The following is a 288358-nucleotide window of genomic DNA, read 5'->3' on the forward strand; positions in this document are numbered from 1 at the left end:
CAAGATCGGGTATCTGCTTAAAGAGTTTATTCTACCTCTACCCATTAGTCACTGCGCTTCATGCAGTAATTACTGAGTGAAATTTTAGGATAGGTAGAGGAGGTTCGATTGGTGAATGACTAGTCCCTTCAGACTCTAAAAATCTATGATTCTGTTAAATTAAATGCTCTGGTATCAAAATCTTGATTGCTTCAAAATAATATATTTACTTAGGCGAATCTGTCACAGGAGGCACAACGTGAATATAATTACTTCTTCTAGGAGTGTCCAGCTGCGAGGCAAACAAAATTACTGCAGTAGATCAAAAGTCTTTCCCACAAAAAAGATAATACAAACAATAAACCCAGAACATAACAAAAGAGAGGTAATGAAGATAGTTTTACCAAAGATGGTCAATAAATATACTTTAAAAAAGACCTCATTCGCTGAAGTGAGCATTTTATTCTGCAGAGATGGAACAGCCAAAGATTAAGCTTTATTCTGCGCAAGCTTGAATCACTCATTTGATTTTAAAAGTCATTTAATCTTTTAAAAAGTATTAAATATGTTCAAGTTTAACATGGAGAAATCATAATATTTCAGTGTTCTGCTCTCCCCTGGTTACACTCAATTGAAAGGCTGTAACCAAATATTAAAGAAAAACCCATCACTTTCCTGAAGTCAAATCAAATTGTGTTTTGTGGCAGCAGCACATAATCAAATTGCCATTTATTTCACCGCAGAGCCTTTTCTGAATTGATTGGCCAATTAAGCTATCACTTGCTTTTTTGGCAAAAATAACTGCCTTTGAATCATCTGGTTTACCCCTAAGTTCACAAGACTGTGCAGGACGCTGCAAATCCCAGTCTAGCCTGGATAGAAGAGTAAAATGCTCCTTGCCTTAATGGGAAAGCAGAAGCCTTTGAAGTAGCTGAGTATAGCTTGAAAGACAGCATCCATTGCTTGCTAAGTCTTTTCAGACCTTTGATTACTAAGAGACAATGCATTCAAGACGCGAGTCACCTATACGCTCCAAGTGCGCTTTCCCTAAACTTTCCCCTTAACTCTTGCGGCAGGGCTGGCAGCAGCAGACTGCATCCCTCCAGGCAGCACAGGCAGCAACGTTGCTTCGTATAGCGCATCCCTGGTCTCTCACTGACAAATCGGTGTCCTCCTCCACACACCCCAGGGACTTGTTTCTGGGGGTCGGACCTTGCCCATGAAGTCCCTGAGCCTGGGGTGGTTTCTGAGCACTGGGTGTCTTCACAGGGTGTGCTTTCGAACAAGAGTGGTGGCATTTCATAGTCACTGCTAAGCCATGCAGTTGGGATGTTCATGGCTTTCTAACTTTCTGCACAGCCTGGACTTCCTAGTTTTTAAAGCCCAGAATACTCCATGTCCCTTCTTGGTGTTTCCCATCAGCTGAGATTGTCTGAAGGTCTAAGAGCAGCCCACGTGTAAAACCAGACGCAGGGATGTAGACAGCTTTCCAGCGCGAAACGGCACTAATAGTCAGTACTTCATATTCACCCTGCCTTGCAAGGTACCTCAGTGCAGTCAAGGCTCAGATGAACTAGACTGAGGTGGAGCTCTGCAGGTATTTCTGGGGCTACATTTTGGACAAGCAGGCTTGATCTTACTTCTTTGACAAGCAGGTAGTATCTCCTTTCTTTAGATATACAGTTTAGCTGAATTTTATCTCTGCTCCTTCTAAAGATGTAGTTTAACAAACAGGAGCCAGCAGCCACATTGAAATTCTGTAAGGTCATTCTCTGGGGGCGGGGGGAATGCTTTAATTATCCATGTAGATGTTTCTCTTTTTTTTGCATGTTATCATAACAGCAGCATTTTTGGAAGGCTGCTGATTTCTCTTGTTCTCCAGTGTTTTGGCAACTGGCCTTTAACAGCCAGAGTTGCACCCCAAAAAGTCACTGAGATGATGGTGCAGAAGGCAAAGCATTACCTAGCAATACAAAATGTTTTTATCCATGTATTTTTCTTGGAAAGTGCTTTGTCCTTTGAAAAGCCCCAAAAACCCAAAACCAACAAAACCAACCACAACAGCCAAGCCATCTGCTGTAAAAAGCCTTGAGGAGAGCAAAGGAGTTGGTTTTCACCTTCTTATGTTATAATGAAAACTAGAAAGTTCTTGGTTATCAGAGGAAAATGCTGAATTTTGTCCTTTGGCCAAAGCATTATCTTGCAACAAGGCTGTAGCAAAAGTGGACGTTGTTGCTTGCAGTGACAGGAATTCAGAGAAATTGCACCTTGGAGGATGGTAAATGAGTGGCATTAATTCTCATTGGAATACAGTTTTATAGCTCTTATCAACCACTGAACTGAACTAAGAGCTTTGGCCCTGGTTCATCTTCTAGGCATGTTATTGAGACAGCTGACTAGGAAAACAGATCTGTTGTGCTCCCCAAAAATCGGAGGAGAAACAGGCCCTTACAATACGCTCTTGGCAATTCAGCCAAAGACATAGTTGTGCTGTGACGGTATAGCACTTCACTGAATGTGGAGATATTTTCTGGCAAGAAGGACTCCTAATTCAGGCTTTTCAGATTGGTGCCTAACACTAGCTAGGAGTTATCTCAACCTTATATCCTGAACCGTGCACATTTTGTATCTAGCTTTGTTAGGGAACTGCTATGTCTCCTGCGACTGGCTCATTTAACTCTTGTCTTAGCTTCTAAAGCCATAAAACGTGGTTTTATGTTTCTGTAAGCTCACAAAATACCAGAGAGAAAAGAGTTACAGGTAGATATGCCATCACAAATGGGGATGAATTATGATTTAATTTTAAAGTAATGATTGCATTTGTTATTTTGCAAAGTCTGTTTCTGTTTAAATCACACTGTTGCTTCTTTTCTTACACCAAGCTCACTTAAAATAGAAATATTTTGTTGCCATAGCAATGTTGCTCCCTTTGTAATTCTGTTATTTCAGGTTCATTGCAAACTACACTGCATAGTCGGAATTCAGAGATGGAAAAACATCTCAGATCATCTTCTCCATCCTTTGGGCAGCATACAGTTGGTGTCTAAGGCATGTAACAAAGTTGATAGTTTTTTCAGGGTGTTATCTAGTCATTGGAAGTAATCCAAATTGCAGTGAATTTAATAAAGAGTTAAATAATACAATTAAGTATTTTTGTCATTACCCAAGATGATTTTCAACTTTCCAGTTTTCCCTTTCAGCACAGATAAACAGCCCACCCTAAAGAACTCCTTCTCCACTTTAGTGTATTTATAGATAATCAGTACATTAAAAATGAAGGGTATAACTCTCCATCAGCTTACAGGATTTCTGTGACTGTTTGCAGGGAGTGTTTTCTCCTGTCACCTCTGGCTCTATTTACTTGACTCATGCCACTGGAAGACCTTACTGAAGATCTGGCCAAAACTTTTCCCATCTGGTTATTGCCTGAGATTGAATGTATTTTTAATGTTCAGTAGCATGCAGCTAGTGTATAAATAACGGCCAAAACAGGCTTATACCTCCATTACACAGAACAAAAAGATGGAAAATCAAACGAACTAGTAGATAACCAACAATACGTGAGAGTAGCACTCACTGTAGTTATTCTGCTCGCAATCATGTACCATTTTGCAATGAATAGTATGAGTTGTTTCTAATCAAATGCATTTTCTCCACTTGTGTATTCCTACCCAAAGGCACTTCTTTAATATAATATCATTTACAGTGCAGTGAGAAACCTGAAACATAGCATCACTGTCATCACAGGAGCTGAAATGCACTAAGAGCTTTCTCCTCGGGGGAACAGGAGAGTGCCGCACACTGCAAACAGACTGACTTGTTTTTCAGTCCTCAGGAGCTCAACTACTCCCCTTTTTGTTTCCAGTCTCTGCTTAAAAGCCACCTTCCGAAACACGCTGTCACACACACCAGCAAGGCTATTTCTACCAGAACTGGATGTCTGTGTCTGAATTGTAAATCACAAACAGAAACACAGTCTGGGGGCCTTGCAACATTTACCTCAGACACTATTTTTCTCCCTTGGCTTCAGAAAAAGAGAAATCTCTAATTATAACCTTATAAACCACCTGGACTTTAAATATGTCAGGGAGCTAGGCTAGTGTAACACTGAGCAGAAATTAGCTTTGTCAAGAGTGGGGTGCTTGCTTCATCTCAGGATTAGATTACTAGGCTGTTTTTATTACTGAGCACTTAAATCTCCCTGTTCTTTCTGTCACACCATGCTTTGAGCTACTCTATTTAAAATAACAGTTTACTGTAGCTGTTGAATACAATAATTCATGTTAATCGAAACAGCGTTCTCCCCACCACTGTTGTCCTGATATTTAACACAAAATTATGGGGAGGAAAGGAATTGCAGATGCCTTACACACTGGGCTCAGGGCTGCTGAGCTCAGGGAGAAGGATGTGGTTCCCGGGACTTAACTCTCCACACCAAGCCCACAAAAAAACACTGGAGAATTTGCTGGAGAATTCACCTTGTGCAGCCAAATCATGGCGCTTCTGCTTGTTTAGTGCTGGATATAAAACTCCCATGTTAAAATATTGCTTCTTCTCCTTAAAGATAAGTCACCTTTGAATAACTAAAGTCCGCAAAATGAGTGCAGTAGCTGTGCTCTGGAACAACATCGTTATTATCATGCTCAAATGACAGCCTCCAGCTCCGTAACAACACAGGGATCAAAGGACTGCTTGCTGGCAAAAGCATCATATACTGTAACTTCAGGAAGGGCTTGGCAGTCAATGACTGAAACAACTTCATATCCCCTGTGAATTTGGCATGGAAGAGGAGCTGAGCCCCATACTTCAGTGTGGGTGTTTTGTGGGACCTTCAGATCTCCCACTCTTCATTAGATGGCTACCTCACAGGGTTCACCTCGACCTGCCATTTCCTCTCTGTCACCACCAGGTTTATCATGGAAATACACCCATTTCTCCTAAAGAATAAGTCTAAAACTTCTGCTTTATGTGAGGGAGCTATTAAAAGACGATGAATTCTGAGTGTGAGTAAACCAGTCAGTTTTGAGAATCCCGCAAATATAAATCACATGCTTGAACTGCACCTTCCCTTCTTGCATACATGGTGTCTAACTGCAAATTACAGGTCCTAGCAGAAGCACACTTCCCAAGGGAAACAAAGTCTTTGCAAACCAAATATTCCCATGGATCACTCATAAATATTTAAATCTTGCCTGAAGAGTGATTTTCAGAGAAAAATATATTGTGCAGATTACTACCATCCTCTCGGTGAAAACATCAAATCACAAAGATCAGTGGTGTATGCGTGAAGTACTCCCACTCTGTGTTAATTGAGGTAGATTTCTTTTACAATACGAATTCATTTTTCCTCATGCTGGCACATGATGAATGATACCACCAGGCCAAATTCTGCCCTCAGAAATGTGCATGCAATGCCTACAGAAATCACACATAACCATGTCACAAACATGTAGGAATATAATTTGATTTACTGGCCGGAAACTTTGATTGCTCAAAGCTTTTCTGAACTGGGGGAGCAATTAGTTTATCAGAACAAGGAATGAGTGACAATGACTTTACAAGTAATCAAACAATGCAAAAATGTTGGTGTTCAAGAATGGTGTGTATATGAAGGGGAATAGGAGCAGATATAAACTTGTACTTGATGACACCTGGAAAAACAAAAGTGAAATGTTGATAAAAGATTCCCTAGTGAAATAGGTTCCTACACAAACGTTTTAGAAGGAGAAAAATAAATTTTGCTAATGCAAAAAGAATTCTGTAGGTCTCCTTTTTCAATCTCGCTGAAGTCCAGAAGAACGAGGACACACTGCTGCCCTTACGTTGTTTGGTACAGCCCTTATGAAAAAGGAGAAAAAACCTCAATCCAAAGGAGCACTAATCTGGTGTGGAAAAAAATAAAAAGTAGGCATTTTAAAATTTCATTTCCGAGCAGGCTGACAACATCCTTTACAAAACTGACCTGCAAGCAGGTATTGAACTTCCAAACACTGCTAAGACAGATGGGTGGCAGATGGGTTCTGTTGCTGGTGTGGGTATCTTTGACAAAGCCTGCTGAGCCACATGTGCTTGCAAAGGCAGCTCAAGGTGCTCTCAGGTCCTTGGGGCACACAGCAACACCTGGGAGCATCTGATCCCTCGCTGTCCATGGGAAAGGGATTTATCCTGTGTTGCTCCCAGAACCATTCAAACAAGAGTGCCTTGACGTAGCTTGGAGGAGACTCAAAACTTGCGCTCATCTGCGCTACCTGTGTTAATGTGTGTGGGATTCTTGGCTTGATGGCTAACTGTCCCTCCCTGCCAATGAGGTACATGATGCAAATATTTTGAGGGGCTCAGCTAAAGCAAAAAGGCCCACGCCTTCCTTTCTCAGTTTGTTCCTCCAAATCTCTGCCATATAGATGGCGGTCCTGCAGTACTGTCCATAGGTATTGTCCAGCTGTTCTAGAGACTGTACTACCATACAAAGAAGAGATTTCTATCCCTCCACACACATCTATCCCAGGCCTGATTTAAGTCATAAAACACTAGATAGCAGATGGATGTAACAAGCAGATGGGAGGAGCAGAAGGCGCTGTCAAGCCAACACAGATGAGCACAATAAGCAGTGGTTACTCCACAGTGGCTGTTTGCTTAGCCCTTGTCATGTGTTTTATAAGGGTCATGATGAAGAAGGGTTTTAAGGAGGGACCTGCCAGCAGGTAGCATGGAGCGGGGTGGTCTCTACAGGGAGCTTGCTCAACGCAGGAAGGGCCTGGGGGAAGGTGCAAGATGGTCCCTGCTGATGGTTATGCTAGCGCTCTGCTCCCTGGTTGCATAGTGTGAGTGGCAGTCAAATGTATTTTTAAATTGGTTTTGAGCAACCAGAGAACTTTAGGTGTAAAAGCCTTTATAAAGAGTGATTTTCTTTGATTCTTTTTTTCCCCCTGCAGAAAACACCTAGGTAAATAATGAACACACACACACACAAATGTGCACAGGTGTCCCCCTCAAACAACAGAGAAGAGATTACATGCACAGTTAAAGCACAGAAGCTGAGATACACCTCAGTGAACGGACACAGGTTTGCTCCCTTGTAAATACATAGTTAAGAGGTCACAGGTATGGGCAACTCTCAGAAAACAGGGATCTCCAAAAGGTCAGATCATCTTCAAGCCTGTTGCACCTTGAACCGCATAACTAACCCTTTCAAGATTCTTCAGCATTACTAGAAAGTTGCCCTTGGTGTTTTACTGCACAAGGCAAACTCATTTCCCTTCTAGTGGAAGATGTCTGAGATTTTAAGTGCTTGCTTAGGGGTTGTGCAAAAAAAGCCTGAGGTCTAATGATTTAACATTAAGCAGTAGTTTCAAGATGAATGCTGGAAACTGGAGAAATCCCTCTTAGGTATTTATGTGGTTTAAAGACTAAGTGAACTGCATATTTCCGTTTAGTAAATCTGTGGTCAACTTGATCACTTTAATATGGCAGCTGAGGTGGCAGGAGGAGGAAGTGAAGAGATTTATTGAAAAACCATCAACTTAAATATGTATCAGACCACAGAAAGTTTCCAAAGTCCCCAAAGGCCATTTTTGGGTTTTTTCTGGCCTTTTTTTTTTTTTTTTTAACATGTCTGGCTTAAATGGTAAATAATAAGTGATAATAACAACCATCTGGTTCCCATAGAATAGAAAGTGACTGACAGAGCAGCTGCCATTCTGCTTTCTCTCACTCCCCTTGTCAGAGCTTCAAAGTGTCTGTTTAATGTGGTATATTAACAGCACTATTATGACTATAAATATTAAACCCCAAATCCTCTGCTGAGCAAAGATTTGATATCTGGGGATGCGATTTTCCAATGGAGCTGCCATCAGAGCCATGCAGAATGTTCCCCTGTCAGAAATACATGATGTGACATGTGGGGCACGTTCTACCACTTCTGTCATGCATTTCCCAAAGCCTTAGCTGGTCACAGCTGGGGCTGTCAGTGTTTTCAGTCCTCTCCGCACAGCATCCCTGCATGACACATTGCCAGAAACCTTGATGTAAGTCAAAAACTGGTCCACTGTTTGCAGGAAAGTCTTCTGAAAGGTGGAAAAACCAGTAGTGGTCCATATTGCTTTTACTGGCATTGCATTTGGGGATTGCTTTCCCACTAAAATGCCATCGACTTCTTGGAGGTCCAGCATTTGGGTGCAGTTTCCACTGGCTTTCCTGGAAATTACACACTGAAAACCTATGCATTGCTGAAAATACAGTGGTTCCTGAAAATTTTGTTACAGGCGTTTTCCTGCATGGCTGATGTTAATACGAGCTTTACCGCTAGCTGATATCAGGTTTTAAAGTAGCAGCCTTAATTTCCTAAGTAGCAAATTCATGTGATTTTCCCCATACTCTGTTCTTAAAAGTGTGGTGTTTTGTTTTTTTTTTTTCCTCAGAGCTTTCTGACTGCTCCAAGAAAATCATCATTACACTTGTGATCACCGTGCAGCCCTTCAAGATGCTGGATTCTCTGGAAGGAGAGAGACCCAAGAGAAGAGTCACAGAAGACCTGTGCAATCCCTAAAGCTGTCCGCACTGGCACCAGGAGTAGGCGCAGGAGGTGAGTAAGCAGTTGCACAGTATTTAAAAATGCCTTGTGAAAGTGCAAGGAGCAAGAGCGCAGCTTTGTTTCTGAATTCACTGCATAAATGTAACTCACAGGAGGAACCAAAGACCAGAAAGGGCTGCAGTGTGGAGGATTAGGATCTCCCTCAAGACTTCCACTGAGAGGAGAGCCAAGAGCCTTCCTTACTTAACAATAATAACTTACTTATACTTACCTCCCCAGAGTGTTGTGAGGCTTAATTAGTTAATGTTTGCAAAGTGCTTTGCAGATGCGAAGAGCAATATACATACTAAGTATTATTAACTGGCAGAAGACCTCCACGTGAGAAGTCCCTACAGTCTATTAGAACTAAATTATTCAGTGAGTTCCCTAAAATTATGGGGCAGGATACAGAGAAGTCTCCCTTAGAAACACTATGAGCCCGCTTTCACAGCCTCCCTGTGTTTCACATCCCAAGGACGCAGATCAAAAATTGCCTCTGTTCCCCTGGCACCGTACCCCAAGACGAGCCAGGAGGACAAGGTCTATGAGAGCCCGACTGGACTGAAGGGACCTGAACAGAGGGTTGTCTGCTCTCCACCAGGCTAAAGATAGGTTTTCAGTTTGTGACACGGTTACGGCTTGAATTGCACCCCAACACCTTTAATGAGCTGCTTCCCCTGAGTGAGGAGAATACATGGGAGACCTGCTTTCAAGCCAGCCTGGAGCCTGATTTTCCCAGGGAGCCCGGAGTTTGCCACCCCGTGGCTGGACGACTGCAATTGCCAAAATGGAGCAATGAGCTGTTGTGTCACTTACAGAATGATTGCTATGCTTTTATATTAATACATAAGCTGAATACTATGCACATGACTGACAAGCTGGAAATCTTCAGCTGACAATCAAACACAAATAAAACAAGAAAAATGTCTCAGATACAGTTCTTCAGAGACTGACGAGACTAGAAGTCATATGATGTATTGCTGTTTAGGTTTCCATTTAATTGGTAGCACAATGAGAATTGCTTGTAAAATTCTTGGTTACAAATGTGTGGGTTTTAATTTTTTTTATTCCTGCTTTTTCCTCCTTTTTTTTTTCCTCTGCATACTTGCTTTCCAGATGGATTGTCCAGTTGGCTATGTGCAATATTATCTCACGCCCTTACACTAGAAGGAAAGTAGATTTTCTGGCACCTGAAAAGTACAGTGATATAAAAATAAGGCATCCAAATAGTTGAGATTACTTTTCCCATCTTGAAGTCATCATGAACGAGGTGCATGAAACTCAATACTTGTGTCCCTGAGGTTATACTCAGATGTACCCAAATTTTGCTGGTTTCTGCTTGTGCGGCAGACACTCTGGCTGTCCCAAGTGGACTTTAGACTCTCTCCCTCTGCCTCTCGGTGACTGTGGACGGTCGTTTGCTTCCCACCATGGTGAGTATCCCCTCAAGGCTACAGCTAGGAGAGAGGTGCCTTTGTAGTGCGTGGCGAAGAGGACAGGCTAGGAAATGGAGCAAGACTCTATCATTTTGCCTCAACCAAGGGAGGAAGAGATATACATATACAAGCAGCCTTTATCCTGCTTCTCTCTAGGCATGGAAAACACTAGTACGTAGCCAACCTGTTGTGGCAAGACCCCTGAACACTGCAGGTAGAGAAGCATGTGTGAAGTACTTCAGCCTAACACTGCACTATTGATGAAACACACTACTGAGTATTGAGCATCTAACTCTAATGAATGCCTGCAAACTATAAATAAACTATAAATAAACTTTGGCTTTCCCAAAACTGTGCTTGCTAATTCACGATTTCTAATATCATATACATACAGAAAATACACTGTATTTATACCATACTTCTATGGACTTCATATTAAAAATCTGCTTGGATTGTTTGAATAATTGACCAGCGACTGAAGAAACTATGCAATAATTGTATGCTGGAATAAAAATTTGAAGGAATTTCAGCCATGAGTGTATTGCAAAGTAGATATGCAATGCTTCAAGCTTTTATTTGTCACAGTTGATAAAAAAAGTGAGCTACAAGTTCCAACAGCACAATATTTTTTTCCTGCCCAGAAAGTCTAGGAGAGGGTTGTTCTCTCCTTCACACAGAATCTGCATTATCAATGCAGGCAAGGCTGCTTAATACAGACACAGAAAACTGTGTGTGTGAGATATCTTACTAGGTGGATTTTCTGCTTCAAATAGCTGTACGCATTTTCTTTGAAAACCTGTTTGTTTTAATAGGTCACCAAAAGCTAAACAGCTGCCATATTTCCCATCAAACACAAAGCTGTTTCTTTGTGGTTTTCTCCAATCCATTTCACTATAGATCAACTGATGAAGGCTCATCTTATAACCAAAATAAACACAACCAACATGTACACATGTTCCATAATACCCTAAGATCATCTGTTATTAACAAGCCTTGTGGTAACAAATCCTTTTATGATGCATTTATTCAAGGTTCAGCCTTCCCAAAGAGTGGGGAATACTTAATTTGTTTTCTGTGCTGTACTTTGTGTAACTAAATAATTAATCACATTGATATTCTATCAATACATCTTTCTTTAATGGTTAAACATGTGTTAATAATTCAAAAATCTATGGGTGACCTCTTTGCACTCCTGTGATTTTCAAAAACCCCAGTGCTCTTTGAAGGCACTCTATCATTATCATGTATGGCGCAAGTTAAAAGCCTTTTGTTCTTTCTTTTCTTTTTTGTCTCCTCTTCCACTGGTATGTACTTTTCCAGGAGGGATCCTATGGGCCAGCTGCAACCTGGGGTTAGTTTTAAGTGGAACAGCAAAGTTCAAGGCTTTTGAACCGCTGATTCAGTTGCAATACTTAAACACGGAGCAACCATACTGAGCAGGCAGAGGAGTACTACACTGCATAAACCCCTTTATACTTGTCTGGCAAAGCTTTTCAATTGTGATTAAATTCATCAGCAGAGTCTGAAAACCTCAAAATTGGAAGTTTGCCCAATTCATGGGTTATGCAATTACGACTTATTAGAGTCCAGCAGTTTAATGATGCTGCCAAACCCCAAAAGAAGCTGACTGCTCTAAAATACTGCCGGCTAAAAATGTAGTTACACAGCCTCTTCTACAAGACTTGCGCGCACTGCCTACAACAACAGCAACAATGTTTGCAGCAAACTGGTGACGCTTGTAAATGGAGCTCAGAAACTGCAACTATAGAAGTCTTCTCTTGTATCCTGCAAGGATAGTGGTGGACTTGGCAGTGCTAGGTTAACAGTTGGACCTGATGATCTTAAAGGTCTTTTCCAACCAAAATGATTCTCAGGACAGTGAGGAGAGCACTCAGCAAGCTCACTACCCTGGACTTCAGGAGAGCAGACTTTGGCCTCTTCAGAGATCTGCTTGGTAGAATACCATGGGACAAAGCCCTGGAAGGAAGAGGGGCCCAAGACAGCTGGCTAATATTCAAGGGTCACCTCCTCCAAGCTCAGGAGCAATGCATCCCAACAAAGAGGAAGTCAAGCAAAAACACCAAGAGGCCCCCATAGATGAACAAGGAGCTCCTGGGCAAAGTCAAACACAAAAAGGGAGCCTACAGAGGATGGAAGCAAGGGCAGGTAGCCTGGGAAGAATACAGAGAAACTGTCTGAGCAGCCAGGGAGCAGGTTAGGAAAGCCAAAGCCCTGATAGAAATTAGTCTGGCCAGGGATGTCAAGGACAACAAGAAAAGCTTCTATAGGTATGTTAGTGATAAAAGGAGGACGAGGGAAAATGTGGGTCCCCTCCGGAATGAAACGGGTGACCTGGTTACCCAGGATATTGAGAAGGCTGAGGTACTCAACGACTTCTTTGCCTCAGTCTTCACTGGCAAATGCTTGAGCCACACTGCCCAGGTCACAGAAGGCAGGGACTGGGAGAATGCAGAACCGCCCGCTGTAGGAGAAGATCAGGTTCAAGAATATCGAAGGACCCTGAAGGTGCACAAGTCCATGGGACCTGATGAGTTGCATCCGCGGGTCTTGAGGGAACTGGCGGATGAAGTGGCCAGGCCACTCGCCATCATATTTGAGAAGTCCTGGCAGTCCGGCAAAGTTCCCGCCAACTGGAAGAGGGGGAACATAACCCCCATTTTTAAGAAGGGTAAAAAGGAAGACCCAGGGAACTACAGGCTGGTCAGTCTCACCTCCGTGCCTGGCAAGATCATGGAGCAGACCCTCCTGGAGACTATGCTCAGGCACATGGAAAATAAGGAGGTGACTGGTGACAGCCAACACGGCTTCACTAAGGCCAAATCGTGCCTGACAAACTGGGTGGCCTTCTATGATGGGGTTATAGCGTCAGTGGATAAGGGAAGGGCAACTGACGTCATCTACCTGGACTTGTGCAAGGCATTTGACACTGTCCTGCATGACATCCTTTTCTCTAAATTGGAGAGACATGAATTCGATGGATGGACCACTCGGTGGATAACGAGTTGTTGTGATCAATGGCTCAATGTCCAAGTGGAGAACAGTGACGAGTGGCGTTCCTCAGGGGTTGGTACTGGGACCAGCACTGTTCAACATCTTTGTCGGCGACACGGACAACGGGATCGAGTGCACCCTCAGCAAGTTTGCCAACAGCACCAAGCTGTGTGGTGTGGTCAACACACTGGAGGGAAGGGATGCCATCCAGAGGGTCCTTGACAGGTGGGAGAGGTGGGCCCATGAGAACTGCATGAAGTTCAACAAGGCCAAGTGCAAGGTCCTGCACGTGGGTCGGTGCAATCCTAAGCACGACTATAGGCTGGGTGAGGAATGGATTGAAAGCAGCCCCGAGAAGAAGGACTTGGGGGTATTGACTGATGAGAAGCTCAACATTAGCTGGCAGTGTGCGCTTGCAGCCCAGAAAGCCAACCGTGTCCTGGGCCACATCAAAAGAAGTGTGACCAGCAGGTCAAGGGAGGTGATCCTGCCCCTCTACTCCCCTCTCATGAGACCCCACCTAGAATACTGCGTCCAGCTCTGGGGTCCCCAGTACAAGAAAGACATGGGAGCTGTTGAAGTGAGTCCAGAGGAGGGCCACAAAGCTGATCAGAGGGCTGGAGCACCTCTCCTATGAGGACGGGCTGAGAGAGTTGGGGTTGTTCAGCCTGGAGAAGAGAAGGCTCCGGGGAGATCTAATTGCGGCCTTCCAGTGCCTGAAGGGGCCTACAGGAAAGATGGAGAGGGACTGTTTATCAGGGAGTGTAGTGACAGGACAAGGGGTAATGGGTTTAAGCTGAAGGAGGGTTGATTTAGATTAGATGTTAGAAAGAAATCCTTTACTGTGAGGGTGGTGAGGCACTGGAACAGGTTGCCCAGAGAAGCTGTGGATGCCCCCTCCCTGGAAGTGTTCAAGGCCAGGCTGGATGAGGCTTTGGGCAACCTGGTCTAGTGGAGGGTGTCCCTGCCCGCAGCAGGGGGGTTGGAACTAGATGATCTTTGAGGTCCCTTCCAACCCAAACCATTCTATGATTCTATGATTCTATGAATTAATGGGTAAACCTTTCCCTAGTTTCACTGGGGGAGCGGGTACTTTAGTTTCAAGTTTTCTACATTTTACAGGTAAAGAATAGGGCTAACTTCCCAAAACTTATAGTGGAAGCTTATAGCAGAGACCATAAACCGCAATGATTAATCTTGCATTCATGCCTACTGCTTTAACATGAAAACACACTTCCTTGTTAAAGTTAAGATGACATATGATGAGAATTATTCATTACCCAGTGAATCCTCACGCATGCTATTGCAGTGTTTTCTCCCAAAAGGTATGTCACAAATCTTGTTGACTTGATGCTGCTGATTCACACATTTTGGAAAAAGAAGCAGGTTTCTTACGGAAACAAGGTTTGGGGACTAATTCTGGGAATTCTGGGAGTGTGCTCTTGGCCAGCAAAGCTCATGATCAGTGTTCCAATCTTTTTCTTCCTTGTCAACTCCTCCATAAAATAAAAGCAAAGACTGGCTTAGCTTGGACACAGGCTGTGGAGTGGCAGCTGGAACTGACTTAGTTCTTCTGTGTGTAAGGAATTATAGTAAAGAAATAAACATTTACGGAACTCAGTGGAAAGTATATTTTTAAATAAGACCTCTCAAAATCGGTCCTATCAGACATGTCATAAGAACGCAGGTTTTTTTCTCTGGTATCACCTCTTAATGAACACAAGAGGGGTGGAATAATCTATGAGGTGACATAAGTACCTGTTCTTAATTCCTTATGTCTTTACCTCTGACTGGAGAAAGAAGAATGCAGCTGTTTGTACAGGGCTTATACCAACTTATACCATCTGTTGTACTACGTGGCATCTATATGCTGGTATACACCGCCATACCTCCTATTTCTGGAAAGCACCAAGAAATTAAGGTAGTTCTTCCAAGTCCACTTCAGGAAAAGACACGTGTTCAGGAAAGCTATAAAGGCAGCATTTTACCCTTGTGCTTCAGTGACCTTGTCTTACAACCAAGTGCTTTCCTCGATGATGGCTCGGCTTTAAGCCATGCTTAAACACCAAGGGCCCTGTTGCTGGGTCGACCTACAGAGAAAAAGGACTCCCCACATGAGGTACCTCTGAAGGGGCTCTGGTGAGTACCAATGTGTTTTACTTCTCAGGACTGACTCTGTGCAAACTGAGAAAAGGCTTTGAAGTAGCAGCTCAGTGTCAGTCTGAGAAGATTTGCTTGACAGAGAGCCAGACTCACCACAACAGAAATTCAGGATGAACAAATGCACACACACAAACCCTGCACGCTTTCCTCCCCTTTCCTCAAAGTGGGACACACCTGCTAGCTCACGACGATGACCATGCATTCAGCTGTCAGTCAGCTTGTCACTTGTCAGCAGAAATCATCCCAGGAATTACAGGCCTTTGTTTTTCTAAAATAACCGCAGTCTATGTCAGAGAGAGAGGGAGACCTTTTCTGACAGCATACTGTAGGCAAGGGTTTGTATAACATACACCATGCCGTGCAGTCAGATGACTTGTCGAAACCCTTCTGGTTTTCAGTACCAAGGGAAAATCATATATCTCTGAATCTGCACATGCTGGAGGAATCTATTCCAAAACAAAGCATAATTCAAAGTTCACAGTTTTGAATGTTTATTATTTTATCTGTGCCTGCTTTTAATATTTATATCTATCTCCATGGAAAAAAAAAAAAAAACCACCCTTTTTTATAAAGTTAAGTTCTAACATTGTGGGAAACGTTACACAAGGAAACAAAGCCACATACAACAGCATTGGATGTCAATGTGAAAACAAAACCAGGCCACTTCCGTGCAAAACTCTGGCCCAACTGCACAACCCCTGCCAAAGTGTTGTTAAAGAAGACTCATGTCTAGAAGGACAGCAGGAGCCTTTCTTTAGGGATAGGGGAGAATGCTCACAATCCCTTATTGAACTTCACATAACACTGATCAAGAATGACATCTCTTCAACTGAATTTTTAATTTCTTTTTTGCTTTGTAAAGCTATGTGGCAGAGGTGGCCGAAGATTTGGAGTTATACCCCTGTGGACAGAATAAACTCTGGCCCTTTGTGTTGCATGTTACAGTCAACCCACTCCTTAAATAGCCTTCAAACATAGGCATCAAAATCAAGTAATTTACCATCATCTTAAGATACACAAATACACACCCAGGTGGCTATCCCTGACAGCTGCCAATTTGTGACTAACCTAAAACCTGACCTCGCAAAGTCACTAGGAGCTGTATGCCTCAGCTAACAGAGATCTCAGCCCTTTACCTAGCCACTAATCATAAAAATAACCATATTTTTCTCCTTTTTATTTACTCTTTTTAGTTTTTAATATTCTGCATATTTAGGAACATGTTTTTATTCCCCTGATCACTACTCCTGTGCAGACACTGCTGTCACTCTGCCTCACTGAACCATCTGAGGCACTGAAATGTGAATTAGCCAGCTGGAAACTGCACAAGGTAGTGAAAGAGCCAAAATTTTAACTGACCATTTCCAGACCCCACACCTTTATCTCTTTAGATGCCCCAAGCTCTTTTCTTTGTGCAGTAAAAATCTTGTTGGAAGGACCTGGCCGGATGAATAAAAAGACGGAATGAATCAACTGAATTAAAATATGAATAATCTGAACCTCAACCTAAGGTTTTCTCTGGATATTTTTTTGCTCTCTGAGTGATCTCTGACTTGTCTAGGATCAAAAATACCATCACATCATGACGAACACAGAAAACACTCTTTTCTTTCCCAGCCAGAAGCCAGAGCTGCTGGCAGCATGCTTTCTCCAAAGGTTGTGATGACTTTCTACCTCATCTCAGCACAGAACGTTTTGGGTCCTCACACTGTCCCTTCCCCTCCTGTCATACCCGCAGTGACAGGAGCCCGCCGAAGCATTTCTGGTGCTTGTTCCCAGACCTGGCGGTGCCTGCACTACCTGGCCACTGGGGCTGGCTCACCCGCACAGGGTGCCTCTCTCTCCAATCTGTAGGATGCATGGCAAGTAGCTACTCACAGCTTGGCAGCCCTGCGTAGATGAACAGGGCTTTTGATAAATAAGGAAACACCAGACTGAGAAGCTCTGCTCCTTGAAGCGCTGAGGAAACTCTCTGACTCATTATCAAACAGCCTACAGTGCCGGGCTCTGCTGTGGAAGACATCAGTTAGCCCTTGCTTTATCCTCTGACAATATGATAAATATTTGACAGTCATAAGCCGCCTAATGCCAGGCAAGTTTCCAGGGAGAAGGCCTGATCGAATTGGCAGCATGCACACCTCACGTCCTTGGAGTTATGTGGAGGCAGGGCCAGTCCCTGCCTGTGTCACCTGGGCCTGTTTGGGAAATGAATTTGGCAGCTTTGGTCCAGCTCATGGCCAATCAGCGGTTACAACAGGAAAAAAAAATCAGTGCTGGAGTTGGCACTGATCTGAAATTGCTGTGTGATATATTCATCCCACATGCAAAAGGTCAGCCTTCCTCATTGATTTCCAGAACTTCAGCAGACTTTGGATGCTTTTCCATTTTCAATTTTCTCTGCACACAACTGGAGGAGGAACAGTGGTGACTCTACCGTGTGATGCAAAAAATATATAATGTAGAAAAATGCCCTGTCCTGGCAAGTAATAAAGAATTAAAGTCAGTGGGAAGACTTTTTTTTTTTTTATGAACCCTGACAATGGCTAATACTTTCCTCTGAAACATTTTCCCAGTGAGAATAGGGTCACACAGACATTTTGTATTGTGGGGAACAGTGCTGATATTTTCTCATGTTACTCGTGTTCTGATGTTAGAGACATCTTTAAGAAAAAATTTGGGTTGAACTAACATATGGAAGTGAAACCTTGTGTTTCATATTGGTATTTCAGCATTTCAGTATGATAAAATATGAAAATGCCATTACTTCAAAGCAAGTCTTTTCAGTGCGATTTCCATACTGGCTTTTCCAAAAACCATATATTCCAAAACTTCCTGCTCCACGAAAGAGGACAGGAAACTGTCTAAACAAATGCATTTGGGCATGTTTATTAAAATAACTGTTAAAATAGCACAGTCTCCTGTGGCAGGAAAATCCCTCCTCCAAAGAGCTACAGCATATTACATTTGCATAACAATGTCCTTAATAACACTCATCAGGGATTTTAGCTCTTGCCCTGCCCATGTTCCAGGAAATTCTGTCTTCCTACTGCAAAGAAAAAGTAATTTTTTCCATGAAGACTCGCTTTCCTGGTCAAGATTCAAATAATCAAAGTGACTTATCAAAGAAAGATCTGCTTATTTTAGAGCTGTGTATGATACAACTGAGGCTGTGGTGTCTCTTTACAAGTCTGATTTGTGCTTTATTTCCTTGCTCTATCTGAAAAGTATTCAGCTGAAGCACAGCATAAAATTATTTAAGCAGCTCTTCCAAGTAAGTATATTTGCAAATTGTGTGTGGTCTTGTTTTTAACAACACAAAGACGGTGGACCTGTTAACACTTGTTTAAGAATTTGCAGGTGTTAGATCCTCCTAGCAGAGCTGATTTTTATCCATAGTACAAAATCTATCACACTGCGTTTTCCTCTTGCATCAGAAAAGGGAATCTACTCCAGGTATTTCTAAGAAACTTTGGGTAGCTCACAACAAGTCCTTGCCCTCCAGAATCATACTCTTCCTTGGCAGGATCACTCCAGCATCACAAAATGGACTAGACCTTCAGCCAGCATCACCCATCATAGGTTTGAGTGGGATAGTAGGAATTTATCGCTATTGAGGATGTTGTTCAGTTTGAAAAACTAGATGTCTGATAGAAGGGCTCCTTGGGGACACCTCACTTACCTGACCAGCAGAGATGTCTTGGCTTTACGAGTCCCAGCTTACCTTTTTTAAACTGCACATGAAAGGGGCCACGGCAGCACTGTAACAATTTTCAAAGTAGGTCTAGCCCAAACTGAGTCTCATTAGGTTTGGAAAGGTTTCTGTAAGCTCATCATTGGCTCTGCTGTTAATAAGTGTTAAGAAGTTCTTGTGGCACCGAAATGCTGCCACTTATCTTGAGGCTGCAATTATGCACTACTACACAACTGAGAAGAAAGCAAAAACCCTGGAACAGACCAAACTGCTTTATTTTGAAAACAACAGCCATTTTGCAGTGATAGTTGTGCTTTTTCTTTCTGTTACTTAGCTTTGTTGCTTTTAGTGTCAACCTGGGATTTGCAGAGCAACAATTCTCTTGTTTTGGTTTAAACTCAGGATTCCTGCAGAGCACAATGCAACAAAAAATGCAGTCTTACATGCTGGGGGACAGTCTTTGGTTTTCCAGACATTCTAATACAACATAGCCACTTAACTTCTCAGACTAAGATATATTGACAGGTATACTTGCACATGTTATATGTATCTCATAATAAGGTCTGATCTATGTTCATTGCACAGAGACTCATCTGAAGAACAACTAATGGGCTTGTATATTTCTACCAGTAGTTTGGCATTTTTTTTCATTTATGCCACCTTCTGCTCAAAAGGACTTTGAATAGGAAATCCACAGTAAAAGTTAGCATGTGGGCGAAGAACAGTTTTGCCTTTTTGTGCTTCCCATCAGAGTTCTGGAAAGGGAGGTCTTTTTTACGGCCTTCCCTACTTACCCAGCGCATCTCAGGTTCACTGAGGCTTTTCTGCTACAGTGCTTGCTGTCCAGTACTTGCTGAATGTCACAGAATAGCTTTCATGGGCTGTTTTGTGGAAAGAAACAGGTGAGAATGAGAAATCTCTGTCAGGGAGTCCTTGCACGGGGATGCTGAGCTCTTCCCGTGTCCCTGCTGAACTGCATAGCCCAGCTAATGCTTATATAAACCACCCAAAATCATGGAGATAGACTGATTTCCACCAGCTGATGATCACCAGGCTTTTGATACATTTTGGCACGGCCACAGCCTCAGTCCATTTTTTGTGCAAATGGAGGCACTTCAGAGAGAATCTCTGAAATATCAATGGAAGAGAAAGATTGGGTTACATAGAAACACACTCCAATTTGTATGATGCAAGATCTGCCCCAAAGACATTAACAGGAAATTCTTATGTCATCTGTGAGAAGTTCTTGCAAACAAATGGTTTTGTCATTAGAAATGGACCTTTTTCCTCCCCCTTCCCCTCCCTTCCCCCCTGCTTTCAGCAAATTCTCTGGAATATGCAGGTTTTGGATGGCCAGACTTCTCTGCAGATTCAGATGGGATTTGTGGAGAACTTTCATCTGAAATAAAAATGACACAATAATTCATGAGTGCTTAAGGTACCTCTTCAAGAAAACATCAGAAAGATGCATTCTCAGATGTGTTTTCAGGCCATGTAACAAAACACAAAGGAGCTGTTCCACCTTCACCTGCCAGGACAGTCATCAGAGCCCTGAAGCAGGTGAAACTCCCAGGGGAGCCCAGGCTTGCGCCCCTTTCCCACCTGCGCCCTCCTACAGCTCTTGCTTCCAGCATGGCTCTGCTCACTTTTGACCACTGATGTTTTTCCCTTTTGCATGGACATAATCTCTCAGCCAGGGAGGAAGCAAATATATGGAGGAATTGTACAAGGACCCCTGTACACCCTGCAGGCTGGACCCTGCACATCATAGCCCCCTTCTGACTTAGATGTAGCATTAATTTGAGTAAGTATTGCTAGGGCAATCCCACAACTTCAGTACTTCCATGAACCATCAAGCAATGGCTCATTTCATTAGCTCACTAAACCAGCAGACTGGAAGATACCTCAAGCAGCCTCTTCCTTCATCTTCTGCCCACATGCCCATTAGTGTCATGATCCCACAGAACTGCCTGTGCCAAAGCCACATCAGACAGAAATTGTACTCTGACATTCTTTTAACATCTCAGTGATGGATACTCCATAAGCAGGGCATCTACTCCTTTCCTATCCTTATTTTTAGGCATTTTTTTTCTGCTAATTTCTTCTTGTTATGGAGGGTTTTTTCTCTCTTTACTGTAACCTTTTACCTATCTGAACACTATTATCTTTCACTACTTTTTGGATTAACAGTTTTCAGTACAGTCTTTCCATGATTCATAACTATAACATGCTTACGGACAAGACACTGTCCTTGGAAATGTGGTTTTAACACCTAGGTCACACACATACTGGGGTGTGCTAGCCACATGGCTTTGGGCAGTTGTTGAAGAGAAAGTACAGGAGCCTTCGTGTGATATGTAGAAGTCCTGTTATGAAATGTATGGTATGGTTTCACTTTTGTGGAAATATTCATTTAGAAAAATGCACATTTTAAATTCAAGTACATAACACCTGTACCCCATTCCATTTCAACCCCTGCTGAGAAAGCTAGCCTCTTGTTTCCTGGGATGAACATGAAATGTGCTATGTTGGGTCAATCAGATTTTACGGTCAAGCTCAAACAAAAATTTTTGTACTGTTGTTCTAGGAGAAAAAAAAAATCTGCAATCAGTCTGACTGACTGCAGGTTTGGAACATTATTGTTCAGTATCTCAATCAGAAAATATTTTATAGCACTACTTATCATATTCAGACACATTAGCACCTCTGTAGATTTTAAAAAGTCCAGGAAGAAGCTAATTTCAGCTATGAAAGCTAAAATCACTTTAGTCCTCACTTTACAAATTTCTAAAATATTCTTCAGGAGAAAACTTAACTAAACTTAATTTTCCAGGGGATGATTCAAGATGATGGGCCACTTCCTTATTTTAATCTGATTCATGGCATACTATTTTTACATTTAGAAGAAAGCCACCTTGAATGAGTCCTGAAAAGATTCAGATATATAAACAAAGAGTTTTTAAACACAAGCAGCACTGAAACACTGTCTTTCCCTCCATGAAGATTTGTCCCCATTATGCCAAGTGCTAAAGACTGTCTCACTAGGCAATCTTACACTTTGAGCTTGTTTCCTAAACAGTGTTTTGATTTTCTAGTAGTGTAGCTGGCATCAGAGAAAGGCATGCACCGTATTTTTCCAGTGTTTATTATTTTCTCTTCATACAGGAGCTTTCTTTTTCCTGGTTACACTTTTCCCATTGCAAGTTTGGTTGGGGTCCAGGGGATTGTGGTCAGGTTCTGCAGGGATTTTTCTCCCAGTTCTCTCTCTCCATGCATATTTCATGTGCCCATTACTTTAGGTGCCATAAACACAAATTAAAACCAGCATCATTTCTGTCAGAAAGGACCATATTTCTCTAGTCATTCATTATTTATGTTGCTTCCTTAAGTGGTGTTGTTCTTGCTTGTTTGTCTCTAATAGAGGATACACGTTATTTCACAGCCTTTTTTCACTACTGAGGTTGGGCTGATCAGGAGGTCCACTGAACTGTAAAAGCAGTGAGGCTCATCTCTGCTGATAGATAAACCCATGAACAATGTCTGCTGCTGAACAACAAACCCCAGTCCGCCACATAAACCACATTAACCTCACCTTTCATGGTGTGTCATGGGAAGGAAGATGATTTCTGTGCTTTGGGCCCATTTGAGCACCAAATATTTAACCTCTGCACCTAGAATGGACTATGGACTCGCACAGTGCGTAATCAGCTTCCATGTATGAGTAGGTAGAGAACTGTCCTGTGTCACTGAGTCTGGTCTTCTGAACCTCATCTTCTCAGAAACAAGTCAAGCTGCATTTAAAAAGCCATTTGATTTCCCTTTCCCACTGCTTTTACAAGGAAGGCTCCAGATTCTCTGTACTCCAATTTTTACAAGACTTCGTATTTCCATCCTGTACTTACACATGGTCAGTTTTGACTTTTTTTTTTCCCCCAACATTATTATCCTTCAGTTACATAGTTCTTTCCACCACAGTGCACTACCAACCAATGTACCTTGAAGGAGCAGCTGCACAGTCTCACACATTTTATTTTATTAAGCTAAAAATGTATCTATGCGGCTGCAGCAGAGACAACTCCACTAATCTTGACCACTGGTCATATGAGGCCTGCAAAAAATCATGAGAATAAAGTGTCTTGCATTTTCCTGGACAAATGTTGGGAATTTGTTTTCTACTATCAAAGCCTCTGTTTTTCACATTTTCAAGCTGTTTCATACCACCAGGAAAGCCACACATTCCCTTTAAAAGAAGAAAAGAGATGATCTTCTCTGCATGTCCTATGAATGCAGCTTTGAGAAAGCATCTAATGCTATGAAATTCATAATAAGGTTGTGAGACTTGACCACACCACATTCACTCTACTTTTCTCAGTAGGTGTATGCTACCACATGCTGCAAGGCCATCAGTGAGTTCATCCTAAAGAGGTGCTAAAGGACTGTCATTACCAGCAGAATCAGTGAGGACACTATCTAAATGCAAGATTCTGGTCATACAAGGAACAGGGCATTTGAAGGCCATTTCCACTTTGTTTCTCCACAGCTATGATGCTATGGATGTCTTGTTGAAGGAGAGGCAACAGCTCAGGTCTAGTGCATTCAGTCCTGGTAATTTTGGTGAGTCCCAAAGGGACCACAGCTTCATTTGAGAGCAGCCTGCGGCTTCTGGTGCTGTCAGTGAGAGCTAACCTTGCAATGAACCTGACCTCCAGCACCTCCTGTCCTCTTTGAAGAGCTGAAGGACAGTCAATATATGCCTTGGCAATGGGTGTTTCCTGGAGGCTGGTGTGTTTCCTGGCCTTCAGACACATCACAGGTAAGGCTGGGGAAGGGAAGGCATGGGAGGGAAGGAAGGGAAAGGGAAGGGAAAAGGAAGGGAGGGAGGGAGGGAGGGAGGGAGGGAGGGAGGGAGGGAGGGAGGGAGGAAGGAAGGAAGGAAGGAAGGAAGGAAGGAAGGAAGGAAGGAAGGAAGGAAGGAAGGAAGGAAGGAAGGAAGGAAGGAAGGAAGTGGGGCCAGTCGGTGAAGGCCAGTGCTGTGCCAGGCAGAAATTAAATATCAAGTATTCCTAAGACATCCCATCCATTTCCCTCCCACCATCTATCCTTACTCTCACTGGACTCTGAATATAACAAAGGCTCCCCCTGTCCTGAATTACAAATATTTTCACCCACTTCCACCACCTCCTTTCCTCTCTTTCCTTTTAGTGAGTCCTTCAGAGCACAATCAAAGCTCTAAAACAGCAGAGATCTATCAGAGCAGAGGAACAGTATTTAAAATGAATTAAGAAAACAGTGTTAGGCAGATTATGAGCCCTCTGTTGTGCAGAGCCATCGCTCGAGCTCCGTGTCTTCTGCAGGCAGCAGCAGCAGCCTGGGCAGCCAGGGATGCCAGCAGCACGGGAGAGCACTGCCACCAAGTGCAAACCCAGCTCCTCCGCATCCCCCATGCAGGGAAAATTATTTTTAAAAGCCCATATTCCCACCCTCTCTTCAGTCCCTCACCTTAATGAAATTGTCACAAGTCCCACAGGTGGTCACATTGGCTTTTTTTAACTTTTCAGCCTATAATTACTCCATCACTTCATCATTTTTATTCTGTGAATGAATATTTCAGCCTGTTCTTTCACCTTCTTTTTAACCACCAGCTTTTTAAGTAATTCTGTGTAGATAAAAGCTGCTTAACAGCTGGTTAAATTAACTGTGTAATGGCAGGACATGCAGCAATCTGTGAAGTGCAGAAATAAGAAATCTCTGGGTGGCACTGAGGAGAGAAGATAGAATATGGCTTCAAGACTTAGAAAACAAAATTAGGTCCTGCTTACATGGGGATACTGAGGAAAGGTAAGTTGAGCTAATTCAAGGTGCGAATTTAAATTGGATCAGGTAAACCACATTACATTCCAAAGCATATTAAAAGAAACAGAATTAAGGCGTATTTCAAATCAAAATAAAAATGTCACCACAGTGAGGTAATGCAATTGAACCAATACATTTAAAAGTGAATTTGATTAACTTTCCTGCAGGTTCTGTCCCTGCACAGACTAGCCCTGGATCACAATGCAGGTGCAAACAGAAGTGGTTGGAAAACAGTAATATTCCCTCCTGTGGTGCCCTCTGGCACTGGCTCGCTGAAATTAATTTTGTTTTGCTCTGCTCCTGTATCACAGAAATCAGCCTGACCTCTGCTTCAGTTACCTGAATGCTAGACAAATACGTACAATCTGTCTGTGGTTTACTCGCTTGCAGAATGGGGATGCTACTGTTCTTTACAAAGGGTACATAATTAAGAAAATGTTATGGATTACTATTGTCTGTTCAGCACTAAAAGATGTATGACGAAAACCAGAAAAAACATGCTCTGTTGTCTAAGGACAGGTAATTTAGTTCTTTTACTTTTCTTTCCTCATTACACTGTTAATAACAACATAAATGTTTGCCCTTAGCATTTAAATATTTGTACTGTCAATGAAATCAAGGCATCCAAGCAAAATTCCCTATAAATATAAACCAATGGAGAATCTGAGCTCCAGATACCTGTTTTCAGAATCAGGCAATATTTAAGAACTACAGCATAACTCTGCTCCACCACAGTCTCCAAAAGCAGCCTGTGCCTGGTTCAGTCCTCTGGATGCCAGCAAAACTGTGCAGAATTGCCATGAACAATACACTTAGCAAGGCTAATAAGCAGTTCCTTCCTGGCTCCGTTTCACATCATGTTTAAAGGTAAGGGAAATAAAACAAATGAAACGTTAAAGGCTGATAGTAGATAGTACATTGCAGTTTATTCCCAGCTTCATAACAGCAGAGTGGACTCTACAGCAATAAGCTATCATCTGTTTCGTGGGGGTTGGCTGTACAGAGTCATACGGCTACTTACTTTTAATAAATACATTCCCACTAGTGCTCTTCATAATTTACGTATTATACCTCAATGAAAACAAAAGTTTTGAAAATATTTTCTCTGCTTCTTCCTTCTATTCTCCCTCCCCACCATAGCAAAAATTAAATGCAGTGGGGGGGGCAGAAATCACTGAGAACCCAGACAGAGAGCAAGCTGGCACATCCCTTGCTTAACTGAGAGAAGTGGCCCGGCCAAGCGGTTACACACCAAAATGGGCAAAGCAGGAAATTTCTTATAGGCTTCCTCTGACACAGCCGCATGTGACTCTGCCACGCGCGATCTCTGCAGAGCACCTGCGCCTCGCTCAGTGCGGGTAAGCCACGGCACCGCCTCGTCGTGAAGGCGCTGTCAGCATTAATCACAGCCAAGATGCGTCTTGTGTGTTTCACGTGAAGAGCCCGGGTCAGGCAGGGACGATGCTGCTGGGGCTGAGTAGGCACCATGGAGAAAGTGGGTTTGGGTCTTTTAGGTTCCCTGCCCTAAAGGACAAACAGCCTGGATAGTTTTCAGAGAAAATAGGATGGGATGAGTACCCGAGGCACGTGCTTTCAGCTCAAGTCATCAAGAGGGTTTTCAAATTCAGGCAGATTCTCCAAGGTAGGAGCTGCAAAGAAAGGCAGGAAGAGATGAACAGTGTCTGACCTTAAACCACTTTCTCAGCAAATCTTGGCTGAGTTTTAACACTAAGCCTATTGGTGCTGGGAAGCAAGAGAAGCCTGGCCAGGCAGACAAACTGAGGACACGGTTCTCCCAAGCAGACAGTGAAGCACAACAGCCCTGCAAAGGGGTAAAAGGACTTATCCCAAAAGAGAGGTCAAAGGCTGGACAGCACTTCTTGCCCTGCTCCAAAGAGTGAGAGAAGAGGACAATACTTCCAGATTTTGGCTTTTGGGAAGGAAAGGAAAATACAGCAAAGAACATTGTGCAGCTGTAGGGAAATACCAAACACCCTTTTTAGTACAAAATTAATTCTGTCAAGGGCAAGATCCTGATTAAATCTGATTTTTTTTTAACATATTCCTAACCTGAAAAATAATTCAGTGGCAAAGAAAAGATAAAGACAGCTTACACAGGACGTTTACATTTGGCAGGATAAGACCTTGTAAAAGTGCAGTAGGGATTAATTGCACTTTGGCGGAGATGGACTAGATGACCTACCATAACGGCTCTGGAGGTAGCTAACAGCCAGAATAAGTCATCTTGAAAATGCAGCAGGGAAGTTTAGTGTTGCAAAGATTCACAGCAGAAATGGCCGTGTTCTTCTGCATGATAATAAGAAAAAGCACAAAGGGGTGAATTAAGGACACAGGGCTAGGTTTGTGCTTTAATTTCCCGATTTTTGTCAGGTTATGCTATAACTTAAACATTCCTAACAGCATGGCAATTTTGTTGACTGTGAAATTTGTATCTGTTTTATTTTTGTTTTTTCTTTTCTCCTAAGCAGGAGGAGGAAACATCTTATGACAGATTATTAAAGCCTAAATGGCTGATGCAGCTTGGCGATAGGCATTTTTGCAGGGAAGAAAGTATGGAATTAAGTACGTTTGGTGTGTGCACTACATGGTTATACCACAATTATTTATTCAGGTAATCATAACTTTTAAGCAAAAAACCAATCTTTATACAGGCATGATTTATTTACCCTAGAGACTGGAAAAGCTCTCAGGGAAATTTATATATTTAGACATCTCCAAAAAGTGACTTATTTACCCAGTTCAATACATTAAATCTGGAGATTAGATGATTCACCTGACAGACATGAAGGCCTTCCCTGGAACTGTTTCATTCTGATAAGCAAATGTGCATTTCATGCCTGCTTACCAGGGAAAAATTACTATATTTGCACAATATCTTGTAATGACTCTAAAGAGGTGTTTAAACATCGCTAGCATTTTCAACCCCCTACACAAAAAGCAAACAAACACAAAGACAGTCAATATTGTCTTTATACAGTACTGTATTCAGCTATGCCATGGCTTTGATTCAGGGATGGTGAACATTTACATCTCAGAGACATCTGCTGTCTTCAGACAGGCAGTCATTTTGTCTTCAGTTTGGAGCAGGCAGCGGAGAGTCTACAAAGAAAACATGCTTCTTAAAAATGTAATTGAGTCCTTTCTTGTTTAGGGCATTCTGACTGAAAGCACATGGCTGCTATTCACGTAAAGGAAAGCAACCTTTCTACTAAAGACAGAGTTGTTTATATAGGAAGAATGCTATTCCAGGCTGCCTTTTCAAGGTGGCTTGAAAAAATTATGTGAAGTGCGATAACTAGGAGGAAGGGAAAAATCAATGTCTTTGTTTAGCATGGGAAGCTAGATTGCCCCTACAGCTAAAGCTTATATTTTTCCCAGACGGTTATATTTCCCCAATGACAAACTCAGAATTGATTTTTTTCCCAGACCTCTAGAACTTAGATGGGAAAGAAAGAAAGAAAAGAAAAAAGAAGTGATGAAAATTCAGACAAACCTGGGTCTCTTTTTTCTCTTCATGTGCCAAAGGGAGGGTAGCATGCCATGTAGCCCATCAAAGTTCCACCCTGTAGACCTAATGTCACCCACCAAACACAGACGTGCTTTCAAGGTTGGCACTGAACACTTTTTCCAGGAGAATGGCATAGCATGCCATCTTCTGAGGGGCTGAACCAGATGGATGTACCCTGGAGCAGGAGGAGTCTGATAAGAACAGTTGCTCAGTGGAAAACCTCTCATAGCCCTTATATAATTAATATCTGCTCTGGCCAGCAGCAAGGTGAACGCCAATGGTTTGGGCACCTCCAGTGGGAAGGTCAAGAGTTTGAGGGCTTCTGAGTGGAAGAGTGTGGAGCCTGATTTCAGAGAAATATGAAATACTTTGGTAAGTAGCAACAGGGTGACAATTTGCATAAGAGACTGATGATAATATTGGTGCTGTCACTTTCTGGAAATGGCAAGCCATTTTTAGAATTCTAAGTGGCAACTATTCAATTTTTATTGAGCACATTATGGGATATTCAGAGGCTGGAAACAGAAAGCAGCAGGAGAATCAGAGGAGAACAAAGAGAGGGGACTGAAACAAAAAAAAAGCCAAAGTAAAGATGCAAAGGATACATTGTGATCAAATTTACCACTCAACAAGGCTTCTCCTATGGGACCCTAAAGGGGGAATTTCAAAGAAACAATTTCACACATTGGGAAAACAGCAGCAGTGGTATGGGAAAAGCCAGATTTTCAGACCGAGTTGAAACACCATGGAAATGGGATAACAGAAAATGCTATAGTTCCCTTGGCTTTGTGACTACGTTGGGGAGAAGCTTTACTCCACAATAGGAGCTCTGAATTACTCTGCTCACACAGACTCACGTGTCCTTCTGTTCCAGTGCACCTCCTCTCCAGCAAGCTCTTCCCCTTCTTCCTCTGCCTCCATCTCAGTCCAATTTACAACCAATTTGCAAGTGTGGATGTCCTCTTTCAAATTTCTCAGTGCTGACGGTTGGAGTCTTAAGTTCCAGTTTTGCCACCATCATTACCACGGATGCCCAACACTAAATGTGGAGGAGCAAGAAAGTCCCTATGCTGAATTATGTTTTCCAGTCATGTAGTCATAGTATTTTGCTCTTATAAAACATAACACTTTTCATTCAAAGACCTCTGAGTTTCTAATTGATTACTTTATTAAGTCACAAAATGTTCCTGTGATTTAGGAAAGTATTGAAATGGGTGAGTAAACTAGTACAGATGAGTAAAGTCATTAGTCAAGATGACTAACAGAGATGAGAAATGTTCTAATAGAGGGTAGTTGCAGTAGAAGAAAATAAGCTCAAAATGGGTTAGCAGAGTGATTTTTAGAGAATGTTTCTGAACACCTACACTCTTTCATAGCCAGCAGAAGCTGTGACTGCTCAGGAATGTCTAAAAATCAGACTACATCTGACTTACTTAGGGATACTGACAAAGAAAAACAAGACATTTTTGAAACAAAAGTGTGTATGGGGCATAGGAACACAGGGCTGAATGGATGCCCTGGGCTACAGAGTCCACTCACTCACCTACATGGACAACCACAGAAATGACGTTCAGTCTAGGAGTCCCTACAGACCATATGCTACTTACCACCCATCTCCAATGTCAGTTGTCATTTTAGACACTACTAGCCCAGAAGTCTCTCCTGGGTGGATCTCACCGTCACCTGGCTCCAGTGGATAGTACTGAGCTAGCCTTCCTGTGTGGACAGCTTTAATGAGACTGTGTAGGCAGGGTGCATTTTGATCAAGACAACCATGGTTCTATTCAGTCATCCCATGCTCGGTTTCCCTGCACTCTGTGGCCCACCAGCACCTTCTCCAAAAGTAAGAGGAGAGAGGAGCAGAGAGAGACAGTATCTTTTATTTCCCCTGTCAAAGAGTGAGGGTACCAAAGGGCTGATGGATGTGGAGTAATGCTTAGGTAAGATTGACAACTATTTCCTCCTGCTTCATACACATAACCAGCACCCACCTGTTTTCCTCCCACCCAGAGATATTTTTGAAAGCTTCTTCTAGCAAATTTCTGCACCAAAATTAAACCCATCTAGCAGTCAGCCTTACTGCCGTGTTCCCACGTCAGCTGTGTGTCATGACAACAGATGATAGAAATGCTGCTATTCGGGCTTCGGGGTGCGTGCTTCTTTTCTTTTTTTTCTTTTTTTTTTTTTTTTTTCTTTTTTTCTTTTTTTTTTTTTTTTTTACATTTTAATAGCTTTAAAAAGAGCTCTGAACAAAAGTGCTTGCTCCATGATGCAGCACTGAGCTAAGGCACGCAGGGCAGGTATACCTGCCCACACTCCAGTGGGCAAAAATAGGTAGAGTGGGTGAGGTTTCCTGTGGCGCTGTGGGGGCTGAGGGAGAAACACTTGGAGGAGAAGAAGAGATGGCAAGAGAAGGGAAAATGGAGACAAAGGAGAGGCAGAAGAGAAGTGCTCCCCCTTCCCTGCGCCCCAGGGCCCTGCACCCCTCCCCTGTGGGGCTTCAGCAGCAGGGCAGACCATACCCCACAGGTGGGTGTCCCTGTCCTGCCCCGTGTCCTAAAGCTGGTCAGACCCCCCCACCTTGGGGTGCTCCCTGGCAGATGCCAGCCTGAGCCGCTGGAGGGGCCCTGCTGTGCCCTGCCTGCCTCCTCTTGACCCATGGTGCTCACCCAGGAGAGCAGAGGCTGCCCTGAGATCCCAGTGGAAACTGGGAGGCTGCAGCCTTCAGCACCTACCGGCTGATCAGGGATGGATCCCGTGCTCTGGAGGAAAGCACTCCACGTCCATAACCCCTTGCTTGAGTTAATGCATGGTGCAAGCGCCACAAGCCACCTAGGGATGGCGAGCGTTAGTTTAGGACCAATAAGCCATAGCCAGGCTTTCACTGCACAGTTGTCCATCCTCGTAAATCCTACCTGTGATCCAACAGATCAGGAGACCCAAGGGTAGGTTGAGCTTCTGTTTTGACACCATTGTGATTTTATAAGAAAGGGCCATCACGTGCAGAAGTAAAACTGTGAAAAATAGGACAGGTGATGTAAATTAGTAGATTCATGGTGCTAAATGTTTCATTTGCCCCACTCTAGGTAAGCAGAAGTATTGACTGGCTTTCTTTGGAACAAAACTTGTCCTGAAAGTTCAATGTCAGCTGTGTAAGGAAGCCTGAGACAGGCAACTTTAAACACAGTCTGTGTTAGCGTTCCTCTCAGCCTTTCTGAATGAAACAGGAGGGTAGATACCTATGTAACACCCCTACGGTAAAAAACCTTGAAAATTTCTAGCCCTCAAAGGTTACAACCTAAATAACTAAGACAGGTAAAGCACATTGTGAGTTAAAAAACAGCACTGAGAAGCAAAGCGGCTTGTCCAAGGTCTCAGAAAAGCAGTGGCAGGGGCTGAGATGGGGAGCAGATCTGCAAACCAATTTGACTGTGCGAAATGCTTTCCCACTTAATTGGCTAATGAGAAAGTTTTCCTCTTGTAACACTATGTACTTATTTTCTACCAATCAAATTGCCGAAGACAGATTTAATTTGGAATTAATTTTAAAGTATTTTTAAACCTTGTCTCATACCATGCTTCTGTGAAATGTAGAAGGCAACCATAAAAAAACTCCAACAAAACCCATAAACTACTTTATAACCCGATGGACAAAAATTAAAAGACAAAATAATTACAAAAAAAAAAAAAAGTAAAAAGATCAGAAGCAGAAAGCAGAATGACAGATCCCAGAAGAAATCCTTTTTCAAGGATCACAATAATAAGCACAAGCACCTGATCTCACTCACCCATTGTAAGTCCCTTTGCATGCATCCTGGACAAGTGGTCTCAATATGTTTTGCTATTGGTTTCAAGATAGGGAAGTCTGGATTTCCAGACAGGGAAATCTTGTTCTGGAGACGTCAGCTGAGTTACTCCATGGGAGTAGAGCACTACTGAATGAAAGCCTCCTCCCATGAAACAGCATTATTCCCAGAAGATATAACTTCTCCCAGGACAGACCTGCAGATACTGCTCTCTACTCAAGAGCTGAATTAAAAAGTTTGCATGTGTGCCTTTTTTTTTTTTTTTTTTTTTTTTTTTTTAAATGCATCACTAGGTCCTCAAGGAAGAAAGAGAAATAGATCTAGTGAAAGTAGGGTCCCAGTTACTTTGGGATCAGGCTATGCAAGGGCATTCAGAAGCTCAGAGAGGAGGGCATCTCCAGCTGAAATTGCTGCAGTTCACAGCTCACACCTCAGTAATCGTGACAGTTGTTTCTGTTTCACAGCATCATAAAAGACCACAAGCAACCCCTGAGCCAAGCAAGAATTTAAATATGTCTTTGAGGCCTTTCCCATTTAGAAAATCGCTTGTGTCTATGCTTGATACTAAGGGCTGTTTCTGAATATAAATGCTTCCCTGAATCAGGACTACGCAAGTATCAGAAGCTTAGATCAAGGAGCTGATCTGTCCAAATGAGACATTAAAGGCATGATGAAATGCTGCAGATCTTCCCTTTAATGAAACTTAGTTTATGAAATCCTTTAATAAAGCTGCAGTGAGTATATTTACATTCCCAACAGAGAAAAGCTCTCTCTTGAAACAGGAAAAAATTACCACAATTAATAATATCCTGATATTCTTCATAATGCCAGTAGATTGCATGTTTTTGTTGAGCTGTTCATCATTTTGAATTTCCATGGATGTCTTTATTCCACATCTACACCCTCTGGGGCACTTTAAGGACTAAAATTCATTGCTGTATATTAAAAATAGCAAATGAACCTCATGATTTCTTTTGTATCTCCCCAGTTTATTCAGCATACAAAAGACAAAATCAATGGCATCCTGCCTGAGGAATAGAGTTATTTTTATTTTTGTATTTTTTTTATACTGCTGCAGATTTTTGGCTTTACTCTGGAAACTGTGGTGTGCTGCACCAATATATTTTCACTCTACGAATTTTCAGATCATCTGCATTTTGCTGTGCTAATCCCGGATGTTTAATATCAAGCAAAATAGTATTTATATCCTATTCATCTCTTTCTCCAGCATCTCCTGTGTATCTGTGTGTTCCTTTTCCATTGCCAAGAGTCTGAGTTGAAATATTCAGAAATTATTTTCTTCTCAGGGGCGCAGATCCAAGTGAGCACTTACACCTAAGCTTACATGTTATTGTAGGTAAACTTGGTCTTGAGAGGCTGAAGGGCTTCTTAAGCTGAGAGGGACAGAGGGTAAAGGAGAGAGGGGGTGTGCCTATGGGCTCAACCCTTTGTAGAGAGCCGAGACCCACAGACCTGTACCGGCTGTCACTAGAATCAGTCTGCTTTCTGTTTTAGAAAAGAAGTGTGATATTTCCTTTCCTTTCCTTCCATCTTTCAGCACTTCCACAGTTGCCCATGGTTTTCAAATAGTTGTAAGTGGCAGAAAATTATTCAGGAAACAGTATCTTTAACACCTAAGGATGTGTGTCTTCTAGGCGACCCATATGTGCCCAGATTTCTTGTATCTTGTTTCACCTCTTTTTTGGGGTTGCGGTTTTTTTGTTGTTGTTGTGGGGTTTGGTTTTTTTGTTTGTTTGCTTGTGCTTGTTGGTTGGTGGGGGTTTTTTAGTACGTTATTCTGTTTTGCATTTCCTGGGGTTTTTCCATCCACTTTGTCTATTATTTTTCTTCAGATGAATGCAAAAGCAAGTTCAGTGTTTCAGTCATGCTAGGTGTCTATTAATTTAATCATCTCCATCCCAATTTATTAACAGCTGGACTTTCTACCAAGTACTGCTATTTCCCCAGCATACTGATAAAACCCTTTCTGTTTGTCTTCATGTATCTGATGGAGGCAATTTACTTTGCTTTAACTGTCCTCTTTTCTCTGAAATCATCCACTGCCTAATTACTCTATCTACATGGGTTCCTTCATTTCCCAACCACTGTTCAGGAGGTTGGGTTACTTGATTTTGTTATTCTTGATCCTGAAACATAAGACTTTCCATTTTATGACAAAATTCTTTTGAGTATAACTTTTTGGACATGTTTTATTATCTACGTTAGTTCTAAGGCACAACAGAAAATCCAGAGAATATATTTTTTCCTTCTTTCACCTCTTTGGTACCATTTCTTCTGAGACTTTTCCCTGAAACGTGAACAGGCTTTTCCAGTAAAGCAAAGCAGATGTGTTGCAACTGTTTCCACAGCTAGAAGTACCTGACAAGCTATACATATTACATGTGTCCTGTACTGCAAGGATTGTATGAATACCTTTACTTATAACCAGTCTCAATTAAATTAATAGGAATATGTACCCCAGTAAAATAATCTTCTTCCTGTTTAGGAGAAAATAAACTTTTCTTTGCTTTTCCATATATATTTCTCCCTTTAGCAACCTGATTACAAGGAAACCATATACGTACAGTGCATCTTGTGATGGAGTTTGCAAGGATTTGCATTTTATTTCTTTGATTTCTGCCTCCTGAGCTATGTCTCAGGTAGCTAAGACAGGTTTTTAAACTCTAACTAAATGCTTATGAATTTGTAAAGAAGTGGAGGCCTAATATGAACTTATCCTGAATTTATCTCAAGTGCACTTCAGATGTAGTACTTGATTAGTTCCCACCCCATGTACCTGAAGAGCAGTCATCCTTGAAAGACAACCTCTTGACTTTTTCTTCCTTTAGAAAGCACAGACATTTTCAGCTCACTTCTGCTCCCTTTTTCCTGCCACTGAAGCAATGTTTGTTCCCTCTATAAAATGGAGCTAAACAAGGCTATTATATGAGTCATCAGAAAAGAGCAACAGCAGTAGATGGTCGCCGATGGTGATCAGCCTGAATTGCTTACTGCCCCCCTGCCGATCCCTTGCAGACTTTGGCATCTGGAGGACAACTGGGACTTATCTGGGGAGCAGCCTTGGTGCCCATGAGGCAATACACAAAACCAGGTTTATCTGAAAGCTAAGTTTGCATTCCCAAAACATCACAAGTCGAACATCGTAGACTATTGCCTTAGCTGATTGCAAAACGTTGAATGCTAGTAACAGAAAGTGGAGGTATTCCCTTCTAAGCACAGTGCAGAATACATCCCTACCTAGTCATGAATACACCTGTACTGCTAGATATTAAAAGAGATGTCACGCTGCCACATGATAATGCATTTTATTGTCCTTAAATTGATAGTTCAATCAACCTGTCATCAAATAGCGTAAGTATCCTTCCTGCTTCCATCTCACAGTGAAAGAAAAGAAAGAGCAGATACATGTGGCATTAATTCTCATACCCCATGACATTTTTTTGGTATGAAGAAATAACATTATCACAGCAGAGGTACGTAAAGAGGACAGCAAAAGAAAATTCAGTCTGTTTGAGATTTCACTGTGCAGAAAATCTCTTTTTGTTTGTCTGCAACACTTCCATAGTGCCATCTAAGTTAGAACTTCACATTATTGTGGGCATCTGGCAATAGTTGGGAGTAAACTGATTTTGAGGCACATGTCATCAATATGTATATAAAAATAAGAAAGCCTGAACAATTCCAAACAATACGAGGAAATCAGTGAAATCTAAAACGATTGGGAAATGTGTTCCCCTTATTTAATCAAATAGCAATATAAAAGAAATTAAGTAGACCTCAGCAGTTTACACTAGAGAAAACTTATGTTCACCAGTGTGTTCTGTAGTTTCTTTTCGCCAGTGATGAAGTTTTGCTCGTTCGGTACTTTAAAACAGGGGAAAGAGGGAAGCGCAACATTGCCCAGATCACAATATTTAAGCCCTAAGAAGCCATAAAAAGGTACTTCACGCCTTCTGCTAACAGCCACGACACAGACAGACGGTGGCGACCGATATTCCCCTCCAGCGGGTTTATAAAGGAGGAGCGGCGCAGCGGGGGTCGGCGGGAGCCCGGCACGTCCGGGGCGCCCCGGGGCCGCCGCCCCGCCAACAGACGGCCGAGGAGCACCCTCTAACGGGGAGCTGGGAGAGGCGCCCGGGCGGCAGCTTCCCGGCAAGGAGCTCGGTCTCGGTGCAGCGCTGTGAAGCCTGCTTTGCTGCTGCGGCTGCGGAACTCCGCTCTGTCCCTCGCCCCGCCGAGCGGGAAAGGCATGGCGGTCCGCCCGCAGGAGACCCCATGGCTGCCCCTGAGCCCTGCCTGTGCAGCGTGGTGCTTAGTTATCCTCCCCTTCAGGGAGGGTGGGAAAGTGCCTGTGAACTGGAAGATTTTGCAGCGTGCTCTGATCTCCCTGGGATTTTGGCTGGGTCTCATCTCTTCAAGGAGCTCCGGTCACAGATGAGCACACTCAGCCAAGAACATTTTGTCTCCGCGTCTCGCATGCTTCCTTCTTTTCTTCGTTGCCATGCCATCTCGGGGGGCAATGCTGTCTCGGTGCATCGCAAGGGGCTGGTGTCTTCTCCGGCAGTCGGTCCTGATATACGCGGAGTGTGAGGGGACAAAGGCCCATGGTGCAGGGATGCTCGGTGGGATGCAGGCAGCAAGGGTGGAGGCAGCTCCAGATGACACGGTGGCCAAGCTCAGTGCAGATGGCCTGCCAGTGGCCTCAAGCCTTACAAAGAGCAGCTTTGTGAAGCAACAGACATTCCTGGCAATTCCCCCAGCTGTTTGAGGCAAAAGCTCCAGTGCAAAAATATCAAGCATAAGGTAAAGGGACCAGCTAGAGGTTTTAGCTGAAATTTGGACCTGTTCCAGTCCAAGCAATAAATTCTGGGTGAATAAAGAGGGATCCAGCTAGAGTCACCCCCTGGTGCAGTTCCACACCCCTCATCAATGTAGACACCTACAGATGCTATTTGCATCTCATGGGTTGGGGTTTTGCCTCTGTGCCCAGAGTTCAAGGAAGGCCTCACCCACTGCACACAGGGTGGCACTGCTTGGCAGCTTCTCTTAGCCAGCAGAGGTGAGCTGTCATCCGTGGCCGTGACAGGTCATCATCCTTTGCTGGAAGGCCTAAGCCCACAGTTGTACTTCGGCCATGCACCAAGTCCCAAATCATGCACCTCAGTCCCAAATCATAGAATCATAGAATGTTTTGGGTTGGAAGGGACCTTAAAGATCATCTAGTTCCAACCCCCTGCTGCCGGCAGGGACACCCCCCCACTAGACCATGTTGCCCAAAGCCCCATCCAGCCTGGTCTTAAACACTTCCAGGGATGGGGCATCCACAACCTCTCTGGGCAACCTGTTCCAGTGCCTCACCACTCTAACAGTAAAGAATTTCTTTCTAACATCTAATCTAAGTCAACCCTCCTTCAGCTTAAACCCATTACCCCTTGTCCTGTCACTACACTCCCTCATAAACAGTCCCTCTCCAGCTTTCCTGTAGGCCCCTTCAGGTACTGGAAGGCCACAGTTAGATCTCCCTGGAGCCTTCTCTTCTCCAGGCTGAACAACACCAACTTTCTCAGCCTGTCCTCATAGGAGAGGTGCTCCAGCCCTCTGATCAGCTTCACGGCCCTCCTCTGGACTCGCTCCAACAGCTCCATGTCTCTCCTGTACTGGGCCCCCCAGAGCTGGACGCAGTACTCCAGGTGGGGTCTCACGAGAGGGGAGTAGAGGGGCAGGATCACCTCCCTCGACCTGCTTGGGATGCTGCGCATCTCCTGGAGGCGCTGCAGGCAACAAAAGCATCTGCAGTGGGCTCCCCCGCACTGAAAGGAGAGATAAGAGGGAGGTAAGGGGAGAGCGGGCTTATATCTCACAACACCAGCCAGACTCAGTGCTGTTATCTGCAGGGGGGAGGGGAAAGGCAGAGGTTGGTGCCGTGCTCACACTCTCCTGCTCATCCTCAACCCGCACCTCACACTATGGCACGGGTCAGGCTCCTATGGGCACTAGTGGTCTGGGAAAAGCAGCTTTCGCCCCATTTTGTGGGCTCAAATGGAAGAGCCTGCAGAACAAAGGCTATTATTAATTCCCATCTGCTGAAAGGAGGCTGCAGCTGTTTTGAGAGGTTTTCCTGCAAGCTATGCAGATCTGCTCAGAATTTTAATGGTTGTTTACCAACCAAAATGTGCCATTGAAAGAGCAAGACGTTTCCAAGCAAACAAGGTGTGAACGTCATTTCAGCCTGGAAATAAACTTCTTTCTTGTGAATGTTTTTCTGGGCGAGCAAAGACGTTTTTGTGTTTGATTGTCTCAGTGTTCGGCTGTTCTTTTTTAACTCATCCTCTCCCACAAGAAGAGAAGCATACAGAAGAGGAGATTCCTTGAGATATGTAATGCATGTTTACACAGGCAAAAAGCCTTTTTAGGTGGAAAAAACCCAGTTGTTTCTGTGTGGTCTCTAAATGACCAAAAGAAAAGGGTAGCCCAACAAAACACTGGTCTGCAGTTAAAGTAGAACACACGTAAAACTGGTATCTGACCAAAGAGCCTAGCAAGCTGCAAAGAAACACACAGCATACAAAAGATCAAAGAAGGGAAAAATGAAGAGGCTTTGTTATATTCTGGGCAATGACAAGACATACAGCAGGCTTTTTATCTTATATTTTCTGCAGTGGCCATAAACTTCAAGAGCATTGTTATTGCTAAGAAATTAACATGTCTTTAGCCAAACTCTCTAGTGCACGTTATTTATGTCAGAAATTAAGTCTCTGCAACTGTGCCTGTGCTTTATAGCTGTGTATAACTATAAGCCCTGCTTCTGTGATATTAATACATGCAGTTTCTCTGCAACATGTATATCGTACATAACTGAAATGAGCACTGGAGAAATGCCTCAGATGGACACGAATAAACAAAGATTTTTCACTTCAATGCATTTGCAATCCAAGCTTTTTTTCTTTATCCCAGTGGACTTTGAACTGTCTGACCTGCAGAGGGTATTTACAGCTGAAATGACAGTCCCTGAATGCAGTCTAGCATTCCTGGTATCACTGCTGCAGTTGGGGGATGGTTAAGATCCACTAGCATCTACCATTTAGCCAAAAAGTTATGAGCATCCTGCATTTAGAGAGGACTATGCCTGAGAAACTGAAAAGACAAGAGAGTTAAGTGACGTAGTAAATAGTGGCCAGGAAATGACCAGGAAATGAATATAACATTGATGCAGTGCTAAGGAGAGGGTTGGACAGCCTGCTACTATTCCATTGGGTCATGCAACTGAAAATATTAGTGAGAAAATTAAACTATTCATCTTTCACTAAGACAGAAAGGGAAAGTGATCTGGACTGTCTGACCTTCTAATCTGAGTTAAGTCAACACATAAACAATAAAAATGGACTAATATTTCAAGGAATTTCTTTTTAACGACTGTAGAGGTTCAAGTTACCATGAGATATTTTCCTGTAATATAATAGAATCCCACTAAATAGTCGTTATTTGACTTCTGGTCATGGAGACACCAAAGCTCTCTGTGTATTGTGTATTTCTATTACAGGAGCCCAGAAGGTAGATTAGGCTACTGAGATGGCTTTCACCCATATAGATGTGAATTTATTCTCTCTTAATAAGCGGTAACCTCCAGCTTTTTATAATGGTGGTGCAAAGTGAATTTCTATTTTGTGCTAGCTAATTCATGGCAACTAGATTCTAAGACAGCATGTGACTGCAAACAGCTGTGGACTGTTAAATATTAGGGATGATTAAGTACATATTTTTTTTAGAAATATCTCACTTGCCCATTCCTTACAAATACTTTTTCTGGTCTGCAGTTCAGCCTACAGCATAGCACAAACAATGACTGAAACAAGTGTTAAAAAAAAAAAAAGGATGGGAAACCAGGGGAGTGATAAACACAATGAAGTTAATGTCATAGTCTAAAATGGCCAGAGGTATCAACTGAGTAAGCCAAGGGGAGAAATCACCTCTCACTGCACAGTGTTTTCCTTATTAAGAGAGTTGATGCTGTCCCATCTTTTAGAGGTCTTAAAGAGGATTTAGCTATATAATCTGGCCACCCTCAATCTTCTTTATGTACAGTATATTCTGCAAGCCCATGTCATTGTATAGGTCACTGTAAACATGCAGAAGTCCTGCAGAAGCCAAAAATATAGATTACCACTTGCTGTTCTTATTTGGACGCTTATTCACACACACAGAGACTCATGCAGATGCTCACGGGAGTAGACCTGTTGTGTGACTGACCACATGAGTTGTGGTTTATTACGTGTTCCCAAAGGCCCTTATGGGCCAGATTGCATCTCCTGTGCTGTCCCTGCAGTCGGACGGCGGTGGGCTGTTAGCCAGGGGAGGGACGACCCTGCATCATGAGAGCTGAACAGAGTGGGATTCCCAGGCAGCAGCTTGCCACAGTAGGGAAATCCATCCTAATTTAATTAATACAAAGGAACTATTTGGGGTTGTTTGAACAAACCAGAATATTACAAAGCCATTTGGGCTGACCCTATGTGAAACATCAACATGCCGTATCTCAGACAAACTGCAGCTTCCTGATGCAATGCTGTTTTATAGAAACCGCACTTTCTATTGTAAAAACATTTAAAAAATCCTAACCGGCTTCTTTGGCTAAGAACTCATCAGTTTCTTGCTCATGACTTTATATTTCAAATGCTATAAATATCAACTTTGTCTTGGAAGATAACATCACTTTAAAATTCTAATTAAAGCAAACAAGAGATGAGAGTGCTCAGCGTAGGCCTTTTAATTTTAGATTAGCCAAGTCATCAATTTAAAACAGGAAAAAACCAAATAAATATGACAAAGTAGAAATGAAAAATTCTCTTTTAGAAATAGTCTGCCATTTATTCAAAACAGACCAAGCAGAACACCTGGCTCCTTAATATAGAACAGTAGTTGGGGCAGCTCCATTAGGGGAAATTGATTTCAGCAGAGATGGTCTTGGGAAAAAAAAGTAATTTCCAAAAAAAGTCATATGGAACCACTTGTTATTCCCTCCTCTTCCTTTTCAAATCTGCTTCAGGGAAAAATCTTTCAGGAGCAAGAGCTTAAACATAGCTTCCTTGTGTCAGCTCCCAACAGAATTTTTCATGCTCTACTTCTGATTAAAGGATCTGTTCTCATCAGGTTTACACAAACACCGCATTTCATGGTTTCCAGATTCTAGCTCTAATTCCTTTGGCTACTATTGCTCTCCTTGTTATTCTTCACCTCCTGTAAAAGAAATTACTACCTCACATGAATCACTTATTTAATGTCCAAATTCAGTTAAAAGAATTACACCAGGAGGAGTGAAAAATTACGATCTTGAAGTAATTGAAAACGGAATTGTTACTAAAGGTTAGAATGCTGCTTTATACATAGCTACTTCTGTATATGAAAAGGTTTGTAGATGTTTTTTTTAACCATTGAGCCTACTTCTGTAAAGAGCCAGTGAGGAGTCTTTTCCCATCATTAATATTCACAGCATACAGGTGAATTCAGTTTCAATTTCAGTGGTTGGTAAAGGAGTCTAGCATCTTGCGAGGTCAAATGTTTTCTTGGTCACATAAGCAGGGATGAATTTGGGTAGGAAAGCAAAACTTAAAGTAGGATGGTAAAACTTCTGCTTTGATAGAACCAGCTCAGGAAAACAGAATCAAGTGGATTGTTGTCATGCTGCTTCAAGAAATCCCAGTTTGTGTCTTAGAATTGCTTGGGCTTTGTGAAGCAAGCTTCAGTAAATCATTATATTTCTCTGTAAATACAAGAGAAATGAAACTACACTTCATTCACCCTTTTTCTGCCTTGCCTTCTTATCTGTCTTGCCTCTATATATCATATGCTTCTTAGGAAGGACAGATAGAATTTGTTTTCTCTGAAGGTTTCACAGAATCATAGAATGGTTTGAAGGGACCTCTGGAGGTCATCTGGTCCAACCACCCTGCTCAAGCAGGGCCACCTAGAGCAGGTTGCCCAGGACCATATCCAGACGGCTTTTGAAGATCTCCAAGGATGGAGATTCCATCACCTCTCCAGGCAACCTGTGCCAGTGCGCAGTCAAAGTATATACAAACTTTATAAATGTTTTAAGAACTTCTTATGCAAGCTCATACAAAATTTATACATTGCCTAGCACAAAGAGCCCTCTCCTCATCTGATAAGTGGAAGCTACCTAAAATAAAGAACAAGAAGGGCACAAGGGTTTGTAAACCTGGGTGTACTTGGGATCCAGGAGCAAGTAACAAAAACACTTCAGTACAAAATTATGCATGTAATCATGTTCTTATACATGAGGAGTTAAAAACTGTTTTATCTGCTTAATGCTGTTTGAAGCACCTCAGTTGCTCCTGAAACAGCACGAAAATGGTCAGCAATAGGACGGAGAGTTTAGTGCCTGCCTAATGAAGAAGTGCTTGAGAATCACTATTCTAGCACTGTGCGAGGAAACACGTACATTACTAGTATGAGCTGGTGTATACGATGTTGTACTGCTGTATAACATACAGATTGTGTGTTGCCTCAGAGACATCCATGTTAGCTCTAAGTTTGGCTGAAAATCAGGGTGTTTTTCGGCCAAGCAGAGGTCAGCAGGAAGACAGCTGTTCTGTTGGAAGACTGGGCTTTGCTCCTAGCAGCAGTAGAAAAGTCACTTTTTCTTTCCAAGCTTTTTTCCTTCACACATTTGCCTATTTGGATTACAGGTAAACTGGGGCTGAGTTTGCCTCACAGTCCAGGTGGTAGCTTTTAGCAATAGGTTTGGCTGCAGTCTCTCCTTTCTAATTCAAATAGTTTTTTTAAATGATTCACAAAGCACAAAGCTCTTCCAAAAGAATGAGACTTTGGTTTTGACTCAACAAAAACAATCAACCAGGCAAACAAACATCCTTAACTGGCTGATTTGGGATAGAGGGAAGAAAAACTGGCATAATCTTAAAGATTGCATTCATTTAGCTAATCTGGGATTAGCTTGTCATGGACGTCCCACCCCCGTCAGTAATTATGTGTCTGTGTATGTATATGTTTGTGTGTCTGTATACTACGGAACAGCTACACAGAACAAAAGAATGTGATATTAAATGCCAATCATTCAGCCAGTTTACATTCTGCTACCATGCCCATTATTTGGCCCAATGCCCATGAACAGTATCATTAGCAGCATTATTGCAAATAGCAGGAAACTTTTGCTAGGCAGTGGCTTTTTGCTAAGGGTAGCAGAACTCCTGAAAACTAGCTTTGAAGGAACATTCATGTGATTTTTTTTTTAATTTCAATTTCACAACTTGATCATAATGTGCTGAATATGAAACACATGCAATAGACCACATAAAATCACACCCTGTAAACATTTGGGAGGTGCAAAACACTTAACAGAGCTATAGTGTCCTGGCTCAGTGACTCAGAAAGCTACCGTGTCCCTACAGAGATTTCTTGGTGTCATCATCATTTGCCCACCCAGGCAATACAGATGTCTCATACTTTTGTGGTCTCTCTCCAATGCACATCCAAATTAACTCTACATTACTGAGCAAGTTCATTCTCTCCGCTCAGCCCTGTAACCTCCACTCACTTTTCTAATGGCTTCCTGCTGACTAATCCTCCCTAAGAGGGATAACATGAGAACAACGAACACCCCTTTTTCATTTGCTGGACAGGTAAAAATCACAAAATGCTAGTGGGTTTGAATGCTTCTACTTGGCCTAAATTGAAAATTATTCTGAACCTAGTCACCCCTTTCATACACACAATGTAGAGTCACTGAACTATGCTCTTATACAAAATCCAGTCAGCTTTGTATCATTCATATAATCTTTATTGATTTTCACAAAGAGGACAAGGCTAAAATAATTTTCCTGCTACCGCATTTCACAACAGAAGTATATCCACCTTTTAGTCAGTGACTATGAAATCTGAATGCTTTGCACTGTCAAATGGTGAAGATAGTTTAGTGCACTTTTTTTTTTTTTTTAATTATGGGAAATCAGCTGGAGAAACACTTTGGCCAAGGTAAAGTTCTCAGTTCCAGAATTCTTCCCATGAAAGAAGCATTCTGACCCACAATGTGTCCTTCTGACACCATTTACTAAAAAACCCCTCTAATTGTGTCCAAACTACTTCCAAGACAGTGTCATTGCAGTATTTACTGCACCATATCAGCCTCCACTAAACATGAAATACTTATGAAACTTCGACCTTTTGTTAGACCAATGTAAATCCACAGGAGAATAAAATAAGTGAAGCTGCTGTTTTCTTACATCATCAGAGGTTTAGATTATCCAGATCATGCTACCCATTGCTAGCACATACATTTCGTGAGTGTTTTTAATTGTATTGTTACATAAGTAAAACAAATGCCCTGACACAAGATGGATGACCATCAAAAAAGCTGATGACAGGTATCAATCCAGTTATATGGATTCAAGTTAAAGTGGAGTAACTTGTATTGACACTTACAGGACAAGTGCATAGGCAGGGCAAAACCACAAAGTTGCAGTTTATAGAGTTTTCAGACAAGCTGTTTGTATCAGTATTACTACGATAACTTTCTCTAACCAGAGCAGTATTTCCTATGAAATATTTTATAATTAGGATAAGAAATACCTTACTTCAGGTTTGATTTATTAAGTCAAGTCCATTATACTGCTCAAAACATGCAGCTTTCCATATAAATTTAGGGTGATTCCCCCCTCCCCCCCCCCAGCCTTTTTAATCAGTGCTAGGGAAGGAGATAATCTCTGAATGATAATCCCTTCATTCATGGCACATCAGCACTGAATTTTAACCCAAACAGGTGAGCTGTATTCTATTTTTAGATACAGACATTGGTCTGCAAATGAACTCAAGTGGTGTGTGCTTGCATCCAAGGGCAGGTTTTGGCTTTTAGACAAAAATTTTTCTTCTCATTTTCAGTCCAAATCAGATAAAGCTAGTTTTCTGTGACTTCATTTCAGTGGTTTGAAGGGAGAAAGAATTCTGTCACCTTTGTGCTAAAATTAGACATTTTCTTTGTATCATAGGTAGAGAGTGCATTCTCTATCATTAAGCAATCAATAATTAACAAGTAAAGATTAAAGTCGTCTTCTTGTAAACCTATAAACACATCCTTACCTTTGTTTGGGTAATTGTAATTAGAGTGACCTTGTCCTTATGCTTTGGCGAGCCCAGGGCCAAAGTTAAAACATCAGGAAGAAGCTTTTCAGAATCATGGGCAACAGCTTTAACTTCATGTATTTTTAGTAAGGAGACTAATTAGCCATCCAGACATGAACAAAGCATATGAACTTCTTCTGGAAAGTTGGGCAATCATGATTAAAAACATTGCTATGGTTGGAACTACTGAAACGACGGCTTTCAAAGGTTCAGTTTTGCTAAATCACAACCATCTTTCACTGAGACAATCAGTGGCGCTTATTATACTCATTAAGTCCTTTCTTAGAATCAGAAATTCAGACTTTGGCCTCATGTGGCTTTGGCACTACCAGATGTTCACATAAAATCCCCGGGACTCATTTGCTCATTTTTGTTTGTTTAGGGCTCTTCCTCCTTCCTCTCATCTCACATTTCAACATGGTGTAGCTATACTTTTTTTCTCCTCAAACTTTCAGAAACAATTCAGCCTCAGGCGAAGCCCACGCACACAGCTTCAGGCTGGTAGGAGAAGGAGAAAGTTGGGAGTGAGTCACGCCAGAGACATGTGGATTACTGACTGAAGGGCTCTGGCTGAGGTTATGCATCAAGCTTCCCAAGTGCTTTTCCTCCGTAGATCTCACAGAAGTTCACAGATGCTAAAAACGATTAGTCATGCTGAAGGACTTGACACACGTTAAATGCACGTTAAATGTCTTTCCCAAGACCTTATAGTAAGCTGCAGCTTTACATAGAGTTGAAGCCAGGCCATATGATTTCCAGTGCCAGGCATTTTTCCCCAGCATGCCATTGCCCTTCAATACACTGCTGATGGTTGTTTTTGAGCAGTGTAAATATTATGTAGCATGCAAGGAGCGTGGCATCCGAGACTCCTGAAGTCAGGCTCTGAAATCTATTTAATGCTATGCTTAAATAAATAACTATACTTGTGAATACTCTACAGTAGGAAAATGCTGCCATGGACGTCAGTGGAACAGCCTTTCCATTCCCTTCTAGGTGAAACAAAATTCGCCAAAACCACTTTCTCTAACTGGAATTATTTTCCTTTCTCCACTCTTCTGTTCCTTCATGGCATCAGTTTCATGCTTTTTATGCTTTCCATCAACTCCTTTACTACCATGTAAGCCCCTACAACCTCAGCGGTGGTATTTCCCATTTCTAAAGCCACCTGTCCAAAATGCCTTCTTCCTAGCTCCAGCCATCTCTCTGCTTTCTCTCCAGCTGCCCTGTGCTTCAAATACCTGCTTTAAACTGTGCTCCTCTTAGGCTAAACAAGAAGGATGTGACCAATATGCTCTTAAAACGCCTTTTCTAGACTTATACCTGTCTTGGAGCAAGAAATAAAGCAGTTATCAACAGTGGGGTAGAGACTACAGACTGAACGGCTGTTCTCCTCTTCAAACTTGGAGTTACTCCTCTTTTCTTCTTTTCCTTTCTGCTGGTTTTCATTTAGTAAAATTACAAGGAAGAATTCATACTGCCTATGGGTGACATCTACAAAGTCTCTGTTTCTACCTTACTGTGAATAACTCTGCTAACCAAACAGTTAACTTCCCACGGAGCTGCAGACATGAGGAAAGGGGAGAGGAGAGCAGCTCTGAGTCACTTCTGCAGGTACTTACCAGCTGGGTCAGATATCCTCTGACTTGATCGTTTACGCTGCCCCTAAGGATTACGTTCAGCAAAGGTCTGTGACAGCACACTGCCAAAAGTACTCTTTGGTGTATAATAACAGAGACACGGTGAGGATGAGATAGTACAGAGCCGCTTACAGATGTTCTTCCTATTGGCAGCTCCTTCCACATGAGCAGTTTACCCAGGCATTGCATCCTGCAGATTATCATTTTCATGACCCTGCTCCCCTGGAAAAAAAAAAAAAGAAAAAAGTATTTTCTCATGTTATTCTTTTTTACTCAGTACCGGATCCAGGCTCTCCCCTGTGCTAAAGGAAAGGTTATAATAACAAGAGCTCACAGTGCTTTTAGTCTTCATTAAAGCATAAAAGGAGATGTGTCAGCTGCAGGGCAGACATGCAAGATGCAAACACAACGTGTGACTGTTTGGTGTTTATATATACTTATGCAGGCTTTCCTGAAGGGCTTGGAAGTCTCTCTCGTATACAAACAAAGACAGTTTATTAGTTACAAATATTAACCTCAAAAAATTAGTTTTCTGTATGGCTTTTCACACTTATCTAAAGTAGATATTGCTTTCCATAGCAACATCTTCTGAAATGAAAAAGAAAGTGAAGAGACTTCACTCCTTCCTGTTTTCAGCAATATTTGTAGTATCTTGGCTGTTCTGTAAACATCATTTATTCACTGGCATGTAAAAAAAAAAAGAGGAAAAGACATCCTTTTGTTAAAATGGGATAAGATCAGCTCTCAGCCACTAAGGTATCAATCTCTAGCATCTGTTCTCCAAGATGAGAGTATCACATTTACGTACATATCACTGTCATGGTTTAACCCCAGCCGGCAACTAAGCCCCACACAGCCGCTCGCTCACTCTGCTTCCCGGTGGGATGGGGGAGAGAATCAGAATGATAAAAGTGAGAAAGCTCATAAGTTGAGATAAGAACAGTTTAATAATTGAAATAAAATATAATAATAATAACTATTATTATTAATAATAGTAATTAAAAATAAAATAAATAAATAAAAATATAAATAAAACCCAAGAAAGATACATAATGCAAATGAAAAACAATTGCTTATCCCCAACTGACCAGTGCCCAGCCAGTCCCCAAGTGGTAGCCCCCCAGCCCACTTTCCCCCTAGTTTATATACAGAGCATGATATCATATGGTACGGAGTATTCCTTTTGTCAGTTTGGTTCAGCTGTCGCGGCTGTGCCCCCTCCCAGCTTCTTGTGCACCCACAGCCTACTTGCTGGCAAGGCAGTGTGAGAAGCTGCAAAGTCCTTGACTTATTGTAAACACTGCTTAGCAATAACTAAAACATCAGTGTGCTATCAATATCATTATCATCCTAAATCCAAAATACAGCACTATACTACTGGGAAGAAAATCAGCTGAACTAGGACAATCACCAATTAAAATCAGACTAATATTTAGATAAATATTTTGTCTAAAAATTACACAGAGATGTAATGCAGATAACACTGTTTTACTACTCCAGTAATTTTTACAGGTGGAAAAGCTGAAATACAAGGGTATCCTTTCACTGTTTCTCACAGAAGTGAGAGGAAGTGCCTCAATGAGCTGGAAGTCTCCTGGTTTTCCATCCTTATGAGACTTTGCAAGCTCTATTTTGCCTCTTTCTTAGATCTTTTGATCCACTCTTTTGTGCTCATCCTTGAGGAAAAGGACAAAGAGTAGAAGGTAAGGTTGATGGTAAGGTTTGGCTTAATTAATCCTCAATGCAAAAAGATGTCTCAGTAGTAGGAGAAACTTCAGAAGGGAGAATCACAGGAAAAATGGAAATATTAACTTGGAAATTAGAGATCTCGTGGATCTTTATGCAGTGCAACAAAATTTAAAAAAAAATCTGTAATATAGCAGTAACTATTCTGTGCTGCACAAGTCATATTTTACCTTGAGAAGTGTTCAGCAGAGGGCTTTTTTTCTCCTTGGTCAGCTGAAGACAGTCATGTTATTAGGAAAGAGTGTCAGGAAACGAATATAAATGTTATTGTGAGAGGAAACCTGTTTCAACTCCCATGATTACAGTTTAACACAGCTGCACCCCAAGAGAACAATAGCGAGATTTATTTCTTTTATAAGTCTCAATTTTATAAAGAATAAAAAAGTCCTGTTAAAGAGCTCAAGAACTGTCTGGGAGGATGTGAACACAAAAGAGAATGAAGAAGAGAGAGCACAAGAGAGCCGGGATGCATATGTACTTACGAAAGGGGAAATAAGCATGTTTCCATCTAATATTTAACTCATTTATTCTGGGTACTTAAATAAAATGAATCATAAAACCTGCAATATTCTAAGCAAAAAACTGAGTAAAAAGTAAGGCTTATTTTCCATGCTCGCTATAGGCACCTACGAGCTCTGTGCAAAGTACAAAAACTGAGCACCCAGGCAGATGGTCCACCCAAGTTTGCTGGGCACCTCACGGTCCCTTTCCAAAACCAGGTCCCAAGGAGTGATTCTTTTTATCTGCCAATGGCCTGCCACAGCTGCCTTACATCTTATTTTTAACTTGTGTTTTGCTCTTGACATAGGATCAGCAACTTTGAGCCTCTTATCTGCTGATGTGGTGCCGGCTGCACGCACACGGGGCAGGTACACGTGCCTCGGTGCCTCACCTCACCCCAGAGGCACAGGCGTACGCTCACATCAGCGGCCAAGGATGCAGGAGCGAGTCTCAAGCACACTGGGATGTGTTTTGCATCTTGCCAGTCAGTACCTGGGAAAGGGTCAGCAATTCTCTTTGTTCCACCTTTTGTGTAAAGCCTTCTGTATAAAGCCCTTCTGAATCGGTGGACTTTCTTTTTCTGCAGGTGTCTCCCCAAAATGGGCCTCCTTCCTATCCGCAGCTGCTGGTGCTACCAGGCTGGTTGTGAAGGGCCGCTGTTTTCTACCAGTGACCCAGCTCTCAGACCCCTGCCACTCGTCGGCGTGCTGCCTTTGCAGCCAACCCAGAAAGGTTCCCGTGCCTGGGGAGGAGATTAGCCAACGGGAAATGACATTCAAGGCAGTGACCATGTCAAGTCTGCGAGAAACCTCCTACCCACAGTTCACTGTTTTGCAGCTGAGACAAGCAGGTCTGCTTCTCAGCTGAGAAAACAGAACAGCCATTCATGTGCATTGTGAAAAATGAAAGTTGAGGAAACAGAAACAATAAAAAGCAAAGCCCAACCATCAGAAACAACTACTAAGCAGACAGTACAGCCCACCAAGAGAGGTCCTCCCTGCATTCATTTCACTAATACATAACTAAATATTGTATATTTAAGCTGCTCCCATTGCTCTGCAAAGTTATTGTTTCAGGTGGGGGGGGAGAGAAATTATGTTATTTTATGAGACATACATAAAAAGAACTGCTCAGCTACCTTCTCAAATACTGCTCTAGAAATCAACATATATTCCAAGTCCTTTTATTTGGTAAATATTTTTTTTCCCAGAGAGTATGGCATTTCTTCATCTCCTGCCCTAAACTACCAGTATCACAGTTTTCTCTGACAATGGTTTCTGCCTGTTAGTTCAGAAACATCAGCATTCAAAAGTGGGTTAAGTTATACATTTTGGTTATAACAGAGTGCTCAGTCAGGAAATACAAATTTTATTTCAAGTTCTGCTGTGGATATAAATCTCTCTGGCAAATCCTTTGACCCTTCCATGTTTCAGTTTCCTGAACAGAGAATCAGCTATTTTTAAATTGCTGTGAGAAGCCAAGATGTACTTTTCTGTGTACAAAACCAAAGCGCTGGTTTTCGAAATGCAATCAGTTGTCACCCTCTGTTATTGAAGACTACATACTATGATTTGAAAGACATAAATGTCTGTATGCTACTGTTTAGATGTAAAATCAGAAGTGTCATAACTTAATGTTAATTTTTCTGAGGCGTCTGAAAAGAACTTCATGTTTCAAAAGGAAGGTAGAGCATTTGAAAACACATTGTAGCCATACTGTATCTCCTAACAATTCCCCCCATTTCTTCTTCTATTCCTACATGTACATCAAAAATAGAATAGAGAAAGAACATAAAAAAAAAGTGGCAAGTGATATGAAGGAAATCGGTACACAACTAAAATCAAGAAAGCTTCCCACTAATTTAAACAGATTCAGTATAAGACTTTTTAGGTTTAATGAGAACCATTTTGTTCTACAAGCTGAAAGAAAAAATCACTGTTAAACATTTCAGAACCAGCTTTACTTTCTCAAGCAAAGGAGTGAGTGATTATGGATTTATTACAAAGATGTAATCTATTTTTCATAGCAATTTTGGAAAAAGAATTATCTGACTTATTCTTTGCATCATTGTCATCTGTTCCTTTTAGATAGGCAGGTTGTATTCCAATTTATGTCATTACTCACAGACACCCAGCAACGTGTAAAAGTCAATATTTCCAAATGGAGAAAAACACATCTTGTAATTTAACTTTTTCATCACTGTTTGTCTGCCACCAATTTTCAGAGAATGAGAAAAAAAAAAGAGATGATCACAGTGTTGGGTTTGTTTCTATTAACTATCTGTTCTCAGATAGTCAGCCCTCTGATGCTTTAATGTATGCAGTAGTAAGGCACTTCTCCCAAAAAGCTGGAAATTCTTGCAAATCTTTGGTAAAATATTTGGTCTCTGAACTTGCCACTAACAATAGTATCATAAAAAGACTACGGAATGAACTTGTCTCTGCCATATTTCAAAGGGATAGCATTGAAATTAAATTAGGAATGGGTTTGCCTCCAGAACTTAGACCAGTGCGTTCCTAATGGATCCTGTAACGAACCCAATATCCAGATTTTCTTGTTTGGAGCAGATGTTTTCCATTCGTTTGCATACAGGGGCACCAATAAAGATGACACAATTTCTTAGACCATGCACATGAACAACACTTAACATGAGCTAAGGATGCATCACTAACTCTGGCTACTCACATCTGTTTTAAAAGATCAGTGCAAGGATCACCCACTTACACAGCAAAAAGGGTGGGTTCTGCTGTCTCCATAAGAACATCCTTTCCTCTTCCTGGACCAAGACTGTCCCTCAGACTTTAAGGTGAAGGGAGGAAGGAGACAGAGGTTTCCTCCACCATGGTTGCACCACATGGAGCCAAGCAGAGTCCCCATCAATGCAGCAGCCCTCATGAAGCCATTAGCAAGGAAATGAGCCATCGGTTTCACCCAAATAGCATTGCAGAGAGGGTGCCAGGAGAGATACCTCTAGCTGCTTCTCAGTCAGTGAAATGGCAGATCTAGGTGCAAAAAATCTGGAGTATTTTCTGCGAGGGAATATTCTTCCTTCTGGGAATGACCCTTATTTATCTACCAGACTCTCATAGCTTTTACGGAGTGAGAAAACACCCACCATTTATTCTGTGGGATTTGCAAAAATGAAATGAAACTCAGAGGGTAAAAAACCAAAAATGTCAAAAGCTTTTTTTAAAAAAAAATAATAAAACCAGAGTGGAAAGCCAGAAATCAGTACAGAATTATCTCTTACCAGTGGAAACTGTCAGAACTTTGCCATTTCTAGATCACCTTTCTTCCCTCATCTTCAGTATTTCCAATTCAGATGTCTACATCTTTCTGGCAGAAATCACCTCCAAAAGGAGGGGAAGGAAGGAGTGGAGAAGGAAATTTCTCATACCTTACACATGCTGCAGTCAGAAACCAACTTTCCCTTCCCAGTTATTCCCAGTTTGTCTCACTCCCCATAGCTTTCAACTGCCACCATAGTTTTAAAATATTTGTGCTGATTTAAAAATTTAGAACTTGATCTATTTCTGCTGCTGCTACCAGCTCCAAGGGCAGGATTGCTGGTAGTAACAACCACTACTTGACTGCCAGCAGCCAGGCTTTGGAGGCTGGGAACCTCTGGAGGGACTGGTAACCACCAGATAGGAAGGATTACTCCAGTCCTCCTCAGTCAGAGGGAAAAATAGACCTGCTGCCATATGAACCATCATCCTCCTACCTGCTGGAAGAATTACTCTGAGAAGTGCTAGTTATAAACTTTTCTTCAACAGAAAAGATGCCTGATATCACAGTATTTGGTATCTTTACTATATTAAGCATGCATATTTAGTCGTTCCATTAACTAGTTATTTACAAAATTGTTGTTAGTCACCTCTTGCCCAGAATGTAGAGTATCAAAGAAATTAGGACAAAGACCCTCAGTTTGCCATGGTGCGATTTGGGAAGTGAGGCATGCAGAGGTCAAGTATCTTGCTAGCAGAGAGAGTCCAAGTGCTGTACAGGGAGAAGGTGTAGAAAGGAAAGGAGCAAGAAGTGGAAGATGGGCAATGATACAGCTGTTGAGGAAGGAGGGAAATCATGACCCTTCCTAAGCAAAAATGTCCCACAGGGCCAAACCAAAGATGCTCTGTAATATTCCCCCAGTAATACTGTGATCTGCATATTGGGTTGGCTCACTGTGGGGATGGGCGTGGTTCAAGAAACACAGCACCTAAAATGCATAATTTCTGCTGATCTCACACAAAGAACACCATGGTCAGGAGACTTAAAGTCCGATTTTGTTTAGGGGGAACCACTTATAAACTATTGCCAGCTGACTTGGAGCTGTGCTGCTCCACACCTCACAAGTGACTCAGAGTCATGATAGCTTGAACAAATAAATAAATAACAGTTGAGGAGAGAAATCAAAGGCACAATGGAGTAATGAAAGCCACACTTCTTATTGTTTTTCATACAAATCATCAGATGCCGAATCCATCAGCCTAAAAAAGGGACAAACCCCCTTTGGTTCTCCAGGATTTGGATTAACTTTTGTGTGGTTTGCTAATTACACTTCTTTTAGTTTTTCTTTGCTTTTTTAATCATTTGTTATAAGCAGAAAGCAAAGAAAACATCTTGATTTTGCAAGATATTTTCCTTTGAAGGCAAAGGAACTAGTGGCACTTTGCAGTAGATGCTCATATTGACCTTTGTGGTCATTTTAAGTGAGATATGTAGACATCTATAATCTTATCTATATAATTTCTTCTCTGAGTTCCCCAGGAATGTGATTTAATAGTATACAAGGACAGCATTATTGCTGAACCTGCAGTGACCACAACAAACAGAATTAAATTTATTGAACTGCTTTTGTTATAAACCTTTGCTTTCAGTTGTACTGGACTTGCAACAGTTTGTACCTTTCAGACAGAAATTTTCCAGGCTTGCCTTTTGGATTAGTACTACATACTTAGAAAGTTTGTTGGAGAAAGTGAATAAAACAAAATCCTCCCACATACTTTGGAGCAAAAGCGAAGTAGAAAACCATGCATTTGCCTTGATCGCATGCAACAGTCATGGATTCATTTTATACCAGTCCTGAGAAAGTGAAAAAAAAAGAAAGAAGCAGAAAACAAAAGAAGTCTAAAAGGAAAAAAGTCAACACTTAGCACGGAGGAAGTTAAATAACTGGTAGCATGCATTTGAACAACGAGTGAACATTAGTTTAGTTTTATGGAAAATCAAACACTCAACTTCCTCTGGAGCACCTTATTTCAGGCATGAGATGTGCCTTCACTTCCTCTACCCTGCCTCAGGGGAGCAAGGCAGAGCAGATCCCAGCTCCTTCAGCTCCCCACACCACCCCAGGGGCACTTCACCTTGCCCTCCCAGGGGACAGCCACCATGGCACCTTCCTGGAGGGCTCTTGGCTTTGCTCAAGTCCCACTTTGCTTTCCTTTCCTACAGCCAGCCCTGTTTTCCTCATTTTGCTAGTACTGCCTCACAGTAGATGCATCTTCAAGGGTAGCCCTGTTGGTAGTAGCACCTTGGGAAATGGGGCACCAACATGCCAGTTTTTATGAGGGTCCCCTCATCCAACAAGTGGATCTCCTGACCTGCTTGCAGCTCTCCTGGCTGAAGGTGCTGGGGTATTGCAGCTTGTCTGGTGGGTTTTGTTACTGTGGCCCTTCCCACTGGCATTTGGCTTGAGACTACCAATTTGCTTTCCAGCAAGGGATTACAAACAAGCCAACGGGTTCTATCAGCTCTTCATAATTGCTGAAAATGGCCAGCTGTCCAAACCAATGAACTACATAAAAAGGGGTTTTAGTCCATTAACAATTCCCTGAACTACCCAGACAGCTTCTTTTGGTATGCCTGAGCTAATGGAAAGGTGGCATGACTCACACAACAGTGGGATATTGTTGATTTGTAACGAAGGATGTTGTAATTCTGTCCTACACAGATGCATGCAGCTCGTTCGCATAGGAAAAACAGTAGCTGGTTTACTGCATTGCCAAACAAAACTTTTCTGGGTCTACAGAGCTACTCAGTATTACCCTGGAGAAGGCTAGAAGTGAGGCAATCAGCATGAATTAACTAACAATTAAGTAAAATAATGAGTAAAATAAAAGCTGGACCACACGTGCGAATCAAACTTCCTTGAGCTGAGAAATATGTGGCATCCCACAAGTTACCACTTCTTATTTGCAGATCCTGCTGTTCAGAGGTGATCAGAAATTTACCAACAGTGGTTTTCCCCATGAGAAGTTACCAATTGCTTAAAACGGCAACATTTTACAGAAATATTCAGTTCTGAAACCAGTTCTCATAAAGAAAAGAAGGGGAAAGAATTTCCATTAACATTCTTTTGGACAGCTCCAGAATGGAGTAATTTGGTTTTTCATTTTGAAAAGAATTTTTGTATTAGCCTCACTTTAAAAATTTATTTGCAGAGTGTTGACATCTTGCTTTGATCACCACGAAGGACTTCTTTTCATGCAAGTTATTTTCAAAACTTTCTGTTAAACTTGTAAAATTTGCCGCCAAACAGAAAGTCTGGTTCCTCTACAGTCGCTGTCACCAAGTCTATTTTCTGTTGTACAAGGAATGTGTCTTATGAAGAACTGAACTGAATTTCAATCCATGGCTGGGAAACACAAAGATTAAGTAACATAAATATTCTACAAACATTGTATCATGTGATAACGTGATTACTTTCACATTAGACGCAAACTCCTGTGATTTTATTTTTTCTCCTTTATTAATAAAGTCCTGCAAAGATGTTATTTGTGGCTATATCTCACTGCATCAAATTCGTATGTTATTTTATGCCTGTATGTTATTTTATGCCTGTGAGTCATGTCAGCAAGTTAAAATGATGCTGCTTCTGTGAATTTTCTTCAAGAACAGAATAATAGGAGCCTGCAGGGAAACTGGCTGTCCATAAAAACCTCAAAGAAATGTACTGGCAAGCACATCTTAAAATACTTCTCAGCAACATTTGAAAACAGAGTATGTGCACAGAAGGATGTTTTCTATTCATTGATTTGGTAAAATGGACTACAACATCTTAGAAGAAGATGGTGAGGAAAGTCACACAGCTGCAGTGCAAGGGGTGTCAGCTTCTGTTTGCAGTTATGGCTTGATTTTCTTTCTGGTTTCTCTTGCATATACAGTGGTCAGTCTTAAAACTGGCCAGGTTTTCTTTGATAAATAAATACATGCTCCACTGCTTCCTTCTATTTACTTCAAATAGCCAGTGATGAATGCACTATAGTAACTAAAAAGAGAAGAAAAAGAGGGACATCTGACAGAAAAAGGAGGTTATATGATACGTGCTACGTGTGGTTTCATGCTGGTGAATGTGTCAGGTAGATTGCTATCCAGCCGTATTTGGGATCTCAGACCTCCAAATTTGTTTTAGTGGCCAGACCCTCTTTTTATTGTCTCTCCTCACACTTGCACACATGGCCAACCTCACCCATCCAAAAATGAGGTTGCAGGCATGTCTGAAGCCTTTCCTGGTTGCCAAGATCTACAGTCCTGAGACAGAGCAGCAATAACCACCACTAATAATCCTTTGGTTTGTGGGACATTCTCAGTACAGAATCATAACCAGAGTGGAAGATCAATGAACCGCAGCATATAACTGCCAGGCTGTGCTGTCCATTGCCTGGTTATCAAAAAGCCCATCAGAAAGAGAAAGTAACCCATGAGGGACCTACTGAGACCTCAGGTGGACAAGCATATGCCATGGACAGGTCAAGGTGGTGCTCATAGGAAAATTTAAAGGCTACAGTCCCTTGAATTTACCTTTGTGAACACAGGGAGCTCCTGCTGGTCTCTGCAGAGGTAGCTTATCATCCCATACATGCAAGCAATAGGAAATTTTGGCATTTTTTTCCCAAGTATTTGAGGGAATGTTTGGCTTCCATTTACTATAAAACTATCAAAATAATTCTAGGGAGAATTTTTTACTCACACTAGGCTACATCTATTGCCACACAAATTTTAACACTCCCTAACAAACTCAACCTTGCAGTTTTTTTCAGTTGGGTTTACATAGCTAAGAAGAGTGAATCACTGGGTTCTGTTCATGATCTGGCAGGGAAACATCAGAAAGGGATAGCAATTTACCTAAATGTCAGATGGTAATCAAAACTGTAATTGCATTGTCAGTTTTGCACTGAATGGATCACATACTTCACTGGATTGCACATCTGTACTGAGATCTTGCAAATGGCAGGTATGACTGCTGCCCACCCCGAGCTCTGGCTCTCCCCTTGCTGAGGGGGGTTGCACCCCGCACTCCCCATGGAGGCACCACCGGCAACAGTCACTTTTCCACCCGGGTTTTGGTGCTTGGTTCCTGCAGGTTGCTTGACCTGGGTGGACGTAGCACTCACGCTCCAGCTGAGATGTGAGGCTAAATGGGGACCAGTGTCCCCCGACTGGTGTCTGCAGGGTGGTGGGGTGACACAGCACTGAACAGCCCCCGGGGCCTCTGCCTGCTGTGAGTGATCAGAGCAGGATTTGGGAAGAGGATGTAGCCCAGGCTTTTTCCTTGTCAAGTCTCTGTTCTGGGAACTCATGGACAGGACTATTGCCAGTGCCTTTATGGGTCAGGAAAGAAGATGCCCGCCAATGTCAGTCCTTGTAAGAAACTCCTATAAAGATGTTTTACTTGTTACAAGCAACACAGAAGAAAACAAAATGCAGTAATGATGCCCTTTTTAAGGACCGTCTCATGAGCTAAGTGAAGAAATTCTTTCTGGTGTATATTATCCATTGAAGAGAGTTAAATTCCCTTTCAATATACTATAATATATTTAAAATTATTTAGGTGTTCTCTGGAAATTTTTCTTGTAGTAAGGAACCCCAAAAATAACTATCTTGTGCTCTGTAACTCAAGGGTGTTGAATACAGAATAGAACCCACCTATACCCAAAATGGCTTCTGTTCATTCACTGGGAAGATATATATATATCGGCAAATATACCTCTATATATAAAAAAATAGATTTTAGATGTTACCAGCCAGATGGTTATTTATGCAGAATACAAGATGTTCTACCGACATGACACCATCAGCAGTGCATCCTGACAGGGGAGAAAGTTAACCACATACGGGGCTGCATTAGTAAGACTGGCAACAAGTTGAGGGAAGCGATTGTTACCCTCTGCTCTACGTCGGGGACGCTGTATCTGAAGTATGGTGATCAACTTTGGCTCTTCCACTGCAAGACAGAGTTTGGCAAACTGAAGAAAATGCAATGGAAGGCACTCACATCATACATGGTGTATAAGGAGAGGTAGTGGGTGCTGGGCTTGTTTAACCCTGAGAAGAAAAGATTAAGGTGGATCTGCCTGCAGGTTATGGAGACAGAGCAGAGCAAATTGGCAAGAGGACAAGAGGCAATGGACCCAAGTTACAGCGTGAGAAATTCTGATTTGACATAAGAATGAGTTTTCACAGTGAGGTTAAGTGCTGCAACCACATATCCAGAACAGCAGTGGAGTCTTTCTCTTTGAGGAGTTTTCAAAGCAGAGGAGGCCCTGAGCAAACTGATGCAGTTTTGGATTTGACCCTGCTTTGAGGAGGAAGTTGGATTAGAAACATCCAGAAGCCCTTTCCAGTCTGAATTATTCTCTGATTCTGTGATGCATCGAATGGCCTTTTACTAAAACATTATCATCCATTAATAGCACTTAAGTAGAAAAGTTATCAAACATTCTAGCTTATGCAAACAGGTAATGTGAAATGTCTGCAGAGGGAGAAGTTCTAGAGGACTAAAGCACTCTGAATCTGCTCATTACCTCAAGTGCATCATCAAAGCTCTAGGCAGTATGCTGTAGGGCAAGCTGAAACAGTTATTGTAGTGAAACGAGTCTCTGTATATTTGGAAGCTATCACAAAGGGCTTAGGTGGCATAAAAATTCTGTTTCCTCTATCCAAAAATCTGTTATGCAACAGCTGCATTAAAAGTAATTTAAAAGGTGCCCTGTGATTTTTGTGCCTCTGGCATAATTTCTGTAGTTTCAGCCTGACTATTTGCTTTTTGTGTTTTGCTTTCTAAACCAATTTCTGAAGCCAGAAAATACATACGTGTTTGGTGGACTGCTTAGATCTCACAGAGGAAAGGTGGTAAAATTCGCAAAAGCAATTCAGGTTGAATTCTGCCATCATTTAGTAGTTGGCTGGGACTAACTTGATCTTTCCCACAAAACTGAGGGAAACTGGTGAAACAAATAAACAAACAAACCCCAAAACAGAGGAAAATAAAAGGGGAGACCCCCCCCAAAAAAGTCCCTATCCCAGCTGCCCAGGACGCATTTTCCCAATACTTGTCCCCCTCCACATGCCCAGCTTGCCGTGCATAGGACCTGACTGTGGGCAGGCTGCATTTGCCCTCTGTGCCGTGCCCTGGACACCGCGGCCCCAGGGCCACCGAGGGATGCCATCTGTCTGGAGAGCCGGGCCAGTGGGAGCACGGCCCCGGGCTCAGCACGGCCGCCCCGGCGTGCTGCACGGCTTCTGTTGGGGCATTCCCAGGGTGAGAGGACAGAGAACACAGCTTTGCACTGTGGAAACCAGCTCAGAGCGTGACTGACATCCCTCAACAAGGGGAATCTGCTTTCTTCTTCCTCTTCTTTTTTTTTTCTTTTTTTTCTTTTTTCTTTTTTCTTTTCTTCTTTCCTTTTTTTTTCTTTTTCTTTTCTTTTTTTGTATAACGAAAGTACTAAAGCAAATGTCTTAAAGGAGGGAGCTTGGTCAAGGGAACGTCTACCCTATGAAAAACAGGCTGAACACTTTACAAATTCCATTATTTCAATTCTCACCTTCAATACTGGGTAGTTTGTGTTATTATCCATTATGTCTCAGAAGACCATATAAATAAAGCAAGAGCTATTTCTTACAACAGAATTCAAAAAGTTCTGGCCAGGACCTAAATTCAGGGCAAACAACTTATTCTGCTTCCACTCAACACCTTTAGCAGGATGTTGTATTCTCTGCAAAACTGGGAGAAGTTGAGGACAGCAATTGTTGTGGGTTTTTTGTTAAAAAGCCACAAATTATCCCAGTCTTCGTTTTTAGACATGCTGAATCACCAAAAAGCTGTGTTTCATATTTGTATATCTTCTGTATTTCTCTGTTTTTTTAAAGGAATTTCTGTAGGGAAAAAATAAATAGAATATAAGAACTTCATTTTGCATGTTCACATTACAAACATCCCAAACTTAATTCTTTCTGTGGTCTATTTCTAAGCTAATGAGGTCCCGAATGACTTTTTTTTTTTAAATATTTGTGACATTCAAGAGAGATACTTGATCTTTCATAACCTCAGTTATCATGCCAAACAACAAAAACAAACTTCAAGTTTGCAATCCTCCTTCTGCTTTCTGGAACTTTGTATCTTCCAAGGTCTATGGAAAGAAAGACTGATAATCCCTTTTTGCTTTGACATAAAGAGCAAACAATAGTATAAATAACAGTCCATATAAAGACCTTTAAAATAAAAGCAATTTATGTTCAGAGCAAGGAGAGGATTTAACATTGGAGGTAAGTTTGCTTTTGGCAAGATACTATTTTTTATTCTGCTTTAAACATAATTATTTTGCATACTTTCCTTTGAAAATAAGCACACGATTAAAACAGATGTTACAATTCTTGCATGGGGATATTTTAGGGAACTTTGAGCTTTTTTATTATGTAAATAAACTAATAATATTTTACAGTTATGCTGTCAAAATGTCTGTGTGCTCTACATATGTTAATACAAAGATGAAAAAGTTCTTGTCATATTTTTTGTTCTTTTTTCAACATGTATAACTTGATGGAATCATTTGAAGACAGTGAAATTGAAACAGCATTTACTGGTTGCTGGAGTGCAGTGAGAGACCTAACTGTATGGTCCATATAAAATTGCATTAATGTAGTAATAAAGTTGCATTCTAGAACTCCAGAGTTGCATGTACAGACTCTGTTCAGCCCTCATTTTCCTATAAATTACAATTCAATCTTTAGGTATAACCTTTTTTTTTTCCCCTTGCATCTGTGCCTCATTCACTGCATGAAAGAGACTCTGTACCCTTAATAAGCGACTATTCAATATGCTGTTTCATCCCTATTGTTCAGTGCAGGATCTCCTGCCTTATTAACTCCACACTATTCAAAGTATTCTGAAACCAAAATCCTCAAGGTCTTTGCAAGAATCTTAGAAACAGATTTTTTTGAAACACAGTGATGCTCATCACTGTATTTCTATTTACTGAAATCAAAATATATAAGTAAAAGAGTGAGAGTTTTCCTGCATGTTTTTAGTTGGGACCTGGAGTGTTGAGTATTTAAGATGCAAAATAACTACAAATGCTCAGTGCCCTGTGAGAAAGGTGGAGCATTACATGCCACTTTGTATATTCAGAACCAGCTCCTACCAGTTTCAGCAAGTGTTTTGGTGGTCTCAAGTCAGGCGTTCAGAAACTGACACTCACCAGCCACTAAGAAGCCAGGAGCAGGGACCTGTCTAACTCTACGAGGCAGAGGCAGCAGTGGACACCAAAACTGGACCTTCAGGCTGGCATTAGCAAGTGAAGCTTTTTTGGTGATAGATCTGTGCTTGTTGACTCCCATGGTCTACAGAGAGGAGTCCTTCCTACATTGGACTCACTTATGACATACTAACTCTTTTCCACATCACTAGCCCATAGTTTTCATAGGCATTTGTTGTGGTTTTGCCCCAGCCGGCAGCTGAGCCCCATGCAGCCGCTCACTCACTCCCCCCCACGGCAGGATGGGGGAGAGAATCGGAAGAGTGAAAGTGAGAAAATCCTGGGTTGAGATGAAGGCAGTTTAATGGGTAAAGCAAAAGCCGCGCACACAAGCAAAGCAAGACAAGGAATTCATTCCCCACTTCCCATGGGCAGGCAGGTGTTCAGCCATCCCCAGGACAGCAGGGCTCCATCACGCATAACGGTGACTTGGGAACACAAACACCATCACTCTGAACATCCCCTCACTCTTCCTTCCTCTTCCCCCAGTTTTATATGCTGAGCATGACATCATATGGTATGGGATATCCCTTTGGTCAGTTGGGGTCAGCTGTCCCGGCTGTGTCCCCTCCCAACTCCTTGTGCACCCCCAGCCTCCTCGCTGGTGGGGTGGTGTGAGGAGCAGAAAAGGCCTTGGCTCTGTGTAAGCTCTGCTCAGCAGTAACAGAAACATCTCTATATTATCAACACTGTTTTCAGCACAAATCTGGTAAATTCTTCAGCTGTGGGAAGAAGGAAGAGGGGCGATGTTCAGAGTACCTGAGGCAGGAGCTGCTTGATGACCCTTTAAGCAGCATTAATGAAAATAAGGTGTAACGGTGCCTCTTGTCCTGAAAATCTATAAAGTCCCTGCTAATTTGCAAGAAAATCATATTAATTATGTTTAAAACTAGTTTCAAAATCAGCTCTTGTGAAATTTGACTGCATAGTCTCATGCCACTATCCCAAAAGTTACAAAAAAATGGAATAATGTGATCTTTCACGTTTCCCAAAAGCTGGAAACTCCCAGAACTTTCAGGCATTTCAACAGAAAGGAGGAAATGGCAGAAGGATGGATTTCTGGTGTTAGCTGTCATTTCTTTCCATGAGAGCATTACCGCCAGCTTGGAGGTCGGGCTATTCAGCTGTCAGACTGTCCCGCTCTTCTGTTGGTTTACCTGCTTAGATTCCTACCTGTTAACTCTGAATTCACAATGATAGTTTGATGGCATCATTAGTACACCTATTTAAGTTTTAACAGGCATCCTGGATTTTCACTGGCTTGTCACTGTAGCCATTTCCACCTAGAAATACAAGACGTGGATGGTGGCCATCTGTGGTCTCAGACACAGCAAACGGAATATTCAATAGGACAGAAAAACCATAGCACAAGACTTTCACAGGGATAAAACTGTCACAGCACTTCATTTAAGTGAAGATATTAAACAATATTGAAAAACAGCAACATCTGCATAGGCTGGACAAGTATTGTCAGTTAATGAAGGGGAAAAAAACCCTGCTGCTTTTGCTGCAGGGTTTTAAACAATCTCTGGCTGCTAGGGGTAATTTTGCTCTGGCTAGATCAGCCCAGAAACGGCTCCTCGTATCTTTCCTAGAGTTGGCAACGCTGGCTGATGGCAGAGATGAGGTTACAAACCAGTTCCCTGGTTCAGTAGCACAGGTCCTATCTATTTTTCAGTCTGTGAGGAAAGAAAATTGTTAACCTGGAAATTGTGCCAGTATATAGAAACATACTGGACATTTTTTCTATAATATAGGTACCTCTAGTATCACCTCGTCCCCAGGTTAATCACTGACTATTCAGTAAGTAAGACACAACAGCATAAATTAAAACAAACCAGAGGAAGAAGGTACAGGAAGACATTATTGTAATGATTCCTGGTATCACTTCATGGTCAGTACCTATTGAAGGACATCTCCTTCACCACTTCATTAGGCCAAGGCGTGCCTCATCATTAGACAGCAGTCACCAGGGAAACACAGTACAAATATGACCTTCAGTTGCCACTCACAGGGCTGCCTGGACAGGCTGCTGCCCACAAACAAGGAGAGACGTTTTCTTTTCTCCTCCAACACTTCCATGGCTACGGTGTGCAATTTTCTGCTGTTTATTTCGTTGTGAGATACTCACTGGCAGTCAGATGTGTATGGTGAAAAGAATGAAATTTAAGATGCATAAACAGGAACTCTGTGTAAAAACAAGATACAGCTTCTCCTCAGAAAAGACTTGCAGGTTTGAAACATGCTGCACGGCTGAATGCCATATGGACTGCTTTTTCACTAGTTTACAAGCTTTCTCAAGAGATTATTCTAATAACTGGCATCATGTGGGGATGCGAATCTTTTACATATGTAACACTATCGGGCAATGCATTCTAAGTGTACTACCAGCCATCATAGCTTTTATTATAGCAATCAATATTTTATATCCTTACATGATGTAATATAACTGCCCTTCCCAATTTACAAACCTTCAGCTGGAAAATGGTATGTTTCTTCCACAGTATTGACCTACATTATGAATGAAGCTTTAAAGGACACCACTGAAAAGAAGAAAGAATGCACCTGGGTTTGTGCTATACATGGCTGTAGCCTTATCATAGCAGGTGGTATTTTGTAGGAAACTATGCCACTTCTTCTGTCAGTATACCAGAAAAAAATTCTTTTCTAAAAAGACAATACTGAAATTTAATTAGCTGAAAATTGAGAACCTGAACTTTTGAAATTCAGTGGTTTTGTGATTTCAAAAGCAATAGTGAATTTGTTGTACCTAAACTTTGTCATGTTCCCCTCTCCCTTTTTTCTGAGGCACTGAAAATAAGTACATTTAAGATATTAGGAACCTCTTTTCCATCTCCTTAATTTGCAATACTGTAACCTCTTCTCTTCCTCCTTTGGTGCACTTTAAATCCTTAGCACTTAGACACATATAGAGCCTTTCAGCCAGGAATGAAAAAATGCCTTTCCAAATTTCCTGAGAGTTACTCAGCCTCCAGCAGACACATTTGGCTTAAGTGTCTCTTCCTGCAAACCCCAGAGCTCAGTCAACTCATAAGGCTTCCTGCACGTAAGGCTGAGGTCTCAGATGCATTCTTTCCACCCTCAAATTTGACAAATACTTCTAAAGTTTTGTTGAAGTAGTCCATTTATATTATTCCATTCACATGAGCACCTGCTAAGGGTGAATGTAAATCCTTGTGATGTAAATCACTAAATTTAAAAGGGATAATTTTGCAGGGGGATTCTGGTTTTAATGTGATGATTTTAAGTTATAAGGGAATGCTTATGTCCCATTTTTTTAGAAAAAAATTGTTTTCTCAAATTGAGATATTAATGATACAGCTGGTAATAATTAAAGATCTGTATGAATATGGAAGGGAGAATGGCAGAAATAGAGCACAGAAGCCATAACCTAGAAATATGCAATTACTCGGAATCCCTGGCCCTCCTGCTCACAGAACCATATGCCCAAGGATCCTGCTTCTGCAGATGGGTGGCTCTGTTCCTGAAGGGCCAAAATTTTGTATGATTCACCCAAGTGGGTCGATCAGTGATTGTAAGACACGGTAAGACCCTTCTTTTAGGTCCGTTTGTTCACACATCTTATTCTGGGTGCAAAGAGATGATGTAAGCAAGACACGCACAACATAAAAGCATAAAACAATTACTCACTGGCTGGCATGCACAAGAGTCAGCTGGGATTTAGTGAGCTGCTAGGCAAAGTGCTAGTGTGCTGACCACCCCAACAAGGCTCTGAGGGCCAGAGAGGCATTGGTCCCACAGGCAGGGTGGGCTCCCATGGGACATTCAGCCCCATAGAGAGGTGCCTGCCACCCACACACTGGCAGCTCAGCCCAGTGACTCCACCTAGCTGCCCTCTGGTTTTCCCCTATGATTTCTAGGCTGTTGTTTTCTTTCTTGAATCCTTGACCCATCAGTGATCCCATCTCAACAACCCTGCTCCCACCTCCAGCATTAACTTTAGTACCCCTGTGTGGATGCTGTCACAGCTGTGCCAGTCACCTGGCCCCACGTCAAGCAGCAGTGCTCCATCAGGGCCCCCAGCACCTGGCCAGCCCTTGCCGTGGTGTAGGGTGAAGCTTACAGCAGGGATTGCAGAAGTTTCATAGGTGGCCAAGGAATTCCTTGGGCCCCGTTTGCCTCTGCTGTCCACAGACTAGAAACAAAGGAGGTATTTTCTGTGACCATCTTCTTCCATTTTCTTTCGCTGCCAGTAGATGCTTTGCTCATAGCCACCTTGCCCTGGTGGGCAAGTCACACATGATGCTCTTAAGCACTAGCCTCTATGAATGACCCTTAAGATCGGCAAGTTGTACTTTAACCTTCTCTCCCTCTCCCCATACCACAAAGCACTGCTCAAATGCAGAGGAAAATCTGCCCACAAATCTCTAAGGTCTGTGAGGCAGATGCAGCTAGGCGAATGATGTTCAGGTGAAGACTTCTTCCTCTGCTGTGAATGACAGCATTTTCTCAACACAGGAAGCTGTGTGAGAGGGAACGCCAAGTAACGGCTTCCTTACAGAATTTTCTGACCAGGTGCCACCCCTGCTTGAGTACGTCAGATTTGATCTACTTGCTTATTAAAATTTGGGTCCAGGTGCTTAGCATAAAGGGATTTGATTGTTGATGTCTTCCTGAATTCACTCATTCCACTGGCACAGATATGAAAAAATATTCTTTTGAAATATAGTCTACCTCTGTTCTAGACATTCAGTCTTTGGACAGAAGGAACAAGTACCTGACATACTGAGTAATGAGCTACTGTATTTAAACAGATGATTTAGGGCTCCTTGTTTCATTCTGGAACACACTCAAGGTGTACATTTGATAACAGCAAGAGTTTTCAAGCAATTCTGACTGATGTGATTCACAACAGAAAGCTTTTGTCAACAGTGAGATCAAACCCAAAGGAAGAGGGAAATGTCACTGGTTAATCACTTAAGCTAAAGGACTGACTTGACCAAACTGGATGCTTTAGAAGAATAAAGTAACCTAGAGCAGATGTGGATTAAATTGAACTCGTGTTCAATGTACACAAGTACAAGATCTGTGTAAATTGAACTTGCCCCTTTTGTGATTATGCATGAGCTGCAACAGCAGGATGACTGACTGTTGCAAAGAATCTGCAATTTTGCAACAGTCTTCACAGGACACAAAAACCCAGGCATATGTTATTTTGGAATACTGTCTGACCCAGTTTAGGACTTTCCATTTGGCAGTGTATTGTACTAAATGAAATTAAGTGGGATGCTGGATCAAAGCCAAGTATCAAGGCAGACCGTAGGTTGAGGGTTTGTGCAAGACGCCTCATTCCAGTTTGTCTTCATAAAATGTACAACTGAGCCATTTTAATCTGTGGGTCAGCTGGACTGCTTGTATCATTCATAAGATTTATGTAAATATGGTACAATTAAGCAAATATTATACAAAATATTAAACATCATCTGTCTTCCTTACTCTGTGCTTCATGTTTTATTAATGCTGAAATATTTTCATGTCCATTTTCTTTTGGGAACAAAGTGAGCATGAATGCAATGCTGCCATCTGAGAGTGGTTTACGTTGCCTTAATAATTAGCCAGAGAAGACAACAGTTCTGATTTAACCCTGAAAGGCTGTGAGGCTTGCTAAGGAGAGTGGTCTGCAACCAATCAAGTGGTGAAAGACCACCCCAGTGCAAAGCAATGCAACTCCAAAAGCCAGTAGCCTCCTAGAGCTCTTTTAAGTGCTAGGGTTAAACGTAAGAAGACCGTAAGCTGTAAATAAAACATGGGCTGGGTGACCTGGGTTTTGGCTTCAGCCTGCATCGCCTTTCCCAGCTGCCTGGAAGGCAAATAACCTTTCATTTTCAAGTTAAAGAAGCAAGACTGTTGTTCTGTAAAAGCTAACCCCCTGTCTCAGCCATTCCTGGGGCATGGACCTATGTGTTCTGGGGCAAACCTCATCATGTCTTCAACAGCTTTTCTAATAACGTTAGGACTTACCTTAAGTTGAGACACCTTATGGAGGTTAAGCTGTATGAAGACTTCTACAATAGTATTACATCATTTTTAGACTCCAGTTGCTTTTTCAGGGGAGAAACCCAAAAGAATTAAGTGCGTTATAGAGTTATTCTGTACCTACACAACAAGTGAATGTAGACCTTTTCCTTTTGAAGTGAGTAGGACAAAAGATAGGTAAGGGTTGTCTGGGGTTTGGAAAAATGTTCTTAGTCTGTACTAAATTGTGGAAATCCTTTTGCACATTTATTATCTTACCTTTGTAAATCCTTTGGAGGGACAGTGCAAAGAAGAGTCCTATCTCTGGTCATTATAAGTCAACCTCCCCACTCCATCTTAAAAGTGGCATTTCCAATATGGAAGTACTTTTGTGGAATTTTGTTACTCAGGTTCTTTTATTATTTAGCATTCAGCGCAGTGAAAATTTGCAGTAGTGCCGTGTGGTGCTGCTAGTTTAAGTATGTATTCTTCCAGTCTAACATGCATGCTAAATAACCCCACTCCAAGAAACAAGGGCACACTCTAAGTGCAAACATGTCATGGTAAGAATGCTACAAAAGCAGCAAAAAGCAGCAGCTGGTTGGCATTTGGTAACCACATAATTTGGATCAACAAATTCTATGGTGTGCTGTTTCGTTTCTTGCTAAAACTAATTTTCGGTGATGATCCTTTCTGAACTGCTTCAAAAGCTGCACTAACAATATTATGTTTTAAAAAAAAAATTTTAAAATCACTTTTTTTCTAATAACAGAATAATTAAGGGGGTGTGTTTCATAGTTATGAAGTATTTTACAAAGACTGAACAAATTGTCTATATGATACTATTTAAAAATAGCCAAGCCATCCATAATTTAAGATAATGTATTCTTACTAGGTGTCAAAGCTGTTTAGCATTTCCTATGTTGAAGCCCTTCTTTCAAAGTAATCTACAGATAGTTTACTTAAGCAAACAAGATGCAAGGTCACTCTCAAATGCTTTACATCCTGATGACCTTAGAAACATTAAGAACAAAGAAAGATATCCTTAGACTAATTTAAGAGTCACTGTGACTCTTCTACACCCTACAACAGTTTGGACAACAGAGCTTGTGCAGGAAGTTGTTCAACTTAAACCAACACGACAGATGTCATTAAGTAAACTGCGTATGTATTTGCCAAAGTGACATTGATTCCAAGTGCTCTTTTCAGACAGCTCCATACAACTAGAGCATCTGCTTCTATCTTAAGCTTTCCCTCAAAAAGATGTCTCAAATGTTAAAATTGCTACCACAAAACATAAAAATGTTAGTCCTCAACTGCAGTCTGAGTTGAATTGTAAAGGGATGACTTACTGAGGAATAAACCTGTGCCCTTCCTAGGTCGGATGAAAAGTCTGTTAGCTACGTGTGAGGGAAGACTCTCACCAAAAGACTTTTCTCTGCATGTGCTCTGCAATGGCCTTCATTGCAGTTTATCCAAAGTCTTCATAAGTCTTACATGCATTGATCAATATGAAGTTTTTTAAGAGTTATAATTCTGTCTGTTAATATGCAAATGGTACTCTAAGCCTGCAGCACACTGACTTTAACTTGTCAGAGAACAAAAATACCCCGTTTTTGAAATGCTAAGCACACCCCAATACTTGCAGGTTGGTACACTGCTGCAAATGCTATGATGAGAAATCCTTTAAACATTTCTAACCAATAACAGGGAAGCAAAGTGATTGTAATTAATTATTATGTATTTTTATTAGTATTGTTATTTGGGGCATGCATAATAACACTGCAACAATTATATCACAGCATTACAATAGAAACTATCTGAAACCTTCAATGTTTGCATTCTGTGAACAGTGTTTACTGCTACTGCAGTCTTATTTGAGATTGAAACCAGTTCTCCCTTGTAAGTCAGGCTGACAAAGCAATCCACCTCCACAACGACCAGGCAAGATTTTGGCACAAACTGCAGTCTTTGCTGTAAGTTACATTACACCAGGGGATGTCACCAGTGAAGACACAATACTAAAATTTGTGCAGCAACTTGATTTATACCTGGAAAGGGAATAAAGTAATTCATCATCCAGCAATTATTTAGAAGGAAGACAGTAAATAACACAGATATAATTATTGTTTATAACCTTATTTGTTGTTATTACTGGAAAAAGATATAAGAATATCTTCTTTTCCTATACAGAATCAGTCATGCGTATAGTAAAGAGCATCTTTTAAAACCAGAAACACACTGGAATGCTAATGTGTAAAATAAAGACAGTCAATTGTCTGGGACAGGCAGTGCTACAGACAACTGATTTGTGACAGTTCAAGCAGCTGCCATTCTTTGCTATCCATTCTACCCATTTATTCAGGGTGAATGCCCTAGTTACCGAATGAAACGTGCTCAAGCCTCAGCTATTCCATTTTCAGCTCAATACCAGATTTCCCACCAAAACAGATAAAAGGGGATACCAGCTTGTGTCTGCCAACACCGCTGCAACAATGGCAACATGTGGTAGAGAAGGGACACACAGCGTGAAGCAGCAACCACTGAGGCAGTTCTTCCCATGACCTGGCATCCCTGTGAGCACGAATGGAGACTCTGCCTCTCAGAAGGCACGTTAAGTTGTTCCACAAAATGTATAAGAGGTAACGGCCTTTGCATTTTCGATAGTGCGCAAGATAAGGACAAAGTTTCACTCTTGCATTGGAAGAACTTCAGACCCACAACTGCCAGACTAGCATCTCATCAAATGCATACATCTAATCTAATGCAGGAGAGCATTAAAATCTACTGTGTAAACGCAAAATTATTGTTTTAGGAAAGTGCCTGTTATCCTGAGCCATTATAGAAGTCATTCATAACTCCTTTGCACAGACTAAAAGCTGTAGAAGACATGAGAACACATATGCATATTCACATAGGATGAAAAGATGATTTTGTACTACTAAGCCGTAATTCTTTCTAAATGGATGGAGTACCTTTCTAGCCTTGCCTGTAGGATGAAAATAGAGTTCCAGGATTAATATAGGTTCATATGAGAACTATGGAGAAATGCACAATGGGGCTGACTAACATGTGGCATCCTGCACCCCTGAAATTCAGGTCAAAATTATTTATGTAAGGTACTGAAGTACAAGTCCTTAAGGATGAATATTTATGTAGATAACTAATATAAAACTGACACAGCAATACAAACATTCCGCACTGCTCTCACTGGGCTGACTTAAAAACAGTTCAAATTCTGTGGCAAGGTTAATCCTTCTGTTTGGCTGATTCCCAAATTCCTCTACAGTTTCAATGCAGAGGGCTTCACTTCACAAGGTATTAAATAAACTTTCTTATTTACAATATGTAGTTCACATAACACAAGGAATGATAATTTTCACTAGAGAGAGAAATCTGTAAAGGGACAAGAACATGAATGTTTCCATGAGACTCTTACGTCTCAAAACTGCATAATTGTTAATATAGATTTAAGCTTTTAAACAAAAATACAGTAGCATATCACAAGGGATCAAAACTTCCCCAGTTTCAGAATCAGGATGGTATGGACAGGCATCGCCAAACAATGCTGCATTTCAAACAGCAGATCCTGGTGATAATCCATCTTCTGACTGAGAATCATTGATACAGTTAATTCTCTTCAAATTTTTTTTTTAATCCTTCTACCACCCTTCCCCTCCAAAATACAGTTTTATTTGCAACAGTAAACATACACAAAGCTCTCATAAGTTAAAAACCTGCTGTAACTTCAATGTGTTATTCTTCATGCTCTTAAGGCCCTTGCACATGCAGCAGAAAATTAATGCCACAATTGGGTCACATCAAGTAAAAATAATTTTGGAAAAATATTTTTCATTGCAAAACATGTCAGTTCTGTAAACAATGGGGTACAACTTCATTTCTCTATTAGATCTTATTCTAAGCAGAGGCAAGAGGCAATAAGAATTAGTAGATGACAGGAGAAAATGAAGAAGTGTGAATCTCATGCCTGACACTTTGACTTTAAACATGAAGAATACAGAATCACAGAATAATTATTCAGGCTGGAAAAGACCTCAGGAAGTTACAGTTCAATCTCCTTCACAGAGAGGGTTAACATTGGATTGAGACCAGGTGAAAGATGTTTAAACCAAAACACACCTTCCCTATTGAAGCATTTAAATTGGGTATATAGTTAATGTGCCCCCAGTGAAGTGAGCTCTTTTTAACTATGTACATATTGAATAAGAAAAATTGAGCAACTGGGTAGGTGAGCATACATACGGTGTACAGATCTAACCACTTCTTGTAGTCATGTACACTTAAAAAACCCCACCACCTCTTCATATTAAACCATGCCTATTTTATGGAAAAGAGTTTTATACAAGTGTGTAGTTCTTGTAAGCACAGGCTGCATTGGTCACTGTGCAAAATTCCCTAACTGTGAACAGACATTGTATCTTGTCACCTAGTATTGTGGCAAAACCATATAATCCTCAGAAGCAAGAAACAAGTGCAACAATTCATACATCACTTTTTAATTTTTAATTTAGTAATTATTGAACGGTTCCAGAGCAGGCACTACGTTACTTCAAACACAATCAAGTATCTTTGAAATAATGTTGAAAAATAACCTCTTCACCTCAGTATACACACACGCATACACACACACATACACAAATTAATTTAGAAAATCTGTACATATATATTTTTCAAGAAGCAGCTCAAAGAATCGTACCACAGAGAATTAGTTCCTGTACTCTGACACACCACAAATTATAATCCATTTTTCTGAAGGACACAAAACGCCATGCAGTGCTATTTAGTAGAAAATGAACTGGTAAATAAATTTATCTACTTAGTGCTAAAAGAAAACACAGAACTCCTTAAATAATACAAATGCCAATTTATCAGGAATCAGAAATATTTATTGTCCTTGAGCTAGGCATCCCCTGGTTATTTGTGTTTCCTTAAGCCTATCCCCTTTGTAGATAAGAATGTGGAAGTATTTGACTATGAAAATCCAGGATACTTAATTTCCTACTGCTAGACGAACAGGTGCTTCAAGGAAAGAGTATCCTTGTTAAATCTGAGTCTGAAAGTCCATCTTCTTGATTAGTTGCCTCATAGTCACCCGCATTATCAGCTAATTCAATGTCTTGATCATCATTACTCTCTGCGCTGTAATCAACTTCTTCAAGGAAGCGAGGTTCATCTTCATCCAAAACGTATGTAGTGGGGCTATAATGCAAAAGAAGTTGCACGAATCACGTTAAAAGTTTTACTTGGAACAATACATTCAGATCATGCCCTGTCCCTATCCTGACATAAAATAATCCAAAAATTACCTCAGGAAAAGGGCAGTTTACCTGAAATAGAATAGATTTTTTTAAATGCACATAGAACAACTGGGAGCCAAAACTGTGTTTGTAAGACCCTGAACTAATTAGTCAGTCATACACAACTCATTATCCAAACGTGCCATGACAAATTAGCTACACAGTACAGACCTAGGCTAATGGCCTGTAAGAACTTAATGTAATTATAGCAGTATCTGAAGTTTTTGCAGAAGGATACAACCTCATAAAGAAATAGCAGTTGCTATAAGGTATAAACAAACTAAAAACCGGATGAGTCCAAAAATTCAATTTGGAAACAAATTATTTTGGGATTTTATTAAAACACGCATTTTACTGAAAAGCATCATGGCAATTACACTGTACGTATCAGAGATGACAAAACAAGGAGTCACGTTTACGCCTGTAACTAAGATTAAGTTCCCATATGAATTGCTTGACTCATATCAGGTCCTCACACGCTTGCACACAGTTAAAATTTGTCTATTAAACCTTGCAGCTCAGAGGCAGTGGATTTAAGGAACTCAGCCACTGCCCACAGAATGGTCTATGCCCTTAACTAATGGCCTCCAACAATAAGAGGACTAACACCTTCAGTGTTAACTGGAGAAAGGTTAAAATAGGTTAAAATATAACTTTCTGATCTTCTCACCTCCCGGGGGGGGGGGGGGAGGGGCAAAAAAAAAAAAAAAAAGTGTTTTCCAGACTCCAGACCCAGTTTTACTAACCACCCATGGGACATAAAAAACACTAAGTACTCCTAAATATTTCATAAGTAATTTTATATTCATATGAAGTCCTAAGAAGGTTTTGTAATGCATTTTACTTAATAATCAAATCATACATGACTGATAGAAAACAGTGAGAATGTTCTTATTCAGAAAGATCACAGGGTACTTGCAAAAATGTTTGCATATTAATTTTGATGAATTTTGTCTTAAGGCACCCAACAGCCTAGCTTGGCTGTGGCTTTATAATTAAAAGGATTAATCACTACTTCTTTCTAGAAGTCTTTCAGGAGCTTAAGTGGGCCACCTGAAATATGCAATGCAATCTCTATTCAATATAAATGAAATCCACAGTATTCATCCTCTACCTGTAGCCTCAATGACACACTACATTGATGTTTTGTGCTGTTCACAGTTAATTCAAATATTTAGACAAGAACAAATAAGAAGAATTATTAGTCCTAGCTTAAAAAACAAAGAGGACAGAAGACCTAAAATAGTAAGAAAATAAATTATCAAAAATTCAATTCAGTCATGGTCTCTGGATTTATGCTTAAAACAATCTGTATCATGGTTCACTAAACAAGCTCATACTTATTAAGCCATGCAAAAAGGAATCCTCCACAAATCTAAACACTCTGAAAGATTATTTAAGCTGTAACTAGGGCAACAACCCACTATGTTGGTTAATGCACTGGGTGTTTAAAATAAAATTGCTTCCATTTAGGAAAGACAAAGAGCAAGGAAAATAACCAGTATCTTTGCTAAGATGCCTCTTTCATTTTGCATGTGGGGAACCCAACACAGCATAAGATACATGCTTCGCATGAAGAACCTGTGGTAGAACCAGCAAAGGAATACAATTTTTCTGTGCTTTTGTCCTAAGATGCTTTCTGCCCTAGGAAGCCACTACCTATCAACACTTCTGAGGAAAAAAAAAAAGTTGGGGGTGGGAGGGAAGTTTAAATGTTGCATTTATTTAAAAAACAAACTGAAAGGAACTTGACCAAATGTATCACATTCCAACAAGTGCACAGCTTTTTTTTTTTTTTTTGCAACTTCTGCTTCTAATCACTTAACACAGATATTTATTTGTTAGCTTTTGTATGCAAGAAATCCACACTGGAACTGCAGGATAGACTATGTAATTCAATTCACAGGAAATGGAGCCATTAAATCTGAACACTGGCCCAATATTAACTAATAATTCTGAATACCAAAACAGAAAACTACAGTGAGCTATGTCAATGACAAATATTTTATTAATCACTGACGATGAGATGTTAATGCATTACAGTAGGCATTTATAAAAATTTGTGTTAGTGAGGTTAATATAGAATAGTAAAGCTCTTAAAAAATTCCATACACTCTTTTTAATAAGTGTCATTATTTAAAAATTAAACTCACATAGTTGATCTAGTTAAAAATGCAACCAACAAACCCTATTTTAAGAAAAAACACAGAACTGGAAACACAAGCAAACCGAATAGTTCGCCTCTTCAAAGTGGCTTGTCAGTTCAAAGAATATGTCCCATTTTATATTGTGTTGAAAAACACACAGGTATATGTATTCAATACATTTTTTTATACTTGTAAAAATTTATTTATTCACATATGTGTGAGCATTTAGGCATGCCCCTAACTTCTAGAAATTCAGCCTCTGTGCACAGTCTTAAAGTCACTGTGTCTGATGTAACACATTTTAGACATTTGCCGTGGCATGTGTACATTCATAATTCTTATCTGAAACTGAGGGATGCTTTTTGTTGACATTTCCCATTTAATAAAATAAAAATCAGCATTATAAATTACTTTATTCAAGAAAAGTACCATTTGAATAGATGAACAGATCTTATTTTCAAAGCTACATAAACCTTTAATGTAGAAACTGGCTCTAAAATCTGCCTCACAATAATTTTAGCTTTCTATTACCGTCCAGGACAACGCACCACAACTTCTTAATCATTTTTTAGTGTAAATAAAAATTATATTTAAGATTATTTTTTCACTTTCCCTTTCTTGAGTCTTCGTTATTCACAAAATGGTATCCGAGTACTTTCTACGTTCAAAGGGGAAATCTGTGTCATATACCACTCATATACATTTGCTTTCCCATGGCAAGTTTTCTTCTGATGTAGCCAATGTTAACCCTGGATATTTAAGCGCCTAGCAATCTTTATTCTAAAGGTTACCATGAATCTGCAAAGTGTAATTATTACCCCACTGTTTTACTGAGGCTGGGTCACAAGAAATGTAGAAATCAAAACACCTGAAAAAAAATCTTGCTCTTTAATCAAATTCTTTATTTGCCTCCCTGCCGCTCCCCACCCTTGGTATATCTTATGACAATGTATTTTTAGCTGCCGTCATGCTGATTCTATGGGTTTTAATTTCCTAACTTTTCCCTTGGGCTGTTTCTAATTAACTTGCTCAATAATCCTTCTTCCTCTACCCCTACACCTCCTGCTTTTCCTTTTAAAAGGAAACCATTATTTTTCCTAGGTTACCAGAGGTTGTTTATCACACAGCTACAGTTCTCTAATGTAAGGGATGTCATAATCTGTGTATCTTCTTTGAAGTCACAGCAGTTAAAAGAGAATATTATATGAAAACCTGAAGTTTTGCAGATTTTACTTAAACAACATTTTATAGGTAAAAGATGAACTCCTAAATACCTGATTAATATACCTGATACAATACTATGGTCTTAATGTTTATGAGAAACTTTAAGAATATGCCTTTCATTTAAAAAAGAGTATTTTCTATATCACTTGCCATTGAATACACTGAATTTAGGAATGAATACAACTTTTTTCTAAAACATATTTTAATTATTATTTAATGACAATATCTTACTATGTTGTTTCTTATTTACATTAATGCTCCAAACATATTAAAAAAATAAACTTATTCACTAACATGGTATATTTTTTCAAAGTAAAATTTTATTTATCCCTCAAAAGATATATTTGGATTTTTCATTATCCATATGACTCAATTACTGAGGAATTAACCCACAAGCTAGATGCAAGCATTACCAATTTCAACTCCATGGAGATCAGCAGTTTTCTGAGACTACAGGAGAAGTGTATACATTTTAAAACTTTGCAAGAAAAAAAAAAAGAAATATTCCCTGCCAAACTACAGAGAGTTGCACCTACTTGGGGGGGTTGGGAAAGGAAGGAGAGAAAAATCTGAAGAACTAATGATTCCTTTTAAAACTGGATTGCCAGGGGAAGGAAAATTTTAGAGGAGTAAGAGAGTCAGGAAGTATCACAAAGGCATCATTTCTCCACACTTCTCATTTCCCTTTAGGGTCTATAGTCTCTTCTAGGGATCTGCAAAGCTGCCGCAGTAGGCAATGTCACACATGCAGCTACATGTGCTGTCCCGTTCAGGAGATCTTCACCTGTGTTTTTCCCAAATAGTAAGGATATTTCCTCAATGGAATTTCCAGGGCTAAAGAGGAGAACATGTCCAATTCTTTGCTAAGCCGTAAGAAGCTGGGTGTCCAAATCCCATTTGATTTTAAATATCCCCACTTTTAGAGTTACAAAATTTCACTCCACAGCTTAAAAAGTAATCTCAACACTTTGTGCTGTCACCTTGAAATACATTTTGTAAAACTCAAAACTGGATTAAATTAGTTGGATTCAACAATCATTGACTGTAACCCATACTAGTATTTGGATCATACTACCAGAAGTGGAAGAAAAGCTTGAAAAATGGTATGAAGAACATATAACCTGTTCATCATACTACTTTATTTTTTTTCTATTTTTTTTTCCGGATTACTAGTTTCCTTATTTAGCCCTAGAGAAGACAAACAGTACTCTGATGCTACAGTCTACACAGATAAAAAGCAATTGCTTTCACTTAGGCCAGAGGAGGGTCTTGGTGCATGGGCACTGCCACCAGGCCCACCAGTGAAATTCTGGGCTCGTCTTTGATAGTTTTTCCTTCCAACATTCTGAAAGGGTGTGGCAGATGTACCCAAAGCCCACGGGAAAACCTTCCCGCCACAGTTTGAATTATGCCCACAGGGCAACGGCCATTTCAGTTGATGGGAGACAAAGCTGAGGTCTTCAGCCAGTAGGAGGCCTACATGACCATATATGACCACAGGACAGATTCTAATTGGGTATAAACGGAGTCCCACGAGAGCACCATTTTGAGTCTGTGTCCATCAGAGCAGCGGGTCTGCGGTCAGAGGCTCTCCCTGTGGGTTGGGACGTCACCTGTGGTTCATCTTCTGTACAGACTGAGAGACCTCATCTTAAATGGGTGAGTGATTTCGCATATTTGGGTCATCAACCATAAACCTTAGGAGCTCTTAAGTCAGTAGTGTAGTACTAATATCGCGACTGACATTCTGAACCTGTGTATTGTTTATGTCTGTTGGAGCCAGAGCGGTTTCAGTTAAAACAAAACTTATGTTTTCCCCTTCCATCTTGTAGAATAAATCTTTTTGTTTGTTTGTTAACTGGACTGGCCTAGTTTGTGAGGTTCTGTGACAAAGGGACAGACAGGACAAAAGTTGCAGCATAAGATGCCTTCTTTGCAATTAAGTTGTACTCCTAAGGTACAGGAAGAAAGACTAAGAAAAGCTCAAATACTGCAGGAGAGTAGGAAGCAAAAAACTTTTACTCCCAGGTGCAGGAAATTAGAAGTATGCAAATGTCTGAGCAAAGTTTAAGAGTTATTAAGGGGGAGGGAAATAAAGTAGGTAAAACCCAGTTTCCTTCTGGCAGCCCAGAGAGCTCCTTGGCAAGGAGATCTTGGACGCATTCTACTGTATGTACCCCTCACTCCTTGCCCCAGCAGACTGATGTCCCTTCTCAAGTGTAAGATTAAGTGCAGGAAATGGATTTTGCATCAGCTTTGTTCTTTCCCACAGCTCCTTTTGGCATCTACTTTTTCTACCATTTTCTAGACAAGCTGGGTCCCAGAAACTCAGACTGCTTCTCTGCTATAATTAAATCAAATTAACAAACAAAAATACACCATGTTCTAGAACACACCAATGAGCCTCAAAACAATCAATGAAATGACTAGAATTTCCAAAAAGAGGTCAAGTTATTGCGCAAAAAATAATTCCAGTAAATCCTAACAGTTATAACTGCAGTCATGTGTTTCTGTTTCATTGCATACAGACCCTATCAAACCTGTCAGCATTCCAACTATAATTCTTACTACAAGATCACTATTACATTTAGTCTAATCTTTTCCATTTGGAATTGGAAGGGAGGACGGCGGGAACATTGTCAAATGGGTTTGAAATAATTAAAGAAAAATAAAGTGTTTAATTCATCACTTAAAATGTTAAAGTGCACTGCCAGAGGGAAATAAATCTACTTATTGCTTTATTTTTCTTAAGTCAAGTATGTTTCAGACATGGTTCAAAATGAACTCATGGAAACTGAGCCTATGTGTAATGAAATACTGGAGACATATTTTTAAAATATTGACATTTACTTGGTCATTTTAAGTACAACTGGTAAAACCAAAAAGAATTTGAGAAACCCTCAAAATCATTTGCAAAAAATAAAAACAGTGCTTCTGTGTGGTTAGACTTTAATGTTTAAACTTGCCTGCTTATCCTGTACAGCATTAAAATTGTGTTTTTGTAAAAAGTAATACCAGTAACATCCAAAATATAAAGGCAATAACTACAATCTTATTCATTTCTCTACTCTAACGTCACAAGGACATTACAGCCGTGTAAAAACTACTCTCTTTTATACTTCATGAGTTTTCACCTGCATTTTCTGTAGGTCAGGTAACTTCTGATTCATCTCTAATGGTAAGTAATGAGCCGTGAACCATGTAAGTACGAGGAAAGTATAAGCAGTACTTTTATTATAACAGAATATTGGGAATGGAAGTCTGGGCATATACAGCATGGAATTCTGTGACTATCTTCTGACCCATGACTGTCTCTGAACAGGAATGGAAATTTAGCTTTATAAATTTTCTCAAGAGAGGCTCATTGTATATTTCCAGCACACAAGTGAACAGATACCTAATAAACAGATACTGCAGCTGATAAATACTTTTAATATCTTGTCTAGAACCACATAGAAACACTAAAACTTCAGCACTTTGGATACAAGGATTGAATCAAAGGACAAATGGACAACATATTTCACAGATTTGGTATACAGGTTTCAAGAGGTGTTAATAAAAACTGCTTTTTAAAGCACTAATAGGAAAAAAAAAATTAAAATTATTTCCCATTAATTACAAAGAGAGGGACTTCTGCTGCACAGAAAAGTAGTCAGATCCTTACAGGGGGATGGAGAAAGAAAACCCTACTGAGCAAACTTTTCCTCTGAACAGCAGTGAGGACTCATATAGGTAGGGAGTCCAACTACCCTGTGCTTCAGCTGTAAGAGTAGCTAGAAATACCAGCCACCAGCTTCTCTACATTTCATTATCATCGTCATGGGAAGTGGGAAAAGGAGAGCTCAAGAGGTTGATGAGCCTTACTAGAGGTTATCACTAGGGGCTGGTACTCATCATATCCATGGAAATTAGTTGTAACCTTCTAGCAGAATGTTCTGGAGTGCCTCTCACACCCCCAGGATGACAAGAAAAATTATGATTATGGAATGTGAATGAACTGCAACATCTTCAGGCACTATCCAATTGTCTTTTTCACTGTACAAGGGAAACACAGCATAGCCTTGAAAATTCATTCAGTGATTACACAAAAATACTGCTTAAATAGAACCTACCTCCACCCCTCCCCACAAAAAACCCAACAACTATGAAAGACCAGGGGAAAATCCATGCTGAACCACACTTTTCTTCAGCTGTTAAAATTGGAATATTTCTCACCTTTTTCTTTTTTTTGAGGAGGAAAGATCTCAACACCTAATATGCCCCTGTCTAGAGTACTTCCTGAGACAGTACAAAGTGGATTTCAATAGAGTTCATTAAAAAAGATTATTATATTAAAATTTATTTTAAATAAGATCCAGAATAGAGGAACATGGAACATTATCCCTTAAAAGAGCTTACCTTTACCTACAACCTGTTTTGCAGTATGTGTTTCAGTTCTGAATATAAGCCAGTCCCTAAAAACAAATAACATGAGACTTCCCCTCTAATTATCATCATCGATAAACAGTACATGTTTTTGAATATTCTGCTGAGACATGCAGCGAGTGCTACCAAAGATAGGAAACTTGGACCCCAAAGATATCTGGCCCAAGTGTTGTATGGGCATATTTGTTGGGAAGCAGAATAAAACTGCACTGTTCTAGACAGATTTTTCCAAGTAACTGAGGCAAAAAGTCTGGCCTAAGGTATACAGCAGTACTTGGCTTCTGAGCCTCCAGAAACAAAACCTGGACCATCTCTTAATTCCACCTGTGGCACTATTAATCCCTTTAGCAAAGAATGAAAGAAGATAATGCGTAAACATAAATTATTATAAGGCATCTTTATTGCTAATAGTGGAGGTACTGTGAACAAATTATAGTTTCTTGCTTATGCAAAAAATGATGCACATAAATGGCTTCTATGGCACACAGCACAGCTATCAAAATAAAAAGTAGTCAACATAGTTATCCAGATAGCAAATTCCTATTATCATGCATAGAGATGGGTCATTCCTGTCTCGGAAGGATACTAGAATTATAATTTATTTTTTTTTAAAATCTAGTCATGTTGTTCAATATTTACTAGAAGAACGTTTTGCCAAACTAGGTATTATGTAATTAAATGTTTTTCAATGTTTTAATTAGAGATGATTGCTTAGGTTACTCTGGTTAAACAAATCTGATGATGCATCAGCAGGTACAGACAAATTAGTGGCTGTACATAAGGCTGCTGTGGTTACATATAAAGTTTAAGAAAATTCATACTTGAAAAAAGGGACAGTGCAATATTAGGTCAGTATTTCAGCAGTGACACAGTACAGTTTGCACTTTGCTCTGAAAAACACTCTGCTGTCTGATTTGACTCCCACTTTTTAAATAAAAAGCATTTCCACTGAATTCAGTGAAATAAAACTGTATAAATAATTATGAATATCAAATCCCTTTTAAGATGGGGTCAGAACACTGGAGAGTCAGGTACAAATGCACAACATATTTCAGTCTTAATGCCACATTTTAGTGATAAGTTATTGGAATTTACATATTTATCTTTTCCATTACAGATTCTCACACAGATTTACAGTATTGCTAAATGAACACTGAGAGCAAGGTACCTATTTTCTCATTTCATGGTACATATTTTTCTATTTTAGTGTTATTAGATTTACATTTAATAGATTTCAATTTAATAAACTTAAGAAGCAAAGCCATTAGACATTTGAAAAATCTCAACAGTTGTTAACAGACTTCTCCAATAAAGTAAAATATTCCTTATGTCAATGTTCCTTATCTGATAAACATTGTAACTCTAACATGCACAGAATCTGATTTTTTTTTCCACTGCCTACATTTCTTTAGTGCAGAAGCATTTGGTTATTACCTTTTACAATCTGTAGCTATGTAAGACCCAAAGGTCACAATTAGGGGAAAATATATTTTTTAAAATTTTTTCTATATGCAAGTTTAGTTCCAAAACACTGAATGAAGTTATTCACTGATCTCTCCAACTTAAAATTTTGTCTTGCAGTACAATTACTTTTGTGATTTTCATGACCTGGTCTTTTCGGATGGAGACTGAACCTTCCTGTTTTTTGAAGTTCCAGTTACCTTCCTTGCACAACAAGATTATAAACATTTCCATGTACAGTCTCAATAATATTAACATTATTATCAGCTTCATGTTATTTTTCATCTATGCTCACATGTGCCAAGCCAACTACATTGCATTTTCATAATACCAAGTCTTTTACTAGTGCTTTCAGAAAATCCAGTATAAAACAGTCCCCGTGCCCCTCACTCCCACCAACAAAATATAAATCAAGTCAGGGGCAGTGTTCCCCATGGTCATTACTTTAAATGCAATTAATTTTGGTACATAATAGTTTTTTTCTAGAACTAGGTGGATTAATGAATTATTTTAGCTGGAGAAGAAAGTTCAAACTATGTGTGTTTATTCATATCCCTCTCCAGAATTTGCTTTATTTCATAACATCAAAGCAACCCACCTTCCCATTTGTTCCTTTTCTCATCTAGCATTACTCAAGTTTGCTATCAAACATAAAGCAATAATAACCTTTTACTCACTGGAGGCACTTTCATACCCATCATAAACAATGTGTTTTAAAAGTCCAGAATGGAAGAACCATTAAGTCTGAAGGATTATGTTTATGTCTGTACACACTTTCAAAGAAGCTGATCAACTTGTGTACAGGCTAACTACGGAAATCCTATTCCACAATGAGGCCCATAACCATTACCTTTACTGTAAAGTTTTAGTTTCAGAAATATTACAAAGCAGTAATCCTATTTTTAGTTTAAGGTATCATCTTGCACCAACATTTAATCCTGACAACAGCTTTCTACTTTACCACAATTGTATCTAATTGTCTACAGTCTGTGGATCAGTTAGCCAGAGTGGTAAAGCATAATCAACTGCTGCTCCTTCCACTACCCTGGAAAGAAGGTCAAGATCTATAGTTATCTTTTTTATTCACTTCCTTCAAATATCTTTAGAACTGGACTTTTTTTGTGCATGTGTTCATGCAAAGCAGTATGTTAGAAGGCTGGCTGGTACATGATTCCCCACCCTTTTTTATCCCATCCTGATACTAAGGTGCTTCTGATGTGTCTTTACCTCTCCGGCAGATGCTATGGGGAGTGACTCGTGTATGACATTCCTCAGTTGAACAGGTGCTGTTTTAAAGTCACTCCATCATGAGTAACATTAACAAACTGAGAAATCCAGCACATAATTTTTTGTCCAAAGCACAGCCACAAACTACCTGTGAACTGGGATGCTAACTTTCTTTAGAGAGACAATATAAAATACAGAATTCTGTATCTGAGGCAGCTATTTATATTAAGTTATATGGAAATCTGGGGCTGTTTTTCAATACCACCCTGATAATTAATTACTCGCAACCACATCTTGATTCAAAATGCTGTGACTGAGGTTTAATATTTCAAAGAGATATGTTTATACTGAAGCTTAGTTCTAAAGAATTGACAATGATATAACACGGATGGGAAAAATATTATAGTCTTGTTAACATCTAATAGTAGCTGCAAATGAAAAGTAAAACTTTTAAAAACTGGAAAGTATGATAAATAGGTGTAACATGGCAGTATTAAATTTTGAAATTCAACATGCTGCACCATTGTACACAAGGAACTCAAGAAAGAAACATGTGCCCTTGCTGAAGTACTACCATTTAGAGGCCACCCACAACAGCTGTCAAGTTAAACTGCCTTACAGCCAGCCTGTATTTATGGAAGAATTCATATTTACAAAATTAATAAAGCGTATATGGCAGAAATGCCAAGGGATGAGGAGCTTGGCTGTGAAAGTTCTGAGGGAGAGAAATGCAACTAGGTTGTGATTTTAGAACCTTGTGTTCTAATTACCTAAATTAGCACTCAAATTTGAAGTTGCCCACAACACCAGCACTCAGTATCTTTTGAGGGCAGACTCAAAGACACTTCCCTGTTTTCACAGAATGACAGAATGACTGAGGTTGGCAGGGACCTCTGGAGATCATCTTGTCCGATGCCCCTGCTCAAGCAGGGCCACGTACAGCAGGTTGCCGAGGACCACATAGGGTTTTTGAGTATCTCCAAGGATAAAGACTCCATATCCTCCATGGGAAACTTGTTTGAGCACCCTCACAACAAATATACATATAACTACTGCGTGTATATATATAATGCTTAAATGGAATTTCCTCTACAGTTTGTGTTCATTGCCTCTTAGCCTGTCACTAGACACCACTGGAAAGAGCCTAGCTCTATCTTCTTTACAACCTCCCTTCAGGTATTTGTATACCTTGATAAGATGCCACTTGAGCCTTCTCTTCTCTAGACTAACAGTCCCTGCTCTCCCAGCCTTTCCTCCTATGGGAGATGCTTCAGTCTCTTCATCATTTTAGGGGCCCCTCACTGGCCTCTCTCCAGTATGTCTGTGTCTCTCTTGTATTGGGGAACCCAGAGCTGGACACAGTACTCCAGGTGTGGCCTCAGCAGTGCTGAGCAGAGGGGAAAAATCATGTTCCTTGACCTGCTGGCTACGCTCCTCCTAATGAAGCTCAGGATATAATTAACCTTCTTTGCAGCCAGGACACATTGCTGGCTCATATTCAACTTGGTGTCCACTATGACCCCCGTGGCCTTTTCTGCAAAGCTGCTTTCCAGATGGTCCATCCCCAGCATGTATTGGTGCCTGGATTTGTTCCTCCCCAGGGACAGGACTTTGCACTTCTTGCTGAACTTCATGAGATTCCTGTCAGCCCATTTCTACAGCCTGTCAAGGTCCATTTGGATCAGCCACTCCTAGTTTGGTGTCATCTGGTAACTTGCTGAGGGTATGCTCTGCCCCATCGTCCAGGTCATTAATGCAGATGATAAACAGGAGTGGAGCCAGTATTGTGCTCTGGGGTACACCACTAGTCACTGGCCTCCAGCTAGTCTTTGTGCTTCTGATCATCATCTTCTGGGCTCAGTTGCTCAGCCAGTTTTCAATCCACCTCACTGTGCCCATCCAGCCTTTACTTCCATCAACTTCTCTATAAGGATCCTAGGGTAAACAGTGCTAAAAATGTTACTGAAGTCAAGGCAGACAATATCCATTTCATTCCCCACATCTACCAAGCCAATCATTTCATTGTAGAAGGTTACTATGTTGGTCAAGCATGACTCCCCTTAGTGAATTTGACTGCTCACAATCTCCTACTCCTTAATGGGGCTGGAAATGCTTTCCAGGATTAGTTGTTTCATCACCTTCCCAGGGATCAAGGTGAGGCTGACCAGCCTGTAGTTCCCTGGGTCCTCCGCCTTGGTCTTCTTGAAAATAGGCATGACATCTGCTTTCCTCCAATCTTCAGGCACCTGTCCCAGTCACCACGATCATTCAAAGATTATTGAGATGGCCTCACAGTGACATCAGCCAGCTCTTAGCATTTGTGGGTGCATCTCATAAGGACCTGTAAGTCCAATTTGCTTAAGCATTCTCCTACCTGTTCCTCTTCTACTAGGGGTAAGCCTTCCTTGCCCCAGACTTTCCTCTGTCTCTGGGTCCTCAGATTACTGAAAGCTGGCCTTGCTAATAAAGACTAAGGTGAAGAAGGCATTCAGTACCTTAGCCTTTTCCATGTCCTGTGTCAACAGGGCTCTTGCCCCATTCAGCAGTGGAGCCATATTTTCCCTAGTCTTCCTTTTACTACTTATGTACTTACAGAAGACCTTCTTGTTGCCTTTGACATCCCATGCCAGATTCAACTCTAGGTGGACTTTATCTTTCCTAACTATGTCTCTGCATACTCTGACAGTGCCTCTATATTCTTCCCAGGTTACCTGTCTCTGCTTCCACCTTCTATGCATTTTCTTTACACATCTGAGTTTTGCCAGGAGCTCCTCATTCATCCATGAATGCCAGGCTTCCTGGCATTTTTGTACAAATTCCTCCTCATGGGGATGGACTGCTCTTGAGCTTGGAGGATGTGGTCCTTGAATAGCCACGAGCTTTCTTGGGTCCCTCTTCCCTCCAGGGTCTTATTCCATAGCACTCTTCCAAGCAGATCTGTGAAGAGACCAAAGTGTGCTCTCCTCAAGTCCAGGGTTGTGATTTTACCTTTTACTTGTTCCCCCTTCTTGGGAACCTGAACTCCATCATCTCGTGGTAACTGCAGCCAAGGCTGCCTTCAATGTTCACATCCCAAACAGCACATCCTTGTTTGTGAATACAAGATCCAGCAGAGCACCTCTCCTTGTTGGTTCTTGTATCACTTGGGTCCAGCAGTTATCATCAGTGCTCTCCAGTGAGCTCCTGGATTGTTTATGCCCTGCTGTGTTGTTCCTCCAGCAGATACTGGGGTGGTTGAAGTCCCCCATGAGGACCAGGGCTTGAAAACATGAGGCTGCTTCTAGCTGTCTGCAGAAGGTCTGATCCATTTGTTCTTCCAGGTCATGCAGCCTAGTGCAGACACCTGCTACCACATCACGCAGAGTGATCTGCTCTTTAATCCTCACCCATGAGCTCTCAGTTGGCTCGTCATTCATCCCCAGGCAGACCTCCATGCATTCTAGCTGCTCTCTCACATAAAGGGCAACTCCCCCTCTTTGTCTTCCCAGCCTGTCTTTACTTAGAGAACCTGTATCCCTCCACTGCAGCACTCCCATTGTGTGAGGCATCCCGTCATGTCTCCATGATCCCAACAAGATCATAGCCCTACAAGTGCACACAGATCTTTAACTCGCCATATTTATTCCCCATTCTGCACGCATTACTGCGCATGCACTTCAAAGAGGCACCCCAGCATGCTTATTTCCCAGAAGGGTCCGGGGCTTTTTCCGTATGGTCCCTCATAGGCACTTCCTTGCTTACATGCAGATGCTTGAGAGAATGCTGTAAAGCAATGCTTTAAAGAGAGTCAAAGCGACTCTTAATTATTTAGTATTTATGAATATGTTATTTATTTTAAGTACGATACTTAGCAAAGAAGTTTTGCACAGCCCCTTTACGTACCTTTGTGTGTTAAGGCTAATTCAGCTGTTCCCACTGTCTCTACTATTCTTAATCTCCTCTGGAGACTCTGCAACTTCCCCAGATGACTATTCCGTAACTTCACTTTTGCTTGCCATATAGAATTTTTACCTAAAATCTAGACTAGCTTTTCCTTGTAATTTAAGGCTATTACTCCTGGTCCTGCCCGCCCTAGAGAGAACAGACTCTGCCTCTGTCTTCTTGTATTTGAAGGCAGCTGTCATGTTCTTTCCTTCTCCTCCACCTCCTAGTCTTCCTTTTCATTTTGATAAAGGCCTTGTGATGAAAATTGTAATCAAAACAAAGAATTTTGTTTGCTGTAGTAAAAACAGCTTCCTCTACCACAAAGTTGGAATTCCATCTGGTGATTTCTCTCAAGAGCTTTACAGTATAAAACATTGCCCCTTGCTCCCCAGCTTTATGTCAAGGAATATATCCAACGTGCACTATATAACTTTTTTCAAGCATCTACACACTTCCTTAGCAGTTAACATTTTTCATTTCTTGAGTTTTGGTCTCTTTTGTCAACACTTACATCTCACCCCAAAGAACTGAAATCTGTATGAGACAGTAAGCTCCTCATATATTTTAAAAGAATCCTAAACAGATTACCTTCAGATGATACATATCCAGAATCCTTGGCAACATATATAAAACAATACAATTTTTTTCTCCATAGCCTGATCCGGGTCTGTGAGACAAAACAAAACTGGAATCTGTGTTTTCCTAATCCAAAAGCTTAGGACAAAAGAACTGCTTTCCACAGTTACCTGATGATCAACTATCTCAGTCCCCAGCATAACAGCAGTGGAAGCAGATTTTCTGTGCTAATCTCTCTGTAGTATCGCTCATTAAACTACTACGCTACACAAATGCACAAGCTAGAGACTTTTCAGAGCAAAACAGGTAATGACATTAATTCATTCTAATGGCTAAATTTTCAACTAAGGCAAGGAATAAAAGAAAAAGAGTTTAAGACCATTCACAGTTTATCCTCCCTGCCTCTTTCTTTTAATTGAGGCTGTCATGGTTTAGCCCCAGCTGGGGTAAAATCACGACAGAAACACAGTATAGACATAGCAGAATATGGTTTTACACTTGCAAAACCAAAGCCACTGGTATTTTATTTACACTTTCAAACTACATCTTACAAGGCTGATGGTAATTCATACATCAAATGAAAACTTAGAGTGATACACTGAAAAGTAATGTTACAAGTGGTGAGTACTGCTTTCTGCTATTACCATTGTTACGGTATGAATGTTATATTAGTACAGTAAACACCACCAAGGCATTCTTAGTGATTGAAATCCTGTGTTTTGCCTGCACTGGAGACACCATGCTAATGCCATTCCATCAGTTGTAGAAAACTTTCTGCTTTTTTCACCATCTGTCATGTGACTCTCTCCCAGTGAGCATACCTACACTTCAGTGAGGCTTGCACACTGGTGGGGGTGAGTTACTCCAAAGCTGCCTTCTGATTGTATCTCCTCCAGGATCACTAAGCCTTACCCAAGCACAAAAACTGATCTAACAGTAAAAATCCAGCCATTACAAGCATGCCAATGCTGTATTAGTGAGCAAATGATATTGGGGGATCCAGCCATCACTGGAGTGATAGATGTCTACACATCACAGCTACTCTTCATACACTTTTAACCATTTTCTTAAGACACTCTCCTATTGTTCTTATCACCTTTTAGCTTATACTTCACTTTTCATTACATTCCGTAAATGCTAAGCATGAACACAAGCTCCAGTCTTTGCCAGTACTCCACATTCTGATAACACGTGTTTAAATGCTGGAACTAAACATCACCTCCCCCATCCATAGGGTACCACAGATGCCCTCCCAATATCTCTGCTAGTTTTGCATGGTCTAAGACAAATTGCTCATTTGTCTAGCATCCAATGAAAGTCTTAGTCTCAAGCACCTTCTTGTTTCAGTTGCACAAAACCAATAACAACTTTCATTTTTTCCCCAAATTTCCACAGTATTGTTTTAGCTAAGTTGGAGATACAGCCAAGACCACTACAAAAATATTTTTGGCTCTAAGTATGCCATATTATAGTGTGTAAATCTTACTCTTTTCTAATTTAATTCTTTTTTGAAGTCTGGAATTCTGCTTTAATTAATCTCTAACCAGAATTTCAGAAAGAGATGCTTAGACATTTGAAATAATTTGCTGTGCATCCCCAATTACCATGTATATGTGGATACTTCAATGATGAATTACATGAATGGAAATATGCAATAGTATGCATACTTCTGCAAGCCTATCTAGAGCTTTAAGAACTGGCAACTTAATAAGCTAGCTACTGAGCAGATATAATACATTTCTTTTGTGACCCAAACCTTATTTCACATGTTTTAAATTATTTAAATGTTGTTATATATCTCTACCAGAGGGGGAAAAAAGCCCAACAAAACTAGTTTGGAAGAAAACGGTTCTTAAAGTGCTTTAACTCATGTACTTGAAGTCTGTCTAAATATATTTTTAATTTTGTGGACAATATTAGAGAAGAAAATGCTCTCAGAGAGACAATTGAGACCTAAGACTTACTGAGTTTTACTGCATATAACTCCCCAATGACATTAAAATTGCTGGCATTTATCCCAGCAACAAATGTGACATATAGTCTAACTCTGTATTTATTGTTTTCTTTAAAAGTTCAAAGCAATTTAATTAACACAATAGGTCTCCAATATATTCAGATTATTGTTACACTAACAGGTCACAACACATCAACGTTATTTTTATATGAGTGGAAGAACATCTTTGAGAGAATCTTTACCTCTCTTGAGAAACTGCAATTTTTCCTGGAGAAAAAAAAAAAAAAAGTAAATATAGTAAATGTGTACTACCTTGTCACTTTGCAGCTTGACTCAATCAGGTCATTTTCAATATCCAACAGACTAGAAGGCAGATTGCATTCCAGCGGTGAGGCCACTCTTTTTAAACGCAGTAAGCCAACACAGAACTTTGCTCCCATCTCCTCCAGTTCTCTTGTTCCTATCTGCAATCCCTAATTTAAAAATAAGATTTAAAAATACAAAATAGGTGCATGCAGATAGACCCATACATGCTGCAGCATTACTATTTAAAACAAATTTCATTATTTTATTTAATACATTCTCTTGTTCTAAAGACAGAACAAATAAGAACTGTAAAGTAAACACTTAGAAGAGTATCAGAGAAAACTCAGATAATAACTACATGATTCCTCTAAGGCTGAACAGACATTTCCAGACACATCCACATTTCTTTGGAGCTTCCTAGTCTATACTTCTAGCACATCAGTATTAACAGCACTTTTCCCAGTGGCATTGGAAGAGAGACAGAGATCGTGTCCAAGTTGATAAGTATAAATTATTTTAAAAACCAGCACAAAAATTCTAAAAAGGAATTTCAAATACTAATATTTCAAATACAAGATTCTTCAACAGAAGTTCCATTAGAATGAAAAAAATGAGTGAATTCATATTGTAGCTGTGATCAAATTCATTACTATGTTCTGACATATAAATAAGGCTATTTCAGGCAACAAAGTTACGGCTTGACACAAACATCTCTTCCCCTCCTCTAATTTAGAGACTACATGTGTTAATTCTGAAACCATTTATTCACATATTTAGTAATTAAAACCAACAAACAAAGTCTCAAAAGCTACAGCTGTTTTCTAACTCGAGTGATGTACCAAGGCATCTTCCTCTACAAAGAGTATTTAGGAGGTAGCACTTACATAATATTCTCCAAGTTTACATATGTGATAAAGCCTCCCATCACATAATTATACACTTTTAATTTAGCCAGTGGTGCACTATGTATGGACAGAACCTCTGACCTCAACAACTTTATGAAAAGAGAATGATATTCCAGAGCGACCCTCAACAAGTATGGAATCTGCTAGTACTGACTGTATCTAAACCAACAAATTCAATTTCACAACCCAACTCAATCTCTCTCTCTCCCTTTGCAACTTCTGTATCTCAGGAGAATTTGAAAGAATTTTAGTTTGGATCTTCTAAGCCTCTTAAGGTAAAGGGTAGTTAAACAGGAGCTTTGACAAAACAAGCAGGGAAGCAGAGGAACCAGATGATAAGCTAAGCCATCAAGTAGGAAAACACATGAAGCAAAAAGAACAGAGTAGGAATTTTTTCTACTAAAAGCAAAACGACACACACACAAGCTTTGTATATGTTGCCACACTGATGCTGTATTTTAAAATGCAAGGTTTAAAAGAAAGTGTTATGTTGCTCCAGAAATGGTACCGTCCACACATTCTTCTTGTACTTCTGTTTTGAACATACGCACACTTCATAAATGGAAAGTTTGATTTTATTTTTCTTGTGAGTTTTTTTCCTTGATAGTCTTCATAAATAAGGTTCTTTTTAGTAACAAGAAAGTTAAAGCTATATCCAATATTCTAAATCCAGCCAAATGGTACAGAAACCTGTTAGCAGTGAACAAGAGATGGATATTTGATTATTATTGTTAATAGTAATACTACTTACCTTTGTTATCATGCTTTTGTGCTGTAGGTTTCAAAGCACTTATTAATAAAGGAAGAATTATCCTCACTTTACTGATGGACAAATGGAGGCAGAGAGGGTTGAAGCGATTTGTACAGTGTCTCACAGCATGTCACTGACCCCGCTGGGAACAGAAATCAGTTCTCCTCACTCTCAGTGCAGTACCTTATCCACAGAGGCCAATTTTTTGTTTTTGTTTTGTATTTGTTTGCACGTCAGTAATATTCGAAGACCCCAATCATAGCTGGGGCTCCACTATGCTAATCACAGGAAGACACAGTCCCTGCCCCAAAGAAATTAAAATAACATTAAGGACAAGAGGCAACAAGTATGCAGAAGAGGAAGGAGAAGGGTAACAGTAATCTCACTGTTACAGATTACTAATGTGCACAACTTGATGGTTCAGAAATTTTTTCATTCATTGTCTACATCTGTTGCTGAAGAAGTTATCGTTAGTTGGCAGATTCCTTATAGACAACATGACAGGAGTGGCTCTAAATCAAAAAAAGGACAAGGGTACAGCATGAAAGAAAGTGCAAGGGCAATTGTTAGAAAGATAAACAGCATGTGCATGTTCCGTGGCTGCTATTTTCAGCACAGCAGAAAGAGGATAGAACTAAAGAGAGACCTAAATGGATAAGATTGGAGGTGGATAACTGAAATGCCTGGACGATAAAGTTTGAACTTACTATACTGAAGGGTCTACATACTTGCAGTAAAAGCCCATGCCAAAGTGTAGATTTGCTTCTTTAAATCATGATGGAGAACACAATACCACACAGCTGCCAAATACCAGATTTCTTAATCCACTGTTATTCTTCCATCAGCCAAATCTCTTTAATTACCATGAAACAAGAGACCTAAAGTCTGTTTCAGGAAATAATAATAAATAGTTGCCCTAACTAAGGGAACAGAGGTGAAGTTCATTTTCATTGAAGCCTTGATTACACTCATCTTCTTGATCTTCTAAAAATTTTCAGCTCTTGTTCTAGTACCTTTAACTGTGGGCCACTGAAGTTCCTTAAGTGTTACAAGCATTGCTTTTAAGCATAAGCCACCAAGAAGTAGCTGCTTTTTTTTTTTTTAAAACATGGACCAAATTCCATTCCTTTTTCTTTACATTTTATACAACTGTCTTTCTTCTAGACAGTAACACTTCAGATGGCTGAAGTCTTCCTCACTAAGCATGTCACAAAAATACCTACACATGAATAATCTCAGTGATGAACTTTGCCATCTGAAAGCAAAGATGCAAAATGAAGGCACTACAGACTGCAGCCTCAAGTTGAGAAGAATATTTCTGTAATATGTACTTAATAAATTGAAAACAGCCATACTAAGATTTGGAGAAGTCAGTTGGACAGTAAAACTTCACTTTCTTGTTCTGCTTTCTTATTCAACAGACTGTCCTGGTTTTCACTGGGAGAAAGTTAATTTTCTTCCTAGTAGTAGGTATAGCACTGTGGTTCGGATTTAGTATGAGAATAATGTTGATAACACACTGATGTTTTGGTTGTTGCTAGGTAGTTGTAGTATCTACGCTAACTCAAGGACTTTTCAGCTTCTTATGCCCTGACAGCGAGAAGGCTGGAGATGCAGCACAAGAAGCTGGGAGGGCACAGCCAGGACAGATGACCCAAACTGGCCAAAGGGATATTCCATACCATATGATGTCATACTCAGCATATAAATGGGGAGGAGTTGGCCAGGGGACAGTGATTGCTGCTTGGGGTCTTGATTGGGCATTAGTCAGTGGGTGGTGAGCAACTGTTTTTCATTTGCATCACTTGTTTTTCTTGGGTATTATTTATCTTTTTCTATTATTTTCCTTTTCATTACGATTTACTATTATTATTTTATTTCAATTATTAAACTGTTCGTATCTCAACCCATGAGTTTTCTCACTTTCACTCTTCCAATTCTCTCTGCCGTCCTGTTAGGAGTTGCAGGGGAGAGATTGAGCAGTTAAGTGGTGCTTAGTTGCTGGCTGGGACTAAATCACAATGCAGAGGTTACAAAGATGTGATCATTTTTGTTAACTCAAAGTGTAGAAACTGAAGGATCACAGTAGCTGACAAAATTTGTTGACTGAATCCTTAATCTCCTAAAGTCTTCTTTTTATCTGCATCATAAAATTTCCAGGTAACAAAATCTTTTTGATTGCTTAATTTTTAAGTTAATACTCCCAAATTTATTTATCTCCAATCAGGAAGGGAATTGATTTCAGTTTTCAGGTGGTTTGAATTATTGAAGAAATTCTCCTTTTGTCTGGCATCTTAATTATCCTCCATAGTAGATCTTAGAGCATCTTTTCAGTATCTTGAATCGCAGATGACTGAGCGATAGTTGCAGCACTAATTCTCAAAGCACTACAAAGACCCCACGCAAGCAGTTGAAACAAGACTGTTTCCAGAGATAACTGTCACCAGGGATCCTAAATTCAGGTAAGAATTGCTAACTTCTGTTCAACAGCTTTCTGGCTGGAAATATTTTACTCTGACAATGGTGATTGTTGACTAAAAAATAATAAAAAGAAAACCTGATGTTCTGATATTATCCAGCTTTGGCAAAGACTCAGCATTTCTTCCATGAAGAACAGAATTGTTGAGTAATCCCCTTTGTGCTTTGAACAAAATTCAGTGATGATGCCAAACCAGAAGATGACTGCAGAAGTGCTTCAGACCTTTACATAATACACAGTCCCTCAGATCTGAACTGTGATGTCCTTTGAGGTAGGAAGTAGGAGGGGAGGGAATTTCTACAATTTGACTCTTCACTGTGTTTTGAAATAACATATTGTGAAAGACGTCATCTAATTTATACCACAAGTTTATTCACAGAGTTGCTGGCCCCACTCCTTCCCTCCCTCCACACACACACACACAAAAACCAAACAAACAAAAAAAAGACCAAGCCTTTTCATCTCTTTGACCTTCTCACTGGAGAAGTGTTGCTCTTCTCTTGTTCTGTTTAGTCACCTTGGCATTCTAGATACATTTTCTTAGTAAGTCTGAGCATTACCATGGTGAAGAAAAAAATGAAGATCTTCCTGTATATTCAGAGGATGACTAAGACCTCAGAAACTGTTTTACTCCAAATAAAATGAATGACAGAAGAGCAATTTGATCTCATCAGCTAGTTTATATTACATAGAAGAACGCTATTCCCTTTTGATTAAATTATTTTTCCACAGAGTTTAGCCACTGGTAAGTTTGTCCACAAAGCATCTTCAATTCACCTTTCTTAAGAACTTTCTGTAGCAACACTGCTAAAGCCGTGAAGGTTCATGTTTGTAAGAACATTCTGGAACTTTCAAAACAAGCAAGTTGGATGAGTTATTTTTTAAAGCTCCATAATGATGTCATCTGAGGAATAATGGAATATTCTGACAACAGCAGGAATGCTTCTGTTAATTGACAAAATGAACTTGTTCATTTAGTAGTTACGGTCCTACTGAAATTCCTGCCAAAATATCTTTGTTCTGCCTAGGGAGATAAGCATGGGTGTTGGTACATACATTAATACATTAAATATACTCTGTTCCAAGTTTTTTTTTGGTTTTGCTCCCCACCCTTGATCCCACCCTTCTGATCCTCTTTTTGTCAAGCACCGTATTTCAGTCTTGTGGTGATTTTCTTGATTAGCATTCCTAAACTCTATTTTCAAGCAGAGGAAACTGTGATTTCTTCCATGAATGTTCATTTTAAAATCTTGCTTCACTTTGTAGCTAAATTTAATCCAGTGACAGAAGTTGAAGATCAGATGTTAGGGTGGTGGTTCTCCCCTTTTTTCCCTATGAATATGAGAAACTATGAACAGGGCTACCTTTTCTTTTCAAATATCCAGCCCTGTTAACAATTTTGAAGGAGACAAATTGAAAATATGTTTTAAGACAAGAAGCCAAACAACTATGATGAGTAAGTAACAATAATATGTGTAATTTATAGTTCTGGTAACATGATATGAAAGTGTTTTGATTTATAAGCCTGTTTCTGCAGTTACACAGGAAAATTCTGTAAGGGACACTACTAAATATCTGCTGAAGAACCATGAACTGCCACGATGAAGTCAGAAATTGCCATGTGTAAAGGAAATTTTTATTCTAGTATTGGCATAATCTACTGGAAAGAACAGTTCTGATTTTTTAACTACATGCATACATACGTGTTACAAGCAATAATTAATATTACTTTTGTTAACACAGCCAATAAGCATAACATACTCTGTGTGCATGGGGGGGGTTAAGTGACAGATGAAGACTTCTATGCAGCCTATAGTAGTGCAAATTATGCAATTTCACTCTAAGATTAGTGTAAACAGAAATCTTAGAGTTTTAGAAGTTTAAAGCAAGCAAGCAAGTGGGGTTATAGAACAAGATACCAATGCAAATGGAAGAAATTACAAAGCAAGAACAGTTTAACTGTTATATTTTCTTACCTTATATTTGCCCTGGTCACATCCACATAATGTGCTTTCCATTGTGTAGCTCCTTTGTACTCCTATCTCTCTCCAGACAACAACTCGCGCTGTTGATTCCTTGGACTTTTCCACTACAAAGCTGCAGCTGCCCATGCAGAATGCTGGGGCAGTTTGACTCAGGATCTTGGGGAGTGCCTGCAGGACAGCAATTTGAAAAATACAGTGATTCTTTTATTTCACTTATGGAAGCAGAGGGGAGGGGAATATTCAATCACAAACTGTTACCAGAAAATTTTCTTGCAATTTGATTTAAAGGAATAAATATGTAAACATTTCTCCACCTTGAGTTTTCAAAACCCAGCGTGTTCAAGTGACAACAGGTTTGCCATTTCCTACTTATTAAAATCCTCTTTTTCAGATTCAATCACTAAAATCGTTAAACGTGTGGCTAAGAATCAGGATACAGAAGAATGCTTCAGGTGATCACCACTTCCTCCTAATTCAACGAGCTAACTTTGCTCATACCGTATATAATTAATTAATTTAATTCAGTTTCAGAATGTTTCAACAATCCAATTTGCAGCCCTAACACAGGCAGTAGTTTATTAATACATAAAATTCATTCATATTCAGCAAAGTTCTTCAAACTTCAAGAACATGAATCAAAGTTCAATATAACTGTTCACATGAGAGCTTCAGAAAAAGGCAAGAAACAGTTATGCAAATGTATGTATTTGAATAATGCTAAATGACTACATTCTTTCCATGTTTTTTTTGTACCAGTTATGTCAAAACACACAGCTACTTTGGTAGTACATATACCATTATTAGCTTAACCTTGCCTAAACATTTCAGTTCAAGGCCTTTTCCAAGCCAAAAGGCTTTTTCCCACAACTCTTATTGACTGTTGTCTTTTGTGTGGTATGGCAATATAGGCTGAAGTGACAAACGCCCATGTACACATGCTGGGCAGCAGACATGAATGGCATCGGACTCAGCATCCAGGAAATCACAGAAGAAAATCAAGGAGCGATAGATGTTTTGAAAAAAATAAGAGAGGTTTGATAAATTCTGAAAGCATCTGTACTCATTTACATGCATGGATGCATAACAAGCATTTTAATGTGCATTCACACGCTTTTCAAGCTTAACTCTGCATCTCCTCAAAAAACCAAGGGGTTTGGACACATCAGGTTGCACAGATTTGCAGTAGCCACAAGGCGGCAGGGGAGTTACACAGAAGAAACAGGTACGACGTAATTCTTTAAATCTTTTCGATTTAAAAAAATAAAGCACTCTACTAACATTAAATCCTTAGCTGCATTAGTGTACAATGTTTAAAGCTCTCAAAATATTTTTAAGTATACTCATGAAATAAGAAGAGATCATTTTAAATAAGTTTGCCTATGCTATAGTCATTATATGCACAGAATAATATTGGGAAGTTATTGGAAAAGTATATTCCAAATTCATGCCAAGTAAAAAAGGTACAGGTGTCAAACTTACCCTGTAACCAGGGTCTTCCATCACGTCACAAGAGGCAGCATTAACGTTCGTGTGCCACATTGTCTCTTTGATGCTGCAGCCATACATAAATACATTCTTTTTACGAGAGTGACCATGATAATCACAGTAGACCTACAATAGATCATTTGAGAAAATAAAGCTGAGCCATATGGAATTAACATTTTATAAAAATCATAGAAAGAACAGATAGAATTTTTTGTTTCTACTGTTGAAAGTTCCAAAGAATTAGGAAACACAACTCCTTATATAATTAACTTGTGCATTAAGACAAAAAACATAGGATTCATCTAAGAAAGATTAACCTACCATAGCAAAGGAAACAGGTTTAGATCTAAAGGTTTGTGGAAGACCAGTTCTCCAAGTCAAATAAGTATGACACAGTTTACAGGACCATATTAAAATGTTTACTTTACAGACTAGCTACATAGACAAGGTTAAAAAGATTCAGAATTGCTTACACACGCATACTCACCAAAGGTAAACGTTTTATAGCAGCCAGATATTGCAGTAACCCTTTAGCATGGTAAATAGTGGGATGCAGATCTGGATTTGGATTTTGCCACTGTCTGTTTAAATCTTCTCCACTTAAAGAGCAACGGTGGCTATTGTGGGGGGGTGGAAAAACGCATGATGTAGTCTGTATTATGATACTTTTAAATAAGCCTCCCCCCACCTCAAGTTTTCCTTGTCACCACTGCTTCTTTGGAAGGAGTCTGGTAAGAAACAAACTTCAGTTTTCTAATATGCCAAATTACAGAAGTGTTCGGGGCTTTTTAAGTTATGTTAGAGAAAATCTAAAAATAAATTAGAAGTAGTTTCTTATATGAAGTCAACTGTAATCTTGCTAATTTGCTGTTGAAACTGAAGGCTTGTGTTTCTATTCAAATGCTAGTTCAAAATCAGTAATTTTGAATATATGGTACCTACAGTTTTGGTGTCTTGACTTCTGTAATATAAAAATTAATGTCAACCAGAAATCTAAGACTTGAAACATGAAGTTGTTAGGAGACAACTAGCTGTGAGAAAAAGAAAGAAAAAACAAAAAACAAAACAACAACCAAAAAACCTCAGTGAACAAATAAAGAAAATCTCTGTATTCAGTCAGCTATCAGCAAGAACTTTTAAACTTGCAGAAATTCTCGTTCATGCAGTCATCTTCAGTACATTTGTCCTTACATTGTGTCTGCTGGGACAGATTTCTTAATTGTCTTTTAATACAACTTTCACTTGTATTCTGAATGATTTAATTCCAGGTGTTCTGTTATATGTATATATAAAGACAGGGTTCTACTCAAATCCATAACTGGTTTGATTTTTATTATTTTGTTCACAAAATCTTTTAAAATACTACCCATAACTAGGGTAAGAAGGAACTGTAGATTCACCATACCAAAATTTCCATTTCATATGAATTCCCTGTAACCAAGTAAATATAGATTATTGAATGCTTATTCATAGCAGTATCAAAAGGTTCTGAAATATCCCTTAAATTTCTTAAGAAAAGTGGTAGTGAAAGAATTACCATTAATAACTTTAATTAATCAGGATACTCTCTTACTCTTTTTTCTTGCACACCTATTAACTTTCCCCCTTTTAATAACACTTGACAACAGCCATTTCCATAACATCCTTCTAAAAACTATAATTAAAAAAGGAGAAAAATTACATAAAAAGCTTTCTCAGATACAAGGACTGTTCTTTTTCATGAGAACCATGAACTTGTTTAGCCTTTCCTAAAAGCAGCTCTGCTCTCATACAACTCTTTACACCTATGCAAGACTAGTTCAGAGAGACAATTAAAGTGCAATGTCAAATCACATAGGAATTATTATCATCCACAAACAACTGAAAATACTTTTTATAGAACTGAAATTCATGGAATGATGCGTCTGCCTTTAAAAAGCCAAAAAGTGGAAATGTCCTAGCAATTTTGTAAGTGTGGGATTTTTTCACATTAAGTATTGCATTTTTATGCTTCCAGGATTAGTTTAGATTTTTTTTTTTTAAATAATAGCTGCAAAGACTTAGTAGTGCAGGTTACACATTTGTGAGTAAACTTATGCTTACTTTCCATTGATGACACCATCTGGATTGAGCATGGGAATAATTTTGAAAATATAAGATTCTCGTAAACATTGGGCACTTGGATTATTGCTCATAAGGTATTCCAGCGTTCCCTTCATAACCCAGCTTGCATTAGTCTCTCCAGGATGTACACGAGCAGATAGGAAAATATAAGGACGATTCCCTAGAAGAAGTATGCATAGAAGTTGCAAAATATGATACCAGCTAAGTAAATAGTTTGTTAATTGAAAAAGAGACGATAGCTAGCTTCATTTATTACAATGCAAAATGTAGTATTTGGGAGTGTTATTATCAGTTTTATTGATAGAGCTTGCCAGAATATTCTTACAAGGACTGCTAATTACAGAACTCTCACAAAGGAGCTTTAAATTCAATCAATTGTGTAGTCACAACTAATGTGAGTTGGCAATTATGATATAAGGACTTTGATGGCTTTTTTTTTCCAATAGCCAAGAAAAATATTGGGGTGGAGGAATAAACCAGGAATGGTATCATAACTAAACCTCATTTAAAATTGCAGTAGCTTAGATACTGGCTTTATAAAAGATTTTTTGACAAGTAAATAACCTAAGCATTTGGATAAAAAAAGTTACTCATAAGTCAGGTATTCTTTTCCAAGAAGTATTATATATATAGTCTTATATATCCAGATATAAATATCCTAATTTGATACCACAAATAAATATTACTAAATACTAAGCAAATCCTGAATATTGATACCTATTAATTTTATTGATTTCATTAACTTTATTTTACATTGCTGTTTTTACAATGCACAACAGTTAATGCTAATTTTTTTTCATGAAGAACTAGTTTTACATTATTTTCAGTTGATGAGAAAGAAAAATCATACTTACTGAACTGACAGATATGTTCATAGTAATTGGACTCTGGCATGGCTGTAATAGTGATTAAGGGACAACTGTTGCCAGCCAGGGTCTCACAGAGAACATCTTGTCGAAAATATATCTGTTGAGGGTTGTGCATAGATTCCAGCTTCTGAAGATGCATCTTCATCCCAAAAATAATGAAAAAATACTTCAAATCTTTTGCAGTCATGTACCACAGTGTATTCCACAGGTACCATTTAATCAATCTTTTTGTTGTTCTAAACAATGTTCAAATTTCCATCATAATTTTGACCATGAAATATCATTCTCTACATCTCTGAATATTTCTCTTTATAGAGTCTGTCTTTCCAGCTGCTTCAAGGAAGACGAAGGCACAGAGAATACATTTTCTACCAGATGATACTGTAAGGGTATGCGGAAGGTAAGAACCTCTACTTCATTAAGGTTATTTGATCAGGGACCTTTTCAGTACCAAAGGGGATAATAAGTAGAAGAAGAAGCAATAAACAGGAACAGAGAGAAACAATCCTGGTAGAGGAGACATAACAAAAACAATAGCAATGACCAAAAAGTCTCCAGTCTCTAACAGATGGGCCATTAAGAATCTACAAGCACAGTTTTGGGGAGAGGGCCACCTGAGGGACAAGGGGGAAACCAGGAACATGAGGATTTTGGATATTCAAGGGGGACCTGTGAGACTATACAAAACTTATGCACCTGATCCCTACAGTTGCCTTTGGCTATCTCTCTGGGCAGCCTCACTTTCTATCCCATACCTACAAGTGCTGTGTGGACTAGGTGAAACTAGCAAGACAGATGCGCGTAGATTTGGGGTCAGCAACTGGAGTGAGCAGGTAGTTGGAGAGGCTACACCTCTTGGGAGCATCTCTTGGGCACCAGAGACTTTGTGTCCAAAGCACCAGCTACTGCCGGGATTGAAGTGAGTGGACTTGGTGCCAGCAGCTGCAACTGTTGGCAGTTTATGCACCCTTCAGTCTGTGGTGTCAGCAATGGAAGCAAGAGGGGGTCTCAGTGCCAGCTACTGGAGTGGGTAAGGGTCTTGGAGTCCAGCCACCTGGGGCAAGAACAGTGTGTGTCCCAAAAAACAGCTAGTGGTGTGATAAGGGTGAGTGAAGCAAGGGAGTGTATCTCAGTGCCAGCACCTAGAGTAGGAACATGGGTTACGAGCCCATGTGCCTGGTACCAGCTGCTGGGAGCGGGGGGCAAGCATATGCATCTGCCCCGAAGCTACTGTGTGTGGCAGGGTGTGTATGCAATTTGATAGCAAACTTCAAGGTGGACTGCCCAGGGAGTATGTGGCCCTCAGTTGAGACAGAGGCATCAGGTAGGCAGAGAGTCCTCCATCTGGAGGGAACCACAAGTGCAGAGTGCCTGCGAGATGAGTGTGCAAGTGCATGCATCTGTTTGCTAGTGAGTGTCAGGCTGGATTAGCCTGCAAGTTGGAAGTCTGCACAGCAGTTAAGAGAGACCAGGATCTAGGCAGAGGCATGGCACAGATGAGCCACACCAGTCATCCACAAACTTGGGTGTTCTTGTGATTCTAGAGAGTGCGTGGGTGTGTACTTTTAATAGCGAACAGCAATCCTTACCAGCTGGAGAGGAGGCAAGGGAGTTGGGTGTCTGTAGTTATCTTTTAGGCAAGTCCTGGTATTGTTACACACCGGTGCTGTTGAAGGCAGCACCTTGTCTCTGCCAGTCTGTGTAGCCAGCCGTGCTGGGGGGACTGCAGGTGGAATTTGTGCAAGTGTGTGTGCCTGAGTCTCTCTCTGTGTCTTGGAGATACACACTCGGACTGGCTAATGGTTGAACCTACAAGCAAACAGGAAAGCAACAGGCACGTCCATCAGCCTGGGTCAGAGACCCCTGGGTCCCTTGGCTGGGCTCCAGCAGCCAGGCAGGAGGAAGAGCCAGGCCCCAGAGCTGTTGGAGGCAGCAGCTGCTTGTAACATCTTTTCACAGGTACATCTTCCAAGAGCAAGCATGGCTTAGCAAAAAGCTTCATTTGATGCTGTTACACACTGGTCAGTGAATCCCCAAGTCTGCTTTTATTGCTATGACAAAAACAACCAACAGATATTCTAGCCAAGAGTTTCGCTTAGTACTAAAAGCTTCACAACACTTCTTTAAGCCAATTCATTATCCTAAACCAGTCTCTAATTATCTTAAATATAGTAACTTGAATAGGTCAGTTACGAAGAGGTATACGTAAGAGCAGGATATGAGTCATTTGACTCAAACACAAATATTTCATCCAATTAGCACCATTTCCAGTCAATTATGAATTATGATTCCCTTTTAGCCTGCAAATAAGTATCAATTTTATTTTTCCAGGGACTGTTCTTTAGAACAGCCTATACTCTTCACCAATCTAAACACTAATATTTTATGAAAATGGTTCATTTTAAGGAGCATTTGAACTTTATAAAAAGAAATTCATTCATGAATGCTTATGTTTCACATCATCCAAAAGTAGAAATATTTTCTATGTAACAAATCATTATCTTCTCACCTTTAAAGTTGAGTATGTATATGGATAATGGTAAGCAAAGTAGCAGACATCATCTTTATGTTGGAAAGTCACTGTGAACGTAATTGTGTAGTAAGATTTTCCTTTCTGACCTCCAGCAGCAATTGAACTTCTTGAAAAGTGATTCCTAAGAGCAAAATGAAAGTAATAAACACATTAGAATTTCTTTTTTTCATATCATCGGTTATTCCTGTACATGCATTCTAAGAGCCAGGAAGATTTTTAATTATTGTATTTCTATTCTGTGTCCATCCAGGTTAAATACACTGGCTCCCACCATTTGTAAAGATACTTTATGATAGCAGTGATACACGCTCATTTGTATTGGGAAAAGGTAAGTAAAGAAAAACAAATAACAAAATAAACAAAAACAAAACAAACAAAAAAAAGAAGCAAACAACTATCTACCAAGAAGGGTAATGCATGGATATGCTGTACCATCTCTTCCTGTGTTCTGGGACTGCTCTACAGTGATTGCACCATAGAATACAGGAGATGAATCACAAGCATCACGTGATCAGTGTTACTGGAAGTCAGCATTAAGTTTCAAGTAAGCACATATATACAATTCCCTTAGAAGCTTCTCTGGAATTGCATGCAATTTCTGATAAAAATATAAAAGATGAACAGCTTAAGTAGTAGCAGTGTGCTAATGAGACCTTATATATTTCAGTAACTTCTGTTACTCTTCATAACTCAGGAACAGATCTCTGTTCCCAACAGAACTACTAAAATAGCATTATCAAACTCAGAAGCAAACATTTCTCCTCAAAAATTGTACCTTATACTAATCTTCAGTGTAAGATTTACTGTACATTTGATTGGTGTACTTACTTATAGTAACAAATGTCTGTCCCAACACGAGTCCAACATGGTCGAGAATTTAATGCTTCTTGAACAGAATACATCAGGGGCTGCATACCTTAAAGAAAAAGAGCATCTCACTTTAATGCTTAGCATTAAACATAAAGATCTTAACAGTAATGGACCACATTAACACTTAGATGCGACTCTTCGAACCACCTATACTCATTTACTCGCTATCACAGAGTGTATTTTCATGAATGCCTGGGTACTGTACACTCATTCAACCAGGTGACAAAAGATTCTCCCCCATTCCCCTCATCACAACCTAATTTTCAAAAAATAACAAAGAAAAAAAAAAATCAGACCTATGAAAGACCAAAATGAAATGTTTAAATGAAAGCTGTGATTAGCATTAATGGTAAATCTTGAGTCCCACTCCATCGAACTCATCATTACAAAAAAAGCTTCAGGGAGAATACAAAAAAAATTATATCATCCATTCAGCTGGATAGCTGGAAAATAACTGATGTTTCAGGACATTATTCTTTTTAAACAGTAACTCCTTAAAGTTTATATTTTTTGGAGAGTATACTTAAATTGAATACTTAATATGAATTAAGAGTAGAAAAAATTGCATAGTAATTAAACATTATTTACTAGTTATATATTTAGCCAAATACATTGACTGATTCAGTCAGTGTACTTAAAAAAACGAAAGTAAATAACAGGTAAGTATATGCAACATATGAATGAAGATCTAAGGTAACTCACAAAAGAGTAGTAAATAATTTAAAAGCATCTTATTACTGGTCAAACTACCTGGTATTCTTTGATTTTATCATTGTGAATTGTACCATTGTGACAAAGAAGAATACGATGTTTCTCTGTCCCAAGAGTTTGAGGTTGGGGGGAGGGAAAGGGGAGCTTCTCCTCCTCTTCCTTAAAACACAAATTTCAGAAAATCCAGCAGAAAAAAAACCCCTCACAAAACAAATGGTTTTAAGCTGGATGACACACCCCTCCCCACCCACCCTCCCAGACAAGTGGAAGAAAGGCATATTCAAGTAAGCCTGTACTTTTGGATGAGGTACAAGCAGCAAACGCTACTTGCTGGAGACTGCGAGGCTCACCTATGAAACCCAGCATTTCAAAGGAGACTTACTTTTCCTTCTGAAATAATACGGCCTCTCTTCCCATCAATAAGACAAAACTGTTTGAGAATCTCTCTGCTTACTTTCACATCTGAAAACACACCTCTACTCCGAAAGGGATTAATGACAGCTGTCATTCTTCTTTCACCTGTGTGGATTAACATGCTTTGGTGTTGTCTCACCCACAATGGTCTCAGGACAAATTTTAGCTGCAGCCACCAGTACATTTCTTCTGCTTTGGCCTCACTTACAACAAAACTTCATTTTAAAAACTGACTGCCAGCGGTTTAAGATACTTTTTTTCTTTTTAACTGAAACTTGTCAGAACATTTTCTAGTAATAGTATTAAAAAAGAATCTGACCTGACAACATGAATATACTACTGATACCAGGGTGGAAGGAAGGCAACAGCTGAGCTGTCTAGTACAGATATTTTTCTACATATTTCTTCTCAACATATGGGAAATGTATCTTACCGTAGTTAAACTGACTGTTTGACTTTTCACAGTTGATGATGTTAAACCGGTAACCAATGCCAGTTTTCATTCCACTCACTTCAAAGTAAAACCACTGATGATAATGATTGCTATTTATATCCGAGTTCAGAATTAGATCATACTCATTTCTAAAGATTAACAAAAACAAATCAATTTTTTTAAGAGGCAGAAATCAGAAATAAAAGGTCTTATGCATGGAAAGAAAAGTTGAAATATCTTACTTTCTGATCTGAATAACTTTGCGCAGGTTTCCAGATTCAAATTTGGAATTAAACTTCAAAACATCTGCTTCCTCTGGTACTGAACAACTATGAGTAGAAAAAGAGGGACCAAAATGAACAAAACAAACTTAATTAAAACAAACTCATTAAATTTATTTTAGCCCTCACTCAGTAATTCAGAAATTATTTTGAACCTTACTCTAAATACAGCCTGGATAGCAGAAACAGGGTTACATCAGATGAAACTTTCATTGAAGTCTGTCATAACAATACTGCTTTAAATATTACAAAATATCACAGAGAAAGTAGAACAGGCTTTGACTATTTGCTGAATATTTTTTTCAGAAGGGTAAAAACTTACCTCAAATTATCAAGGTCATACACAACTCTGTCTATAATGTCATTTTGATGAATCAGTCTTTCAATATCTTGAGAGATTTTTGTCCTAAAATAAAAAGCAGAGTTCTCATTTAAACTGTTGCATACTGTTTCCAATTAGAAAAGAGAATTTCCCTCATACAACAATGAAAATTAACAAAGTTGACATGAGGACAGTGAGACAGATTTTTCAGAGAGACCTCAGCCTCGCCCCCACTTATGTGCACAAACTGTAAGTGTACTTAAGTTTAAACACCTGCATTCACAGCTGACTGCGTCCTATATTTGTACGTGAGGGAATTGAGTTTTCATGCACACTGGGTTTTATCTTATGGACAAAAATGCACCATTTTATACTTTATAGTAGAAGCAGGAATTACTCAAACATTATTTATGTTAATGCTTTAATTCAGGACAGCACTTGATAACATTAGTAAATTACATGAATCCTACCATAACTAAAAATTAAGAGAGTTTTAGAGAGCAGGTCGTGCAGTGAGCGTGTTAGTGCACTAGCTTTTCACCTCTGGAGATCTAGGTGCATTTATCGACTAGGTAATAAATAAGAATGAATTTGGTGATGTCAGCCAAATGTCAGGTGTATGTTTATCCAGATCATAAAACATTGCACAACTGGCAGTATCTAGGTCCTGGTTTGGAAAAGTAAGAATGTGTTGCAGTTCAAGAATGAAATATAGTGGCAGAGCTGTGTGGAAAAGCTTGCACAGCACCTGCAATAAGAAGAAAAGGAGGCAGATTAACAATGAAGAATACAGGAATAGAGTGGTAAAGTATGTTCAGGCTGGAAATTCTCCATTTAATTAAAATAAATATTGTTAACAAATGAGAAAAAGAAGGTAAGTGCTCAAGTCTAGCGCCTCTTATCAAATTAAAACTAACTGGAAAAGGAAACAAGTCACAAATCCAATATACTGACAAAATTATAATAAGGCTGACTCACCACAATCTATCTGAACAGGTTCAGCTCAGGGCAGAACTACAGATTTTTGATCTTGCACTTGATCTTACACAAATCCTTAGATCTTAGCATGCCTCAGCTCTAAAGGGTCATAATACTTCCTGTCACCACAGTAGTTTTTCCAAGACAAAATCCATTAATGACTATCAGGCATTCAAATACCATGGTGATAACCAGTGTAGATAAAAGGAAAGAAGAAATGGTATTCAAGATGCACACAAAAAGGAAAAGTAGTAGCGGACATTTTCAGGTTCCGAAAAATCAAGAGAAAAGAGAAGCTATTTTAAGATAATTAAAGGAAAAAAAATAAAACCAACATTGTTGATGTGGAGCTCCATGCTTATAGGTCAGTCCTTTGTGGATCCTGATTTACCTGATGATTACTTCTAAGTGTCAGATGACTAGAAAATACTAAAGTGTACAGCAAAAAAAAAACCTAAAATTTTAAGGAATGGAAAAAAGTAGGAATCTAAACTCAAATTTATAGGATACTGAATTATGTAATAAGTTTCTTCCCTAAGAGGTAGAATAATATAAAACACTTCAGTTATTCTTAAGGACATTTTTCCAAACAATAATAATTTTGCGAGACATTTGGTGAAAACTATGTGTTACTCCCCACCTCAGCTCCCCAAGTTTTCTTAAATTACAAGGATGCATTAAGGAAACTGTTTGTTTTGTAAAGACGACTTAGCTGGTGAGCAGTAAGTAACTGCTTACATTAAGAACATAAATCCCACTGAATGCCAAGAGTTTGCACACAGCTTTGTAGAAGACTTAAAAGCTTCTCCATGTCCCCTACCAAACTTGGTTTTACCACCTTGCTATAAACTATAAATTCCTAAAATGATTAAGCCATTTTTAAACAGGTTCCCTTCTCAGAAATTTGTTACATTGCCGTAACAAAACTCAGTTGTTTGTACAAAACTGAATTCTTAGAACAGAGTACCTTAAAAAGGTGATGCAGGATTTTTGATTCTTAGCAATGTTACCGATATTTCATTCTTGTTTCACACAAGACCTAAAAAAGTTACTTTCAATATAGAAAACACAACAAAAATAAAACATTTTGAAGTTAAAATGTACTCTAGAATTACCCTCAAGGTTTAGAAATCATCTTTATGTGTAACCCCACAAGTAGTTTTGTTGGTTGTAAGTCAGAGTTAATACAGTGCTTTATATCTAAGAAGAATGAGAATTGGAATGACAAATTTCATCTGAGATCAATCAGTTTTAGTCAGGAAATTTCAGAATTATTAAGTACTACAAAAACATACATAAAGATTTGCAAGATTTTCTCAAAATGCAGTTCTTATGTGATTTCTGACTTAAGACTATCTCCCTTCTAAATCAGCTGAATTTATCTAAAAAGTAAGCTTACAGGGAAGATTATTCTTCAACACTGAATGGTGCTTTCTAGTAATGGTTCTACATCATGATGGTAATTACATGATTAGTGTTTCAACTCTTGGTCATTTCAGTAGAAAGATCGCTTGCTTACCACACATGTGAAACAGCTGAAGGATTTTAATTATACAACCTTAAGACACTTCTTAATCGTCTTAACTAAACGTAAATATGAAGAATCTTATGAAAGGTCTCATACCTACTATTACATGTTCTGCTAACATGCTCATTCGTCTTTATAGTAACTTACTATGCAGATGAGCCAGCTCTTCATATCACCTCTGCAATTTATTCTTAAAAGTCACATCACCCTTCATCACCTTTTAACATCTCTCAATGAGGAAATACATGGGTGAGTTGATGTGTTGGGTTTTTTGTTGTTATATTTTTTTATTCTGTGTTTGTGTTATTCTGCGGGACCTAACAAACTACATCCTCAGCATTTGTTACATGTAAATTCTGTTATACTACAAACACTAAAACCAAACACTTAAATGTATTTTTTAATTTTTCCCGGCTACATTTTCCTGAAAGATAGCTTTGTTAGCACAGCAGAAAACAGATTAAGTATCTTCAAACTCTTCACTGTTCTGTCTTTGCTAAGACCTGAACGGAGCATTTAAGTGGGGTAGGTTTTTTTGTTTGTTGGGTTTTTTTGTGGATTGTTTTGGGTTTTGGTTTTGGTGTGTGTTGGAGTTTTTTGTTTGGTTTTTTGGTTTTGGTTCTTTTTGGGGGGTTTTTTGGTTGTTTTTTGGTTGTTTTTTTTTTTACGAACTATAAAATTTAGATGGAAGATGGTGGAAAGGCAGAAAGAGAGACTATAAATTAAACTTAATATTTAGAAACCGAATTACAGAATTAGAATTAGCAATTACAGTATCAGATTGTGTTCTTGTTTATGGCTCTGTATTGACCAAACTGTTCGCTTTTCAACGTTTTCAAAACGCTTTTCACTAAAAATAGTTTTAGATGCCAAAGTAAACATTGTATATGTGCCTGTCAATCTTCTCCTAAAGATTGTTTCTTAGGGGAACAAAAACAATACCAAAAAAAGGACTATGGTAACTCACCTCTGCACCCCATATGGCCTTTCAAGAATAGGCTCCTTAAATGGGGGTGGAATATGGCCAAAATAATCTGGATAGGCCACTTCTGAATATTCAGGAATAGATTTCGTGGTTTTTACCATTTCAATATAAAGATCACAGTCATGAACCGGTGATACATCAGAAACCTCAAGTACAACTTGCTCCCCTGATGAACTAGATCCGGAATCCTCCTCCGAATCCACTCCAGTGCAGCAGAGTTTTCCCAGCTGCACAGATGATCCTTCAAAGAGGCTACTTCCACAGGGTGAAGTATGTTCGCAAGGTTTACTACAAGCAAGTGTGGTAAGACTAGTTTTGCTTTCCTTCTTTATTACACACCCTGTACCATAATACTGATCATTTTTTGCACTGTTCTGCAGACTGATTCTGTCCAAGCCTTTCACAATTTCTTGGGTTAGACACTGGCATGATGGAAGCAGGTTTCTTTCATCACTTTGCTGATGTAAACTACTGTCTTTGATGCTATCGTTCTTTGGTAGTTCCAGAAAGGCTGGCCTTCTATTGTATTCCTCTGTCAATAAAGGATGGCCCTCCTTCAAAGCAACTCCTTTTGTTGACTGGTTTGCTTCAGCAGAGTGCTCCTCTCCTGCTGTAGGAACAACAATAGGTCCACCCATATTTGTATCAGGTACAAAAGGCTTTGGTTCCTTGGAAACTAAATCACATTCCTTAAAAAATAAAAGAGAAAAAATAATAAAAATATTTATTAAAAAGTAAGTAAACAATTTGTAAAGTTTCATTAGAAACCTTTCTCTTTCACTGCTCCTGAGGTATGTTTTGCAATAACCCAACATAAGTATAATTTGAAAGACGACAGTTATTATGTTTTAAACTTACACAAACATAGCAATTAAATTTCAGCTTTTACAAGAAGATAGTGTCAAAGCAATAAACAAGTAGTTCACCAATAACAAACTATAAAGTCAATGTGATTCCCCAGATATTTTAAACAACTGTTTTAAAGAGGTGCACAGCATTTAAGGAAACACCTAATACAGTGACTCTTTGTCAGAAATCTCGCTTCCTTTCTTAATATTTTACTTTTGTGCTGTGTGCAATAATCAGACATCAGTAAAGTGGTTTCCTTTATATCTGCGCACAGTCCCCTTCTCAGTCAGATGACAGTAACCTGTAACATTTAACTAAATAACTCACTATATAGCACCCTTCAATGTAGCTGTAGAACTGCAGACTCTCTTTTTTTTGGCTAGAGGAACTATCCACCCAAAAAAAGAATGTCAAAATGTATTCCAGAGTGAATCCATTGTGACGAGGAATGCACTGGGAATCATACACTTTACCTGAAAGTTTTCTGAAAGTTCTGGGAAAAATTGCTCATACATTTTCAGTTCTTCTACGGGTCTTCCCAATTCCTGTCTAGGTTTCAGTTTATTAATATCGGTCTCAATATCATCATTCTGAAAGAGCACCAGAACAAATTAATCATGCATCCAGAATTAATGAACTTCTAAAATAATTACATTCATCTTTATTCCTTCTGACACTGCCATGCTTTAAAAGCTGAATATCACTTTTTAAGATGAAGGTTTAAGCAGCTCAGTTTTATTAGTATGCCGAAGCCTCCATTGCAACAGAAATATTACAAACATCTCTATTCTCATCTAATAAGATCTGTGCATAATTATGTGACATATCTGTAACAGACATCAGATCTGTGCATAATTATTGCAACCTAGAGTGTGGAGATTTCATCTGACTGCAGTAACAAAGGAATAACTGCTTCTAAGAAAGATACTCCCATCATCAGGGCCCATGAGAGCCTTGAATAAAATTTTTCATTCCAGTCTGTGGACAGATAATTCAATTAACTCCTGAATATATGTAACATAAAAATATAGAACAAGGCAGTTCTTACCAAATGTCCTTTCATGTCCTGACTGGCAGCTGGAGAGCAGAACAAGACCTTCCCAAAGTGACACAACAGTGAGAGCTCTGATCTCTGCCTCTACAGTTGGCAGAACTTGTTACCTTGCTGAAACACTGACCTAGTCAATCCCAGTCCAGAATGATGGAAAAAGTTAGAGCAGCTCCTGCATACTGAGCAGTGTAGGTGGGAAGAGAGGGCCGAGAGAAATGCAAGTTGGGAACAGAACACTGCTGAAAGTTTGCAGTTCTGTTCCACTGTAATCCAGACACATCAAGTGTAAAGCAAAGAGGTTCAGCCTGGAGAAAAGAAGGCTCTGGGGAGATCTAATTGTGGCCTACCAGTACCTGAAGGGGCCTACAGGAAAGCTGGAGAGGGACTGGTTATCAGGGAGTGTAGTGACAGGACAAGGGGTAATGGGTTTAAGCTGAAGGAGGGTTGATTCAGATTGGATGTTAGAAAGAAATCCTTTACTGTGAGGGTGGTGAGGCACTGGAACAGGTTGCCCAGAGAAGCTGTGGATGCCCCATCCCTGGAAGTGTTTAAGACCAGGCTGGATGGGGCTTGGGGCAACGTGGTCTAGTGGAGGGTGTCCCTGCCCATGGCAGGGGGAGTGGAACTAGATGAGCTTTGAGGTCCCTTCCAACCCAAACCATTCTATGGTTCCTTAAGTTTCAGTAGCTTTTTTAATTTTAGAAATTGCCGTGAATACCTCCTCAAAGTCCTTTTAGCACTTAAAACATATGGCTGTACACGTGATTCAAGCAACTTCAAAAAATAAAAAACTGTTGTGCCTGATATTTGCCTATTAGTTTTGTCTCATACCAACCTTAAAATGTTGGTCCTTGTCATCATCATTTTCAGTTTCAATTTCTGACTCTGTTTCAGCATCATCGTTATCATCACTTTCATCTACTACATCATCCACTATAATACAAAAAAAGTTTTGTAAGGCAGATTATACATTTAATCCAATAAATATGCTAAAAAATATTATGTTCTGGGGTTATTTGCTTTTTTACTTAACACTTGGAAAAAATTGTGAAAACCAATTAGTAAGCATTAATTATTATTACCAGATTTACAAAACAAAATGCTTGTTAGACAATACTGCAGACTCAATTTATTACATTTCCATCCAGTTTTAAGTAAACAGAAAGATCTCTGGTTTAAACCAAAGCAAAACAAAATCAAAACACACACATCCCGCCCCAAAAAAGCCCAGCAAGACAGCAGATGGCCACAGAAATACTTTATAATGTGGATGTGCCAAGAACATCTCAGCACAGCTTGAGGTCAGCACAAAATGAGATGGCTCTGACACCTTTTCCAAAAGTAAGTAATAATGACCATGTCCAAAAAAAAAAACCAAACCCCAAATCAACAAACATTGACCTCAATGTTTGAGGTCTCAGCAGCTTTTAGTCATGTCAGCTAGTATTGACCCAGTATCAAGGAAGAGTGGGACAAAGCACCCTCTTCATCTTTTTTGTCTTGCTTAAATGGGGCCTAACAATTAAAAAAACCAAAACCAACAAAAAACATAAAACAAAAAAACCCAAACAAACCACAAAACCAAAAAAAACCACCGCACAACAAAACCAGCCAGAAACATATCATTGGCAAGTCAACCTGTAAGGAAAATATTCAAGGAGAGTGGTCACTGCAACTGCTTAGCATGAACAGGTTGAGAACTAAATTTTACCCACAAAACATACAGCAAAATAGTATTTTTTAGACACATGGAACTATTTGGACACTAATGACTAGTTTCTACTTGAGTTAGAGACCCAGCACATTGAAGGACCTAGGACTTCCTCATTTTTAACAAAGAAAAAAAAAGGGAAGCAAACTAACTGTTCACAAATGACTAATGAGAATTGGGCTAACTCCCTGATATGCGGAAGAAGACATTAACTGGTTATTCTGGCAGATGTTCTGCTTACTAATGACTAATTTGATCTTTTTCTAGAAATCTCATGCAGTTTGACTGCTGAGGCTTTTTTGTTATGTTTTCTGAAAAAAGTGTTCTCCATGCAGGAAATTGCTGATTGTGAGTAAAAGGCTCACTGAGAGGTTTACAAATTATACTGATTTTCTAGTGTATTCAGAATAATTACATGTATTGCTTTTACAATGCTGACTACACAAGATTATACTTTCAAAAGTACCCACCCCAACATTTCACGTATCTTTTAATACAGAAGTTTTTCCTTAAAAAGAAAATTCTATGTACCCTATTTCCTTAGGTTTTTCACTTCTTTTTTTAATAGCTAACAAACTTATTTTAGAAAAAACAAACAACAAAGAACCAACTATCAGTAGTAATCCACTTCAACAGAATAGGAAGTTTCTAAATACATGTTATGGAGTACCAAAATTACTGTATTAAGTAGAGGTTTAATTTCTGTGGATTTTGGAACACACTTCTCAATGTATTTCCTACTTCGAAGGCAAAACATTAACAAGCTCTAAACTCATGCAGTTTGAGTCTGACCCATACGAACCCCAATTGGATAGCTGTCGTCTTTCACATTTTGTTTCAGGAATAAGATATTAAAAGGTCTGACATTGCCTTTTCATTTTGGAGTAACTGTCTGAAACCCACTTCATCAGTTACTTATAGAGGTCCCAAGCTGTTTCACCATATTTCAACATGAATTAAACTTTAATTACCCCAAAATAATGAAAGGTGTTCACAATGGGATGAATCTATTTCCTACAAAGCACCATACAAATGCTTTACAGACAAGTGTTGCCTAAGAGACTGCAACAGTCCAGGAAAGCAGCTCTACTTTTCTCATCATGCAAATGAAGGAATAACCACAATAATATAAAAAGCAATGTTTCAAATGGCATGTTAGTCTAAATTCACTAAATCCAGTTTATCAGAGTAACAGAAAGAAATCAAGGAACATACATTCCTGTAAAATAGAAGGTATACATTACATTTCACATAGGAGATGTATATGATGAGTTAAAAAGAGACCCCATTTAAGTCTGCAGACTACTATGTACAGCCTATACTTCATACTTCAGAGTTTGCTGAATGTCTCATTTTAGTTCCTGTTTATATCTCAAACATGCATGTAGACAAAATTTTCATCATTTAAAACTTAACATCAGAAATTGGTTCTCCACACTAACAGTCACAGACCCTTTGCTAGCTGAGAAGTGTCTCAGAGTCCCAAGTTTTAGTGGAGAATGCAAATAACTGCAATTGATTCCACCTTATATAAAGAAAATTTTAGACATATTCAAAGACAAAATATTACAACATTACCATACCATCAGGAGGCAAATTGTACAGCTGAGCCACAGGACCACTGGAAGGAATAACCGGGAGTTGGAAATGGAAAGCACTTTTAATAGTTGGTAAAGGAAGACGATTTTTTGGAAAACATTTTCTCATTATTAGGCTGGATGTGTTGACAAGTGGATCAAGAGTTCTTACTGCAAGGCACTCCTATTAAAAGGAAAATAACAAAGGCAAGATAAAAGTATCTTTCAAACTAATAGTCAAACTACATTTGTTTTACAGATTTCTAGAATTCACTAATAGCAAAGTATTTTATTTACAATAAATTTTGCTAATGTCTCCTTTGAAGGCCAGAAGAACTTCTACCAACTTAAATTCACCTTTCTTAAAAACCCAAACTTGAAAATTAAAACTTCCCCTGCCTCTTTTAAATTAAGTTCAACAGCCCTTCCAGGCATTATTTGGTCTATTTGACTATTATTTTGTCACAGCCAAATAATACTAAATATGAATTTAATTCTGTACTCTTTCATTCTGCTTTAGTCAAGTACAGAAAATAATACTTATCCCCATAATCAGGAATGGCAATTAATATCATAAAAGAAGTATGACAAATTTGAGGTCGGGATGTGTTTTTAAAGCCTAAGAGGCAAAAGCAACAACAACAAAAAAACCTGCAATAAACTTACTTGTGAAGTGTTGTAAAGAATTTTCATCCCATTGGCATCAATGAATGCTTTTCTTCCCAATTTGATGTTTGTAACGCTTTTAATGCACTGTAAAACTCCTTTACGTATCAGCATGTATCTGTGTCGACTATCATGACGGTGCCAATCAATATAAATCGTTAAAAGCACCTGCACATATCCTCTGTCTACTGCTCTCCTGGCATTTGTTTCTTCATAAAAAAGTTAGGAAAGAAAATGAAAAATTGACCAATGACTTCAATATTATTTTCAAATCAATGTTAAAATTATTCTTTTTACCCAAGTAGCTGGATTGTTTCATTTAAAGTAGTATTTTAGCAACTCTTAACAGAGTTTTACATCAATCTAAACTGAGGCCAGTAGTCTACACTTCATTCTTTAGAACAACATTGCATGTGATTTTCATGGTTTACCAGAAGAACAGTGCGCATTACACTTAAAGGCAACTGTAAGATACTGTCAGCTAGCAAATTAAAAAAAAAGTGTTTATATAAAGCATGTCTATCTCTATCCAGGTACACTGTGTAGATACAAGATTTGAAACAAATGTCTTACCGCTTGTAATCCATACAGTTCTGCAGCAACTATCATTCAAATTTGATAAACTTAAAATACCTCTACCCTAAATACTGGATAATCAGTATGACAACTGGACTCTACACACTGGAGATGAGTGTTTTTATGAAAACATTTACTTATATAAAGTGCAGGAAGTTACAATGTCAAACCCCTCAGGATTGAATAAGTCATCTCAAAATAAACGCACAAGACCTTCTGTTTTAAAGACACACCTTTTCAACATTTAATTTCTTTCCCCAACATTAAAGTTTAACTGCCAATTTACCAAACACAACACTGACAGTAATTCAGAAATATTTTTTTCCCTAAATTTCCCAAGGAGAAATTCCAAAATTAGTAAATACACAAATGTGTAAGACCAAGGTATCACACTGATCAAACATGAGAAAACTCAGCACCCTGTAATATCGGTACAGAAGTTTCCTGTCACCGGTCTGAAATGGTTGTCTGCAAATCTAATCGCCTCAGTTCTTACTCAGCTCCACTAAAACTACTAGGAATGCTATAGCTTTTGTACAACTGTTTGGAGAGAATGAGTTTTTAATTCCTTGTCAGTTACAACCCTGGTGCAAAATCTGCAGAGATGACACTTGTCAGGATCCACTGCTGCCAGCAGAGACAGCCAATGTCTGGGAACAGACCACTGTTTCGTTACACTTGGTTCCACTTCAGAAGCATCACTGACAGGCTTGTCATTAGGACCCAAGACCTAATTACTCAGAAAGGTACCTGAAGGAACCCTGTATTTTCCCCTGCCATCCAACAGGTATTTTCAGATGTATGTATAAAGAAGATGCGTAGAAGTTAAGCTATAGATAGCCATTACTGAAGTGCTGAGGTCAGTGACTGTAAAAGCCTATTTCTGCACCTTGGATCCAGATCAGTTCTGCAAAAACAGAGCAGCCATTCTGCTTCATAACTGAAGAGACAATAACTATTTATTACACATATATGTATATACCATGCAAATATTAAAGCACCAGAGACAGCAGATAAAACTGTAGCCTTATTTCTAAATTTCCTAGCCTTGATTTTGTTTTGACCACAGACCTAGTTTTACTGTGTATATAAATATATATACACACACAAATATATATATATCTCAACTAGACAAACAGTTTCTTGTAGTCAAACACTTACTTGATTTTAGCAATGCAGCAAGTGTGTCTAAAGCAACCCTGTCAACATAACAAGAAAAGTCAAAACAACAACCAACCAATAAGCTTAATCTACAACGCTGTAAAGCTATACAAAATATTTACTGCTAACAGATTTATTTAGCATCTATCCTCATGTTTTCCTGGTTGCACAGTATCACAGATTTTGCTTTTAAAATCTGATTTTACTAAAATATCATGCATCTCTGCTATATCTGAAGTCTGATGGTGAAATTTAAAAATATCAATGCTATGGCTATGCAAACTTTCAGCCTTTGCAAAAAAACACTGTAAGTGACAACATAATGTTTATGAACCATACTCAATGGATGAGATACTTCTGAAACTCATGTTTTTAAGTTAGCAGCAGAACAAGTACTTCCACAAAGCAAAGGACACTATTAGAGAAAAGTGTAGGTCAAAACTGGCAGTGTATGAATATATTGAGCAGTAATACTCATCAATCTGTACAATACAAGATTGTCGGTGTAAGATTTTTCTTATACACAAAAATCTTGTCTCAATTAACTGAAGATGTACAACTAGAAAATGTATATACTTATTGTTACCCTCCTTGTAAAGATAGACTTCACACATCTGATCTTAGACCATAAACAAGGATATCATGATTACTCACATCATGGAATAGTAAGTTCATATGTCTAATTTTAGCCGGGGCTTAAAGAGGCAGAGCATTTTTTTAAAACATACTCCAGTGACCACAAATACTAGATTTAGATAACATAACACTATTTTTTTTTCTTTGTACTGAAGATACAATATGAACAACATGAGATTATTATTTTGTTGATCAGATGAAAAATTCCATTTTCCACAGGTATGTACTGCAAAATGGTGGTAGTGTATAAAGAAAGGGCTATCTCCAGTTAGATCAACGTATCTATTTTTACCCTAAATTCAATTAAAAAAAAATACACAGGTGTGAAAAAATATCCAAAGTCACCACTTTAAGCTACACAGTAGATTTTTTAAAAAAAACCACCACAATAGTCCACTACACAGATATTGCTGATGCTTCCTACTCTATGTTTTATGTTTTTGCTCTGAGAGTCTACAATTGCTTTGAAGTAAAATAGAAAGAAAACTATTACAAAATAAAACAGATAGTGTCACTCTAAAAAACATAAGGAGATGTGGGAGCCAATTCGACAAACTGAAAAATGATGGGATTGTCTTGATCAGTTTGTCCTGATTTGGAGATAACCATTGTACAGTTTCCATGCAGGAATATTAGAGACAAAAACCCCCACATTCATATTCTTTTACCAGTACTGTAACTAGACATTCAAATATTTTGTGTTACTCTACTGGGTAAAATTAAACTGCCAGATCTGTAGTTGGTTCTCCTTCCCACCTCCCTTCACGTTAACTTTCAAATATGTGTTACATTTGATTTATCTAAAATTATTTTTCATTTACAACTAAGTTTTGAAATGTATCTAAGGTTTTTCCATGTACAACATTAAAGAGACATTACTTACTTCATAAGGCTAGTGTTCTTTTTACTAAAAGGGCCAATGATCTTAAACATCAGTTCTACTACTCCATTCTTTCCCAAGGACACTGCATTTACAGCTGGAAGAGTTAAAAACAAACAATCCATTTTAAGAGAATGCAGTAAGAAAGGCAAAAGAAAAAAATCAATACATTCAAACTAAAATCCATGCGAGTTAATTTTGAAGTACAAAACCTGTTAAGACATGTTTGTGCTTTAAGACGTACAAGGACAAGCAGACACTACTCTGCACATAATTAGTGTGATAATCCAATCCTAATAAAAGTTGGAAAACAAGAAAAAATTTGTTATTACTTTACAAATAAAATCATGTACTACTTCCAATGCATGCTTCTGCTTTCTTTGTAATTAGGATACCTCATAAAAAGAATTTTCTTCCAAAAAATCTCACAGTTTATCAAGGCAGCAGGGTTTCTAAAATTTCAAGTCTAACAAGTTCTATGACTTGCTATTATCCTTCAGTACCAGGATAGACAGGTATGGCCACCAGGATGTGAAAGCCAAGCGTTCACTGTAAAATTCAGAAATGCTGATTGGTATAAGCTTTCCTGAACTACATGTTACGTAGACATGTTCTCCAAAAAAAAAAAAAATTTGAAATGGAGCAAATTAAAAGAAATGATGCTCAGACTCGTGTTCAAGAAAGGCACAGAAATTCAACTCCTGACTGAGTTTAGCAATATGCAGTACTAACAAAGTAGGAAGAGAGCAACTAAGAACTGACTTCAATATAACAAATGCTGTTATTAGTGTAGAATTTAGTACTTGAACCCAACTTGCAATTTCATCATTAGCAGCAACATTACGCCAGTAGAATCTAATAAAAGTTATGACTATTCCGGTAGCAACTGTACATAAACTTTAAATAGTATTACCCATTGGAATGTAATAAACAACTACTTTTTGTGTTTATAAAGAGTGGCAAATACAGAAAGATAGAATTGATCTAAGCAGAATCCAAACTAGCGACTCAGTTCAATTTCCCATTTTCAGGATGAAGCAAGTTTTCAGCTAAGCTATGTAACTTTCTGTATTAAACTCTTCCATTAGAAGCATTTTACATCATTATCAGACAGCTCAACAGAAATAAAGTTTCCACATTTTAAAAGTATTGGGACTTTATGAATTATAGGTGCTCATGTGAATGTGCTGTAAAGATAATCTTGTAAATCACCAAATCACTTCTCTTGGAGGAATGTGGTTAAGTTTTCGATCTCTCACATTTATTTAAGAGGTTTAACAGCCATTTTGAGCTCAACGGAAAAACTTAAGAACATCTAACCGACAGCAGAGATACAGCAAGAACCACACTATTTTCATCAACTTCCTACTGCCTGCTCAAACAATGAATTAGGGTCTTGTGGAAGAATATTAGTCCAACAGTAAGGCACTTCAACACAAGGAACAAGAGAAAGGTTAAATAAAGAAATAAAACATTTCCTATGTGAACCAAGTTTTAAATTAGCAATCATGAATGAAATAATATAATAAAAAGTAAAAAAAACCTAAAATCCAAACATGAGCATGTATAATAAGGAGAATAATTATTTAATTTGAAGTGCTTTTGCAAGCACAATGTTAGCATTTCTGATTTAGATCTTAAAGCATCAGCACTTATGCAAATTAGATGACTCAAAATTCCACTCAACTATATCTATACATACACACACACTGAATGAAAAACAAAGATACGCAAGTACAAACATGCTTTACAGCTTTTATTAGAATGTAAGCAATCCAATGATAAAAAAGCAAGTTCTCAGATAATTATTTTAAGCTTCTAACATTAAACAAACATTTAGATACGATGTTTTAACCACATATAGATAAACAAAAATGTTATCACATAGGAAAGAAAAGAATTATCTGCAATACTTACAGTTGGTTGAGTAAACTCTTAATACTTGAAGACACGGCAGTATTAGTCTGTGGTTCTGCAAATTCTGCTTCACTAAATTCAATGATATGTTTAGGGCACCATTAATTCTTGCTTTCACGCCAATCTTTTTGTCTGACATCAAACAAATAGAAGATCAATCACTCTAATTTTGAAATTATTATCAAAAAATAAAAGTTAAATGAACTGTGAATTCCTTCTACTGATGCCAACTCCGCCTGTGTACTTTTCACCATTCTTTCCTCCCCTCTATTTTATTCTTCCTTTTTTTCTCCTCTACCAATTCTGAGTATGTGGATGCTTGTACAATAATAGAAAGAAAATTTTTCTTAAGTTTCAATTATAAAACTGTAAAGGATTAAGCCATACTACTTAAGTATATCATTATCACCTTTTGGACCAATTTTTGCAAGAAGAGTGTGAAGAAGCACCATTAATTCTTCATTTGGTGGACAGTCTTTGCTGGCAGTCAAAAGCAGCTGCAATAAAATCTGTGTCCCTCCTTTAGCGACTAAGACACTTGCTCTCCGACCGCCACCTAGAAATTAAAACTCAACTGGTATCTCCAAATCCAAAGAACAATTAAATATTTAAGCTACAATTATCATAAAGAAAGTCCTTAGAACAGCAATATTTTCTTCATATATGACTGCACTATGCAAGAACATGCTGGACTTAGACTTATAGCAACATAAATTATTTGTGTATGATTATTTGAAAGGTGACTTCAGTCTTTATGTTCTTTTTATTCTGCATGTAAATCAGCTTTAACAAACATCAGGGGAAGAAAAAAAAAAAACCCACACACTACACCACAAAAACCCAACAACAACAACAGTCTGCAGAGGAACACAGGAATACAATCACAAATTGCTCCTTAATTAAAACTTACCAACTGAGACTACCTCAATGAGAATATTCAATATATTTAGAATAGTTTGAGGATCTTTTGTATTCTGCAATAAAAATAGAGAGAACTTTTAGAATTTTCTGCTTCATGTAGCAGCCTAATACAGTGGTTTAGATACTTAAAGCTCAGAGAAATTGCCACCACTAAATCAAACAGAATTGAAGATGCAATCACCCAGCTAACCATCCCACTATGTAGCCTAAATTAATCACAAAACCAATTAAAATCTAGTTTGTAGTATGGCCTATTAATTAGAACTGATAGTTGACAAATAATTTCTTAGAATATTTAAAAACAAGAGAGAGAAAGACCATAGTTAGTCATTACAGTCTCACACAAGTTTTGCAGACTAGCTAGTGTAACAACATATACAATAATAGGAAGCCACATGATAAAATGAAAACTTGCTATGTACCCATAATCACACAGATTAAAAGGTTTTACCTCTAAGGTCGACAGGATAACTTCTATTCCAGTGGAGCCCTTAGAAGTCATCTCCTTCCTGGTTTTTTCTGCCAATGACAAAAAGACCATTTTTCTTTTAATATACGAGCTTGCAGGGGAAAAAAAAAGTGATCGTACATAGATTTATCAGAAAATCTACACTGCAAATTAGAAAACCTATTAAAAACTGTATATGGGTATATAAAAGTAAGTAAAAGACTTCAGTGATTTTAAAACTCATTTTTGCTTTCACTCGTTCAACAATCTTGTCATGCCCTAGGAAAAAAAAACTGCAAAGAAAAAAAATCTTTAAGAAAGCTCTCTTCCAGATACTTCTACTTCTCACATATACACACACACACACATATAAACATACACACTGTGAATTATTACTTAAATTATAGCTGTTTGACAATACAAAACGCACTCAGTGTAACCAATACTATATCAGGTAGTATTAAACTTGGCCTTAAACAGGTGCTTTCAACAATCAGTGACAAAAATGGATGGATAATCAACTTTACCAAACAGAAACAAAGTTTAAAGAAAAGTCCACCGAGGAAGAAATACAAGAAGGCAGGCTCAAAAGGACAACTTCTAAATCCACTGAACTTAGATATTTACCTTGACTCTGCACCAGATGAAGGATCTTTGAGGTAACATATCTGGCATTGTCTGCTTCTCCTAATACAGAGTCCAAATTTATCTTCTCCAGCTGTGACAGCAGAGACATAGTCCGAGAACTGGTAGAAACACTACAAGAAAAATTTTTTTACATTCATTTTTCCATCTAGATCAGGAAAAACGCCCACTAGCAACAGAAATACCACGTCAGAGTAAGGGGAGTGGCTAGTTCACCTTCATATTTTATCTCAATTGCAAAGTAGTCTTAATTCTCCTTAATTCTGGCAAATTTACAGATTTTGCAAAGCCTGCATTGCAGCAGACTAATTATATATAACAGCAACTCCAAGAGCAACTGTGAACAGAAAATTGGTTGCAGCAAATAAAATCCAGATATAGGTACAAATGTTATTTATCTTTGTCAATTAGAGTAACTTATATTTAATACAGTTTATGTTAAGTGCCAGGATACTGTATCAAACCTGCCATTCAAGGAAAAACTGACTACAAACAGTACCAAAGACTGTTCGTCTTACAGGCTTGTGCTTCAGAAGTGAAAGAAAAGATTATCATTCATGAAGCAGGCAAACTAACATGCCCCAGCTGAAGAAAAAGAACACCATTTTGAAGAAAAAACTTTGGAAGGTATCATCATCAGAGTTTGTGTTCATTTTGAACACAAGGGTATTTTGGGCTTGACATCATAAAATTGCCTTGAAAATGTATTTTAATATAAGAAACAACTTCAAACCACCCATTCATATAGATAAATAGATTACAGAGAAAGAACAAATGTAAATATTTATAGTATTCAAAATACTCAGTCTAGAAATTGTTTTACTTGCTCTCCAGTTTTAGATCATAACAATTATTCAAAACAGTTTTGAGATTCACATTCCCACATGAAAGTAATTTTTGGCAAATGTTTAACATTTGAATTACAGTCATGTAATTAACTGCAGGAAATTATGATTTCCAAGGATTAATTATCTTGACTTTTCACTTTAGTAACATTGGAGTCCTGCAATAAGCAACAATAATTCATTTTACACACATACTGGTCTACCTGCAATAAAACTAAAGTATATAACTTTAGTTATATAAATACTGTCAGTTTTGTTTATTACAACAAGGAATTATTACTCCTTGATTTGTGCTTTACATCTGTAAAAAGGTTTCACACTTACAGTTAAGTCTGCTAAAAATAATTAGTTTATATGTGGACAAAAATGTTAAAAATCAAGGGAAAAAGGTAGCTGACAGCAAAGGTTGTACTGTCATGAAAGCAAATGGATATAACAGCTGCTGCGGAAACCACTTCCACCACTTAGATTTTTCCACACTGACATCTAAATGAGATGCATAACCAAAAAACAATTTTAGATTACAGATGATTCTTACAAGCTGTTAACATCAATAATAAGATATGGTTATACTAATTATAAAGCTAAAATCAAAATAATTTTACATTATGAAGTAAGTATATCACCTTCTCAGTTATTCGCTAGACTTTAAAAGTATTTTTTTGATCTGAAATCTGGTTTGGTTGCTGAAATATTATTTTCCTTGTATAAGTAAAGCATAATCCCTCCAATCCTTTCTCATCATCCAAAACCAGGCTGAAGAGTGTAAAGCCATTATTATTTGCATAAGCTTTGTTCTGTTTAATTCTACTCTTCCATTTATCCATTGAACTTGAAATACTCCAAAATAAACCCAAGATTTTAATGAAATCCACTAGCTCTGTTGATCTGGTATACAAACTGACAAACTTCCAAAGGATGCTGTTATCTTCACCAGCTCCACAATCAAAAGAAAAATTCAGCCAACCCACATATAAGCCAACGTGTAAGAGAACTGCTTGCTTTGATTTGTGTGTGTGTGTGTCTATGTGTGTGTGTATACATATAATTTCCATTGTGGCATATCATTGGTCTTACAATGAAATAAATGTAGTCTGAAAGCTGGAAACAGCTGAAAGCAAAGATAATCCTTAGAAACAAGCAAAAAAAGAAAATCTAAGTTTTTGTAAAGACAAAACTCATTTATGGATATTAAAATTTCAGAGCAAACCTGATTTTTGACCACTGTGGCCTACAAAAATCAAGCAACACTGGCACATGGAAGTAATATACTGTGTACAGAAAGTTAGCATCTAACTTAATTTCTCCATACTTACTAAAAGCTTTAAAAGATTTAGAAAGGTAAGCCATTCTCACTACTGGGTGGTATAACAATTTAAGTCCTAAGATTCAGCGGTATAATCTCCTCCTGGGGCCAGAGCTTCTATCAAGAGCAATGAGCACTCACTGTAGCAGTTAAAGAGGTATCTTTAGAATTGGTTTAGACTATTCATCTTGCAAGAAGTCTTCTAACAGAAATACAGCCAAATAAACTTCATGTCTTCAGCATACCCAATAAAGTGTTCTTAAAAATAACACCAGCCCAGAATCTATGCTGAAATATAAAGTCCTGATTTCTTCTTAGCTATGACTAAGTTTTCTTCTTAAAACAAGAATTGTACTCTTATTTATTAACAGTCTACACTAACATACATAGTGGTTATAATACCGCAACAGCTTGCTATGTCTGCACAGTAAATCAAAAAGGCTGTAGGACAAGAATTACGACAGCCAGTCTAACTTACTCTGCTCCTGTACGTAATACTGCTGTGACAACCCATTTGACCTACGAACAAAATGCATGCCCAATTTGCAATGGGACTCTTTCTGATATTTGTAATGCAAATACATACATTTTGACCAACAAACCATACAGGATCCGATCTAGAAGATAGTTCTCCAAAACAGAAAGGCATCATAGAATTCAGTACTTTTAATCCAACAGCTAGGTAAACCAAGGAAATAGTCAGAATGGCACAATAAAAACTGTATCCTGTCAGAGCTACATTTCCTCTTAAGCTGCTGACATTGCAGAACCTCACATGAATACTCTGAACACTGAATACTCTGAACACTGTGGCCAGCCTTTCATACAAGACTTGTTTTCCCACAACGTGAAGAAATCCTTGTTGTTACTACAAGAGACATTTTTCACCCCACCCTTTCTAAAGCTCTCTCACAAGAGCACTCTGCAGTCACTGAGCGTTAGTTACATACAGTCTCTACTATCTTCAGTTACAAAAATCATGACTAAGGAGCACCAGAAGAAACTTCATAAGGTCATCTAAACTACTCTCTTCAGAGTTGGATGAAGATCACAGCTGGTCTTCCTGACAGACATATACCCAATCAGTCCTTAAAAGCCCATGAAAATGGTGATTCAATAACCAAAGGCAACTTTGTATCCCTTCATTTCAAAGTTTTTCACCCTGCAGTTCAATCTTACTATTTCTGCCTCTCCGCACTACAAATGTGACTGTCCCCTGTCCATCCCAGCGGTGTAACTCTCTAAGCATGGTACCTTGTATACATTTCCATCAAATATTCTTAACCATTTTCTGCATTTCACAAGAGTATTTTTAAATCATTTGGTCCTCTACTATTTTTGCAGAGATTTCCAGCTTCAAGTTGTCCGTAATTTTAACAAGAACTCTTTCTTCTTTTTCAGATCATTAGTCGAAGCTCAAAATATTTTCAGCCATTAACTGTAACCAGAACCAGAAAGAGAAGGAAAGAGCACACCCAGAAAGAAACTGTGCTCCATTTCCTTCTGACAGCCATTAACTACCACTGCTCTGGTATCCACTCAGTGCTCCACTCCAGAGCACCTGGATGGAGCACTTGCCTTAGCTTCCCAATGGCAATCACATGCAATGGTTATTTTAGTAAAGCTTTGACCATGTGTCATATTTTAATGCCACCTTACTGCTCATGGGACCTGTTACTCTCTGACACATGAAAAGTCAGATGTATTTTCAAGAACAACTCAAATCACCTTTGGCTGTTCACAGCCTCACCCATTTGGTTAGCTCTTCAAGGATCCTTCCGTGCCAAGAGAAGATGGCTGATCTATAGCTACTGCTCCCTGACTCCCACAGACACAACCACTAGGTTTGCCATCTGTTCTTCACTATTTAACCTAAATCTCATGAGTTCTGAAGACAATCAATAATTATTATTCTGGGATGGATTTATGCTTTATTTAAGCATCCTGAGGTGAAGTTTACCAGGCTTACTTGATCCCATAGACTGCATATCTCCATAGGCAGGAAACCTTTCTCCATCCCACGCTCAAACACTGCAGCTCAAAACGCCCCTTACATCACCATCTAACTTGCAGAAAGGAAGCATGAACAAGCTTGCCATCATCTCAACTGTTGCCAAAGCGTACAGCTTGACTCTAGCCAACCAGAAAGCTTTGCGGATTTCCTCCTCCTCTGGTTAGGAAAGCTATGAGTAGATATAGAGGAAGGAACTGCCCAGACAGTGAGGAACAGAGGACTTCAGGGGTTCACGTTTGAAAGAGAAGTCCCTCAACAAGAAAATATCTCCTCAAAGAAAGTTCCCTCACTGCAGGGACATTTCTTCCAGTCCCACGAACTCCCAAAAGGTTTAAGCATCCTTAATCTGATTATGAAGAAGTGCTAGATTCACGAATCTCCATTACTCACTGTCGCTACATAAATGCGAAAAAAAACATCATCACACCGTTCTAAGTGTCTGCACACAATGAGAAAGATAGCTCTAACGACTGTCATGGCAGCTTATAAAAATTCAGTTATCTTAGAATGGTTTTCAGCTATTCATCTTGCAAGAAGCCTTCCAAAAGGTAATAGTGAAATGAAGGAAGTCATCAGAAACCTTCAGTTTCCTAATTGTACCTTCTTCTTCTGAAACTGGTGTTTGCAGTCAGCCAGCGCACTGACGTATCCAGGGAGCATCTTCCTCCCCAAAGCAAACAGGTCTTCTGTGGTTCAGCATATTACAGTGAGCCTTTAAATAACTATATTAAAGTTGGCAGGCTTCTCATGAGTTTGTTTTCATTTTATTCCAATGCAAACCATTTCCAAATATCTTTTTTTCTCCACCACCTCCACAGTTATCAAATAATCTGTAGAGAGCTGATACTTTGGATTAGTTCACAGCTGTCTCTGTTCAACAAATTGACCATAATTTATTCATAACATAGGGAACAACTGTTTTGAATTGCAGGGATGGAAACTTTCATTTTAACTCAATAACTAAAGAAGAATAAATGGCACTTAAGTAGCCACTTTGCAAAAATCTAATATTCTTTGTGATAGTATACTTTATGTATTATAATAAGTAGTATTTCGAAGAATACTCACTGCTGACGGAGAGTTTGACTTTGCTTATCATAATGCCTACGGAAAATACTGTAAGTAGAAAACATAATAGTTTCTTTACTATTTCTTTTGATCCATCTCTCACACAAACAGGAACAACCAGGCTCTGATATCAAGCTGTTCCACTGTTAGAGTCAGCAAAAGCAAAGATGATTTTACATGCAAGCATTTAAATTCAAATTTTAAATTCATCCAAGATATAAAATTAATCCACAGCAGAGCATGCCCTTCATGCAAACTCATCCACTTATTTAGAAAATAATCGGTATTTCAGAAAACTAAGACTGTAGCCAAAATTCCCTATTTTACTGCCTTAGAATTTTTTTAAAATCTGATTAGGTGGTTTAACCTGTGCTAGCTTAAGAAAAGACTAAGACTGAAAGCCTTTCAATAGTTCCCTGATGCTTACTAGACAGGATGCCTTCCACAGATAATCTCATAACTTTTTCAAATATTTGCTAAAACAAATTAACATGAAAATAACAAATACAACTCTTCAACTCTTGGACTCTTCTGTAATCTTACTCTTGTTTGTCCTAGCTGTGTGCTGGATTGCAAGATTGTTGGAGAATGATAGACATCTTATGACAAATTCATGGTTTCTTATACAGTATTAGAAACTTATCCTTTAATTCCTTCAGTAGAAACCATTTTATTTTTTGCCAATATTTACATGAAATGATTAAATTGTTAATTGTTTCAATGAAATTTGTGTATTTTATATTTTAACATGTCTAACTACCTGAAAATTTTAAATTTAAAAAGTTATTTATTAAATGTGAAGCTACTTTATGCTAATCAGTATTGACTCCCTCAGTGTTTCAGGACATCAACTTACACATTTTCACTAATGTGTATTTTATTTATCTTATTATTAAGATAAAGATTTGTTTTTCACAAATCTCAAATAGCTTTATGTTAAGAAGTCTCTATATTTTTAAATTTACCTTTTTTCAGATGATGTTTTTACTTTGTTCATATCGAAAACCTGATTCTTCAAATCACCATCTCCGATAACCTGGAAGATATTAAACAACTATAAATTATCAACATCTTTTGTTCTTTAATGATGAAATGCTACCACCATATTGGATGTGTCTACACTAGAAATGTTAGACAGGTTAATTTGTATTGATTGCATTTCTCCACACTGTCACAAGCTCTTCTCTCTTCAATCTACTTCATCCAGATTTTAAAATAAACCACTGCAATATAAGTATGGAGTATGGTTCTGTATTCAGAATTCAGTCCTACCAAGCTCAGAGCGCCTGATTATAATAAACCAGAAATTTATATGTTACTTAACAGACATTATTTTCATGCCCATGACAGAATTTTAACAGACAAAGCTTTTGCTGAAGTCAGTAAACATGCTTCTTTAAACTTACTTGACAATGTTGTGAGATACCACAACATTATTATTTCTGACTGCCAATTCATGTATCTATAGGATAACTAGGACTAGAGGCACAGCGAGAAACATGGAGTGTTTGGTGTTCTTATTTAAGCAAGACCTGAATACATTTCTTGGACAGAAACCATTTCGTGCTAAGGACTCAATTTTCCTATCCTTTTAAGGACATAGTGTCCTCAGGGTACACTGCTTCCTCACACAGTGCCTCCAAGCAATTAAGGTTGCAGCCTACAGGACCATTAACGCAACCTCAGTACTTCCATTTGATATCTAACATGAATGACACATACATCCACTGTGAAAAAAAAATCCAGTGTCCTCAAAGGGCACAGTGGTTAGTTTTAAGGTAGAAGACAGAGCAAAGGGAAAAAAGGGATGTTCAAAGACATGGGTGGTGGGAATGAAGAAGATAAAGCGCTGCTTCTCTTGGGAAATGCAGGCAAGAAATTCAGTTCAAGCGCACACACACATAGCTCCCCCAAAAAGAAATTTGTAAGACTTCTCAAAAATCCTTCAGCCTCATGTAATAATAATGTTTTTATTACTGGTAAATTCCACTCTGCAATTGCTAAAAGCCTAATGCAAGCTTATTTCCAGACTTACCTGAAAGCAAAATCCTTTCCCAGCAGCCAGGAAGCAAATGCTCAACTTCTCACAACAATTCCAGCTTGACTCAAGTTAATAGGTTTCCTAGATTTGTCCAAGTACCCTTCAAGTGTAAGCTATCTTGACTTCCTTTAAAGAAAATGAACAGTTACAAGAAAATAGCTGTGTCGACCACAATGCAGACAATTTCACAAATTCTAAGGTCTGTATTATTCGAACCAGGTTCCGGGTCTTACTGGGGGGGAAATATTAGATTCTTGAATTCAAGTAGCCAAGTGCTGTTTTGCTTGCAGCGTTGACCCGCTGTCAGACAGATGATGAACAGTCTGCCAGTGCTAATAGTGTCTACATATTATAGTGTACAGAACTGCTGTACAAGTGGAGCCAGTTACAGAGCCGAACGATCTTGAACTGCAAGGTCTTAATTTGTTTTGCTCTAAATTCAGAACAAAGTATTTCAGTAAGCACTAATGTGCAAATGCTCCAAGTCAAGGGGAAAAGACAAACAGGTAAGAAAAAACACAAGAACCTCTGCAAAAAAACCCCACAAACCCCAAACCACAATACAACAGTGAGAAGGAGCAGGGACAAAAAGAAAAGAGATAGAAATGCATATATCAGTAATCCAGAGAGTTGTGGAGGAATATTTATGTATACTAAAGTAACAAAATCTAACATTTTACTAGGTGATGCAAAAAAGCCACTTCCAAACTATTTAAAAACTTCTAGTATTGTGTTTATTTTGAATAAAGGATTGATAGAAAGGTAAAGGCAGCAGGTGCATGAGTCTCTATTTAAACATACTTTTTAAACACATTTAATGCCACTTGCCTGCCAGTGGTAGCAGAGCAGAGGGCAAATGAGCATCAGTTCCTCTGCATTTAAAACACCAGCAATTAAAAAAAGAAAGTCTCAAGTTGGAGGGAAACAGAGAAGAGTAGGAAATGTTTACTACTTAAACTCAAGTTGATATATGCTGGATTCTGTGCAATCTCCCTCTGCCTTTTCACATCGTCTATGGAACATTATCCCCTTCATCCTCCCACTTGCACAAGGGAAACAGGCAGCTTCTTCATAGGAAATTTCTCCAGACAGACAAAGTTCCAAATCAGAAAGCTGCACTCACTGTGATAATGCTACTAAGATAAATGGAATGGACTGCAAGAAGTTCTATATAATTTTCACCTTTTCCTTTTTCCCCAGAAAAACAAAGATATGCCTTATGTGACATATTTTTGCCTCCCTCTTACGTTAATTTTTTGTCACTGAGCCACTGACTCACCTTCTCCATGGATCCACCTTTTCAGCCCTATGAAACTTTGCCCCTCACAGGTAAAGCTCATGCAAAAGGGCAGAGGATATGCCCTGATATTTACCTTTCATGTACATTTTGGCATGTACTTAAATGTAACAGAATAACATGGAACCCAGACTCCTACTTCTTGGCTAAATACTCTAACAACAAAGCTACTGCACAAAATGACAAGCACTATCACAAAGCTATTTTCTTTTGCTCAAAACAATGGCTGAAGAAACAAACTAGCACCATTTCATTCAGACCTCACATTCAGGTGTGTCTACCAGGCATTACTGGGAGTGCCTGTTAGACTACAGAGGACTCGTAAGGACACCATCTTCCTGAATACTGACTTGATTTATATGCACTACAAGAACACCAACATGCTCAGCCTCTCCAAGCCAGCAATAATTCTGGCCAGATCTTGTAACAAGATTCAGAGGAAATTTTACTGACACAAGCTAGGTAGTGACTTGCATGGGGTTGAAAAGGGGAATTAACAATTCTGGTACTGTGCTCTTAATGCTCGATACTAATACCAAGCTGCTAGCACAGGTGACCTGACCTCAAGGCTTCTGTAAGAAAACATTAAAGGGATTATGACCAGGGTCACACAGTCCAGATGTTTCTATCTTCTTCTGTAAACAGCCTCAGCTCCAGTTCTTCTCACGTGGATGAAGAAACTTCTAGATTTGGGCTTTTCTTTGCCAACTGCCAGGTCTGATGTTTCCCCCCTTTACTGCAAGCCCTGAAGACCACGCATCAAGTACTCATGATGTTTCCTGTCCAAACTCTTCATTAGGGACACCAAACAAAGCCATCTTTTGCCTTGATCTCACCTATGTGCATCTGATGCACAGTCCAAACTGGCTCCAGAAAGGACCGTCTCATTCCCATTTTAGGCATTCATTTACTTTTGTGATCCTAAATCCACTTCTTTGGGGGAAGAGAAATGTAAAATGCCATCTGTTTCAAAAAATAAGCAAATAAATAAAAATTCCCCTCACTGAAATCAGGCCAGTGCCTGTCCCACTTCCCTTGTCTTTTCTCTTTAGAGGAATCCCTTTTCATTTTCACACAAATGTCAGGAACTTCATGCCACGGTACAAAGCCACCTAATAATCAAATTTACTCTCCATCATCTATCTAATAATGGAAAGAGAGAATTAACAAAAAGCAAATGCTACTAACCAAATACTTTGTACACACTGTCACATAGCTCTTCTTGCATCTTCTTTAAGATTCTGGTATTTACACTGATGCATGTATTTCAGGGGAAAGTGGGTATACCTCTTATTGCAAGTCATGCAGGTGGATTTCTACATGCTCTCAACAGCCATCTTTAAATAAAACTTAAGAAATCAAATTAAACTCAGTAAAGTAATGCATGGCTCAACTGCACTAGAACGTGCAGTTAAGTGTATTCACTGTAAATTGTTTTCCATTTTATCTCCCACTAATCACTAATGGACAGTAAAGAAGGCAGAAACAAAATGAAACTCCAATCCTTACTCTAACTTATAATAAGAAAAAATTCAGTTACCATTACAAAATGTAAGCGCTGAGCACTTTCATTGTCATTTTGATAACATCACATCTGAAAGAAATTGTCATATGTTAAACACACAGTAACCTCACATCTGAGGCTCAAAACCTTTATTTTAACCAACAGCAGCTCTGGGTTTTTTGGGTTTTTTTTGTTTTTTTCTTTTTTTCTTTTTCACTGAAATTGGAAGGTTTTTTATATATACATTTAAAATAGATATCTATATATATTTAAAATATATATTTATATATGTTTCCAAACAACTGTCATGGAAGACAAATCTACCAGTACCCGGCAAGCTCATGGTAAGCAAAGGGAGCAGTACTAGTCAGGGCAAAATGACTCTGTCACAAAAACAGACGTGCTCAGAAGCAACACATACAGAGCATGTCGTATAAAGCCTACCTCTCGAGACCACGGAGGCTAAAAAGCCCCCAGTTTTCATGCTAAAATTCTGTTATTAGAACTCTCTCTTAGGGAAAACAAAGATAATCCCTCTACAACTGAAGCTGGAAGACATTGTGAGTTTACATGAACAGAATTCACATGCTTCAATCGACCAAAATACTTTAACATGGAACATACCTATCTTGAAAGGATAAGTGCAACTAAAAAAAAATCTGAAGTATCTTTGTATTTTATTTTCTTAATCCCGCTCCCACAAAACAAACCAAAACCACACACAAGAAAAACAAAACAACAAAAAAACAGAAAATAAACTCCTTAAAAAAGCCAGAGACCTCTGAAATTTACCCTGGTTAATACTAGGACTTTCCTGTGAAGTACTTTATAACTACACTGCAAAGACAACAGTGCTTTTCATCAAATGAAACTAGAAAAATCAAACTCAAGTATGTATAGGCACAGTTTGCTATTAAATCTGTTCTACTTGCACTATATTCTATTTTCTGTGTTTTCATGTTCCAGAATTTTCTTAACTAATATACTTTATATAGAAAGAAAGGCCTATTTCTCGAGTCTGCTCACTATATAGTAAAATAAGATATTTTATAATCATAAGTTGCAAAAACCACATATCAAATCATATTCCTGAAGAGACAAAACATAGCTTCAGTTTTATTGTGTATATCTAGCATAATAAGTTTGTAAAACCTATAAGATTGTTCATCTATGTATATTTCCATGTTTTGTTTTGTATTCAAAGCTAGGCACATCCCAAAGTATTTTCAAAGCCAGAGCTCAGACTTCACTTATGCTCATCATGGAGTTATTGATTTGAAAGGTAAAAAGAACTAATCATGAACAAGTGCACAGCAAACAAGTCATTTCTTTGCTGTGTACTTATTTATCAGATAGTGGAAGCAAGTATCTGAGCAAAATCTTTGCAAATGCTACACTATTAAAAAAAACCCACAGAGTATGCAAAAAAGGAAGGAATACAAAAGTTCAGAAGACAGAATTGTGTCAAAAAGCAATGAATTAAAAAATTAAATAGAGAAGCCCTAGCTATGAACTGATAAAACATGTAATGAGTTAAAATTTCATAAATACTAGGTATGTAAAAAGCTAAATCAAAACCTTCCACTAGATCAGGTGATTGCATTCTGGGGTACGCTTCCAAAAGACACTTCTACCCCCCACAGAAGTACCATGGGAGACCCGCAGGGTCACCCCCAGCCTCAGTGCAGATTAAACAATAAGCAAACCGGCCTTTGATAGTACATCATTTCACATACCCCAAAGTCTCAGCAGCTGTTCATAGGTCAAAATATTATTTTTCAAGACACTGAAAAAGTCTGTTTAAACACAACCGTATAAAAAGACTACTGCATTCTTTGTGCTCTAGGCAGTCTTAATTCCAAAATAATACTTGTGGTTTACTCTTTTAAACATAGAAGTAAATTGTTTGCAGGAACAGACTATTTACCTAAGTAAATTTACACTTGTAGGAATAGGGCCTGTGTTCAAAATTTAGGATGAGCAGCAACATGTGACAGCAAGAGTCACGGTCTCAGCACCAAAAAGCAAACTACCCAGAATGCCTGTAGACAGCAGGTCAACATCGTGATAACCAGCATTCTCAATACGGCAAAACCCCACAAATATCCCTGCACAGTATGGAAAACTGCAGTATGTTACCTGAGATTACACAAGAAACGTTCACCAGGGTAGCACTGTGCTCTTCCTTTGGCAGCAGTAAGAACTGGCCACTGCTATCAATACAGCAGTGCTGCCCTCACTGTCTCGTCCTCTTGTACCATAAGGAGGACTGTCCTTTTGCAAAGCGCTTAGAAATTATACATTAAATAATCCCTCTGGCCAGTTAATAATTTACACATTTACACATGACATATTGTTTCCCAATTCAGTACCCCAAGTGACAACTTCCACAAGTATTTTTTGAAAAACTCTTCTTTTGACAGAAAACACTTCTATTTTAAAGCCATACAAACTAGCAAAGTTATTGGATGTGAAAAATGTCATTAATAAAAACATGAGACCTAATGTTAGATTAAAACTCTCACAGACTATTTTGAGATGCCAGTTATTTGAACAAACTGCTTCGTATCCTGAAAGCTCAATCCACACCACAATACATAAAAATTTTGGTTATCTATAATCGAACTTTAACCTCTAGTGATTGAAAACCTGGGGAAATCCTTCAAGATTCACAACTAAGTTTCAAGCTGGCAAATCCTACATTCTACTCAATCACAATCTAGTAAAGAGGACCCATATACATAAAGAGTTGTAACTAACGTGGCTGAACTAAATTCCTGAACGTTTTTCTACAAGCCCTGGGAAACAAAAACATAGATTTCCCACCCCATCCCCAACTTTACTTTGTGGAAATCTCATAGGAATTAAAGTCCTAGTCAATAGCCCAGAGACGGACAATTTTCAGGACCAACTGTTTGTTAAATTAAATTAAACTGTAAATTAGGACTGAATGACTTCGAGTACACACTGAACAGTTCTCTTCCTCATACTTTAATATGCAGCAGTACAAAAAGCTTTCAGTGTCATCAAAAAATGATGATGTACCTAAAGGTACATTAAAAGTATTTCTTCCATGAGAAAGATTTTTGTTCCAGATAGTGGAAAAACCAGAGATACTTTTCTTCCAGATGGAACTGTAAGACTTCATGTGGAAATGGTAGAAAAAAATCCTTTATCTAATGACTAAAGCTAATCAACTCCTCTAAATAGAAAAATAATCTTACATTTTTGGTGGAAAAGAGTCTAAATTTCAAATTCAAAATAAAATGAAAATGTTAATGACCTTTACTAGTCAAAGAAAAAACAGTTCTGAAAATCAGCTACTGCCTTTTCCTCTACCCTTTGCTATAAATATTTATAGTAGGAAACAAGTCAGGTGATTAGTTTACCCATTGCTGCATTACAGCAAAGTGCTGACTTTTTGACATGACTAGTATATAATCAGACTTTCAAAATTATATACATAAAGCTTCACAGAAGACTGAAGCATCAAAGCCCCGTAGAGCAGCTTGCCAAGTATGTCATGCAGCCGATTAGCACCAGTCCACTTAGCTGTAAAAACAAACTCTGATACATGCAGCCAAAAAAACCCAACCTGTAAATATCTAACAGTCATTCGCTTTAAAAACAAAAAAAAAGGCAAGGAAAACCAAGTATTTATCAGGAAAAGAGCAAAATAAGAAAACTATTTCATTTCTTGCCTGGAAAGAAGCTCCTAGAAAGTTATCGGCACAGCAAGCATAAGGTTACTCCTCAAGACACGACAAACTTGCCATCACCAGACTCACAGAATATCACATTCAAAGCCTGCGTGATTTAAGTTGACAGAAATATTGCGAAAGTCAGCTACTTCTTGCCCAGCTAGCATAACTCTTTCATCAAGTAGAAGGTGAATGGCATAGGGAGGGAGAGGGGGGCAATAAAAATAGCCAGGAGGGAAAGGACAATCATAGCAGAAACTAAGCATTTCCCTACACCAAAAATTGAACAAGAACTGTCCAGTTAACTTTCCCCAGCTCTTGGAAACGCTTCATTGATATCATGCTAAATGTCAAGAGGTTGCTTCCCAGCACCTAACCCAGTGACTGCTCCTTTGGCTTATACTTTCTCAATGGCTAAGGTCAGTCTATAAAATAAATCGACCCAAACATCTAAACTTGTACTTCACCAGCTGAGTTAAAGCAAACCCTCAAGCCTGGTTTTAATCCAGAAGAAAGAAAAAATAATAATAAAAAAAATCTGTGGCTCCATGTTGCAGATTTATCATCTCAAATATACTTCCAGCCCCTCAACCTCATTATTACACAAAGACACAATCACCTCACAATCCATGAAACTCTCAACAACCATTCTCACTTTCAAAAACCTTGATTTGTAGCATTCAGCTTATGAATTATATGTAAAGCAATTTAAACTGTATTGCCTACCTCCAGTATGCAAAACCCTGGACATGCTGCTTCTCACATACTGTCAGGATTTTTAAAGATGTAGTGAAAATTTGTATGTGGCTTTTAATGTATTAAGCTTTTAGGATGACAGTTTCAGGACTTTCATCTCTGCAGCTGTTGCAAAATAAAGGAAGGATGTTTGGGTGCTCCTCTCCTCCCCCGGCTACTTCCAGTCTTTTATGCTTAACTGTTACAAAACTGTATTTCCAAATGTAAACCATGCTGAATCGTCCATGTATCCAGGACGCACACTGAACAGTTCATAATCTTCTTGATGCTTAGCACAGGATATTGCACAGTTAAGCTGTGGACTGTGGCAGGGCTTCAAAACATACCCAGAGATACACTGCCATTACAAATCCCTTCTAAGCACTCCCCCCAGCAGCTGCCTTGTTCAGCACTCTCACACTCACTCCAAGAAACCTGCTTCCCCTCTAAGTTGTTTAAGGAGTTTAAATACCTCAGTTACTGCAATTATACTCCAAGGCCAGGGTGACTTGAGCAGCATTCAGTTCTTTAGCAATCCAGACATTAGCAATTCGTATTAGAGGAGCAATCTCCTAAGGGCAAGCTGCTCGCAGATACTGGAATTCAAGGAGAAGTTTCAACTAACATATCGAGAGCCAAAAAGCAGGTGGTTCCCACATATGTCCAGCAGAGTATTGCTATGAATTTTAAAGCCTGCAAAGTCTCTAATCATCAGATACATTGCTGACAAGTCGTTGAGTGACAAGCTGAATGTCTTCCCTAGACTAAAACCCAACATGAGGTGAAATAGCAAGTTCCTTCTTTAAGCCAAGAGGACTTCAGAGAGCCTTCTCCTGAGTTTCTCTGCTCTAATTGTAGCTTCTCACACACAATTTCAGGGAATTTGCTCCCAGCGGCAATAAATTAACCAATATAAATCAGCTAATTGTGTGTGTTACCATCTGCTACCAAGACAACAAGTTTTCACATTCAAAACCTTCCATTTGGAAGACAATTTGTGAATTTCTTGAATATGAAAACTTACATATGAGCACTGCTATCTTCAAAACCTGAACCGAAAGCTAAACTTGAGATCAGGTATCACTTCACACAAACACAGATCAAATATCACTTCATATACTAAGACTGCTCCTTGGTTTGGGATCCTTTCCTCCCTTTTTGAAAAAAATAAAAAGAGAAACTTATATTTATGAAGCTTTAAAAAAAAGTACTTCCCTTAATTTATGCTGGCATAAAAAAAAAAGCACGGTAACAAAATGAGACATCAGAAACTAACAATAAAAATTCGTTCTGCTGAAATAGGGGCATGTGATAAAATTATCTTGGCATTATATAGAAAAGTCTCCAGAAAAGATTATCTTGCCACTCCCCAGTACGAAAAATAAAAAGATATTCCAATAAAGACTTGCACTCACAATGCACATCATGAGGTATAATTTCCAGAAAAACTCTTAGGTCACAAGTATGATTTCACTGAAGGATTAACCAGAAGGTGGGGCTATCCCATCAGCACCATCCTGTCACCCATCATTACATGCAGCAGCAGCAAAATACACACTGAAAGCTACCGGGAAAAACAGGGAAGCCTTTTTATGAAATATAATCTATAAAGGTAGTTCACACACGTATTTCTCTAAAAGAGCATCATTAGTGGGAATACACACGTTGGAGAGCTAACCACCTCATGATGGAAAAAATAAACCCACAAAACCCAATATTCATATCACAAGGCTATACAGAAGTTTCATAGTGTTTTCATACCATACGGGTACAAAGAAGAATCTCATCTCTGCCTGTTAGATACTACGGAAAGCTTACAGCTGTAACAGTACACTATAAAAGTTGATCCAGATCAGGATTCCTAAACATCTGACACAGCTCAGTGTCTGAAAACAATCTAGCTGAAGAAAAACACCTCCCCACACCCCAATACGCACCGTATTTCTCAGATTTTGTAAAGCATTTGAACCGACACCTAGAGTAATACTTGCCATGCCAGATTTCCACAACTGCAAGAAGAGGCAGGGGAAAAAAAGAATTTAAAAAACAGTAATAAACTCCTACCCAAGGAGCGTTAAGTTAACCAGACGTTCAGCAGGCTATGCCGCATGGCACATGAAGCAAGTTACTCCAGCCGCCGCGTTTTCCACGCTATAACCACGCTAGGTTATGCCGCCCGGCGGGGCCGGGGGCCGCAGACCACGGTGTTGCAAGGCCAGCAGGACACGGGTCACCCGCAGCCTTTCCGCTCGGCGGAGCGTAAAAGTTTTGCCGTACCGCCGCCTCGCACAGCGGGAAGCGTGTCTACCCTGCACAGCGCGGACGAACACACGCACCCTGCGGTCACCGGCCGGCTCGGCGCCGTCAAGCCACCGGCTCCACCCTCTGCCGCTGACAGACCCGACCCCCCGGCCGGGCCTCGAAAGCAGGCACCGCTCCTACCGCAGGCCCCGTCACCATCCCCGCAGGTGGGAACCCGCAGGGCAGGGCGTGGCTCCCGGAGACAGCGGCCGTGGCCGTGCGGCCCCACGCGCAGCCGCTACTCCCCGACAAGGACGGGCCCACCGCCCGGCGTGCGGAGCCGACACAGCGGACCCCCGGTGGCCCGGCCGGGCCCCGCCCCGGCCCACCTCGCCTCAGTACCGGCCCCTCCCCCCGGGCGCCTCGCCCCGCCCGGCCCTGCCCCCGCTGCGGCCCGTCCCGCGCTGCCTAGGGCGGCAGCCGCCCGCCGGGCTTCACCTTTGCAGCAGCCGCCGTCCCGAGGGCCGGGGTTGCCCCGCAGCCTCCGTGGGGGACGGGCGAGGCGGCAGGAGGGGTGCCCCTCACCCCGTGGCGCTCAGGCGGGGGCGCCGTGCCGCGCCGGGGCGGCGGCTTCGCGCTGCGCCCCCGCCGTCTTCATGCGAGCGGCGACAGCGGCGGCAGGAACCTGCCCGCACCGCAGCGCGTCACTGCCCCCCCGCCCCGCCGCGCCCCGGCCTCGCGCAGGCGCCCCGCGCAGCCGCCGCCGCCGGGGGGAGCTTGGTGCCCGGCCTGTGCGGCACCGCCGCCGGAGGCAGAGTAGTGGAGCTGGCGGCTGCTTGCGGCGGCGGAGAAGGCTGCCGGGGGAAGCCGGGAGGGTCTTCAGCTGGCCGCGGGCTGCCTTCTCCCGCCCGCTTCAGATGCGGTGCTGCCGCAGGCCTTCCCCGCGGCCAGGGAGGCGCCTCGCCAGTGACCAGGGCCGGGTGGCGAAGGAGGGTGCGGGCTGCCTCGGGCAGCGGCTGCACGAACCGGGAGGCGTGTGGGAATCATACGGTGCAGGACCAGCATGACAAGTGGCGTCAGTCTGCCTCGCCGGTAGCGTCACATTTCATACCGGCCGCTGGCACCTGAGCGCTTCCCCCCGGCCAGCGGGGCTTTCACCCCTGCTTTTCGTGGCAGGTAAGTACTCACAACTGCAGCGAAGCCAGAGAGCCCTACTGCCTAGGGCACTGAGGAAGCACTGAAGCAAGTAAGAAAATTCAGATTAGTGACTTGTAAAAGCCAAAGGCTTCGTTTGCCCCACCCTTTTCCCTCCAAATCTTTTAAAAAGGGAAATAATACTTCATACATTTTATGGCAAATTAACCTCTACGTGCCCAGTTTGAGCCACTCAGTATCACTAATGACTTCTGAAAGTGAGCAATTTAATCTCCCTCCCTGAGACTTTTCAATCTGTAACAACCAAGCAGTAACTTTTTCATGAAGTTCCTCAAATGAAGAATGGAAACTGCTAAGAATTCCAAGGTCTGCTCTTTATACTGATGATTTACAAAACTTACAAAGGAGAAGCAGCCCCTTAATGAAAGCTGGCAAATTGAAGTCCAGTTCAAATCTCATTTCTACCAATGACAAAGCACAATCCCTAACACAAATACACAAGGATTATTTCCCAACAATATTGTGTAACCCTGCAATTGCCCATCCTAATTCTTACTCAAAGCAGATTTCACTGCCTTCGTATTCATCTTGCCTTTCAAAATACATACACCTGGCTACAGCACTTGCAACTACTCTCTCACACACCGTATTTTATTCCACTCACAAAGACGGGAACAAAGATACCCAAGTTTTCTAGTGTCTAGGAAGCAGCTGTGTGGTTGGGTGACAGCTGGTAACTCTTCCTTAGGGCTGATTCACCTGAAGAAATGTTTACACTTACTGCTTGTTACTCTTTCAACACAGGTGGTGTTACAGTGTTAGAAAGGTTAAGTTCTGCTTATCATCCATGCAACGGTCCACAGATGATCTGCGCAGAGAACATACACATCTGTACCTTCCAAAGACAGAACAAGGCTGCTTTACTGGCAAGTCACCAGCAACTGCACAAGTCAGGAGTACAGGACTACTGTTGCATAGCTGTGACAGATGGGAGATACCGGTTCTCCTACCTGGGTCTGGTTAAATACAGTGTGTCTAGCTAATTAGCATGAGCTAATTTCTATCCATTAAATCAGGAAAGTTAGCTAGAACTCTGGTGGAGTTAATTCAAGTTTAAAGTGGTAGAACACATTATTTTAGTCTATTATGATATAATTTATGAATAAATGCTTGATTACACTTTAAGTCCCCTTCCCACCATATTAACATGCATGGACAGGAGAGTTTAAGACATACAAACAGTCATCCTTGATTTTATTATCCACTTGGTCTTTCTCCAGCTAATTATTCAACATTAATTATGCTTCCTAGAACCTATGGGTGACAATCAAAACATACACGTTTGGAAGGAGATTCCTCCCTCTCCTATCCTATAGGTTTCTCCAGTCATCTAGCCTGAATAAGAAGAATGCAGAGAATCAGAATGCAGAAAATCAGAATGCAGGAATTTACCAGCACACTGGCAACAGGTAGAAACAGTCTCACCTGTTCCAAACAGCAGTCACACTAGATGACAATTAAGAGAGAATGCTTTAAAATCTGTGAAGTTCTATTCATGGAATTATTTTAAATGCATAAGTTTGTCTAAAGCAAAGCAGAAGATGTGGAATAAACTCAAGTATGACTCAGGCAAAGCTAAAAATAGTGTCAGGCAGGCTCTGGCAAGTAAAGAGCAAATAAGGGGGGTGTAGATAAAAATCTCTCAAATTTTTTAAAGCTGAAGTCAAAGTCAGTTTAAATTAGTTAAGAATATTTTTAAACAGCTTTGTATGTGATCTGGCACATGACAAAAATAAGTCAGTTAAAAATATGAGAATTCTCTACTGAAGAAAGAGGACACAGCCATAGGTCAAATTAATTTAAGACTGGGAAAAGTGTAATTTCATTTAAGAAAAAAAACCCCAAGTGATAGTAACATGCCTAATACAAATTCTTGTGTGGGTTACTGATACCCATTAACTTTTCTCATGGTTAATGTAAACATAGAATGCAGAAAAGTGTTTGGTTGGTTGGGTTTGGGTTTTTTTGGGAGGGACTGCATTTATCTTAATTATTTCACCCAAAATATTGTTCTGTGCAGAACTATTTACTAGCAAAAGATCTGTTTATGGGAAGTTGAAGGTCATTGATTGAATGAACCTAGATTATTATTGGGTTTTTAGCAGATAAAGTGATTCCAAGTTTTGGATTTATTTCTACAGAGAACAAGTTTACCTTTAGAAAACTTGACTCTGCTGTACAAATGCAGTAGCAGGCCACTGCTGTTCTTATTTACATAGAAACTCTTACTGACTCTGATGCAGTTTACTTATATGAGACTGCAGGAATCTGCCCTAGCTTGTTTTGTTTTCAAACACATTACTGTGTGCAAAAGTGAATAATTTATCCACTGAATCTTTTGTAAAGATATACTTAAAAATCATGTTGAACAGTATATAATTCTAAATATTTACCTGATGCTATGAAGTTAATGTAATGGTCCATTATTCTTTTGATTTTACAAAATTATACATTTCAAGTAAAATATCTTAACAAGCACACAAGACTACTGCAAACAATTAACATTTTATTTAGCCAGAGAAAATCATAGATCTGTAGTGTTTTGGAAATAAGGTGATGGAAAATTATATTGCCATTAAATCAAAGCTAGATGGGGAGCCAGGCACTCTTCTCTGAAAATAGCAGTAACTAAATACTGCCTTGTAGAGCAGAATGGCTTCCACACAAAATTAGGTCTCTGATTTTGGTATTTGTAGGGAATTCAGTCATAGGCATATACTTAACAGGACAATCCAAGCACTTAGAAAAAAATAACAAAGATATGTCAATCTATACACAACGTAGAAAGGACACATCAGAGGTGTCCAGCATCATAAGCTACAAAGGCAGCTTATGTTTACACAAATCACATTTCATTCATGTAGTATTTTTGACAAGGCAATACGAGCAATTAATTGAGCAACAGATTGCTGACATGTATGCAGAGGCACGTTTTCAGGCTCCCCACTCCCAACTGTGTATTTACAGTCTTAAATCAACATTAACTACTATGTAAGCAGTACAGTATAACTTCCAGGATCAGACCATACAGCTAAAATAATCACTAATAATTTTAAAATTTAATGGTTATCCTCTCTGGGAGCAGGAAAAGCAAGGAGAATAAGAAAAAGCACTTCAAAATGCTTTTAATGGGTAGAAATGTGTAAGTATTATTAGATCCTATCCTCTTCCATTGTAATTATCATCTGCCTATTCATTGTTTCCTATTAAATCTTAACCTATACTAGTTATATCTGCCTTGCCTGTTTCTATATGCTTATGTACTGAACATATCCAGTGAGTTCTACATAATGAACATGTCTAGCAGCTCTCCTTAACTCTGAAACAATCACTCCCTTCATATGAAGGGAAATATGAATGATATTCATATTTCCCAATATGAAAGCCAACACTTGTCTCTACATAAACACTGGAGAATTTGGTTTTGGCTTGTTATCTCTAGATATGTCATTCCTCCCTAACCAGTAGAACACTTGGTACTTTTCCAACATAGCCTCTGTTCTTTTTCACCTTTGAGAAGATCTTTTGTGCCCTGTTACATGTGTATTTCAATGCATACAAAAACATTTCAGTTCAACTTCACATCTGTGGTTCACTCAGCTACTCTTGCTTTTATAATACTACAAATTAAATAACCCATCAATATTCTTTGAGCAAAGTAATTCAGAATGTATAGATTTGTACCCTCATGCATATTTTCGCATAAATGTTCTGGGATTAAGGGTGAGAGGGAGTTGGTGTTGTTTTTTGGGGCAGGAAGGGGACAAATTTCTAAAGAGATGCACCATCTTTCAAAGGCTCATACCAAGCCAGCCACTTTTTCCATATGCCTGCTCACAATCATATTTAATTTATATATGCAGGATACTGAGAAAAAAACCCAAACAAACCAAGGGTGAATCTTGTTTCTGTCAAACAAGACCCTCCATACTCACAGTTAAAGAATTTATGCACATAATTTAATTTGTACACTGAGGGCAATATGTTGCTACTTCTTCATATCCTAACTACTATCATAGGTATTTTTAGTTATATCAATGCACCAGATTTTGATAGCTTATATTAGGACAAAGCTGTCAGCTAAGTACTATGAAGCTGCAAACAGTTTTTCAGCTTGTTTTGTTTTTAAACAGGCCCTTCATCTGGAATAGCCTGTGGTAAATTTCTTCACATACGGGCACATTAAAGAACAGCAAGAATTAAAATAGACTTTGGCCCAGCTGAAGGTCACCCTCAGTAAAGTATTTGCATACTTTCACATATCTCCATTTTCCTTTTCTCCCTGCACCTTTCCAATTCTCCAATTACCTCCATTAACAAGGGCATCCAAAGCAATTTTAAGTTCCTGAAAAGTCATCCGTACTTTAAGCAATGCAAAAAGTAAAGAATAATGATTGAAAATTACTATGAGAGATACCTACTTCTTGGGGGAAAGCTAACTGAGAGTAACTTGCAGCAGGTGACCTCTATTCCCACGATGGTCTTAAGACACTTCTTGAAGGAGAGGAGGGTTCTCTGTGTTGTTCAGAAAATGATAAAGAAATCATGTGGATTTGTACAAACATGTATGTATATGTAACTACACACTCAAGAGTCTTGATCCTTACAGCAAACAAAGGAGACTTATCTCTTAAATCTGCTTTGATTTATTTAGCACATTTTAACAATAGTATCCAAAGAATACATTATAATCAGACAAAACATTGTTCAATAATGGTTTTCAATTTGATTTAATTGACCTTTGTGCACACAGTACTTTGAAGACTGCAGATACCTTTTTGCTTATGCCAGGTGAAATTCCTTTTTAAAGGATTTTTTTTTTTTTTTGGTAAGCTGAACAGTAGAGGACAAGTTTGCTCATTTCTCCTCTTAAGTATCCTTAAGAAATTCATAATGCTTTAGTATGAGTTTCTGCAGTGTAAAAATAGACACTCTGTATTAGAAATTCATACAAAATACATCAGTACCTTCAAAATTAATGTAACATCATTTTGGAGAGACAAAAATAGCAGACAGTCAACTGACTACACCCTAAACTGGTACATGGTTAGCTGAAGTTTTCTTAAACAAAAGCAGCCTATTTAAGTATACGATGACGTGTTTTTACTGTATTACAGGAACAAAGGTACTCCATAATTAACACTGAAGCAAGTTCCTCATAATTCTTACATTTAATCTACTCCCACTTCACCAAGAAGGAAGTACACAACATGTTCTAGACACAATCCCCAACAATTACTGGGAGGTTGCTTTGCTTTTCTGTTTTGCTTAACATTAAGGACTACCTTGTGGATCCTACATGTATGTGCTTAACTAAGAAAAGGAGGGATACTCTTGTATTAAACAACAAGGCATTTTAAATACTAGTAACTTTTGTAATCTATGCCCCAAAAAATAATTGTGTGTGTAACCTAAAAATAAGTAAAAACTGATTTTATTTCTCTGGATGTTCCATGTGAGCATCACATGTACCAGAAGCTAGATCAGTCCTTCACAGTGCTCTACCAAGGTACTTCATTGTATCATATCAGGTTAAAGTGCTTTGATGTTCTGAAACAAAGCATCTCAGCTTATGAGTTACTGCAGCAAACATGTACTAACTTTTTAACTGCTATGGTCATTTCACAGAGACATAACCAACCTGCTGTTCATTTTTGGTGCCTCGTATTTTTGCCAAAAGAAGTCATAATTGCTTACAGTTAGTTATGAAGTCTCCATTGGTCTACTGAGAACTGGACTGAGATCCTCAGGATTACTTCACAAAAGCCAGCTCATAATTGCTACCATTCAGCCTGTGCAAAAACACAAACAGGTATTTGCTAATGGAAGCATCTGTGACAAACTCCAAACACACTACCTTTTCAGAAACTAATTTTCATTAAATATTGGAGGGGTGTTAATTTCATAGTTAAATGATATTACAGATTATTATACGGGCTACAGATCACCTCTCTTGAAATTAAAAATTGAATTCCCCAGAAAATCAACATTTTTTTCTACAGACCAGTGCACCAGTCCAGGTATCACTGTTTTCTGTATTAAAGAAGATACCTCCAGCTTTCATTTACAGATATTTTAACCACCATCAGGTTCAATAACAATAATCTGGTCTTTGCCACCATAACCTTAAGATTGTTACAAGTTGCTATCACCCCGGAAATTAAGTGTAAGTATAGTGCAGCTGTGAACCACCAGACATTTCGATAGCTGTTGGAACTAAAGACGATTCTTCCAGATAAAGTAGGTGCTGTCGTTGGTTTAACAGGAGCTCACACTGCATTTTCTCCTCTTGGTTTCCTCCAAATAAAAATGCTCTGTACCTTCAGCGGGTTGAATAAAAAGGGTGAGGGGTGAAGTTAGTGTTTTCATTTTAAAACTCTAACGACTTCCTCATAACTTTGGAGGCAAAATCTACTTAAGATAGCCTCTATTCAGTTAGTAAAGCACCTCAGCCACTGGCTTTTATGTTAGTGATCTTTGCCAGAAACACTGGAAGCATTCAGTCTGTGCATTTTGAAAAGAATTAATAAATACCAAATCCACCGTAAACGGCTCTAAAAACGTAGTTCCCTTAGACATCTCATGTCACCTGGTTTCCCCTCAACGGAATAGATAATAAACACACCTGAGTGAACTCCGCAGAGAAACACACTTATGTGATCTCTAGCAGGTGTGTTTCATTATTAAAACGGAGAGGGCAAAAGGACAGGGAGAAAACAGCTGACATAGGGGGGAAAACCCCAAAAAAATCGCCTGAAGTCTACTCTTAAGTCGGCAAATTCAGCAAATCGCCAGCACGACGCGCACGACTGCGCCACGCTGCCCGCTGAGCCCCCCACCCCCTTCACCAAACTCCGATTCGCACCAGGTGCCATCGGCCGGCGGGCAGCAGAAAACGCCAGAGACTGGATTGAGAGTGTGCACCACAGATGCCTGCAGAGGCGGACCCGGGCTACCGGTACCAGCGGGCCGCCGACATGGTTCAGCAGAGATCTAGAGACGGTGACGCTCTGCCCTCGCTAAGCAGCGGGGTCCCGCCCGCCCACGGCCTCCACATGCCGCCAGGCCTCAGGCCCCCTCTCAGTTTTCTTCCTCCCAGCCCGAGCCAGGCGTACTCAGGCTCCTGCTCTGCGGAGACGGGCTCCCGCCGCTCTCCGCGGGGCTCCCCCGCGCCTCTCCCAAACGGGGGTCTCAGGGCACCCTCACCAGCACCGAGCTCCGCGGAGCCTTCGCTGCCGGCCTCGGCTCAGCCCGCGCCTCCCTCAGGCTGCGACGCGCACGCAACGAGCGCCACCCCCACCTGCTTTTCTAGCGCCGGTCCCCACTTCTCCCCCCCCGCCCCGCCGCGCATCGCTAGCGGCGGCACGCACATGCGCATCTGCGGAGGGGGAGGCCCCTGGAAGAGCCCTACTGCACGTGTGCGCCTGCGCAGGGACCTTGGGGCCGGGTTCGCGGGCTTGCGGCGGTAGGGCTGCGTGCGTGCGTGCGTGCGTGCGTGCGTGCTGCGCGGCGGTAGCGGCGGCCCAGGAGGATTCGGAGCACTGAAGGGAGCGGACCGGCGGCGCGGGACGCCACGGGTGAGGTCCCCTGCCCCGCCTGGGAAGGGGGGGTGGCGTGCCGTGCCGTGCCGCGCCGCCGCCGCCGGGGGCAGCGCGACCGCCTCCCGCCCCCCCTCGCTGGGGCTCTAGCCAGAGCCAGCCCCGCAAGAGGGAGGGAGGGAGTCCTCGGCGGCGGGTGGTCGCGATGCCCCACGGCGAGGCCGGCGTGCGGGCGCCGCGCTGACCCTTCCTCCGCGGCGGGGCGGAGGAGCCGCTCGGCCTGTCAGCGGGCGGTCGCTTGCCAGCCCTGTGCCTTAGCAAGGCCCGGTGGGCTGCGGGGCAGGAGGGGCAGGGGCAGCGCCGGGTTTGGGGACGGGTGACCTGCGGGAAGAGGAGAGCCCGGGAGGGCCTGGCTGTGCTGGCGTTGTCTGAAATTCAGGCGTAATTTCCATTTTTAATTAGCTTCCCACGTATTTCCTCATCCCAGCCCGCTGAGCCTGGCAGTCCCTGCGGTCGCATGAGAACTAGTGACATAGTGACGGGGGGGCCGACGGGAAGCCGAGCGTTGCTTGGGCGAAAGGACTCCTGGGCTAGTTTTCAAAATCCGTTTGATCCCCCACCCTTTTGGTTTTTGTTAATTGCCGATGCCTGGGAGGTCTCCTGTCACGGGGGCCTTTGTTTAAAGCTTCCGTGGCGGCTTTGATTAAGCTGTTCAGAGCTCGCCGGGCTCGTAAGTGTCTCTTGCAAGATCTCCGACTAGATATTAGCATTGCTGATACCTCAAAAGCAGACAGACTGACAAAACATAAAATTCTTCAGAGCAGCCCTGTATATCATGAGATTGTGAAAGCACGAAAATAGTTTGAAATAACTAGTCGATGAAGTTTAAAAATTCTATTCCAGTCTGAAGTTGCATAACATTGCTGTGGTAATCTTGATATTACTTCCTGCTGAAGAAGTCAGAGGAAATATGCCCATTTTCACAAATTTGGATACACTTTGTACGAATAACAAACTTGCTCGTAGTCAATTTTACGGTTCTGTCTTTTTAATTCCTTTCATAGCAGTGGGAAGACGTGTATTTCTAATAGTGTAAAACAACAACAAAAAATTGTGGTATCTATATCTGTTGTAAGAGAGGATTGCTTGACATTGTTTCCCATTTTATTTTCAGTTTGACAGTACACGCTTCATTATGGCGCTGTACTGCTAAAGTTTTGGTGTCCTTAGTTTTTCAGGTTTCATAGTCTACAATCTAGTTGTAGAGGAGTGGTGGATAAAATACCATTTTTAAAAATAATGTTCATTAATAAGTTTTTTGGGCTGTTTTTATGTAACAGCAACTGTTTAAATGAAATCGGGTTAGTTAGTCTCCCTTTCTCACCTAATTCTCGAAAAGAAAAGAAAAATTACTCCCGTGAAGCACTTCCTCTAACTTGTGCATAACGTGTAGTGTCTCTGATATGGATTTAAAGGTGCGGTATCATGGTTATGAAAGCTTCGGTAGAAGATGATGATTCAGGATGGGAACTTGGTATGCCTGACAAGATGGAAAAGAGTAATACAAGCTGGATAGATATAACCCAGGATTTTGAAGAAGCTTGTAGAGGTGAGTTGTACTGCTTGTGTTCTGAGAAAACTTGGAATCCTTTGGAGGACTAAGCACAGTTCTTTGAGGTGTTTATAAGCAATAGTTTGACCCAGTTTGAAGCTCCCGATGAATGGATTACATTGATTCTGTGTTTCCCTGTGTTTAACTTAACTGTGAGGTTGGAAATACCAGAAGAACCTCACCTTGCTTACTCTTCCAGATTACATAAATATCTTTAAGTTATGTTTTTTCATCTTACACATTTTTACACCTGCTTTTTTTCTTTGCAAAGGTATCTTTGTATCTCTTCTGCCAAATGGAAATCTCATTCATCCATGCAGAATCAACACTCTGTTTTTTCCTCTACATTTTTGGATCTGTAGGTTCCAATGTTTTATTATTTAGTTTGTCAGTGCATCATTTGTCATCTTTGAAATAAGGTTGAGCTTCTGAGAAGATGCAGTGCGTCCCAGTCACAGGGAAGCAGTTGCTTCCATTTAAACAGTGCCTTTATTATTGTAAGATATTGGTGCTAGTTTACCATGACAGTGACTTTATTTTTTCAACTGATTTTATAATGACATTAGGGAAAAATAAATATAAACCTGCAACTTACCACACACAATATTTCATAACGATAAAGACAATTTCCTTACGCTGTCCTTATGCTTGTATATTAGGAATATACTGTTTGTGTGTCCATCAAATACATCTTCATGAAAAGTAATGAGGAAAGGCAAGCCTTTCAGTAAACTCTCCTGGAAAAAATTAGACACCTGCATAAAGGAGCACAGAAAATTTCTGTGTTCCAGGCTATTCAGATGCTACTATTTGGTAATACTAAAACACCTTTAACTGTTGGAATAACAGAGAGGGATAAGGAAAGACTGTGAACAACTGGGGTTTTTTTAGCCTTCAGTCTTGAAAGTGCTTTGTAAGTATAAGGAAACGAAGGTGGAGTAGAAATGTCTGGTCTGCTTCCTGCACCTTCTTCTGTCTTAGCATAAGACAGTTTGGTGAGTGACAAGACTATCCTGGAACAGTTGCGCTAGAAGGGTGATTGTAATTATTTATCCTGTTCTGTTCCTTTGTAGAACTGAAGTTAGGAGAACTGCTTCATGACAAGCTGTAAGTATGCCTGTGGGATAGTTCTGGTTTTTAGACAGGATTAGTTGAAATATGTTAATCATTACTAATAAGCAAGTCATGCAGTATCAACTAAGCTTTTTTAAACTTTCAATAAAAAAGTTGAAGTATTCAGAATATCGTTCATCCTCAGCAGTATGTATATAATGCACTTGTATGAATGCTGAACGTTTCTCATGCTGCCACTATAACATCATATTTTCAGTTAATCAGTGTAGTTTAGAAGTCTATAACACATTTTATGGTCAGTGGTATTGAAACTACTGAACCTACTTAACTACTTTATGTGGACATGCTTTTATAAAAAAGTGCCAGGAAGACTCTAAGCTTTTAAATTTAGTTGCCTCAAATGTCGCCAACAAGTTTAGGATAAACAATGCACATGCTTTAACATAACTCCTAAATGACACGCTAAGATGGAAACAGAGAGCTCTACAGATTAAGGAAAAATATATTTCCAAAATAACCCATGTGCTAAAATCTTAGTGAATTTATTAAAGAATGATGTGAGATTAAAATATTTTAAAGATAAAACTAAATGTTCAGCCACACGAGGCTGTTCACTTGCATAAAGAAAAAATTGCCTATTTGAGACTAATAGCTCAGAAAACAGAAGCACACTATTAAATGCAAACCTGCGTAAAAACGTATGCAAGGATGTCACCAAGCAGTTACTCAGTAGAATGAAAGCATGTTTTTGAGGCATAATTTTATACATAGAAGCATTTCAGAGCAAATATGCTTTTTCAGAATTAGAATGTGCCACATGCAATAACCTTTTTTATATAATAAAGGCTTGTGCAGCAGTTCTCATGAATACCATATGTACCAAAGGTGATGCACTATATCCCTTCTTCTGTAGGCCAGTGTTCATTTGATGTGGTTCTCCTGCAAGCTTTTATGCTCTGACTACAAGTGATCCATTGTCACATGCTGCAGTTTTTTGTATCAGTTTTCTTAACATGCCCATTTTAAGCAAAATTGCTATATTCAATGTATACTGTTGTCAGTCTGCATCATGTATGTTGTCATAGTTTGTGAGGGACATATCTTATTTGGGTTTTTGGATGTAGCATAATAAAGAACAGCTTGTTCAGTTATTATCAGTTTATCATGTTATGTGATCTTCAAAAAGATGCTATGTCATTGTGAGGTGTATAGAAAGAAGTGTGGATAGAGTTAGTAATAGATATTTGGCTCAGGAGTGTTCTTCAGCTTTAAGAAAAGGCTAAGAGTTTTCTTTTAGGTGTCTGTTTTCTTACATACTTGTTCAGAGATTCTCAAATTCCTGAAAACCACAATCTCTAAAGATCGGTAGTGATGTTCACATACCTTATTTTACTGTCTTTAATCAGAATACAGTGTACTCAGGTTGTCATCATATGTTCTTTTACATTGGTTTGTGAAGACAGTTTTGTATAAAATAATTACATTCAGAACATTTTTTTTATTGGTGTTCTTAGTTTTGGTCTTTTTGAAGCCATGTCTGCCATTGAAATGATGGATCCCAAGATGGATGCTGGTATGATTGGAAACCAAGTTAATAGAAAGGTTCTTAACTTTGAGCAAGCTATTAAGGTTCGTGTGACTCTCCTGTTTCTGCCTGCACTGTGTGTAAAAGTATGATATAGGTTTATCAAACTGCACTTAAGCACAATTCAACATAAATAATGTTTTCAATCTTTACTTAAAATTGATTATTTCTTTTTTATTTTCGATAGTTAAGTAAGAAATAGCTTGTGATCTTTACCTTTTTTGTTACATACATTATCACAAAGATGCTAACTCTTCCAGTGAAAAGTACAGTGAAATTGTTGAGTATTGATACCTCAAATAAATAAATTTCAGAAATGGTTTTGCAAGTTACCCTGCGCTTCCCCAAAATGTGTCTTTTGTATGAAGATGTATTGGTTAGTCCCTCTTTAAGCTGAATGGAAACCAGCTTCCTTACAAAAGCTGGAAATTAACACTTTGTAAGACTATCAGTTCATTAGTATTGAACAGAAGCTGGCTAATTTGACCCAATTGACAGTAATGATTAACTTTTGATGCATGGTGAAGATAAATTGGTGGAACGAGGTTGAAAGGCTTTCTGTTAATTTGGAAAAAATAATACACTCACAGAGGAAAAATATTTTTTACTATGGACCTTGTTTTGAATGGACTAAGAGAGCTTTGTGTAAAATACTGGCCATCTAAGTCATGTAGAATGTATGCAGAATTGCATACATCGGACAAAAAAGATGAAAGAAGTAGGGTTGCTGCCTTCTTGGTCCTGACCTTGAAGGCAGTAAAACTCTACAAGTATCTGCAGTGTAAAAAACAGTCTTCAAAGAATGTGTCCTGCATATTATTCCTTGTTCAATCTTTATTATGATTATACATATTGTTTTGTGATTTAAGTATTGACAGTTAACTGGTTTTAAACTTACTGGCTACTCATAGACCAGAAGTTTTATTTTAGCTTTGTCTTTGAATAGCTTTATGTTTGGTCAGTGTTCAACGCAATGATGGGAAAGCAAAGTTTTTCAGAATTTGAGGCATGTTATGAAGGTGATGAATAAAGCCAGTGGTAACAAATATTCTGAAGTCTTAACCACGTTGTAATTTCTTTTTTGGCTGTACAAATAATAAGTTGTATTTTGCCTATAGACTTCCATAGTCTTTAGGTTTTTTTCTTTCTTTGTTTTCTAAGGATGGCACCATTAAAATCAAGGATCTCACTTCACCTGAGCTGGTAGGAATAATGGATACATGTTTTTGTTGTTTGGTAAGTGTTTCTCTGCTCTTAACATTTGATGGTTTTGCTTTCAAAATATAATCCTTTAATCCAGCTTAAAAAAAAGAAAAAATAGTAGAACTGAAGAAAAAAAGATTCACCAGGCAGAAAATAAATACTTGGTATTTTAATTTCCATTTATATATTTGCATTGGGTATTACAAGAGGCATCATTTTGATTCTTGGATTTTTTATTATAAGAAATCACTGTGGAAGAGAACTGGTAGCATTTTGAATAATGTAAAAAGGTTGTATAATTTGTGTTTTTTAAATGTATGGTATCTGACTGCCTGCTGTATATTGGCGTTTGCATTGGAAAATAAGTGTGTAGTAATTTACAGCACTCTGCTCATTTCTGTACAACCAATATTGACCGAGCTTACAGAGGCATTTTGAAGAAAGAAAATACCTAGATCCATTTAGAAAGTAAATAAGTGAACTATGAGTTATTTGTTAATTGTGGGGTTTTTCTATATAAATGCCTTAATTTCCCCAGTAAATAATACAAATTATTTTCAGTTACTCTTTAAAATAACATTGCTAAAGTTACTTCAGTTTTTAAAACAACATTTCAAAATAGTTTAGTCCAAAAAGACATGTAAAGGTCACTGTATATTTGATATGATGTAACATAATTCGTCTTCTGCCTTCCCCCTGCCAAATACTGACTTTTGTTTGAAAAGGGTCAGTGGTCCTATTTAAAATCTGATCCTACTGTGTTTTATGCTATTTCAAGATAGAAATAATTGTTTAAATTACTGAAGCTTTCCCTGTAGCTTAAAGGAGCATGAAAGTAGTAGAGGGGGTTGTGAAAAGAAGCTGTAAATTGTAGAAGAGAACATGCAGAATATTGCTGAGTTGTTTCATAGCCACTTCCATTTTTCATTTGGTATTTAGAGGAAGCTTATAAATCTGATGGTCTCTTAACTTAATGTCATGTCTAAGTCACAGAGATTAGACCTGAACTTTGTGGAAAAGGTTTATCCAACACCAGAATTTGGTGGTGTTACAGGGTTTAGTAATTTACTGCCTGCCACAGCCAGCAGATGGACAAAGGTTAAAGGTTGAGAGACCTTCTCTTGCTCTTTTTTGCTACATGGAAGGTTGCCTTAATGACTCACTGAAGCTTAGTAAGATGGAAAAAGAATGGAGATATAAAAATGAGGCCTTGGCTGTCATGAGTAAAACATTTAATCTTCTTTTCCCTAGATAACATGGTTAGAAGGACATTCCTTGGCACAGACAGTATTCACTTGCCTTTATATTCATAATCCAGACTTCATAGAAGATCCTGCTATGAAAGCTTTTGCTCTAGGGATCCTAAAAATTTGTGATATTGCCAGAGAAAAGGTCAACAAAGCAGCTGTTTTTGAGGAGGTATGTGTTTCAGTATCTCCTGTGGTTAAATATGTAACATTGTACATAGGCTCCATCATGCAAATAAAACAGTATATTAGATAAATTTGTTACTGTTTGATTCGAGGATACTGTATGAGCAGCAGTTAATCCTCCTAAAAGTATTAGGCTTGATCTCCTTAAAATGCAGTTTTCTTCCATGAAGGTGTTGCATGCTCTTTTCTGTATTTTGCTTGCATATTGGAATCATGTAAATATTTTACTCAAGAAGGAATGCAAGTCTTGTGGCCAACCGTTTGAAATCAGTTTTACTTGTGGTTTTCCTCCTGTTTGATTTTTTATTTTTCGACTTCAGATTACCATGATTGTCTTTTTTTGTCTGAAATGTCCATTTAGCAATGGAATCAGAGTCTGTTCTTCTGTGCTTAGAGCAATTTTTGTTTCCTCTGAGCTTGGACCAGTCACTTCTTACTGACTGTATCTAAAATAGATTAAATAGTACTTTGCTTCCATAGTTCTTGTAACAGAAGTTCTTGAAAGGCATACTGGTATTAAGGATTTATGCAGAAAATAATTACCCCAAGCTGGATTTCGGCAAGAAAGTCACCCAAACCATGGGTTTATTCAGTTGTGCAGAATAAAACTGGACTTTTATACTTGGAATAGTTAAACAAAAATACCACTAACAAAAAAACCCCACAAAAATAACACAACAGGAAAACATCCCAAAAAACCCAAAACAAACAAAAAGAAACCCCAACTTGAAAAAGTAACTACTACTGTTTATATTTCACTACATATTACTTCTTTGATTTTTGTTTTTTAGGAAGATTTTCAGTCAATGACTTATGGATTTAAAATGGCCAACAGTGTGACAGATCTTAGAGTTACAGGTACAGTTCGTTCTTTCTGTGTATCTGTCCATCAGTCTCTGCCTCTTTTTGTCATGTTGGTTACTCTCAACCAAACCTAATGAATTGATAGGAGTCTCAGATGTTAAGTTTTTTTATTAGTTTTGTGAAAATTGTTGGCTTGGTAAAAAGAGAGATCAAATTGTTTTTCCTTGAAGAAAGCTTTCAGCTGTTTATTTGTTAGATGCCTGAGAAACAGAGCAACTGCTCTTAGATGTGCTAAGTGGCTGGGCATGAGCTCATCAGGTCTGAGATACATACAAACCCTTGGAAAGTGCACTGCTTGAATTTTGCTTCTCTGCCTCGCAATTTGTTGTGATCTAAACATACTGCGTTTGAGGAAAAAAGCAGCCTAATAGTTCTAAAGCTATGAATACTTCTGTTATTAGGCACATACATAAGTATGTATGTTAGCCTTTTGATGCACTATTTTTGATACATACTTGAGCTTTTCATTGACTTATTTCAAGAAAATTTGTAAACACTTTATATTTGGATCAGTCAGTCTGTACTCTGATTTATCTATTGTTGCAAGACATGCCCACCATCCCTCACAAGATTACTTTTTGTCTAGTCTTTGGCTAATGGGTATGTAAAGCACTTCAAAACTTGATGTCCCCTCAAAACATTTTTCCCCTGAGTGATATAGGTGTACCTAGGAATGCTTCTCAGCTTTTAACTGTACTGTGACTTTTCCAGGTATGCTAAAGGATGTAGAAGATGACATGCAAAGACGAGTGAAGGTATTTTTCTCATGTTTGTCTTGTCAATTATACTTCAAGTGTACTTAACATAGGTCATTAGGTCATTAAATGGTGTGGGTTTTTTTTAGAACTCCCATAACGGTTTGTGTAAGGTGCTGGTAGTTTGCCTTCTGGCTAAAGACAGCGAGGTCTTCAGACTTTTCTAAACTCTTCACTAGCAATAGGTGGAATCATGATGTAGAAGATAACACTGAGCTGGGCACAGAAAGTATGTATTTAACTTCTGGCTCTTACTCAGATGTACTATGTGATGTTAAAGAGGTCACTTTACCACAGTTTACAATATAAATTGTTCATACAATTTCCTTCCATATTTACCAAGTGGACTGAGATAGGTCTTATTATTATAGGAGAGTCTTGGATCATACGAGTATCTAGATTGTATATTAAGAGGTTTTGAACTTGAGAACTGATTTTTAGGGTTATTTAACAGATGGATGTTCTGGAGGGAATAAAGGGATTTTATCAGTATCTTCCATTTGCAATTTTTAATAAATTATTTGAAATTCCTTTACCTACTAGAGCACTCGAAGTCGACAAGGAGAAGAGAGAGATCCAGAAGTTGAACTTGAAGTAATGAATTTTTTACTTTTTCTTCTGAATTTCATGGATTAGCACAGCATTACTTTAATCAGTAGTTACCAGCTTGTGAGAAATGTACGTCACCAATGTTGCTACTACTTTCATATCTGAGCTGCTCTAAACATGGCCCTGAGCAGGTAGGCTTTTATGCTCTGAAGGGCTAGAGTTCTGAATTGATCCCATCGGCAGAATAGTGATGCTGCTGCAATGGTGCCATTTATGCACCTACCACTCAAGAAAAAGCCATTAGCAAAGTAGGTGGCCTTACCTATCCTGTACCTTCTTCCCTCAGTGCCTTCACAGCAGCTTTCACTGCTGCTGACAGCATCACGGTCAAGGGAGAAGGTACGAAGAAAAGGTGAAAGCAGTGTAGCTCCTTCCAGGAAGAAGTGATAATCGATGTAGTTGATGTGGTTGATTTAGAAGAGTGTGAGTTTCCCTTTCCAGTAATGTTTATTTCTTCAGAAATTTCTTTTAACATAGATGTACAGCAAAAAGGAGAGAAATTCAGTTTAATAATTGCTGATTGTTCACTTAAGCTGAGATTTGAATGGCATTTTCATAGGAGATAATCATACAGCCAGTGGTTGTGCTTTACCCAAAGTATCTTGGTATTTTTTGTGTTAGTGCTTTTCTGACAGCAGTACAGATTTCTTCTATAAATTATATAACTTTTCAGAATCATACTAGATACATATTTTTAAGACTAGAGAGATAATAAATCTGTAGAGGCTTTTTTTAATGTTTCAGTATTTAATGCATTTTGCTTAGTAATTTGCAGTATTTTTTATTACAGCATCAACAGTGTTTAGCTGTGTTCAGCAGAGTCAAGTTTACCCGGGTGCTACTTACTGTTCTAATAGCATTTACCAAAAAAGAGGTATGTTCATTTGGTGTTTCTGTGTTCACATTGTGGTCCTGTGAAATACTGACTTTTTCATTCTCTAAAGTCAAACAGTTATTCTGTAAGTTCTTTGGTTTTTAGTTGATGTTGCTACAGGTAAGGGGTTGGATAAGGCCTTACAGTGGCAGCCATTCAGTTTTTGCTCATTTTTAAAGAAAACACAGGGAAGGCTAGTAGCTGACATTATTATGGCCTTGCAGAGAGACAGAATATTCATTCTAGAACACTTAAAGAAAATACTTGGGGGGTTTGGATTACTCTTTTCACACATATGAGCTAAACTTTTCTTTCTCGAGTTCAGTCCCCTTCTGTGGAGTTACCTGACAGTCGACAGTGTTTTGTCCATCTCTAGAGAATCATTAGCTTTTTCTTCTATGTGGTATTGAATTTGTATCTAGACTTCTTTGCTCTGAGAAGAGGAATACAACAGCTTTCCATACAATTTGCCTGCTTTTTTGAATCTAAGATTTCCTTATTGTTGAGGGGGGAAGGAACTGCATGTTTTTAAGGCAAAGGGGTAGAATCACATGTCACATAAGACATCTTTGTTTGAAGAGCTTTTTCTTTATATGAGGATCAATACCTGTCTATTGCTTATTGTTATTTCCATTTTCATAAAGAAATAAACAAATTGCTTGCTTAAGTGGCATGGAGTCCATCCCACATATTTTGTTGTTGGAGCAGCTGCATACTGTGCACTTGAAAAGACCTTGATTAAAGTGAAAGTCAGGTGCAAGTATCATTGATAGATGTCATTGTTGAGGAAAAAGTGACTGAGTGGTTGAAAGCAGTTGCATTCTGAGTATAACCATTCATTATATGAGAAATCAAACTGTGGCATAGAAGTGATCTACACTGATATACAACCAAATTCTGTGTTAACTGCTATGAGTTAATGATCTGTGCAAAATCAGATTATCTTAGTGTTGCTAAAGTCTGATTACTTAAAGTATAAGCTGTTTGCATCATGGACATCAATTTGACTTAGATCTACTGAGCAGCTTATTCTTTTAGTAGATTTGTGGATGCTATAATATGTGAACATATGTTATGCAGAGCTACAGATCTTGTTCAGCTTCTGTTAGATCTTCAGGAGGTTTTAAACATTTTTTTTCTAAAAGAAGTCAAGTTTCAATTTGACTTGAGATTTCAAATATTTGAAGTTCTGTCAGGGACTGTTATTCCAGTGTTTTTAAAACAAGATTTTAGATTTTACGGAGAGCTATTTGAAATGCTACCCAGTTTGCTGAGTGTCATGAGAAAATTCAGCTTGTCAGCAAATCATGAATCAAGATTTCTAATGGACATCTGCTATCTTCTAACGTTATGCAGTGATTTCGTTTCAGTTGATAGGTTGTGTTTTGTCTATATTCTCAGAAATTCTGCATTTTCTAATAATAGGAGATTTTTTTTTCCTCTTTGCCGTTTGGGGTTCTGCTTCACTTGACAGAAGAGTTTTGTTCTTCAAAATCAAATGTAGAGGACTTGCATGTAGTGTGTACTAGACTTTCAGTTGTAATTATGTTAAGGCTTATCTTATACTGCAAAAAATACAATACTAAATGTATGTATAGATATGTAAAACATAAAGCTTTATTGCACAGAAAGCTATTGTTTTGTTGTTTGGGTTTTTTTGGTTTTTTCAGACTGGTCATGTTCAAACATTAGAATCCTAATGTTCTTTTTATCTGATACTAGCATTAATTGTCAAAATATGTTGGTTCATAATGTGAATAACTGTTATCTGCCTTTCAGACGAGTGCAGTTGCAGAAGCTCAGAAACTAATGACTCAGGCAGCTGACTTGCTTTCTGCTATCCACAATTCATTGCATCATGGTATCCAGGCACAGAATGATACCACTAAAGGAGGTATTTTTTTCTCTCTTAAATATGCTGCCTTGATAAACTTTAATATCTATGTGTATTTAAAAAAACCCCACTATTTACTTTGAACTAATAATACTCATTATTCAAACTGTTACAGATTTGCAGTGTTTGATCTTAATTCTACTTCATTAAATGATGGTTCTCCTGAAAGCAATACTGTCAGTTCAAAGCCAGAGATAATACGAACTTTAAGTGCATTGCGCTTTGAACCATTGTATATGCGACTTTAAAACAGGGAACACCACCTCACTGTCTATACAAGTTTATGCTGAGGTGTTGGGGGTTGGGGTTTTTAAAATTGTAATCATTCTCTCAGTTGAGTAGTTAGTGTGTCTGGAAGTAATTGTCAGTTAAAAAGTTGATTTGGGCTAATTGAATAATTTGTATTATACTTTCAAGTTTGAAGTCAGTTCTGAAAACATGGCTTATATGCAGCTTTTCTCTCCTCTCTCTCTCTCTCTCTCACTCTCTCTCACTCTCTCTCTCTCTCTTTTTCTCTCTCCTCCCCACTCCTTCATCAGATCATCCTATTATGATGGGCTTTGAGCCCCTTGTTAATCAGAGATTGCTGCCACCAACTTTCCCTCGATATGCAAAAATAATTAAAAGGGAAGAAATGGTCAATTATTTTTCCAAACTAATAGACCGAATAAAAACTGTATGTGAAGTAGTCAACTTAACTAATTTGCACTGTATACTGGTAAGCATGAATATTTATTATTTATAGCCAAACATAAGATCTTAAAATGTAACTTGCAAAAAATCATTCTGTATATACATGCTGTTGCTAACTGGAGGAAAAAAATGAGCTGTATGTTTAAATCTTTTGGTGTTTCCTATTGTTGCATACAATTTCAAAATTTGCTGTTAAGCACCTGCTTATGTTCTTTCCTGAATAAGTGATGTTATTCTCAGTTACTGCCTACATTTATTAGAAGAAATGCTTCAAACACTTTTTATCATACACGCATTCACTGACTGAGAAAAGAGCCACAGTTACATCAGATCAAGCAAAAATCTTTTGTCTTCCTATTGCCTGTTTAATTAATTAAAGCAGTGTTTGCATGAAGCATCTGGTACCAGTTAAACATTGCAGTTTTGTTACATACCTGGTTCAGTTATGTTGTGACCTTAACAGTTTCACAGTATCTTTTTTATATACTATCATCCTTCTAATTGTTGCATTTGAAGAAGAAAATTCAGAAACCTTTTGTTCCCTTAAATAACAAGTAATTACAGAAAAAAAATAGATTTTAGCTTCATAATATGTTCTCGTTTAAATTATTCATGCTTACTTTCTTACAATTTGTATAAGCTATGCTATGTGTATGTCTGAGTGTGTATACAAAATATAGGTGTATTTACACAATGGTGTATATAGATGTGTATATATAAAAATGCAAATGTATGTGTGTGTATAAAAACATAAATATGTGTGTATATATGTAAAAATTGGTATATTAACCTGAATTATCTTTTTTTTCCTAAATGTAAATTAGGATTTTTTCTGTGAGTTTAGTGAGCAATCACCATGTGTTCTTTCAAGATCCCTGCTACAGGCAAGTCCTAATCTGTGTCTTTGAATAAAATGCTTCTGCATTCATTATAAGTATGGATTCATCTTCTTGTTTCAAATATTTAAATTCTTTGCATATCACTTTTTAATATACAAGTGATAAATTTTCTGGAGATACTTGAATATTAAGTATATGGAGGCTCATGTTCTGATATAATTTCTTAAAACATTTTTAAATACTGTTGTTGAGATCATGGTAGTGCATGCTAATTAAAACATAAAGTGTTAAAATTTCTTCTCTGCCATAAAACTGGGCCTGTACACACATTTTTATGCTGTTCTCCATGTGCTATCTCAGTTTGGGGCTGGTATTTGTATTCATCCACCTTGTTTGGACTGAATTTCATGTATAGACTGCCTTTATTGCTACAACAGTAAAACTGATGGCTAAGGCAGAACAGGCTACTAATTTTCTTCTCACTGCTTCACTTACCTTGAAAATATATTACACATTCCTTAACTAAGAATAAAATATACTTCCTTATAGGAGATTTTGATTTAAATAAGGTGTCCTTGGATGTTAGAACTTCTTTCCACTTGACCCTAATTAAATCACGTATAGAGCCGAGGGAACATAACTCTTGGCAAGTGAAATGTTTTCATAGTGCACGTGTTCCGACTTTCCACTACATGTGTTTGTGCAATCCCTGTGGGTGCCTGACAGCAGAGCTGAAGAACCATGTAAGAAAGGGAGACAGCTCTCGTGGAGGAAGGTGGAATGAGCATTCAGGCATGACCAATGAAAGCAGTAGTATCTATCGGAGTAGAAAAAAGTCTGCATTAGTCTGAAGATTCACCTTTATCTGCCTCCAGGGAAACCGCATAAAGTGTTTTGTGTTAATCTTCAGAAACATCTGTCTGATTAATCATCTTTAAAGTCGAGGAAATAAAGTCGTTCTCTTGTGCAAGTAATAGAGCTGTATTTTGTGTCATGGGAACACCCCAGAAGTGACAGATCTCAATATGCCTCTACTTCTGAGTCTGTAATCTTGTACCTAGCTGAACCACTTTAATTCTTAAAGCAATCTTACAAGTTTCTGATGTAATATACACACTGTAAGAGCTTTCTATTAGTAATTTCTAAAGCATTAATTTTAACTTAAAACATGTTTCTAAAAACACATTTTCACTTTCAGACAACTTTTCTGGTAGATAACAAGAAGGTGTTTGGCACTCACCTCATGCAAGACATGGTAAAAGATGCTTTAAGGTCTTTTGTCAGTCCTCCAGTACTTTCTCCAAAGTAAGTGGATCTTGAGCTACTTGCACATGTTTCGATGTCTGATGAAAAAATATTTCTGCTTACAAGAATAAGGATAGACATGTAAAGAACATATACATTTTGTACTTCTTAGTGCTTTTGTATGAAGGAGTCAGTTGTTGCTGCACTCATGTTTCTTTCTAAATTTTGTGCTACATAGACTTGTGACATTTATAAACATGTGTATGTATGTGGACATTTCCCTTTTAGGTGTTGTCTTTATAATAATCACCAGGCAAAGGACTACATTGATTCCTTTGTGACACATTGTGTTCGGGTAAGTGTTCATTGCAGTTACAGCATGTTTGTGAGTATATTAGCACTTTAAAGATTTGCTTACATTTGAAAATGAGACCAAGTGTTTTTAGACAACTGGCATTAAGGCAAAATTGCAGAAATTGGCCATCTTAAAAATGGTAACACTTTTTAAAAAGCCAGTATAATTATTGGTGTTTGTTTCCTGTATTATGCTTCCAGATTTTTCACTAATATTTCACTTCATTAGAAATCTGCACCCACTCCCCCTTTACAGGGTAGTTTCATGTCGTAAAACAGATACAGCACTAGTAAAAATTATTTTTACATTCTCTCTAGTTTAAGAATTATAAAAATTGTTTTAAAAGTCAGTTATTGAATGTGGCACAATGCTAAGAAAAACATAGAATGCAGTCATTTTGGTTGGAAATAATCCTTCAGATCATCAAGTCCAACCATTAACCTAGCACTGCCAAATCCACCACTAGACCATGTCCCTAAGCACCACATCTACACATCTTTTAAATACCTCCAGGGATGGTGACTCAACCACTTCCCTGGGCAGCCTGTTCCAATGCTTAATAACCATTTTGTTGAAGAATTTTTTTCCTGATACTCAATCTAAACCTCCCCTGGTGCAGCTTGAGGCCATTTCCTCTTGTCCTATCACTTCTTACTTGGGAGAAGAGACCAACACCCACCTGGCTACAACCTCCTTTCAGGTAGCTGTAGAGAGCAATAAAGTCTCCCCTCAGCCTCCTTTTCTCCAGGCTAAACAACCCCAGTTCCCTCAGCCGCTCCTTATAAGACTGTGCTATTAGACCCTTCACCAGCTTCGTTGTCCTGCTTTGGGTACGCTCTGGCACCTCAATGTCTTTCTTGTAGTGAGGGGCCCAAAACTGAACACAGGGCTTGAGGTGCAGCCTCACCTGCACTGAGTACAGGGGGACAATCACTTCCCTCGTCCTGCTGGCCACACTGTTTCTGATACAAGCCAGGATGCTGTTGGCTTTCTTGGCCACCTGGGCACATAGATTTAGGCAGAAAAAATACCTCTCTTACCCCAAGCATTCTGTTCTGATCAGATTGCTAAAGGATGCTCACTCAATCTCATGTTGACTTGGGTACAGAGAAATGGGCTCTTGCAGCGCTCCAGAGAGCTTGCTTGCCTGCAAGCTGGCACTCTGTAGGGAACCTTAAGGAAACTACCTTCTAATATAGATGTATAAAACAGATGCCTAAGTAGACATCATTGTACTACTGTAGTTTCAAACTTGTGTTCAAAATTTAAAACTACAGTTTGTTTCTTTCAGCCATTCTGTAGTCTGATTCAAATCCATGGACACAATAGAGCTCGTCAGAGAGATAAACTGGGTCACATCCTTGAGGAATTTGCCACCCTCCAGGATGAGGTAATGTCCTAGACGGCAGGCCAGCAAACTTTTCTTTCCAGGTATATTCCTACCAGAGGAGCCTATGGTATTAGATTCTAGGCGAATGAAGCAACTCCTCTGTCCTAAAATCTTTAGGACAAGGTTTCTTAAAATGCAGCCCAGGAAGTCTGTAGGATGCATCTAAAGACTTTGTTAGATCTATTAAACAAAAAGGTATTACATTTTTTAAGATTAACTTTGTCCAATAAGTAGACTTCAGGGAAACCTGCTGTGATTTCTGTAATTTAATGGTAATTCCACTGCTTGTAGTCTGTCCTCCTTGGAACTGTCAGTCTGCAAGATGTAGCCAGGGAGAGATGGATGAGCCATATTTACAAGAAAGCTTTGAAAATTCGGTTTTATAGCTATGTGAGATGTAAATTGCAAAATTTTGTAACGATTTTTTAATATATATGTAAATTAAATAATAACTCTTAAAAATACATGCTCCAACTGATTTTGAACATTTTTCAAGACTGGGGAGTGAAAGGTGACAGGGAAAGGTACCTTTTCACTTGCTGGAAATGTGTTTCTTCAGCAGTGAGAGGCGTGTAGTAATAAAATATTTTCCAAGATGTGCGTGCTAAGGAGAATAGTCAAGGAATTTGGCAGGGGACAGGGAGAGATTTTGTGTCCTCTAGCTTCTGTCAAGATGGTTTGGTTGAGAGTTCATCACAGTACTGCAGCTGAGAGACACTGTTTTTTCACTGTATAACAGATTATATGGATTGATTTGTTCAGGATAATACTCCAACCGTGGGAGACTTCATGTCTTCCATACAATTACTTTTTAAGACTGAATTGGTCTTAGCAATATTTTAGTTTCTGTGATGGGCCACAGTGTGTTTCTTGCATATTAAGCGTATAAATTTAATTTATCAATGCAGGTAGGTTTAAAAAAAAAAAAAAGCAATGATTGCCAGTATAGCAAAATGAGTAACAGCTTGTAATGGGTTCTGAGCTTCAGTGGCTGCTAAAAATCTATTTATAAAAACTTCTTAAAATTTTAAATTAAAAAAACCCATAATGTTATTTTTGTGTCACTGTATAGAATATTTTTTTCTCTGTGCAGCAGAATTTACTTGTGTGAATAACTTTTCAGTTTTCTGACAGTTCTAGAGTATAGAGGTGGCAATATCTGTAAAAATATATTTCTGTCTTTTAATCTGGCGCATGGCTTTACTGACTCAATTTGTATTCAGATTTTGTTAAGATTTTATTTCTGGCAGAACTTGGATGCTGTTTCAGTCAAATGTTCTTCCTCCCCTGTCTGTTACTTTGCTCTCTTTTTCAATAGGCAGAGAAAGTAGATGCAGCACTTCATAGTATGTTACTGAAGCAGGAACCACAGAGGCAACATTTGGCCTGCTTGGGCACCTGGGTCCTATATCATAACCTTCGCATTATGATACAGTATCTTCTGAGTGGCTTTGAGTTGGAACTTTACAGTATGCATGAATATTACTACATATATTGGTAAGTGGATGCTTGGAGCTGTTGGAGGAGGGATGCTCCCACAGAGCTATAATTGCAAATATTTAAAGGAGGGACTTAATTACAATTTTTTAATCTCAAGCTTGATCAACACAGTGTTTACCTATTCGTAAGATTACAAGTGGAGAACAAAAATTCTGTTGGTCTTTTTTTAGACTTAGTAGTGTGTTGGGTTTTTTTTTTCCCCTGAAGTAGTAATTTGCTTTCTATTTAACTTTTGAAAACAGTGTCTTCTAATGACAATGAATGGAAAATATGTTGATTTTGGCAGACAAGAGAGTGCAGGAGGAAAACGATTTCCTTTATTCTTTTCTGCCTTTGTAGTACCAATACCAATAGCTGATCCCTAGTATTTTTAAAAAGATCTCCAGAGTTTTAGGTTGTGACTGTAATCTGAAAGGTGATTAGGTAAAAATAACATCTTATTCTGTGAGCATATTTGAAGAGATACCTGCCTCCAGTGAAAATGTTTGCACTATATGGAGTCAAAATACTTTTCATTTTTCCACTTCCATTCACATTAATGTTTTTCATAGTTGATGCCTTGGTCCAAAAGATGAATGATTTTACATGGCTCATTTTTGATTCAGCATTATAAATTTGATGTTGAACTTTCCTATGTTAAAGTGCTTCTGTACTTCGGTATGTTGTTTTTTCTGTGAAGCTACCAATAAACTCTTAGTAGGTAAGCTGTAAGCCTTCTTTCTGAGAGATTAGACAAATTCAAATGACTGGAACTTTAGTCCATCTCATTATGTTTCTGTGCTGTTTCATTAGTGGATTAAGCATTAAATGAGAAAATTAATACTCCAGATAGTTACCAGAAGATGGCAATGTTCTTTAAATAATACCTCAATAAGTAGTACCAAGTTTTCTGTAAGATGGTGGCTTTTTACCTGCCCATATTTCTCCACACCATGTTAATAAAATCATTCTTAATTGGAACTGTCACGTCAACTGCTTTATCTCCTTACTGTAAGTGAGGAACAAAAAAGAGAGGAAATTTCTGAGGGGAAATGTGCAAATGCAACTCATAATTATTTCTCAGTAATTTTTATTCTGAATTATGACTTCTCGTGAAGTATCATTTCTTCTTCATGTGCTCCAGATCTGTAATTTCTACTCTCTTTTTTTCCCTATTCCTTTTGATTTGAAGTCAGTCAAGAGATTTATTGGACCCGCTCCCACTTCCTAAGAAATCACTCTTACAGAATTCTTAAAGATTTCTCTTAAAAGAATTGTATGTGAATCTCGTGTTCCTGTGGGCTGGCCCTTTTATTTAATAATTCGTGACTTTTTAATACTTGAAACAAATCAGTAATAACCTTGTTTCTCAAAACAGTAATTCTTAACAAAAGTAGAAGAGATATCAACATAGTATCTTTTTTTAAAAGCACTTTGTTTACTGAGGGAAAGAAGAATTCTAGAAAAAAGTGATCTTAAATAGGTTTTGAAATAATAAGCAGCTTAGACTTCACTTAGTAAATGTGTAAGAAACTTGCATACCTTGAGCTGTCTGTGGCTCAGAGACTGAGCCAGAGTCTTGTTTAAAAAAAACCACCACAGAACACAGACTAATGTGTTGATTTCAGCCATACAAAACAAAGAGTTTTAACTGCCCTAAAAGTTGTCCTTTACTATTAGTTCTTTGAGTAAACGACTCTGCATTCAGTGAGGATGTGTGCGTTATGAATATGTTTATCACTGTAGTATGTAACAGCTACATACTGTTTTTACTCTAGGTATCTGTCAGAGTTCCTCTATGCCTGGTTGATGTCAACACTGAGCCGCGCTGACAGCTCTCAAATGGCGGAGGAGAGAATAGTGGAGGAACAACAGAAAGGCCGTAGTAGTAAGAAAACAAAGAAAAAGAAAAAAGGTACCTAAGTGTAGAGTGTAACTTGGACTTTTTTTTTTTCCCCTTCATGCAGCCATGTAGAATTAAAATTCAAAATTTATACAGCCAACACTGATGTAGGCTGGAACAATGTTCCAAAGTTTATGAAGACTGAATGTAAAACTTTTTAACTAAAAAAGTCAGTTGCTGTGCCTCAGAATTTCCCATTATTTATTTATTTACTTACTTTTAAATAGGTCTTTCAGAAAAACCCAAACTCATTTATATTCACAGCTTCACCAGTTGTGTCATTTGTAGGATCTTATGAGATGTAATTAACAAGTCCAAAGCAATTACCTTTGAAAAATACTACATTTCTACATTTATAATTCCTGCAGAATTATGTTTTAGCTTTTGTGTGTTTATCCTTGTCTTCTTTTCAAGGAGAACAAACAGATATGAATAGCTCAAGGTCATATCAGATAAATTCCCTTGTCTCTCTAGAAATTCAGAAAGTTATTACTGTATTTTATACTTTTTAAAAAGGTGCCAAGTGTGGTGCAATTTGGCATTAGTTAAACACTGGAAGCTAAAGGGGAGCTTAAAGGAATATTATCAGGATAAAAATCTTTCTTATTAGGATAGAAATGCTTTAACCTTTTGGTCTTAAAACTTTTCAAAAAATCCATTAACTAAGCAAACAGGCCTCACAACTACAAGCTTTAGATTCTAGACTATTGTTTAATATTGTATAGAGACATGCTAATACCATTGACTGGACCAGTTTATTTAATTGACAGCAGTATGATGTTCATGTGATTGTTAAGTATGTCTTGAGATATGTTGTGTAATCAGGAGCCAGGTGAGCAGAAATGCATGCCCATGCTTTTTATAGGATCATAGAATGGTTTGGGTTGGAAGGGACCCCAAAGATCATCTAGTTCCAACCCCCCTGCCATGGGCAGGGACACCCTCCACTAGACCACGTTGCCCAAAGCCTCATCCAACCTGGTCTTCAACACTTCCAGGGGTGGGGCCTCCATGACCTCTCTGGGCAACCTATTCCAGTGCCTCACCACCCTCACAGTAAAGAATTTCTTTCTAACATCTAACTTAAATCAACCCTCCTTTAGCTTAAACCCATTACCCCTTGTCCTGTCACTACGCTCCCTGATAAACAGTGCCTCTCCATCTTTCCTGTAGACACCCTTCATGTACCAGAGTAACTGATGCTTCAGTTTTCTTTCATTATTTTAAAATATAATTGAGAATTTTTTATCTGTTTTGATCTGAAATGAGTATGTGTAATTACACTGAATAAAAAAAATATTTTTATGTGAAACTTGCAGTTCGCCCTCTCAGCAGAGAGATCACCATGAGTCAAGCATACCAAAATATGTGTGCTGGGATGTACAAGGTAATTTATTTGTGCTTGCTGAACAATGGGTTCAATTTTTTGTAATAGTAATCAAACATACATTGCATGCCTTCTTTGTTTTTAATGGGACTGGAAATTAAATTTATAGTGTGATATGGTAAATTCTCTACTATTTTTCTGTCCTTCCAGTTACAGCTAAATCATAACTTTCATCTTGCTCACAGCAAAATACGACATAAAGCTAACACTTTTCACTATATTTATCTTTTCCTTTTTTAGACAATGATCGCATTTGACATGGATGGCAAAGTAAGAAAACCGAAGTTTGAACTGGATAGTGAACAAGTTCGATACGAGCACAGGTTTGCTCCATTCAACAGTGTTATCACACCACCCCCAGTGCACTACTTGCAGTTTAAGGTGAGTAATCTTAAAACATGATGCTGGTCATGCCTTTATAAAAGTCATTTGCTCACCTGCTTTAGACGTTGTCATTGTAAAAAGAGAAATTAATACCTCAAAGTTCATACTGAAGCATAAGTCAAAACGGCAAGGAGTTCTAGCTTTAGCTGTGTGCAAGGAAAATATATTGCTTTGAATTCTTACTAAAATTAGACTCTTAGATGTTTAAAAATTGGTCTGATGTAGTGGTTTATGAGATGCTTGTGTCAGTTTGCATGAAAATAAAATCTCTTTAAAGTCTATTGACAGAGGTTTTGGGCTGTGGTTTATATAGCAGCATGTTTTTATAACTGAAGCAAGCAAACAGGAAAATGGAACAAGTAATTTTGAGTGTGAAATCACAGAAGCGTTGGTTGGAAGGGACCAGTTGAGGTTTGTCTTGTCCAGTCTCCTCCTTGAAGTAGCGTTATAGATCACATCAATGGTGTCTTTGTCTAGCCAAGTCTGACAAAATCAAAGGATGGAGATTTTCCAACCTCTCTGGTTAACCTGATCCAGTTACCTTTTCTAGACCATTTAGTCTTTGGATAACCTGACTGAGGGCTGCACTATCCACCTTTTTTCCTAATGCCTAGTGTGAATTACCCAACACACAATTTATGGCCTCTCCACCCATTACATAGTCTGCCATTAACAAGGAGCATTTGTCTGCTGACAACTTTGTAACTGCGTCTCAAGTAGTTTTCAAGTAGTTGTAGGCTGCTATTAAGATTACCCATTAGCATCCTTTTTGTCTAACTGAAAAAGTCCAGGTGCATTGACCTCTGCTTATGGTTTGTGTGCTCTAGGCCCCCAGCCATGTCCCTGTCTCAGCATCTTTCTTGAACTGAGTGGATCCAACACTGGATCCAATAATTCAGATGTTACAGCACAAATATTGAGTATAGGATGATAACCTTCCTTGATCTGCTGGCCATACTCCTGCTTGTATAATCCCATATGAGGCTTGTCTGATTTGTAGTAAGAGCACCTTGGCTTGTATTCAGCTTGGTGTTCACAGTCACCCTGCTGCACATCAAACTGGTTATTAGCCTCTTGTGATTTGTGGGGCTATTCTGCCTCAGGTGCTGAAATTTGGACATTTCTTGTTGAACTTAAAAGTCTGGCCACCAGAAATCTAAGTTTCTAAAGGTCTGTCTGAACTGAAACTGTACTATTTTGTATGCCAGTCACTCTCCCTAATTTAGTGTTATGAACAGTGGTAGTGGAAGTTAAGACTATCATGGATTCTTCCTTGTCATTGAAGTTATTTTATCTCTAATTAAAAAAAAAAAGTGGAGTATCAAAGTTATATAAAATGAAGTTCCAGTATCTCACTTGCTATAAACTTAAGTAAACAATATCATATCCTTTTTTTTTCCCTCCGATGTTTTCCTGTTGTGTAGCAGGGTGTGAAATTACACTATTCAAGCAAATGAATGGCAAGTTGTTCAGAAGAGGGATTGTTTTATAAAGAGTGTGAGAAGTTCTTTGCATTTTGGCACTGTAAAATAATCGTTAAGCACCATATTGCTGCTTGGTATTTGCCATTTGAAATAAATGTTTTCAACTTCAGTATTTACGCTTAAAATATTACTTATTTTTGGGCAAACTGGTCTAGGGGAGGGTGTCCCTGCCCATGGCAGGGGGGTTGGAACTAGATGATCTTTAAGGTCCCTTCTAACTCAAACCATTCTGTGATTCCGTAACTTTTTCTTTAATATAGTAACTTGTTTTCATTTAAGGTAATGAAAATACAGTTTGTTGGCAACTGATTTTAATATATATTTATGTATTTCTGTAACATGCTAGGAAATGTCTGATTTAAATAAGTACAGCCCACCTCCTCAGTCATCAGATCTCTACATGGCAGCTAGCAAACACTTCCAGCAAGCTAAAATGATTCTTGAGAATATTCCTAATCCAGACAATGAGGTAAGACTGCAATACTGGAAAAAGAAGTATTTGCTCATAAGAGTAAGTGTTTTGTTTTCAGCTGGATCTGTTGAGCATACTTTGTCAAAATGCTGAGCAAAGCTTAGTGCTTTGATTAAGGAGCGGACAGAGGAGGGTGGCAGCATCTTAACACAGTGGTTTGTTTCAGTACATAAGATAACGTAATCAGGGTTGTGCTCACAGTTTCAAAACTTCCCCCTGCTGAGATAGCAACTTAGTTCCTTCTTGCGTGTTGCTTTCTGGCCCCGTTCTAAAAGCATATCAGTTTTAACAAGAAGGTGGCACATGCCTGCCTCACTTACCTGGAACCTGGTAATTCATGTGTACTCCTGAGAGGTGGGGAAAAAAGGGTTTGAATGTCATCCGGCTGAAAAGAGGATTGAGTCTGGCACTTGTTTCCTGGAGCAGTTTTCTCAGCACTGGGCTGTAAACATGGGTAGGAGTTTCTCCCTCTTTGTCCATAGCCTAAAAACTAAGTGTCTGTGCCTGTATTTTGGAGCAAGGAGGGTGCTTATTCTGTTGCATCTGAGCAGGTTAAGGACAGTTATGCGATCAGGTTTTCCTGAGGATTTAGGAATCCCTGCCTGTTCTCTGGATCCTGGTGGTAGTCACACATGAGCTATCTGATTGAGGTTAACCAAAATACTTAGAGGTAGTTTGAGTGTGCTCAGACCATGTCCATGCAAAGAGCCACCTTTGTGCCTTCTCATCGTGTCACAGTGTTGGGCACAGATAGCTAGAATCTGTCTAAGCCTTTATTTGGATAAGCGCCTCAGAACTTGCCATAGTTTAACAATTTTTGAACATAAGCATGGAGAGCAGTGGTTTCCATGGTCTGTTGAATAAAAAAGTGACTACTAAAATAAATGCCCCCTTCATTAAATTTCATTAATGCAGCTGTTACGCTTCAAAGCAAATCCAAAATGCCCTGATCTCTATTAAACTGATACTGTAAGAGGACTGCTGTATTGTTAGAGTATGTAAGCATTTGGGTATTATCTTTTTAAATAATTTTGAGGTCATATGCTTTCACTTGAAAACTTCTTGCTGTTTTGTGTTTAGGTCAATCGAATTCTAAAAGTTGCTAAACCCAATATCGTGGTCATGAAGCTGCTAGCAGGAGGCCACAAAAAAGACTCTAAGGTAAGAAAATGCCAGCCAAATTGAATGTGAAATGTAGTATTACACACAATGCTACCACAGATCTCTTAGAGCTGAATGAGCAAATTCAGGCCATAGTTACTCTAACTCTTAAAAGAACGGGGAAAGTAACTTAATCCATTTTTCCCTTGGAAATAGTTGTAGTTATTTAAATATGGAAAACTCTCGTTTCTAAATGTTATGGAAAAAAATTGGGAGGTGCATGTGGGATGACTTGTATGAGTACGAGTTTTCTTCAAGAGCAGGAAGAAGTAATTGGTAGCAGCTTGCGTGAACACAGTGGGAGAGTGCTGCCTGTCAGGGCTAGCAGGTGCCCCGTGGGTCAGAGGGAGGAGAGGGCCTTCAGTCTTCCTGCTGAAAGCCAGGCACAGAAGAATGAAGGAGCATGCTGGACAGGCACACCATCACCGTACAGCTTTGTGCCCATCACGGCTGGAGAACACTGGCATTATCCAGAACTGGGTTGGAATATTTTTCAGATATTAAAAAACTAGGTGATTTTTTTCTTCAATCTTTTGCTGGTTAAGTTTTTCTTCTAGCTGCAGGGTATCCATCATTAAATTCAGTAGTACTGCAGTGTAATGTTTTAAATCTTGTCTTTCTAGGTTCCTCCAGAATTTGACTTCTCCCCTCATAAATATTTTCCAGTTGTGAAGCTTGTTTGAAAGACAAGAGATTATTGTTAGGATACCTGAAGCATAATCAGCTGTAAGATGAAATATCTAGTACTGTACCCAGACTGAGAGGGATCTCCAGGATAAGAGTACTGTTACATGGAATATCTATAGTCTGCCTACTTTACATGATCTGAATGGCAACTGCTGTTTTAAAGTGGTTTGTGTGAAGTTTTATGGGTGAAGCTGTTTTTAAAAATCAACTGTATTGAAGAATGTTGTACCTTTTATTACAGATTTAATCACAAATCATTTTTATGAATGAGCTCTGACAGAAAATGGTGGTTTAGGGATTTAGTAATTGAATAAAAATAACAAGAGTAGAGCCCCGTGTCTGATAGGCATAGCTGAGCTACCAAAATTCTGCTTTGAACAAAGCCACTTGGAGAGATTGTGAGCTTCCATTTTTTTGCCTAAATTGCATCAAATTTGCTGACTGGGCAAAAAAAACCCCACCAGTCTTTCTACTTGCAAAGTCCTGCAAACTAAAACAATTCATAGGAATTAAGAGCAGATGAAAACTAGTCATTTAGCTCCTACTGCACTGAATTCAATTATTCTTATTTTACTGAAGTCAGTTATCTAGGAAGTATTTTGTCTGAAATGTAGAAGTCCTTGAACCTTGAAGACAGTGAGAAATGGTGTAAGTAATTTCTAGTTGCAGTTTCTTCCTTTGTCTTTATTTTTCGTGCTGCTGGAGAATGTGTGTAGCTGGCACTCAGTAGTCACACAGGAACACAAGACAAGAGGAATGTATTTTAACTGCTCTGCAACTTTATGTCAATCCTATTGTTACTTTGTCATTGCAAAGGAGGGATTGCCAATTTGTTGCATTGCTCAGTCAGCTCTTGCCTGACCTTCATTCTCTTGTTTGGACTGCAATGCTGCTGCTGGATCCTACTGCCTTCTAGTCGATATAGGTAGAAATCTCAAACATGAGCCCCAAACATACCCTTTCCTTACTGGAAGTTCTTCCTCCTGTGCTTCCAGATGTGAAATAGTAGAAGTAAGCTGTAGTGCTTAAGGGTAGTTAAAAAATAAAGTGTAAAAAGCTGACCTGCTCTTTGGTAAACCATACTGCTAAGTCTTACCTAGGCCATAAAAGCAAATCTTCCAAGTTTGACTGTGTTGGACAGGACAATTCTTCATTTTGGTGCAAAATCGAGTCCTCCATAGTGATAAGCTTGTAACTTCCTCTTCACCATGCAAGACTCTTGTGTTTCTCCTAACACACAGTTGTACTGTGGAGTAATACCACTTCAGCTTCATCACCTAAGCAGCAGCACTGCTGAGCTAGAAAACGGTGAAACAAGTCTGAAGTGGTATACCCATTTGTCTGCCAGCAATTTGCAGCTTCTTGAAATATGCAGGAATACTGCCCTGAAGGCATGCTTTTCCCAATTTCTCTAAGGAGGCTGCGTACCATTTTACATGTTTGCTTATCATCACAATTAATATACTTGAATACTTCTGTATCACTGCCAAAAGAATGAAAATCCTGGAAAATGTAGTTGCAAAGATGGCAAACTGGTTCTAGTGCAGGGCACTGAGAATTCATCTGGCATGTGCTGCCTTCTTGTAAACAATCACAAAAATATTTCCTCTCTTTAAAAATCTTGAACTACATCACAGCAGCTCAAGGACAGCCTTTGGTATTTGTCCAAAGGAAGCAGCAAGTAAAAGAGAAACCAAGTTCCTTATCATTTATAAAACTAAGAAAATAGGAATGATCATCTTTTGCATTTTCATTAACATTAAAAGTACATGAACTGTACAGAATAAAGTGAGTACACAGTACAGAAGCTTATTTTTATTTTAAAATGCTTATCTAAAATGGATCAGGCTTAGATTTTAAAAAAACATCAAGGACAAGTGTTTAAATTAACCCCAAGATGATTACAGCAAAGCAGCTTTCCCTCTCTCACACAACTAAAAATTTTAGTGATACACAACACTATACACACCACAGTTACAAATGAATCTCGTTCAACTAAAGTAATTTAATTTTAAAATTCTATATAGAGGCCCCTTGTCTACTAGAAATCTACCACCCTAGTTACATTCCTGTAGTACTTGAAGCCATTGAGAATAAGACTGTATTCCTTTATGCTTTTGAACATTGCTCTTACGCAGGTTTTCAGACACACACCCCCACCCCCCTCAGAGATGTAACAAGTGCACTTTGTACAAAGGGGGTCTGGTTTATGGAGAGGACATCTGGCTGGCTAGCGAGAAGCCCAGTCAGGTTTGTGTACTGTACAGAAATATAGCCAAAACACTTTAAAAAGAATTCTCTGGCAATATATTAATTACCTTAAGGATCTTGTTTGGGATTTTACCAGTATCAAGTTAAAGCCATTCATTCAACTTGAAGACAGTGTTTCACTGTACATTTTATACTGTTAGAATATATGCTGTTTAACAATCATGATTAAATTCCTGATTAACTTTGTATCAGCTATATAATTGTTTACAGATTAAGTCCTAGAAAAAAAATGCCCCTTTTACTCAGAATACGGGTAAACATTTTGATGTTAGAACATGCCATTATTTAAAAAAAAATGCTTAATAGCTCAAGTTTCCCAGTACTTGTCAGTTAGAAGAGATGCTTATACCTTTTCTGTCCTGCTTACGAGCATTTGTTTTCCCTGCTGTATTGTCTGTAGTAGCCCAGACCAGTTAAGTCTGACTTAAATGGTGAAAAAAGCAGAGTAACCAAAAACCCAGTAATGGAGGTTAGTGCTTTTTTTTAGAAGAATTCAAGTTCAGTGAACTGTTTACCTATTTAGGTTTAATATCCACCATTTGACTTGACACCTGCCATTCAATTGATGACAACTCATACCCTTTTCATACGCAAAAGAACCAACCTTTCCCTTGCATGTTTAGACATCTTAAGGTACAGGACTTGTAAACTAGTACACTGAGGAATAACAGCCTGCAAAAGTAGTTACAAAATTAAGTGCATTAAGAGAAAGCCAAGACAAATTTGTATTTTCTGAAATGGAACTGCTGCCTGCAGTTAAGGGTGCCTTAGTGGTAGTAGAGGGTATTTCTAGATTATCACAAGTAAACTAGTTTCTTGTTTACATTCAACAAGTTACAGCAAGGTCAAAGACTACAGGAGAGTAACAACATGATATGTTGTGCATAACATAGGACTTCACAACAACTACAGGTTCACCTGTGAGTGACATTGAGCTGTCTGGTAAATGCATAGTCTGGTTTACCTCCTTGAGAAGTCCAGCAGAGAAGATGAGTCACTTTGAACAGCTGAAATTGCTGTTCTACAAAGGCGAGCAGTTGCCTTTCTACTTTTTTAGCAGAAGATCGTGGCTGGGTGGAGTAAAGGGTGGTTGTAGCACACCATTATAGATGGCTTCTGTCATGAAAAGTTCAGGAGTTTGAATTTTTACACTCTGACCTTGTGCAAGTTAGTGGTAACTGAACCATGCTGTAGTACTGGTCTTGTGAACAGGAGTCCAACAAAGCTTTCAGAAGAATCATCCTGCTAATCTCTTAAAAAGAGGACAGTACCTACACAATCCTCTTTTTTTTTTTTTTTTTTTTTTAACCTAAAAGCCAGGAAGACAACCAGGACAGTGTTTCAGCCTGGTTACAGATAGTGTAAGCTAGCAATTTCATTTAGGAAGCCCAGGAAAATATATCATACTGCATAGTATCTGAGGTCTACAATCATGCTTTCTGACTCTATATATTGCAGTAAAAAGGTGCCAGAATAGGCACAAAGGTAGACTGCAGCATGGGCCATTTTTTCCCATGTTTAGTCAAGTTACCTCCTCTTAAAACTTGGCTGGGGATTTCTCTACTGTATTGCTCAGGGGAGAAGTCCATCCTTGGCAGAGGACTCTTTCTCATCTACCACCCATCTACACGTATTGTTACTGTAGTATGACTGTACAAGTTAGCTGACTTCAAAGTTATGACACTTATTGCTAGCTGGTTTCAATTTTATAACCACTAGGAAGGAAATGGTCATTGCAGAGGTCAGGCTGCTTTAAAACAAGCTTCCAGAAATTTAAGACTTTTTTTTTCCACCACTGAAACAGTACTAAAAACTTCACAAGAAAATGCTACTTCATTTGGGCCCTTATTGAAGCCTTGAGAAGATAATCAAAACATTCTCAGATCACTTTGCTCTCATCATTGCTACGTTTATATGAAGAGGTGACTAAGTTGCATCATGAACCTCCTTTGCTCACAACCTCTGTCGTTCTTCGCCTTGCTCAGATAAGTGGTTCTTCGTATCTTCAGGGTTTTGAACTAATTATGAAAAAAGAAAAAGGTACGTAAATCTCTTTAAGAGACAGAAGTGATAGTTCATCTAGAAAACAGTCTAGAACACAGCAGGAGAAATTTTAAAGGACTCTTAAGTACTGTATAGTACAGTAAAGCTACGAATACTGTCCCTCCCCACTGCTTGTTCAACAGCAGCTTCAGTGATGCTAAACAGAAAACAGGTCATGCTGTCAACATGACGGAAAGCCCAAAGAACAAGCAAAGCAGCTAGCTATATCTGCTACAGATATACCATTCAAAATATCTTAAAGTTTTTAGCATCTGGTACTTAGGTTAAAACTTTTTTTTTTTTTTTTTACCATTTTCAATCCCTGCAAGTGCTGCTTGCTTGTCCGTTTCTGATTCAGCTTCATTTTCATCTAAATTGTAATCAACATCCTTGTCCTTGTTCGGTGCTTCATGTTCCTGTTTGTCTGGGGAAATTTTAAAATTAATTACTTTTATGCTATACCATAAGGTCATCTGCACAACAAACAGTTACTGTAACAATCTTCCACAGAATTTACTTTGCTGCTGAATGAATTGCTGTTTACAGTAGGCTTTCATACTATTTTCCCTTTTGAACTCTTAATTTTCAGAGCAGCTTTTGTAAGTCTTGTCTAAAGAACTAGATAAAAGAATCTTTTGGGATTGGGAAAGTGTAATAGAATTCAGTCAGCATGCAGATGGACAGAAAGGAAAAGCATTAAACAATTTCAGAATACATTAACGGACAGCCTAAGGAAGAGCAAAACCTGAAGCCAATGCTGAAAACTTGACTTTCAGCAGAACATTGATACTTGGTATCTCTCTACTCATCAGTGCTGTGGATGGTTAACATCCTTTTCAAATGCATCATATTCTTACAAGGCCTTAATACCAAAAAGTTTCGCGGCTAATTTCCCCAAATGCTTTGTACAGGCGGGCTGCTATGGTGGTGCAGAAGAATCCAGCCTGGTAGCTCCATGTTGCTGAAAGAGAACCCAGAGTGTAGAAGACTGCTGGGACTGACTGGCCTTTTACATCTCACACTAACCCTTATAAAACCTTATGCTAAGTGCAGCCAGCTGCCACCACTGCTGCAGAAGTCATGCCACGCTTTTATTTCTTTACTGTTCTTAACAGTATGTGATGTGCTACCAACCAGGGTTTCCGGGGGGCAAGTCATCCTGCTTCGCATCGTAATTTAGGAGCTGCTCCCTCTCAATTTCCTCACTGGCAGCCTGTTCTGCTGCCAGCTGTGACGCATCTTGCTCCACTACATGTTTTTCATCTTCAGATGGCTTCAGCTCCTTCTCTGACTGAGGCAGCATTTCCTTATGACCTGCAGTCGCCTTGACTGAATCCTGTGGGTTTTTCAGTTCACTAGAAAGCTTCTCCTCTTCTGCCTTGGGCTCCTGTTTTCTGATGTCAGCTAGGCTGTTTATTCTTTCTGTAAACAATAGAAGTGATTCTGAGTAAAAAACCTCATGCCTTTCAGTGGTGGCACAAGTTAAAAACCTTTAATAAGTATCGCTTTATCTTTCTCGTTCAATTCTTGGTTTTCCTCTGAAAGAGTATCTTTCAACCACATCAGTTCCAAAGAGACAGACAAGGAAGATAACTCATGTTTTTCCTACTGGGAACGGCTAAAGGATGAGACTTGTAGAGACTACTGTGGCATTGTTTACTGTCAGATTCACACTTCTACCTACTTAAAATGTGCAGTTAATAAATTGAGCAGGTGAAACAGAGCAGTTTACATAATTGCAGTGTGCTATATAAGCATCAGGATTGTGTGTGTTACATTTCATTACTAACAAACTGATTTGGAGTTGAAAAGTAGCTCAGGACAAAGCAGTCACGTGGGCAGATCTGCAAGAAAATCAAAGCTGTTCTTATTTTTAAGTATGAAGAGGAAGTGCAGGATGGCTATTACTTTTAGCAGACATTACTGTATCTTTTTTCTGTGTATCTGTATTTTTAACTAAAAAGATCACGATAAAATTTGCCTGAATAAACTATATATAGATATTGTCTTCAATTGCTAGCTTTCTAAAATGAGAGTTGCATACTCCCAAGACTGTAATTTAAGATAGCATGTGAGAATAATTAAATAGGAAATTGAATTTATATCACACACAGTACTATGTGAGACTGACACACTAGGATACCTCCAATCACGTTAATAGTTTCTCAGAGTTTAGTGCCAAAAGCAACCATTAGGTTAACTAATCTGATCTCCTGCGTATCATTTCCCTTGCGTTTTGCTCAGTGAGAACACGTGGGATGTATGGGTGTGTGTTTAAAACCTAACTTTCAGCTATTCTGTCGGGTGGGGTCGCAGGCTAGGTGTGTCTTATTAAAAAAGCAAATTTTAAACATGCTTGAAAATCATTGCTTCCAAAAGCAAGATGTTTTCTCCATATTAAACGAGGAATAGGAATCCAGAACTGTAAATACTTGTATTTTCCTTTATATGCAATATGTCAATTACAACAAAACTGAACCAGTAGAAATGCTAATAATAAAAATGTTTGAATAAATATTATACCTCTCCAGCTGGAAAATTCATTATAGTTCAGTCTACTGGTGTCACTTTTTCCATCTTAATCTTGTGTACAAAAATGTTTTTTAAATGTTCAATTAAATTACAAATGTTCATAACCATTTGCTAGTAAAACAGTGATTTACAGCTCACCTTTATCTTGCAGCGAGTCTGTCTTTTTTACTGTAGGTACTGCTTTAGGTACATCTTCATTGTGTTTCTGCTGTTCCAAGTCAGCTTGCTTGAACTCTGTTTGCTTCAAGGCTGGCAGCTGAATATTAACCCATAAAGTGAATGTATACAGATAAGCATTGGTCTATATAACTACTTCTGGATTTGGAAATGGAAATGGAAGTTAGGTAAGAATTTGGGGGGGGGAAATCTTAACACACTCAGAAATATTTGGACTGAAATTTTTATTGATGATGGAAGTACCATACCATCTTGAATATGCAGTGATGTTTCTATATAACATCATGACACATTGGGAGAATTTAACACACGTTCTTTAATCTAATTGCAACTAACCGTGACATTATTGTTCTTGGTTAGTGTTTCTTATAAACACTTATTCTCTGAGAGTCACAGAACTGTGACACCACACGTTTCTCCACTGTTGCCCAGCTACCGTGGCAGGGTCAGCAGAGCAAAAAAACAGATGGCATTAACTAGTTAGTCATTCGTAGGGAGGGACAGGTAAACTGAGTTTCAGCATAACAAGACTTCAGTTAAGCAAGTACAGAACTAGTTTAAAACTATGCTGAATGCAGGATTAAGAGAAAAAAATGTCAATCAACCAACTAGACAACAGTATCTGTTTAACATGATGGGGCTTACTTAAGAATGTATTAAATACTGGTACTAGACTGCTCTCAGCATCTGACCCATCTGACTTAACAACAAAGACGTACACCACCTTGACGATCTTAAAATTTAGCAATTAAAATCCTATTTACAACTTTTACTCATATTAGCATTTAATTGGCTGAGATCTTTGTCAATTCTGTTCACACAAATGCTGAACGTGAAATGTGCCTGGGGCCTGTGCTGTACCTGGGGCTTCATCGCAAAAAAAGAGACTAATGAAACTGTTCTATGGGGATTTTTTGGGGGGTTTGGTTTTGTTTAAAAAAAAAAAAAAATGAGAAGACACAGAGAAAGAACAAGCATATAGACATTTACAGACATAAACCTTTTTATACCTGGTACTATACAAATGAATAGGAAACATTATGGTATTGGAAGTCATACTGTCAACAGGAAGTTTTCTGTTACGGTTACTTGTAAGACTGTAGCTACCCCTTGCCCCTTGTTCTAAGTCGGTCAATAAAACACTAGCTTGTCAAGTGTTCACACAGTCATTTCGAAAAACGTCTACAGAAAGAAGTGGTAGAGGGTTTGTAGGATACGATCACTTGGCTGTTTTGAAAATGTTCAAGCTCAGTCAAAGCCAGGCAGAACTAAAGAGCTTGTTGGGTCAACAACACAAAGTCACACATTAACAACAAATAATCTAGCGTTAACTCTTATGAAAGCTTCAGAAGCAAGTATTACCACAGAATGTTTTGTTATTGCTGTAAGGACATTCAGAAAAACTGCATCTTCCTCCAGTCATTACAACAAAAATGCTGTATTTAAAAATGCTTCTTTTTTATAAATTATTCAGCCTCTCAAGGTCACTCTCTACAGTAGAAATCATCAGAAACTGAACATAACACCATTTTTCACTTTATGCTGGGCATGAATTCTTCTGTAAAAATACTGAGCCTGCACTTAATAGCAAGAAATTACCTCTTAATTAAATGTGCAAAAGCCCTTAACTTATGTTAAATTTCTAGCTCGGTAATTCTTAATGATGGTGTCGAATAAATTAAGAAATTGTATGTTGAAAATTTTTTAAGTTTAAGTAGTTGGATAAAAAGATAGTAATTGGAACATGTATATTTCTCAACCGAGAAGTATACAGCATTCCTTAAAATACAGAGCTGTAAGAAAAGGTGTATATTCATTAACCAACCAACCAACACTCCGTTTTCTTTCTCTGTTTTATTTTAACTCTGACCTTTCTGTTACATAAGCATGTACATCTTATGAACAGGAATTATTCCAGCTAAAAACACAGGCTAAAAACATACATAGATTTCCTCAGGGTTACCTTGCACTAAGGATAAATAACTCAGCTTTTGTACAAGCAGGAAGTTGCAATTCTTGGGCAAACAAACAACTGAGGTTACAAGCTGACATATGAAACACTGTCACAGATACTAGGGAACACAAGCAGACAAAATTTATTTAGGCTGTAGCTGTATTAGTGGTTACATCATCTGGGACCATCCCATCTATAGATTAAACGGAGAACAGATAATATCTGCCCTGCCTAACCTACTGCCTACTGTGAGTAAAGACTACCTCCAGCTATGGGACTTGTTGCAGGAGACTAGAATTGTCCTGCAGAGGGGCTTCAGCCAAACTCCTCAAGTTCCTTCAGGGATGATTTCCCCTCCAAACTGGAAATGGTAAAAAAAAAAACCAAACCCAAACCTCACAACAAACAAACAAAAAAAAGCATCTTCAACAAGTAATGTAAATGAAAATCTGCTGCAAAGCAACACTAGAAATTAAATTGACCACCTCTCTAGTATGGTCTTCCCCACATCAACTTCTAAACAGTATTTGATATCTTGACATTAAGTAAGATACATTTGTTTGACAAACGAATGTATCATTGCCAAATGTTGGGCTTTCTACTTATCACTATTTACTATTATTACTTTTTATTTACTTGACACTGTTGATAAAAATTATTGACAAACAAGAGCATTCCCTTTTTTTTCCTTTTTTTTTTTAAAGGGATAACTGGGTAGCGTTTCCTGTCTCAAATGCTTCATTCATCTTGCAGCTCTCATACAAGGCACGTTCTCAGGATAAAAGGTCACAAACTTCGGCAGTTGTCTCTCCCACTGTTTATATAAAGGACTGGACACAGACTGGAATCATTACCTGAACACCTAAGGGGCTCTGGGCAGATGTTTCAGCCATTTTCTACCACCTATTTCCAGCTATTTGCAAAACCCAGCTTCAGCACTTGTTGCTTTACCCTTTCCACTTCCGTAGGCATCAAGTTGTTTCTTCTAGTAGCCTTTTCCTAGCCGCAGTGGAAAGGGCACATACCACCAAACGCTCACTGCCTTTGCCGTGACAGTTGGCCACCCCGGTATGGGGGAAAGGCCCCAGTGCAACCCCTTGTGAAAAATGTAACTTCTGTCACTGGTGCTCACAGGCCTGAAGAAAGGGCTACTTCAGTACGTAGAAGTAAACTAATTGCTCGCTTGCCCAGAAGCTTCACTGCATGTTTCCAGGGCCACCTGTATCAAGCTTAACCAAGTCCTATCCCTGACCAAATCCTGCTTCACTGAAGAAGCATCAGTAATTCACATGCCAAGACAACAGGATGCATCTTCCTTTTCTCAGGATTTCCTCCTGCCCTCTGTACCCCAGGAAGAGAGAGTCAGCTGGCACGCAGCCACCCTATGCAGCAAGCCTGCCCTAGCCTAGTGAGCCTTCCCACGTCACACACAGCAACACCTGCCTTTTGTGGTTCTTTGACTCAGAATATCCAACAGCAAACAGCTAAACCACTTGATCTTCCCTTCATTCACACTGTAAAAGGCTGAAATTAGGGTTTCTGTGAAAATTCATAGCTGATGGATCTCAGTGATCTTTGGACTACAATATCATATACAAGGCTTGCTGCTACTCTGAAGTGATTCACAATTTATCCTCAAGCACACACCTTGAACACACAAAGCGACTAAGTCCTTTAACAAAGTCAAAACGAGTTGTGAACCAAAGCTCAGCAGTGTAAATATTCTTTAATGGGCTCTGCACCACCCCCAACACCACCTCTCAAATTCTGCCCACCTCAGAATCACAGTGATTTGGAGTCTCCTGCAGGACGTCTGCCTCGTTCTGTCCTTGTAATCACTCAATTTCCCACAGATGAGAAGCATTCGACAAATGTGAAGAAAAGCAGTGCGAAACTTAATGAGATAGGCTAATGACAGAGACAGCAGAAAGGTAGAAAACCCTTTAAGAATTTCAAATAAAAAGATGTTCATGAAATTAGCCAAACCATACCTGGCTACTTTTTTTTGAATCTTCTGAGAAGTCTTTGTTTTCTTTGATTTGTGCTACATCACTACCCTTTTTTGTAAGCTCATCTATCCTTTCTTCACACTGTTCTTTTAATTCTTTCATCTGGTTGATGCACTGTGACCTGGAGAAAACATGAACAAGTAGCAGTTGTTAACTTTCACCTACAGTCTTCTAAAATGTTCTTTTGTCATATGATTTATTCCCCTTTTTTTCCTTTCATTTTATTATTTTCTTAGTTCTATTACCTGTGCTTACATTTGAGAAGTCAGTAGGAAAAAATGAGGTGTTAACCTAAGTCCTAAGGACCAACTCATGGTGCAGGCAGTCCAAGTTCTACTGGAGGACATTAATTTAAAATGCTTTTGTTACACCAGCTCACCAAGCTACATGATTTTTCTTGTGTTTTGCTAACCAGTCAATTTCAGTTAAGTCAAAATCTATTTTGATCCCTGAAGTATTTTAGTATGATAACAGAAACGCGTATTTGGATTTTAGCTAGAAAAGGAAACAGCAAAGTACTAGCTGAAGTAAGAAACAGATGTAAGCTACTGCTAGCAAACTGAATACTCCTTCTCAGCGTTTCACCAAAGTGCAGTGCTGCAACATGTAACAAAACTTGTGTTACAGAAATTTAGTTTATCAGTAGCTATTTTAAGTTCCAAAAGCAGCATTACCTAAAGATGCAAGTGTTGTATACCTTCTACCTACATTTAATAGTTACACAATGCCATTAGTGCCTTAACCTTTGTGGGTCTTCTGTTTGCAGTTCTGCAGCCTGCCCTTCTCTTGCTGCTCCATAACCTCTAGGTAAGCCCTAGGCTGTTGCGGCACTGTTTCTCCTGAACTGCCAGGGCAGTGTTTTCCCGTTCTGTGGCTGTGCTGAGGATCCTGTGCAAACCCCAGGAAGGCTGTCAAGCTGGGTTTCTCATGGGAAGTGACTGCCATCAGGGAGAGATCACCCCTTCTCCCCCGCTATCTTCATAACCTGTTTTGTAACTTTTGGCTTACGTTAGAGGAAGAACAAGACCTAGTGAATAACAAGGCAGATAAGCGTTACCCTGTAACACACATGCAAAAGGCTTAGAAACCAGTCATCATACAAACCCAGGCATGCTTTGATCCCACTATGAACAGGAACAAGCAATACTGGGTTTGTATGGATGCCAATGAGAAGTGCATCATGCTAGGTGAAAACGTGGTGAAAAATCATCGTCAGCACCCACTGCACTGGAGAGCGTGCCCAAGGAAGAGGCTTAGCTGGGGACCACACTGCTTCTCTTCCCTGCTGGCCTCAGCAGCAAAGGAGTTTGTTGGGGTTTTTTAACCCTTTTTCCTTTCTCTCCTTTGTTTTTTTTCACTCTAAGTTCACCGCATATCATCGGCTACAGAGCCTGCAAACACATCTTTCTGCATGCAAAACCTCTCTCAGCATCCTGTGGACAACAACATGGTCAACGTACTGCAAGTTTTACTTCCCCCTCACTTAAGACAGAAGCGGGATGAATTTCTGAACCTGGCTCTGGCAGAGTGTTCATACCCCTGGTGTAACAGCAGCTGATTCAGAAGGCATGTTCCAGTTTCTCAGGCTGCAAATAAGCTGCTACCTAATCCAGAGGAATTCTCAGGGTACGTGCCCTCTACAACAGCAAGTCACTTGTTTTTATTGCATTTTAATCCTTCTCCACCCGCCTTTTTTAAAAGCAAAAAATCTGTTCTGTAGTTCACAGCCAGAAAGGAAAAGGAGTGGTAGACAGATACGCTACAAACTGGCAAATTAATTACCTTTATTACCATTTCTGCTTGACTAGGCATTATTCTAATGTCTGATTTTGCTAAAGCTATCATGCCTGTCTCTACACCTACCCTGACCCAAGCAAACCCATCTTCACCACTGTAACTTGCTTGGCTCTTTGCCTTGAGCCAGCCTTGACCCTGGAGCTGTACCCTCCAGATCCACCCTTCTGTTAAACGAAGGGGGATTCTTTACAGCACACTCCCACAAGCAGGCATGCTCTGTCGGTGATTTTCTCAACAACGGAACTGTGCCTGAAAACATTTCACCAGACATGGGCAATAAGCCTCAGTTTTCAGAAACCACACTCGCTACATTTGCTTTGCATCACTTCCCTGCACATATATATCAATCCAGTGCTTCAAGGATGTACCTCATGTGGAGCATGACTGTGCAGCACATACCTACACCTACAGATCCATTTATTCTCACTGATCTCAGTCTTACAAGGCAGGTGCTGGCAAAGAGATACTCTAACTAGCAAAGAACTATCAATAGAGGTCCAGGAGTCCCAGCTCTGTCATTTAACCAAACAGCAAAGAGATGGTGCTTAACAACCACAGCACGCAACAAACTCAGAGGGAAAAAATACCTTAACAGACACGTAAGTGCAATGTGGCTTACTAAAAGGTTGGTACAAACTTAAGCCTCCAAGCTCCTTCTACTTTACTGTTAGAAGTCTTAAATTGTTAGAACTCCACTAATACAATCCATCTGGGTCATCATTATTAAATGAGTAATAATGCTCTAAAAAAAGAGTACACAATAAACTGGTAATCAGTAAGTACCCCAAAAGCACTAACAGTAACTCTTAATTCTTAAGCAGGGAAGTGCGGGGAAAAAAAACCAAAAGGTATTTCAAGTTTGGCCTGCAGAATTCAACTTCTTTGATTGCCATGTTGAGCTTTTAGTCATAATTCCTACAAAATGTGGCTAAACAGTGGCTGCTGGAAAAATACACATCACTAGAGCAATTATATTCTTGATAGAAAATCATTATGAGAATATGCAAACAGTAAACTGTTTGTTTTCTATATCTACACACCAGAGGGAAGATACAGTAAGATATGAAGACAGGTAAAGAGAACAAGAACACTACTGAACAGGAAGAACCCAAGAGAAATTCCTAGAACTACCAGAAATGTATATTTAGTGTAAGAATACTGATAAGCGCTTGTGTTCAGTTATCCATGCTTTATAATTCAGTGGGAAATCTCAACAAAAAACATGACCAGGTATGAACTGTAATGCAGAACACATGGCTTTGACCATAACTGACCTGAAATTTTCTGAGACCTCTGGCAGCTCAAAGACATACAGCTTCTCATTGCGTATTCCCATATCACAGTTTTTAAAACTTCTTCAGAGTTTAGCCTCTTTGTGTTTCAATTTTCCCCCAAACTGTTAAATGAGCATATTGCTACCTTTCTCCGCCTGTGACGGAAGGAATATCAAGCACTGTGGGAGAAGTTTGTGGCTACTGAGATGCCGAGTGTTGTAAGGTCTAAGGTCTTGTCCAAGATCAACCTTGAGCAATTTTAAAAGATGTGTCAGGTGTTACTTTCTCCTTAAAACTGTACATTTACTAACAGTGCTATAGCTATCACAAGAATACTCTGGGTTATAAGCAAGTCACCTACAACCCCAGAAGCCATCTTCTGGAAAGAATATACTTACAGGTCATATGAGAACTTCCTCTGAAGGTTAGTCTGGTTCTTCTGAAACCAGTAAACATCCATCTGTAGCTTTCCATATTCTGTCTGTAACTCTTTCAAGTGTTCTGGCCAAAACAGGATTAAAATATATATTAAAGTACACACACACCCCCCCCTACATGTATTACAACAGAAGTATCAAACAACAGATCAATACTAAGCACACTAACTCCATCCATCTGTCATGCTCACTACATTTTGTATACAAATGCATAGATAATTGTTGAATTTATTCATCAAAGATGCACAGGATTGGGTAAGAACAGCCTTTCAGCCTACCATATTAACAAAAACAGTGTAACACAGATTTTTGACCTCCTCCTCTTCACAAGGAATACTCTAATTTGTTTGAAAACCCTTGCTCTGCTAGGTTTCAGACCAGGAAGTTGTTAGGTCTATAAAATACTAATCAGAACATAGTATGAAATGGCATTCATGTTTATTAGCCATCTAAAGACAAGCTTACAATGCTTCCCTGAATAATATACAATTTACAGTTATATGTTCCTCAAAAACAGAGGCATCTATGATTTAGAGTTTTCTTCCTCATAGAAAGCTTTGTGTGAGGGCACCAGAAAAAGGCACCACTACATATTTACCTGTTTATAGAACTTCGGATCCGTTCCCCACACTTCCTGGAGAATAAATTGCTAACAACAATTTTGAAGCACCAACATGAATAGAAATGAATTAGATCAAGGGGGTTTTTATTTAACGCAGGAGTTTGTGAATTCCCCCAGTACTAAAATGCACGACCTAAACACCTCAGGAAGGAATGCAAGAATATGATGCAAAAGGTAGAATGATATATTAACAATACACACAGAAGCTAGTTTCATTCCGTACTATGTTATATCATAAGGGTCAGGAGTCCTACATAAAGCACTACATGGACAAATCCTTCTGTTGAGGTAGATTAGTCTGACATTTCACTGAATTGGAATCATGCAGATGATTGAAGAAAGGCAGCATTCTCAGAATACACCAGAAAAATGCAAGTCTTAAAATCAGGGGCCTTAAAAACCCATATGAGAGAAACGCAGAGGGGTATTACAACATACCTCGTAGACTCTGGATCAATTGTTCATTTACTGTGATGTTAGTCACCAGCACTGCCTGAAAGGAGCAAAACAGAAAACAATGTTTTAATTGCAAAGGACCTGTGTTACCATTAATCTTATAAACAATACCACCAAAGCACCTGTAACAAGATCTTTTCTTTGCGAAGTGCTGGGTTACAGCCAAACAAAAAACCTTTTAGCTGCTCTAGAGATTTACTATTACAAACACTTGTTTTAACTTGGATTTCCCAGTAAATGGTGGGGGGTAGGGAGATATCACTGCACTTAGAGACGAGTAATTTAAAGAGTCCACTACTAAAACTGCATGCTACTTTAATCTCACAATTGCAGTCACAGTCAGATTTACTGTATTTATCCCTTGAAGAAAGAATACAATGTAGCACCACTCGTTATCAACCATCCTCTCACCAGGGACTCAATACACCTGTATTCAGGCATGCAAGGATGAGCTATGAAAGCATTAGTCATACAGCATAAAGGAGCTCTATGAAAGCAACATAAAGCCCTTGCACTGTATCACTTTTCTAACTTATCTTCTCCATCACTTTGATAAGAAAGTGTTGGAGTGACCTTCTTCGATTCCCTCACTTTGTACTCTCTGTCATTCTGAAAAGCCAGTTAACTGCTTGGTAGAATACCATGGGACAAAGCCCTGGAAGGAAGAGGGGCCCAAGACAGCTGGCTAATATTCAAGCGTCACCTCCTCCAAGCTCAAGAGCGATGCATCCCAACAAAGAGGAAGTCAAGCAAAAACACCAAGAGGCCCCCATAGATGAACAAGGAGCTCCTGGGCAAAGTCAAACACAAAAAGGAAGCCTACAGAGGATGGAAGCAAGGGCAGGTAGCCTGGGAAGAATACAGAGAAACTGTCCCAGCAGCCAGGGAGCAGGTTAGGAAAGCCAAAGCCCTGACAGAAATTAGTCTGGCCAGGGATGCCAAGGACAACAAGAAAAGCTTCTATAGGTATGTTAGTGATAAAAGGAGGATGAGGGAAAATGTGGGTCCCCTCCGGAATGAAACGGGTGACCTGGTTACCCAGGATATTGAGAAGGCTGAGGTACTCAACGACTTCTTTGCCTCAGTCTTCACTGGCAAATGCTTGAGCCACACTGCCCAGGTCACAGAAGGCAAAGGCAGGGACTGGGAGGATGCAGAACCGCCCACTGTAGGAGAAGATCAGGTTTGAGAATATCTAAGGAACCTGAAGGTGCACAAGTCCATGGGACCTGATGAGATGCATCCGCGGGTCTTGAGGGAACTGGCGGATGAAGTGGCCAGGCCACTCGCCATCATATTTGAGAAGTCCTGGCAGTCCGGCAAAGTTCCCACCAACTGGAAGAGGGGGAACACAACCCCCATTTTTAAGAAGGGTAAAAAGGAAGACCCAGGGAACTACAGGCCGGTCAGTCTCACCTCCGTGCCTGGCAAGATCATGGAGCAGACCCTCCTGGAGACTATGCTCAGGCACATGGAAAATAAGGAGGTGACTGGTGACAGCCAACACGGCTTCACTAAGGCCAAATCGTGCCTGACAAACTGGGTGGCCTTCTATGATGGGGGTACAGCATCCACGGATAACGGAAGGGCAACTGACGTCATCTACCTGGACTTGTGCAAGGCATTTGACGCTGTCCCGCGCGACATCCTTGTCTCTAAATTGGAGAGACATGGATTCGATGGATGGACCACTCAGTAGATAAGGAATTGGCTGGATGGTCGCACTCAAAGAGTTGTGATCAACAGCTCAATGTCCAAGTGGAGAACGGTGACGAGTGGTGTTCCTCAGGGGTCGGTACTGGGACCGGCACTGTTCAACATCTTTGTCGGCGACAAGGACAACGGGATCGAGTGCACCCTCAGCAAGTTTGCCGACAGCACCAAGCTGTGTGGTGTGGTCGACACACTGGAGGGAAGGGATGCCATCCAGAGGGATCTTGACAGGCTGGAGAAGTTGGCCTGTGCAAACCGCGTGAAGTTCAGCAAGGCCAAGTGCAAGGTCCTGCACGTGGGTCGGCGCAATCCCAAGCACGACTATAGGCTGGGTGAGGAATGGATTGAAAGCAGCCCCGAGGAGAAGGACTTGGGGGTATTGACTGATGAGAAGCTCAACATTAGCTGGCAGTGTGCGCTTGCAGCCCAGAAAGCCAACCATGTCCTGGGCTGCATCAAAAGAGGTGTGACCAGCAGGTCGAGGGAGGTGATCCTGCCCCTCTACTCCCCTCTTGTGAGACCCCACCTGGAGTACTGCGTCCAGCTCTGGGGGCCCCAGTACAGGAGAGACATGGAGCTGTTGGAGCGAGTCCAGAGGAGGCCACGAAGCTGATCAGAGGGCTGGAGCACCTCTCCTGTGAGGACAGGCTGAGAAAGTTGGGGTTGTTCAGCCTGGAGAAGAGAAGGCTCCGGGGAGACCTTATAGCAGCCTTCCAGTACCTGAAGGGGCCTACAGGAAAGATGGTGAGGGACTGTTTCTCAGGGAGTGTAGTGATAGGACAAGGGGTAATGGGTTTAAGCTGAAGGAGGGTAGACTTAGATTAGATGTTAGAAAGAAATTCTCTGCTGTTAGAGTGGTGAGGCACTGGAACAGGCTGCCCAAAGAGGTTGTCCCCATCCCTGGAAGTGTTTAAGACCAGGTTGGATGAGGCTTTGGGCAACATGGTCTAGTGGAGGGTGTCCCTGCCCGCAGCAGGGGGGTTGCAACTAGATGATCTTTAAGGTCCCTTCCTACCCAAACCATTCTGTGATTCTATGATTCTATAACATAGAAACATGTTCTGTTCATTTTTTCATCAATCCCCCTCTACCAACCCATATACACACATGCCCAAAACACCTGAACATTGACAGAACTAAGGCAAGTCTAAATGAAATAAACTACTGTGAGCAAGATGTCAGGATAACTCAGATTCATATTTTGCATTTATAATGTCTGATGCAGAAGAGTCTTCTTAAGACTACAAAAAGATGAGATCCACTGACCCTTCAGAATCAATCCAGTCCAGTCTTAGGAGTATATTTCTTAGGCTTCACTGCTAATTTCCTTGTTATCCTCCTTCCAGAAAACGCCAGTGTTCTGCATCAGGATACATCAAGTCCCCAGCTTCCCCAAGTTTCTGCTCAAGTACTGATGTGCATATGTTCACACCACTTTAATGCAAAGAAGTATGTGCATCCATTCTGTCTGCCCTAGTCACCCTGAAACGCTGACAACACTGTCAGTGACTTTTTTCACAAAGCCTACAGTAATAAGTGCCAGTGGAATAGGAAAAGCGAAGTGTTCAATTAATCTCAGTGGGATAGCACACAGCAAAGGAGTAGACTTGTCCACCCTTAAAGAGCCCCAGTTCAAAGAGGCCATCATTCACATGTTGATGAAGAAGCAGCTGTCTTCAACCCAATAAAAGAAATATTCCTACACCATTCAAACATACAGCTGGCCCACGAACACCACTGTGACACCTCAAGAGCAAAGGATTTGCTCCTTTGTTAAAAGGGAAAAGATAATAATAACAACATGAATAACAACATATACTCAGGATTGTTTAATACCTCTCCCTCTCCTGTCTCATAGGATGGGGAAAAAAAGGCTCCAGATTTGTTTTTACTGGTTTATTGGGGAAAGGAAGTTAACGTTTTGATGGAAATGCCAAGTTTTGCTAATGCATGAGCAACGTAATCAGGTTGTTCCATGATTATCACCTTCAAGGTTTCCAGCATTGGCCATTACTGGAAACTATCAAAGGACTAGAAAAAACAGTATGACATGGCAATTTTATGTTCCCACTGTTTGTTGTGTTGTGGGGTTTTTTTTTTTCCTTAAAATGAAACTCCCAAATATGAGGACCACTTATTTGACAATAAAACAGACAAGTGTTAAATGTTTGTACATTAGGACAATAATAACAGTGATTAGTGAAGTAAACAAAATGATTTGCCATGTGAAAAAAGCTCCTTAAATCACAAGTTGGGCGGAGACACAAAGCGTGCCTTGGTCTTTCTGGACTGCATGTAAAACTTCCTTTTGGCAATGCCACACCTACCTCTCTGAATTTGTGGTAAGAGTCCAGGAAAAAAATTACAAAAATCTAGTTAGCTGTTTAACTTGACCAGGAACTACTGTTTAATAATTTACAGGGCAGTGCTCCAACTGCCAGCTTTCAATACAACTGTGTCAATAATGTCAGGCTTTCTGTTCCTTGTCCTGTCATCCAACCAGTAACTAATCTTCACCTTATGGCTGTGAATTAGGCAGACATTATTTTGTGGCGGGGGTGGGTTTATGCAGGTCAAGAAAGCAAACTGCTGGGAAGTACTCGGCAAACACATGCCAAAACTCAGTTCTAGGAAGAAAGTCACATTTTGTATCTCACTGAGCCCACAATATAATACCAATGATCCCTAGGAGTGAAAATCCAGCTTTTGGAAACTCACTGTATCACCGTATCAAAATCTGATCTTCTGTGACAGAGTAACTCTGTAACATAGAACCAGCTCCTTAGATTTGCAAACGTGTCTAGCACTGAAGTCCTTGTGACTATCACAGAGGAAAAGTCTATCTCCTGATTTGAGTCAATGCTGTGCACAGCAGGTCTTCAGGAACAAAAAACAAACAAACAAACAAAAAAAAAAATCAAAAGCCACACTGCCACCAGCAGTGATGGAAAAATCCTGCTCCAGCTGGACAGCAAAGTTTTTAATGAGAACTGCCAGGGCCATTTTTTTTTTATTCACTACAGAACATGTCTACATAAGTAGCACTCCATTTAAGAAACACAAAAGTTATTGTTTAAAAATACCAAAACATAATGCAGAAATACCTGCAAGGAAGCTTTGAGATAAATTCTGTCAAAGTATGTTTCGAGCACATACTCCGAACTATATACATGCATTTGATCCAATTAATGCCTTACACAGTAGTCTCCATAAACATATTCCCTGGAGGCATTACTATAGTAACCCCTTCAGCATCTGCTACCATCATAAATCAATCTAACCCAAGCACACTGAACTGACATATGTGCCTTCTAACACTGACTGTACATGGTGCATATGAAAGCATAATGAGATATTGCAATGGGAAAAAGGAATAAGAACAGGAAAGAGCTTGATGAGAGTAAACACTCATTTCAGAACTGAAATCTAAGAAAAAAAGGGGCTTTGCATCCACAAATATAGCTTTCAAGGATAAAAAGATGAGTCATAACATCAGTAAATCAGCTGCTAAGAACAAAACCAACTGGGAACAAAGCAAGCTGGGAGTGTATGATTTATACATGCAGAAACCAGCAGAAACAAGCTTTTATAATTAATCAGGGAAAAGGGCATCTATTTCATTATTAACTCAAACTGATCCAAGTCCTTACCGCAAAAAAAAAGAGTTGTTCTGCCTTGCACACTCCTACTGCTCCCCACCACCATGCTGACAGTGTAGCAAGCCATATTTTGATTATCTGTTGTTAATTTCTTAATTACATCAAGAAATTCCCACCCCCCTTCTCCATTTTTACAAACACACCTCCCTACACGCACACTCCCCTAGTAACATGTATCATCAATTCCTTTCTCTCTTTGTATTCTTCTTCTTCACCACTGTGAAATAACCATCAGGAGTAAAGAAACCATTTATACTAGCCACAGAAAGGCTTTTTCATTCTAGGACGTGAGACTAATGGCTAACTACATATTAGTAAGTGGGGAAAAAGTTCATAAATAAAATCCCTAAGAAAGTATTTCTTTTTTAGGTTGGTCTATGTGCTGCACACTCATGTATACTTCAGTGGAGCACCAACTGAAGCAAATCTAAAACAAATTTCAAGCCTAAAATGGAGGAGACATTGTTCATTTATACCTATTTCTCACTGAACTGAATTCCATTCAGAAATTACAGACCTTCCCTCATCCTCATTAAAGGGAAAAAAAGCTCAACCAACAACAAACAAAAAAACCCCGAACAATTAAAAACAAAATCAAACAACCAGCTCTATTCCTAAAGAGTGATTGTGGTAAAGATCAGGGACTCAGTCTTGTTTCACATCCTCTGCTAAAAGCAATCTAGACTCTTATTTTTGTGATGAAGGACACGTGCACCATGAAATGGTGCAGTTCAGTCCTCAAAACTGAAAACACCAAAACGGTAAAGCTAACAATTTCTTACACTCTCAGCAGAAGACAGAGGAAGTTGACACATATGAATAAAAAATTACTTTCACAGGTGCAGGGCAACGGCAAGTGGATTGGAGAAAATAAGCCCTCTGCAGCTCCAGGACTTCCACAGCATTGTTACATTTAATTAAAACTGAAGTAGTAGTCAGTGTAAACAAAACAGAATCCTGTGATGTTAGAACCTTAATATAAAACCTGTACAGGTATATATAATGTACTTTCTGCTTTCCTTCTTGTCCATTCATTTTGCTATGAAGAGGTGGAAATGTTCCGGTAGTTAACACTTAAGCTTACACATACTCTAAATTACCACTCTTTGGGTGCCTACAGTTCAGCTAGTCCCAGACCACCCATTTGTCTTCTTCACCATGTAAAAACAGATTTGAAACAGAGATAGTCTTCTAGACCTCTGCTGTACCAGTTACGAATAAGCAGACTGGTGAAAAATTATTTCTCTTGCTAACTTAGTAGCATCAGGCTATGGCAAGTAGAGCAGGGTGCAAGGCAGTGCTTGCTTTTCCTTAAAGCTTTTCAAAACTAGAAGATGCAACATCGTTTGGTTTAAAAAACAAAACGAAAACACACATAGGCACCTTTTGCTTTTCACAGTAGGCTTTCTCCTCTGTCCTCCCCCCGCTCACTGTCATTCCTTTTGAGTGGAGCCAACTCTCTGCATACCAATAGATATTTTATCTCTGAAGGCTGCGCTGGGAATTGAAATTTTCCCAGAGGGAGGGGATCTGAGAGCAGCTGTGTTAGAAGACACTGAGTAACAGGACAGTGATGTGCTTCACGTACAATGTATAAAGCTTGGCCCCTCTCCTCAGTAAAACAAGATGTGGGCTGGGGAAGAATTACATAAACCCAAGGAAAACGACAAACTGCAAAATCACGGTCTAGCAATTAAAAATAAGAGAGACTACACATATTGTTCTCCTGTTACACTCTTCAAAAGGACTATGGTGGATGCGTACATCCCAGAAGCTACGAGTCCTGAATAACAACCATATAGAATACTGTTCTTTAGGAAATTGCTTACAGATTAGAAACATTTGCACTCCCGATTCCTTATCTGTTGTTACTAAGAGTTCATGTAAGCTCTCTTTATCTCTTCAGTCTATTTCTGTATGGATTTCCAGAAGCCATTTGCTAAATCTACATTAATCCTTAAAAATTCAAGCAGATTTTTTAAAAGCAGACTCGTGATAGAAGTGTTTTATACATGTACTCAGACCGAAGAGAACAATTATGACAGCAGTTTCCCAGGATTACATTGCCTCAGTGAATGGTGAGCCCACAGGGTATTTCAGGCTCTCTACCTCCTACCTTCTATGCCCTTGCCCTTTAAGTAACACGAGACAGTTCTATTTGAAAAGAAGGCAGATTTAACTCAAAATGGTTACCACACTGCCACTGACAATGACTTTGCAGCAAGTACCTTATCGTTGTATTAGTTTGGTACGAAACTAAATCAGTGGCATAATTATTCTGTATTTTATCATCAGAGTAGTAAGACACAGTAAGCAGAGATGAACCACAGTTAAGATGGGTCTCCAATGTTACTTGAGAGTTGCTTTCGGTAAGAAGTCCCGATTGTGCAAGTTTGTTCCCGTATAGATTTCTTCTATAACCAGAAGAACCATAATTTCCCCCTGAAAAAGGGCAAGTTTTGAGACAGACCATTCACTCCCACACATCAGCGGAAGGCATTTTCATTTTTCTTTAAGAACGAGTATCAAACAAAATCCTGTTTATCACTTAAACATCTGTCTAGTTAGTTAGAGAGCTTGTATTACTGGTAAAGTGAGTTGAGAGACTGGGGGTTTGGATTTGCATTCATCCTTCCTGGACTAGGTAAATACTTGCTGCTAATCCCCATGAGATAAATAAAGTTCAGGTCAAGGACCAAGTTTCCCATAATCAGAAAGGGTGAATTCATTACTTGCCTCCCAGTAATCCCAGATTCCACTGGAATCCATGGAGTCGAAAAACAAGGATACCTGCGTGCCTCTGTGTGTATACAAATATGCATGTATGCACATGTGAACATATCACACACACTTATACACAGGTATACATAAACACACACAAAAAAGCACTCGAACAGTCTTTTCTTACATTCCACATCCCATTGTTAAATAACCTCTGATTCTGGATAGCTTCTTCAAATCAAGGTCCTTAGTGAGAAGAACTAAGCTTTTCCTCTCTTCCCTGCCATCCTGTCAGGGACATTCCTAAATTAGAGTGGATGAATCCATGCCAACTTAGCTGACAGCATCTTTTGACAAAAAACCAGGTTCTAATAAAACAACTCTCCCTTCTCTTAAATCACAGATTTGGAAAACAAACACCACGTGTGCAGGATATTTGCTCATGCATTGCAACAAGAGCGAATTTTGAATTTGCCACAAAGCAGTGCACAGGCAGATACATGCTCGTCCTACCACTTGAGTCTCCTGAGACGTGCTCTTCTCCAGTCACAAGAAGCAGAAGACAGGAAATGAGTCCATTGCACCACTTTTATCTAACACCTCCTACAGCATCAGCTCATGGGGTTTCAACAGCAAGCTTCATAAACCTATTCCATTACTGAAAAACTGCATTTTAGGATTTTGGAAGGAAAAGCGCTTAAGAGGAAGGATCAGCTATACTAGATTGGCCCCAAAATCCACCTTACCCAGCATCCTGTCTCTAACACTGGATGCCAAATTAAGAGCAAAGCAGCCATAAAGCACAATATTTTCTAGGCAGCAGCTACTTCTGGCTGAGGAACACGTGGGGCCAGAACCAACACCTTTGTACTGGGTGGTGGGGCAGGTGTTTCTCCAGTTGCTTTTTAATCCACACAGACCCACTACAACTGGGCATTACGGATGTCACACAGTTACAGCTTCACCATCTATTATTGCATGAAGAGCACTACTTCTGCCTAGTCTGAACTACGACTTGCTGACTGCATTTGACGCCCATTGATGAATGGAGAGCAACCATGCCTTGTCTCTCCTGGCCACAAGAACTTTCTGCACCATTCAGGGACCTGGAGATCCCCACGATGGCTCTCCTCAGCTGGCTGTTATCCAGCCTGTAACCTACACTGTGGATTCTTGTGCAGAAATTACTGCACAACTTTGGTTATTCTCCTTGTTCTCCTGTGTGTGCCTTTCCCAACACTCCAAAACTCCACTGGTGACCTCCCCACAGTACAACAACAAACCCAGTTTATTTCTAAGCTGCTTTGTAACTTTTACCTTATCATTCACTCCTGTGATGACACCATCTTACCACGTGGCCGCATGATTTCTCTACAAGCCATGCGTGTGTAGCCTTTTGCAATTCCAGGTGTGCATGCATTCATCAGTCTCCCTCATCCTCATCATTGACTCTTTCAGAAGGAAACTCCAAGAGACTTCAGAAGCAAGATTTCCTTTTCCAGAAGCCGCTTTGACTCTTCCCCAGACTACCACATTCACCCCCACGTCCAACAGCAGTTCTGGTTTTGTAAAATACTTCCCATCACTTTTCCTGGCACAGATGCTAGATTTAATGGACAACTGCTCCTACATGTCTTCTAGACTCAAAACCACCACCACAATAAGAAAGGTGGATTGTGTGGTGCCAGCTACATTTGTCTGGTTGCACGCCATGCTTGGCAGAAGCAACATTTCATCCAGCAAGTTTCCTGTCACCAGCTCTCGTCATCCACCCATCCGGCCAGCCTGTGCTGTAAACTCTGCGGCCAGCACTTCCAGTCACGTTTAATAATTCTGGATAAAGGAAAATTTACTTATGAAAAGGAAGCATAAAAATGTATTTCCCTTGTAAAAAAGACTGTACAGTAAATTAAGCAAATAGTTCTGTTTGCCCTTTTCTTGTCTTTTTTTTTTTTTTTTTTTAAATTCATGCATGTGCTTTCACTCCTTGCAGGACAGAACTGGAATGCAAAAAGATGCCAAAACAGAATGATGGGTTTCACAAAAATGTAAACTGGGTTACCTTCCCAGAGGACGGTAAATTTAAACAATTTCCACAGCTCTCAGTACCAACGCCCAGTATTAGGAGCCAGAAGTGACAACAAGACTGATTACTCACTTAAATGCTGTCTGACTATTCTGGGGTATCTTTTTAATAAATACATACATTAAAAAAAAATAAATAGACAAACTATATCTCACCTTTTTTAAAACATACGCAAAGACCAAACCCAAAGACGAGAGAAATTATCAAAGAAACATGTCTGTCTCAAAAGAAGTAAAAAGAATTGGTTTATTATTTAAGACCTTGGATAAAAATGATTTCAAAATAGATTAAAAATGTATGTCACTGATGTGCATATTAATGAAACAATTCCATCTTCCATTTTTATTCAATTTTTCTTCCTCCACGTCCTTCAAGGATCATTCTGGTGATATTCTGTTCATGCACCACAAGTTTTAAGCAGCAAACCATCACCTAGTGGTGAACCCTTTACTTGAAGAGTACCTATTACCATCATCTGTGTCTGTTCAGTCTGCTGAAAATAATAGTCCTGTAAAGCTGATCTATAAACTTCAGTCAAGAGACTCTACAGGAGAAGCAACAAACCTAGAATAAATACTCCTAGCTATATACTTCTGGCAACAGCAAGAAAAGTGCTATTAATGGCTAAGAGCCACATGTGAGGCAATATAAGCAACATGAGGAAAACAGAACAGTTTGCAAGATACTGCACAGTATGCAGTAGTCGTACACACTGCTATTTAAGTAGGCACATTCACATTCTTCACAAAGTATTCCCGCTCCTCTGGCAATGCTGCACTGTCAGGAGCACTGCCATGAAAGGCTAGTCTAAACTTCTGATGTCTCCCAGTGCTGTTGGGTTTCAGAGGCAGAAGGCCATGGTCCCACAAAATTTGTAATGCATTTAGAAATAAATGTCAACCATTTATGCCTACAAATGTATACAAATATATTTGGGAATACAAATATATCTGTTGGTGCAGCTTCTCCTTAAGTTTTAAAACATCAGTATACAGGAAAGAAAGACAGAGGCCAACCCAAGGTTGGTAACAATGATTTATAGAGGGGGTAGAGGTTTTATTCAGAAGTGCTATTACTTGTAGCTTCTAATACTTCACATACTATACAATGAATGCTGTAATGTGCATTCAATGTCCATTTTCTAACTATTATACAATGATACGTAAATTAAATGTTTTGCCACACCAACACTAACGGTAAGACCATCGGCTGGAACATGTGAGCAATCTTACTCTGTTGCAGAGAGTGTCTTGGTAAACCAGTCTCACAGAAAACTGTGGTTAGAAAAGGCCCTACCTTCTCTTCCTGATGTACTCTGTTGACATTTTCCATCTGAAAGCTGTGCAAGGATTGGATTTTGTCAATTTGCTGTCGCTGCTTCTCTAGCTCCCCTTGGAATTCATTCTTTTTGAGCTCCACAGCGCCCCTCTCCGCTGCCGCCCTGCGGACTTTGCCTTCCAGATCCATGACTCGACCCTAAGGAAGAACAAATTAGCCACAGCAAATAGAAATGCTTCCCCCTTGTCGGACTCTTCTCCAATACATTCAAGGAATACCAAATTTCACAGAACTAACAATGCTAATGTCATCAACGTCTTGTGTCAGCCACACACACAGCCACACACACACCAGTTTTACAGCATATCCTGTAGAGACTATCAAAATTTCAGTTAAGAGAAATGCAAAGCTGCCTCAGTACTTGAACTTAAAAAAAAACACCAAACGACAAAATACTCCCATTAAAAAAACATAGAAAAGATTGCAGTCTACAATCTTTCTGAAGTACAAGGTCAAATCATTTTTTAAATTTAATCCAGACAATTCTGCCATCACAGCGCTTCCCAGTGTTGATCCTAAACTAACTCAGCAGGAAAACGCATCTCTCAAATGACTAAGTTTTCCTGCAAGACCTGACAAAAAGTAGAGGAAGGACAACACTGCCTAACTTTTACATAAAAAACTGACACATGGCTGTTACACAAAGACACATTCATTTATAAGCAGAAAATCACTGTCATTCTTGATTGCTCCAAAAGCAGTGACAATCAGAGGAAAATTCAACACCATCACATACTGCATATACAAACTCAAAGACATAAGGTATGGAATCAAGCCTGATGCTACGACAGCTTTTTTTTTTCTTCTTTTTTTTTAAAGTAACAATTCAGTTTTGCAGGACATTGCTTCCAAACATTTTGGGTTAAAAACACTCTTCAGCAGCAAGGAAGAGTACAAAGACACATGGGACACAAGGGGGAAGAGAGGGAAATATCAATAGAATCTACCCAGGTAGAAAGACCTGGAAATTCCAGGTGGATTAAAAAGTAGATCTAATAAAAACTGTGCATCTTCCAAGACTCCAAGAAAATAGACTACCTCTTCTTACAGCACAGTATGGTGCATATTACTGCCCACCTACTCTGCTTCTCTCCCACAGAAAGCAAGAGAACAGAAAGGAGGTGGGGACGGAGGAAAAACACTTGCAGTTTAGCTGGAAGAGCAAAGAAAAGCACTTATTCCATTTCAGTCATAATGGCTACAAAGTCTTGCCAACAAATGAACAGGCTGACACAGTGCTTCAGAAGCTCCATCCACACCTTCGGCTATGCTTTTATTTCATTCAGAGCGCATGACTATGCTGAAGTGAAACGATTTTCAAGCTTGCCTTGGGAGAAACGTACAAGATGACACAGTAAATTAATAACAGTAAAGAGAACCTTACATCTCTAGGTTAGTGAGATCAAGAATGAGCTGCCTTACGGTCATGCAGCAAAGCTTCAGCAGTACTGACACAGTTACGACCTGCTGGTAGCCACCATCCTGAAGCCACTGACTAAAGGGAAAACAAGGGATGACCGGAGTCCCAGAAGACAGAGCATCACACCTCCACCAAGGTAAAGCTAAGACATACCCTTATGTCTTATGGCCAGAGACATGCATCCTGTTTGAATAGTGCCCACTCTGAGGTGAAACAGGAGCTCAATTCGTACTGCTGTCAACTCAGTACTAGAATTTGACTCATTTATAAAGACGATACAAATTCAGTGGAAAAACTTTGGAGGAGCTCTCATCAGCCATGTCTAATCACCAGGTTGTTAGCTTGGTTTAAAAAAAAACAAAACAAAACAAAAAACACGACAAAATAACCATCCTGCATAGAGTCACAAACCAGAAACTTGCTCCAGAAAGGATTAAAACCCAAGCTCAACAGTCACAGAATATACAGTTACTATTAGAAAAATAGCAGGCAAGGTAATCATTCCATGTGAGTTGTGTGCCCTCTTTAGGAAAGGTTTCTAAGAAACACAAATTCAGATTTTTAGACACTGTTTTTGAACAAGCTAGATTTCCTTGTTCTTGGTGGGAAAGCATGCATATATCCTTATGGGTCATGTAAGAAGAAAAAAAAAACTGGGGAGACGAGCAAATTGCAGATGCCCATTTGAATGCCAGTCTCAATATACACTTAGGAAGACAAACAAAAGGATGGCATTTGCCCTATCTGTAAACTGAAACAGCACAGGACAGCTGAACGCTTTGTGAGAGCAGAAGTAACAAGTACCATACACACTGGTCTTCAAGTTTTGGGTCCTCTTTGCCTACAAATAGGCATTCTTCCCATTCCCCCCATCTCCCACTACTGATAAGCAACAACTGTAATATTTGTGAAAGTTCCTACAAGCTGAAGGTCCTGGCCCACCACATGCAGGGGAAGCATCCTTCTTGTTGTGGACTGTTTATTAAACACACAAGTACAAGACAAGATGCAGAGCAATAGGAAAGTTACCTGCAGATCCGCGCTGCGAGAACTTGCAATCCAGTAATTGAAACCCAAAACAATGATGCACGCCACGAGCACAGCCACGAGGAGAGGTGGAGACTTCATCCCTCGGCAGCTATTTCCTAGCCCTACCATTTCAAGAAAAAAACAAACCCAAAGAACCACACAGGGTGGAAACCTGCAAATTAAAATAGATACATTAAATTGCATCCTCTGGTATGGTTATTTTATACACAGAATCAAATACAACAGCTCTCAGCTGAAAGGACTACACCCAGCAAGGAAAGCATACTGTCTAGATATTTCCATCTGAAGGGTGAGGAAAGGCCATCTTGCACATAAAGCTTCACATGGACTTGAAGGGAAAGTCTTGAATATTCCTAATAATATAATGAAAATCTGCAATAAACAGAACAAACCAGCCATCATTTTATCACATATTCCACCCAAAATGCTAATTAGACAATACTGTTCTACAGATAGAGGATAGATTCCTTGTTATCTCATTTAGTCAGAAAATAAACTTAGTGTCGCTGTTTCAGGAGTAATTTGCACTTTGCTTCCCCAGCTTGGGTAGTTTCAACTTATTCTCTCTGATAATACTATTTCAACTTTTCAGTTCCGATCTTGTAAATAAATAAATACTATTGAACCAAATCACTTTAAGGATAATCTAAAAAATAAAGATAAAAAAAGACTAGCAAATACTGATCATTTCAATGGTAGATTGTATTAAGTGATGTTTGTTTTGATCCTCAGCTGCTTTCTCTGCTCCTAACTGAAAATTGTATTAAACCTTGCTTCAATGAATAAACAGTACCAAGGGTACTACTGGTTGCTATTGAGATTTTGGGATGTTCCCCAGAAACAACCCTTTAAACAGAAAAGTGGAAACAAAGTGCAGCTCCAATTCAGTTTGAAATAGGCCATATTCATCCTATGAGATGATAAAATCTGGTCTTAATAAGTGTACTAGCACCTAGCTCAATGAATCCTCAAACTCCACTGGGAATCTTGGGCACAGTTTGTAACAGATTGCTCCTTTGTAAACTGAGATCAACTTTGTCTCTTTTTGCTCTCCTGCACACAAAAGTCAGCAAAAATGAGCACAGAAGATCAAGCAGACAGCAAACATGGATGCATTGCAAGACACTAATTAAATCTAAAATGGGTACATTTACTACTAATATAGTGTACAGTCTCTCAAGGTGCACGCTCTTAAATAAACCATCTTCTTCCCTATGGATGCAATTCACAGGTTGTGATGTATTTAAAAATTAATAAATGGTAGCAACTCTCAAAGGGTTTACATGTGGATGTATGCTGTAATCACAGGGGAGGAAGGTTATGTCAGCAGTTAGCAGGTACCAGAAATGCTGATTCTACTGTACGCTCAGCACTTACGTCCTTCAACAGCTCACCTTTACCTAAGCGTGCACCTCTGCAAAATCTTCTCTTTGCATTCAATTTAAGATATAACCTATCTTCTTTTTTTCTCAGCTTGGAGTACACAATATTGCCAGACTGGTGAAGGTTTCAAATCTATTTCTTCATTCGAAAAGTTTGTGAACAGGGTATATATGGAGCCTAAGAGTAAAACGTGGCTTCCTGACAATACTGCCTCTTCGTGTACATACATGCATACGCACAAAAAATAATCAAACCCAAAACAAACCAAAAAAAGCGTGCATAGCAGCACAGGTGCAACACTGAAGGCCTGAGTTTCTTGCCTACGGGAACCTAAGCTACAGAGCAAACTGACACATGCAGCACAACTTCAGCGGACACCCATGGGGTCATGTGCAGCTGAGGTTAAGGTTAACAGAAAAAGCAAAGGCATGGGAAGAACCATGCATTTTTGTTGTAAAGAAAAAAAAAAATCAAGATGCAGTAGACTGAAACACACAGAGAGTATGCACAAATTTCCAATACAAAGCTAAGAATTGCAAAAACACATACATCTTGCGCAGAACATTCTCCTGCTGTGCCATCCTTTAATCCAGGATTAAAGGGAGGGCTAGGGCAGGGGACATCATAATGGGGGTCTGCTACAGGCCACCTGACCAGGGGGACTGAGCAGATGAAGCCCTCTATAGGCAGATAGGAGCAGCCGCATGCTCACAAGCCCTGGTCCTTTTGGGGACTTCAACCACCCTGACATCTGCTGGAGGGACAATGCAGCTGAGCGCAAGCAATCCAGGAAGTTCCTGGAATGTGTCGATGACAACTTTCTCCTCCAAGTGGTAGAGGAGCCCACAAGGAGAGGTGCCATGCTGGACCTTATTCGCACCAATAAGGAGGGCCTGGTAGGGGACATCAAGCTCAAGGGCAGCCTTGGCTGCAGTGACCATGAAATGGTGGAATTCAGGATCCTCAGGGCAGAGAGGAGGGCGCGCAGCAAGCTCACTACCCTGGACTTCAGGAGAGCAGACTTTGGCCTCTTCAGAGATCTGCTTGGTAGAATACCATGGGACAAAGCCCTGGAAGGAAGAGGGGCCCAAGACAGCTGGCTAATATTCAAGGGTCACCTCCTCCAAGCTCAAGAGCGATGCATCCCAACAAAGAGGAAGTCAAGCAAAAACACCAAGAGGCCCCCATAGATGAACAAGGAGCTCCTGGGCAAAGTCAAACACAAAAAGGAAGCCTACAGAGGATGGAAGCAAGGGCAGGTGGCCTGGGAAGAATACAGAGAAACTGTCCCAGCAGCCAGGGAGCAGGTTAGGAAAGCCAACGCCCTGACAGAAATTAGTCTGGCCAGGGATGCCAAGGACAACAAGAAAAGCTTCTATAGGTATGTTAGTGATAAAAGGAGGACGAGGGAAAATGTGGGTCCCCTCCAGAATGAAACGGGTGACCTGGTTACCCAGGATATCGAGAAGGCTGAGGTACTCAATGACTTCTTTGCCTCAGTCTTCACTGGCAAATGCTTGAGCCACACTGCCCAGGTCACAGAAGGCAAAGGCAGGGACTGGGAGGATGCAGAACCGCCCACTGTAGGAGAAGATCAGGTTTGAGAATATCTAAGGAACCTGAAGGTGCACAAATCCATGGGACCTGATGAGATGCATCCGCGGGTCTTGAGGGAACTGGCGGATGAAGTGGCCAGGCCACTCGCCATCATATTTGAGAAGTCCTGGCAGTCCGGCAAAGTTCCCACCAACTGGAAGAGGGGGAACATAACCCCCATTTTTAAGAAGGGTAAAAAGGAAGACCCAGGGAACTACAGGCCGGTCAGTCTCACCTCCGTGCCTGGCAAGATCATGGAGCAGACCCTCCTGGAGACTATGCTCAGGCACATGGAAAATAAGGAGGTGACTGGTGACAGCCAACACGGCTTCACTAAGGCCAAATCGTGCCTGACAAACTGGGTGGCCTTCTATGATGGGGGTACAGCATCCACGGATAACGGAAGGGCAACTGACGTCATCTACCTGGACTTGTGCAAGGCATTTGACGCTGTCCCGTGCGACATCCTTGTCTCTAAATTGGAGAGACATGGATTCGATGGATGGACCACTCGGTAGATAAGGAATTGGCTGGATGGTCGCACTCAAAGAGTTGTGATCAACGGCTCAATGTCCAAGTGGAGAATGGTGACGAGTGGTGTTCCTCAGGGGTCAGTACTGGGACCAGCACTGTTCAACATCTTTGTCGGCGACACGGACAACGGGATCGAGTGCACCCTCAGCAAGTTTGCCGACAGCACCAAGCTGTGTGGTGTGGTCGACACACTGGAGGGAAGGGATGCCATCCAGAGGGTCCTTGACAGGCTGGAGAAGTTGGCCTGTGCAAACCGCGTGAAGTTCAACAAGGCCAAGTGCAAGGTCCTGCACGTGGGTCGGCGCAATCCCAAGCACGACTATAGGCTGGGTGAGGAATGGATTGAAAGCAGCCCCGAGAAGAAGGACTTGGGGGTATTGATTGATGAGAAGCTCAACATTAGCTGGCAGTGTGCGCTTGCAGCCCAGAAAGCCAACCATGTCCTGGGCTGCATCAAAAGAGGTGTGACCAGCAGGTCGAGGGAGGTGATCCTGCCCCTCTACTCCACTCTTGTGAGACCCCACCTGGAGTACTGCATCCAGCTCTGGGGGCCCCAGTACAGGAGAGACATGGAGCTGTTGGAGCGAGTCCAGAGGAGGGCCACGAAGCTGATCAGAGGGCTGGAGCACCTCTCCTGTGAGGACAGGCTGAGACAGTTGGGGTTGTTCAGCCTGGAGAAGAGAAGGCTCCGGGGAGACCTTATAGCAGCCTTCCAGTACCTGAAAGGGCCTACAGGAAAGATGGTGAAGGACTGTTTATCAAGGGAGTGTAGTGACAGGACAAGGGGTAATGGGTTTAAGCTGAAAGAGGGTAGATTTAGATTAGATGTTAGAAAGAAATTCTTTACTGTGAGGGTGGTGAGGCACTGGAACAGGTTGCCCAGAGAGGCTGTGGATGCCCCATCCCTGGAAGTGTTTAAGACCAGGTTGGATGAGGCTTTGGGCAACGTGGTCTAGTTGAGGGTGTCCCTGCCGGCAGCAGGGGGTTTGAACTAGATGATCTTTAAGGTCCCTTCCTACCCAAACCATTCTATGATTCTATCCTAAGAGGAGCACCTGAGAAGTACAGAGTCACCTTGCCTCACACAGATTCCCTGAAAACCAAGAAGCACAGATCTCCAGAATGGCAAAAAATGAGATGTGGAAAATTGGGATGATCAGGACCACCACATCAGCTAAGAACTTCCTCACTTTGGCCTACTGGAATAAAATACTACATTTCAAAAACCGTACATTGGAACTTGTCATGAAGTCATTTCTATCCTGTTCTTCATTGTAAGAGTATTAGTTGGTACACTTGAAAACATGGAAAAATTACTAAACATAGCACTGCAAGACATAGTGCATCATTCCAAGTGTTACTTGAATAAAATAATTGGTATTTTCCTCCTAGAAGTCAGAAATAGAGAAAGTAGTCCACATTATCAGCAGAAACAATTTGCACTGGAATTTAACTACTAGATAAATATCCAGGACTAGCTGTTTAGCTCAAAAATCCTCAGAGGTAAAGCAACTCTATTGTTCAGAGGAAGAATTATTAGTTCACCGTGCAGCTTAAAGCACAGGTGCAAAACTGTGTTAAAGGAACACTGATACACCTACAGAGTATACAAATCTAGCAGCCTCAGCAACTCTTCTGTCTTCAGCTATTAAAAACAAGCAGACAAGAAAGTGTTGACTTCACTAAAGCATGTTTGACTTCAATATATTGTTCTCTCTAGAAAATCCAGTGTTGTCTACCCTTAAATAATTTATGTTAATTGGCAATATATTTTTATACTCAACAGAAGGAAAGGGAAAAGGAAGAGGAAAGAGATGAAACACACAAAAGGATCTTCCATCTAAATAGTGCAGACCCAAAACATCACCTCAGTTGCAATATTGATACTCCCTCTCTCATCAGTTTAAAAACAAAAACTGTTTAACTTTCTATCATGGATACATACACACATTTTGGAAGACATATAAGCAAATCAGCTCAGTAAGTACATTTACATGGAAATGTATTTGTACATGCTGTTTTCCAGAAAACACCTGGTTTGACAGTTGAGTTGAAAATAAAATGTTTCTGATTTTATGGGTAAGAAAGTGATTTTACTGAACATGAAGGAATCCATCTTTCATGAATGTTTACTACAGATGTGAAAATGAGATGCTGTATCATGTGCATAATGCTCTACATTTGCTAGAGCATAAAATTCCTGACTTCTGAGCAGCAGATGTCATCCTTCTGCTTGGACAACCTAGCAGTGCTTCATTGAGAGGGAGATCTCTTAGACTCTGAGATATTCAAGCAAATTAACATATAGCATACTTTTATTTCCCATATTAATATACTATCAGTCTGAGTAATTCCTTCTTTTACTGTATTCAGCTGAAGTAGGATAGCTGGTATCCAGCAATCTTGCACTAAATTAATAACCGTGCTAAGTAAGTCTCAAGACTAAGACAATTACAGGCAAAGACAAAGCAAAACAGATTTGTGCACTTCAGACTCCCTGAAGGAAAGCCAAGCCTCTCTGCTCACAAGGTCCAGCTCTGTGTATTTGCACAAGTAGAGCAGGAACAAATAGAACAGATGAAAAATTCAATAAAAGCAGCGTATAGCTGGGGGGGGAGGGGGGCGAAGCAAAAGGGGTCCCTTATGCCCCACCTACCTACTGACCACCACCTCCACCACCCAGCCACCACATGCTACAAAGCCAGTGTAAGCCAGAGCAGCACATGAACAGCATGTGAAGCTGGAGCGACCACCGAAAAGCAAAGGCACGTCTTACTTGGAGGTCTGTACTCCCAAGTAAGGACAGAGCCTTAGCAAAACCATTTTGGAAAGGCAGGGCCACAACCTGAGACAAGGAGGAGGAAAAAAACAACAAGGACCTGAGGGCTACCAGGCAGCGCTGAGAGGACACACAGCCCCATCCCAGCCATACTGGCTGACAGGTGACCGCTCTGCCCAGGTTTGGGAAGCCTCCTCCCATCAAGGGACCCCCGCAGACAGACAATGGTGCTATCCCCACCTTTTTCAGATTCCTCCCCAGTTTCTCAGTGAGATTCTGGAGGAAATTACCTGGGTTTTTTCAGATACTGCCATGAAATTCCTAAGTCTGACTGCTTGAATAAAAATATACCAGCTTAACCAAGCAAGCTAATCAAAACACAGATTTCTTACCATCCTCTGCATCAACACTGTTTGGGGGTGTTTTTCAAGTTTGCAAGTCAAGAGGTCAAACAAACATTTTTCCAATTGAGATTTAGTTTGTACAACGAACTCAAGCCTGCTGAGCACAAACTTTTTAAGCAACTTTCACAGAGATCCACAAACTGCAGGATGAAAGGGTTGGGGGGGGAAACCAACAACAAAAAACTCCCGAAACATTCTGCAACAGCCACTTTTCAAACTTCTGTACTTTGGACGACTGCCTCACTTCAAAGCAGCAACCACCCCCAAAAAAAAAATTCCAACACAGATGCTGCAGGATGTCACTGAGTCACTATTTGCCCAAATCATCAAGTTACACTTTTCACAGGAAGGTGAGAAGCATTTACAGCACAAGGCGGTCAGCTCTCATCCTTCTCAGGAATAACCATAATCTGATATTCAATTCAGATCTTAGGTCTTCTTTTGTAATGCATTTTAAGCTACAGGTAATGCACAAGAAGAGGTATGAAAATACTGAAAAAGCATTATCTGTTCAGTGGAGGGTAACTGTTCCCTCTCCTCCACTAATTATTTTTCAAATTAGGAAGTATCTCTTTTTTCAAATGACTACTTTACAAGAAGCTAATAACCAATCACCCACAATGTCCCACTCTTTATCTGATTAAAGAGAAATCCCAAACAATTCTGTAGCTAAAAAGATGCCAGAGGTTAAGGCAGGTATCTATTCCGATGAAGGAAGTTAGGTAACCAAAGGTGACTTGACAAAAATCTTCTAAAATACCCACAAAAAGTTTATGGACGTGCTGTCTAGGTGTACTTGTAGACAATACTACTACCACCTTAAAATACTGTGTATGAAAACAAAATTAAACTTATACACCAGAAGGATCTCAATAGTTAATCAGACTAACTGTTGTGGCGATTCTTCCCATACAACATGAACTATCATGGATCACAATTAATAGGACACCCACTTGATTTTAAAAAAGATATTAGGAAACGGAGTACTGCAAGTGGAGATATGTGGTGAGAAAACCACAAAATTGCTACCATCCCCCCAGCCCTGTAACACTACACGCATGGTTTCACTGTAAAACATGTAAACCTGCTCCCTGGGGCGGTGGGGAGGGGGGGGAGGGAATCAACACTGCAAATAGGTCTTTATGTTAGCAATGTGCTGTTAAGATGTAAGATGAAGGACCACCGAAAAAGACTCAACCCAAGAGCAAGGTTAATTAAAAACCTGATCAATTACTCCCACCTTCAAGTTGACAAGGGAATCCAGTTAAGCAAAGCAAGGTGAACCTCCTGGGTGCAGGAAATAAACCCAGTATTTATTGTGTACCCAACAGCTGAGGAGGTGGAGGAAACACTTTGTCAAGTAGAATCGGGAAGGCTTCTGGAGGCATGAACTTGCAAAAAGCCATCAGCCACCCCAGCGAGGGTAAGAAGAGAGAGGTGTCTGCAGCTCTGCCTGCGGGAGCCAAAGCAGGGAGCCGGCTGGAGGAGGAGGGTGAACAGTTTCAGGGCACAACCCTGGTTGTAAGGGACCTCGAAAGACCGACTTTTCCCGGGAAGGGAAGCCTGGATGACATTATCTCACACCCTGCCTTATTATGGCCCTTTCTGATTTCTAGTATCATTGTTATTTCCACCTCCGCTGTGAATAGCCAGAGTTGTTTGGGGCTCAACACGCTTCTCCCTGTGCAAATGACCCCAAGAGGGAAGCCTGACTGAAGAAAAAAGAAAAAGTAATACAACAAAACGCTGTTAAGTGTCAGGTATGCACGCAAGCTAGGCCCAGACGAATCGCCCCGGTACCTCCGCTGGCATCTACCCGCGGCGAGCTGGAAGCTCCCGCGGGACAGAGCCCGCCCGGGGCCGTAGCCTGCCGCCTGCTCCGCCGGCCTCGCCGCCCCCCTCACGCACACCCCGCGCCGGAGACGCCGCTCGCCCGCCCCCGCCGGCCACCGGCTGCGGGAGCCGACCGAGACGAGCCCGGCGGGGCAAAGGCAGCCAAGCGGCGGCAGGCCGCGGCCCCTGGTCCCTCACACTGCACCGCCCACCCCGGCCCGGGTCGAGCCGTCTCCGCCGCCTGTCTGCCTCAGCCGCCGCAAAGGCCGCCGTGCCGGGGGACGGGGCTGCCGGCAGGCCCGGCCACACCAGCCCTGCGGGCAGCGGCGGGAGCCGCGGACACTCCTCTCCTCACCTCACCTCACCTAGCCGTGCCGCTGACGGCGCCCCGCGCCCAGCAGGAAGGTGGCGGCTGGTGCCGCGCCTCCCGCAGCCGCCGGCGCCCACCGCGAAGCAAAGCGGCGGCGACAGGACGCACCGCGGGCAGGAGACAGGAGAGGAGGGCAGGGCAAGGCAGGAAGTGCGAGGCGCGGAGGAAGTCTGCCGGCCGCAGGAGCAGCGAGCGCTCCCGGGCAGCCCCCGCCCAGCCCCGCCCTGGCCCACCGCCACCTCCCGGCGCCCCCCGCCTGAGGCACCGCGGGGATCTCCCGGCGGCGGCTGCCGTCCGCGCACCGTCCCACCGGCGCCTGCGCCCCGGGCTCTGCAGCGGGGTCTGGGCTGTGGCAGACCCCTGTGTCCGTGCCTGCCTGCGGTAAAGCGCCGGGCGGCAGCATCTCCTGTGCTCCGCTCCAGCCTGCGTTTTCCGTCCGGGCAGCTCAGGCAGAGCCCTTAACCGGCGCGTTAGCTGAGGTTCCAATTTCCAGTCCTGACCGCAGGCGCTTGAGTTTCTGGAAAGCGACGTGTGGAAAAAGCTGAGCGTGTCCGAAATCAGAAACGAGTGAAATAAAACTCAGGAAGGCTGTTTTAATACTTGTTTTTGACATGAAGCGGATATTTTCTTCGTTAAGAAATTTCAAAGCAAAAAAAAAAAAAAGGCAACATGTTTCTTCCATCGTTATTAACTCGGCTGAACACTTCGACCACCTAGATAAGCATGTTGTTTCTGTGTGTTAGCTTTTGCAAGTGGAAGATAATAGGAAGGAAAGCAAAGTATAAAAATTGCAGTTGCAGGCTATGAAAAACGCGAAAGAATGTATTAATCTTTGGTAGAAGTTATTATTTTGAGATCAATTTCCTTAATGACATGGTAGTTTTAATAAAAAATTGAAATTTCTAACTGAGCAAAGAGCACAAACTTAACAAAAAAGATCTCCCATGTGTCAGAAGATAATGCCATATATGAACCTTTCTTCCACTCCGTGAAACCACTTTAAAATTGATCAGTGTAAGACCTGCATTTTAGCTTTTTCATGGGAGTGTACAGATTTATATTTCTTAAATAATGCATATGATAGCTTTCTCTAGCTCAGAAACAGAAAATCTTACAAGTTCAAAGCCATGTTGGATCACATTCTTCTAGTTAGGGAGATAGGTGATTACCCAAGTGGGAGCTTCTTTCCCTTCTTTTTCAATTCTTAAGGAAAATTGGATCCTTCTTTAGCAGTTCAGCACAGCCAAAGTCTAGAGTTATAATTTGACTAAAAAGGGTTTAAAAAACTGAACTGTTTGTTGAGATTCATAAAAACACTCAGAAAAAAGACTCAGACTTCATAAACAGAGTCAGAAAACAGCTCATTCCTCTTTGTAGGTAAGATATTAAAAATAAACACCAATAAAAATACTCATTAGGAATAACTGTACAAGCAGAAAAAAATTTGGACGATCTGCAGCTGGGACCACTGATAGACTAATTTTGCCGTGCTTGCTTAAGGCAGCTAAAAATTGTAGACACATAACCCCATTATTTTCCCTGTCTCATGAGGTTGTCTTGAGGAGAGGCAGTTCTGTCCAGAAGATGGGGGCAGGGGGATCATTTAAATATAGAAATAACTGACAAGTCTCAAAACCTTATTGACTATAAAGCCTATCTTTAATAGGGAGAGTGAAGGTTTTATTAAGTCCGGCACTGTCTACAGTATGGATCCAATGAGAAGAAATTAACTTAATTGAGTTAAAAAAATGCAGCACTATGCAGTTTGCAAAAAGTGATTCAAAGAGCATTTAAACACATTGATGGTGACAGAACTAGTTCAAAATGTTTGTTAGCAGTCATCACTTGCAAGTGTGTCGTGGTTTTGCCCCAGCCGGCAGCTGAGCCCCATGCAGCCGCTTGCTCACTCCTCTCTGGCGGGATGAGGAAGAGATTCAGAAGAGTAAAAGTGAGAAAACTTGTGAGTTGAGATACAGACAGTTTAATAGGTAAAGCAAAAACCAGACACACAAGCAAAGCAAGACAAGGAATTCATTCCCCACTGCCCATGGGCAGGCAGGTGTTCAGCCATCTCCAGGACAGGAGGGCTCCATCACATGTAACAGTGTCCTGGGAAGACACATGCCATCACTCTGTATGCCACCCTCACCCTCCTTCCTCCTTCTTCCCCCAGCTTTGTATGCTGAGCACGACGTCATGTGGTATGGGATATCCCTTTGGTCAGTTGGGGTCAGCTGTCCCGGCTGTGTCCCCTCCCAACTTCTTGTGCACCCCCAGCCTCCTCGCTGGTGGGGTGATGTGAGAAGCAGAAAAGGCCTTGGCTCTGTGTAAGCTCTGCTCAGCAGTAACAAAAACATCTCTATGTTATCAACACTGTTTTCAGCACAGATCCAAATCATAGCCCCATACCAGCTACTGTGAAGAAAGTTAACTCTCTCCCAGTCAAAACCAGCACAAAGTGTTTTGGAAAATATCAGTAATGGATACTGACAGAGAGAAAGCTGTAAAAGCTCAGATGCTGCGAAGTAATGGTTCTTAGGTAAAAAAATCAAACTGCTCTATTTAATCTTCATAGCCATCATTTCTTTCCCTATTAATTCATACTTTAAACTACAACTATAACCAATCTTGCACATTAATAAAAATGTATCTTTATTTAAAAAATTAAGTGATGTATTTTAACAGAGAACTAACAAAAATCCAAGTTTTGTCTTTAAATGTAAATGTGGTAAAGCAAAGAATTCTTGAAAGAAACTCACTCATTTTAGTTTAGAAGAACAAAACAGATGGCATATAGCAGCCAGACCAGTCAGCATGGTTTCCTCTTTGCTACGTATTCACAATCCAATGATGGTCTTTCAGAACTGTATTCTAACACTGCTTTGAAGCCAATAGGAACTCACATCTACATACATTGAACTGCAGAAAGGTTGAGGATTTCAGTAAGAACTCTTGGGACCAGTACTAGAAGCAATGCACTTGATAAGGCATTTTTTCTATGGGCTTCACAAGACAATGTGACCCTCAACCCAGGACGCAGCTGACCTTGAGAGGGCAGCCAGATTTGTACTTGAAAACACTACATGCTAGGATTGAGTGTTGGTGACTTACTCCTGCCAAAATACTGTGTCTGAAGAGTATGGTCTAGAAGTAAAGCAATTTGCAGAAGGTTGCTGGAGGTGGATCACCTGCATAATTTGCATCTTTGTGGTCGGTTGACCCTGCCTGGAGGCCAGGTGCCCACCAAAACTGCTCTATCACTGCCCTCCTCAGCTGGACAGGTGAGACAATATAAGGAAAAGCTTGAGGGTCGAGATAAGGACAGGGTGAGATCACTCACCAATTACCATCACAGGCAAAACAGACTCAACTCAGGAAAATGAATTTAATTTATTACCAATCTATTCAGAGTTGAGTAACGAGAGAAATCTTAAAAACACCTCCTCCCTCTTCTCCGGAGCTCAGCTTTACTCCCGATTTCTCTACCTCCTCCCCCGCTCAGCAGCACAGAGGGATGGGGAAGGGGACTTGTGGTCAGTTCATCACACATTGTCTCTGCTGCTCCTTCCCCCTCAGGGAGAGGACTCCTCACACTCTTCCCCTGCTCCAATGTGGGGTCCCTCCCCCGGGACACAGTCCTTCATGAAGTCCTTCAGAGGGACCTTGACAGGCTGGAGAGGTGGGCCTGTGCAAACCGCATGAAGTTCAACAAGGCCAAGTGCAAGATGCTGCACATGGGTTGGCACAATCCCAAGCACAACTACAGGCTGGGTGAGGAATGGATTGGGAGCAGCCCCGAGGAGAAGGACTTGGGGGCATTGATTGATGAGAAACTCAACATGAGCCGGCAGTGTGCGCCTGCAGCCCAGAAAGCCAACCATGTCCTGGGCTGCATCAAAAGAAGTGTGACCAGCAGGTCGAGGGAGGTGATCCTGCCCCTCTACTCCGCTCTCGTGAGACCCCACCTGGAGTACTGCATCCAGCTCTGGGGTCCCCAGTACGGGAAAGACATCGGAGCTGTTGGAGTGAGTCCAGAGGAGGGCCACGAAGCTGATCAGGGGGCTGGAGCACCTCTCCTGTGAGGACAGGCTGAGAGAGTTGGGGTTGTTCAGCCTGGAGAAGAGAAGGCTCCGGGGAGACCTTATAGCAGCCTTCCAGTACCTGAAGGGGCCTACAGGAAAGATGGAGAGGAACTGTTTATGAGGGAGTGTAGTGACAGGACAAGGGGTAATGGGTTTAAGCTGAAAGAGGGTAGATTTAGATTAGATGTCAAGAAGAAATTCTTCACAGTGAGGGTGGTGAGGCACTGGAACAGGTTGCCCAGAGAGGTTGTGGATGTCCCGTCCCTGGAAGTGTTTAAGACCAGGTTGGATGAGGCTTTGGGCAATGTGGTCTAGTGGAGGGTGTCCCTGCCCGCAGCAGGGGGGTTGGAACTAGATGATCTTTGAGGTCCTTTCCAACCCAAACCATTCTATGATTCTATGAAATTCTCCAACGTGAGTCTTTCGCACAGGCTGCAGTTCTTCATGAACTGCTCCAGCATGGGTCCCTTCCATGGAGTGCAGTCCTTCAGGAACAGACTGCTCCAGCGTGGGTCCCTTCCATGGGGTGCAGTCCTTCAGGAACAGACTGCTCAAGCGTGGGTCCCTTCCATGGAGTGCAGTCCTTCAGGACCAGACTGCTCCAGCGTGGGTCCCTTCCATGGAGTGCAGTCCTTCAGGAACAGACTGCTCCAGCATGAGTCCCCCGTGGGGTCACGAGTCCTGCCAGCAAACCTGCTCTGGCGTGGGCTCCTCTCTCCACGGGGCCACAGGTTCTGCCAGGAGCCTGCTCCAGCGTGGGCTTCCCATGGGGTCACAGCCTCATTTGGGGCCATCACCTGCTCCAGTGTGGGGTCCTCCACAGGCTGCAGGTGGAATCTCTGCTCCCCATCTTCCTCCATGGGCTGCAAGGGGACAGCCTGCCTCACCATGGTCTTCTCCATGGGCTGCAGGGGAATGTCTGCTCTGGCACCTGGAGCACCTTCTCCCCCTCCTTCTTCACTGGCCTTGGTGTCTGCAAAGTTGTTACTCTCACATATTGTCACTCTTCTCTCTGGCTGCAGTTCCTCCTGGTGTTTTGGGTTTTTTCCCCATCCTTAACTCTGTTATCACAGAGGCACTACCACTGTCACTGATAGGCTCAGCCCTGGCCAGCAGTGGGTGCAACTTGGAGCCAGCTGGCTTTGGCACTGTTGGACATGGGAGAAGCTTCTGGCATCTTCTCACAGAAGCCAACCCTGCAGCCCACCTGCTACCAAAACCTTGCCACACAAACCCAATACACTGTTCCAGAGGTATTTGTGAAAATCAAAACTACTGTTTAAACTGAAGTAAGAAAATTAGATGTGCTTCGAGAAAGAGAGATTAAAAGCACCCAAATCTGTATAATAATGGTTATTTAACATTAGATTAACTGGAAACGCAGCAGTGGACGTGTGATCATTGACATATATAGTTGGCATAGCACTGAATGCACAGAATGCATGCAAAAATTGAAAGTCAGCAAATCAGTCAATGGTAAAGGAACAAATGTTGTTTTATCTGTGTCAGAAACATTAAAACTGATGGTGGTGCACATTTTTTTAACATTGAGAGTTATCCCATGAAAGATAACAGTATTCAGCAGATGCCTTTATTATACGAGTTTTGTCACATTGCTGGGACTTTGCACAGAAACTTCATTATAAGCAGCAGGTTTCAATAGATGTTAAAATGTCCCTAAGAAGAAAGCAGCTGAGGTACAAAGTACTTTGCATATGATGTTATGGAAATAGCACATGTTTGTTTTTTTCTTGAACTCCGGGACAAATAAATCTGGAGAGTTAATCCATGTGAAAGATTGCACTGAAGTGTAAGCATACTATATTTCCAGGGAGTGACTGACATAAAATTGCTTGACATGTACAATCTACAGTTTTCAGATATTACCACCCATGTTATGTGTCTGTGCTTTATGCAGTGTTCCTGATATCTCCGTGAATGAACAAAACTAATGCTAACTCCCCCAATACCTCTTTCTTTTTTCTATTTTAGAAAATATCTTCTAATTTTGCACTGTGCTTTCTTCATTAACTAAAGTACAAGGATGCTAATTATTTACGTTTCTAACATATGGGGAAAGAGCTATAGCATTTTTAGGTGCCACGTTGTGACTATTAAGAAGAGATAGGTCAAGCCCTGCTGAATAAGCCCTGCTTCATTAGTTCAGGCCCTTCTGAAAGTTTATTAGTTAAGATGTATTACTTCAGTGGCTTGGACACAAGGAACATCTCAAACACAAAAAGTGTTTTCCATTATTTCCATGTGATCTTGTATGTTACCTGAATTCCCAAGTGCCTGTAAAATGGATTGTAACTGTAATCATAAGATCTGTTGATCACACAAGTAGCTGATCTCTTCTTTGATCAGCATTGTTTAAACATGTGGGAAAGATGTGGATGTAGCCTTTACTTAAAATTCCATAGTTTTCTGCCTACTTGTGAGGAAGCACATTTTTTAGGTCACACTGCCTTGCAGTCAGAAGAGAAAAACAGATGTCTTAATATTCCTTGCAAAAACAACAGGTTAACAATCGTGATCCTAAGGAGTTCACTCACAAATTGTTTGTGTATTTTTCCTGACTTTCTCTATGGTCATTTGTAGATACATGCAAATGCAGAAATGCACAGGTCATACATAACTGCTGTAACCAAATTTCCCCATGTACACTACAGCATTCCCATTTGAATACATATACTCCCACAGATTGTTAGATGTAAGCTCCAGCTCTATCGTCACCTCTCCAATACTGCAGAAACACTGCCTCTTCATCTTTAAAAGATATTAAAAGTTTTGTTCGAGCCACATTGGTTAGTCAAGAAAGCACTGGTCTAGCAGAGCGAGCATGGATTTTAAGAACTTTGATTGAATCCTGTCCCTGCTATTGGTTTCCGTATTGCCCTGGGCAACTCATTTAAAATCTTAGGTTTGAAAATGAGTATCTGTCTCATAGGTAGACTGGTCTTGCTAGAACAAAATCAATATCTACTTATCATCTGAAAAGGCAGTAAAAAGCCACCTTAGCAAAGAACATGTTGGCTTGGAGGGCTGGATATCCCTCTCCAGGATCCTTACCAGATTATCTGGCAGCTTCACTGCGTGACTTTCTGTTCACCTTACTTCTCTGTCTTTGGTATGCTGACAACTCCTTCATCCTGCTCTGGGAAATAGGTTTTTAATTTATAGGATATCTCTGAAGGTTGCTCCAGAAGGTTCATTGATTAATGTTACTCTTCAGTGCTGGTTGCTGCCATTTTCTCGGGAAAATTAATACCTGCAGACAATGACTGTATTCACTCTTGATGGTTCACCTTGGATACCTATGTAGCCAGAAGTAAGTAATTCTTTTCTCTTCTGAAACAATATATAAAAGAAGGAATCTCTTATTTTCAAACTTTTTACCTTCAATATGTGTAAGCCAGTAAGAAGAATGCAACACATTATTTTCTATGGATGCTATACTGATGGACAGATTTCTGTGATACCAATTGCATATGCAATAAAGGATGCCAGATTTGCAAGCATTTGCTGCAACCTTGTGCATATGTATACAGTCACATGCACAGGTCGCAGGCTGAACATGTGCTTCCCAGAACATGGGCTCCCATTTGCAAAACGTAGGCCTACTTGACTGAAATTCATTAAGTGCAGGTTCTAGCTTGGCCTCTGCTGTGCACAGTTAAAGTATAAGTCAATCTTCTTTATACCTCAGTAAGTCAGAACAATAATGCTTTGTCTACCTAATGAGGGCTCCGAGAGGCTTAATTTATTAGGGACAGCACATGGCCAGTCCAATACAAATACATAAACCAGGGTAAAGGTTACAAAAGCTCTCTCCACATCTTGAATGTTCACACAGGAAACAATGGTCTCGATCTGTATTTCTAGACACAAAGCTGCAATTCTACAGGGAAGGGCAGTGGTAACTAACATGGTAACTAAAGTACAGTTTTGGTTAACTTGCCTCACTTCAGCTTATAGGAAGCTAGAACATATAAGGATCATTTTATGACTTCTTTGTGCCAGGGTTCACACTAGGTAGCAGTATATGATAATGTATGAGACAGTGTCTTGTAATTAACTGTCAGCCATAGTATTTAGCTCTGATGGTGAATCTTGGTACAGGGGTCTGGTCTCTATAACGCACAGACTGATTTATACCTCTTTAAATGAATTCTGCACTACCTTGTACACAATGCACGTACTGCATATGCAGGTAAAGGACAAAAAGGGAAACAATGATAGAAGTCACGTGGGAGCTACTAGAAGTACTTTGGAAATGCGGGTGGGAAACTGAGGATTATCCAGCAAGACAGTCTGTCTATAAATGCAGGAGTAGTAGCAAGACAAAAGAAAAACTATTTTCTGTTTAATTTACAGAGGTTCAAAGCATGAGTTTCATACAGTAGTACTTGTTTATGCAAAGGCAATGCGGTGTTTTCTGGGACTGGTGCCTGTGAGGCACGAGTGCCTGTGTGTGAACCTGATTTGCCATCTCATGGCTCACAACAGGGAGCTAATAGAGAATGACAGCCTTACCAGTGATTTAGCACCAAGACAAAGCAAAGCATTTCCACGAGGGCTGCTAGCTAATTGTCCACACTTGGACAGAGACTGCTGCCAACATTAACTCACTGGCTACATGAGTCAAATCTTTTGCCATCACCAGTTCAAAGACGGTATGTACAGGATGCCACTGAAATTGAGCAAATGGTGTTTTTACACTCCCAACATAGCAGCAAGAATAAGCGTCACTTTTGGAATGGGTCACGTCAAAAGCATTTCAAGCTTTTGCACAGTAAAAATATGGGTAACACAGCAAAGTCTGAAGGTTCAGATTAGACATAGCCTCTGTGACAGTCTGTTACTTCTGCAAACCTGCAAGAATTGATACTGCACAACAGGCACATTTTTAAAAAAATCCATTAATTTTGCATCACTCTTAATTGAAGGGACAGAAATAATTAGCAAATAAAAATGCAGTGTATGGAGTTAGCCACCAGATGGTAGCAACCAAGTAGTATGGGTATCTGTTGCATTTTCTCAATTATACTGGATTTCCTGAAACCATAAACACTCACGCATGTGTTTATACATGTGAGCTTGACAGGCTGATCTGTAAAAATACTACATAAATTGTGAACAACTGCTCAAACTCCCCTACATCAAAAACCACCAAGAAGAAACATCGTCCATGGTCACTTTGCTCCTATTAGGAGATCACATCCTTTATGTTCCTTCTGACAAACAGGTGAGACAAAATTAGGATGTTTGCAAAAATCAGCAATATGGTCGACAGTAGTCTTCAGTCACCTGGTTGATGCATTGTCAAATTCGATTTTCAATCTAAAGTCAGGAATCCTCTGGTGCTTACTAAAGTCTTTTGCCTGATAGCTTCTGCAGAAAGGTTGTAAAAGTGAATATTGTGCAGTGGAAGAACCTTTTTCAGGATATTCATCCACTACTCTGTGCTAATACCATCTGCTCACCAAAGCAATAGTGAGACCCTTTATACTTTAAAGTATAAACAGTATAACAGCCTTTATACTGTTCTAGGCAAACACAAAAATCTGCCCTGTCCCAGAGAAAAATACATGCACAACTCCTACTCAAATACTGTAGTTTGTTATATATTTACTGACCCTGATTTACATTGCTAGAGAGACTGCAACAGGCTTCTATAGTCACAATCTCCCCAGACATCAGAACAATGTAACATTTAGGAAACAAGGCTTTCCAAAACTGAGTGTGTGTACAAGGGAGAGTGCATCAGACTTTCTGGGAGCTCCCTCCCTTTGTTTCTGGGTGAAGCACAAAAGTTTGCATCTGCATGGGTTATCATCATCAGGTGGCAAAAAAACCCAACCCAAAAAGTCTCGCCAGAACTTGAATCCTATGCCATCACTACTATAAAAAATATTGCTATTTTGGATCTAGAAGTTCCTGGCTTAAGAGTTGAGATATTGACAGGAAAGAAGATGCTAAATTTTTAAGAATTCATGATGTCTCTGCCAGCTCTGCACAAAGGATGGCAATGCTACTTTGCTTGCCGAGTGACCCATTTTGCATCAGAACCATGAGATATAATTTTGGATCCTTTGCTTTTAAAGTATGTAAAAACAACAGTGTTGGTTTCTATACTCAGGGGTAAATTGCTGTAAATTGACAGTCTCCAAGTTCTTTTTGGTCCTCATGCTCTTTTGGGTCTCAACTCTACCTCTTCCCTTGGTATTGTAGTGGCAGCTGGTAGAGCTGTTGTGGAAATATATATTCTCCATGACAAGATCACATCAGAGCCTGTACATGAAATAATGCTCTGTCTGGATTGCTTTGTTGTTTTGTGAACAATGATCATAGTAAAGGAAGTTGGAAAGATATGGATTTTATTATAGATAATCTGCTGCTCCTGATTCTACCACCTTTTTTGTCATGACAGAAATTAAGGCATATCTGCACCTGTTGTATTCTCTTTACCAGTGGCTGCAGTTCCCATTGAGAAGAGGTTTTGTTTAGTATTATGTTCCATCTTTCCCATAGAAGATTAGATTATTTCGTGGGGACTACTGATACAGACAGAAGGAGTGTTGGAAAGTATAATGCTAACAGTACTAACCTATCATTGAATTTGTGTAGGGAACAGCCAGCAAAAGGCTATTTGGAGCAACAGTGATGAGTATATCATGCATGGCACAGAGATGTAATCCTGCTGCTGTATCTTGGAAGAGGAAGCAGCACAACAGTTGAAACACAACTATGTGTAGGGGCTCTGCTACCTTTTGCCTGCTTATGGCACAATAAGGCTAACTCCTGAAGTCAGTTGCACAGCCAGGGACTGCCTTAGGTCCAACAATAAAGTGCACATAAGCACCTTTCATGAGCTAGCTGCCTTGCAGCACAGAAAAGCACAGCTGTCCCAAAATAGTCCAGGAGCTCATGAGATCTGCATGTCATCCACTGCACTACCCTGAATAGCTCTTTGTGGCCACCCCTTTTAGAAGTGCAGTCAGAGCTGGCACTGATCCAACATCCATAGGCCTCTATAGACTTGAAGGCTCTAAAAATAATGCACTCAAAATAATATATTCAAAGCAAGAATGTGACAGCCCACTGGAGCATAGCTCAGCACAGACTGTCTCTCTTGGTGCCTGAGCAGTAGTAAGTGGGGACTAATGGCAGTGAGCGTTTATCTTCCCTGATTGTATGAACATGAATTTTAAGAGTCTGGGATCAGCTGCAAGTACAAGCAATTACAGACCTGAGAACCATTTCCCACGCTATTGCTGCCAACAGACTTGCGCCTGCCCCAGAATACTCTCGGACATACGGAGAGCGCAAACATGTTCTCACCTTTTTTGCAATGGCTGCTCAGCAGTGCTCCAAGTCTGCACACCTACTGTTGGGCATGATCTGTGTGCTACTCAGCCTGCTAATATTACTCTCCTATCTCACAAAGAAGGTGCTTTTCAAACTCTTCCCTTATAACAAAACAACCTTATCAGGAAAAAAAACCACACAACAAACCAAAACCAAAGCAAACAAAAAACCCAAAACATTAAAGAAAGCAGGGGTTTCCTAGCTAGACCCAAAATACTTTCCTAGGCCTGCTTTCTGAGGGTTTGCCATTTCAGGCGGGAAAGAGGGTCCAGGCTGTCTTTAGGTGTTTTCATTCAAATTTAATCATCCCCCTTCTCTATACAGAAAGCAACCCCATGAAGAAATCGGAAGAAGAGCCTAGCAGCTGTTCTTTTGTGAATCTCAGTGTATCTGCTGTGATTTGTGCCACATCTCCAATTCTTGACATGCTTCAAGCTCTAGCATTTTTTTTTTTCCATAAACCTGCAGCCTCTTACACTGTTCTCTGCAGTCCCTCAAGAAACCACAGGCAAGGCCTTGCACCTGCATTACACAGAATTTATAACTGTTGTGACAATCATTTATATGTAGCCCTGTTCATGCCACTCTGGCAATACACAGGGACTTTTGCAATCAAGAGAAGCAAAATTTATGTCTGCTTTGGGGCAGTACATGATTTACAAGGCATAATAAAAAAGACTAACGACAATAGCTCTTGAATATTATTTCCAGCTGTGATACTTTGTCTGTGTGACCTTGGGAGAGCAGACTCTGTATTTAAGTTTCCGTGCATGTGTTTGTTCCTTACAGAGGCTCTAATGCTTTTTAGCTGGTGAGGTCAGTAGTTGTCCAGTGTGTGTATGTGCACCATGCATATAATACAACAGAAATGTTAAGCTACAACATCATGAAAAACAAGTACACTAACAAACTAAAACTAACAAGACTGGAATATTTACTTGTACACTGGGAAAACAACACAAAAAGAATATTATCTTCTAAAAGTTTTTGAAACTTTCTCTTACACTGACCTGTTCATGCTCACAGCTTGACTCACCAAGTGCCTGTTTCTGAGAGCTTGGGGACAGACAGTGTAATCCCCACTGAGATTTCTAAGTGGGTGCATGAATGCCAGAGAACATTGTCACAGTCAAGCATTACTTAAAAACTTTAAAATCACACAAACTAGCAAACAGTGTTACTTGTTACATGTCAGAAAAAATCATTGCATATTGTAATTTGTTAGACATTATAGCAATTCTGTACAAGGCAAATAGTTACTCTGCTGCATAAGAGATGGAAACTTCTGCTGCATCATGCCACCACTGCATGTTAGTTTTAAAACATAATGATAAAGCAAGATGTCAGTGAGGATTATAAAGTTCTGGTGGGAATGGACCACTTCTTTCCAATGTAAGAAATGTCCCTGGTTCTTTGTGTTTACATATAATTCACAAAACAGCCTGGTCTGCTGTTCCCTCTGTGGTATAATTCTATGGTGAAGCTGTGCTTCAGTTTAAAAAAAAAAACAGCCCACTGTGACACAGCCATTTCCAAATATTCAAGCCATTACAGTACTCATCAGGGAGCAAAGAAAACCGGTGTTGCCACCTTATTAGATTTGAGACAGAGGCAGACACAAAAGGACAAAAAACACCCCCCCCTTTTTGTTTTACGTATTCTATTTGTTGCACGATTACCCACATTGTGTTTGTAAGCCTGAAATGTCAGAGAGCTAAAGAAAACTTGATGACAGCAACTTGGGGGTAAAAAATGGAGAGAGGGGAAAGGTTTAAGATCAGCTTTAAAGATGTAACTTCTGATCATCTTGCTGCATAGCATAATTCAAAGACCCACATTAGAGAGTGAGGCTCCCCCTGCAGTGTGCGGGCAGAGTCTGGTGAGCCAGCTCCAACACCCTGCGTAGAATAAGGCATTCATAATTAAACATCCAACATCACAACCACCACTGAAAGTTACACTCTCACATCTTTTAATAAAGGTAACTACAGATGAGGGGTAATAGCTCCAATTACTCCTGAAAAGGCATAGCAGATATTGAAAGCTTGGAAAAACAGACTATATTTCTCCTACATAGCTTTCAGTTACTCAGTTTCAGCAATGATGTTAGAATAATTTGTATTAAATTCTTCACTGTAAAAATTGCTACATCAATAAAAACATTGATCCAAAATGCAGGTTAGAGTGCCTTCCTCATCATTTGCTTTCCCTCCATGGATTTCTCCAAAGAGACTTAAAGTAATTTTCCTTGTTTTAGCTTGTCCATGAATTTTAAACTTCATAAATAAAGACAGCCTAAGTTGACCTCCTGGACATTATGCAATCTTTTTTTTATACTAGGAAATCTGTCTTTCCTGGAAATTACAGACAGTGAATGGTTATGATAGTGCTACAACTAAAACACAAGCACTAGTTCCCTTTTGTTTTATAGACACTTGTTCTACGAAGGGGAAGGACACTCTCCAGTGTGACACCACCATCAGACTGTGATGCAAGAGTCTCCAGGAGCTAAGGCACTGTCTTGCCTTTGGGCAGCATTAAACCACCTCCTTTTTAAAAAATTTGTATAGCAAATTTATATTATCCTCCTTCAGCTAGAACTCTTTTGCACACTGTTTTTCAGAGGCAGTGCTTTCTCCCAGCAGTACATGTCTGGGGAATCAAGCTATGTGTCCTTTCAAACTAAAATTCTAAAGCAGGGACAGCTATTATCAGAAAATAGCCAGGATACTCATTGAATAGTTATCTTTCTTATGTCAGAAGAAATCCATTTCACGCTTTATGGTCCTAATCCAAAATTCACTGAAGCCTGGGGGGTTTCATTAATTTTGATGGGTTTCAGATCATTTAAAGAAAGAAAAGCACAAAGTAGTACTTGACCACGTAGCTGCCAGCCCCTGGGTAGGGATACAATTAAAGCTGAGTAAAGTAGAACCCAGCTGAGGTTTTCAGTCAGCTCTTTCCCACACTCCTTATCCATCTGAAAAGAATACTTCACTGCTTTAGAGTAAATCTAAAATTCTTACATAGCTCTCACCCAGTGGGATTTCTGAGAGAATGACTAATGGCAGCTTTGGCACTCTTTTCTCAGGTATCTTCATAAACACCATCTGGTGCAGCAGGACTGCACCCATGCTTGATATCTCATCCTTGAAGAAATGTCTGTTTTCACCTGCTGTGTTTAATAGTCACATGTGCCTCCAGGGAATAACTTATTTGCATGGTAAAGATAGAAAAAAGAGCAGTTACCAGGCAGCTACCAGCAGTAGAGACCTCCGAGTAGCTTGAAGATAATGGTTGTGGTTGTTCTGGGCACCTGCAAAGAAGGGAGTCTTTTTGGTGAAGCAACACCACTGAACTAACTGATTAGCAATGACAACCAGGCAAGCCAAAGATGTTGCTAACACTTGGAGACAGGGTTGTGGGTCTGGCAGAGAGATCTCTTTGTCATCAGGACTGAGGGAATCCTGTCATAATAACAGGAGTCTGATGGGTCAAAGGAGATGGAAGAGGAGGGAAGAATACAACTGGGAAATTTATCCCCAATACAAAGCAAACTGAAAGAGGGGCTGTTCCTTGGGCATTTGGAAGCAAAGACTATTTCATGGCTGACAAGAGGAGACTCTGAGAGAAAAGGTGATTAAAAAAACCCAAGGTATTGTTTTGAAAGAGCGTAAAGACAACAGAGAAATACATATAAAAAGATGGATATGCAAAACCAAGGAGAGAAAGAAATAAAAGGATGAGAGAGGAGGAAGGACAGACTTGAGTGTGTTAGTCTAGGCAGGGCACAACCTCGTTAGGTAAGCGGGCTGATTAATTTAGAATGTGCCTACTCTCAGGATGACATCTGACCCAGGGATATCTCAGACAGCAGTTAACTGAGCCAAGCTCTCTAGCCTGGGAATTATATTGAACAGAAAAAAGACATACTACTTGTTACACAAACAGCAACTTACTATGTTCCTGCAGAGACAAAGAAATACATGTACTTTGTTTGTCTGAAGGCTTATGTTTCCCTCCAGCTGCTCAACATCTGAGGAACACTAAAACATTTGGGAGAAAGAGTCATTTTGTTCTGCTGTGTTTGTACAGCATGAGGAGGTCGTGCTCCAGGCTCAATTTCAAGCTACTACTACAGTTTGAAGAATAATTAAAAATGATAACTTTTTAATTGCCTACAGCACTTACAGTTTTATTTGCTTTCTCTGCTGAACTGCAGTCATTGCCATTTAAATACATGATGCAGAACAGGATATACAGGATAAACAGAGAAAATTATTGAATCCTTAAAAATCAAAGGGAGGACAGTGTGCCTTCTGAGTTGTTCCCTCTAGTATCTTGAAAGATCTGTAATTTGCTTCTTTAAAACATTTTGGAATGGGTCTTTCCTGTTCACAGTGTCTTTATACAATTTCCATTGCAGTCCCCTCAGATTGTGGAAGATTTCTTTAAAATAAGTGGGAGTACACTGTAACAAGGTAGAATACTGACCTCTGCATGCTATAATTTAAACTGATATTTGGTACCCAACTCTTGCAGTGAGGTAACCACACTGATTAAAGCCTACATAGTTTGTTGGGTTTTTTTAGAAAAAAAAATAGACCTAGTCCTGCTTCCACTTAAATGAGTAGAGAGATTTTACTGATTACAAAGTCAAGAAGAAAGATAATTCACGTCATCATCACTGTTTGGCACTCATACGGCCAGTCTCAGTCACTACATCAAAAAATGACTAGACGTCAACACTTAACAACTGCATGCTCTCACAAATATGGGTTGCTGGCAGATCGGAGAGGTTTGTACTGATGCTGCCTGTGTTGCATCTGCTCTTTGAAGTAAAAAACAGATCTTATTTCTTCTTGTTTCATTCCGTCCCTTTGTTGAAGCCTCCTTGGTCATCTAGGCTTGGATTTTGTCACTGTTGGCCTCTGAGGAACATCTTGGCAGAGACAGTGTGAGAACCAATTTAAACTAGCTGCCTAAACAGTTGTCAGCTTCTTGATGGCCATAAGGAAGTGGATGTTATGCCAATCTTCAGGTGCAGACTCCCCTACCCGAAAGTATTGTAACGGTGGAAAACATAGTCTCAACCAAATTGTTTCTTGGAGATTTGAGGTTGTATCTGAGAATCCAGAAGCTATACAAATTGGTTTAATTTTTTCCCAGCTATTTTTCTTAGATGTGCATGCGCAAAAACACACACGCAAACATACAGAGTAATATATGAAAAATTGATAAAGCCCTAAAGTACTTTGAAGTCATGAAAATGGGGAGGAGGGGAGAAACATGGAAAGTGTTGCTTTGGCACAGATTTTCCCCTCTGTTGTTCAAGTGGGATCAAAGATGCTTTGCTGTGGGCACCTCTCCACACAGAATGGTCACAGTGTATTCAAGCCATTAGCTGTAGCAGATCCATAAAAAAGCCTGTTAATACACTCCAGAGCAGTTGTATAGTTAAAAAAACCAAGGTACCATTCATTTGAGGATCTGGTGCTTTGCTCAAATGAGGAGAAAATTGATTACATGAATCCAACTCCCACTGAAATCCAAGCCAAGTTTCCCACTGAATTCAATGTCAGGAGCAACTAACAAACTTGTAATAATTAATGACCTTTCTGCATGACGGCCAAATGTAACACATCATGGATCTGAGAGAGTTCCCAAATGCCTGTCATGACTTTGTATATGTTTTTGATATTTCTTGCAGGGTTTTGTGGAAAAATAAATGTTTAGTGTAAATAAATGTAGCAGATCATTTGCCTACTTTTGCTTTGACAAACATCTTTTTTCCATGACCCAGATATTCATGTTTCTATTATCTGGAAATTATTTCAGAGTGTAATATCTGATTTGTTATATTCAGGAGCTGTCTCTTGAAATGCAGGCTCAATTTTTGTCCTTCTTTTAATTTTTGTTCTGTTGTTCCTGGCTAATCTCATTTGTGCTATTCTGAGACATGCATAATTATCAGTACAGACTGCTCACCATCAGACGCATGTAATGTAGAAATGGAGGAAGTCTTAAATGTCAGCTGAAGCCTTTTCTCTTTCCTGAATTGTTGTATTTTGCTAATATCTCCCAACTGAAACATTTGTCTTGGATCAAAGAAACTGGCATAGGAAGGCAATTTTTGATGTAAGTACATAAAGGAGTGTATGTTTTTGCAGTAGGTCACACACATCAGCTTTTTTGTGCCCTCCAGAAACAGATATTTTTAACATTGATTTAGACGACTGTTTGCCATCTTCAGATATGAATCTGTCTGGGATTCTCATTCCTGTTCTTGGTGATTCAGCATTTTCCTTTGCAACGTCTATTTCTGAACAACTTATACTAACAGACACATTAGAAAGAATGTGTTTGTTACATGCTGCAGTGTCCCAATTGTTAGATCTTACTTCTGACTGTATAGTACAGAAAAGAGAGATGTGTGCTTGCTCCAAAAGCAATAGCTACTTTTGCTGCTTATTGTTAATATTTGAGAGGAGCGACAACAATTCTGATATCTGAAAAGAATATAGGATTTTTTTCACATTAATGGCTCAGGACTATAAAAATAAATTCTGTGGATGACTACAAAGTTTCCTATTATTATTATTATTATTATTATTATTATTATTATTATTGTTAAAATTTTTAAAGACTAGAAACTTTTATAAGAGTGTGGTGGGTTGACCCTGGCTAGCGGCCAGGTGCCCACCAGAGCCGCTCTCTCACTCCCCTCATTCACTAAACAGGGGAGAAAAAGTATAACGAAAAGCTTGTGGGTCGAGATAAGGACAGGGAGAGATCACTCACTAATTATCATCACGAGCAAAACAGACTGAACTTAGAGAGGGAATTCATCTAATTTATTACCAAGCAAAACAGAGTAGAGGAATGAGAAATAAAATCAAATCTTAAAACACCTCGCCCCACCCCTCCCATCTTCCCGGGCTCAACTTCACTCCCGGCTTCAACCTCTGCTCCCCCCTCAGCAGCAGCATAGGGGGATGGGGAATGGGGGTTACGGTCAGTTCATCTCACGTTGTCTCTGCTGCTTCTTCATCCTCAGGGGGAGGACTCCTCTCATCGTTCCCCTGCTCCAACATGGAGTCCCTCTCATGGGAGACAGTCCTTCACGAACTGCTCCAGCGTGGGTCTCTCCCATGGGGTGCAGACCTTCAGGACTAGACTGCTCCAGCGTGGGTCCCCCACGGGGTCACAAGTCCTGCCAGCAAACCTGCCCTGGCGTGGGCTTCTCTTTCCATGGGTCCACAGGTCTGGCCAGGAACTCGCTCCAGCGTGGGCTTCCCACAGGCCACAGCCTCCTTCAGGTGCCTCCACCTGCTCCGGCGTGGGGTCCTCCACAGGCTACAGGTGGAATCTCTACACCCCCTCATCCTTCCTCCATGGGCTGCAGGGGGACAGCCTGCTTCACCATGGTCTTCACCACGGGCTGCAGGGGGATCTCTGCTCCGGCGCCTGGAGCACCTCCTCCCCCTCCTTCTGCACTGACCTTGGTGTCTGCAGAGTTTCTTACATCTTCTCACTCCTCTCTCTGGCTGCAAAAGCTCTACCTAACTGTTTTTTTTCTTCTTAAATATGTTATCACAGAGGCGCTGATTGGCTTGGCCTTGGCCAGCGGCGGGTCCATCTTGGAGCCGGCTGGCATTGGCTCTATCAGACACAGGGGGAGCTTCTAGCAGCTTCTCACAGAAGCCACCCCTGTAGCCCCCCCCGCTACCAAAACCTTGCCATGCAAACCCAACACAGAGAGTCACATTTTTTGTAGCCACTGATCTTCATACAATACAAACAAAATAATTCTTGCCACAAAAATCTTACAATCTAATAGTATAAAAAGTAATCAAGGGCTAGGTATGAAGATAAAAGCAAAATGATCACATAGGAGACAATGAACCATGTTCCCAGCACTCCACAATAATGACAGAATACATTCCCTTTGGATTGATTTTATATTTTATAATGGTTATAACAGACTGTAGATGTCAACTGTTCTGTGAAAAAAATACCTAATTTTCCACATCATGCCTTGATTAATAAAATTGTCCAAAAATAGTCTAAAAATGTAATTTGTCTGGAACAATGTGTATGGATACATGTACAAAACAGATCACTAGGAGGGAGAAAGTGAATCTAAGGAAGCTGTAACATTATGTGTACCTCCGTTTAGCTTGTGTCCAGCACCCAGTGCCAGCCAATCTCTTACTAGGAAGTTGCAAAGATGATGCACCAAGCCATGAGAAGGATGCACTATTTGTTTGCTGTCCTATACTATTAAATAATAGATGCAAATATTATGCATTAAAAGTAATTTTATTTTACTGAAAATTCATGAGAAACTGACCATTTCTGTATAGATGTAAGCAGCATTGCTTAGACTAGAAACCAGTCTAGAAACTGGCAGAATGTCTGTTATTTGGATTGTAGTTGCTCTTTGGTTTACCCAAAGACTACTCAAAGTTTATGAAAGAAAGCAAGTGAGGTGTTTTCATTAAGATAAATGACTATTTATGGCCACACGATCCAAGGGACAAAGCAGCATCAGATACCTGCCACTTACTGATCATCTGACCAAGTGTACTGATACATACAGCACCACTGAAAAACAAAATCATCTTTGGATTTATGCCATGAAGATAAGACAAATACTTACTTTTTTCAGAATGGGGAAAATGGTAGTAACTGAAATTCTATGCTCATAAGTACTGAACCTGAAATGTTACACCGCTATACATTCTGGTATGAATTCTTTTTTCACTACAAAAATTCAGTATAAATTTGTGACTCTTAGCCTAGCATATCTTTGCACTCTAACAGTTCCACTATACATACCAAAGAAGATTTTTATCAAATAAAAATTTGGTACTGTAGAGCTACTTAGCCAACTGGTCCATAAAAAAAATTAGGATAAAAGAAATTAGACAACAGGGAAAACCTACAAACTGCTTTTACACTGTTACAATACTCACTTTCAAACCAAGAGGGAATGACTGTTTCTTCTGCTCTGTATCTTCTCGCAGTATATCTTTCCTGTTTTGATCCATTGTACCTTCACTGGGCTGAAAAAAGCAATTTTAATCAGTAATCAAAAGATGTGAAAATGATAGAGAAACAGGATTAAAAGGAAGAAAGATGAACAGGAAAAATACAAATGCCCAAGAGGGAGTAGATCCTATATTCCCCAGTGTCTGGTGAGCCAACGATGGTCCTTCTGTATTATGCATCACAGTACTTTGTCCACCAGAGTTTAAAACCTTCTCAAAGATGGCAGGATTTCTCGCTTTCCTTAGAACATGATTCCCAGGCCAAGAGATTTCAGCAGCAAGCTCATCCTAAAATACTAAATTTTCCTCAGCATTCTTTTTTCCCCTAGTTTCCCTTTTCCTGCCACAGACAAATCCCCTGCTTGCTTGCTGCCTACGCACCCTGGTAGACCAGCATTTTTCTCTTTGCTTTCATCTTGCCAAGGCACGCCAGTGCCTTCTAAACACCCTTTGTGGATTTCCCTAGCGGCCTTCCCACTGTTGCTACACTCTCCCTCGAATTCATCTTCTGCATCTCAGGAAGGCAGAGGGGAGCAGAGGAGACCCCCAAGGGGCTGTGCTCAGGGGGGTGCCCACGGGTTGTTGACATCTTAGTGACAACCTGGGCCTACCCTGCTTGCTACGGGCCCTGCCCCTGGTAGGCCTCGCCACGCACCACACACAAATCACCACACTCCTGGTGAGATGATGTTCATTAGGGAGGGAGGAAAACAAAGGCTGGACAAAACATCAGCTGGCCCCTCACCCCAGGGTGTGTCAGGGAGCTGCTGCAGGGAATGCCCACGGTCACCTCCCTGCCCTCAGCAGCTTCACTGAGGGGGGATGGATCAGCCTACCACGGAGCACGCGATTGGTGTACTTGGTGGGTGGGGTGGGGACAGAGCTTGAGGTAGCCAATAGTGGCTCAGGACACCATGTTTGGGGAGCACCAGAGGGCGCTGAGGAGCTGTAGGGCAGCAGCAGCCAGAGGTGGGGAACACGGCCGCTACTGGCGGGGCCTTGGCTGCCCTGTGCCACCTTTTCTCTGTTTGGCTTCATCAGGAGGGAAGGGGGAAGCTTGGTCCTTCCCTTGCACCCAAAAGGAAGAGGAAACCTCACATTGTGGGACTGAAGTCCCTAGCTCTGGTTTAGCAGGTATGGCCGGAAGGGAAGGCTGGTGTCAGTCATGGAGTAACTCCTGGGGCCTCCGGGCCATGAAAATGAGTGTCTGTAAATGGCAGCTCAGGTTGGCACAAGGACAGATACAATACTTCATGATTTCAACAGACATATTTATTTAGCTAAATATTTTACTAAATATTTTACTTCGGGTGAAAAATGCCTGGGTTTCTGACTGTTTTCCACTCTCCTCTCACCTCCTGCATGAAAGGATACTTTCTTGAATTAGAAGTACCACAGACTGTGGCGGGCTTGCTTTAAGCAGCAGCTGACTACAAGGGAAGCTTCTCGAGCTAGCAGGGCCAAAGGTATCAAGCAGAGCAGAAACAAAGCCACAGCCTTTGCGGTGCACGAAAGCATCCCCTGTGCAAAGACTCAGTGCTGGCGTGTTCCCACCAGAGTGCTGTTTTCCAGGAAATATTTTTCCAATTCATAATAAACCAAGGCTTCCATTTTTAGAACTGTGTGCATGCAAAAGCCTTTTTATTGCGACATATGGGCCTAATTATAATACAGGACTGTTTTAACCAGTTTAAATACAGCCCTTGAAGCACAAATTTCAGGATGGCAAATGCGTAGATCTAACGTGAATAGTTTTCTTTGAAAGCATCCAAACCTGGAGTTCAGAACCATTTTTCTGAGTCTTTTTATACTGCTTCACAGTTCTGCAGTGGGACATGTCCATCAAATGGGAATGGCAAAGCTCCATGTTACATGTTTAACAAGCCTTGGGTTTAAGGGTTGCAAGAGCATTTTAATGTTCTAAATTATTTGTAGAAACCAGAAGTTCTTCATAAAAAGAATATTGTGGGAGGCAACTTACAATATCCTAGCAGCATGTATTTCAGTTTCCCTAAGACACAGGCAGATGGTGTCTAGTTCTTCTTGATAGGATAGTTTAAGTAAACTGCATTCACTATATGACTATTTATAACTTTCCTACGGTTTTCCCATATTTCAGCAAGAATAAATAGGTCCCTTTCCTGGAGCAACTAAGTGCACAGCGCAACACATTAACGTAAATCAATCTCAACAGTTAAGGCTCAAGCACTTGTTTCACAAATCTGCTGTAGGAGTGGCAGCCTCAAACAGAGAGAACAACTACACAGGAACTTCCTAAAACCACTTCAGCAGGATTTGCCAGTGTTTGTTGGGCTGAATCTCAGTTCATGTCTTAAATAGCAAAGGCAGAAATTCAGAAGATGTATCTCAAGGAGAAGCAACGTCTTTTCTCTTCTCAACAAAGTTTCCAAACAGCAGTTTTACATTATTACTTTTTATACCCAAGTATTGGATTTATTTTGGGGTAGTATTAGAACCATAGAATCACAGAATCGTTTAGGTTGGAAAAAACCTTTCAGATCATGGAGTCCAACCATTAACGTAGCACTGCCAAGCCCACCACAAAAGCATGTCCCTAAGCACCACATCTACACATCTTTTAAATACCTCCAGGGACGGTCACTCAACCACTTCCCTGGGCAGCCTGTTCCAGTGCTTGACAACTCTTTCAGTGAAGAAATTTTTCATGATAACTCTCATCCTATCACTTGTTACTTGGGAGAAGAGACCAACACCCACCTGGCTACAACCTCCTTTCAGGTAGCTGTAGAGAGCAATAAAGTCTCCCCTCAGCCTCCTTTTCTCCAGGCTAAACAACCCCAGTTCCCTCAGCCGCTCCTCATCAGACTGTGCTACTAGACCCTTCACCAGCTTTGTTGCCCTTCTTTGGACACGCTCCAGCACCTCAGTGTCTTCCTTGTAGCGAGGGGCCCAAAACTGAACACACTACTTGAGGGGTGGCCTCACCTGCACTGAGTACAGGGGGATGATCACTTCCCTAGTCCTGCTGGCCACACTACTTCTGATACAAGCCAGAATGCTGTTGGCCTTCTTGGCCACCTGGGCACACTGCTGGACCATATTCAGCCGGCTGTTGACCAGCACCCCCAGGTCCTTTTCCACCAGGCAGCTTTCCAGCCACTCTTCCCCAAGCCTGTAGTGCTGCACAGGGTTGTTGTGACCCAAGTGCCAGCACTTGACCTTGTTGAACCAATTCATTATTCATTAGATAGTCATTAGAAAGAGACCTTGATTATACACTTCAGGTAGGTCTCATTTGCAAACAGGAGTACTACACTCTGCAAATCTCTTGTGAAAACAGAGGTTGGCAGGAGGAACGGGTTCCTGTTCCCTACCACCTATGTGCTTCATAAGATCCCACAATGTTACATTCATTAGTAGCTTGCCTTTTCTCCTTATTTGAATACTTGCTTGCATTTAAGCTTCTTATGTGAAACAAGCACAAGGAAGGAAATAATGTAATTAAAAGCAATCTAATTTAAACACACACTCCATAGAACTATTTAGTATTTAATCAGAAGGACTACTGTGATTAGGAATGAAAGGTCTATGTGAATGACTCACCATGACTAAATTAAAGATTAAAACATGTGGTTGAAAAAGGAAGTGGCTGGCTGCAAATCCTCTGTATGAATTCAGTTCACTTCAAATTTTTGGAGGCTGTCTCATTTCATTAGCTAGTCAGGGGAACTTATTCATGCTGTCTGGACTTAGCTCCAGTAAGTTACAGAAGGTATTTTTCATTAGAATCATAAGCAATAAAATCATTATGCAATCAGTAAAAACCCAGATAAGTAAAGCATAGGGGATGGGTGTATTTCTGTTGTGAATGGAGACTATACGCTTTTGTCCTTTGTCCTGTTAAACTGTGCCATCCCAGCAAGGAACTTCTGTTACCTGCAAGGTTAAAGCTAACCATCAGAATCAAATCTGCAATAATTTGGAGCCTGACACAACATTAATGAGGTACGTTAGCACACTACTAGCAAGGGGAGGAAAGGTGAAAAAACCCCAATGCTTCAACAACCCAAGCTGGTGAGAAAGCTCTGCCCTGCTCCTCTGCTTCTCTTTGCATCAGGAGCTCTGAAGTGATGGGCATTTTGCGTTTCTGCAGTCATCTGCCATCCTTCAGGAACATACAAAAACACAAGACAGAATACGAGAAGGACAAACAGCACAGCGGAACAAGAGTTTTCATCAATATAAGCAGAACCACTCCTGTATTCAGGAAATGCAAGAGGAAACTTAGAAGACGGGTATCGGGGATGGGGCGATTTTTGAAACGAGCCTTTTGAAAGGCGCCGGGTGGAAACTTGCTGCCACCCAGCGGCAGCAGGTATCTGTTCCCATGACCTAGCACTTCTATGACAAGCGGGGTCAGCGCCCTGCGCCTGGACAGACGTGCTCTGCGACCCCGGACTCCACCGTACCAGGAGCTCGGGCAGCAGTGCTGGCAGCCCGGGCGCGCACGGGCTGGGAGACCGCTCACCGAAAGGGACCCTAAGAGATGAGTGTGAAGACCTTGCTTGAATTCAGAGGTTAATCTTCCCTTGCTGTCTCTCTCTTTAAGAAAAGTGCCAGATATTGCATACAAAAATTGCGATTCAAACGCTGCTCAAACCCAAATGCACGTGGAATTGTGCTAAGTACTTGCAGTTTTGCTCACCACGTTGAAACAGTATATCTTGTATGTGTTAAAAGTGGCAGTAAAGAACAACGCAGGCCAAACTGCTCACTGTCTGGCAGATCACTTTATAGACAAAAAGTAATTTTTCAACTACTCTTTTGAGAGTTCTTTTGGGACAAACACAGAGATGCACACTCTGCTACATTACACAACTATTGATTTTTTCTGTCAGAAGAGACTGCAGAATTTTAGCATCAGAAAAAAAATGTATCTATAAATAGGCAGGCAGACTGTAAGCACAATAGTGGAGATTTTTTTCCACTAGTGAAGGTGCTGATTTAAATAAATGGGGAGAATAATAATTACAATAATAACAATAAAAAAGACAGAAGCAACCTATGGCAGATAAGATTTAACTGAAAAATAAAAAGTGTGTTTCCTTGACATTAAATTTCACAGTCCCATTACCTGCATCTTATCCTTTATTTTGGAGTTCAAACTCATTTTGTCCCATCATCTGTTGTCAGGATGACTTACATGTTGAACTGTTCAGTGTTTTCCTAAACAAGTTGTTGTTCTTGAGCTGTTCAAAGAGAGCTGTAAAAAAGGGGTGGATCAGGAATACTGACTTGCTGGTGCAAGTAGGAGTTTTTTCACAAGTTCTGTAAGAACTCCAACAGAAACTTAACTCTTGTGTTTCCAGGATCCTGGCCCTATGAAGGATTTGATTCTCTCTCCCCAGCATCATGAATATATAACTGTATCAACAATCTCTAGCATTTTTCCAAAATTTATTACTTCATCCTGTATCATTCAGAAAATTCACATAACAGGAAAAGGAAACTTCGCTTTAGAGGTGGAAAGACTTTATCTAAGAGAAAACCCCAAATGTGTCATAAACATAGTACACTATGGCGTATAAGTGCCATTATACAGCACTGAAGTAGAATGGCCAGGAATGCCCATTCACTCTCATCCTCAAATTGCCTAGCCAATTAAAAACCTTTTATGTCAACAGTTACTTTGATCCAAATCATTATCCTGCATTAAAACATACCACAATAACTTTTTGTCATGTAGAAGCCTTCAAAATAAGCATCTTGCCTGTTAGCATTTTTACCCCGAGAATGGTATGTCGTAAAGTTTAATTTAGGTCTATGCATTAATAGCCCACCTTTCCAGTATGCGCAAATACCCTTCTGTACATAGTTAATTTTTTTTTGCTGTATGTTTCCATGGTATTCCAAGGCTGTTAATATTTGGAAATGTCTGATCTTTTTCTGAGAAATATGAACTCATGTAACAGTAATGTATCCAGACTGTAACCCCAGCATATATAGTGCTTGTCTATTATTGTGAACAGAATCATTCAAGATAGGAACATTCCATGTTTAACAACAGGCAATATTTATTATTATAACTGGAGAACTCTACATACAGTATTGCACAAAATTATAATGGACCAATCAGCAAAACCATGTTCCTATGCAACTGTAAATAGCACTTTAACAGAAGTTTAACACATTGTGCGTTAGGTGTCTTAGTAAAGTGACAATTTGGAAGATTATTTCATGGCAGTACAAAAGTGCAAACTTTCATTCAAAGCCTATACACAAAACACTTGAAAAGGATTGCTAGACATGCCACAGGTCTAAAAAAAAAATCCCCAAACCAATCCCCTTCAACCCAAAGCGCACCAAACAAGGTAAATGAGTAAGTACTAGCACTCTTAGCAGCCACCAGCGCTACCACATTCAAAGTCATATCCTCTGGCAAGAAGCAGAGGAACACAATCTGAAGAAATGCCCTTAGCTTGGAGTTTTGTAGTGCAGCTATATCACATTAACTGCCTTTTTTTTTGTTGTTTGGCAAGACTGAAAGAATTACGGCACTATAAATGCACCTAGCCAGTGTATTACCAGTAATTCCTGAATCACTGTATAAAGTAACTGTGTACAACAGTTGGCTGTTGAAGGAAATAGTTTTTACATCAAAAAGAGATATAGTATACAACCAAAATACAATATTAAACTATAGATGTGGAAATTCCAACCACCTGTTCCTGTGCACTACATAGAACACATCAAGAATTATTTTATCAAGAATAAAAATGTAGGTGCAATCCTACCTCTTCAGCACATTACTATGCTAAAATTGTTCACAGACACATGGGTATAACGGACCAGATCAATGTGAGCTCTGGATTTTTAACATGCAGCCTTAATGCTCTCAGCTCACCCCCACCTCAACACCTTCTTCTCCTTCACTGCGAGATTGCAGTCCCTGTTGTCCCCTCCTTTCTATCTGCACCCTTTTCACCAGCTCTTCCCATCAGTTACCCAGGCAGACAGGTTCTCTTCTCTTCTGCACAAGGCAGCAGCGTAGCTAAACAATGTCATCTCTGGACAACCAGGGAAACATGGAGATAAAAGGATGGAACAGTACTCCTCTCACACTGGCTTTTGGGAAGGCCTGGAGAGACAGTTACACTTCTGCCTGAGCACCAGTGGAAGAAGTGCTGAAGACTTTGCAAGCTTGAAAAACACTGGTTTACACAAACAAAATTCTGATTAGGAGAACATTAAATTCTATAAACATGATATTTTAATTACTGTCTGGAGTAATTTAAAACTATTATGAAACACTAGGGTTTTTTAAAATTATAAATGCTTTTTCTCCTGTTACCAAGTAACCTCAAGACAGGAGTTAAACAGAAGTTACCATAAGCTTTGGTAAAAAACCCTAGTACCTACAGAGATACAAAACAGAGTTCAAGCTGGAACAAAATTAGTAGCAGACATTACTACAAAAAAAAGTAATGAAAAGTGTAAGATTTCTCTCTCAAAAAAAGCATTCATAGCTTTTGGTGTACAGACAGCACATTCTGTGAACATGGAGAAAGAGAATCTAGAGGCAGTTTTACCAACTTTGTAATTTAAGTCAAGAAAGATAAACGACAGAAATGTGAGAAACAAGGCCTGTGTGTACCCTGCTTTAGTACTGCAGTGCCTGAATATATTTCATGTTCTTGAAAATGGCTTTCCAAGTACAGCAGAAACTGTACCTTCAATAAGGAAAGGAACAGAATTAACATTGGGTTAGCCCACTTTGAAGTATTTCTACAAGCAGTGCTACAGTAGCCTACCACTATATTAATATATGAACATCTTTTTGGACTTCCCTAGATTTATGGAAAAATAAACCACCAGAAAACCCACACATAAAGACGAAAGCATCAGAAAACTACAAAAAACAAAGCAAGCATCTACATAATCATAGTATACTCTGAAGCTGAGGACTGTATGCCTGTGTATATAAATCTTTATAAACAAACGCATATCAATGGTTGGGGTTTTCTCCTTCCCCCCCGCCCCCCCACATCAAAGCAGAACACATAAGCAATATATTCGTTCAAACGGGTTCTGGATGGGGAAGTGTGAGTAGAGTGGACAAAGAAAATGAAAAGAACAGTGAGATTTTATTTCCTTGGCATGTGAAAGTACAGAGGTGTTACTAGGGCACTTAAGTGTTCTTACCTTTTGGATCCCAACTCATCACAAATTACAGCATAACTATATTAGTGGTGGAATTTAACACACAATTTACATTTTAAAAATTATTTTACTTTATTTTTCTTAATGGTATCCACACTTTACACAGCCTACGAACCTGAAGAAAATGTATTTGCTTCCGAAAGCCATAACAGTAAGTGTTTTGGGGTGTTCAAAGTCATAGTAGTAGTCTTGAAACTTCAGATGTTAAAGCTTTCTCCACAGCCACATGTTCCTTTGATGTTTGGATTATTGAAGACAAATTCACTGGACAGTTTGTCTTCTACATAGTCCATTTCAGTTCCTAGAAGCGTCAGCTGTGCCTTCTTCTCAATAAACACTCTAACCCCTTGAAGACAACAAAGACAAAAGAAGTTACATACCGCAAAATCATCATTCACTTTAAAATTATCTTTTGACCAGTGATAAAAAAATGGAAGTTAATTATGAAGACTACCAGTATAACTTGGTTTCCCACATCTCACATGAAGCACTTCCATCACTGTTTTTACTCTACCTATAAAACTCTAGCAACGGTCTAGCACTGTTATTTGTGTGTGCATGTGAATGTATGTATTGGGGAGGGGGAGATGGGATTTTAAAAACATGATACCCAGGGAAATAAGCTGTAAAACCTGGGAACAAATCTCAGCTTCAACATTAATTCCCATGCATTATGGTCAGTAACCCATCTCCTACCATTCTTAAAGTCTGTGCATCCAGTAAGATGCCCCAAAACCTTGAAAAATGAGACGTTCCTCTCTCAAGATTATGATTTGTTTGCTCTGCCAAAACTACTAGGTCTACATTAACTATTATCAATACTGAATCCTATAATAAGGCAAATGTGTGAACTTTCAAAGATATAACAACCTTTAAGGATTAAGAATTAGTAGTTCATTTTAGGAACAGGAAAGAGGTCCCTTTTCCGAAGCATACATTTTTGGCTGGGAGAGAGTTAACTTTCTTCACAGTAGCTGGTATGGGGCTATGGTTTGGATCTGTGCTGAAAACAGTGTTGATAACACAGGGATGTTTTCATTACTGCTGAGCAGTGCTTACACAGAGCCAAGGCCTTTTCTGCTTCTCACATGGCCCCACCAGTGAGGAGGCTGGGGGTGCACAAGAAGTTGGGAGGGGACACCGCTGGGACACATGGCCCCAACTGGCCAAAGGGATATTCCATACTATGTGACATCATGCTCAGCATATAAAGCTAGGGGAAGAAGAAGGAAGGGGGGGACGTTTGGAGTGATGGTGTTTGTCTTCCCAAGACACCATTACATGTGATGGAGCCCTGCTTTCCTGGGGATGGCCGAGCACCTGCCTGCCCATGGGCAGTGGGGAATGAATTCCTTGCCTAACTTTGCTTGTGTGCGTGGCTTTTGCTTTACCTATTAAACTGCCTTTATCTCAACCAACGAGTTTTCTCACTTTTACTCTTCTGATTCTCCTCCTCATCCCACCAGGGGTTGGGGGGAGGAGTGAGCGGCTGTGTGGGGCTTAGTTGCCAGTGGGGGTTAAACCATGACAGGAACTTTAGCAATAAACCTATCATGGGATGCCAAATGAAATTATCAGGCAGAAATAATATCAGCATATGAAAACAATTTTTAAAATACTCTAAAATCATAGAAACTGTTGTTAGAAAGCTATGTAAAGGTCAAAAGCATAAAGAGGTTAAAACCAAATTACAAATCAACAAAGAATAAGACTAGAGAAGATAACTGGGAAAATCCCTTGCAAATAAAATTTTTACTTTACCAAGCCTTGGTTTAGGTATGCTACTAAAGTATTCCTTTATCTATGCATTGTTCTGTATTTTTCTCTAAATATCTGCTATTATCCACCTCCAAAGACATGAATGACGGACTAGACTATTCTGGTGGAGTACTCTCTGAGGCAGAGACTGCAAAGCTGCAGATTTTAACTAACTGGTTATTTCAAAACAGAAACTAAGGTGACAATGATTCCCATAACAGAACAGTAGGACCTCTTGCTATAACTCATTACTTCAAGTAAGTTCTAACCTGTACCTTGGCAAACCTGTAACAGGTTATTCTTCCCCACCACCACTGAAGTTTGCTCTGCTGCATTAGAAACTCACCGTCTTGAACTACTTCTTCATCAGAATCTCCTTTCGATTTTGTATATTCTAATGTGTAAGAAAGTCCATTGCATCCTCTTGTACGAACACCTACTTTCACGCCTACCTAAAAAAAAAAAGCCAAAAAAACAACCCCCCATTCATGACTTTTTTAAAACCTATTCTGGAACATCAAGATCAAAAGTATGCAGAACAGCAAAATGCTGACACTTATTATTCTGCACTGCCTCAAAGCAGAAGTGAATTAGCTTAATGGATTAAGCTAATTTTTTTTCTCCTTTTACAAAATTGACTGCCAAGGTAACACCAAATGTCAGATGTTTGCTACTGTGGATCAAGCCCTAAAGTATGTTAAAGTTTTCAAGTAGTGAACCGCTGGCACTCCTGTAGGTGTCTAGTCTCATAAAGACAGTCAAATTTCAAAGATGGCTATTTTTCTGGCTTCAAATTAAAGTTTACTCAGATGCTAATTCAGGCCCTGTGTTAAGATTATTGATAGTAACGTAATTATGAAGCTGTGAGGCCAAGACAAGGGCAGTTAATAGATTTTCACAGAACTCTTGTAATGACATCATCAGAAAGCTTACTTCAAACCAAAGTTTTGAAAAATGTACTTTGATTTCTTCATTACTTCTACTGCCAGTCTCACTTAAAAAGCAATCCCCTCCTTAAATCAAGTATGTTTATTTGCTTGCTGTTTTAATTGGCCTTAAAAGCCAACCTAGTCAACAGGTTGTAGCATTCACAGTATCCAACAACTCTGGCAAAAAAGAGCATCTCTGTGAGTAAAGAACTGAGAAACGGTTATAAAGAAACGGAAAACTATTGGTGCACAACAATCTTTCAAAAGTATCTGTACTGCTGGCCACACACCAATGCTTTGCAATTGAAGAAGAAAAGTACACTATTTCTGTAATCAATGTCATGATAAAAATGTATCAAAACACATCATTTGTAATCAAGTGGGATCTCAGACAAACAGTGTTTCATTTCCAGACTGAGTACCTTTTCTCTACAGGAACAGCTACAAACAATGGGCTGGAAAATGCAAACACCATTTACAGTAAGGGGATCGGTGACCAGCTAAGCTGTAAGCTTAGGTTTTCCTTAGGACAGTTTAAAACATTAGAACAAAGAGTCTAGTTAGTTGCAGACGTGCAGGAAGCAGAAAAAACAATGGGCCTTGTATGAAAGTTAAAAGAGAAATATTCCTCTTGAAGTAACACTTACTGCAAAGAAGAAAATCTAATGCCTGTTTTTGTAATGGTTAGAAAGCAAGACTCTGTATGGTCTTACCCAAGAAGAAAAGACGACAAGCTCAATCAGTTAGAGAAATGCTGATTATTTAAAAAAATACATTGTCTGGCAAGATACCTAAGAATTAGATGTTTTCCAATGAGTATGAATCTAACTTTACTATTATATACTTCACAATGAGAATTCCTACAAGTACTTAATTAATAGCATCTTAATATCAACAGCTGAAGATCTCTTTCCCTACCAGAAGTCACCATTATGCCATACTGAAAATATTAATTTAAATATAGCTAAAAAGTATTGTGAAGTTTAAAGTTTTTTCAACTTTATCCATCTCAAAAGTAACTGTACAATGAAATGTCATTACTGTCAGTTATTTCCTGCATTTCATTTTATAAAGAAATGAAGCTTAATATGTAAACAAGCTTACGCATTCCCCTCCAAAAAAAAGATGCCAACACCTCAAACACTGAGGAGTTTATTAATTTCAAACTTCTGAGTTAGCCAGAGATGCTTTGCAATCGTAAGCTGTGCTAATATCTCAGTACAATCCACAAGTTGGCAACTGTTTATACTTACATGTTCAGGTTTATCTTTAAGAAGCTGTTTTATCTTCTGAACAGCTGATGGGGTCTGAAAACCAAAAACATACACATCAATTTGAAATAGGAGTTTGGGTTTTTTTATTCGCAGAGAGTGCTTGCACACGTTAAAGTGTGCAATGTACTTAGTTGTACTATAAAAAATACCTGTTTCAACTCTGCACTCAAATTTTCTTACTTTACGTTCATCTCCTATCTGCAAAGTTCACCTTCAGCATCAGCCACCTGTCAGTATTGACTAGCCTGTGTTCTACTTGAAACTGATGTCTGATCTGAAGATACGCACTCTGCTGTAAAACAGATGATTGTTGTATCTAATCCAGGCAGAACACAATACCTTTTCACTCCCCTTCTCACTCACATTGCCAGCAAACAGATAGCTCAACAGCTTCAGCCCTTAGTATTAGGTTGTGGTTGGTTTTTCTTCCCTGCAAAATCACTACCACAATCCAATTAAGTAGTTCTGCTCTCATGAAACTTTTGTCACATACACATTACAGACAAAAATCAATTAGGCACAGAAATGTTTACAGCCTACTTCTCTCTTCGCACTAAGCTAGTAGAGAACTATGACTTTACAGCAGATAAATTCACTGTTCATGCAGATCTAGTTTTTGTAGAAATGCAAGAACACAACACAAACATAAAAATTTCCATTACATGCTTACAAGTTTCTAAGACACTGAGAAAACAGGAAGCATTAATAACATGAAGTTCTTACCATGAGCAGACTTAAACACACAAACTACAAGTTAGACTTACAGCAGAAAACCTCTTCTAGTTACCACTATTGATTTTCGTTTGTTACAGAATCACTACCAAATGGGAATTACCTGCTCTGACAAGTGACTCAACTATGCACACTTAATCTGCTCCTGTTACCACACGGAACTGACTATACTTTCTTCTGCAGTAGTTGCTCAGCAGTATAGCCTACCCAATACTGCCGCTAGTAGCAAATGCACTTAGTTAACAAAAGGACACAAAGCCTTCTTGGAAACAACCTACTCATCAGCTTCTGTAAATAATGTTTGTTTGTTTTGAATAAAGGCAGTTCCACGGGTAACTGCAAAAAGGCCCTCCCGCATAAAGGGACCGCACTGATATTCTCCTTTCCCCACTGCCTGCCCTCCGCCGTCCTCCTTTCCGCAAAGGTTGCCTGCACACGGAGCAGAGGGGCGCGGGCTCTTCTTCCCGGCGGGATTAGCAGGGGGCCGCAGCTGCCCCCGCAGTAAACTCGCGACAGGGAAGAGACCCCTGCAGCCTCCCCGCAGCCCTCTCCTACCGAGCAAAGCCCAGCCGCCGCTCACCGCTGACATCCTCCTAAGGTTAACGGCGCTGGCCCTGGGCCGCGACACTGCCCCGGGCGAGCCCCACCCCCGCCACGGCCCGCCGCAGCGGCTCCTCGCCCGCTGCCAGGTCGCAGACAGGCTGGGCGGCCCATCCCTCCTCCCGCCCCGCTGTCACCGGCGGCCCAGGGGCGGCTGCGCACCACCTGCCGCCGGACGGGCGGAAGGGCAGGGGCAGGCCCGGCAGTCCGGCCCGGCCCGTGGCGCAGTTGTCGCACCCGTGAGGAGGTACGGGCCACAGCGGCCCGTGCGCCAAGCGCTCCCCGCCCGCGGCGCCGCGGCACTAACCAGGGTGAGGGCGGCGCGCGTAGCCTGGATCTTCCGCTTGCTGACGGCGCGCACCGTGGCCCTCACCACCGACGAGGCCATCACCCCCCTGCGCCCCGTCCTCTACCCTCTGCCATGGGCATCACCAACGTCACGGCGTGACGCCACGGCGCACGGCCCGCTTCCGGCGACCGCTCCTATTGGGCAGCGGATCGTGATCGGCAGGCAGCGAGGGTTCCGCCCCCTTCCCCCGCCCCGAGCGGGTGGAACTGCGCCGGCGGCCGGGCGGGGGCAGAAGGGCCTGGCCCTGGCCTGCGCCCCGCTCCCGGTGGGCTGGGCGTCGCTCGCAGGAGGGCTGTTCGCAGAGATAAGCGGCGGACTGGGCGACGGCTGCTGCAGCAGGAGGCCCTTCCCGGGGAGGCCGAGGGAAACAGCTGTCTGTAGGAAGATGGAGGTCCATGAGTCCATAGTCCCCATTTACGACAACTACAGGCAAAGAACATGAATATTTATTGATGGTCACACAGACAAGCATTTTAAAACAACTTTACACAAGGCTCTTGAATAGGAAGCGTTGGCCCTGCAGGCAAAACCCGCTAGCGGAGTGTTCCAGGTCAGACAAATCCCTCAGCAAAGCGTGCAGGACGTGGAGACGGTGACCGGTACGATCTGTCACAGAGCGTGGAAACCCTCTCACCCGCCAGCTCCTTCCCCTTCCCTCCGGCATAACCCAGCGGGCTGGGCGAGGGCTGTGCGTCGGTTGGAGCCCAGCTGCTCTTCCCCGTGCCCGCCCGGTGCGCAGTCGTTGTGGGAATGCGGCTTGGGAGCTGCTGGGAGAACTGCACTGCCGTTCCCACCCAAAAACCGCTCGTGGCAGCCCGGGGAGGCACCCCGGGGGGACTTCTGGGTGCTTCTCGGAAACCCTGGCAGCCCTGGCACAGGAAGACTAGTCCCATTAAATTAAATGATGGCTATGCCAGAAGGAAAACCAAGCACCCATTTTTCCTTTCCTCCAACAGCATCCTTAAATATGCTAGATAATACTTTAAACCTGTATTTACAAAGTCCAAGCACAAGCAACATGTCCGCATCTCATCACCACATCTGCTTTGGGTACATGATTCAGGCCTTAGCTGTTTTGAAAAGCTTGATAGTAAACGTATAGACATTTTTTTTTACAAAGAAAATTATGCCACTACTCTAATGAGACACAGTACTTCCACCTCAAATACAAAGGTAGCAAGCGTAAAAAAAAGTTATCTTTTCCTTAGATAGGCAAAATGGGTCTTTCACACACAATTTGTGCAAATTGGGCACCCATCCTCAACTAAGCCACGCCCACTTAGGGGCGAGGGGGCTTAAAGGCACTATCAGCCTCAAGCTGAAGTCAGTTATATGCATGGCTGGCGTGGGGGACAGCTTGTGTATGAATGCAGCTAATACCTTCTTCATCATTCACAATCTACCGTGCAGCCATAAAGAGCTTTACCTTCTGGTACTTCCTTAGGACGCTTCCAATCATCACTCTTTAGTCACCTGCCTGCCAAATGAACCTCGGCATGAAAGACTGAGCATGGGCTAGGACAACAGCCTTTTTCTAAGGTGCTTTCCATCTTCAGTACATGACCAAAATAAGATAAAAGCAAAAGTCAGTATTAAAATAGTTCAAGTGAATAACAAGAAATATTATTGATAAAGTTATCAGCATAGGAAAAAAATATTTTCATGCTAGCAAGCTCCCATTCTAACCAGCTATTTCAGGCCCCCAAAAAGTTGATGGGGCTTCTTGCAGCTCTTATAAAAATGGGATGAGGTTTAGAAATCATTGAGTATTACATACATTTAAATAAAATTTTTAATTGATGAAAAACTGCTTTTAAATATAGCGATGAAACAAATCTCACCAATTAAAGTAGGGGAGATGGATGTGTGCTAATCTAGCAGTTATATAGCTAACTGAAATTAAATTGCCTGTTTAAGACAGTTGAATATGCTGCATACCTGAAACAGAATTTTGGGCTTCTTTTTTCAGCACTGATAACTAACTACTCATAGCACAAGACATTTTCTAACTTTGGAAACAGGGACATCAAAAGCATGTGAAATTCCTGTTAAATATGACAATAGCACTTTTTTTAAAAAAGTAGCCCAAATAAACAGTATAAAAGACCTCTTCTGAACAAACTGTAAACTCTCTATTAGTATTTATCACACTTCACTAGTATGAATTTAGTTGTAAAGAATTATTTTAGTTTATTAGTATTAATTTTCATAACATTCTTTTTTCTAGAAACTTTTTATTAATGCAGTGTGTCCTTTCAGAGTTTTTCTTTGTATGTGGAAAGTTGCTCCCTTGAGAAAATACTCCTATAAAGTGAGCAGGATCTTGCCATCAAGAATTGTTATGAAGAACTTACTTTTCCTCAATTTTAATCTTTAATCAATTACCTAAATTTTACAACTTAATCCTGCAGATACGTATGCCTCCTCAACTGTGTTTACTCTGTGTTACATATTCTGTAAGTTCTAACTGTGCTCTTTAACTGCTCTTTAAGCAAAGAAAGGATTTAGTAGTTACTGGTTTAATGCTCATAGTATATAACCCATGTTTGGGGATTTTATTTTAGGGTTATGACTTTAGTAATTATATAGAATTTGTAGTTGCATAAGGAAGCAACAGTTTCAAAGTGAGAAGACTGGTGGATCTGCAGAATGAATTTTTCATTCAGATGTGAGTTTAGAAATTTCGCAGTTGAAGACTTCACTGCTAAACTACAAAGTATCACAAATGGAAGACATTGAGTATGCATAAATCTGATTTTTTTTTTTTTAAATAACTTCTATCTTTGAGATTATGCCATAGTCCCTTTGAGGCTTACACACTTCGTTCCCATCAGCAAAACTGAAAGTAACTCTCAACAGAGGGCTAAATAAGGCACACAGAAGGCACATCAGCCTTTCTTTTGTTTGGGATATGAATGAAAAACTACAAGAATGAACTTATTTTTGAGAGAAAAGCTGACTTAATTTCATATGATGAAGTATGCTATGGAAGACAAAGTTGGAATTCTTTTCTCCTTGTAGCACCTAATATTTTGCTTTAAAGTATGTTGAGGAAACAATAGAATTTTTTGGTGAAAGTTGCACATCTAAAAGTTTGCAGGTAGCTGGCTACAGATGGATGAAAACCAAAGCAGGAGTTACGATTCCAGTTCTCTAAGATCACTTTGCCAATTCTAGCTTTCAACTTTAATAAAAATAGATGAGTAAGGAAAAAAAATTAAACATGACCATTTCTAAACCCAGATAATTCTATTAAGTTATCATGAATTCTACATTTAAGTCAGGAATACTGAAAACTGCAACCTAAGAAGAAATACAGAAACTTAAGTCTGATTTTTTTTTTTAAATTTATTTCAAAGTCATAAATAACAGTGGTTTCAATTTTACCACGTAACTAATTCTTTCTTGAACAACATAAGACGGTACATTACCAGCTCTGGAAGGACTTCAAGTAAAGCTCAAGTTCATACCACTAATTAAATTCTTGGCTGGTACAAAGATTCTCTTCACATTTTATGAAAATGGACATGTATTTTCCCCAGTTGCCAAATATAATACCTCTATTCTTTAAAGCATTTTTGCCTGTATCCCCAAGGCCTTGAAAAAGATTCTTAGCAGCATCAAACAGGACTGACCTGTTTCTTAGTCTTTCTTTCTTCTTGTACACAAGCACAGCAGCAAATGAACTCCCATAAAGTCACAGAACAAAAAAACCCCAAGAAATCTCAATGGCACTGCTTGTCCAGAGATTGTTTTATGTACGTTTACTAGTGTCTATGTTTTCAGTTTGCTACAGGAAAAAAAAAAAGTAGCAGTCTACAAACATTTCAAACACTTTTACACAAGGATTCAGTAAACAATCAACATTAATAAATATTATTTGCTCCTTCAAAAAATCCATTTTTGAAGAAAATAAAATGTATTTGGCTTGCACACAATTTTAGTGCATTTTAAAATGCTCAGGTGGAACGACAAAACCTTGAAAACGGTCCATTTTTAGTACCTGCCCTTTTCTATATGATTTACCTAGTAAACAAATACAAAACATCATGGCTTTCTATTAAAATGCTCAAAACAATCTATTTAAAAGCAGGGTTCGGTATTAAAATCCACAGTTGCTTGTACTAGCAATCTAAAATAAAACACCCATATTTCATTAAACTTAAGTCGAAGGTTGTCTATGCTGCTGTCCTGTGAATCCAGATGCTTTAGCCAAAGAAATTTTTTTTAAATGAATGAAGGGCCTGTATTGCAATTTAACAGTGCTTAATATCCCTCATGATTCTTGTTGGGTCCTCTTCTGTGAGGCTTTTCCCTGAGTCATGTATTTATTGGAAAGGCTGCCTAGGATTTGGAGGAAGAAAGCATCACACTTTAAAAGTTTAAAAAAGAAAAAAAAAAGACAAGACATAAACCAACTGAAACAATCAGACAGGACAAAATTACAGTTAAGTCAAACCATAATGAAATGAAAGCAGACACAAATTAACTTTAGATCATTACCTGCTGGAGGACAGTACGAAATATTAAAATACAAAATTGAAAACTAGTATTTTTTTTTCCAACTAAACACCTGATGACAAATCACTTTGTTTAAAATCCCCAAACTTTGATTTGAAAAATCCTTGCAGTGAAAACAAAAATTGTTGTGTCTTCCCAAAAAAACCGTAAGAATTTAATTTGAGATACTTAATTGCAGTTTAGTTTTCCAAAGTTTGTAAAGATTACTTAGGTCACCCTTCAGGTGCCCCAGAAGAGATTTATATATTTTACAGAAAAAAACCAACCTGCTAAAAGGTTTGCAGAGTTTTCTTCATTGTACTTGTTAATACATGTGTGAAATTACTGCAAGGAAGCTGCATTTGTAACCACGCATCTAACACAAAGCATCTCTGATCCAGAGAGAGTACATAAAGGTCTTTATATTACCATCTGACTGCTACTTGGAAGTGTAATTTTAACTTCCTTGCATTTTGGCAGCTCAGACCAAGGATGTACTTTGATAGACTCTCCTAAGTTCGCTGATCATGTGGAATTCGAGACAATTACTCTGAGGAAGCCTCACAAGAAACTGCTCCACATGTCATCACTGAAGAAACACAGAATCCCATGTATGCCGAAATAGGAGAGAGGAGAGAGATTGATAAAATCCCACCACATCCTTCTGCAAAATAAATCTACCAGAGTTAAAGATAAAATGCACAGAACTGACATGCCTGAGTTTTACTTCCAAAGCAAAACTGAAAAACTGCACACTTTTCCAGTAAAACGATGTGGCTTCACTTTAGAATTATCTAGCAACCTGTCCAGACTGCTGCTGTGTTCAGCAAATTAGGCAGAGTTCCCATGAGGACTGATGGAGAAAAGAAGTTTAAAATACATGCTTTTATGCAGAATTTCTGAATTGAAATGAAGACATACAAACCTGACTGGGGACTCAAAAATATTTTTCCTTTTTGTTTCTTTTTTTCTTCATGTATAAGCACTCCCTGTAAACAACATATACACATTGATGAACCAAAATTGGATTATGTCATTCCACAATAATAAAAGGTTGTCCTTGAAAGCTTAAGTAAACCTATTTTTAATTACTTTATGTGGACTTTAGAACATTTAAAAAGAAAAAGATCAAAGAAAAGGGATACTTGGTGTTTACCTGATTTAATCTTCCAGCATGTTTGGCAGTGCTGGGTAAAGAAGGGGATCCACACAACACTTCTGATTTTGAACCACCTGAAAAGATCATAAGATAACAAAAATTTGCTAATGGAAACTAGTTTCCATTTCAGGTATCATAAGATATAAAAACAGCAAAATATTGGCAGTCTACCTTCACAGTATGTAGAAGGTAGGACACTTATTTTCCTGAATTTTATAACGTGGAAAACTGGCACAATGAGGTGAAATGCATCTATAGTTAAGCATCTAAGTTAGGAATGTGTAATAAATTAGGCTCTGTATCCTCCTCCAGAATCAGAGGGAGACAGGGAACTTCAGAGAATGAATGAAGATATGGTGGTAAGTGAATTGTCCATAGTCTTAGAAAATACAGCACAGCAAAGGACAAAGTCTGACCTCCTTAGGTCCAGTTGTTCATAGCCCACTATTCAACTAGAGAGCACATTTCAAGCAGAACAAGACAGAGCCCAACCTACAGCAACTCTCTTCCAATTCAAATATAGTAATTCCCAAAACACAAGTAATAGACAAAACTGCCTATTCCAGAATTAATGATTTTAGATGTACTGTACAGCCTCAGCATAGCTGTCCTATCATGAATGTTATAAAATACGCCACTGACTACAAAAGTCAGGCATACTCCTCTTCACTTTAGCAAACTCTGTATCATGGCAAATGAAATGGTAGAAAGAAATGCTCAACGAGACAAGGTCAAAGATAAAGAAACTCAAAAGTTAAATTTACACTTGACATACACCTTCAAAAGGTCAGAAGCTGAATAAAATGTGGCTTCAATTTTTAAACATCTTTTCTGTCCATCCAACACTTCCAGTGATCTACTGGACTAAGAACACTTCTAAATACCTTGAAAGTTCTGCATAATTTGCACCATTTTCCTCCCACTTCCATTACTTTGTTAGCACAGTCTTACAGCCTCTTCCATGAATTACATCTAATTAAGAAGAGTCTCCTGATCTAAGCCAGACAAAACGTTTTTGCTAGTAGAGAAAAGCTGGTTAGAAATGATGCTTACAGAAAGGATTTCCATTTGTTACTTTAAGCAGTCAAGTCATGAGTAATCCGTACAGCAAATTTTTCCATCATGAATTTAAATGTTCTTAGGTTTACCTATAGCGAAACAATAATACTGTGTTCCTTTGGAAGCTAACTAAAAGTATGATTCACTGTCTTAAGAAGGCTCAGTTTTATCTTCGAATGATTTTCCTTTACAACACAGATGATGAGACATCTGTCTTATCTGAAGGGTGAGTTAGATACTGCTAAGCAAGTATTTCATTATTTCTTTCAGGTCTGTCAGTCAGGATCTGGATTTGGGGACATTTTTGTAGTTTGGTTTTTTTAAGCCAAATTTGCAAACTGAACTCCATGAAAAATAAGACAGATTGCTGTATCCTTACGGCTGCTGAGTTGGCAGGAACATTCTTTATTTTATTTCATTCATTATATTCTGAGCAATTGGTATGCTTTCATAGTGACTTTAGGGTCCTGTGGAATAATTCTGGTTTAGGTCATGTGAAGAGCTGTAAGGCTGGCTTTTGTTGCAATTATGATGTTCTGAAAGAGAAGCTGTATAAGAGTTTGCTAACACTTCAAATTATAGTGAGGACAAGGGAACAGTTTCAACATATTAGACACTCATATCCTTTCTATCACAAGCTTTCTATATTACCTGCTAAGAAAAACCATGTCAAATCTCTTGGGATACAGCAAAGTTCTGAAATGTAGGTGAGGATGAAGGGAAAACTGACTAAATGTGGCTACATTTAAAACAAAAAAAGACAGCATTTACATAATGCCATTCAAAGCAAAAGCCTTACCTGTTAGTCAACCCTGTTAAAAACACCAAAAACCATAAGCTCTGTTTAAACTACTCAGCTCGATCAGTTTCATACCTGCAGCTCCTTTATACTGTGGGCATTCTTTTTTAATATGGCCTTCCCTTCCACAGATAAAACAACGTTTTTCTCTCAAGTCTCTGTCTTCTAGGCGCTTCCACTTCTCTGCTGATTGCCTGGGAGTCTTTTCTCTTCCAGTTTCCACTATTACCCTTGCTAGTTTCCTCTTCTGAGGTGTACATAGATGCAACTTTCCCTCCTTGATTGAGCTCTCCTTTTCCGTTGTTTTATTCTGAGTTTCTTTGTCCTCTTTGCTTCTTTTGTCCTTGCTTTCTGTGTACCTCTGGTTTTTGGTATCTTCGTAATCACGCCGCCGTCTTAGTCTGCAGGAGCGTAAAAATGCTACAGAGTTCATAGGCCTTACATACATACACAGAGCAAGAAAAAACACCAAACCAAGTGCTGTCTACAGACAGACAATAGATGTATTTAATGTATTTCTTCAGTGGATTAAAGTGAATTAAAGTACCTGTCCTTTTGACTCTCCTACCAAACAATGCTACGCTGATATATATTTAGTAATTTAATTTTACAATTAGATTACAATACAGCCCTTAAATTCTAATAATTGTATCTCAAAAATAAACAGAACAGAAAATCTGGGTGCTGGAGTTGCAAAGACAGTGAAAGAAAAGAGAAAACGAGCAAAATGCTACCTAAGTATAAAAAATAAGGCTATAGCTCTATTTTTTTTCTATTTGTACAATTTAAGCAGAACTCACTTCTTTCTGAAACTGTGTATATTCACAGTATCTCTAAAAGTCTCTTCTACTGGGAGATGTATCTAACATTCTCATGACTTAAAGATCTAGCAGTGGGGAAACAGCTACCACTGCCAGACTGGTTTTATCTAACTTCTTTATACATGACCTAGAGAAGGAGACATCAGTGAAACCTCCAAGCCTGAAGACGATACAAGGCTCCTTTGGTCAGTCAGATGCAGTGCTAATGGCAAGCAATATCTCAAAAAACTGCATGAATGGGCAAAAGAATGGCAAATGAGCTTCAAGGTGAGCTTCCATTTTTTAAAAAGGGAAAAAAGGAAGACCCAGGGAACTACAGTCCAGTCAGTCTCACCTCTGTGTCTGCTAAGATCATGGAGCAGACCCTCCTGGAAACTATGTTCAGGCACGTGGAAAATAAGGAGGTGATTGGTGACAGCCAACATGGCTTCACTAAGGGCAAACTGTGCCTGACAAATGTGGTGGCCTGCTACAACAGGGTTACAGCATTGGTGGATAAGGGAAGAGCAAGTGATGTCATTTACCTGGACTTGTGCAAAACATTTGCCACTGTCCCGCACAACATCCTTGTTTCTGAATTGGAGAGACATGGATTTGAAGGATGGAGCACTCCGTGGATAAGGAATTGGCTGGATGGTCACACTCAAAGGGTTGCAGTCAACGGCTTGATGTTCAAGTGGAAACCAGCAACAAGTGGTATCCCTCAGGGGTCGGTACTGGGACCAGTATTATTTAACAACTTTGTTGGGGACATGTATAGTGGGATTGAGTGCACCCTCACCAGGTTTGCAGGTGACACCAAGCTGAGTGGTGTGGTTGATACTGTGCAAGGTCCTTCAGTTGGGTTGAGGGCAATCTGAAACATGACTGAAGGCTGGGTGATAAGAACGGATTGAGAGCAGCCCTGCAAAGAAGGACTTGGAGGTACTGATGGATGAAAAACTCAGTATGAGGCCAGCAACATGCGCTCATATCCCAGAAAGCCAACCACATCCTCAGCTGCATCAGAAGCAGCGTGACCAGCAGGTCGAGGGAGGTGATCCTCCCTCTCTACTCCACTCTTGTGAGACCCCACCTGGAGTACTGCATCCAGCTCTGGAGCCCCCAACAACAAGAAGGACATGGAGCTGTTGGAGCGAGTCCAGACGAGGCCATGAAGGTGATGAGAGGGTTGAAGCACCTCTCCTATGAAGACAGGCTGAGAGAGTTGGGATTGTTCAGCGTGAAGAAGAGAAGGATCCGGAGAGACCTTACAGCAGCCTTCCAGTACCTGAAGGGTGCCTACAGGAACAATGGAGAGGGACTCTATCTGGGACTGTAGTGATAGGATGGATAAACACTAAGAACAGGACAGAAGACATCATTTTGTTGCTACATCTGAGTACTGCATGTTGGTCTGGTCTCAATATTTTAAGAAGCAGGTAGCAGAGTTAGAGAAGGTAAAGAGAAAAGAAGCTAAAATGATGAAGAAAGCAAGTGGTTAAGGAAGAGATACTAAAACTGCCAAGACTCTCTAACATGGAGAGAAAGTGAGTGTGGGATGCCGGACTTGTCTGTGCTTGTTGGTGCCGAATACAGGGTCACTATGAGTCAGCAGAAATTAGCAGGAGTCCGACTTGTGCAGATTGAGCAACTTGTCTTACATAGATAAACACCGGACCTGAACAAAGGCTAGGGATGAGCAACTTGCTCATCTTAACAGATGTGGCACCTGATGGTCTACTACTCAATCAACTGAGTGACATCTAGGGTGAGGGGGAGGCTTCACAGCCCAACGTTACTTAGGTAAAGCTAAACAGACCCACACACCTTTGTACTTAACGCCTTTGTTCTCCGCTACTCCCCCTGATCAACTGTGCAAAAAGCCTTGTTGAGGGCCAGTCAACACAAAATACTTGACTTAGTCCCACCTTGCCAAAAGTATAAATCTGGCATTTAGAATCCGCTTTTTGAGGACGCAAACTCCAACTATCTGGATGGGTTGACAGGCCTGGACCTCTCTCCTCCCCAAGCAGGGACGCCTCTTTGGTAAGACTTGCACTTCCAACCTTGTCAGATGTTACCCTGGTAAAACTATCATTAACAAAAGCGCTGAACTATTAACTTGAGCTCAGAATTTTTGCAGTAAGTGTATTTATCAACAGCAATCCCGAACTTTCTATATCTGTCACCTCCTCAATATATTACCTATCTTTTCAACTTTGTGAAATTGTTTCGGTGAATGTCCTTGGTGCGGCTCTGACAGGCAAGTGTTGACTCTGGTAAGTGCCTACACACGTAATCCTTTAGACATAAACCACTGACCAAGTCTGGGACTAAGACTGGACCTAGGCTCCTCTCTGAGAAGGAGTTTAGAAAGCAAGGAGGTCCTTTCTGAACCTTATGACTCAATGGGAGCGCCTCCCTCAGCCACACATCAAATTCATAGCCTGTTACACAACAGTGAGCACAATCATGGCTTACAAAGTCATCAAGGCAGTATCGTTAGTAACTAAATCCCACAAGGCTATGCCTATGGAATGCTTATGAAACTAAAATGAGATTGGCTTTAAACAGATGAAAGAAAGTACTACTTTACACATCAGTTAGCATACTTATGGAACTGGTTGCCATAGAAGACTGTTAAGGAAAACAGGAGAATCAGGTTCAGAAAGAACAAACAAAAAGGACAAAACTATGAACAACTCCAGTCCACAAATGAGTACTACCAGACCAGGTATGTGCTCTAACATTTCTTACAAAGCAACTGCAGATGCCAGGAGAATGTGTAAGAGATTACAGAAAACAGCCAACTAGTGTGCCCTCCATAGACAGCATCTCCTATTGCAATGGCTGGACAGAGGACTCAAATCTATCAGTGGTCTTACCCCGTAAGGCTTTTATGTTCTTAGGTGCAAAATTCCATTGACTTTTGCTCTAATGTTGTATAGAACATAGCTGCATATGTGCAGTGAACTCGGGTTTCACTCCAGAATGCAAGACTAAAAATCCAATATGTGAGACAGCAGTGTAGACATTGAGTAGATTTTCACACCACCTTCAGCATTATTTTCAAACTATCGACTACTGTACTTGCACTTGCTGAATAAATTCCAAAATTAAGTCTCAATAATACAAACTCACAATTCTGTATTATGTAGCACAAAGGCTACTTCATCCAAAGTAGCTTTTTAGCTACTTACATAAAAGCTGTAATTAAAAAAATCACCTGTGCTTTTAACATAGACTCTAAACAAAAGTTAGATTTTTCCATTCACCTCACAAGTGAGCACAAAGGCTTTCAAGATTTTGTCCTCCTGAAGTTTTACTTGCCGATTTTCACTATTTTATAGACAGGAAGTCTTTAAAGAGCTTTACCTTAACTAGGAAAAAAACTATCAATGGATCAATTTTAAGTTTGGACAGTTCATAATATGAAGAGCAGGAAGATCAGTTTAGCATTCACAAGATAATTGCTGAATTTTGGACATCTGGTTACTCAGGATCAGAAAACCTTCTCTTGGATGTAAACCAGGACATTGTTCTCATATGTGTGCTTAAAAAAAATAATGCTGTGACATTCTTGTCTTGCTTTTTGATGTGGATTGCATGATTCTGTGAAAATGACAAAACCCTGTCTTGCTGGGAGCAGCAAGATTCTAGAAGGAGAATTTCTTAAATGAAAATATATAAAATGCTTTCATGAGTGCTTTTGACAGCACACAGCTATTCAGCTCTGCATTTAGATTCTTTTTGACTACTGCTTTCCTGTATAATGAAGTGCAGAGTCAGCATTCCTACCTTAAGCTAAGTAGTTCTGCAGCCTTCTAAGAAAAGATTCTGTTAAAAAACACTACAGACGATGCTGGCAAAAGTTAAGTAGTGACTCAACACAGACCAAAAATTTAAAAAACCAACACCATCCACCACTGCCAAACTAGTATTGATAAATTTTCATTTCAACAGTAAAGGAAATAATCTGCAGCATGTACAAGTTTTGCTTTAGCATTGTTATCTTAATCTTTCTCCTAGACAAACCTAAGGAAAGGTTCCAAACACATGCCAAAACTATACTCACTTTCTTCTCATGGGACAATCTTTCATGAAATGTCCAATTTTACCACAAATTCTGCAGCATCTATCATTTGGTGCCAATTCTCCTTCCGTTAGCACCTCTGGATCAAAAAAGTACTCCTGAAGAAGAAATCATGCCTTTAAAATGAAAATCCATATACTTGGGAATCAAGACAGATCAGCAAATGTTAAACAGCAGTAAGAGTTACAGAGAAGAATAAACTTGTGTGTGTAGCTGAACTCCTGAAAGACCTGTTGAGATTAACTGGCTGCCTCTTTACAGGCAGCCTGCTGACCACCAGGTTTGCAAGCTCTTTTCTAAAACTGCAGTTTTAAGAAATGGTAAGCTGGTTTTGATAGGGACTAAAATATGCAAGCCTGTACCACGAAGCTCTAACTTGATTAGTATTCTGCATGCCAACACATTTTACATGCAAACAACACAAAACCAGTACTCAGTAATAACTCCCCACCAAAAATGTTTAGAGTACTGTTGAAATTTAAGAGAGCTTAAAGAGACAGTAACTATACTTCTGAAAGTGGTAAGTTATACACCCAAGAACATGCACGTACTGCTCTTAGAAGCAACTCACCATTTTTGATGAATATTCTTTAGGAAATATTTTTATAGGGGTACCAAATACCCTTCTGCCATTGATAAAAGCCTTCATTATAAAATTTGTCACTGGGGAAGAAAAAACAACAAAAAAAGTCATCCAAACATCAAACAAGCTAGTAGAATAAGATCTAAGACAAGATCTTCACTTTGTACCCAACTTTGTTAACAGGAGACTTACTTTTTCTTGACAATCCAGCTCCAAGATTGTGGTTCAAATCAAAGGGGTCTGTACAAAAAGGATTACAGGCATTACTCAATCCACGACAAGATCAGCAATGTATACATACACATGAACAACCCAGCAGCTATTCTTGATACAGAATTAATATACTGAAATTGAACTGTTCGCAAATTTATTGAAAAGAAATTAACTCCATAGATAAAGGATCACAGCTGTCCAGCTCTGAACTGACTGAAGTATTGTAAAAGAATAAGTTGAATATGCAGGCAAGAGAGTAGAAAATCTTTCCATGAAAGTAATATGGGCCACAAAGTGGCTTAGGGAACATTCCTAAAATGCATCACTGTATATGTCTTGATAGAGACCATGGTATTACTTAAGAGTGTAATCATACACAAGATTAAATCAATCATGTAAATACGGACTCAGCTAACCTTAGTATTTGTGAGAAAACCTCAGTTGCATTACAGCTAAATTATTTTCCAAAGGATTTGGTTAAATCTATTTTTCACTAAGTTACTGACATCATGAAAAGGATGAAGTCTGCTTTGCAGCTTCTTTTCAGTAGAGAAAAAACCCCCTACGAATAATTATTAGCACTACTGAAACTCCGTGGGAATTTTGCGATTTCAAAACATGAACAAATAACTTATCATCTAGTAATAAAAAAATAAGCAAGTCTTGTGGAAAGACCAAATTTTTCATGTGAGCATTAAAGAAATTCCACATATTCAGGTATTTCATGTGCTTTTACCTTCAATTACAATGTATTTAGAGGTCCACTGCTTCTTGAAAGTGGTAAGCAAATTTTTTCTCCTAATGCAGATGACATGCTCTTTAAAATCAAATTCTTCTGTGTAGAAGCGGAGAAGTCCCAGCCACAGTTGCCCAACAGATTCAGTGTTTTTGCCACAGTCTGGCCAAACAACTGACTGAAAATGAAAGAAATACTTTTACTTCAACTACTTACATTAAGCAGAATAATTTTCATAACTTGGAAGCTCAAACAATATAAGTCTTATTTTTATAAAGAAACACAATTGAGTTACACCAGGACACTTCCCTTCCTTTCATAATTGGTATTAATAATCAAATATTGATTTTGAAATGGTATTTTTAAAAATTATTAACAAAAGTGGAGCATTAATATGTCTTCTAACATTAGATTTTGCATGTTATAAAAAGGAATTTATTAATTCACTTTTTATGCCTATTTAACATGAAGTTATTCAACAGGATCAACCAGCTATGACTAGATATGCAGCTGGTATTTGTAGGAGTTATCTCCAGCTAGTAATGTGACACACAGAGCAATTAATCATCATTAACACCTTAAATTTTTTTTAAATCTGTTTTTTTTTCAGATTTTGCAGGGTTTAGGTTTTTTTCCACAGATGAAACCATATTCTTAAAGCTTTACAGTATGGCATTGGGATTTTCAAAGCAATAGCTACTCTGCTTCCATTACTATATTCAACAACCATATTTGAGGACAATGTTTCTTAAAAGGTATTTTTCATTTGCAAAGCTACAGGTAACACCATTTCAAATTAACCTGATTTACTCACCAACTCCTCTATCTTATCAAAGAAATAAACATTCCAGCCATCAACTAAAACTTCAGGCTTTTTTGGTTCTTTGTAGATCTGAAAGCATAATATTAAACTCATTAAAAGAGCCCTTCAGATTCAGCACTGACATTGTTCTGGTCAATACGGTATACAGATACTCATTTCTGTCTTGATATACTGTACCTCTTGAAGAACAGGGATGACAGGTGGATTTCTCTGCTGAAGAAAATAAAGCACCATAAGAGTATATGCATAAGAAGAGAGACTACCTCGAGATGCATCTCCAATGTCACATATCTAGAAAAAGAAACACAATTTGTATCTTTTATGGTTATCATCTATCGCTGCAGGCACTACTCCTAGAATGTCTGAAATATACTTACCTTTGTAAAGACTTTCATTGTGTAACACAGATATTTTACTCTGGGATCAATGGCTGCATATGATGACAGGAGTCTTGTGTTATGCAAGGCCTATAAAAATAAGAAAGTCATATAGAAAATACAGGAGGTCTGAAGAAATAAGCTGAAAACATGAAAACCAGAACCTCTTGTGTGCTCAAGAAATGCAGATGTGAAGCCCTGCATAGTAGAATGTATAGTGAGAAAGGAAGCATTCAACAACAAGGTTATCACCTGCTCTGCTAAAAAGCTGATCAACATCCTTAATCTGCGCAGAAGTGGTACAAAGCAGCATTCACAGAACAGTACTTCAGAAAGGGAAGCATTAATCTACTACTAAATTTTCAAAATACTTGGTAGAAGGTAAGTTCTTGAACTAAGATTTCAGCCCAGAAACGTGAGAGCTATCAACTGACTCGTGGTTTTTTGGAAATCTAAAACTGCAACAGGCAATTGGAAACAGTTGTTGATTGAACCTCGGCAAAACAATCACTTCAATCTCAAGAAGCATTTTTCTCTAAAAAAATAAAAAAGGAGATAACCTTACCAGAGTATTATATAAACTGATGTCTACTTCAAGACCACTTCTGACATGGAAAAATTTGACAATTGGGACTTTAGCAGTTGTTATAGGCAAGACATTTCTTAAACCTAGGATGAAATGTTTAATTAATGAATGACTGCAATACAGTCGTAACAGTATCAAATGCTCTACAAATAACTCCAAACTGTAGTAAAAAGGCTACAAAATAAAATCTTAGCTGATACCAAAATTGTATTTTAGTTATATTTTAGTATTTATTTTAGGCATTTGTCAAACATTATGAATGATACATATAATATATACAAATATACGTTTAGCCCCCCAATAAAAAAAAAATCAGTCTAAATGTTACAGAAAAATCAGCTTAAGAGATCACTGATAGTTCACTCCAATTATATTAAATTCATGAGATACACCAAAATAAGCACTATAAAATCATAATTTCTTGTAGAAGGAACAGAATTCCCATTGCAAACTTGTATCAGCCTATCTTTTACTATTAACTTATTGGGCACTGAACATACAAATACAACATAACTACTAACTTGAAGACACAAGCTTTAAGCTACAGTTTGTTCTTATGCATGTACGTTATAAATATACTCTCTGTCCAATTCAGATGGACAGACCTCCATATGCAAACAAAAACAAATCCAAATGTTCACAACATATAACCTCACTCATACTAACATTAAGCTCTTTGGTATAGTTTTATCTTAATGATTTTCATCTACAGTGTGCCAGAACATTCTCACTACAGCAACTGAAGTCACAAACAGAACTACTTATTCAATTTTTGAGAAAGTTACCTGACTGTTTCTTGAGAACTTTCGCTAAATCTTCAATGAGTCTGATGCAATCAAGTCCCTAAGACATTAAGAAAAAAAAAGTTGAAAGTTGTATCTGCTACAAGTATTTTAGACAAACGTTTTATTACTTACCATTAAGCTTAATACTGTATAATTCAGTTTCATATTATACAGAATTATGTGAATACTACAGATTGTTTCAAAATAGCAATTGTAAACACTAGTCAACACTAGATAGTATCTTAATATGAGCTTTTAAAGTGTTTACATTAGGCATGAAAGGCGACTGATGTCCTCTTCCACTGTCTCCCATTCCTAGCTGTTTATGCTACAAAACATGTTATTTATCTGCACAGTTAACGCTACAAGTAATGGTAGTACAGAATTCAGAAGAAAACTGATTACTGAGAGTAGTTCTTAAACTCATACCTAGACCAACAGCAAACCTCGCTAAAACAATCTGCTTTTGTGGCACCTATTTGTGTTTTCTTCTAATCTGAAAAGCTTTTATAAAATAATTTGTTACACTATATACATAGTATAACCATAAAATTTTGCATTTATTAAAAAAAAAACCAACAACTTTTCAAACTACCTCAGCAGTTTCCAGCCCATCCATTGTCATACAGATATCAAGGTCACTTTGTTTGAAGCCAAAGCCATTTTTTGATGACCCAAACAAATTCAGTTTTGTTCCTGTAAGAGATGTGATGGGTTATAACCACATATCGACACAGAATCTCAAACTGTATATAGTTTCAAACCACTGCATGTCTTAATACAGGCATGAAAACATTACTATCTTTCTATGGTACATCAAAACTTATTTTCTTATCAACTTTGCTGATGAGGAAAGAATCTCTGCTTTTCTTGGTTCAAATGAGCAGTCTGACAGATCCAGAAACAAGTTAGGTTTTCCAATAATTAAATCATCAGCGTGTAAGTCTGAGCTGAAATCTGATCTTGAAAAAAAAAAGTAAGACTTCTCTCTACAGAGATCTTCAGGATAAGGGACACATCTGTCCACATACCAGGCTCCAGTCAGAAAATCTTTTGCTGATTTTAAAAGACTATGAACTGATGTGCCGGTATTACAGGTAAGAACTCCAGAAATGAACAAACAAAAAAATTAAAAAAGCTAGGTTCTGCAGATGGGTCAGATGATGTGCCTGTTTTTAAATATTCCAAAACCAATAAGCTTGAGTAAGAAGGACTACAAAAAGCTTGTTGTTTGTAAGAGTAGATACAACAAGAAGTCTGGCTAATGAATAAGACTAAAATAACAATTATAAAACTGTTCTACTACTGCTTGCATTGTTTTATCCTTAACTTGCCATTGCTCCTTTGTAAAAATGTGTTGTATATATGACTAAGTCAAAAAAACCTTAAACCAAAGCCTTAAAGACTTAAAACAGAAGTTAATGTAATGAAGTACAGCAGTGCCAAGCAACAATATAGGTTAACTGTTCAAAACTAAAGTGTTTATAACGCTGATATGTTTTCTTGGAAAACACTGAAGTATGGACATGCCAATGTATAAATATAAAGCTAGAACTGCCTAATTACCTGGGAAATCCTGTCTAATGAAGTTTTCCAAGTTTTGTCTTATGTGCTCCCGAGCCTGATCCTCTACAATGCTTGGAGCAAAATCGTCTTTAAAAAAAAAAAATTAAAAAATTTAAGCAAACTGATCTGTAGAAAAGGTCAACAGCAAAGATGCAAACGAAAAAAGTGTGGGTTTTACAGCAGGGGTACGGGGGAGAGAAGAAGCAAGAGAAGATTCACATGTGAAGAAAGAAAGCAAGGATGAAGTAGAAGAGAAATACCTGTTCAAAGAAAAACATTAATTAGACAAATAATGCATTTTGTCTGGTCAGAAATGGCGAGAGAGAAAGGAGGAAAGTTGGGTCACTCTGAAAAGAACAAAAGTGGAGAAGTGTTACAAAACAGTATTTTGACTCCATTTTTTCCTAGAACACCGAAGTCTTTGTTTACTAAAAACCACAAGTTAAGGAACAGTAACAAAATTCAATGTAGATAGAAATCCAAAACCATCACTCAAAACACCCACCCAAAATTAAATTCTTAGAAATTATATTACGATGTCTAAGTAAGTAATCAGACAGCCAGTGTGTCGAAGATAAACCTAAACATTTTATATTTCTCTAAATACAAACTACTCAGCAGCCCTATTCAAGCCCTTACAAATCTTAGAACTGTATCTAAGAGTTGAATGCAGTGTAGCAAATCAGCCAGGCCCCCTTTATAACACCATTAGTCTGTGGTTATTTCATTGGTTTTTGCAATTCTTTTTCTACCGCACAACAATATTCAAAGGAAAAAACTTACGGTAACATTGAACACAAACTTGATCTAGAATAACTGAAAATTTAGGTGTCAACATTGGCAGTGGGTCAAGCTCAATTTTCTTGAAGTCTTCTGGACAATCCTTCTTTAAGTGACCTTCCCGTTTGCACAAGCTACATACTACTGTAGGAGACTGCATGAACAGAAAGCAAGATTGATTTTAAAAACTGTAATACTTTAATGAATTTGAGCAACACTTTCATATAACTGATAATAGAACATAAGCAAAATGTTTATGTTCTGATACAGCTTGCTTACCTTGCCCTTTGTAAAAGCTGGTTTACTGAATTCATAAAAAAGTTCGGATTCTAAACACTGTTCTATTGCTGTGTTCTCTTCAAATAGCCTTCCCTTCTCAGTAAGATCCTCTTGACTCAAATTGATCCTGAGAGGTCCATCCACATTTTCTTCAAAATGTTTGTTCTCATATTTATTGGGGATGGAAAAATCTTCTTCTTCCTCTGACAGTGCATCATCATCTCCAGATCCAGTATATGTGTTACCCAGTTCATCTCCAGCTCTTATGATAACACCACACTCTCTCTGGTTTGGAAGACTTGGTTCTTCCTCCTCTTCCTCCTCATCATCCGAGTTAATAATTCGGGATATTTGGGTCTGTGCTGAACGTATGAATTTTTTGGGAGATTCATCCAGTTCATCAGTACCTTCAGTACTCTCCTCATCAATGTCAATCTTGTCATCCATTATACCACTACACTCTAAGCCAAACTCATCACTCTCTGTAAGTGCAGTATTTTGAAAACCTTCCAAGTCTGAAGTACTACATGTCTCTATATCGTGCTCATTCACTGTCACAGGAAGATCTCCACTATCACTGTCTTCATCTATCCCCTGCTCAGTAGTCAAGATATTATTCCATCTTCTTTGTTGTTGTTCTTCATGTTCTTCCTCTTCTTCCTCCTCCTCTTCATCTTCATTTCCACTCTCTGTCTCTTCACAACTTGGTTTAAAATCCTCATTATCTCCAGAAATAACTTCCTCAATTATACAGTCTGAATCTTCATGGCCAATTCCCAAATGACTTAGATCATCAGCCAGTTCTTCTTCTGTGAAACTTTCTGAGCCATCACACAGTTTTGAAGGATCAATTTGATGTCCCTGGGGCATACCTGTAGTCTCCGTTATGCAATCTTCCACTACTGCTGTGTTTGTTCTAACATCCAAGCTTTGCAACTCAGAATTTTCATGCTTTATAGCATCTTTTCCGTGGTCCAGCATTTGAGATTTCTCCTCATTGGCATTTGGAGAGGATTTTTTGCTCAATTTTGCACTTTTTTTGTGAGGCAAGGCAAAATACTTGTAAGTTGCTCTCAGGCAGTGAAGAATATACTCATATACTAGCTGGCTGTTCAGAGTTCTTGCCACATTCCTTTTGACTGAATATGGGTCTAGTAGAAAGAAGAAGTGAGCCAGTAGTGCAGGGATTAATTTTTTTTAAAAAAAGAATACACTTACATCCTTACAAAATCTGAATATACTACTGCTACTCTAAAACATTGTGTAGGGACATAAGATCTATGAATTGTGCTGAAGACAATTTTTAAGTCCACTGAGTTACTTTTGATAATGTTGAAAAAATACCCAAGAGAAATATTAAATTGATTTTTTTTCAAAACATACTCTACTGTATTATTGGGAATAACAGTCCAATATTGAAAAATTCTAAGTATCAAAAGCCAAGACAGTGCCCTAGAAAATTAAAGTAACAGTTCTTTGAAGTTTGTTGATACCTTCCACAGCAATGCGCTTTTTAGGCCAGTCCTTTGATTCACGAGACACTGTTTCTTTGAGTCGTATGCTAATAACCAAATCAGCCATATTGAACTCCAAGGCATAGAAACGAAGCAGTTCTACCCAGAGCTGACCAGCGGGTGCTGAACACTGCTGTCCTGAGCCAAATACTAAGGGAACCTGTCAATTACAGAAGAAAAGCTTAAATAATATTTAATGCACAGGCGTTTAGCTGTTACACTTCCTTGTATTGCATCTGTAATATTACAATGTAATATTACAAAATTTATAATTGCTCCTATACTCCTGCATTGGAATTAAAAAATTGGAAGACATAGTATAAACTCAGATTATAAAACTTCAAAATTAAAGACTGAATCAATGGTAAAGAATAGCATCAATGATTAATAACAATTGTTTATTTAAGTGTTTATGCCATAATTTATAATTTTTCAAGAAAATACCACATCTAATCTAAATGGACAGAATAGATTATAAAGCCTATTTTTTAGCAAAGCCTAAGTCGTATTGTTAACTGTCATAGCATGTAGTTGTATAGCGGTACTGTTTCTTGCAAAGGTGTTATAAAATAAGTAATTTGTAAGAATAGTTCAAAGCTAAGAGGAAACATTTTTCATATGCTTAACCTAATGCTGAGATAAAATTGCTTCGGCTCTATAAGCTAGGTTCTCCTCTGACAGATTAAAACCCAGGGTCTTTATCAAAAAATTTGACATATCTCCTAGTTTTCTGATACATTCTTAGCAATAAGATGTAAGCATAGGAAGCCTTATATCAAGCAGTCATGTAATCTTAGTTCAGCTTGTGGTTTTGCAACATAAACACAAAACAAAATTAGAAGATGGTTCTTTTTTCAAGAACAGCAATGACTGCTAGACTATCACAGAAGTAAATTAAATGGTTCAGACCTTGCCCCTTCTAGGGGAAGTTTCTTGTGACAAATCAGAATCATCAATGGGGTTATGCTCCCAAACCACAGTATCATTCTCAACTTCTTTCAGATGAAAATGAGTTAATTTGTTTAATGAGAATCCTCCAATCTAAAGGAAACAGAAAAAGAAACATACAGCTAAACATCATGTGAACTTTAAATCTTCCACCGCACCCGGTAGTAGGCCAAAATAAAACAGAACAAAATTTAAAAACAGCTGTTTCAGGCCTAGAATATGCCCCAATCTGCATCTCTCTTCTCCTTACATTTTTCTACAAAAAGTTCTTGTGAGTTCAGCGCTTTTGGAAGGCTATCCCTATGTCAGAGAACCTTGTCTTTGCACATTACACAGGCATAAATATGTATTTTTTAATTAGATGGCCAAGCATACAAAGGTTAGGTGTAAGTCTGGCTGAATTCACATTCTTTCTGAATTCCTGCAGAAATGGCTGCATATAGCTTGCTAAGAATAGCAAGAAGCTATAGGTTATTATACAGAAGCTGACAGGTTACACACCACCACAAGTAATTGGTCCTCTCATTCATACTCAATTAATTACTGGTTAGGGGTTGACCTGCTGGGAAGCAGCTCTGCAGAGAAGGACCTGGGAGTCCTGGTGGACAACAAGCTCTCCACGAGCCAGCAATGTGCCCTTGTGGCCAAGAAGACCAATGGTATCCTGGGGTGCATGAAGAAGAGCATGGCCAGCAGGTCGAGGGAGGTTCTCCTCCCCCTCTGCTCTGCCCTGGTGAGGCTGCATCCGGAGTTCTGCATCCAGGTCTGGGCTCCCCAGGTCAATAAAGACAGGGAACTACTGGAGAGAGTCCAGCAGAGGGCTACAAGGATGATCAGGGGACTGGAACATCTCTCATAGGAGGAAAGGCTGAGAGAGCTGGGTCTGTTTAGTCTGGAGAAGACTGAGAGGGGATCTAATCAATACTTATAAATATCTAAAGAGTGGATGTAAAGATGGGGCCAGACTCTTTTCAGTGGTGCCCAGTGACAGGACAAGGGGCAATGGGCACAAACTGGAACACAGGAAGTTCCACATGAACATGAGAAAAAAAATTCTTCACTTTGAGGGTGCCAGAGCACTGGAAGAGGCTGCCCAGAGAGACTGTGGAGTCTCCTTCTCTGGAGATATTCAAAACCCACCTGGACATGATCCTGTGCAACCTGCTCTAGGTGATCCTGCTCTAGCAGGGGGGTTGGACTAGATGATCTCCAGAGGCCCCTTCCAACCCCTACCAGTCTGTATGATTCTGTATTCAGTGTATTAGTGCACATACCCATGATCCCAAATAGACAGGGAGACAAGGCTCTTTCCTCTGTTGTAGAAAGAAAATAACCATTAAAGCGAACACATAAGGTGCCAAGCCTCCCTCTTCAGGATGATCAACACAGCACAACTGTAAAAATAAATTCTGCAGTCATTAAGGTTTCAAGTTATACCATGAAAAATATTCTTTAAATTGCTGTTCAGAAGCAATTAAATACTGACAGAAACTCAGACATCTTTGAGCTCTTATGAGATGGACTTTGTTTTCAAGGCCTCCATAGTTACTGGAGTCATGTTATTACCATAATATTTTCAGTGTAAGAACCATAGGATGCAGACTGGCAAAACAGACAGCATACAGCACATTTGCAAAAATGAAGACCCAGTTTACATAGATATAATACAAGTCAAAAGTTTTTCCATCTTTTTCTTAAATCATGTTTTAGTTGCAGCACGCAAAGTTTTGGAACAAATTATTTTAATTCACAAGAAAGTTTTCATCTATATATGGAAACAAGCAGCTTTCTCCTTTCATTTTTTTCATGATGCGTTACATTTATGGGAAACAGGTAATTCAATTTTATATACATTCCTCTGACTTCTTTGGTAACAGAGCAGGGTACTTACAGTCTGCATGCCACTGGCTGAAGCTTAAAATTCCACTTTTGAAATTTAGTGGAACATTATAACATACAAATGATAGTTATATCATTTATAAAATTTACAATTTATAAAAAAAAAATCCTTTTCCCAACTCTTTTTCTAAAGAGTTTCAACAACTGTTTTCTAAACCATACTTACAGTTTCACCAGCATAATATCAATGTTCATTCAATATTTATTCACAGATGGGGGAATACAAATGACTCTTACCTTTGCCCAGTACCTGAAGGCAATCACTAAAGGTACTACAGTAGGTTCCAGTTTTCCAAGTGCAGCCAAATGGTTTGTTGTCAGACAAGCATTCTCATTTCCTGCACTCACTTTACAAATAAGGCCACTAAAACCCAAAAAGAAACAAAGCAAAAGATTTTGGAGATTTTGTAAGAACCGACGTAGTTCAGATGACATCTCACAAAACAGTGTAGCAGAAGGCTATAAGGAAAGACTTAACAGCCTCTCAAAGATACTGTATCTACATTAAAAGAAGCATGGAAAATCAATTTGATTTATGGTTCGATTGAAGATATATGCAGTATAATTTTCTGTAAACACCTTTTCAAATACAATTCAAATTTAAGTATTTGTTTCTAATGACATTAATTCACTGAACTAAAATAGTTACACTACTCATTTCCTTCATCAATCCAAAACATCTTCCCATACCAAACCCATCAGTAAACAGTTTCTATGCTGTTTATTGTGCTCTGGAAACATTTTCAAACCGTGAAAGATCAAGGTAGCAGCAAATAACTGGTAGTACTTCTGTATCAGTAGCTGTTTATAGAATGTTTCATGAATCTTAAGTGATATCCATTAAATGGGCAAAATAAAATGTCTTTCACTTGTTCTCAAAATACTAGTGAAGTAAAGCAAGCTGATCTTGCCCTTACAGAAATCCATAATTTAATATGGTATCTACATACCTATAAAGGAAGGAAAGTTTCTGCTTAAGCAGTTATCCCAAATGGAAGGGTAAGGGTACATGCTGGACACCATAATGGTTGAAGGGATTGGGAAATACACAGCTGAGGACAGAACAACCCTTACCCTCTTATTCTAGGCTAGGAATGACTTGCCCATGAGTATTAGTTTGTGTTTCAAGATCCATGGAACTGTAATAATTTAGTACAGAAACGTCATTTTTCAGATGTTGGTACATATAATTTACATTGCTATATACTATTAGAACACACAAAGTGACAACCAAGACCTTTGCTTTTCTCTGCACACCACCACTGGTATTCTAGCATGGAAATCTGCATCAACTTCCGTAAAAGATTCTAGGTTGGGGGAGAAAGAAAAAGAAGCCACATTAAGCACAATGTTGACAAAAAGAATGCTGAACTGCATGCAACTAGAGGAGTACAGCTAGAACTTCAACTTCGTAATAAAAAGACTAATTTTGAGACAAATAACTCAGTACATCTAATAGATTAATTGTGCCACTCTTAAAGCAAGTTTTTCCTATGTGATGGGAAGAATATGGTCTATATGGTAAGCACTATTAAACAAGGAACTTTTCAAAATTCATATATGCAGTAGGTACAATTAAACAGGTATATTCTGGTTAAGTGTTGGCTTCAATAATCCAGGCATACAGACAGACCAATGACATCTGTAAAATAATGTTAGTGTGAAAGATGAAAAAACAGAGCATTATGTCAGTACTAGACAGAAAGAAAATATCCAAGTTTATTTTCCCTAGTAATCTAGAAATGCCCTATGTAAGTTTAGAAGAGGCTTATTGACATGACGTAAGTCTTCTGGCTACGCTTAATTTTTTATTTTTTCCTCTTATTCTTTATACAGATTTCCAAATACAATTCAACTACATTTTTATCTTAACATTAAAGAAGTACAGATGCCGCTGCAGTCCTTGCTCCAAGTGGAGCTTATTGATCTAAACTGGGCTTATTTTTTGATTCCTTACTGTTTCATTGGGCTAGGTAGAGTGGAAACTATGAAACAATTTTAGATACTGAATTCAGAAATTCTGAAATGACAAGGTCTTCTTGATGTTATGTAGCCATTTGGACACCTGACTTCTTTGAAAAACATCTTGCTTTTGCCACTGGTACCTCAAATGCTCTGTCTCTGTATCTTCTGAGTCACAGAAAAAGGGTTTGCACAAGATGTTAATGCAAATATTGCTTGCATTCAAAACACATTAGAGATCCTAACTTCTTATGGGATCTAGGTCTTCATTCCTCCAGTCTGGTTGAACTCAATTCTCAAAGACTATAATGGTCATTTGAATAGACAAGAAGATGTACATACAATGGGGGTGGCAATGAGAAAAATCTAGGTCAGTAAATATATGCATGTTTAATATACGTGTTTGGAACCATATGGTCTGATTTCCCAACTGTGGGCATAAAGCAAGGCAAGAAAGTAGTAAAACTACTTTTTGCAATCTGCATTTAAAAAGAGTTTCTTTCCCACCTTTTAATTTTTTTGCTTGCATATACTGGAACTGGTTTGAGTAAGTGTATTTCTTTAAGATCTTAAACTTTACTTGCCTGTATTAGTGTATAGAGTTGTATTCATTACCTGAAAAAAAACATGTGTCTGTATGCAGTCATTTGTATGTGGTCTCACTGCACTAACAGGCATGTGTACATAATTATAGGCAAAGAGACCACAATCTGAAAGTGCATTACCAAGTTTCTCATCACAATAGAAGAGCTCAGGCTGCTTTCTGTACTACACATGGCTAATAGAGCAGTCTGGGGAAAGAGAGGCAGCACAGTAGTTTAAGTTTAATGACATCTTCACTTATAATGGAGAAGAAAACCTCTCACTGGGAATTTCTAGTATCAACATAAATAATGCACTTCAACAGTCACAAAACTGAATACCAAACCAAAGTTAGTTCTGCCAATGAATTATTTCCTGCAGTATTTTTCAGTCTCACTTCTTTCTAAAAAAAAAGGATAGCATGTGGTCCATCTGTTCAGAGGTGGAATTCAGCAATACTAAGCAGTAACAATTTAATGGAATTGAGAAGGCAATTTTTTCTTACCGCTGTTCTGGAGACTTTCTTGCACAAGTAAGAGAACATCTGGTTGCGTCATCTGTCAATAAGAGTAATAAAGCTGTTTTCACAGTGTCAAAAAGGTGATTTCCCACAACTTAAAAAAAATTTAAAACATCACCCCTACGCCACTTCTGTCTTTTTTCCAGAGAGGGCAGCAAGAAGGAAATAAAATAACAGCAACTAAGAAAAAACTTCACTATGTCCTTGGCTATTGCTAAATTGCATCAAATATTTTGAAGGGAAAAAAAAATCATCCAAGAGTAATTGTAAGTAAAGTTATTTTTACCTCTATCAAAGACTTGGTTGTAGGAAAATCCCCCCCACCAAGAGGAATACTATTTCAGTGTGCTTAAATATGGTGTAGATCTACATCACATCAAAGATTGGAATCATAGCTTTTTAAATTATATGCACTTTATGAACGTGGATCATTCTTTTTCCCTACAGTATTTCCATCTTTATTTCCTAGAGGAAATGCTAAGTTTTAACTATGAGACTGCCAAATCACCTACAGTAGAAATAAGTTTAAAAATGGAATCAAAAGTTTTTCACAGTCCTTAATTTCTTTTCAATGTTCAAGCATAAAGATGTGCACAAGCAACTAGCATGACAAATTAAGACTTTAAATTACTTCACATATAAATGACATAAGATGGTTTCATGGCTCAAAAATAATGTAGCAAACAAACAGTCTGATCTGTATATATCAGTACAGAAACAAGATCATGGAAGTGCCATTTAATCCAGCTGTAAAAGAAGGTAAATAATGATCTGTCTCATAGGACTGCAAGGAGTATACATGTTTTAAGTGTTTTCAGTTTTTCAGAAGGAAGATTCAATAAAACACAAAGCTGTATTATACTACCTGACCATTACTGGTGTGTGAAGCAAGGAATGTTATTTTAAGACCATTTAAATGTGATAGCTGTGTTTTACCCAATGCATTTTCATAAAAAGTGCTAATACCACACTGTAAGTTATATTTAAAATATAATCTACATAAAAGTGCAAACATTCAAAACCACTTACACTTAATAAAATGGTCTTACTTACATTGTCAGGAAACTGGATATCTATGTTTATGTCTGAAGTTTTGAAACCAAATCTGCTATAGGAGGAGCCATACAATCTTAATGAGCACTCTGCAACAAAAAGAATTACACTGCATTTACGCTATACCTAATTCTAAGTCTGCAGCTACTTTATGTCATTGTATCTTAAACCTACCTCTAATTTTGATAGCTGCAGGAAATGAGAAGGGTTTTCCAACAGCACAGAACTGGGTTAGTAAATCCTGCCTTTCATGTTGTTGCTAGTAAAGGCTTATAATGAAGGTCAAGTACTCCTCAGGTCTTGTTCATCTTCACTTTTTACTACGGGTCTGTCTGGTGCTCATGATGAGCACCACTGTAATTTGATTCTGATACAGGGTTATATTGCCACATCACGTTGTTCAACAAACTAGTAACTAAATATATTATTTTACAATTTAGCTAGCCAAGGTTTTTAATTAAGTTTTCACTTTATGAGCTAGTTTGAGATTTTTTGTCTGTTTTCCCCAAGTTGGCATATCTAGCATTTAAAACAAATTGCAAATAATACCTGGCAGCTTTTGACACAGTAAGTTTTCCATCACTGTTTTAATGTTGAGCCTTTCTTCTACATCTTCATTATTTAAGCCAAACTCCTGCACTACATTTTCAATAGCAACACCAATAGCTTGTATCTGGGAAGGCGTTGGAGGAGGCAGAGCGGTCAGCATCTGTTCTTCTTGCTTCTCCTTTAAAGATAATAAGACTGATGTTTTAATGATTTTCTTGAGTTGCTTAACGTGCTAGAATGAATGCCTGCAACTCATCCCAAGTAATACCACCACAGGTATCCAGATAATGGAAGTGACTGGAAGCAAGAACATCAAGAGAGAAACTGTGACAGGTATAGAGAATTAGATATTCCAGGAGGCTTCAGTAATGTGCAGAGGTAATATACACATGTATTTGGAACATTAAAAAACACGTCACCCATTCTTCCATCACCTATAAAGTGGGAAAGGGTAGGAATTAGAGTAAAAATAGGAAACCTGCAGCAGACATTTTTGTCCACTTCAAGCTGAGAAAGTAGAAGGAACAGAAGATATTTAATTAAAAAAATAGAAAGCAAAATTGAGATTATGCTGGAAGTTATTTTAATGTTTATGTTCAAAATCAACCTATTTCCTTTACATATAAACAAGTCTGTAATACTCCACAAGTTCTTAATTTTAACAGTACTATTGAATTGAAATCTTCACCCTGATCTATTGGTTATAATTTCCAATTCTGCCATACCAACTATATTTGCTTATTGCTATTCCTCATTGCTTTGGACTTGATCAAAACTCTTCATTGTTGAAATATGCCACTGTACATATTGTATACATACACTGTGAAATGTATACTAAGAAGAATACACATAACTAGTCTACAAGAAGAATTATAGAACAGCAAAACAGAAGAGTCAGTTGGTACAGCTTTTTTATTATATTTCAATCACCAGTAACAAAATATTACTGAGTTATACTCTGAATGAGGACTTCTGTTAATAATAGGCATGAAAAAGTACAAATTAAACTCCAAAGCTGAGGGCAGAAGCAAAGTCCAGGTCCCAAGTTTAGTCCTTTTACCAGTATCACTAAGGAATAGTTTTTAAGAAGATTTAAACATGGTAAAAAAAAAAAAGCAGAATGATTTTAGAAGCAGTGCAGTTTCATTGTCATTAGTAGGGTGAGGACAGTTTCATATATCTGCATTTTATACTTTTTCTTGTCCTTAACTCACCTTTAGGCTTTTCTTGTGTCTTTTCTCTTTAATATGCTTATGAGCAAAAGCCACCGACTCAATCAAAACATCACACAATTTGCAGGTATATTTTGCTGATGGGCAGCTTCGAGGTTGCTAAAATAAAGATAGTAAAAAACCCTAAAATATAGAAAGATATTACCTTCATTTCATTCAATACTCTTGCTAAGTTGAATGACTGTAACTCTGAAATCCAGAAACACTCAATTTAGCTTTCCTAACTCCATCTTTACCAAAAGCTTGCATATCAAATATATTGCCAGAAGAATGGTGATACTAGGTCAATCAAGCCCAACACCTTGTCATTTACAGTGGAAGATACCCAATGCCCATGGAAGAAGATATTAACTGAAGAAACTTACAATAAAACTTTTCTGGTCCACTGCCCCAGCATCTAGTGATCTTATGTTAATTCATGAACTAAAGGAGCAGCCATTCTTTGTGCTTAAATTGCTACCAAACCAAGATTTATTATAGTAAAAAAACCAAAGGATAACCTGCCTTCTCTTGAGAATTCATTAACAGCACCCTTTTTGTACATTACATCAATTCTACAACTAGACTTTCTAGCTACAGTTGGAGAAATTGCTCAAAGAGTACCCTCTATATTGTATTTACAGACAAAAGAATAGGAGAGGACTATACAAGTAAAGACAGTGGCACCTTCTTTAGTCTATAAATGCAGTCTTGCTTCAATCGCTCTTCAGCTTGCTGCAACCCTAGAAGTTCTTTTGCCGACAGCACAGATTCATCTATGACTGGACCATCCACTTCGTCTTGATCATACTCATCTTTTCTAGTTCTTCTCGATCTTCTGGGTTTCCTAAGCTTCTTTATTTCTTATAAAGAGTTATGAGAGCAAATATGTCAAATAACTTCAGAGTACCACACAGCATTTTGTTTCTTTTTTTCCTTAAATTACCATTCTACTTATGTGCAAGTCAAAGAATACACAAATCATCTACCCCGCATGATTTCATAACCTGTTCTGTGCAAGTCTGATAATAGGAAGAGTGTATATTTATGTCATAACCTATAGTACTTCTGTTCCGAACGACTAAAAACCACTAATTTGCCCCACTGAAGTCACTGACCTTATTTAGATAGCTTTGCTAAAACTGACAAAAAAAATAAAACTAAATGCAATAGATTTAACTGCCTAGTTGAGACATACCTGTATGTCATTGTAATGAAAAGGTAGAATATATCCAAAGATTTCAGGATGTCTGGTCAGGCTTAGGTAGACAAACAAGCTAGAAAGTGAACTGACCCACAGATCACTAAGAATAACACAGCACTATAATGGGGGTTGGAACTAGATGATCTTTGAGGTCCATTCCAACCCAAACCATTCTATGATGTGATGTGATATATGATATAGCACTGCATCCTGGTTTTGGCAGGGATAGTTAATTTTCTTCCTAGCAGCTGGTATAGTGCTGTGTTTTGGATTTAGGATGAGAACAACGTTGATAACACACTGATGTTTTTAGCTGTTGCCAAGCAGTCAAGGACTTTTCAGCTTCTCACGCTGCCCTGCCAACGAGAAAGTGGGGGTGCCCAAGAAGCTGGGAGGGGACACAGCCAGGGCAGCTGACCCAAACTGGCCAAAGGGATATTCCATACCATATGATGTCATATTCTGTATATTACTGGGGGGGGGGGTGGATGGACAGGGGACAGGGACACGGACACTGGCTGGGAGGTGGGGCAGCTCAGGAACTAGTTGAGCATCAGATTCAGGTGGCAAGAAATTGTGCTGTGCATCACTTGTTTTGTATAGTCTTTTACCATTATTATGGTATAACATTATTATCGTTATCTTCCTTTCCTGTCCTATTAAACTGCCTTTATTTCAACCCATGAGTTTTATCCTTTTTTTTTTTCCCTTTCAATTCTCTCCACTATCCCACTGGGGGAAAGGTGGGAGGGAGGGAGAGAGCCAACAGCTGTGTGGTTGTTTTAGCTGCCAGCTAAACTATGACACACTGCCATGGCTTAGCTGTCACGCAACAATTTATTATTACCAGTAATAACTGCCCATTAATGTCACTTGCTTTTCAATTAAACCAGGATACGGATCAGTATTGCCTTCACATTATTAAAGAGACAAGTAAAAAAACCAAACCAAACAACCCCTATTGGCTACATAAGTCAATAAATAATGAACTTGGTAAGTATTTGCACAGATTGCTTGATAAAAGTATAAAACCAGCAGAATAAACATCCTTAGAAAACTTGTTATGTTTACAGCAAAAGTTCTGGAACAAGTTAATGTAAATACCGTTTCTACTTGTAAGCAAACTTAGTCATCATTTTGAAGCAGGAATTGCTACTGGTCCAAAGGGTATCTATAAAAATCATCTCAGGAATGAATATACACAGGCCGGATTTTCACACATGACTTTAGATGACATCTTACCTTTCACTTGAACAGCTATACAGGATGTCCACATGCATGGAATTTTTAAAGTTCCCTACTTCTGAGAAAGTTTATGTGACTTCCTTAAACTCCAAATCCCTTATCATAGCATAAGGTTTTAATTTGTAATAATAAAAAAAAGATAAACCACAACTGCTCTACCAAATACATTTACAAAGCTTCTTTCCTGCAACTACAATTTTTGTCTCTAATAATTGGCAAAAGGGAAACAACCTGGTTCTGTATTTTCAACCAGTTGTTTGATTCAGTTCACTAAGCAGCACGCATGTGCTAGAGTTGTAAACAGGACCAGGACAAGAATGGTAATATAATTTCTTTCAGCAGCAGCATATGTTTATGCTGGAATAAACAGAACTAAGGCTTAATAGGTTGCAGGGACAGTATTCCAAAGGAAGCTCCAAGGAGCAGGAACAGAAATCTGAGTCTCTGAACTTTACACATCCCTTCCATTTTCCATGCTGACTCTCCTGCTCAAACTCCTAAGACCCGCCACAGTTGTTTGACTAAATTTTTACTGATAAGTGTAGACCAAACTTGGAGAAAAATGTGTATTAAATTGTGTTGGGTTTGCGTGGCAAGGTTTTGGTAGCGGTGGGGCTACAGGGGTGGCTTCTGTGAGAAGCTGCTAGAAGCTCCCCCTGTGTCTGATAGAGCCAATGCCAGCCGGCTCTAAGACAGGCCCGCCGCTGGCCAAGGCCAAGCCAATCAGCGCCTCTGTGATAACATATTTAAGAAGAAGAAAAACACTTAGGGAGAGATAGCTTTTGCAGCCAGAGAGAGGAGTGAGAAGATGTAAGAAACTCTGCAGACACCAAGGTCACTGCAGATGGAGGGGGAGGAGGTGCTCCAGGCGCCGGAGCAGAGATCCCCCTGCAGCCCGTGGTGAAGACCATGGTGAGGCAGGCTGTCCCCCTGCAGCCCATGGAGGAAGGATGAGGGGGTGTAGAGATTCCACCTGCAGCCCGTGGAGGACCCCACGCTGGAGCAGGTGGAGGCACCTGAAGGAGGCTGTGGCCCCGTGGGAAGCCCACACTGGAGCAAGCTCCTGGCCGTACCGGTGGACCCGTGAAGAGGGGAGCCCACGCCAGGGCAGGTTTGCTGGCAGGACTTGTGACCCCGTGGCGGACCCCACGCTGGAGCAGTTTGCTCCTGAAGGTCTGCACCCCGTGAGAGGGACTCCATGCTGGAGCAGGGGAACGATGAGAGGAGTCCTCCCCCTGAGGATGAAGAAGCGGCAGAAACAACGTGAGATGAACTGACCGTAACCCCCATTCCCCGTCCCCCTGTGCCGCTGAGGGGGGGAAGGTTGAAGCCGGGAGTGAAGTTGAGCCCAGGAAGATGGGAGGGGTGGGGGGAGGTATTTTAAGAGTTGATTTTATTTTCTCATTCCTCTACTCTGTTTTGCCTAGTAATAAATTATATGAATTCCCTCTCTAAGTTCGGTCTGTTTTGCTTGTGACAACAATTAGTGAGTGATCTCTCCCTGTCCTTATCTCGACCTACAAGCATTTTGTTATGCCTTTTCTCCCCTGTTTAGTGAATGAGGAGAGTGAGAGAGCAGCTCTGGTGGGCACCTGGCCTCCAGCCAGGGTCAACCCACCACATAAATAAATGTTGTCACACACTTTCATGTGAAAACTACCCATCAATTATTTCTGTAACCACTAAGTAATTTAAAAAAATTACAAAGTAAATAAATACTTCTAATATTTGATAGTTACAGTAGTGACAATCTAATTATAGGTTAATGACTAAATAAAGTACCAAAGGCAAGCTAAAGTTAAAGCTCCTGCAGAAAAATCAATGCCTTAGAGATTTGGTAAACTTCCTTATGAGCTACAGTAAAAAGGCATAAAGGTAAAGGAAAGGGACAAGTGCATAAAATATTTAAAGTAAAAGGATATGCTAAAAGAAACATATTTAGTAACTGTTTTCTACTTGACATAGAATTAGAGCTTTTGAAGGGACCTCAAGAGGTGAGCTATGCCATGCCTGTGCTTCGCAGCAGCATGAAACAAATTTTGTCAATCCTGAGCAATGCTCACCTAACCTGTTCTTAAAAGGCCTTCAGTTACATACTCCATGAGCTGTCCAGACCACCTCTCCAGTACTTCACTAGCTTTACCATTAGAAACTTTCACTTTATTCCTCATCTGAGCCTTCCTTGCTCAGTTTTAGGGCCACTGCTTTGTGTCCCGTCTATAGGAAAGATGCAAGCCAGATTACTACATCAGTTTTTTTTTTACACCTTTCTAGACAGCTGAAGACTTATTATGCCTCCCTACCCTTTTCTTTTGCAGAAAGATTGGGGATTGTTTACAGTTTGCGTAGTTTCTGTTTTCTATGTGCTCTGGCATTCTTCTTGCTGCTCTTTGGACTGTTTCCATTTTTTTCAAGTGAGGTGCCAAAGCTGGACAGAATACCGTAACTGAGTTTACCAAAGACTTAAAGAAAAAGGAGTACTTCAGGCTGCAAGTCTGTTTCCATGCCTCACAGCACTATGACACTGACTACTCATGATCATCTTCTGACAATGATTTCAGATTCTTCCCTGAACAAATACCACTTTATAACAGCTTTTCCCCCCTTATTTGTACAGTTGACATTCTTACTTAAACAATGGCATTTGCATATCTTTTGTATTTCATCCTATATGTAGGTCATTTCTGCAACTATGCAAAGTTATTTTAATTCACCTTCCTGCTTTTCTGCATTCAGTTCCTACCAGCTCCACAGCATATTCAAATTTAAAAGCACACAATAAGTAAGCCGTCTTCATTCATCATCAGAATAGTGTAATAAACATTGAACACAACAGAATCCTCGCAGATGCTTGCTCAATGCTTCCTATCATTTTGACAAAAACTTTGGTAAGTATTTTCTGAGTATATTTATCTCATTAGCTCTGTAAGGCTCTTGTATTACTCTAATCTAGAGAATTTTCCTCTAGTTTACTTACAGGACTGTCATGTAAGAGTGTCTAAAGTACTACGATACTAGCGCTAGCAGTCCCCCTGCTAGAACCCTAGAACTAGGGTTCTCCCATGTCCACGGGGTACCGATCACTATTTTAAAGAAATAAATTAGGACTTGGTATACTTTTTTCTTGACAACTCCATGTTTACTGCTACTCATCTCTTTGTAACCTTTCATATACTTATAGTAGGTTACATTATTTGTTCCAGAATGGATTCCCAAGATTAAAGTTGCGTACCATTTTTTTAATTCCACTTTTAAGAGATGCTTGCCCTTTCCTATATGCCAGTAGCTTACTTCTCCTGAATAAGTTCTCGGGTATGATTGCCAGTGGTTCCAATAATCTACTTCAGTGAGGTCCTGAAGTTTCACAGAAAAAAAGTTCATCAGAGCCAGCAAATTTGAGAACAAACTTGTGAAAGCATTCTACTCTGCTGTCTCCTCATCTGAGGTTGAGCTCAAGTGCACAACTTATTTCTAACAATGAGACGCACTGGGCACCTGCTCACAGTTTATCTTTTTAATGACAGCTGATATCAAGGGAAAGGACATTTCATTCCTGGACTTCCTGGTATCAACCAGTAATAGCTTTCCTTCTCATTAGGGGTGCAGATCAATACTGTCTTTGGCCCCCCCACCTTAACTAAAACAAGACAGATTTCATGTTAACAGGCAGCTGTTCTATGTTAGCAGCACCTCAACTGTGCCTTAGTCCTTCTTATTTTATATAATTATGTTATCTTCTTTAAAGCTTCCTCTTTCTGCTTTGATCTACTTACACTTCCTTCTGGTACTCACTTTCCAATAAAGATCTCATGATATTGATCACTTTATTCTACCTTAGCCTGTTCTTCCTTGCATTTCAATAATTAGGGCTTGTACTCTTATTAGTACTAATTGCCCCTAGAGAAGTTCAATATGCATAAAGAATTAGTTTTGTGTTATTGCTGTACTACTGTTGCTAGTATTAAGTTCTCACGCCACCTATGAGACATTGTTTTCAATCTTCGTTCAAATATGTTGTTACAGACCTCAGCAGCAGCTCCAAAATCTTACCCTGTATCAACTTAATAGAAACATCCTTCATCAGCCTTGATGGGTTCAATCTAATTGTACCTGGAAAATTACAATCAGGGACCCTACACAGATGTTGCAATCTACTTACTCCTACCACATATAAACTAACTTACAAAGACAACACAATTCATAAAACAAGTTCTGTATCATGAGATGTAACAATTTGTTTAAAGTGCTGCAGTACAGTCAATAGTGTGCAATATATGACAGAACAAAACCGATTTTTTGCTTTAACTGGAAATTCTTCTTTTCAGTAACACACAGAGAAACCTACTTTACTGGATAGCTATGTAAAAACAAACACGTTGATTACCATAGCTTCCTTTCTGCATGTCTGGCATGTCTTCACTCATTAAGTCTTCCTGAAGTTGTCGTCTTACACTTCTGTTTCCAGCACCTTCAACCTCATGAAGAGAGTCCTTTCTTGTCCTGCTATGCACAGGAATCCAGGCAACAGATCTGTACTCTCTCCAGCTGTCAGAAGTACTACGGTAGTCATCAGATACCCACTTCTTCATTTGGTCTCTCTGGGTATCATTTAACTTCGACCCTTGACTGTAAGTTGTGTTTTTAAATGAATTTGGGCTACTCAAAACACTACGTGGCCCTCGCCTGGGACTGCTTCCATAATGACCTGGTGTTCCCTTTTTCTTTTGCAGGCTGGTATCTATTTTATTGCTATGTCCATTTCCATATTCATCCATGACTCGGTAGTCTTTCTGTAAGGGACTTCCTTTTAATTCTTCTTGATGTAAAATTCCCTGTTCCTTAGTTTGTTTGGCAAAGCAAGGTTTTGCAGCATCTCCCATCGTTATTGCTGTTCAATTTAGTGGTTCCCACCTAGAAATTAAAAAGTTCAAACTGTATTATAAAATTAGTCAAGTGATAAACACTGGTTATTTGTTATGGAAATCTCAACAATCAAAGCCCTGGCTCTGTAACATCATCAAGGCAAGCAAGTCTTGGTGGAAAGCAAAATTTGCTCCAACGAAACAAGAGGTAGTTCAAAACTCAGCTAGGTTTCTTCTGTTAAAACATCTTACACCTATGGGTGGTTCACAAAATGCAGAAACAGCCTACAGCTTTTTTGGGCATTAAGGTCTAGATACCTTCAGGACAGATAACTACTTTTAAGAGTCCACATCAGAGTATCAAGCTCAGTACAAGACAGCTTTGAAAGAATGACCAAAGGAACTTCGTAGCATGGAGAATACGTAGGACACAATAATGAGGATGGCCCAAAAGCCATTCTACATCATCCGAGTATTCCCCTTTCCCCACAGTAGACAGTGTTCACCTTGCTACAAATGAAAATTGTCATCAGAGGAGACTGAGACATAGAAATTGAGCAGCAATCTATCTGTCAGGCAAATATGATACAATGATTAAGAAACAATGCTGCACTCCTACTGCACTCTGCACATTTTACCTAGATTCCAAGGTCTCACGTTACCCGGTATTAAGCATTCGTATTTCATATGATTTTAGTATTCTCTAAAACACCTGGGCTACTGATTTTCTCTTCCTCCCTCCCCACTTTATCACATCCATGTTCTTGTCGCAGAACATTTCCAGGGAGCTGTAACTCCAATGTTAGCATAAACCCCTTGTGGACTGTGAAAAGGGGGAGTTACCTGGAAGAGACCGGCTAAACACACGTAAGCAGCAGTGGTCACATTGACACTGAATATTGTATGATTTAAATATAGCCACATACAACCAAACAAAAAAGATTTTCTCTTTCAGAAGACATGTACGTGCTTAAGGATGCAGAGAAGGCTGTAGGGCATTTACAAGAAGCACTTAAAGAGCAGGAAATGCCTTTTATTGCCTTTAATATGGGAGTACGGTACTTGATTTTCTTTATTTTTTTAAAGTTCGGCAGATCCCAAAGGCACCCTTAGGCATCTCAGTGTCTGATTTCTACAGGCTTCGGGCTTTCAGTGTTTATCCCCCTCTTAAGCAGAGGAGGCTTTTTTGCTCTTACATGAGTGACAAAACAAGTAGGATTCCTGTCCTAAAGACCAGAATCCATAGCCAGTTATGTACAACTGTGGAGATGCAGCTATTCCAGCTAAGGGCTGAAAGAAAAGTTTCAAATGCACAAAATGAATTTTCTTCCTATTTTAGGAAAGGAATTGCTGTCAAATCTGAATTTCAGAGTGACCTAAACCCAGCTTAGTTTAGAGTCATCCCTAGAAGCAACGCCCACACCCAGCCGCCAGGCTGGATGATGACACACTCCCTGCAATGGAAGGGAGCAGAAAGTCCAAGTTTACACTCGCCTCTGGCTCCCAATCACGACACGAGGTGCTGGTCCGACACGGGGAAGGTGAGCTGCCCCGCAGGCCCAGCAGCAACGCAGCTGGGGACATGGTTCCCTGCGGGGCCACAAGCAGCAGGCAGTGCCGGCCAAGCTGCCAACGGGACCCAGCCGGTGGTGTTATGATACCGGCTTCCGTCACCATCACGCAGTAAACACGCTACATGGGCCAGGGCTCCCTCACTCCCATGCAGCAGCCCCCAGCCCTCTCCTTTCAGTCCTCCCACCGGCTGACGAAGGCCCTCCACCCCGAACAACCGAAGGTCCGGGGAGCGGCCTGGCGGAGGCGGGAGGACAGCCAGGCGGCCGGTGCAGGGCAGCAGCGGGGACTGTGGCGCAGCACTCCCCCGCCCCGCTCGGCCTTGCCCCGCCGCCTCAGCCGGACAGCCCGTGGGCGGAGAGGCCGGCGAAGGGGCGGGCGGGCAGCGGCCCAGGCCTGGGATGGGGGCAGGGAGGAAGATGCAGCGGCGTGCGGCTGGAAGAGAACGCCGGGGGGACGCCGCCTGCTGCCGGCGAAGGCCTCGCCCGGCCACCGGCCACCACCCGCCGAGAGAAGGGCACTCACCGGCCGCCGACAGTCCGCCTCCTACCGCCGCCCCGCCATTGTGCCGCGGCGGAAACCGCACCGGTCCCTCCGCGCGGCCGACCCGCGCGGGTCTTCCGGCAGCGCGGCTCCGCCCCCCGCCGGACGCGACGGGGCGGGGCGGGGCGGGGCGGGCGTTTATGTCAGGCCCGGGAGCCTCATCTACGGGTTAGTCCCGGCTGTGGGCGGGAGCGGCCTCCCTCCGCCTCCGGCGTCCCACCCGCCAACGCAGGAGCCACGAGTGGGCGTGGAAAGCTCATCCCCGCAGCGGGGACAACCCGGCAATTGGTGTTCTGTGGAAGGCAGCTAAATTAGAGAGGCGTATCGCGTGCACTGCGGTCACCTTCCTGGAAATGCAATGGTAATTGAGTGGATTGGCGTGAGCAATCACAACAACAGTGCCATATAAGCAACTACTGCGGAATAATCCCCCAATGTCATGTTTGCTCGTCCGTTGGAGAACTGAAGGCATTGCCGCGCCGCTGGGTACCAGACTCCGCTCCCTACGGTCTGCGTGCCTCACCACACCAACTGAAGTAGCTGATGTTCAGAGCAAATTACGACAACGGAAATACAAATTACAGGAAGTGGGAAAACCTGGGGCAGGTGGGGAAGTGGGCGTATTACAAGTTTCCTGTAGCAGAAAAAGTTCTGCTTCCCTTATTACTAAATTACCCTTCTCCCTCAACTAAGCGGCCTGTGTATTTTGTGAATATTGCTTGCACTTGCTCAGCCTTTTCCTCTGACGGCTTCTTCCTGTTACTGCATGCCCTCTTCATTACCTAATTACTGCCTATTTTAAGAGGGTCTCTTCCTCTTGCTCTTTTGCATTCGTATTTGTGGAAAAGAGTTGCTCTTAACCCACCTCACGAGATGGCCCTTATGAGAATTGGAACCTTCCTGTTCCAATCCAGACTTCCTTAGCAAAATCTGTACAAGTATACAGTTTTTGAAGGGCGGTAAGTAGTAGAGACTTCCCAAAATCACTTATGGTGCCTTTCAAAGACAGCACATTATAGCTTTATAGACAAGTGCTTTGCATCAGCACTTGAAAGTTACCTTTCCCTTCCCCTGTATGACCCCTTTGTTACAGTAAAATCAAATGTAAAATGTGATATGAATCAGGTTGTCATGTTGCTGCTAAAGTCCATTGTGCAGTCCTACCCCTGCTGGTCTAAGGCCAGACAAGAAATACCTAAATAATGCACCTTTGTCTGATAAGTAGGTTGTGACTGTTAAAAGCTGAAGTTTAACTGATGTATTACTAGTTCAGTCAGTAAACCATTAAGAACCATTTGGACTTGCCAAAAGAAATGGGAAACTAGGGGAAAGGTAATTCTAGCAAGGGGAATTCCGACCACCGACCCACAGACCACCTACCCCAATTATACCACCTACTCAAAAGATAAAGGCGGAGGAAAGAACTGACTACGCATTCTAGTTTGCATGCTAGGCAAAGAAATCTAACCCAATCGTTTAATAGGATAATGCATATGTATTAGAAAGATTAATACGTTAATGTTTTATGTATAAATAACCATTGATTTGGAGCTTTGGGGTGTACTGTGTTGGGAAAGACGCCCATATCTGCACAAATCTGCAAGAAAATACCTCTACTCTGTGTGCGTATTGGCATATTACACACCGGGTAAACGAACCCCAAGTTTTGGGACAACACCTTCAAAACAAGAAAAGTCCCTGGCAAGATGGTGTCTTGCAGAGGGCCTGGCATGGAAGGATAGCTTAACTTACCAAAACCATTGCTCCCAGCAGATGTGGCTGGGGTGCCAAACACAAACTTTTCTGAGCCCTGTCTTGCCTCCGTCTTCCATAAAATTGTTTGAGTGGCTGCAGGCTCAGCATGTTTCATGTCAGACTGACTGTGGTGGGTCAAACAATGGTCTTATGGAAGCTCCTCACTAGTGCACCATGCAACACTGTTTCAAGTTTCTGTCACTTTTATGAAACTAAAATTCCTTTTGTTTCCGTGAAACTCACCAATTCTGTTTTAGATTTTAATTGGACAGATAATTGTATACTGTGTTGGGTTTGCATGGCAAGGTTTTGGTAGTGGGGGGGGCTACAGGGGTGGCTTCTGTGAGAAGCTGCTAGAAGCTCCCCCTGTGTCTGATAGAGCCAATGCCAGCCGGCTCTAAGACGGACCCACCGCTGGCCAAGGCCAAGCCTATCAGCACCTCTGTGATAACATATTTAAGAAGAAGAAAAACAGTTAGGTAGAGCTTTTGCAGCCAGAGAGAGGAGTGAGAAGATGTAAGAAACTCTGCAGACACCAAGGTCAGTGCAGAAGGAGGGGGAGGAGGTGCTCCAGGCACTGGAGCAGAGATCCCCCTGCAGCCTGTGGTGAAGACCATGGTGAGGCAGGCTGTCCCCCTGCAGCCCATGGAGGAAGGATGAGGGGGTGTAGAGGTTCCACCTGCAGCCCATGGAGGACCCCACACCGGAGCAGGTGGAGGCACCTGAAGGAGGCTGTGGCCTGTGGGAAACCCACGCTGGAGCAAGCTCCTGGCAGGACCTGTGGCCCCATGGAGAGAGGAGCCCACGCCAGAGCAGGTTTTCTGGCAGGACTTGTGACCCCCGTGGGGGACCCCACGCTGGAGCAGTCTGCTCCTGAAGGTCCGCACCCCGTGGGAGAGGCCCACGCTGGAGTCATGTTGGAGAAGTTCATGAAGGACTGTCTCCCGTGAGAGGGACTCCATGCTGGAGCAGGGGAACAATGAGAGGAGTCCTCCCCCTGAGGATGAAGAAGCAGCAGAAACAACATGTGATGAACTGACCGTAACCCCCATTCCCTGTCCCCCTCTGCTGCTGAGGGGGGGAAGGTTGAAGCCGGGAGTGAAGTTGAGCCCGGGAAGATGTGAGGGGTGGGGGGGAGGTGTTTTAAGAGTTGATTTTATTTCTCATTCCTCTACTCTGTTTTGCTTAGTAATAAATTAGATGAATTCCCTCTCTAAGTTTGGTGTGTTTTGCTCGTGATGATAAT

The 288358-nt window shown here is 39.9% G+C and overlaps 5 protein-coding genes across 36 annotated transcripts; 1 reads left to right on the plus strand and 4 right to left on the minus strand.

Moving 5' to 3' along the window:
* Positions 1–72163: 72163 nt before the first annotated feature.
* On the minus strand, positions 72164–148155 carry AGTPBP1 (ATP/GTP binding carboxypeptidase 1). Of its 20 annotated transcripts, XM_054808818.1 has the most exons (30): positions 147022–148109; positions 146522–146616; positions 145599–145735; positions 145246–145339; positions 130126–130257; positions 129056–129126; positions 122840–122970; positions 122216–122283; positions 121754–121817; positions 121253–121399; positions 120844–120975; positions 118930–119023; positions 117411–117448; positions 115674–115882; positions 115014–115191; positions 112555–112652; positions 111142–111258; positions 109802–110508; positions 106329–106412; positions 105968–106054; positions 105726–105874; positions 104126–104213; positions 103274–103418; positions 100750–100903; positions 99875–100055; positions 98280–98409; positions 97787–97918; positions 96299–96475; positions 90194–90354; positions 72164–72845 (listed from the first exon to the last, which is right to left on the minus strand). In XM_054808818.1, exons 6-30 carry the CDS (start codon positions 129085–129087, stop codon positions 72668–72670), a joined length of 3681 nt encoding a protein of 1226 aa, XP_054664793.1. In that variant the 5' UTR covers positions 129088–129126; positions 130126–130257; positions 145246–145339; positions 145599–145735; positions 146522–146616; positions 147022–148109; the 3' UTR covers positions 72164–72667. The 20 variants fall into 20 exon arrangements, 19 of the variants coding, with proteins under 19 accessions (XP_054664793.1, XP_054664794.1, XP_054664792.1 ...); XM_054808819.1 differs by lacking the exons at positions 145599–145735; positions 147022–148109 and adding an exon at positions 148125–148155; XM_054808817.1 differs by lacking the exon at positions 145599–145735 and having other exon boundaries at positions 147690–148109.
* Positions 148156–148250: 95 nt separating this feature from the next.
* NAA35 (N-alpha-acetyltransferase 35, NatC auxiliary subunit) lies at positions 148251–180733 on the plus strand. Of its 5 annotated transcripts, none has more exons than XM_054808831.1 (23): positions 148251–148401; positions 149838–149971; positions 151048–151081; positions 152563–152677; positions 153795–153869; positions 155088–155255; positions 156061–156127; positions 156845–156888; positions 157432–157482; positions 158288–158371; positions 160151–160265; positions 160805–160983; positions 161783–161842; positions 162996–163102; positions 163331–163397; positions 164689–164787; positions 166106–166284; positions 168045–168181; positions 169489–169556; positions 169797–169937; positions 171771–171893; positions 172977–173057; positions 173681–180733. In XM_054808831.1, the coding sequence occupies exons 2-23, from the start codon at positions 149848–149850 to the stop codon at positions 173738–173740; spliced, it is 2178 nt and encodes a 725-aa protein (XP_054664806.1). In that variant the 5' UTR covers positions 148251–148401; positions 149838–149847; the 3' UTR covers positions 173741–180733. The 5 variants fall into 5 exon arrangements, with proteins under 5 accessions (XP_054664806.1, XP_054664807.1, XP_054664811.1 ...); XM_054808832.1 differs by lacking the exon at positions 148251–148401 and adding an exon at positions 149014–149092; XM_054808836.1 differs by lacking the exons at positions 148251–148401; positions 149838–149971; positions 151048–151081 and having other exon boundaries at positions 152568–152677; positions 153752–153869.
* On the minus strand, positions 177894–212393 carry GOLM1 (golgi membrane protein 1). 4 transcript variants are annotated; one of them, XM_054808840.1, is made up of 10 exons: positions 212198–212393; positions 203283–203454; positions 200792–200971; positions 189299–189353; positions 188200–188302; positions 184713–184851; positions 180729–180846; positions 179193–179480; positions 178369–178482; positions 177894–178033 (listed from the first exon to the last, which is right to left on the minus strand). In XM_054808840.1, the coding sequence occupies exons 2-10, from the start codon at positions 203409–203411 to the stop codon at positions 177969–177971; spliced, it is 1191 nt and encodes a 396-aa protein (XP_054664815.1). In that variant the 5' UTR covers positions 203412–203454; positions 212198–212393; the 3' UTR covers positions 177894–177968. The 4 variants fall into 4 exon arrangements, with proteins under 4 accessions (XP_054664815.1, XP_054664813.1, XP_054664814.1 ...); XM_054808838.1 differs by having other exon boundaries at positions 212193–212393; XM_054808839.1 differs by having other exon boundaries at positions 212188–212393.
* Positions 212394–238744: 26351 nt separating this feature from the next.
* On the minus strand, positions 238745–246677 carry ISCA1 (iron-sulfur cluster assembly 1). Of its 3 annotated transcripts, none has more exons than XR_008574581.1 (5): positions 246511–246668; positions 244851–244904; positions 243015–243120; positions 241026–241256; positions 238745–239828 (listed from the first exon to the last, which is right to left on the minus strand). XR_008574581.1 is itself a non-coding variant. In XM_054808861.1 (4 exons), exons 1-4 carry the CDS (start codon positions 246589–246591, stop codon positions 241108–241110), a joined length of 390 nt encoding a protein of 129 aa, XP_054664836.1. In that variant the 5' UTR covers positions 246592–246677; the 3' UTR covers positions 238745–241107. The 3 variants fall into 3 exon arrangements, 1 of the variants encoding a protein (XP_054664836.1); XR_008574580.1 differs by having other exon boundaries at positions 238745–239901; XM_054808861.1 differs by having other exon boundaries at positions 238745–241256; positions 246511–246677.
* Positions 246678–249772: 3095 nt separating this feature from the next.
* TUT7 (terminal uridylyl transferase 7) lies at positions 249773–285471 on the minus strand. 4 transcript variants are annotated; one of them, XM_054808860.1, is made up of 29 exons: positions 285340–285471; positions 282765–283291; positions 276619–276794; positions 275935–276051; positions 274721–274898; positions 274172–274260; positions 273104–273155; positions 271292–271361; positions 270292–270418; positions 269430–269549; positions 268117–268248; positions 267187–267367; positions 265694–266844; positions 265418–265568; positions 264635–264721; positions 263664–263764; positions 263069–263126; positions 262263–262366; positions 261698–261787; positions 261498–261611; positions 261312–261389; positions 260498–260675; positions 259741–259788; positions 259537–259628; positions 258948–259063; positions 254145–254470; positions 252209–252285; positions 251978–252041; positions 249785–250924 (listed from the first exon to the last, which is right to left on the minus strand). In XM_054808860.1, the coding sequence occupies exons 2-29, from the start codon at positions 283258–283260 to the stop codon at positions 250920–250922; spliced, it is 4578 nt and encodes a 1525-aa protein (XP_054664835.1). In that variant the 5' UTR covers positions 283261–283291; positions 285340–285471; the 3' UTR covers positions 249785–250919. The 4 variants fall into 4 exon arrangements, with proteins under 4 accessions (XP_054664834.1, XP_054664832.1, XP_054664835.1 ...); XM_054808858.1 differs by having other exon boundaries at positions 249787–250896; XM_054808857.1 differs by having other exon boundaries at positions 249774–252041.
* Between the last annotated feature and the right edge of the window lie 2887 nt (positions 285472–288358).

The sequence above is a fragment of the Grus americana genome, chromosome Z (assembly GCF_028858705.1).
Source record: "Grus americana isolate bGruAme1 chromosome Z, bGruAme1.mat, whole genome shotgun sequence".
NCBI lineage: Eukaryota > Metazoa > Chordata > Aves > Gruiformes > Gruidae > Grus > Grus americana.

Excerpts from the sequence above, each read along its gene's own strand:
- AGTPBP1 (XM_054808819.1), bottom strand. The coding sequence starts at position 129,087 with ATGAACAAAGTAAAAACATCATCTGAAAAAAG. Across the intron at positions 106,413-109,801 it reads AGGCCATATGGGGTGCAGAG|GACAAAAATCTCTCAAGATA; the intron begins GTGAGTTACCAT and ends TTTTTATTTTAG. Across the intron at positions 90,355-96,298 it reads GTGACCAGGGCAAATATAAG|GGATTGCAGATAGGAACAAG; the intron begins GTAAGAAAATAT and ends TTTTTAAATTAG.
- NAA35 (XM_054808831.1), top strand. The coding sequence starts at position 149,848 with ATGGTTATGAAAGCTTCGGTAGAAGATGATGATTCAGGATGGGAACTT. Across the intron at positions 160,266-160,804 it reads GAATGATACCACTAAAGGAG|ATCATCCTATTATGATGGGC; the intron begins GTATTTTTTTCT and ends CTCCTTCATCAG. Across the intron at positions 161,843-162,995 it reads TTTCAAGATCCCTGCTACAG|ACAACTTTTCTGGTAGATAA; the intron begins GCAAGTCCTAAT and ends TTTCACTTTCAG.
- GOLM1 (XM_054808840.1), bottom strand. The coding sequence starts at position 203,411 with ATGGTAGGGCTAGGAAATAGCTGCCGAGGGATGAAGTCTCCACCTCTC. Across the intron at positions 200,972-203,282 it reads CTCGCAGCGCGGATCTGCAG|GGTCGAGTCATGGATCTGGA; the intron begins GTAACTTTCCTA and ends GTTCTTCCTTAG. Across the intron at positions 180,847-184,712 it reads ATTCAAAAAAAAGTAGCCAG|CTGCCAGCCTTGAAGCAAAC; the intron begins GTATGGTTTGGC and ends GTTAATATTCAG.
- ISCA1 (XM_054808861.1), bottom strand. The coding sequence starts at position 246,591 with ATGGCCTCGTCGGTGGTGAGGGCCACGGTGCGCGCCGTCAGCAAGCGG. Across the intron at positions 244,905-246,510 it reads CGCGCGCCGCCCTCACCCTG|ACCCCATCAGCTGTTCAGAA; the intron begins GTTAGTGCCGCG and ends TTTGGTTTTCAG. Across the intron at positions 241,257-243,014 it reads TGAAGAAGTAGTTCAAGACG|GGGTTAGAGTGTTTATTGAG; the intron begins GTGAGTTTCTAA and ends GTTGTCTTCAAG.
- TUT7 (XM_054808857.1), bottom strand. The coding sequence starts at position 283,260 with ATGGGAGATGCTGCAAAACCTTGCTTTGCCAAACAAACTAAGGAACAG. Across the intron at positions 261,788-262,262 it reads TCAGTTTATATAATACTCTG|GCCTTGCATAACACAAGACT; the intron begins GTAAGGTTATCT and ends TTATTTTTATAG. Across the intron at positions 261,612-261,697 it reads CAATGAAAGTCTTTACAAAG|ATATGTGACATTGGAGATGC; the intron begins GTAAGTATATTT and ends TTCTTTTTCTAG.